General features: G+C 43.8%; 11 protein-coding genes across 23 annotated transcripts in view; 6 read left to right on the forward strand and 5 right to left on the reverse strand.

The window, feature by feature from the left end:
* The first annotated feature begins 1770 nt into the window (after window positions 1-1770).
* HOPX (HOP homeobox) lies at window positions 1771-17392 on the forward strand. Of its 2 annotated transcripts, none has more exons than XM_053289728.1 (3): window positions 1771-2172; window positions 13099-13276; window positions 17162-17392. In XM_053289728.1, exons 2-3 carry the CDS (start codon window positions 13133-13135, stop codon window positions 17237-17239), a joined length of 222 nt encoding a protein of 73 aa, XP_053145703.1. In that variant the 5' UTR covers window positions 1771-2172; window positions 13099-13132; the 3' UTR covers window positions 17240-17392. The 2 variants fall into 2 exon arrangements, with proteins under 2 accessions (XP_053145703.1, XP_053145704.1); XM_053289729.1 differs by lacking the exon at window positions 1771-2172 and adding an exon at window positions 4004-4139.
* A 7766-nt stretch (window positions 17393-25158) lies between these two features.
* On the reverse strand, window positions 25159-85261 carry THEGL (theg spermatid protein like). 6 transcript variants are annotated; one of them, XM_053290948.1, is made up of 9 exons: window positions 85003-85258; window positions 71611-71629; window positions 61180-61248; window positions 60344-60472; window positions 46632-46769; window positions 36011-36131; window positions 29680-29811; window positions 27854-28029; window positions 25159-25338 (listed from the first exon to the last, which is right to left on the reverse strand). In XM_053290948.1, exons 4-9 carry the CDS (start codon window positions 60415-60417, stop codon window positions 25224-25226), a joined length of 756 nt encoding a protein of 251 aa, XP_053146923.1. In that variant the 5' UTR covers window positions 60418-60472; window positions 61180-61248; window positions 71611-71629; window positions 85003-85258; the 3' UTR covers window positions 25159-25223. The 6 variants fall into 6 exon arrangements, with proteins under 6 accessions (XP_053146923.1, XP_053146922.1, XP_053146918.1 ...); XM_053290947.1 differs by having other exon boundaries at window positions 61195-61248; window positions 85003-85257; XM_053290943.1 differs by lacking the exon at window positions 85003-85258 and adding an exon at window positions 80926-81077 and having other exon boundaries at window positions 61195-61248.
* A 2047-nt stretch (window positions 85262-87308) lies between these two features.
* Window positions 87309-117851, reverse strand: ARL9 (ADP ribosylation factor like GTPase 9). 3 transcript variants are annotated; one of them, XR_008315222.1, is made up of 5 exons: window positions 109419-109905; window positions 101601-101769; window positions 99103-99278; window positions 91496-94349; window positions 87309-91403 (listed from the first exon to the last, which is right to left on the reverse strand). XR_008315222.1 is itself a non-coding variant. In XM_053290950.1 (4 exons), exons 1-4 carry the CDS (start codon window positions 115025-115027, stop codon window positions 94170-94172), a joined length of 528 nt encoding a protein of 175 aa, XP_053146925.1. In that variant the 5' UTR covers window positions 115028-117851; the 3' UTR covers window positions 87309-94169. The 3 variants fall into 3 exon arrangements, 2 of the variants coding, with proteins under 2 accessions (XP_053146925.1, XP_053146924.1); XM_053290950.1 differs by lacking the exon at window positions 109419-109905 and adding an exon at window positions 115025-117851 and having other exon boundaries at window positions 87309-94349; XM_053290949.1 differs by having other exon boundaries at window positions 87309-94349.
* Window positions 117852-119010: 1159 nt separating this feature from the next.
* Window positions 119011-149590, reverse strand: SRP72 (signal recognition particle 72). The gene is made up of 19 exons (XM_053290941.1): window positions 149311-149590; window positions 145551-145671; window positions 140764-140887; window positions 138287-138430; window positions 137343-137454; window positions 135877-135908; window positions 134212-134336; window positions 134069-134126; window positions 133738-133869; window positions 131439-131567; window positions 129627-129699; window positions 128944-129008; window positions 126191-126286; window positions 124188-124291; window positions 123072-123149; window positions 121890-122027; window positions 121646-121683; window positions 120816-120975; window positions 119011-119291 (listed from the first exon to the last, which is right to left on the reverse strand). The coding sequence occupies exons 1-19, from the start codon at window positions 149441-149443 to the stop codon at window positions 119111-119113; spliced, it is 2043 nt and encodes a 680-aa protein (XP_053146916.1). The 5' UTR covers window positions 149444-149590; the 3' UTR covers window positions 119011-119110.
* Window positions 149591-152847: 3257 nt separating this feature from the next.
* Window positions 152848-169843, reverse strand: LEPROTL1 (leptin receptor overlapping transcript like 1). 2 transcript variants are annotated; one of them, XM_053297781.1, is made up of 5 exons: window positions 169627-169843; window positions 164576-164643; window positions 162576-162651; window positions 159447-159633; window positions 152848-155541 (listed from the first exon to the last, which is right to left on the reverse strand). In XM_053297781.1, exons 2-5 carry the CDS (start codon window positions 164580-164582, stop codon window positions 155425-155427), a joined length of 387 nt encoding a protein of 128 aa, XP_053153756.1. In that variant the 5' UTR covers window positions 164583-164643; window positions 169627-169843; the 3' UTR covers window positions 152848-155424. The 2 variants fall into 2 exon arrangements, with proteins under 2 accessions (XP_053153756.1, XP_053153755.1); XM_053297780.1 differs by lacking the exon at window positions 164576-164643 and having other exon boundaries at window positions 169627-169839.
* Window positions 169844-172026: 2183 nt separating this feature from the next.
* SARAF (store-operated calcium entry associated regulatory factor) lies at window positions 172027-184134 on the forward strand. Its single transcript, XM_053300485.1, has 6 exons — window positions 172027-172237; window positions 173581-173759; window positions 175711-176095; window positions 176641-176740; window positions 180066-180193; window positions 182720-184134. Exons 1-6 carry the CDS (start codon window positions 172159-172161, stop codon window positions 182743-182745), a joined length of 897 nt encoding a protein of 298 aa, XP_053156460.1. The 5' UTR covers window positions 172027-172158; the 3' UTR covers window positions 182746-184134.
* A 31642-nt stretch (window positions 184135-215776) lies between these two features.
* REST (RE1 silencing transcription factor) lies at window positions 215777-246207 on the forward strand. 4 transcript variants are annotated; one of them, XM_053296637.1, is made up of 5 exons: window positions 215777-215929; window positions 219527-220440; window positions 235505-235588; window positions 239811-241439; window positions 242699-246207. In XM_053296637.1, exons 2-5 carry the CDS (start codon window positions 219537-219539, stop codon window positions 242731-242733), a joined length of 2652 nt encoding a protein of 883 aa, XP_053152612.1. In that variant the 5' UTR covers window positions 215777-215929; window positions 219527-219536; the 3' UTR covers window positions 242734-246207. The 4 variants fall into 4 exon arrangements, with proteins under 4 accessions (XP_053152612.1, XP_053152608.1, XP_053152611.1 ...); XM_053296633.1 differs by having other exon boundaries at window positions 239811-246207; XM_053296636.1 differs by lacking the exon at window positions 215777-215929 and adding an exon at window positions 216117-216447 and having other exon boundaries at window positions 239811-246207.
* Window positions 246208-251473: 5266 nt separating this feature from the next.
* NOA1 (nitric oxide associated 1) lies at window positions 251474-274657 on the reverse strand. The gene is made up of 7 exons (XM_053299696.1): window positions 273431-274657; window positions 271876-272040; window positions 269968-270191; window positions 262020-262151; window positions 259868-259984; window positions 254950-255067; window positions 251474-254288 (listed from the first exon to the last, which is right to left on the reverse strand). The coding sequence occupies exons 1-7, from the start codon at window positions 274617-274619 to the stop codon at window positions 254008-254010; spliced, it is 2226 nt and encodes a 741-aa protein (XP_053155671.1). The 5' UTR covers window positions 274620-274657; the 3' UTR covers window positions 251474-254007.
* Window positions 274658-279149: 4492 nt separating this feature from the next.
* LOC128343676 (protein NYNRIN-like) lies at window positions 279150-285043 on the forward strand. Its single transcript, XM_053293110.1, has 2 exons — window positions 279150-279912; window positions 280121-285043. Exons 1-2 carry the CDS (start codon window positions 279150-279152, stop codon window positions 282685-282687), a joined length of 3330 nt encoding a protein of 1109 aa, XP_053149085.1. The 3' UTR covers window positions 282688-285043.
* On the forward strand, window positions 282866-284870 carry LOC128343677 (endogenous retroviral envelope protein HEMO-like). Its single transcript, XM_053293111.1, has 2 exons — window positions 282866-284314; window positions 284823-284870. Exons 1-2 carry the CDS (start codon window positions 282866-282868, stop codon window positions 284868-284870), a joined length of 1497 nt encoding a protein of 498 aa, XP_053149086.1.
* Window positions 285044-285811: 768 nt separating the features above from the next.
* The window catches only part of POLR2B (RNA polymerase II subunit B), a 28161-nt gene continuing 26668 nt past the window's right edge, over window positions 285812-287304 (forward strand). The window contains exon 1 of the mRNA XM_053297314.1: window positions 285812-286013. Within this exon, the coding sequence (XP_053153289.1) occupies window positions 285995-286013 (19 nt within the window). The 5' untranslated portion in view covers window positions 285812-285994. The remainder of the gene's footprint in view (window positions 286014-287304) is intronic.

A 287304-nucleotide genomic window follows, 5' to 3' on the forward strand; every position in this document is an offset into this window, starting at 1 on the left:
AATGCTTGCTGTGCTTGTAATGTCATCTGCTCTGGACAGCATCAGTGCAGCTGCCAGTTAATTGGTTTAGGAAGGAATGTTGCCCATATTACAGGACTGACTCACAGTTTCAGGGTTTTTCATTTTCATCACAGCAACTATCTCAACTTATTGCACTTGCTGCTAATTTCTACTGACTTCTATTATGTAGATGCTGAGTAAGGCAAGGATCATGGCAAAGAACTAGCAGGCAGGGGTGGTCCTTCCATGAGCCAAAGTGGTTGCCTTAAGCAGTGGATTGCAGTCTCCTTTAATTCCTCTGACTTCCCTCAAGCAGGTTTGACCTTCAAACTGAATGGAACCAGGGGCCGATTTGACTCGAACTGGCTCACAGCCCAACAGTCTGGTGTGAATTCGAACTGAACTGCCTGAATTGGTTCCATGCACACCCCTACGTTCTCCTCCCCTGCCAGAGGATGTGTGTGTCCTCCTTCATCTCCTCCTCCATTGTTTGTCACTGCCCTGATTCTAAGAAGGGGAAGGAAGAGAAAATGAAGAAATGCCATTCGCTGTACTGTGCTCTGATGCCCTTTCCTTGTTTCATCTTTCAGTTCTTCCCCACTTTCATAATTGGCACAGCAGCAAGCCATGGGAGAGATGGAAGAGGATCTGTACTTCATGCAGGGCCTACTGCTGCCACAAATAAGGAGGCAGCAGAGGTGTGTGTAAGCACACAAAATCAAGCAGGAGCCATCACGACTGCCACCGCTTGGAAAAAGATAAGGTGTATACACAGGGAGGTGGCATTTAGAGCTCTGCCTCAGAAAGCAAAGAGGTCTTGGCCTACCACTGCTACCCCACAACTGGGAACATGGCCTGTGGCTTCTTTTGGTAGCCTCCCCACTTCATTGGGCGGGGGACTATAGGGCCTTGGAGTTGGGGTCCATGGGCCAGCCCACCTATGGGAATTAGTTTTCTAGCTTTCTCCTAGAGGCTTTTGCGGCTGACTGGCCCATGCCAGAGGCCTTCTTCTACCACCTGCCTCCCCTTATTGATTTGCAGCAGCCAACTGGGGGAATAACACTGTCAGCAGGTTGGCCGTCAGCTTGTCTGGTCTCACATATGCCAATTTGTATTTGCCTCTGGAAGCTGTAATAAGCAATAAATCTGTGGCCTTCTGTAACCCAAACCATTGCCCTTTCTCTCCCCACTCTTGCTTCAGTCCGTCCTGCGAGCACCAGTGGAAATGACACTTTTGCAGCCTCCTGTTTATGGCAATGCTCCCAAACCATCCCTGCAGCTTGTGCTGGGACTCCGTACCTGGCCCTACCAGCTCACTTTCATCACTGCTCCTGCTCGGTCTTCTGCTCCACATACTTCCTGCAGAGATGTCAAGGGAGTGGTCTCTCTCACCCACGTGTAGGTGCATTTCCTAAGTACCAAACCAATAAGTCATCACACGTGCATGGTTCTGCTCAACATGTGACTGCATTTGTGCACTGAGTGCACATCTTTCAAAGTACTGATGTGCTCTGCTCAGATGTCAGGGTGTGGACACATGAATGAATGAACAACTTGTGTGGGGGAGGGAAGGTTGCATCAGGCCTGCCTTCCCTTTACGTTTTAGTTTATGTACATTCCATCCCTCAAGGGAAACAATTGGTGGTTAATTAGGCAACTGGCAGAATGACACTTGCCATGGCAAACGTCCAGCAGAACTCATGAAACCTACTTCAGCAGCAGAGTATTCTTGGAAGGACTGCAGCATCTTTTCTCTCCACCCCCCCCACCCCCACAACACGCCACACTCTGCAAGGGAAGCCAACAATCCGCATCCTCCATTCCGGCTCTTTCGTCTGCTCCTAAGGAATCCTGCTTTGTTTTATGGGAAGACAAGAGTGGGGGAATTGCAGCTCAGAAGAGTTTAGCAGATATATTTGGAGACTTTTTCTGCTTAAGCAAGCTGACTGCCAAACCTGAATTGCCAGCAGGGAGAGCGAATAAGCTAACAGCTAAGCAGCTGCTGTGAGTTTCAGCCTGCCTGTGGTGCAGGTTTTTCAAGTCACACACACCTGCCTGACACACTCTTTCATTCACACACACACACGTGCGGTTTGAGGTACCCGCCTGCACAGGTACTTAAACATTCACCTAGGACCAGAGCTGTTTAAAGAAGATCTGATTGCTTCCCAGGTAAGTGCGAGATTGAACAGAATGCACTGATGTGACTTAGCTGTCCTGTGGAGTTAATGATTTCTCAAGGATGACAGAGGCAGGGGCCAGAAATATGCAGTGAAATCTGGGCAACTTAAAAAACTGAATTCAGGAGAGTTGAATAATATTGCATGTTTGGAAATAGGGAGCATTTCCTCTTACCTTCTGCTGCTTTTGTTGCTATTTTCAAAAGTACTGTCAAGTGGATGTCAAGCAAATATTCCATCTCTGAAGTACTTGCAATCTAAATATTGACAGTGGGAGAGACAACCTAGGAAAGGAAGAGCCAATGGTAACAAAAGCAGCAGGGAACAGTAAGGGATACCTTTGTGGGCATTTTTGTAAATGTACCAATATGGGTGTGCCACACTAATAATGACTGAATATTTCTAGAGTGCCTTTGGTGACTGAGATGTCATGATGGCTGAGTTGTCAATATCTGATTGGTGATAGTGTTGGAGATTTCATAGTTGATGCCTGCAACAACAATCAAGCCTAAATAACTCACTCACAGATTTTGATGGGGCGAGGGGGGAGGAAAACTTTCAGATTGTGGGGAAAATAAATTGCCATTTAAAATCTGGATTTCAATTTTGATTATTTCACATCTAAAATCTGAGCAGCAAAACAGGAAAATTCACTGAACTTCAAATAATTGCAAATATTTGTTTCAATTCCTTAGTACTGTTTTGGGGTATCCCCTTTCCCTTGGAAGTACAAGGGCAACCTTTTACAGGGTCAGTATTAAGGAGAGAGTATTGAAGATTTACAGTATAGTACCTTTTGTAACAAACTGTTCACTTACAGTGCACACACTGAGCAGATGAAAAACATCACTAATTCCCCTAAAGGCAATAGCATCCCCTTGCAGACCTCCAAGGCAACTTCTTGCTGACCAGCTAAAAAATCCAATATTGCTTTTCCGACTGTCTGATTCAAACAGCTAACCTGTTTCCTTCTGCCACCACCTAAGCATGTGTGGTATGGCACTAAACAGATGTGGTATGGCAGCAAATAGTCACCAGCTGCCAACGGCCATGGATAGCAAACTGGACACAAAGTTGGGAGATCATTTTCCATAAGAACATAAGAACAGCCCAGCTGGATCAGGCCCAAGGAAGCCCATCAAGTCCAGCATCCTGTTTCACACAGTGGCCCACCAGATGCCGCTAGAAGCCACAGGCAGGAGTTGAGGAATTGAGCCCACTTGCCACAACACCTTCTGATTGGTCAAAAAATTGTTTATTGCTTTTAAAAGGTTGCCACCTTTGTCTCATTTTGCTGGTGTCCCTGTATTGTGTGGGTGCATTCAGTAAAAACCAGAGGGAATTCTTGTGGGAATATGCTGCTATGTGGTGTTGGATAAGCCCTTGTACACAAGTCAAGCAGTGGAGGGAGAAGTGTAAAAATCCTGTGTGTTCCTAAAGATCCCCTATGTTCCTTTCCGTGAGGATTGTGCTTGCCAACAGTTTGTTCTGTGCGGGATAGAAGGAGGAGGAGGAAATAAACAGAGGCTAAGAATAGCAACTTGAGCAATGGACTGCAGCATGAGCTTCACTGAATTCACTGAAAGCTTGTGCTGAACCCAGGAGGGCGATGGGCTCCACAAACATGTGCCCTGGCAGGAGTCGGCTTTCCTAATCACAATGGAGAGGAAAAGAAAAGGGAGCATAACCGATAGCTTTGGTGAAATATGAACTGTGTTGTTGTTGTTTCCACAAGGCAACCACCAAACAAATACCTGCCATTCAAATGAGCCATCTGATAAGCAGGGTTTGTTTGATGCTCTTGAAACGGCTTCCTAGGCAGCCTGCACATGAAGGCAGTCACAATCGGGAGCCTCAAGAGACAGGTCACTGAGGCAGGTGGTGACCTTTGTATGGATATCCAGGCAGATCTGGCTTAGGAGATCGGATGCCCTGTCTCAGAATGGCCCATTTTCTGAGGTAAAAATGCAACAGGAGCCATTTCGGATGAGATTATACTGCAAAAAAAAGGAATGCGTTTTTAAATCTGATGTTATCCCGACTTTTTGTTAGCTTAAGAGCAGTGTTATCGATGCAGATCAAAGAACTGTCCTCCTTTAAGGAAGGGATTTGTGCCTTTGACATGCATACCTAGAAAGTTGGCTTGTTTGTTTGTAGTAGTCACTCAGGCCAAACTAGGTGTTACAAGGGGAAAGATAAGGACGCCCATCACTGTTTTTCTGTCATAACGCTATTGTGGAGGTCCAGGGGGTGTTTGCGGGGTTGAATAGATGGGTGGGAGGGGGCTGCTTAAACCTCTCTCACCCAGCAAATTCTCCTTTGCCGATGTCTCCATCTTTAAAGTTATTCCCCCCACCTCAAACAGGCTCTGAAACTGGGAGTCAGCCTAGCTGGGGTGGGTGGGGCTAAGAGAAAAACAGCCTTGAGGGAGGGGCATTTAGAGGTGAAAATTGGAAGGGGGGGTTCTCTTCTGTCTCACTTGTCTGTTCTCTCTTATGTGACCGTCAGTGCCTCTACTTGCTATTATCTTGGCAGAGCCCTGGATTTAGGACAACACACTTACTAGGATAATCTACAGTGGCTCTTGAGAACCAGTAAGGTGGTCAGAGACAGGGTTGCTCCAGACTAATAATCATATATGTTCAGAAAGACAGTTCTGTGTTGGCGTCTAGCGGTGTGTGTTCAGTTCAGAAGAAATGAAAAACCCAACAAAACTGGGTCCATTTGGTTCTATTTTAATGGTTATAAGAACACTTTCAAAGAGCTCTAAATGAGTCACAATTAATCAGGAATGGATTAGTGTTTGTAACCCATTTGTGACACAAATGTTGTTCACTGGGCAGGACCTCCTCAACATGTGTTCCCCCTCACATAGGAAGCTGCCTTCTACTGAATCAGACCATTGGTCCATCTAGCTCAGGGTTGTCTACACAGACTGGCAGCGGCTTCTCCAAGGCTGTAGGCAGGAGTCTCTCTTTGCCCTATCTGGGAGGTGCCACGGAGGGAACTTGGAACCTAGATGCTCTTCCCAGAGAGGCCCCCATCCCCTGAGGGGAATCTCTTCCAGTGCTCACACATCAAGTCTCCCATTCAAAAGCAACCAGGGCAGACCCTGCTTAGCAAAGGGGACAAGTCATGCTTGCTACCACAAGACCAGCTCTGCTCCCACTAGGAGTTTTCCTGTGACAGTGTGAAGTCTTACTCAGAAGTCAGTCCCACTGAGCACAATGAGTTTACTCCCTAGTAAATGTACCTAGGATTGCAGCTGAAGCCTGTGATATTGATGTTCCTTCTAACGCCAGCCTTTCCTTGCTAAGCACAGTTCTTCCGTTCTGCTTTGCTGGAAGATGACTTGGTGGCACTTGACACCGTCATGGTCCTCCTTGCAGGAAACATGCAGCGAATTAATATGCAGAGCCAAACTTCTCCTACTCCTGCTTTATGCAGGGGTCCTTAGAACCAGGGCGACAACTCCCTCCTCAGGACAGAAGGGTTGCCAAAGGAGAGCTGAGGGAGGGAGCACAATGCCAGCAGCAGCGGAGAAGAGTGAGCAGCAAAGCCGTGTCCCCGGGAGAAAGGGTTGAGGAGGATTAAGTTTCCATTCAGCACTCGGGCAGAAAACAAAAAAGACAAACTCCTGGTGAACCCCTGGTGAATGAGCCCTGTGTACTCGGCTCCAACCTCAGGGGTGCCAGGGCAACTGGTTACCATTAGCAGCAGGTAGCTAATGGTCAGTGGCTGCTTGAATGCAGCAGGGAGCAAAGTTATATAAATCTGCATTCATTACAGAGAGAGTCTGGAACAGAAAGGGAGGGGACCATGGAAGAACAACAATTGTCCGCTGTATTTTCTTGTCTTCTGCAGAATTGTGACTGGCATTTGTTTTGTTATGCAAACCCTCTGGAGTTTCATGTTTTGGAACACAAGTGCCAGAGAGCTCGTGTAGCCTGGTGGCTCTGTGTAAAGTTGAGCCGAAAGTCCCTGTTTCAAATATCACCCCAGCCACAAACACATGAGGTGGCCTCCAGCAAGCCACATTCTTTTATCCTCTCCTGTGAGCATAACAACATTGACCTTACAAGGTAGCTGTAAAGGTGGCTGAGAATCAGACAAGACATAACCTTGGCCAACTCCAACCCCACATTTGTGGAGTTAATGGGAAATGCAGGAACTTGAGGAACACTTGCAGGGGAAGGGGGCGTGATGCTTAAGTCCCACTTGTGCCTGTTAATTTTCCCCTGACAATGCCTCCTCCCTAAAATCACACACACACACAGCTGGGTTCTCTTCTGGTTTTTAGGGCCTGGGCTGGGGGCTTAAGAAACTAACCAAACAATAGGAGAGGGCGTTTACAGTGGATAATTTGTAGGCAAAAGAAGGTTTAATCAGCTCCCTCCTGCCCCCTCCCCCCACTTCCTGTAGTTTGCACCATTTCATCCTCTTTAGCACTTTAAGGGGGAAACCTGCTTGCAGCATTGTGTTTCTCCTGTAATGTCTAGCTTGTCATTGAGATAACTACTACAGGAAGTGTGTTGGACCTACTAAAGCAGCAGAACCCTACACATGCTTCCTCAGAAGGAAATCCCTTTGTGTTCAGTGGGTCTCACTACCAGCTCTGTGGGCATAGGATTGTAGGGTGGATGTCTTATATCCCACTGCTACACACGCCTCTGAAAACCTGTCTGCCTTTTCAAACTGCTTTGAAAGGTGAGAGAGGGAGAAAGGTAATGGGCTGGCTTTGGGAAGCCTGTGATTGTTCATTTAGGGGAGACACACACAGACACACACTCCATGCCAAGCTACTTCCCCCTTAGGAATGGCATTTGAGAAACAATGCTGTGCCTTTCACAGCGGCCGCAGTCAGTCCCCATACTCTACTCAAGCATTCGGCATGCTCTAGGCACCTAGGCATATCGTCTTCAGGCCCGGAAGCAGAGGGATGAAAACGCAATGTGGGCACAGCGAGGGAAGCAACCACCACCATTCAGCCAACCACTTACAGCCCCACTTCACGGCCCCCTTTCCATGCCCATTCTGATGCCTGGGTAGACATTTTGCTCGTTATGGTTTGCTGCAGAGACTCTCCGGGCTCCTCTCTCTCATTCCTTCCTATGCTGCAGTGTGCCACAAAGATGCTCTGCCCCTTGTCTCTCTCTGGAGCCATGCTCCATTTGCCTGGCGTGGGTTGCCATTCAAAAGGCTGCATTCTGTTTGAACGCGGAATTGTTGATCCAACTACATAGGGACTGTGGCTCTTTGATAGTCAGCACCTTTTAAGGTCATGGATGATGCCCAATATTTATTTATTTATTACATTTATTACATTATATCCCGCTCTTCCTCCAAGGAGCCCAGAGCGGTGTACTACATACTTGAGTTTCTCCTCACAACAACCCTGTGAAGTAGGTTAGGCTGAGAGATAAGTGACTGGCCCAGAGTCACCCAGCTAGTTTCATGGCTGAATGGGGATTTGAACTCGGGTCTCCCCGGTCCTAGTCCAGCACTTTAACCACTACACCACGCTGGCTCTCAATATGTTGCCCATTCTACAGGTTCCCCATGCAGTGACCAGTATTGATTCTTGCATGCCCTATATATAGAAGATATAATGGTGTGATGTCACCATTTGACATGAGCTTGTGCTGCCAACCAACCAGATGTGATGAAAGCAGATCCATTTGCAGAATCCATCTGCCTCTGTTTCCCTTTAAAGTTTTGCACAGCATGAGCAAAAACCTCTTATGCCTATACCTCCCCTCCCGGCAAACCTGCCTTTTAAAAAGCCATTTCCCCCAGTGGGACACAATACCTGCAGTGAAAAAATGGCAACAAACAGAACATCGCATTATCCAGGTAGAAAAGTGTGGGTGGGAGGGGAGCTTCAGCATGCCCCCCAACACACACCATAGGTCCATGCTGAACATTAAATTTATCTCCACAGACACACTGTGATGAAACAGCCCAGGAAAGCCTAGAGTAACCTCCATTGCATCACCCGTCCCATATACACTCCAAAAGGAATTGGCAGGACCTTGAGTTGGGCCCTGCTGTATCTCATCTAGTCCCCCGACCTCCAAATAGCAAAACTAGAAGTGAGTTATGAAGGTCACCTCAAGGAAGCACCATCAAAACTGTTCCTGCCACATCCTGTCCACTGTGTGCTTCCTTTGTGACATATTTTGGAAAGAAACACACTTTTAAAGGGTACAACCAGTGTCCGTGATGTTATTTTTGTCTCACTTCCTCTGCAGAGGCTTAAATATTGCTATAGAACATCGTGCCTGGTGGTTTAGAAGTATTTGGAAACAGGAGATGACATTGATTTCTTCTTCATGCCACTCTGTTCTTCTGAGTTAACCTTGAGAAAGTTTATTTGCTTCTCTGTATCTCGGTTTTGCTGTTTCTGAAATGCTGATACAGTCATATTTACTAGTATCACAGTAATGCTTACCTGCATTAAAAAAATACCTTGAGGGATTGTGAGAGAAAAGCATGTCAGACAATTAGAGAAAACTTTGAAGGAGGGAGGGAGAAATTGAAGAGAAGAGAAATATACAATTACTATTAATTCATCTAAGAAGTATACTCTATTACCAGAACATGCTGATTGATATGATTAGACTGATATGACTAAATTCCCACTTAAACTGATGATGGGGGCAGGATGAGCCATTATGCTAAGCACATTATATTTATTTATATATCGTATTTCTATATGGCTTGACATGTGCACCACTAGGCAGTATACATAAGTTAAAATGCAACAAATATAAAAACAGGATAAAATGATTAAAACAATTATGATATAAAACCAATTAAAATTAATTAAAAGCCTGAGAAAACAGGTGCTGTTTTTTAAAAACAGCCAGAGACGGAAAAAACTCATTTAAACAGGGAGTGAATTCCAGAGCCCTGGGGCAGCCACAGAGAAGGCCCAGTCCTAAGCAACCACCAAATGAGCTGGTGGTAGCCGTAACCAGACCTCCCCAGATGATCTTAATAAGTGGGAGGGTTCATGACAAAGGAAGTGCTCTCTTAAATACCCTGGACCCAAGCCATCTCTGTCTACCTGTCACCTGCTTCTAACCTGATTACTCTCTGTTGTGCTATCTAGCCCTGTTTATAGGCAACAGTAGAACATTTTTAAAGCTTGGCTGCCTCCATTTTAAGTCCAAAAAGAATTAGCTTCTTTCAAGCCAGGAATGATGACTTGTTTTCTAAAAGCAAAGGACATTTGCTTTGTTGAAGCCTGGGTGTCAGACACTGGGTACCAGAGACTTTATGGAATCAGCAAGGCAGGGCTAGATAGCACAACAGAGAGCAATCAGGTTAGAAGCCAGTGACAGGTAGACAGAGAAAGCAGAATACTCAGGTGAGCCAGGAGCCAAACAGCACCAACGAGGAACCAAACACCTCCCTGAAGTGACCTGAACAGCAATAACAGGCAGCAGAAATGGGAGGTTACAGAGCAGGAAGTAGAAGGTACTTGGTTCCTTCTCATCACCTGGCTCCCTGGCTAGAGGGAGTTCTTTCCAGACCTTTTTTCCTATTACTGTAATGTAAAGAGCCAACCCTAACTACCTCCACCCCCAGTCATCTATACTGGTAGCACAATGAGTAAGGAATCAATGCTGGACTATGGGAGTTCCAAGTTTGAGTCCTCTGGCACCGCAAGGCAACTGTTAGCAGCACTGGGAACTCTGTGCACGGCCCCAGATCTTTGCAGTTGTGCCAGCTATCTTGCTCTCCTGTTGTCTCTTCCCTTGTGTGCTTTGTCTCTGGACAAGTTCAGTGGTGGAGAGGGGAGACAGCAGGAGGGAGACAGCGGGCGGAAGCTGGCACTACCTAGCTTTTCCTTTTTGCCACTGCTCTGCTAAACCAGCACCAGCTCTCTCCCCCACTGTCTCTCCCCTCCAGCACCACCAAAGTAGACAAAATCTGATGTCCAGTGCTGTGTGCATGCTAATTGGAGCCTCGTGGTGACATGCAAACAGCAGCAGCGAGGCCAATGGCAAGAGGAAAGAGGGCAGTGTCTAGCCCAGTGAGGTGGTGGGGCCAGCCACCTGAGGCCATCACCCCACCCTGCCTCATGAGAGAGCTGCCCCGACTGCATGAATCGGAGTTGGAGGGGGCCCTTGTAAATCCCCTGCTTAATGAAGGAACTCCAGAGCAATAGCATCCCTAACAGATGGCTGTCCAGTCTCAGCTTGAAGATCTCCAGTGAGGGAGAGTCAACTACTAGCCTAAGTAATTGGACCTACTACTGCGCTGTTCTTACTTGTAAGAGGTTTCTTGTAAAATTCACACAAAATCTACCTTCCTGTAACTTAAGCCTACTAGATCTGCCTTTTAAGACAACAGAGTCTTTGCTCCTTTCTTCTATGATGTGATACCCTCCAGGTGTTTGAAGAGTACTGTCTTTTCCCTTCTCAGGCTTCTCTTCTTCAGAATAAAGAAACTCCATTCCTTCCCATTTCCATCACAGGGCTTGTTTTCCAGACCCCTGCCCCTCCTCCTGAACCCATTTCCATTTGTCTAATTCTTTCTTAAAGTGCAACTCTCAGAACTGGTCACAGTCCTCTGGATGGAATCTCACTAGTGCGACATAAAGTGGAAGAAAATTACTTCTCATGACTTGGAAAAGAGCTGCCTTAATAGAAGATAGTTTCCAAGTCATGAGAAATAATTTAAATTAAAAAACCTAATTGAAGTACAAAATTTGGTTAGTAACTGGTTTCAGTAACATCAGTTAAATGAAATCTATAAGAAGGATCTTAAAGTTGGATTTGAGGATCAAATGTCGAGATTTGAGAAGGAGCTGTGTGAAAATGATGAAAAATTAGTTTCTAAGATGTATAAGCTGCTGCTTTTGGAGGAGACAAGAGATGAAGTGGTTATAATGACTATGATAAAATGGGCTCAAGATGTGGGTCATAATATAGATATGGCAGCTTGGGAAAAATTATGGAAAATGGATTTAAAGTTCACTGCATGTTATACTTTAAAAGAAAATTATTATAAGATGATGTACAGGTGGTATTTGACACCCAAAAAATTAGTATTAAAGTATAAAAATGTTCCAAACAAATGTTGGAAATGTGGACATTGTGAAGGAACTTTTCTTCATATGTGGTGGTCTTGCGGGAAGGCAAAGGCCTTTTGGGACACAATATATAATGAGTTGAAGAAAAAAATTTAAATGACATTTCCTAAGAGGCCAGAATCTTTCCTGCTGGGAATAACGCAAGGAGAGTTTTCCAGAAGAAACTTAACATTTTTTATGTATGCAGCCACGGCGGCCAGAATAGTATATGCGCAGAAATGGAAGGACAATGAAATGCCCTCAAAAGAAGATTGGTTGATAAAAATTTTGGAATATGCTGAGATGGCAAAACTTACAGTATTGATAAGGGATGAAAACTTGGAATGTTTTAAAGAAGATTGGAAACCATTCTTACTATACTTAAAGAACTATTTTTCTAATATCGACTTTTCAGCAGGGTTTGAAATTTAGTAATAATAGCAGGTTGGGTAGAGTAAAATCATAAGAACAGCCCTGCTGGATCAGGCCCATGGCCCATCTAATCCAGCATCCTGTTTCACACAGTGGCCCACCAGATGCCGCTGGTAGCCACAGACAGGAGTTGAGGACGTGCCCTCTCTCCTGCCATTACTCCCCTGCAATCGAGTTTGCAATGTGTAGGATATATGTTTTGAATTACTATAGCAATGGTTGACTTGTATAGTTAATGAATCGCACAGATTGGTGAGCGGGAAGTCAATATTTACTTAATTAGCTGTAATGGGATTGTTAAGATATTGTAAAAACCAATACAATTTTTAAAAGCAAAAAAGCCAGCTCTTTTGCAGCTGCATCACATTGTTGACCAAGGTTCAGCGCGTGATCAGCTGCAATCCTGAGATCCTTTTCAGGACTACATGTTTTCTTGACAGCTTAACAGTTATACAGATGGTCACCCGAGGACACAGGTACCAGATACAAACTAGAGACTGAGAGAGTCCTATCTGCTTTTGTGTGAGCCACATTTAATTTGCAGAAACCTGGTCACAAATAAATGCTTTTTGACCTGCAGCCCAAATGCTTGTCCAAATGCCCCACGCAGTATTAGTGACTTCTTGAGACTAATATTGAGAGGACATTGCTGACTGTATCTATAGCCTCACAGGGAGGAAATTTGTAATAGTGAACATAACAGATGAAGAAGGTGGAAATGTATGGTGTAGTAGACCACAATCATTGTGGTTTTCATGTCATTGCCATGTGTTGATTGGTGCCTTCCATGCATGACTAATATGGGGGCATTGTTGGTGTCCAACATAGGGATTGCTGGGGTGGCAGAGGAGTTACCAGAGAAGCAGTCAGAGTGTTTGTCGGTGCTTCTGCTCTGCTTCTAAGCTATTCCTGAGCTTTCTACTGTGTTCTTGGAACACCGATAATTGCTTATCTGTGTGTTTCTGGCATCCAAACTGAATCAAGCATTGAAAGCAGCATGTTTCACAAACAGTAGATTCCACGAAGGGCCCATTTGTGCTGACAGATTTTGCATAGCTATTGCACAGATATGTTTATAATTACATCCTCAATATTTGGTTGCTCATTTTACTAGCAAATTTCATCCCAGCTGCTGTAGAAGCTGCCCTGTTTTTATTATTATTATATTATATTATATTATATTATATTATATTATTTATAATGTTTATTATATTATTTATAAGGCAGTACTTAGGAGTTGAATGGCAAAATTGGGGGGGGGAATTGTCAAGTTTAAATTATCTGCAAATATTTGCAGATAAACTTTATAAATGTCAAGTTTAAAATATCTGCAACCCAAGGAGGGGTTAGGGGACTGGCTCTGCACAAGATCTAACTCTGGCGTATGTTTGTCTGTCTTTCTAGTTTGCAGTGATTGTCTGGCCGGTGCAAAGAGAAAATGTCCGCAGAAACGGCCATCAGCCCCACAGAGGAACAGCTGGAGATCTTGGAATACAACTTTAGCAAAGTGAACAGGCACCCTGACCCAACCACCCTTTGCCTCATTGCTGCGGAGGCAGGACTGTCTGAGGAAGAGACCCTGGTGAGTGATGGAGCCCCAGGGCAGTTTCACACAACCGCTGGCAAGACTGTAAGTGGGGAAGAGCTGATGACCTGTTGGGAGCCGAGTGTACTCACTCCCAGGAGAGGTCGTGTCCAAATCTGCCCAAGGTCTGGTTCTTGTACTCTTTGCCCAACAATTTCCCAACATTCTCCGCCTAGCATCCAAATCTTGGTTATGGAAGTCGGGCAGAAGTCAGGAAAATGTTGGGTGGAGAGCGAGGGAGCTAGACTTGAGTAGATTTGGATGTCATGCCCATTGGGAGCGTGTGTCCTTGGTTCCCCACATATCCCCGGCATTTTCCCCACATAAAAAGAACATAGGAAGCTGCCATATACTGAGTCAGACCATAGGTCCATCTAGCTCAGTATCGTCTCTACACAGACTGGCAGCAGCTTCTCCAAGGTTGCAGCCAGGAATCTCTCTCAGCCCTACCTTGGAGAAGCCAGGGAGTGAACTTGAAACCTTCTGTTCTTCCCAGAGCGGCTTCATCCCCTGAGGGGAATATCTTAAGAGTGCTCATACTTCTAGTCTCCCTTTCATATGCAACCAGGGAAAACCCTGCTTAGCTAAGGGGACAAGTCATGCTTGCTACCAAAGACCAGCTCTTGCTGGACTTGTGGACTTGCCAACAGTCATATGAAGCTGCTCACACAACCTGAAGTTCAGCTCCAGTCCAAATCCCATTCCAACAAGCCCAAGGACTTCCTCCTCAGAGTCTCAGTACTTGCAAAACTTCTTCCTGACCTCAGGCTCACTCTCTTCTCCATAAAAAAGTACATCTGTCTTTCAGTCCTATGGGCAGGCTCACACATGCGTGTTCTCCACTTTGACTGCAGTAGCTGCATGGTGACAAGCACCTGGAGCAACAGACCATGTGGAAGTGGGGAGAGGGAAGGTCCAGCGTTCCTTAGCCACATGTGCCCCTCTTCACATTAAAATTAGATCTGCCCACCCTCTACCTCATACGTGAACAGGACAGACACATGACTAAATAAGACGGCGGCCCTATCACGTCCATGTCAGCCCTCCAACACAATGGTTTGTAGTGGAGACATTTCACACATGCAGCTCTGAATCATCAAGTATGGGGCAATAATCAAGTGACGTACGGTAGAGTCAGTCTGACAGGGACTGGCATCTCTGCCATGAATGTCCCATCCCGAACAAAACCTTCCCACCATGAAGTCAGTTTCCCTGCCTCCACGGGCAGCTGCTATTAACAAAATATCTGAAAAGGAGGCAAAATCCACTATATCATGTGGAGTTTTCTGCTAAGCAAGATGGCAAGGAGGTGGGTGGGGAAACTAAGCTCAAGGATGTCTATCCTTGTGGTGAGTATAATCCCTCGATGAGCTCATATCAGCCCCATAACTATGCTTCCTGTCAGCTGCATCAGTTAGCAAAACTAAAAACAAGAGTGGGCCTTTAAACACTGTGAGTGAAACACAAACTTTGCTTCCCCCCCCACCCCAATGTTGGTAATATATTACATTACATTACATTACATTATATTATATTATTATTACTGGGTATATTTATACCACAACCCTCCAGTACATTACTGCTCGGGGCAGCTCACAACATCAGCAAAACACATACAATGTACAATACAGAAGCATTTGAAATACACACACTTCAAATTTTGCTGCATATCCTTCCAGTTCAGTATCTCTAAAATGTGTTCTGGCATTGCTCTCTTCCGGAGTCCTCTTCCCTCCCCCACCCCATTCTGAATAAGTCACTGTCTCCTGCCTAGTCTAGTGATTATTTCCCAACAAAAAACAGTCTGCTGCCTGAATGTGCCTTAAGTTCATAACTCTTTAGCAATGCCCCTTCCTGCCTTTGGCAGGCCTACTCTACAATGCAGCAGAATGGAGTGAGAAATAGATGGTTGAGTCCCGAGGAGGTAAAATAGACTCCAAGAAGCTGCGGGTGGGAAATAACCTTGTTGAATGCTCCCTTGCATTAAAAGAAACCCTCCGTGCAGGTAGAACACAAGCACAGCAGGGACTGGGCGGGGCCAGAATCTCTCTCTCTGGTGTGCTAGTTTTGGGGTTTTCTGGTTTGGTTTGGTTTTTAACATGCATGAAGTTATCTATCTGAGCTCATTAATTATCTGATGTTCTTCTTTTAAGCCTTGTGTCTGCTCTGAGCCAGACAGGCAGATCCAGCTTCCAATTCCCACTCAGCTAAAAAGGACTCATCAGTCACTACTCATAATTAGGGATGTGCATGGAACTGGTTTGGAGGCCCTTTATGGGCCTCCGAACCGGTTCGATCAGTGGGCGGTTCTGCCGGTTCGGTGGTGGTGGGGTGCATCTTTAAGGGCGGGGAGGGTGCCCTTACCCTTCCCGCTGCATTTCCCCCCACTGGCGCACTGTTTTGTTAAAGCCCCTCAGGGCAGCAGCTTACCTCCCTGCCGCCCCGTTGCTGCGTCTCCCGGAAGTAACCGAAAATAACAGACGTGCCTGTGTGCAACAGGCACAGGCATGCACACATCACGTGTGTGCCCGCAACGTGCACGTGCTCGTGCTCATTCTGATCTGCATTAAGGCTTCCTGTCGCTCCTATTTAATGGCAGGAAAAAAGTCCAGAAGTGCCCAGCACACACTTCTCAGATTCCATACCTCCCTCATCCTACCACTACTACTCAAGTTTCCAAGATGCTCAACCCACTTCTACACCTCTCTGTTGCTCTCCGAAGCTAAGCCTGCCATCACACATAATGTTGCCAAGTTCGGCACAGCAGCGTGTAAAATCCACCGGGTCCTGGCAGGCAGCAGGTCTTGATCAGGCTGGACACAGCGCCCAACTTCTTTATACAGTCGCAGTATGCTCTCTGCACACTAATAAAGCTTTTGATACATGCTACACGATAGTTTTATAGTTTTACAGTTGATAATTTTTACAGCCTTTTACACTTTTATAGCTTTCACAGTTTATGGGCTTTCTCGTTTTCCAGCCATATAGTTTTTACAGTCTTGTAGACCCTGGAACTCCAAAGCGCTTTCCAGATTAGCCTCTCAAAAGCAGCGAAATGCCTCATTCAGGCCAATCTCAGTCAAAACGTAAAACCTGCAGGTTGTGCAGCATGTCTTCCACTGGGAACAACTGAAGTAGCACTGTGCAGCTGTGACTGCACTGGTTTTAAGGAGTTGCACAAGACCGCCAGGGCTGCCTTCTGCGAGTGCAGCCGCCCCAGTGAGTCCATTACACTAACAGAAGACTGTGCATCTTGTTGCTTGCAAGCAGACTATGGCAAGAGCTGACTGGCCAGAATGTGCCAGGGCGACCTTTGAGGGCTGGAGTCATCCAGGCTAAGTGCATCCTGTCGGCCAGTGCATTCAAAGTTATGTCTAATTTGGTCCCACAGAGAGATTCCTGACAAGGGAGGGAAGATGGTCACCATAATGAGAGCAGAAGTAAGATTTAGCCCTCAGGTGGTGAAATGCAGGTTGAGCAAATGTGGACAAAGCCTCTCCTCGTTCAGGCATGTAATGAAGAGGTTAGGTGATCAATGTTATCATCAGATCATATTACTACTATGGATATTGATATAAAGGTAAAGTGTGCCGTCATGTTGATTATTTATATACCGCTCTTCAACCGAAGTTCACAGAGTGGATTACATAAGGCTCACAATCTAAAAAGAAACATAAGGTAGATACCAGCAACAGCCACTGGAAGGATGCTGTGCTGGGGATGGATAGAGACAGTTGCTCTCCCCCTGCTAAGTATAAGAGAATCACCACTTTCAAAGGTGTCTCTTTGCCTAGTTAGCAGGGAATAAATTCCAATGTATTGTGCCAGCGCCATTTCTCTGAGCTGTCATATTCATCCAGTGATGTTCCTTTCTTTCCCCAGAAATGGTTCAAGAAGCGCCTTGCGGAGTGGAGGAAATCAGAAGGGCTCCCTTCAGAGTCTGGGTCTGTCAGAGACTGACTTGAACTTGCTTTCTGGAGACAACCCTGGAAAACTGTTGTGGAACATGTTACTATCAAAACTAATTTTTCTGTTATTTAACCTGCCGCCTTATTTAAACTGTACATAACCTGAGGGGGGAAATAATAATGATATAAAATCATATATACTGGTTATAGTGTATTGTCTTGTAAAACTTAGAAATGAAAAGCTACAAATACCACTGACTACAACTCCTTTGGTAGTGACACAGGATGGACGTGTTTAAGATGTGACTTAAGGATGTGTCCCTTAAGTCACCTCTTGCTCAGACCCAGACTCAACTCCTAGGGCATATATGCTAGCTTGGCAAACTTGGCACCTTTTAACTTGGTGATTCTCTTTATTTAGCAGGGGGAGAGTAACTGGCCCTATCCACCCCCAGCACAGTATCTCCAGTGACTGTTGCTGATGTCTATCATGTTTCTTTTTAGATTGTGAGCCCTTTGGGGACAGAGATCCATATCTATTTATTATTTCTCTGTGTAAACCACCCTGAGCCACTTTTGAAAGGGTGGTATAGAAATTGAATAAATAAAATAATAATGATGATAATAATAATAATAAGCCACAGAAATCACCATCAGCCAATTACAAAAAGCAACTGTACTGGGAACAGCCTATATTCTGCGACGATATCTATAACCATTGACAATAAAATTCTGGCATCCCAGGTCCTTGTGAAGGACTCGATGTCTGGATAAAACAAACCAGTCAATAACACCTGTCTGACTGTGTAAATAAATAATAATAATAAATAATAGCAACAACATTGATAATAAAATTCAGCCATCCCAGGTCCTTGGGAAGGACTTGATGTCTGGCTAAAACAAAGCAGTCAATAACACCTGTCTGACTGTGTAAACAAAATTAATAATATATGTGCAAAAAGAAATATATTACATGGTGTCAATGCTAGTCCAGCCCAAGTGTGGCAATGCACATTAGGAAAAAGCTCTCTGGACCCACCAGCATGTTATTGAATTCTGGAAGCCCTCGCCAATTCGAGTTGCTTGCAGGCAGACTACGGCAAGATCTGATTGGCCAGAAAGTACCAGAGCAACCTATGATGGCTCGACATGATGGATGGATATTATTATTTATTACACATATATCCCACTTCTCCACAATTTAGCACTCAAAGTGGTGTACAATAAACAACAGAAGAATAAAAGCACATTTAAATGAAATGAGAATACAATCAAGATAACACAGGCAACCAGGATAAAAACCTTATAGCAGCAGTCCTCCCCAATAAACCAGTCACCCTTCAAAGACCTGCCTGAAAGAAGGTTTGCAGGAGCTCAGTCAAGGTAAGGGCAAAGTAGAGGATTCCAAGGGGCAGGCATTTTACAACTTGGATGCCACTACCAAGGCCCTATCCTGGGTTCCTGCCAGCTTCATCTCAGATGGTGGCAGCACTTGGAGCAGGGATCCCTCCAAAGATCTTCGTGCTTGGAGAGGCATGTATGGGAGAAGGCAGCCCTTAAAGGTACCCTGGCCCCAAACCATTTAGGGCTGCCTGTAAGGGTAACAAAAGAAATTGGGAGCCAGTACAGATGCTGCAAAGAAGGAGTCACACGCTCTTTGTAACTGGCTCCCAATCAGGGCCAGAGGCCTTCTGACCCCACTGCAAAGTGAAGCTTGGGGCCTCCTCAAATTTATGCGGCACCACAGGCGCTGCTGAAAATAGAGGGAGGTGTGTGTGTGTGTAAAAAGTAAGGGACAGCAGGCAGCCCCCATAGCCACACTCGCCCTAACAGACTTGGCCCATAGACACACATACTGAATCAGATCATTGCTCCCTCTAGCTCAGTAGTGTCTACTCTGACTGGCAGCAATCCTCTAGTGGTTTTTCAAACAAAAGTTGTTCCCATCCTTACCCTCCCTGCAGATGCTGGGGAGTGAACCTGGGACCTTCTCCATGCAAGCATGCAGATAGATGTTCTTCCATGGGTGGGGGGCAGAGGGGAAGCAGGTTTTAAAACAATTCCCTTTGGTCCATTTTGTAAAATTTTATTTCGATGCAAGTTTAGGATCAGACCACAAAATCATGTCTTTTTGGTGAGAAGGGGGAAATGTTTAATTTTCAGCTTTGCAGTCTGCAACTCTCTGCAAAGAGTGGAATTAGTGTTTTATTCCACAGCAACCTTATTAGAAAGTCTCACCTCCCACTGCCCAGAAAAATGTATGTCCTCTTCACACATTATGGTCAGCTCAGCACTCTAAAATCTGTTGCCATTCATTCATTCCTTCTTCCACTCCACTCACACTGTAATAAGACACAAGCAGGAGATGAATCTGAACCCTTAAAATCAGGCCCAGACTAGGCTTTTTCCACCCTTGCCCCCTGAGATTATTTTAACCTGAGTCAACAGAAATGCCAAATTCATGTCAACACACAATTGTTAAATTAAGAAACAAAAGTACCTTGCACAGGACATCATAAAGGACTCCAACAACTTGCAACAACTGGAAATCTTAAATCAATTGTCTCTTTTCATGTATCTCAAACAAACTACATACTGTAGATTAGAACTCAGCCTATTGATTGATATTAGATCTCAAATTATACCAACAAAAGCCAAAATGTTCATGATTGGAGAATGCTGCCTGATAAAATGCTGCCTGACTGGCACACTCACCCAGTGAATTCTACCACCATCTTGGTTTGCGGTAGATGACATAATTACACACCATGCTGTTAGGGCATCCCTATGTGTCCCTACAGCGGTAGCAAATTTGGTTCAAATGGGTTAGGCGGTTCACAAGTTAACCCACTCATGCCTCAAAAGTTTACACATGTGCCCTCTTGGATTGAAGTGGATGACATCATCACAAACAACACCGTTGAGGTGTCCCTATGCATCCCAACAACTGTACCCAGTTTGGTTCCAATTGGTCCAGGCATTGCGAAGTTGATGGAAGAGAGAGAGAGAGACACACACAATGTCAGGCGATCTCATAAGCCTACTGGAAAGTAGGCTAAAAAACAGCAACAGGTGAGTAGTTCACTCTTCCTCCTCGAGGTTTTCCCTTTCCCACAGGATCAGGGGCATTGCTGTGTGTATAAAAATATCTGTGACCAGGGCAGATTCTATTTAAATCAAATCAAGTTAAACCATAGTCAGGAAGATTCTATTTAGTCATTGTTTTCTAGTAAAAGTGTTTTTAGCCTACTTTCCACTCGGCTTATGAGATTCAAGGTTGATGGCAGCAGATGCCCCCAGTTAGTTCCACCTCGCACGGCATGGCCAAAGCAGCCTTTCCAAGTCCAGCCGAAGTGCCCTGCTGCCCTTGTAAAGTCAGCATAGTATGCAAGACTCTACAACGTGTCTATAGCTTATTTAGTTTTAAGTTTTTCCTAATTCACAACTTTTAGCTTTTAAAATAACTTTTCATTTGAAACTTAATTCTGATTGTGGTTTTAGCCTGACTTTTAACGTTTACTTCATTTGGTTGATTTTATTTATTTTGCATTGCACTGTATCTATTTTATTGTGAGCTGTCCTGAGTGTACTGGAGGGGTGTGGTATAAATATTTCAGATAAGAAAGAAAGAAAGAAAGAAAGAAAGAAAGAAAGAAAGAAAGAAAGAAAGAAAGAAAGAAAGAAAGAAAGAAAGATGCAGAGTGTCTTAACTTGCAGTTCCTATCCTATTCTTTTTAGTGCATGAATAGCAATCAAACATTTAAAGTGCCGTCTTACACAAAAATGTGTTTGATTCATGGATTTTCATATTGTATCTCAGTAATCCTTGCACTAGGCCTGTAAGGTAGGCTCATCTTATTACGTCGGAGCTGCAGTTCAGTGAAAATGAAAATCAGCAGCTAACTTGCCTAAAACCACCCTGTGAGTTCATGACGAAGATGAGATTTTAACTGGATGTCCACTTAATGCTCACCCCCTGAGCCACATCAGTGGAGCCTCCTACCATCTTTTGGCTGCTCTCTGGCTGTGCACTGGAGTGTCTGATTCTGATGAACTGCCAGTAGTGCCTGGTGCTGCATGGAGGTAGCTCCTTCCCCCATGGGAAGCACCTTGCAGTTCCTCACATTTCCAGGGCAAGCCATGTGGCTGTCTTCTACAGAGACAGTACTCCCAAGGGCCAGCTGAGATGGTGCAGGGATAGTGCTGAGAGGCAGGACAGTTTCCAGTTGCCCCAGCATGGCTTCTGACCCCTCTGCATGGCTTCCCTCCCTGTCTTTGTGCCATACCAGCCGGCCCTGGGGGAGCAGTTTGAAGAAGACACCCGGCACCAGAAATGTGAGAAACTATGCAGTGCTATGGGTGGGGGGTTGAGTGGCCACCTCTGCACAGCACTGAAGTGCCACTACAGATTCATTCACGTTGGGAACCATAAGAACAGCCCTACTGGATCAGGCCCAAGGCCTATCTAGTCCGGCATCCTCTTTCCCACTGCTTCTTCTCAGATGCTTCTGAGAAGCCCACAGGCAAGAGGTGAGGGCAGGCCCCCTCTCCTGCTGTTGCTCCCTCGCAACTGGTACTGAGAGGCATCTGAGAGCCTCTCCCAGGTTTCCGGCAGTGGTCCTTCCCAGTCCTACCTGGAGATCCCAGGGCTTGAACCCTCCTGCAGACCAGATGCTCTACCACTGAGCAATGGCCCCATCCCTGTATTTCTAATGGTGATATTTGTAGAAACCCAGCCAAGATGTTACATAAGAAGCTGCTTCCTGCTGATCAGTGGTCAGTCAAGCTTAATACTGCCTGCCCTGACCAGGGGCAGCCCTCCAGGGGTGGACCCTTCTAGACAGAGAAGAGTCCTTCCCAGACCAGCCTGAAGATGCCAGGGACTGAACTTGGAATCTTCTGTTTGCAAAGCAGATTCTCTAGCAGAGCTCTGACCTCTTCCCCTGCCTGCGGTTCCTCAAACTTCATACCTGTGCTGTGCATACTTTAGTGACAATATGGCCAAGGTGTAAGTAAGTAAGTAAAATAAACAAACACGCTGAAATGCACAGAATACATTTTCATGAATATTAGAACATGACTGTTGCCATATATCCCTTATGGATTATGTTGATACCTATTCTGCCGATGGAAAGAGAGGAAACATTTTTCGACACAGGCGTTGAAAATGCAGCTGAAGTTTTGACAGCATGGGACAGTTAAGAGCCACAAAGACACCTGGAAAGCTTTTCAAATTGAATGTGGCTATGAGATACTCCTGTTTGGGGAGCTGTGTGGCTGTGCATCCGATGACAAGAGTGTTTGCCTGGGTTCTGGAACTGGGTTGCCCTCGGACTCGTGCACCAGAGAGGATTTTTGTGTCTGAACCGATTCAATTGCATTGAAACAAATGAAAAACAGGCATTTACACTTTGTGTATTTTTTAAGAGAACAGAGGGGAGAACCATGAGATCAAGACTTGAGGGGGTGATGAGAGGATATGGGTGGAGGTATGAAGGGAGTAATGAAGATGGAAAGCAAACAATGTAAAAGACAGGATTAACTCTGCAATGACAACTTAACAGCCCAGCCCAGCTAGCTTCTCCTCCTCCTCCTCCTCCAGGATGGAGCTATGCTGGAGACACCTCTGGCACTTCTGGCACCAGAGATTCAGAATTGGCCTTGCTGTCCTGACCCAAAAGGAAAGAAGAAGTTTGCTTACCATAATTGCTGAGAGGTCAGGAGCAGGGCAGTAAGGGACTGATGGGAGCACTTGGGTCATAAAATGAGTCACAATTACACCACCGCCAAGCATATGCCATTTGAAGTCATAACAAACTACAATAAAGTCAACAGAGAAAAACGGCAACCCAAACCAGCTGCCCCAAAGATAAGCAGGCAACAAGCAAAGGATGGGTTGAATGTGCATTTTGAGTTGTCAACACAAAGTAAACTACATTGAGTCCAGACGAGATAACTTGTAATCACTACGCCTTTCAAAGATTCTATTTTGCAGTCCAAACACTGTCTCCCATAGTTCCTCATGAAAGAGCTATTGCAAACCCTTGCCTTGCAGTTATCTACACTACAAGCCTATATGTAGTGTAGATGGCCATACTGAACCTCCCCAAGACGTGTGGCTGTAGTGTGTTTGGGGTATTTTGTTTTGTTTTGTTTGTTTTGTTCCTCTGGTCATGGATGTATATCCCTTCTTTCCTGCAAACTTCAGCCAGGCATCTTGGTCTTTCAGTCTCAATCCTCTTCCTCTGCAGGCTGCCAGGGTGAGGTGGGCACAGAACTCTGGGCTATATGTCTTTAAGGACTGGTGTATGAGGAATACCTACTTCTTCTGGTAGCCAGCCTCTTCCATGGATTGTCATGTGGTTCTGTATGGAAGGGGCAGCTGTGGCAAACAAACCATGAGGCTATTCTCACAATCGACTAAAATCGGGCTAGGGGAGCCTAGCCCGATTTTTGTGGATCGAGAGCGAGCGCTCCGCTAACCGGAGTTTCTGGACTGTGTGTTGCTGCGGCGCAGCTCTGGGCCTTGGCAACTCACAAGGAGACCCCCAACCGGGAGGCTAAAAAGCAGCCTCCCGGCACTTGCGCAGAGCATGCTGGAACTTCCGGGAACCGTGCAGCCCCCAATCCCCCCAGCCCCTGCTGGCTCCGTGACGGAGCTGGCAGTCATGTGGGCGGCCGATCCGGCTGCCCAAGGCTGTAGCCTGCTCGTGTGCAGGGAGAATAGGCTAAGCCCGCTCTCCCCACTAACCCTCTCAAGGCAGATCTCACTGATCTGAGACCCGCCTCCATGTGTTTGTGTATTCCTATGGGAGTGAAGAAAAAGTCTCCCTCTGTAAGACTGTGTGTATGTTGAGAGGGGTAAGAGCAGGGTGTGCAGTTCAAGCTGCCTAACCGTGTGACTGTTTTGACTGGTCTGGCATTTTCTTCTCTCTAGAGAGGAAACTGCTAAAATTCTGTGGTTCCCACACCAGTCAGGTCACCCTGTTCTGTTTCTGAAGGGGAAGGAGTTTGACACAGTTAATCTCTTGGTGTTTTGAAGTACTGCCCTCCCAGGAGGCTTAACACACAGGGCTTCTATCCCGAATCTCTTTTTGGAGAGAATGTGTTCACCAGCCAAACTTACCCTGAACTCCCGACGAGATGCTTGGAACCACTCAACACACAAGTCAGGCTTTGTCTTGCGAATTCTAGCTTATCTCGAGTTATTTCCGGGTTTTTAAAATGCTGCTTTTAAGCTACTTTTTCTGAAAACGCCAGAGTAAATAGGGAGAGGCACTGACGTAGAATCATTAGCATGATAAGAAGGATACGCTCTTTACAAATGCAACTGTAGCTCTTCAGTACTCTCCCCCCCCCCCCACATTGGTTAGAAGGAAAACAGGAAGGAAAACGTGAACTTGCATCAAAAGCAAACCCAAGAGCAGAGGGGAGGGGCTGCTTCCCTCAATGCTGCGAGTGTATTTCAAAGTGGCTTCGCTCAATATTTACCCCACAGCATGAAGCAATGTGCGAATAACCCCCAGGTGTTGGTGGGCAAGTTCTGAAGGAATTTCCTCACAACTCACTATCTTTAAGACTTCACAGAAGAAATGTACCTTATGCCCACCCCATAGTAGCTACACAAAACTGAAGAGCCCTGCTTTTTAACAACATTTTAAATCTTAAATGTTAAGAGTTCTTAGGGCAGGATGAAAAGAAGGTGGGAATGAACATGAGTGTCCCCGCCCCCAAAACAAAAAAAAATCGAGATTCGCATATAAAGTAAGACCCGTTAGAACAGGGACACCTGTCTTTCTTGCTAACTTTTCACCATGCTCAGCCAGAGGCTCAAATAACACAGGCACACCAGTGATATACTGTGACATTTTGTTGCGAGTCCATACTTATATCCTGTATGACATATATTTGTTATTGTCTAAAACCAGTACAAAGCACACATAAAGGGGTAGGAAGAAGAGGAGTCAAACACAGTTTTGCTGTTGTTTAATGAAGTTTAGGTGCCAGGGGGTGTTACACGCTTCAGGTGAATGAGATCAGTGGCTAATTGGTTGTGCTAGCGCCTTGATTCGGTTTGAACAGAATGCCCTTTTAGCAGACTCCTTTACAGTAAAGGCTTCTGGGTTAAACTGGACAAAGTTGGTTGGGGCCCTGCAAGAGCAAATGGGGGGGGGGGGAAATCACTGTCAGTCTAAACAGCATCCTCTTAACCAAGTAGATACTAACAATGCAATGCAACACTAACACTGTGATCCTACCCTGGAGTTAGACCACCTGGCTTGAGATTGGATTGCTATTGTGTTTGCAGTGCCAAAATCCATCAAGCTAAGACAGTGTAGTGAATTTATGCTGAAGTTCCATACACATGTAGTGCAAGTCATCCTGAGTACCAGAAAACCCTGGAAACAGGATGTTTTGACATCTAATGGTAAAACCTGCAGCACAAACTCGCTCCATCAGTAAGAGTTGTTATTCCATCAGAGAGCAAACCAATAGCCCTGTCTCTTCAAACGCCATGGAACCGATGACAAGCACAAGTGGGTAGGTGTATGCCGGGCCAGGCAGTACTTCTGGTGTGCTCGGGGAGAGCTGTACTCATGTACAGCTTTTTAAAAACATGTGAATAGGGCTAGAGGAGGGGTGTGGTCAGGGGCGTATCTAGGGTAGGGCAGGCAGGGCACGTGCCCCAGGCACCATTTGAAGGGGGCGCCATTTTTAAAAATTTTAAAAATTTTTTGAATGGCCACCGAAAACAAAATGGCCACTGTGCATGCTCAAATGGCCTCTGTGAGGCCCTAGGCCATGCCAGGCCTCACAGAGGCCATTTGAGCATGCATGGCAGCCATCTTGCTTTCAGCGACCATTTTTAAATAAATAAATATATATATATATTTAAAAATGACCACCGCACATGCTCAAATGGTTCCTGCAAAGCCCTAGAGGCCAAGGAGGGGAGGGGGGACCTTTGCAGACCCACCCCACAGCCTTTAGGAAGCCCCTGAAGGGGCTACAGGTATTTATTTAATTTAATATAATATAAGTCACTGTACACATATTCAGTTTGGCACTATGTACAGAGAATCAGGGCTTGTGAATAATGAGCTGAAGCTTATGAGCTAGGATTGTATTCATTTGCTATTACTTTACTTCTTGTGATAAGTGAGTTAAATGTGATGTCTTAATAATATGGCTCTTAATGGTGAGTTTGTCTTTGAATCAGTGTGAAATCCTTAGTATTAAGGCCCACAGGGAGTTTCTTGCTCTCTTTCTCTCATTTTAACTGTCTTTCTGAAATACTAGAATCTATTCCAAGCAGTGACACAGTTTACTCTGCATATCCTTTAATTATTTTCAGAGTATCTGGGAAAAGTCAAATTCTCCATTTATTTTTAAAACTTATGTAATAGTGATGCTACAATGCATAGTAGAGAATTAGACATTAGTACCTCCACATAGTATTTGGATATTCCATGAGCCCCAGCATACTGAAATTTGTAGTTTTCCAGCACTTTTTGGTCTGGCTACATCCACAGCTAAATCGTTTTTGAAATATTAAAAGATTAACAGGCTTGACTTGTATTTTTCAGCTGATATTATGGTAAAGTTATCTGAAAGATGGGTGTCGGATGTTTGGACAGGGGGCGCAATTTCAGTGCTTGCCCTAGGCGCTATTTTCCCTAGATACGCCTCTGGGTGTGGTGATGGGGTTCTTCCATCATATAGTCGAGCCAGCAGGAGGATCTGCAATGTCAGGCAGGGATAGAAGTATGGAAAGAGGATAAACCCATGCAAGATAAAGGAAAGGTGCAACTGTTTCTCCCTTCACCCAGTCAGACCAGCTCTGGACTGGGGCAAGGGGATTTGCAGGGTCATGTCATGTTCTCATGACCTATAGAAACACACATCTGAAAACAGCACAAGACCTACATGAGAAAAGAGGGACATGGGAGTTTCCCCTTCATACTGCTGGCCCAGCCTTTGATGGAGGGAAGCTGGATTTTCAGCATTAGTCAAGAATACATTTACACTTGCATAATGCAGGCTGTATTTATTGGTGTGCTTGTTCATTTATCTTCTCGAAGAAATATTGTTGAGAGGACACAGAATCCTTGAGCTAGCAGAGTCCTTCCATGAGGTTCAACTACCTAGGCAACTAGAGAATAGGGACCTTGCAAAAAGGTGCTAACGGCTTCAGATAACTTGGCAGGGGAGCCAAGCCACATACCTCAAAGCAGGATAACTCGCCTACACATCCCTTCTTTCCTAATCCCTACTGTTGTTATATATGCTAAAAATCATTGTAAACCACTTAGAGAGCTCCGGCTATAGAGCGGTATATAAATGTAAGTGCTATTGCTATTGCTATTGCTATAAATATTGTTACATTCTGCTCTTCAACAAAGAAGTTAAAGTTGTTTGCATTGCAAAAAGCTATGTGGAAATGGTGCCCTGTCTCAAAAAGGCTCACAATCTAAAAAGAAACACAGAGAAGACACCAATCGCCACTGGGAGGGACACTATGCTGGGCTGAATAGGGACAATTGCCCATCCCCTGATAAACTGCCACCACTTTGCCCAGTAAGCAGAGTCAATATGGATCAGTCAAGGCCTGCCTAGTGCAAGCAGCATCCATCAATCAGGTCATCGTAGGCTGAGTGAGCCTCACCTTTTGGGAGGCTGAGCGAGCGCCTCAAGTCTAGGTGAAGCTACTGCATGCCGTGCTGCTAAAGACACCGGCCACTCAGCTGGACGGTCAGGGAAAGTCATGGTGTGCAGCATTTTTGCTTTAGCAAGCTCTAATATCCTCGGAGTTGCTACTGCTTGCTGTGCAGCCAGAGAGACCTGCAGAAGGAAGCAGGAGTATTTGTTGTCAAACAGCATACACTGAATGAAAACCATTATATATTCAACAAAACTAGCATTCAGGATCATCACTACAGGCTTCGGCCATCTTTAACCCCATCTTCAAACCTGGAAATAAGGGAGTGGCTAAAGTTCCTCAACAGATCTAGCTGGGTGCTCATCCACATTTTCCATGAGTAAACTAAGCCTTTGTGCTGCCTTCCTCCAAATTACCGTCATCTGTATTGCAATGCAGTAATGGGTTTGGCAGTGGTAGTGATTGGCTCAGCTGTCCTGATATCAGAGGGGTGTGGGCCAGGCAACGTAGTCTCTGCCTGCCATTGGCTGAGCTGCTCTGATTCGAGAGAGCGAGAGTGAGTGTGCTCCTGGGAAGCAGAAGCAGAACCCTAGGAAAAGAAGGGTAGAAAAAGCATGGCAAAATTTTCCTCATCAGGGCGTTTTTCACACAGCCGGCTTTACCATGAGTTTACTGCTAGTTTGAAATTGCCCCCCAAAAATGATGCAAAAAGGGAATTTCTTTAAAGTTGTACCATCGAGTTGTTGTTGACGCCTGGCGACCACAGAGCCATTTCCTTGGTAGAATACAGGAGGGGTTTACCATTGCCATCTCCCATGCAGTATGAGATGATGCCTTTCAGCATCTTCCTATATTGCTGCTGCCTGAAATAGGTGTTTCCCATAGTCTGGGAAACATACCAGCGGGGATTCGAACTGGCAACCCCTGGCTCGCTAGGCATTTCTCTACTGTGCCATTTACTCTGGATACACTCTAAATGTGTGATGAAAAACCTGAATCGTGTTTAAAGTGCTCCCCAATAACTCGCAGGGACTTTGGGGTAAATCTGGCCGCTAGGTGAACGCACACCCTCCATTCCGGAGGAGTTGCAAGCTAAAAGCCCTGTGTGAAAAACAACCTGGTGGGTGAAGCCACAGCATATTATCATCTCCCATGGCTGTATGTACTCCATGGTAAGATACCACTTAACAAATGGTCACCTGCATTCACCCACAGCCCCAGGCTTTCAACCAGCATTGTTTTCAAGTGATACAGCTTAGGCACAATGACATGTGCAGTGCTTTCTAGGGGTACATTTTTAGGTGGCCGTTTTTCCAGTGTCTCTGTTGGAGCATTTAGCAATACATCTGGAGAGTGTAGCAAGTGTTGCAAGGAACATAACCCATGTTCCTTTCCCCACAGCCTGTGTTGGTCTTTTGCATTCAAGGGAACTGGCACTGGACTACCATGGCTGAGACACCCAGTATGTTTGGATGTGGAGACCAGAAGCTCTGAAACCACACACCCAGAACACGCCCAGAAACACACGCCCAGAATAAGGGCATCCCTTCCGAGCACACCAGACCTTGTTCTCTTTCCTCTCCGCTTCCCTGCCAAAGCATACATCTTCTCCTGTCTGTCCCTAAGTTCCATGTGAAGCTTCTATCTCATTCAAACTGAAAGGTCAGAATGCTTGTGAAATATTCCATGGCATCACAGCAGCTCACCTAAAGTCTAGAGTGCACTGCAAAGCAACAACAAATCTGTTTTACAAGGAAAATTCATCCTTGGGTAATAATCCAGATACTAAAAGTATCTCTCCAACACCAAAGGTATGAAAGAAACAGAATTACTTGTCGGATTGGGGCCTCGAGGTATCTGTTCTCATAGCCCACAGAAGCCTTCTTCATGACCGGCTGTGCAAGATGCTGTGTCCTCTGGGATGCTACAGCATTCAGTGTAGACCTCTTTACGTGTGTTTCAGCCTACACAAGGCAAATAAGTAAATAATTCCCAGGAGATTTTCCAGCTGAAAGTTCAAAGATAGTCAGCTCTGGCATACTATTAGTTACACTGTTGTGAACATGCAACTACTCTAAGTTAACTTTCTCAGAAAATGAGGCCTGTGTCAATCTTGCTTATAAACTAGCTGGCCCCGGTGCAGGGCATCTGGGCCTCTAGTTTCCCCCCGTCCTTCCCCTGCTTGTTCTTGGCCCTCCCCCATCCCTCTTGGCTCTCTCCTCTTCCCAGACTCCATCCTCGGCCTTCCCCCCTCCTCTCCCCCCTCCCCCTCAGCTGGTCCCTCATTATCGGCCCATTTCGGCCGCCGCTTTCCCGCCTCCCCAGCCACCGATTTCCCCAGCACCACTTTCTCTCAGCTGTCTGGCCATCCATTAACCTGCCCATTCACTTTCCCCCTGGCAGCTCGCTTGCAAACTCTTGCGAGAGCTGCCACACATGGGATTAGTGATGGGTACGTTTAAGAGAATTATATATATAGAAGATACTCAAGTGCTGCTCTTTAAAGTCCCACTTCTTTGAAAGATTCAGTGTCAGGAGGCCTCATTTGCTTCATATGCACATTAATCAAGCAACTTCCTACTGGGACCTTATCTGCACTAGAAATCTATATATTTTTCTTCTCCATTTATCTACCATGGCATCCCATCCAAAATGCTGGGAATTGCAGCTTGGTGAGGGTGCTGAGGGAGATACCTACACCCAAACCACTGTTCCCTCTAAGGTGTGCGCATGTCCATGCACTCACATGTTTTTTGATGTCCGCTCAGTTAATTTTAGATCCCGCTCAGGTTTAATCAAGAAGGTCCCACTCTGAATGCCTGTGTGCAGACCCTGCCTTGATACTGCCGCCAGAACAAAAGTCATTCCGCACAAAGATGGAAAAAATTAGAGAGAACACTGACCCAAACCCCCATTTCTCAGGGTTCCCTGGGAAAAAGGAATTATTAAACCAGCTTAAGTGTGTAATATATATAAACCTTGAATGTGATAGATTTTCCAATCCCATCCCATCAGTCTGCGCTGCAGATGAGTATGAATATGAGGTTGGTCCTACCCATACACCTGCTCACATAGGTGGTAGAAGAATGCCAGTGGTGGTAGCAAGGAAATGTCCCTTGCTTGTAAATTCACCTCCCAAATGCTTGGGAGGTGGCAGGAAAAGGCAGTTATCATTCCAGGACAGCATCTCCTCATGGCTACAGTTGAGTGACCCTTCCCTTTGGGATCCTAGCACTAAGCCCCTGCCTATAGCCATGAGGAAGTGCTCTGCCAATTGCCACAACCGCGGTCCCCAGACACCTCAGGAGAATAGCTCTTCCGTGCCGCTTTGCTGCTGCTGGTAGAGAGCCAAATTCTCACACTCCTTTCTCTTACATTAAAAGCCAAAGAGGGTGCACAGAAAACTCCCGTAGGGATGCACCTTGCATGTAAGGTTAATTGTGACATCAGCTGTTCTCTATGAGAGGGAAACATCAGTTGCACCATGCAGTTGTTGCTTCTGCTCATACCTGCATAGAAAAGAAGGGGCTTTGGCAATGCATCCTGGAATACTTTCACAACATTCCACTCATGGGTGTTGCTTAAAAGATATATATCCATGTCTGGCTGAGTAATTTCTTCTTAGTGTGAAAAATCTTATGCAACATTTTAAGCAACAGGATGTCAACCTCTCATTTTAGCTGGACAGAGTGGGAGTGCATTGCAGCAATCAAGGAAGAGGAAAACAAAGAATGAAACCGGGAGTATTTGTCAAGATTGTGCCTGATAGACTGTTTATAGATACTGAGGTCATTCACACAATCCAAAACTGTGTTCCACCCGGGTTTGGGAGCTGTGTGTGTGCCCTCATCCAGGGTTTCCTCCTACCTTGCTTCCTCACAATCACTTCTACCCAAGTTTTCCTCTTGCCTCCACACAACCGAAAACTGGAAGCACACATGCCTAGCTTCCAAACCCAGATAGAACACAGTTTTGGATTGTGTGAATGACCTCATTGTGTTTACAGACACACACGCACACACAGAGGATAGATGCCATACAAATATTTATATTTTATACATGTTTAACCAGCATGAACATAACATAAGAACAGCTCTGCTGGATCAGGCCCAAGGCCCATCTAGTCCAGCTGCAGCATCCTGTTTCACACAGTGTTCCACCAGATGCCGCTGAAAGCCCACAGGCAGAAGTTGAGGGCAGGCCCTCTCTCCTGCTGTTACTCCCCTGCAACTGGTACTCAGAGGCATCCTGCATTTGAGGCTGAAGGTAGCCTATAGCCCTCCGACTAGTAGCCATTGATAGAGTTCTCCTCCATGAAGTGATCCAAACCCCAATTAAAGCCATCCAGGTTGTTGGCTGTCATCACATCTTGTGGCAGAGAATTCCACAAGTTGATTATGCGCTCTGTGGAAAAGTACCTGCGTTTGTTGGTCCTAAATTTCCTGGCAATCAATTTCATGGGATAACCTTTGGTTCTAGTGTTATGTGAGAGGGAGAATAATTTATCTCTATCCACTTTCTCCACACCATGCATGATTTTATAGACCTCTATCATGTCTCCCCGCAGTCGTCTTTTTTCTAAACTAAATAGCCCCAGGTGTTGTAGTCTTGCCTCATAAGGAAGGTGCTCTAAGTTGCCCTCTTCTGCACCTTTTCCAGTTCTACAATGTCCTTTTTTAGATGTGGTGACCAGAACTGTACACAGTATTCCAGGTGTGGCTGCACCATCGTTTTGTATAAGGGCGTTATAATATTAGCCGTTTTATTTTCAATCCTCTTCCTAATGATCCCTAGCATGGAATTGCCCTCCCCGCTTTTCACAGCATGGTTTACTCCCAAGTAATTTTGGGTAATCTTGAATGAGGGTGCTCTGTTATACCTTGGCACCCCCACCCACCGCCTCACAGAACTATAATTCCCAGGGTTTAGGGTAACGGAATGACTTCAAATTTATATCCTCGGAGTGAGGAGCTGTTTCATCCAAAGAGGTCCAAGCACAGGGCCAAGCATATCATGAATACATTATAGCTGCAGACTCAAGTGTAAGTGCTGGGCTGCTGCCTTAACATAAAGTGGTGGTGGGGAATTAAATCACAGCAGGGTCAGACAGAAGGGGAGGATTGGACCCTACCCACTGCCAACACTTTCTCCCCTGAAACGGCAGCTTAAAGTGTGGGTGGGGATCGGTTCAACTCCTAATATTGCCCTCTAAATGCCCCTCTTATGCACAGGTCTCCTATCATAATGCCTCGTTCGGCCTTTAGCTCTGAGACTAGATGTAACCCTCACTAAGTAACCCTCACTATGTAACCCTCACTAAGAGAAAACTAGCTGGCGACAAGTGGGGTTTTCTTGGGGGTGGGGCATAGACAGGGGAAATATTCCAGAGATGGTCCCCCCTCCCACCTGCACATAGCAATAGCAATAGCAATTACATTTATATACCGCTCTATAGCTGGAAGCTCTCTAAGCGGTTTACAATGATTTAGCATATTGCCCCCCAACATTCTGGGTACAATGATTTAGCATATTGTCCCCCAACATTCTGGGTACGGAAGGATGGAAGGCTGAGTCAACCTTGAGCCCTTGGTCAGGATCGAACTTGCAACCTTCTGGTTACAGGGCAGCAGTTTTACCACTGCGCCACCAGGGGCACATGGCTTTAAATACCCCTGTCCATGAATTTGCACAACTTGGGGCATGCTGTTGCAGTGCTTTGTTTGACTCTAGGTCAGGGGTGGGCAAACTCGGCTGTCCGAGTTTGTGGCTGGGGGTGTAGTTCAATAATTGAACTACAACTCCCATCACCCTCAGCCACAACGTATTGGGAATTGTGGTTCAACAACACCTGGATGGCCATTTGCCCACCCCTGCTCTAGGTTGTGGGGGGAAAGTTGACTGGTGGAGAAGCTCAAGATCCTGATTCCTGACCATCAATAGCTCATCCCACCACTTGATCTTGCCATCACTCTCTGCTGAGTGCCCACAAACTGTGCTTCTTTCTGGCCAAGCACTTTCACCACCATCTGATCTTTTCCCTCAACAATCTCTTTCCAAAGGAAGACATAATGTCCAACCTGTCATCCTCCCACCATTGCAATTCTTCTTCTTCTGGGTTTAGCACAGTGAACATAGGCTCACTGTCAATGACTCACACCCATGACCCAGGGGAGCACAGGAGTTTAGTAAGCCATTCTATGGCACGCACACGCACACATACACTTTTGTAACTGATTATTTTAATTGCCCAAAGTTCTTATATTCACAGATGAATGGAAGCAGCCAGACACGATGAGTGCCAGCAAATCAGTAGTACCCTGAGAAGTCCATATTTTGTTTTACAATGAGTGTCTAGTCTCTGTGGTTGCAAAGATAAGCTTGAAAGCACGTGAGCAATGTCTGCTGAAATCTCAGGAGTGGTTGAGTAAGATTTTCAGTGGTTGGGGTGGAGCTTCAATATCCTGTACAGTGATTTGTCTCTCCTCATGACTAGTAAAATCAAAATAAATTATTTTAAAAGCTGCACTTTTCAGAACAAATTATGCATCATAAACTAAGTTGCATAATTTATCTGAATTTGTGTAATTTGGAGAGGCTGCAGAACTCAATTTTCTTGGTTGCTTGGACCCTCAGCAACATGTTTCTGATTGTACAGAGCACTTCCAGAGCGCAACCCATCCTTGGAACTGTAACAAATCTTGCACAACCGTCTGTAAGCAGGGCCTGGGGAGTTGCATGTGTGCTTCTGTTGTGCCCCACTGGAAGTGCAAGCACTTTGTTAGGATCTCAGCCAATAAGGCTTACTTCTGAGTAAGCATGTATGGGATCATGTGCTTTTCTTACATTTGTGTTTTGTACATTGTCAGCAAGTGCACAACAATATAGTGGCTAACATCCTCTGTAATGGTGCACAAGTGTGGTGTAAAAATCCACATACACACCACTAGTGGCCCTGCTTCTGAACTGCAGATGCTTGCATGGGTGGGAGGATTTTTACTTATCCCCCTCCCCCCAGAAGTACTCTGTGCAACCCAGAAATAGGTCCCTGATGGTCATGCAGCCCTCAGAAACCTATTTCAAACCACAGAGAGTGATTCTGAAGGGAGGGGAGGAATCAGTAAAAATCTTCCCCACCTACGCAAGCATCTGCATTTCCGAAGCAGGGCCACTAGCGGTGCGTATGTGTGGGTGGGTTCTTTGCTGCACATGCACACCATTACTGAGGATGCCAGACGCCATACATAAAACAAATGATTACAACATTTTTGCAGCATGAATTGATGTTAGCATTAATATCTATGCAATTCACAAGTGGAAAAAGACTGGATTCTTTGATTATTTTCTGGACAATATTTTCAAGATACAAAGAGTGTTCCACAACTGAATTCTATAAATGTCCTTTGGTTTTTAATTTGATCAAATACTTGTTCTTAGAGTTCTTTTTTAAATCCAAGTGTACAAATAATGGTGATAGACTAAGTTCAGCCCTATTGAATGCAACAGTATATAGTTTTATGATTTGCCTATTAAATATGCAGATATATACATGCACTTGAAAATTAGACAAGAGTCATCACTTTCTGACTACCCTGACCACACACCACACACTCCTTAAAAAACCTGTCTGGAGTCTCCACAAAATGGAGTTAAGAAACCACTGCCAAATGTAGATTTCGTAGGAACATTCACATTAAATACACCACCACTGTTTTCCATCTCCTCCTTCATTCCCCTTGCATCTGTATGTCTGATGCTGATTCAGCGAACACCCTTCTATATTATCTAATAAGAGGAGCTGGAATGCTAATGAATCATCCCTTCCTATTTTCCTGCACCACTTTATCAGACAGTATGTATCCAAAAACAAAAGATGTATTTATTTTTAGCGGGTCGCTTTTACTGCTTGAACTAAGCTGCTCTGACTTACCCAGGGGAATAGCAGCAGCCAGACACAATAATACTCCTTGTTTGTCTCAGCTATTTTGAAAAAGTTTTCTGCTCTAGTAGGCTTGGGGCAGCTCTCCCCATAAGCACTTACACAGAGAGTGTTTTACAGTGTTGAGAGAAGAAGCATGTAATATCTCAGAGCACAGATGGGATCTGAGCACAGACACATTTGTTCAAGTCATTACTGAGGTGTTCTCCAATATATAAAATCGTTACCTCTTTTGGAAGAGTGACGCTTGGGTTCAGGGGCCTCGGCTGTGCAAGGTCCAGAACCCTCTGGGAAGCTTTGCAACAAAGTGCTGAGAAGCTGATAGGCCATGCTGGGTAGCTTCGTGGCCTGAAAGCAAACACAAGCAGGGAACCATTAGCAAGCGTGGAGTTGTCTGGCTCTTGCTGGGAGTTCTATAGCCATTTGATTATCAGAGTTGCAATTTACAGTTGTGAGTGGCAACTGGCAATTATCTACCTATAGGTCTGTGTATTTGAAAGTATGTTGGAAACTAACATTTTATATTCTGCTCTTTTAAATTATTTAATAAAAACTCACAAACTCGCCATTTCCCAACATTGTCCCCTATTTTATAGAGTGACTGGGAGGATGAACAAGCAAGAGAAACAATGCTGATCACATGTATGTTAAAGTTACCATAACAACGTTTCACGACATTGCCCTTCCTACCCAAGTGGATCTTCTCCATCACCAAAAATTAATGCTATAATATGAATGTTGAAATACTGCAGTGTTGGCTTCTAGTCACTGTATCATGTTCTGCTTTCCTCTCCTGGATTAAAAAGTCCTCTGGTGTTCAGTATGTTCTTGCTCTGAAGGCTTCGGTGTGTTTTCATCATCCAGCAACCCCTGAGGTCTAGTTCTCACAAAGCAATTTGTGGCCTTCACCACGTCATACTGCTGGTTTACATGACTGAATCCTTCTCCACACCAAAAATAAAAGCTTTTTGTTTTTGCTTTTAAATGCCTTCACACAGAAAACTAGATGCCAGGAAGAAGCATTCGTCTATCCGTCTCCCTACCATGCTAGGGTTGTTGTTTTTTTAGGTACAGAGATTTTTCTTTTAGGGTTATCTACTCAGTCATGTGAACTCCTATTTGTCATTTCAAGTGATACAGTCCAGAAACAGGTTTACCTCTTCATCTGCCCTTTGTGAGAACAAGCCTCTTCCTTAAAAGGAGAAGGAAATCAGACATTGAGGTTTCTTAGTATAAAGACAGTTTATATAAGAACACAAGAAGAGTTGTGCTAGAGGTGCACCTAGGTAATTTTGGAGCCTGGACCTAAAGGCTTTGGAGCCCCTCCCCGCCCCCCCGACTCCGCATCATCACCCTACCACCGTGTGTTCTTGAGGGCACAAACAGCAACTGAACTCACAAGAATGTAAGAATACAAAACAGGTATATTTATGCAAATATGCATTAACAGAAACATTTCAAGACACAAAATATTCCCATCTCACATATTTCTCTCCCAACTCCCTGCTCTGTCTATAAAGCAGAGGTCACACTCGATGCAGGTCACCACACCACCTGGAAACCACATCATCTGGGACAGACTAAAGAGGATTTGGGGCCCCCAGGGGGTGTGGAGGCCCTGGACTTCGGCCCGGAAGTCCAGGGGTAAGACCGCCTCTGGGTCAAGGCCTATCTAATCCAGCATTCTGTTTTACATTGTGGACAACCATATGTCTCTGGGAAGCTCACAAGCAGGAAATGAAAGCATGCCTCCTCTCCTGGGTGCTTTCCAGACTAGCTGCTCTTCAGCAGCAAAATGCCTCCTTTCGGGCAAGTCACATTTGGATTGTAAACAGCAGGGGGAGAACACTGGAAGTGTGAACGGCACCCTGCTGTTTGCGTAGGGACTGCAGTGTCAGGACACAGGAAGTGTGGAAGCACACTTCTGAGATATGTCCTGACCCCGTTGTAGGGTCAAGTCTGGAAAGCACCCTGGCATTATTCTTCTGCAACTGGTATTCAGAAGAACCATACTACCTCTGAAGCTGGAGATAGCATATATTGTAGCCACCAAGATTAGTAAGCTTTGATAGACTTGTCCTCCATAAATTTATTTAATCACCTTTTAGAGCCACCAAAACAAGTGACTATTAACAAATGCTGTGGCAACAAATCCCACAGATTAATTTTGCGCTGTGTGAAGTACTTCCTTTTGGCTGTCATAAGCCTCCTATCAATCTGATTCATTGGACGAACTCTGGTTCTAGTGTTGTATCCATGTGTGATAGGAAAGGAAATAGTTTGGCAATTTGAATATCAGCAGAGAAGAAATCTGAGTTTTGCAGCTGACAAAAGCAGCTTTGGGGGTCTGGGGGGCTGGCAGCATGCTTTGGGGGTCACTGACGCTGCTTCATAAACCAACATATATGTGTGGTTGATTGCTTGCTCCTCCCTGTTCAACTTTTAAGTATAAGCAGATACTTTAAAAAAAACAAAAACAAAAACCTAGTTCCCTTGTGAGAAGAGCTTATTGGAGAATGACAATGCTCCCCCCCGCCGCCAATTTCACTGTCAGAAATCTAATATGTGGGACACAGCTCACCCACCCATAAATGCACTTGGCCCCTTCTGCCCACCCCACCCCCAATCTTTTTTCTGATGTTGCCACTGTCAAAAATGGAGTTTGGTGATTGTTTAAGGCATTTTCTCTGTAGGAGAAGGTTAGGAGCATTTCACCTGAATAAACACAATCAAATATGCAAAATAACTATGATGGTAACACAGTATATAAATAACTATGACAAACAATAACAGGTGAGAAATGAAATAAACCTGTATTAAGTATTTACTTTGTTTATTTTAAAAAAATAAAATAAAATGGCCATTGTTTAAATACAGTTGGACTTGGAACGTTCCCCCCCTAAACCTAGTGTTGCTGCCTTCAGCAGACCCTCACTAACTCTAGAGACGATCCAGAAAGGAGGGGAAGGGGTTTACTGAGCCATACATAGGGAGCCAACTCAGCCAGTTGGCAGCACTGGCACCAGAGAAGGGCTAAGAATACAGCAACAATGGCTGGAGAGAAGGACCAGGAAAATGGGTAAAATTCATTTAAGCAATCTTCTTGCTCAAATTCTTTAACATTTAGTGTCTAGGGCATTTTCCAGATTACACGCTACCACGTGTCCCATAAGTGCCCCTCCATATTGCCAGTGTTTTGACATCGCGCTCACTGCACTGTCAGGAGAGTGCCATCCATATTTCCGATGCATTGTTTAGAATTTTAATTATGCGTTACGGCCCTATAACATGGTAATAGCATTGCAGGAAAATACATAGGAAGCTGCCATATAATGAGTCAGACTATTGGTCCATCTAGCTCAGCATTGTCCACACAGACTGGCAGCAGCTTCTCCAAGGTTGCAGGCAGGAATCTCTCTCAGCCCTATCTTGGAGAAGCCAGGGAGGGAACTTGAAACCATCTGCCCTTCCCAGAGCAGCTTCATCCCCTGAGGGGAATATCTTGCAGTGCTCACACTTCTAGTCTCCCATTCAAATGCAACCAGGGCAGACCCTGCTTAGCTAAGGGGACAAGTATTTTTCCATTGTAGGGAGGCTTGCAATGGAGTTTATGCGTTGCACAGTGTTGTAGTATGGACAGTTCTTACTTCTTATACGCACACAAACACACACACACACACACACTTGCTTCCTCCACCCCCTTACTGTGAGGAAAGAAACAGGCAAGGAGAAATCTTGGCTTTCCCCTCCTTTCCTCCTCACAGATCCCAAACCCCACACCTCCCTCCTGCTCCGATTGCTTCCAATATAACTTGAGCTTGTCAACACAGAAGGGGAGTGGGGGGAAGAGATCAGAGGGGTTTTATTATTATTATTATTATTATTATTATTATTATTATTATTATTTTATTTTCCCCCACCAGGGTTCTTTTGTGCAGTCCACCTTGTGCAGTCTGGCTACTTTGGCCAGAGACTCATTCTAGTGCAGCTGAGCAGATTTCTGAATCAACCTTTCCTCGTGCACATTTACTGAAGAGGAAGCCCATTGAACTAAATCATTTACTTCTGTGCAATCCCACTTGCTTACTACAAGGCAAAGGGCAGGGAGAGAGAACAGGCACTTACTTAAAAGGAAGCCCATTGAACTGAATCATGATTCATTTACTTCTGTGCAACCGCACAGCCCTCTCTGGAAGAGCACTCCCCTCCCCTCTGCCTCCTCCCTCCTATTTATTTATTTCCCTGGAGGCATGCCAGTTCCTGTCTTTTCCCCTTCCTGGCTCGCCACAGGATTCCCTTTCACTCCCACCCCCCAATAAGCAGTTCCCTTGTTTTATCATTCCAAAGGATCTCCTCATGCATCCCACTTCCCCTCTCCTCCCCACCAACAGTTATTGCTTGCGCACAACTGGAATGATGCAAGACAAAACTAGATTTTTGTTTTGGAATGGTGTTTCTGCCTGCTGGTGGATTTGCGCAAGGCAGCCAATTATTTACCAAAAAAAAATTCACGTCACCCACCCACCCCCGCCGCAACTCCACTGACCCAAATGGAGCAGGAGGAGGGGCAGATAAACGTGTTTCAAGGAGAATATGGACAGTCCTGCCTTGAAAACGCATTGCAATGGACAGAAAATATGACTGGCCATCAGCCTATAATGAAGCATTGAATAACATAAAGCATTGCTTTACTCTCGATTTTAAACCATTGCACTATTCCATCACACTTTGCAAACACTTTACCCACTGCAAATCCCGTAGTCTGGAAAATGCCTTGGATGACACTTTTCTTACATCCTGGACAGAATATCTGATTCCTGAATTGTCCAGGCCATTCTGGACATGTGGCAACCCTACTCCCAACCCACTGGTTTCTTTGTATGCATCCTCTACTTTCTCCATATAAATACATGGCCACCATTCATCCTTTGGGGGAAAATAAGAGTCCATCCCCTGGAGATAACATTATAGTGGGAGCAAAACCTGCCCACCTGCTCTCCTCCAAGAATCAGTTCTTCCCCACTCCAAAGACAGGACCCAATAGAAATGAGAGAATGTGACGTGTATGTGCAGAGACACTGGCAGCTGTTCCGGGGTCTCTGCAATAGATGTGCCCCTCCACTACATACTAGCCCCCACCCATCAGAATGACAGAAGCTTTGCTAGCTGTCAATGAAGGGGACAATTGTCCTAATATGGGCTGCTTCTTACCTCTTGGTAAAATGGCTCAAGAGATTTTAAAAAGAGATTTAAACAAGTTTAGCATCCAGGGTCCAATTCTTGTGATAGGGGTAAGGTAGCAACAACTGATATTGTCCATTTCCACGTACAGTACAGCTTTGCATACTGCTGTCTTCTTAAAGCCTTACCCTTTTTCATTTTTCCCATGACACCATCAACTCTTATTCCCCCTACTACTTCTCCCCACAAGCACTGTTTTTACTTGCAGCTGTGGTGGGAAAGTGCACTTTCAAAGCAATATGATCTAGGGTAGAAGCCTTCAGCGTTTTCAGACCCAAGGCTCACCATAAACAAACAACCCAACTCTCTCTCTATATATATATTTTACTATACATATTACTCTTCCTGCTTTCTAATCAGCAACATCTGGGAATTCCTGTTAGAGGGAAGGCTGCCCTCATCCATGATCAAGTCATAGATGATTTCAGTCTTATTCTGAACCCACTGGCATTGCAAAGCAGCATGGCTAGGCTCTGTGGGTAGTTGGTGTTGTAATTTGTGACTGTTTAGCAAAGCACCAAGAGGAAGCTGCCCACTCCTGTTACGAAGTAGTGCAGAGCCTTATTGTTGCAATTAGTCAAGAACAAGCATGGAGATTGTAGTGCAGTATAAAGTCAATAAGATGTATTAGGTTAAATACATTTGAGATAGGAAAGACCTATCCTAACTATGAGCTACATAGTGAATAGGGGGGGGGGAGAGATGCTCCCATCTGCTCTCCAAGGAGAAAGGAAGTAGAACTGACTCGCTACAGGAAATACCTGAGGAGTCAAGGCAGGGGTCATAGAGTAGAGGCCAAGCCAGGACAGGTAAGGGGACCCTCACTACCTCTAATCCCAATGCCCTGAGTGGTCATTGAGATAGTTGGTATGGAAGGCTGATGCACTGTAACTCCATCTCCAACAGTTGGAACTGCTCCCCAAGACCTGAGAGTTTACAGGGCAGCTAGAAATGAAAACAGTTACTAAATTACTGGTTTCCCTTCCCCTGTAACAGCCAGCTGCTCTGCCAGTGCCAATTCTATTCCCCACCACAACAGCAATAGCTGCCCCAGAGCTGCCGGATCCCCCCCCACCCCAGGCATCACCCTTCCCAAGAGAGCCCAAACACATGTCAGCAAAAGGCCTGGCACAACCCAATAAAAGGAGGACTAACAAACTTTAACCCAGACCTCCAACCCTGCCTTAATATAACTTCCCTGGCAGACCTCAGTCCCACACTGAAGGCCCAGGCGCCAAAGGCCGGCCCCCTTTGGTGGCTGGCTTCGGGGTCCACCTATAGGCAGTCTGCACGCCTCTGGTGTGCCTTCTTCCTTCCCAAGGGCTCCAGATATCTCCCCTCTCACAAGAGTTTTCTGGACCCAAGGGACAGGTGAAGTAAGTTAAACAGTCAGGTAGAAGGCACTGGTGGAACAGGGCCTGCTAGCATCAAACAAAAACAAGCTGGAAGCAAGCTGCTCTTCAGAATGTCTGGGGCTGCAGAAAAACTCCCATGGCAGAAGCAGGAATGCGCAGGCAGGGGAGAGACAGCTAGTATTTGTCAGGCAAGGTCAGGGAAGCCGGCAGAGTCCGTCTGTCCCCTCCCCGTCCCCGTCCCGTCCCGTCCCGTCCCCCTCCCAAAGCCTTCTAGTGTGCCTTCTTCCTTTTTATGCTCCCAAGAGCTCTAGAAATCTCTCCTCTCATCAGAACTTTCTGGACCCAAGGGACAGGTGGAAACAATTAGGTAAAGGCACAGGTGGCAGGGCCTGCTAGCATCAAGCAAAAACATCTCTTTTGAAGAGAGAGATCCCAAAGACCCTTTAAAAAGGATCTGTTTTTGTGGTAAGGGTTGCTAACCAGCCTAAAAAAAAACCATGTTCTATCAGGTGATTAGTACTGGCATCTGAAACATCAGTAAATTCCAGATTTTGCCAGGCTCCACCCTGCCTCTCCTCTATGTCTCCACTTAAGGTTCCAGTATTTTTAAAATAAAAAATTAGCACCCTTCTCCTTTACTTGGCTTCTTCTTTTCTGAGAAATGTAATAGCTTATACTATCTCAGAAGATTCATTTCTACTTGGTCTAGCATTAACCTAGTCTAATTCCTACTCCCGGTTTTGACAAACCCAAAGAGGAAAGCTCTGGAATGATAACCCGCTCCCAAGTTCCATGGGAGCAGTGGTGGCACCAGAAATTGAGGGGCAAAGTGCATTTCTGGGTGGGCAAGCTGTGCACCACATATTAGAGTTCTGCATCAGAAATAAGGAGACAGGTAGGGGGGCAGACTACTTGTCTGGGGGGCACTTGCCCCTCATACTCCCCTGGAGCCGCCCTTGCATGCAAGGCCTCATGCTCTGCAGAATGAGGCCTTGAATTCTATTCACCTCATCCAATCATGAACAGTTCTTACATTATTCATAGTTCATGAATCTTGCCACCTGTTAAGATCATATGGGGAGGTAGGGTTGAGGTTGCCACCAGCTTGCTTGGTGACAACCCAAAACTGGATCTTCCCTAGGGTTGCCCCAAGGCTAGGGAGTTGAACCATTACAAATGTGGGTTCATTTCCAGTTCATTTTTATTTTTTAACTCTCTAATTCAGTTCCATTTTAGATACTAACTTAAAAGTGGGTCAGTAACCAGTTCAGATACCTGGAACCAGTTTGAACAGTTTTAGATGCATTTTATGAAGGATGACATCGAAGCTCCTTTGCATGCAGTGTAACTCTATAAAATGAATAAAATTAATGCTGTTTAACTTAAGTACAAAAATATGTTTACCTTAAACTGTTTATTTTTGAGTTTTTAAAAGGCTTTCCCAAACAAAATACATACAAGATAAAAAGCAGGAAAACAAATCATTAACCATACAATTAAATGAGGCTGCCTAATGACCAATATTACCAGTTTTTGTGTTTAATGTTTTTGGTTCATGTGCTGGTTCAAAGTAATCAAGAGATTTTAGGTTTAGATTCAGTTCATTTAAAAAAACAAACAAACAACCCTCTTTGAACCATTTTGGGTTCACCATTAGTCTGACTCCCTGCTTTAAGCCTCATATGTTAAAATGACCTATTTCGTAATAGGGATTCAGCATGGTTTGTTGGTTTGTTTGTTTATTTAACTATTTAGAAATTAACATAATTTACAACTATTTAAAATACAATAAAACTCTAAAACTGAAGCTTTAAAACTATAAACTAAAAGCCTGATTAAATAGGTCCGTTTTTAGGTCCTTCTTAAAAACATCCAGAGAAGGGGAAACTCTAATTTCGTTAGGGAGCGTGTTCTAGAGTCCCAGGGCAACTCCAGAAAAGGCCAGGTTTTGAATTGCCACCAACCACAACCAGACCTTCCCAGATGATCTTAACAGGAGGTGGGGTTTCGGCTTCCTCATGATTTCATCCTATATCACGCCCAGCAACAGAAGAATACAGAAACCATGTGGGAGCAGTGTGATTGTACTAGAATAACCATGCGGATGTAGGAGTGTTGTGACAACAGTGGTAAGGGAATAGTGCTTTATAAACAACCAGATACAAGTGATGATATATTATCTCTGCTATTAATTACCATAGGAGACAGTATCTACAGCAAAGGCTTTCCATTACTACTGGTGATACAATGATACAGCCTTACTGCTGTGTGCTAGGGTCAGTTATAATTCCCACATTTACCAATTTGGAAATGTATGCACCATCAATGAAAGAAAAATAATGTTTACACTATTATTTGGCACTTGAATGTACACATGGGGCCAGAATGCATTGCCAACATCCATTTCCATCCCATTTTCAGACAACTTTTGCATTTCCTTGGGATCTACAACTCGAGGGACTTCTTTCCACCTGGCTGCAGTAAGGGAGAAGTGAGATGACACAGTCCACTCTATCTCTTTGGCTGGAACCATCTGCTATTTGGCTCCTCTGGTCTCAGAATGGTCTTCTCAGTGACCATTCCAGGTCATTACCATCTAATATAGAAATCTCTAGGCAGTGTACAGAATTAAAACATAATATGAAACATTTAAAATTCATAAAAAGATAAAAATCATAATAGATATAACACATTAAAATTTTAAAATTTGTTTTCAGTTAAAAGCTTGGGGAAAATAGGTACATCTTCAAGGTCCTCCTAAAAACAAACAGAGAAGGAGATGCTCTTATTTCAGCAGGGAGCACATTCCAAAGCCCTGGGGCAGCCACAGAGAAGGCCCGGCCCCGAGTCACCACCAAAGGAGTTTGCGGAACCGTAACCGGACCTCTCCAGATGATCTTAATAGGCAACAGGGTTCAAAGTGGAGAAGGTGTTCTCTTAAGTACCCTGGACCTAAGCCGTTAAGGGCTTTATAAGTAATAACCAGTACTTTGTATTTCGTTTGGAAACATCAACAGCCAGTGCAGGTTTTTTAGAATCAGTATTACATAGTCCCTTCAGGTAAACTCAGAGACCAATCTGGCTGCCGCATTCTGTACCAATTGTCATTTCCGAACTACATACAAAGGCAGCCCCACATAGAGTGCATTATAGTAGTCAAGACTAGATGTCTTTTGAAAGTATTGGTATTTGAATGGGCTTGTTTTCCTCTTCCTTCCCAGTCCCTTGAGTATACTTACATACCACCTTAATGGTTTGGGCCCGGGATACCTGAGGGACCGCCTGCTCCCAAGGGTCGCTGCCCACTTGATGAGGTCATCTGAGGCGGCCCTGCTCTGGGTGCCAACAATGAGGGAGGCTCGGATGTTGTGCACGCAGGACAGGGCCTTCTCTGTTGCTGCCCCAGACTCTGGAATGCTCTCCCAGTGGCTATTTGCTCCTCGGTCTCCACCACAGCTTTTAGAAAGAGTGTAAAATCCTGGCTTTTTGCCCAAGCTTTTATTTGATTCTCTGCTGCTGTTCTTTGTACTCTGTATTGCTTTTATTTTAATTTTTTAATCAGATTTGTTTTATATTTTTAACTTAATATTTTAATTGTGTCTTTTTTACAATTTTGTTTTTAAATTTTGCAGGAAACCGCCTTGGGATTGTTTTAATGAAAGACGGTATATAAATTTTACAATCAATCAATCAATCTCCTTTTGTATACTGCCTATTAGACTGTAAGTCTGCAGTCAGGGCCTGTGTTATTTTTAAATGCCTAGAACATTTTAGATGCTTTATAAATAATCAATAATGATGAGAGTTCCACCTAAGCGCTTTTGATTACTATGGGGTGACCATGGATCCATTCACACAATGGCAGCAGCATGGAAGCCGCTTCTGTGGCGCAATTCCCATATTGACAGGGCCAATTATAAGGTTCCTTCCTTTTCATGCAAACACTGCTCAGCTGGGAAGGAGGCTGCAATTTGCATGGGAACCACAACCCTGGCATTTTGCACATGGTATCATCCTAAACAGACTATTGGTGTGAGGTGGGACCATGCCACGCTGCAAGCAACGTCTGTGGGGAAGTGTGAATTAGATCTACATGAAAATAAATATGTTCTATATATGATAAATATATTAAAATGCTCACACCATTTAAAAACAAACTGATGACCCCTTTCTGAAGAGCTTATCTCTTCCAAATTCTGTGCTGAAAACCCATCTGTGTCAAGAATTGCACCGCCGGTGCTGAAAAGCTCACCTTTGCTGCAGATAAGTTGATGACAGTTGTCTAGGTTCTGCTAGCTGTAATATCCGTTCGGATGGCACTACAGAATACAGTCTTGGGGGACGCTCCCAGAGCTCAGACTCCCGACCACAGCTGTATACGTAGAGGGGCCTTTGGAAAAACCACAATATATCAATGCAGACAAAGCACCATTTACATTGGATTAATTCAAACAGCAAGTACAAAGTGTGAATTCCATCATCCTTGGTTCATCCTGACTCAGCTTTTGATTATGTGATTAATATGAACAACTGCACCATCCAAGAGGAGAGTAGCCTAGCCTTCTTCCTCCCATCAGGCTGGATAAAAATCAGTGATTAAAAATATATATCAAAAATGGTTTTCTAAATTTAGATCATAGTTTTATTTCAATCTGATTTTTTTTTTAGAATGTTTAAAACAATTTGGTTTCTTAAAACTTTCTTAAAACAATTTGGTTTAAAAGACAATAAGAATTTAACATCTTAAAATATATACTTCTCTTAAAACTGAACTATGGCTATCAAACACTGAGCTAAAGGGTGCTTTCCTATGGGCCTGTTCAGGCATGAGCAAATCCTGAGAGACCTTAGGCTTGAATACTCCCTCCTCCCTTCCTTCTCCCCTTGCTTTATGGTGATATCTGATTTCCAATCTTTCTTTCAACAAACAATAGCAGACATTTTGTCCAAACAGGTAAACTATGGTTTGTGTTTCCCTGAAACCAAGATTGCAAGCCAGAATTAAATCCTGGTTTGCAGGCTAGCACAAACTGTAGTCGTTTTTCTTGATTATTTCAATTGCCTTGATTTAAATCAATCCGCCCTGCCTAGCATGCTTTTCCATGTGCAGATTTTTTAAAAAATTAAGTGTGAAGACATAATTGTGCATGTGAGCGGCCACCTACTCTGTGGGTCTTAAGCATAAGTCTATGAAAGCTTATGCTTAAATGTGAGTCTTGAAGGTGCTTCAGGATTCTTTATTGGTTTTACATATACTAAGATTTGATACTTCTGTCCCAAGCCTAGCTAGAAGGCCGGGGGTGGGGGTGGTTTCAAAGCAGAGAATCCACACAATATAGAGTTGCCCTTAGATCATTCCAGGAATTGTTTCTACTGTGCCTTAAGAGTTGGCACTTAAACAGGTCCAATGTTAGGGCTGGAATTCAAATTAAAACCTCTTACCATTCCAGCACAAACAGTTGCTCATTTCATGAGTCAGAAGCTCTTGGCAGTCAAGGTAATACTACACCCTCCCCCAATTCCCCCAGTTTTTCATATTGCCTGCCAATTGTTGAACTAGAACTGGAATTAATATTGAATGTATATTACTTACAATAAGATTTATCAATAATATCTATTGTTTACAGTAATTATTATTAATGAAGACCCAACCTTCTCCACTTCACCCAGAGACACCTGGATGCCAAAACCACTGTAGGTAAAAGGATGCCAGCATTCCGTTTGGGTGTAAACAGTCATCACCATCCTATTTAGGATATATATTAAATAATTTATTTTATATTAACATATTTATTTTAAGGCATCAGGAGTCTCAAGTCAGGGATTCTGGCAGCAGTGGAGTTCAGCAGCCTTACTTCCTACCCTAATACGACAGAACATGTCCCAGCCCAAGGGTATGATCCACTGCTTCTCTCTACTGAAGTGCAGTGCCACCTCTATAGTGGCCAGAACTGGTACTGCAGCTTTTAGAAACCAATTAGGACTTGGCTGGCCCTGTAGAACAGTTGTTCCAGACCTTGGGTCTTCAGTTTGAACCATGTCCTTTGATAGAACAGAAGCTTTGCCTTGTCTTTCCTCAGTCCTCAACCCCAGCCTGGCCCTGGCCCTGGCCCTGGCCCTATACGCTTTCAGCCTGTGGCCCAGATCCTTGTCTACCTAATCTGGCACTTGACCCCCAGCCTGTCTCGATCACGTCTGCTCCCCTTTTGACCCTGGTCACCTGCCTGCTCCCCATTGAAATCCACTAGCTCCAGCCTGGCTCAAAGATTTGCCAAGGCCTGACAACTACTAACTTACTGTATCTACCTGGATCCATGACTAGGTTTTTTTCCAGGGTTTTTTTGCTATTAGAAATTGGGAGGTTATCTTCAATTCAGAGTCCTGTTCCTTTTGAGTAAATGCAGGTATAACCTCTTATTTAACCTCTGCTTTTTAAAGGACTCGTCTGAAATTCAGAGTTGACTTCGATTCGGGTAAATATGGTGTATTGGTTGTTTTGTATCACTAACTCTCCCCAAAGGATCCTTGTTGTTTGGTGGGGCTTCTGCCGGGCTGTCCTTCCTTCGGGCATGGCAAGCAGGGAGACTGCCCGGGGCCCCCTCTTTTAATGGCCATTTGAATTAACGGGAAGGGAGCCCCACACGGGCTGATTTGCCCTGGGCCCCGCACCCCACCAGGGCTCTCTAAAGACAGCCCTGGGCTTCCAGCAGGGGCATTGCTAAGTACTTAAAAGATCCGGGGCTCAGGCCCAGAAGTGGGAAATTGACATATAAAGGAACACTAACACCACTCCCACCCCAGTTAACTCACAGCAGTGATGAAAAGCTCAGCATGCTTTCTCCAAGCTACTGCTTGTGTCATGGTGGTGGGTGGAAGGAGAAAGGTGCCGCTGCCTACCATTCAGTGTCACACACAAGCGCCACAGGAACTTCCTGCATGAACTGGAAGCGCATATGCTGCACAGTAAGGAGACTGCTGCCTGAGGTCACCATGCCATGGGATGGGATGGGGGTGGGGATGCAGGGAATGCAGATACCATGCAATGTGCACAGCAGGGACCTCTCAAGAGTGACAGGACAATGTCGAGGCTGTTAAAGTAACAGCACACCTGGCTTGTCAGACAGTGTGGAGGGATGCAGCACTCAAGAATGGATTCATGGCATGTGCCCCACGGGCTTAAGGCTGTCAACACCCCTGGCTTCTGGGAAGAGCAATTGCCATTAATAGTTTAGTCAGAGAACCACACATTGGACAACATGATGTGCAGCAGGAGATCAGCGTAAGAATAAAAAGCCTATAAAGAGTCTATAGGAATATAGGAAGCTGCACTATACTGAGACAGACCCTTGATCCATCTAGCTCAGTACTGTCTACACAGACTGGCAGTGGCTTCTCCAAGGCAGAAGTCTCTCTCAGCCCTATCTAGAGATGCCAGGGAGGGCCTTGGAACATGCAAGCAGGCAAGTGCTCTTCCCAGAGTGGCCCCATCACCTAAGGCAGTGGTTCCCAAACTGGGAGCCTCCAGATGTTGCTGAACTACAACTCCCATCAGCCCCAGCTACATTGTGGCTAAGGGGAATATCTTACAACGTTCACACATGTAGTCTCCCATTCAAATGCAAACCATGGTGGGCCTTGCTTAGCACAGGGGATAATTCATGCTTACTGCCACGAGACCAGATCTCCTCTGTGGCACAGCACCTCTGTGGCAATGGTGCACTGCACAGCTAAGCAGGCAGGGAGGGGAGGGGAGAATGATACCCGCTTTTCTCCCCTCTTCCCAAAAGCCCTTTCTGCCTGTAGGAATATGTTCCTGAGGACTATGCAACCCTCGGGAGCATATTCATGCAAGTGGAAAGGGCTTTTGGAGGGAGGGGAGAGAAGCAAAAATTGCCAATTGCCCCCCCTCCCCTCCTATGGAAAACATTGTCACCATAGTGTCACTGGAGACCCCCTGTGGACCTGCAGCCCTTCTTACACTGACCTAGTGCTGCACATCATGTCGACTACAAAGGCAATGCCAAAAACAACAGCAATAGTTATTACTGACAGGCCAACTTCATACTGTTTGATCAGAAGCATCAAAAGAAATATGCAAAGCTACCAGGATGATTTACAGTGACAAGCATCTCTATTTTCCAGATTACAAAATGCTATTTATTATTTAATAGATTCTTATCCCTTTTTCCTGAGACTACATTCAAAGCAGCTAACAAAAAACAATAATGCAGTTGTTGTTGTTTTAAAAAGGGCAGTGGAGTAGCTGCTGGAGGAATATGGTATTAAAGCCTCTGGTGCTGGCGTCCCTCCTGCTATCCTTAGGATTCTGTGGTGAGTGGAAGGGAAGAAGTCCCCACTTAGGGTGTTGCTCTGGTACTGCACTATCAGATGTAACACAAAAACTAAGGCACTAATGCAGTTAACATTGGACACATTCAGCCAAAGCTTATTTGGTTCCCATTTATTTTGATGGGAGAGCTGTCATGCTCATGCGTAACTCTCTTCCTCGTTAAAAGAAAACAGGTATTCTGAGAGGGAAGGTAAAGTAAGGTAAGGTAAGATATCTCTCCAAAGAGATTGCTAGCAAAAAGATAAGACTGGCAGTTGAGTAAGGATCATATAGGGACCCATGGCCCTCTCAGAAGCACTATGATTGGAAGGCCGGACCATTTGACATAATGCACTGCAAAAGGTCAGCTTGATCGGTCACTCCAAGACTCTCTCCCTCTTCTCGCCCCTCTCCTGCCTCTTCCAAATAAAGCAATTGCTATGGCAATATTGTTTCGCTTGGCTTCTAGAAGCCCTAAAATAGCTCTTTTTAATTTCGACATATATTTGACTAAACCGAGAATGCATTCCAACAACACAGACACAATAGAACACAATGGGAATCATGTCAGAATTAAGCTGGCATTTTCTAACATAGGCAAACAGCTTGAGGGCAGCTTCGCACAAGTGCTTGGATGTGGTTACTAGTGGTGGATTCACATGATTGCCGCCATGTTTGTAAGCCAAGAACCATAGATTCTCGATGAGTGCACACTCCCAGCATGCATGTCATGTGAACCCGCCAACCGCAGGTTCCTGACCTCTGCACCCAAAATTCTGACGTTCTCTGCTCACTTCGAACTAAGATTTGTGTGTGGAAATTCAAAAGAATCTCAGGTGGATGGGCTCCTGGGAAACATTGGCTGGCAGGTTCACACAACATGCCCAGCAGGAGCATGTGCTTGCTAGGAGCCTCCAATTCCTGACTTCTGGATTGGGCCGTGATCACTGGACCATTGGATTGGACCACCCCTGCTAACTTGGCAAAGAGGCATCTTTTAATGTGGTGATTCTCTTTATTTAGCAGGGGGAGAGTAACTGGCCCTATCCAGCCCCAGCACAATACCTCTGACCTCCAGTGACTATTGCTGGTGTCTAGCTTATGTTTCTTTTTAGATTGTGAGCCCTTTGGGGACAGGGATCCATCTTATTTATTTATTATTTCTCTGTGTAAACCGCTCTGAGCCATTTTTGGAAGGGCGGTATAGAAATAAAATTAATAATAATAATAGTAATAATAATAATAATAATGCCCCTAGTAACCACACTCAAGCACTTAAATCCCACGGATCTGAATGAGAGAGTGAAATGCTTAAATCTTCCCCATTCAGATCAATGGGAATTAAAAGTACTTAGCCTGGACTAGATGCTGCTCTTGGTCACCAAGCTAAAACTAGACAAAATGCTGAGCCTGCCATTCTCATACTCTCACCAGAGAAACTTTTCTGAGGAAAGTGCTAGGATTTTTTTTTAATGCTACTTGACTGATGGAAGAATGATTGCCCTTCTCCGGTAGCACTGCCAATGCAAAACCTACCCATGTGAAGATCATACGGTGAACGCTAGCCAGGACTCGTTTACATGGAGAAGTAATTAAAAATAATATAGCTCAGGGTTGTTAGACTGGTACCAACCTGTATGCTGACTAGAAGTTAACTTTACGAAATGAACAACAACTAATGGAAGTGTAGCTGGGCTCTTATTAGGAACATGAATTAAAATAATTTAAAAATTAGGACAAATTACAAAAGTATGGCCGTGTCCAACAGACAAAACACAGGGTATGGAGAAACCCATAGAAATTAACTGTAGCAGTAAGCTTTCTGTGTATGAGTTAACTTCCATCAGGTGCAAACATTATTAGACAGTTCAGGCATCATCCCAGACAGCAGCAGCCTGCTTCCCGTGAGAACTCCTTGCAATTACTAAGTTAGTCTCAAAGAGCAGCTCCTTCAGCATTACACACAACCATCCATAGACTATGCCTGGGCTCTGACTGACAGCAACCCTAGTTGAACAGATCCCTGTTTACCTCACACATATGAATCTGGAAACTGCAGTGAGGAAAGAAGAGGGCAAGGGAAAGGTTAAAGTCTCCCTTCCCCTTCTATTCCTTCAAGCAGTTACAGTGCAGAATGTAGTGTGCCCCTTGCCTTCTTAAATATTGTGTTAGAAAACATGTGGATCAAAAGTTCTCTGGCTCCCTCTGGAGGAATGTGACGGAATGTTCCCAGCAAATATGTCTTAAGTATTTTCTATATGGCGCAGTGGGAAAATAACTTGACAAGCAAGCCAGAGGTTGCTGGTTCGAATCCCCACTGGTATGTTTCCCAGGCTATGGGAAACACCTATATCGGGCAGCAGTGATATAGGAAGATGCTGAAAAGCATCATCTCATACTGAGCGGAAGGAGGCAACGGTAAACCCCTCCTGTATTCTACCAAAGACAACCATAGGGCTCTGTGGGCGCCAGGAGCTGACCCGACGACACACTTTACCTTTATTTTCTCTATATGGAGTATGGTGGGAATTAACAAGCCCCAGTGCCTGCTTGGCATGTATAATTTGAATGTGTTATAAACAACTCGAAGCCTGAGGCAAAAAACCAGGAAGCTTTATCTGGGGAATGCAAGATTGCCCAGAGGAACAGCCATTGGGGTGATCTCCTGTGGCCCAATGGGAGCAGGGCTGCAGGCCAAGTAAGAAGCAGTTTACCTGGACACAGGAAGTAGGCTGGTGGCAAGTCCAGAAGCCGTTGCTACTTCTCACTTGGGCAGTAGGTGCCCCTCTTGGCGGGAAAAGGGAGGATATACTATTAGGGTTTTCCTATCTATCTATCTATCTATCTATCTATCTAATACATTAAGGTTGTACGTGGCAAGCCCCGCCCACACAGTGCTTTACCAATTGGAGGTAACAGAACAGAAGCATCATGGTGACTGGACAGTGGGGATTCCATATGCAGACAGGGAAGAGAAGAAGGTAGTGGGTGGGTGAGTGAGCAAGCAGCAGAGAGGGGGCGAGTGAGTGAGCAAGTGGTGGGGAGGGTGAGTGAATGAGTGGGAAGGAAGCGAGTGAGTGAGCGGAGGGGGAGAGCAAGTGAGCAGGGAGGGGGAGAGCAAGTGAGCAAGTGAGAGGGGAGGGGGCGAGCAAGTGAGCAGAGAGGGGGGAGCGAGTGAGCGGGGAGGGGGCAAGTGAGTGAGCAAGTGGCAGGGATGGGCGAGTGAGTGAGCAAGCAGCAGGGAGGAGGCAAGTAAGTGAGTGGGGAGGGAGAAAGCAACTGAGCAGGGAGGGGTTGAGTGAGTGAGCGGCGAGGAGGCGAGCGAGCGAACGGGGAGGGGCGAGTGAGTGAGCAGAGAGGAGCAGAGCAAGTGAGTGAGCAAATGGTGAGGAGGGGTGAGTGAATCAGCAGCAGTCAGGGGGTGAGTGAGTGAACAAGCGGTGGGGAGGGGGTGAGTGAGTAAGCGGGGAGGCACAAGCAAGTGACCAGGGAGGGGGTGAGTGAGTAAGTGGGGAGGGGCGAGTGAGTGATCAGGGAGTGGCAAGTGAGTGAGCGGAGAGGAGGCGAGCGAGTGAACGGGGAGGGGGCGAGTGAGTGAGTGGAAAGGAGGCGAGTGAGTGAGCAAATGGTGAGGAGGGGTGAGTGAATCAGCAGCAGTCAGGTGGTGAGTGAGTGAACAAGCGGTGGGGAGGGGGTGAGTGAGTAAGCGGGGAGGCACAAGCAAGTGACCAGGGAGGGGGTGAGTGAGTGAGTGGGGAGGGTCGAGTGAGTAATCAGGGAGTGGCAAGTGAGTGAGCAAGCAGCAGAGAGGAGTCGAGTGAGTGAGCAGGGAGGGGGCAAGCAACTGAGCGGGGAGGGGTGAGTGAGTGAGCGGAGAGGGGGAGAGCGAGTGAGCGGGTGAGCAGGGAGATGGGGGAGAGGAGTGAGCTGCAACATCTAAACTTAGCACTCTGCTCTGTAGCTGGAGTGGGTAGCTTCTTTTGTGCTTTGCTAAATAATTGCAAACCCCAACAGGGTCCTGGGCCCAGCTGCCCAAAAGTTCAGAAGATATTTTCTTTTAAAGTGCAGCTGAGTGAGTTATTAAGACAGCATGGATCCAGAGATGAGCAGTACTGCCTTCTCCAAACTGAATGGGACAAATTACAACCAATGGGTCATGAAGATGAAGGGGCTCCTAATGGCAAAAGGGCTTAATGGAATCCTTACACAAAAGAGACCAGAAGAAGGTGCCGGCCCCCAGGCAGAGTAGGACGCATGGAATGAGAGAGTATACATACATACATATATATATATAGATATAGATATAGATATAGATATAGATATAGATATAGATATAGATATATATATATATATATATATATATATATATATATATATATATATATATGGCATAGCCGTCACTAATCCCATGTGTGGCAGCTCTCGCGTGAGTTCGTGAGCGAGCTGCTGGCAGGGGGAGAGGAAAGCAATGGCACTGGTAGACAGAAACAAAACGGCGGGGGGGGATGGTGGCGGCAGGGGAAGAAAATGGCTGTGGCTGGCAGGCGGGGGAAGAAAACGGCGGCAGTAGGCAGGTGTGGGAGAAAGCAGTGGCAGTGGGTGGGCAGGGAAAGAAATTGGTGGTGGCAGCAGGCGGGCGGGCAGGTGAAACTAGAGGCGCAGATGCTCTGCACCAGCCCAGCTAGTTTCAATTAATTCTGCTGAACATGAGTAATGACTTATTGATGCATTTTCATGATACCACAGTTGCCTCTGAGGCTTGGGAGAAACTTAAAAAGCAATTTGGCAGAATATCTCCAAACGCAGCTGTTCTTTTAATTCAAAGGATTTGCAAAATGCAGCTGCAGGAAGGAGGGGATATGAGTGCATATCAGCAAAATGATGGAGATCCAAAGATTGCTTAAACAGCAAGGATCTACTCTGAATGACCAAGTGTTAATTGGAATTATTTTGCAATCTTTGCCAGAAAGCTATAATCCTCTCAAGATGGCTTTGGAGGTTTCTGAAAATGAACTCAAACTGGAAAATGTAGTTGCATATTTGTGAGATTTTAACATTAAATAGCGAGAGGCAAATTCTGCAAAGCATGGTGACAATGCTGCTGCCTTTTGCAGCAAACAAAAGAAAGGTGGTTTCAACTGCAATGAATATGGGCACTTAAAGGCTGATTGCCCAGAGTTAAGAGGCACAAAAAGTGGAAGGAACTTCAAAGGCGGAAAGCCTGGTTACCATAGCTACAGAGATGACTCACACTGTTAACACAATAAAAAGGAAGATAAGTGTTTCTCACAGACAGAGGAGCAAACAGCAGACTGTATTTAAGGAACAGGAGAATAACAGAGACAAAGAATCAGAATTTACAATGTAACAATGACCACAAATGAAAGAAATTGTTTTATTATTGATTCAGGCACTACCCAGAATATCCTGAATTCTGCTGAACTGTTTGTTGATTTAGACACGAATTACAAAGCTGCTGTTTGTGTTGCTAATGGGAACAATATTTATTCGGTGGGGAGAGGAACCACTGAACTATATTGCAGACAATTTGATGGAAAACCTGAAATAATTTTAATTAAAAATGTTCTCTTTGTTCCTGATATGGAGTGTAACTTGATCTCTGTAGGACATGGAGTCAATAAAGGTTGCAAAGTGACTTTTGAGGACAAAGTTTGCTACATCACCAAAGATGATGGCTTAATTATGACAGCCTATATGCGTAAAGATGGTCTTTTTCAATTGGACTGTGTAACTGAATAGGCAAGGCTTTCAGCTTCATGCAATCACAAGAATTGTTATACCATATGGCATAAAAGACTAGCACATAGAGAAAAAAATGTGATAAATGAACTTGAGAAAGATGGACTGATTAAGGACTTTAGAGAAGAGTCATGCAAAGAAACGGCCAGCAGGTGCCACTTTTGCTTAATTAATAAAGGAGTGAGACCCAGTTTTTCCACAGAATCTCAGAGGGAATCACTACATCCTATGGAATGAATACACTTGGATATCTGCAGTCTGATCCAAAGCAGCATAGCTAACAATCGCTACATACTCACATTTCTTGATTATTTTTCAAGATATACTTATGTATATCTTCTGAGAGAGAAAAGCCAAGTGTTTGATAAGTTTAAAGAGTATGTTGCATTTGTCAATAATAAATTTGGAGGAAAGCCCCAGCCCTTGAGGTCAGATAATGAAGAGGAATACATGTCAAATGTCTTGAAAAGATTTCTAAAGGGAAATGGGATTTCACATGAATCTACTCCCACATACACACTTGGACAACAGTGTGGTAGAGAGAGAAAAACGCTCTCTATTAGAAACGACCAGGTGTATCTTACATGTTGCTGGCTTGGCAAATAAATTTTGGGGTGAAACGGTGATGACTGCAAACTACTTGCAAAAAAGATTGCCATGCCCTCCAAGGCAATAGACAAGACACCATTTGAACTGTGGCATGGGAGCAAACCCTCTCTAAATCATTTTAGAGTGTTTGGATCAAAGGCTTATGCATATGTCCCAAAGGCCAAACAAACCAAACTCAATTGCAGATGCAAACTGGGAGTGTTGGTTGGATATGCGCTTGGCCAGAAGGGATACAAAATCCTTAATTCTACAAATGGGGAGGTCAGAATTTGCAATGTGATGTATTTTGATGAGAGAGAAGAGCCAACTATAGATGATGCACCAGGACTTGTACCAGAGTTCCAGGTGAAAGAGAAACCATGTGAGTGGACCCTCATGAAGCTAGAGCCAGACAGTGAACTCAAAGAATCTGTGCCAGAACCAGAAACAGGTTCAGAGGGGGCTACAGATTCAGAAGGGGCTGCACAGCCTGAACTGGAACTAAGGCGCTCACAGAGATCTAACAAAGGGGTTTCACTCTTACTCATGGCCAAAGGAGGAGAGATTCAAGAACCCACCACATGTCAAGATATGGAAAGGATGCCCACAGCTGAAGCATGCAAGGAAGCAGTGTGGATATACCAGCTACTATCAGACTTTGGGAGTGAGGAACCAAGACCCACAGCAACGTCTGAGGATAACCAAAGTTCTATCCAGACCTCACAGATGGAGAAGATGAAGTCTCAAACTAAGCACATTCCCATGAAGTATCACTATGTTCGAGCCATGCAAGAAAAAGGAGTGGTCCAGTTGGAGTACTGCCCAACAGAAGAAATGCTGGCAGATGGATTGACTAAGCCATTGCCCAGAGACAGATTCCAGGTGCTTCGTGAGAAGACGGGAGTTGTGAGCTGGTGCAACAGGCAATGGGAAGAGGTGTTGGAGATGGAGTTCCAGTGCATTGACCTTTTGCACCAACTATCCTAATGACCACTAGGGGCATTTGGAGTAGAGATAGTTAGTGAGGGTCTCCTTACCTGTCCCTGCTTTACCTCTACTCTATGACCCCTGCCTTGACGACTCCTCAGGTACTTCCTGTAGAGAGTCGGTCCTCTTCCCTTCCTCTTAGAGAGTAGATGGAAACATCTCTCTCTCCCATAGGCGTAACTATAGGGGGGCAGGGGGGGCACGTGCCCCGGGCGCCACTTGGCAGGGGGCGCCAAAAAGTGCCCCCGCCGATTTGCTGGAAAAAATTATTGTTATTATTATTGTTATTATTATTATTATTTTGCAGAGCAGTCCCCCTCCCCCGGACCCGGTGCCCCCCCCCATTGGCATTGCTCATCCAGCACTGGGCACCGCGGCGTCTTTGTAGTCCAAGTCTCTGACTCTCACACCCCAGCGCGCCCCGCCGCCCCGCCACCAGTCGCGCATGTGACGAGAGGAGGACACGCACCAGAGCAAACTTCCTGAACAACTCCCTCTTCTGAACAACTTCCTGAACGCCCGAACCAGTTCCCCTTTTTGCTCATTCAAGTCCTTCCTCCCCTATAATCTAACCACATTTTAACTGAAAAGGTTCAGGGAGGGGGAGATGGGGGGATGTGGAACCTTGGGTTCCACATCCCCCCATCTCTCCCTTCCTGGACTTTTTCACTATGTAATGCAAGCTAATTTAATTATATGTCATCATCAAAATGGATTAGCTGTTTCAGCCGATCAGGAAAGTCTAAACCTCCACCGATTTAATTAACCAGACTGAAAATCAGATGAACAGAGAATGTTTTAATGAAAGGTGGTATATAAATTTAACAATAAGTAAAACTATCATTAGGAGCAATTAGCGATTACTTAAACATTGGTGCTGCCAAGCAATTTGTAAATAAAACTTGAAGCCCTTTGAAAATAAGCTGGAATTAATTGTAGGTTGGGCAGGGGGTGAAAGTATATACTTCTAAACATTTATTGTTAAATTTATATACCACCTTTCATTAAAAACAACCCCAAAGTGGTTTGGTTTTAGTCATGGATTTTAATTTTAATTGCTCTTTTTGTCAATGTGATGAAGATTAGTTAAATCTGAGTGGTTTTAGGCAACCAATGTTGCATCTGAAATGCCATTTCATTTTTTATTGTCATAAATACTCTCCAGCCAATTTAAATAGCAAAGGTGTATATTATCGCTTTATTCAATTGCAGGGAATCTCAAAAAAGCAGGATTTGCAACTAAGGCAGTGCATATCTTCTCTAAAATGGCCCTTTTATAGTTTTTCTAACTTTGAAATCGTAACATAAAACAAAGCATAAATGCATAAATGCTTCCCCCTCCATTTGAAACCTTTTCTGGTGTAAATAGCGCGCGGTTTTGGAAAAGGGGAGTCTTTCTTTAACAGCGGGAGAATAAGGAGTCTTTAGCACTATCACCCTAGTCCCTCGAATTACTTTGGAGTCCTTGGTTTTCGTTTTGTTAAAATACAGTCACTCACAAGGGAAAGTCAGGAACAGAACCAGGGCGTGAGGGAGGGGCATCATAATCATAATAATCATCATTGCATCATAATTCTGATGTTTGAGATACAAGCCAACTTCACAGGGTTGTTGTGAGGAAAAACCTAAGTACGTAGTGCATTTTGAAATTTTTGGTAATTTTTGTAATTTTTTAAATTTTTAAAATAAAAGTTTTCTGAAACATGTGTGTCAGTCAGATGTATGTTGGGGCGGCAGCGGCGGGGGGACGCGGTGGGGGGGCGCAATTTCAGTGCTTGCCCCGGGCGCTGTTTTCCCTAGTTACGCCTCTGCTCTCTCCCCCTACCTATTCATTATGTAGCTGATAGTTAGCTACATAGTTAGTTAGTTAGGTAGGTAGGTAGGTAGTTAGCTGATAGTTAGGTCTTTCCTATCTCAAATGTACTTCATCAATAAATCTAATTAGTTTAGATTGTACAACAATCTCCATGTGTGTTCTTTAAATAGCTGCAACCACTAAACTCAGCGCTCTGCTCTGTAACTGGAGTGGATGGCTTCTTTTGGCATTTTGCTAAATTATCACAAAACCACAACACAAACTGCAACCAGCTTGCATAACTGCAGTCCTAGATGTACGATTTTTTTTCTGGAACCAGTTCCCATGTTGTATCACAAACTCCATTTGAGCGTCCCTTGGTAAAGAGGTTTGCTATTTAGCATAGGGAGCAGCTGTTCAAGAAACATAAGTTCTTTGGACCCTGGCTTCTGTTGGTGCGTTTTAAACTAGGAAAAGATAAAGGCAGAAAGACAGACAGACTAACCTGCGCTGGATATTTCCATCAAAGTTTCTCTTGGGTTTTGCCAGAAGCAGGGTCCTTATGCTTGGCTGACTCATCAGAGCACGTGAGGCAACGGGCCATATTGGATCTTGGTTTCCCCAGATTAACTTTCTGTTGTGAATAAAGAACTAAAATGTGTGATTTGTTTTATATTAAGCAAGGACAGATCCTTATTATTCTTTTTCTGAGAATTTTATTCTTTTTATTATTAAATTCATATTATTCTTTTTCTGAGAACCTTTCCATTGAAAAGTGATACATAAATAAATAGCATTATGCATTAGTTAGCCCAATTGAAATTAATGGAATAAGCTAGTTGTGATTAACTTGTCCCATTAATCCAATGCATATGCTCATGAGTAACTTAGTCTGGATGTTGGCTATTGAAATTTGACTCCCAGGGCAACCAGCACCTGGATGGGATATTGCCTGAGAATCGTTTGAATGCTCCTGGAGCACCATGAAGAAAGAAAGGTATGATATGAAGGCAATGAATAGAATAAAATGTTATAATACTGGCAAAATGAACGGACAAGAATCACAACTGAATGAGTGTTGGTGAATAAAGTAATGACTACGAGTGTGAGCTGCAAAGTTCTCAGTTCAAATCTTGAATCTGTTGCAAACTCACTAGCTGGCCTTAGGAAAGCCATGCTCACTTGATCTCCGCCCTTTGTCCAATTGTATATTGGACAAATAATATATTGGACAATAATATTGGCCTACTTTACAGGGCTGTTGGAACTGCGATAGCGAGATAGTTGAAGTGGTTTTTAACACTCTGAATATTGTTATTATAAGGTCACAGCTTTTATTACCTTGCACAACCTTACCGAGTAAAGTTCCACACATCTTTTTCCTTCTTTGGTTTTGCGAGCTCTTGGAGCCTGGAAGGTACATAAGAACATAAGAACAGCCCTGCTGGATCAGGCCCAAGGCCTATATAGTCCAGCATCCTGTTTCACACAGTGGCCCACCAGATCAGTGGTGCACCCAGGTCATTTGGGAGCCCTCCCCCCCGCCCGTTGCAATGGTGGGGGGTGAGGAGAAAGTCCCCCCCCCTTTTCACACTGTTTTTTGTTTTTTTAAAGCTGCTTCACGGCGACGGTGGCACTAGCTGTGGGGAGTGTGGGAGGGTGAGGAGGGGAGAGTTCCCCCTGTTGCTTTCTGGGATGGGAGGTGATGAGCTCCATCCAGTTCTGCTCCCTCCTCTCAAGTGATGGCCTCTCGCCTCTCTGCTGAGCAGCCTTCCTCCACATGGAGGAAGCAGAGAAATTTGTGAGATAAATGTAAACTCACACAGATGGATAAAATCTTTGTGCATAGCGTTAACGTTTCTGTTCAAAAGCAGCAAAAGAAAAAACCTTAGATGCTTTAAAAAAAAAAAGTACATGGGATGCAGCCTATCAGGTGGTATGCCAGCACAATTGCACAAAGAATGACATGATCACACAACATAATGATGCTGTGACAGTAACTGCAAGCAGATATGTCAGAGCAAATCTTTGGGGTCAAGATACCAGATGGTTTTTAAAAAAACGTTCCAAATAGAGCTCCAAACTCATAAGGCTTATGTAGTCATGATAATTGGAGAGGGATGCTAAAGCTTGTTTGAGCCCCGGATTTTACTTACATGCCCCTCGCTTCACTGTAGGGAGAATGTTATTGTTATTATGTATTATTTACTATCCTATATAATAAAAGGCTTCAGTGTGATCCCGTGCGCCCGACAGAAGCAATGTGGTGATTGGGCAGTGGAGATTCCATATGCAGATAGGGAAGAGGAGTGGGTAGGAGGTGGGTGAGTCAGCAAGCATCGGGGAGGGGCGAGTGAGTGAGCAAGCGATGGGGAGGGGGCAAGTGAGTGACCTAGTGATTAGGAGGGGGTGAGTGAGTGGGCAGGGAGGAGGCCGAGTGAGGGGGAGGGGCAAGTGAGAGAGTGAGTGGTGGGGAGGGGCAAGCAAGTGAGCACAGGGGGGAGGGGCAAGTGAGTGAGCAGGGAGGGACAAGTGGGTGAGCAAGTGGCAGGGAGGGGGTGAGTAAGTGAGTGGGGAGGGGCAAGCGAGTGAGCGGTGGGGAGAGGACATGTGAGCCAGTGAGCAGCAGGAAGGGGGCAAGCAAGTGAGCAAAGGGGAGCGAGCTAGTGAGCAGCGGGGAGGGGGTGAGCAAGAGGCAGGGAGGGGGCAAGTGAGCGAGTGAGTGGCAGGGAGGGGGCAAGAGAGTGAGCAGGACTAAGCAAGCGGCAGGGCGGGGGTGAGCAAGCAAGTGGTGCCAAGGGGTGAGTGAGAGTGGATGGCTGACACTGAGCAATAAAGCAGGGGCTGTGTCAGGCGGGGCAAGGAGAGCAAAAAAGTCCTAGTGCACAGATGCTTTGTGCAGATTCAGCTAGTTATGATGATGATGTATATTTACTATTATTTATATAGTGCCATCAATATACATGGCATTTTACAGCATAAGCAAAGTGCGGGGGGAGTATCCTTTTTAGACAAAGCGCTTTACTGAATAACATAAGCTAAAAACATATTAGGAAGTTCATAGAATCCAGCAAAAATCTATTTAGCAGGTCATTATTTCTCTTCTGTTCTTGTATTTTCAAGAAAGGACGTTGAATAAGGTTTCTTATTACCTTTTACCACTTGCAGTTTATGAATCTTAATATGTATAAATATCCGGTGGTTTGAGATAATCTATTTTTAAAAATAAGATAAAGCTGATAAATTTAAAATATATGGAGGGCCTTCTTCTTAGACTTGACCATGCAACAGTAAAGCCACCAACCAATATATGGCCTCTTGTGCACTAGTATAACCAATATATGATCACTGTGGGTTTGCTTTTCAAATTATTATTATTATTATTATATTTTAATGTTGAAGTTATTTGGTGGGGAGTAAATTGGGTCCAGGGCACTTAGGAGAGTGCCTTCTTTGTCATGAACCCTGCCGCTTATTAAGATCATCTGGGGAGGTCTGGTTACGGTTGCCATCACCAGTTTGTTTAGTGGCGACTTGGAACCAGGCCTTCTCTGTGGCTGCCCCGGGGCTTTGGAATATGCTTCCTGTCAAAAGAAGATAATCTCTGATTGCTTTTAGGAAGACCCTCAAGACACATCTGTTTTTTCAAGCTTTTAACTGAAATTGTTTTAACTGTTTGATTTTATCCTAGGAAATGGTTTTAACTTTTTTATTCTGTGAAATTGTTCTAATTAATTTTACTCTGTTTTTATATTTCTTGTTTTAAACTGTGTACGCTGCCTAGAGATAATATATCAGGCAGTATGTAAATATGATAAATAATAACATACAATTGAAAAAGAAAGGAAATGCAAGGTGTATATGTTTGTTTTATATCTATAATGTTTATTCCAATAAAATGTTAACAACAAAAATGCTGTGGTTCAACTGAAAGCAAATTTATACAATCAGCTTTTACAGAGAAATGTCACCACCCTTTGACATTTCTTCTGTGGTCACTAGTAAATAACCACACTCCACAGCAACAGGGCGATACCCCAAATCGGAAGGGAAACAAGCAGATTCTGTCCAGTGTAGTAATGTAAATTAAATCAAAAGGTTCCAAACCCTGAAAAAAATATGTCAGGAACCTTTGGATTTTGGAACGAAAAGCTGGATGGCAACCACAGGAATCTGTTACAAATATACCCCATATGGTAAAATCAGTATATAGCCATGTGAAGTTAAAGCACTGATATTTCTGTTCATACCGTTCATTATTCTTCACACGTTGCTTGTATTACCCAACCAAGCACAGTATTTGGAGTCATACACTGGCATAAAAAAACACTTGATCTTTTAATTCCCTGTCCAAATAAACTGGAAATCAACTTGATGAACACCCCAAATCCCATAAGGCCATTTACCGGATTTCATTGTTAGGTTCACACCAGAGATGTTTTAAATGTACGTCTAACAACACGGAGTTTTCTTTCCCCCTCCCCTTTGTATTCAGTGTACACCTACATGTCAAATCTCTATATATAATTCTCTTAGACATACCCGTCACTAATCCCATGCTTGGCAGCTCTCACAAGGGTTCGCGAGCAAGGGAAGGGGGAGAGGAAAGCAACGGTGGCAGGGAACATAAGACCAACAGACAGGCCAGCAAACGGGCAAGCAGGCAGGTGGGCAGGGAGAGAATGCAGCGGCAGTGGCAGCTGAGAAAGCTAAAGCTGGAAAAAGCTGCTGGCCGAGCAACCGGCCAGAGAGAAAAAACACTGGAGGAGGGAAGAGGGAAGAGGAGGGGAGAGGGCTGAGAACAAGGGAGAACTAGACGGCCAGCTAGTACAGAACAAAATGTGCTTGTGCCCATGTGTATGATGCAGAGTGCACTTAACCGGAAGTTGGGATTGACGATGACTTCCTATCAAATACACTCTTTACGACAAAATCCAGATTTGCTGCTGTGCAACCGCCCTTAAGGTGTTCTTCCAGAGGGACTAAGACCCTTCTCTACGTTTCTAACTCTTCCTTCCCCACTGGCTCCTACTTAAAGGAAACTGGCAAGGAGATGACAGAGGAGCATGTTCATTTGATGCAAAGTCCTGGATGAGGAGCTCAGCTAATTACACTTAAGCTCCAGAATCATTCCATCATGTCAAAAACTTGCTCCTTGGGGCAAAGGTTTCATCAAGAGAGACACCTATGCACCTGGGGCCTACGCCTTCTCTTCTAGTCCAGACGTGCTTTCATACAAAACACTTTTGACAAGCTCAGCGCCTGCCTCCCGTTCAAGTTCAGTTTATAATGATGTTTCCTTGACAGCCAGGAGCATGAGAGTAAACACCGAGGGGGACGAATATCTCTCCAGACCACCTGCTTTCCACTAGTTGGAAATAAGGTTGCCAACTAGGGACTGTTATAGAGGACATTTGACTATTTGAGGGGCCAAATGACTTTTTCTACATGTGTTGTGGTGTCCGAAGTTCTGGGGAGCCGCTGACATATTTTGTTCACTCAGAACACTTTGCTCTCACGAGCGGCTTCTCTCCCTCTGTCTCCTTCCCCTTCCTACTGACCATCCATCCAGTGGGGAAGCCAGAGGGGAGGTTCTGCTTCAGTGGCAGGTTGCAGAGCCACGTGATGCAGGAGCACAGATAGGTGGGCCCAACAGGTGCAGCTTGCTTCCTTCATGTGGCAGCGATGGCAGTGAGAAGTTAGCAGTTAGCTAACTAACTTTACTCAGTTAGCAGGTTACCCCTGCGAACGGAGTTGAAAAGGGACCCTTTTAAAGTGGAGAATATCTTCTATTTCTCATGGGGAGAGCAATTGGCCCTCTGCAACCACAGCACAGCATCCATCCAATGGCTGATGCTGGTGTTACCTTGCGTTTCTTTTTAGATTGTGAGCCCTTTAGAGATGCAGGGTGGGGCGGGGGTAGGTAGATCTTATTATTTATTTTTTCTTTGAAAACCACTTTGAAACCTCCTGTTGAAAATAGTCCAGAAATGTTTGTAGCCAGCATGCAAAAGGCCAGCTCAGTAGCTAGCTGGCTACCATGCCTCAAGCCAAGAGGCGAAGTTGCTAGCCTGGCTAGGGAAAGCAGCCTGGGTGATCCATGAGGGAGGAGGACAGAGGACTGTATGTGTGGTAAACCTAACCAGGAGATGAATTTACGGTTAAGAAGCAGGGGCCTTGAGGACTATGCACCTAGACAGCAGACATTCAGCTCACTTGGCCATCAGTTTCATAGTGGTGAGTGGTATTTATTTTCAAATTATCCACTTCTTATTAAAATGTGCATATACAGGTGAAACTCGGAAAATTAGAATATCATGCAAAAGTCCATTAATTTCAGTAACGCAAATTAAAAGGTGAAACTGATATATGAGACAGACGCATTACATGCAAAGCGAGATAAGTCAAGCCTTAATTTGTTATAATTGTGATGATCATGGCGTACAGCTCATGAAAACCCCAAATCCACAATCTCAGAAAATTAGAATATTACATGGAACCAAGAAGACAAGGATTGTAGAATAGAACAATATCGGACCTCTGAAAAGTATAAGCATGCATATGTATTCAGTACTTGGTTTGGGCCCCTTTTGCAGCAATTACTGCCTCAATGCGGCGTGGCATGGATGCTATCAGCCTGTGGCACTGCTGAGGTGTTATGGAAGACCAGGATGCTTCATTAGCGGCCGCCAGCTCTTCTGCATTGTTTGGTCTCATGTCTCTCATCCTTCTCTTGGCAATGCCCCATAGATTCTCTATGGGGTCAGGTCAGGCGAGTTTGCTGGCCAATCAAGCACAGTACACTGTATACTTTTCAGAGGTCCGATATTGTTCTATTCTACAATCCTTGTCTTCTTGGTTCCATGTAATATTCTAATTTTCTGAGATTGTGGATTTGGCGTTTTCATGAGCTGTACGCCATGAGCATCACAATTATAACAAATTAAGGCTTGACTTATCTCGCTTTGCATGTAATGCGTCTGTCTCATATATCCGTTTCACCTTTTAATTTGCATTACTGAAATTAATGGACTTTTGCACGATATTCTAATTTTCCGAGTTTCACCTGTATAATACTAATAAACCTATGCAAATCTTATGCAAAGTGGAAACTTTATATTTTATTTATTTATTTATTTATTTAACATATTTATTTAACATATACAAGCCAAAAACTTATGTATTTTGGAGACTTGGTGAAAAGCATCCTTGGTTTCCACTTTTTTTTGGTGGATGGATCATGACTCAGCAATAGCCTAGCTCAAAACATAAGCTTGTGAAACTAAATGATCACAAGACAAGGCTAAAGAGTTGTGGATTTTTAGTTTGGTGGGTTTGTTTTTATAAAGACAATGAAGGGGGAGACATGATAGAGGATAACAGAATTATGAAAGGTGTGGAGAAAGAGAAGTTTTTCTCCTTCTCATATGGCAAAATTTGGAGGGGGAGGTCATCCAAGCATTCACAGAGCAGGCTCAAGAAAGACACAATAAAGTAATGATTATTGATACAACTTCTTTCACATAATTAACACACTGAAATCTCTGCAACTTCTTTCACATAATTAACACACTAAAATCCCTGCCCCAAGATGGGATGATGGCTACTAGTTTATACAGACTTTTTAAAAGATTCACAGTCATGGAGGACTGACCCAACAAAAGCCATTGACCAGGACAGCTAAATTAGATGTTCATATTCAGAGTCAGTATAGCTCGAAATACCAGATGCTGGGAACAAAAAAGCAAGCAAAATTATAGTCTTCTTGTGAGCTTTCCAGAGGCATTTCACTAGGCACTACTGGAGACTGAATGCAGTACTCGATGGACATTTGCCTGATATAATAAACTATTCTTATGTGGAACAGTGTAACTGAATAGGGGAGACTGTAGTGTGCTATTAAGGGATATCGAAGTTAAATCCAAATGTACTCTCATATAATTCCCTTAACAGGAGAATTCCAACACTCCCTTTTCTTGCCTGCTGTGGTGAATCCTCCCTCATCCAGATTCTTTGCTATTTGTAATATGTACTTTCTCCCCAGTACCACACCTGAATGAGAAACCAATGTCATAACTGCCATAACTGACAAGGTGTTCACATACTGTGGGGTACACTAAAGTTGCTTTTTTTAAAGCTCAGTGCAATTCCCTTCACATACCATAGTTATATTCATGTTCAGTATACAGCAGATTTGCAAATGCCTTGCTTTATTAATGGAAATGGATTGGCAGGAGACTCTTCCGGATGAAACAGAAACATTCTTAATAGCAAATTGCTTTGGGTGAGTTCAGGCTTCACACAGGGCTGCTTTTTTGCACTCACTGGAGTAGCCCCGATGTCAGCACTCTAGTGAGCAAATGTAAATCAGGAGTTCTCAGAACAACTCCCATTTGAGCTCTTGGAAATTGTCACAACTGAGATCTGAAGCTCTCCGGTTCACATGTTTTATTTATACAGTATATTTATATACTATTTTTCCTAGAAGACTCAAAGCAATTTACAATAAGAAAATACATTTAAACATAATTAGAATTAAAATGCAGTCTTAACAACCCAACAATAGGTAACGATAGATGCTTCAGTTCAGCCAGGGGTGTGTATGTATTTATGTATCTATCTATCTAGATCTACATACACATACATATGCTGAAGCAGGTTTCCACATGTGGCTCCTTAGCAGGAAGAGGAATTGCATGCATAAACCGATCCTGCGTGTACAGTTCTCAGTCAGGGCTGTGTGCACTACCTTTTTTTAAAACCTCAAATGCTCAATTGCTCTGGAGAAGGCTGACAGATGCTGCCATAGGCATAGGATAAGGGAGGGAAGAACAGCATGCTCAGATGCCACCAGGGATGACAGTGCAGGAAGAAAGGCCAGGCTGATGTTGTGGGGAAAGTGGCAAATGTCATGCTCTATGTTGTATACTGTGCCTTTAAGAGGGTTTTGTTGAAGCCTTTGTAACCTTCTTTCTTTCCTTTTAGAGAAGTGTTCCATATTATTCACAGTGGGGAATGTGACTAGAGGAGACAAGAGCGCTAACACAGAGTGTGTGAGGACTAGGGAGAGTTGTGTGTAGTGTTTCCTCTGACAGGGATTCCCAGATGTTGTTGACTACAGCTGCCATAAACCCCAAGCAAAAGCCATTGCAGCATGGGATTCTGGGAGTTATAGTCAACAATATCTGGGAATCCCTGTTAGAGGGAACACTGGATGTGTGTGAGAGGTCATCCAGGATGGGATCTCTTTAGTCATCTTGGATAGAAAGATAGGTGACTTACTATTGTTTTAATAAATGGTTAAGTTAATGAGCCTTCTGCTGGAGTTATTACCACAATTCTACACTCTGCAGATTTCTGGAGTCGTCCGGGTTTGTGGGGGCAGGGGTTGCCTCACTTCCTAAGGTGCCGGGGGCCTTGGATTAGATCTGGTCTGACTATACATTTCACTCATCATATGAAAGTAGCCACATTCTGATGCTTCGCCAGAGCAGGCAGAGAGAGCTAGAAGGGATCAAAGATCATCTGGCTTGCTTTCTCCATCTGCGATTTGTCTTTGTTTAGCTCTTCTAAACAGCTAATTACCCTTGCCTCTCCCCACTGCAACTCCAAGGGACAATTAGATGCTAAAGGGAGGATATACACATTGATAAATTATAGATGGAGAGAAGCAGCCAGCAGCTCTACAATTTCCTGCAGCTTTCTCTGCTTGTTTCCAGAGGAACCTTCTCAGCAGTCAGAGCCTGGCTAATTTAAACATGAAAAGTGCAACATTTCAGACTCTGAGGTGGCTCCCATAAGAGCAAAAGGAGACCAAGGAATAACACCTGAGAACCAGTCCATTCACAGTATATGAGTCATTCTCAGTCCTCTGTGTGTGTACACACACACACACACACACACACACACACTACAGCAAAGCTGAAGAAGGCTTCAATCTACAAAAGCTTATACCACAGTCACACTTTTGATCCCAAGGAGCTCAGGTAGGGTTGCCAACATTTTATTGCCCGAATAAGGGACACAAGTCGGGTATGTGTGTCTGGGGTGGGGCCATCTCAGGGGTGGGGCCTCTGCGGTGTAGTGGTTAGAGTGCTGGACTAGGACCGGGGAGACCCGAGTTCAAATCCCCATTCAGCCATGATACTACTGGGTGACTCTGGGCCAGTCACTTCTCTCTCAGCCTAACCTACTTCACAGGGTTGTTGTGAAAGAGAAACTCAAGTATGTAGTACACCGCTCTGGGCTCCTTGGAGGAAGAGCGGGATATAAGTGTATAAATAAATAAATAAATACACAAAATGCTCTGAGTTATTATTACCTCCTCAGGAGCCATGGAGAGCGCTGGTTCTTGGGCTGCAGGATCTATCCATCTGGCAGACAGTGGGGTTGGCTGCAGCCAGGTGTTGGAACACCCATGGAAAGCTGGAAGCACTCTCTCGCTTCACCCCAGTGCCATGGCTGAAAGCTGCATTACAGTCTGCCCCAGATAAATGCATTAATGGTAGCCACCTCATGATTCAGTCCCAGTGACCAGAACCACAGAATGCAAAGGGAAAGCGAGGTAGGGAGGAGAGGAGAGGGCTTGGAATGGCAAGCCTGGTCCCTGCTGGAACTCCCACGCGCGGTTCATTAATCAATTCATGACTCTCTCAGTCCCTGCATGAGCACGCAGCGGGGAACACAAGCATTGGCTGCCCAGAGTAAGCCAGCTGGAAGACGCTGTGACTCACTCCTCACATGCTTCCCCCTTGCCTCCGCTGGGCTGGGCTGAGAAAGTAGGAGGAGCTTTGGGGGTAGGTGACTGGAGCCAAAACATGGGATGAATGGCGTCCCAGATGGGATGACCACTTTCCCCTGGAAATACGGGGCATCCCAGCTAATCCGGGACTGTTGGCAACCCTAGGGGTGCACCTGGTCTCCTCCTTGTACCCTAACAACTAATCTATGAGAGAAGTTAGGCTGAGAGAGAGTGACTTGCTCATGGTTACCCAGTGAGCTTCATGCCTAAAGACGGATTCAGACCCAGGCCTCCCCACTCCTCAACCAATACTCTAGCCACCACACCACCACAGCACTGGATAAAAGTAAAGTTGCGCCGGCGAGTTGGTGTCGACTCCTGGTGACCACAGAGCCCTGTGGTTGTCTTTGGTAGAATGCAGGAGGGGTTTACCATTGCCATCTCCCGTGCAGTGTGCGATGATGCCTTTCAGCATCATCGCTCCTGCCCAATATAGGTGTTTCCCATAGTCTGGGAAACATACCAGCAGGGATTCGAATTGGCAACCTCTGGCTCACTAGGCAAGTTATTTCACCGTCAATCTGTTTGTTTTTAAGGTGCCAGAACATTGCTATTGCTTCTGCTGCAACAGACTAATATGGTTTCTCTTCTGGAAGAATACCGACAGGCAGCCAAGAGCATTGTGTTGAAGAATGAAAAGTGACATCATCACTAAATGTCAAATCATCACTACATAATTGAGTGTTGCCAATGTGTTGGGGAGGGGCTGTAAAGTATGTCACTCTCAGGCCTTCCTCACAGGTTTTGTACTTGTTTATCCTAGTGTTCTCTTTCTCAAATTTGAGTTAAAGGCACTTGCAAGCCAACTCCTGAAAGCAGTACTTTATAAGTGAGTGGCAACAAGCAAAACATCAATGATGATGCAAACCACTTCCAATGAAATGCCTGTGGGCTACTCAGAGGTTTCAGAATTTGGTCCATTAAATGTGCCACCAATTGGAATTATAAGGGCCTTGGAAATTTCCTCTTACCTTTCTCTTGAAGGCAAAACTGCAAAGGAAACAAAAACAACAGGTGGGTTTTAATGGCCAGTATGGACCTGTGTGTTCTGTGCCATCAATATCTATTATATATTTTGAAGAATGTGTTTGTTTCTGCAAAATAAAGTCATACTTCTCAATGATCTACAGATACCAAATTTTGCATGCACAATCCTGCCACTGAAATTAGCTGAATGCATGACTTTTTACAGTGGAAAATGTTCAGTGAAGATTTAAATGAATTTTTTTGTAGTTTTTTGAAGACATCCTTAATATCACACTTCCTGATTACCTACAGATACCAAATTTTGCATGAACAATCCTGCCACTGAAATTAGATTAATGCACTACCTTTTACATTGGAATATGTTTGGGGGACACATTTAAATATTTTTTGTTTTGTTTTTTAAAAAGCAGAAATTCTAAGTCAATCCTATTTTAACTCTTATTGCTCTCAAAAGATTTTTAATAATAAGCAGATTAATAATTCCAAAATTACCTCATGCCCAAGAAAAGCAGATCTTTCTCAGGTTCAAATTTACCATGATTCAAATTTACCATATATATTGTCACTATACAATAAAATGCCTGTTTTGAAGTTGAAATCATACACATTTCAAACTGTTCATTTACTTCCCTTTTTCAAGCACATTAACAAAAATGTCTATTACATATATTTAATTTCTTTTACTTTCCTATAAGTGTAGTCTACGGAAAATGACTTTGCCCAGTCAATGACGAGCTAGTTAACCATAAATCACCTGTAATTACATTAAAAACATGGGAAGCTCCCTTATGCTGAGTCAGACCATTGGTCCACCTAACTTAGTATCATCTACACCGGGGGTTCCCAACAAGGGGTACTTTTACCCCTAGGGTACCTGAAGGGCTCCCAGGGGATACTCAGAACCCTCCTGTTTCTCCATGCTGCAGCTGCACTCTTTGTTACCCATTTGAGGTTCACCAGCCTGAAGGTGTATGTGTGTATGTATATTATGTATATGTATATGTATATGTACACACACGCACACGCACACACACACGTTACAATTATGAGACGAGTTACTCCAGTCACTGGCTTACATCCAGATTAAGACACTCATAAGAAGTCTTGCTGAAATTAATGGGACCATTAATTTTGATGAGAGTGCTCATAAGTAACTTAGTTTGGATGTAAGCCAATGATTGGAGTAGCCCATCTCACAACTCTAACATTAAAATGTGTGTATGTATATGTATATGTATATGTATGTATGTGTGTGTGTGTGTGTGTGTATACACACACACACACACACACACACACACACACACACACACTACAGATGTGTGTATGGGGCACCTGAGATGAAGGTTTGCAACAAAAACAGGCACACTTGTTTTAAAAGGTTAGGAATCCCTGGTCTACACAGACTGGCAGAAGTTCTCTAAGGTTACAGGCAGGAGTCTCTCCCAGCCCTACCTAGAGATGCTGCCAGGGAGTGGCCTTCTGTATGCAGAGGCTCTTCCACTGAGCGATGTCCCCATTTCTTAAGGGGAACATCTTACAGTGCTCACATGTAGTCTCCCTTCCAAATGCAAACCAAGGCAGCCTCTCTTATTTCCACTGATCCTCCCTTCCTGCTACAGGCCTTTATGCCCCCTGAAAATCTACTCCTGAGAGCCCCCCAGCTCTCAGATTTTCAGGGGATGCAGTGGGATGCAAAGGAAATTGGCAAAAGTAATATCTCACCCCACCCTTGCACAATGGAACGTCTTCCATTCATGCATGCCATTCTTAGTATACGACCCAAAATCTCCCTTGAATATTGAGCTAACAAAATGAGTTGGTATGCATATTCAGGATACAATTCTATGTTTCAAGATCAAATAGCACCTTGACCTCCACATCTAAGGGAAGATGCAAAACACTCTGTAACATAACGGTTTCCAGGCTATGTTCTGGGAATCCTTGAAAGCTTTTCAAAGGTTTCCCATGACCAGGTCAGTAGTGGCTAACAAACTTCCCAGGAAGACAGCTTGCCCACCACTATAAATTTCCCCCTACAATGTGCAGCTGTGTTGGATGTGTTCTAAGGTTCATTCTTAGTTCCTAGAAGGCAACAATGAGGCCACCAGCGCTCTGTTGTGAACTGACTGTAAACCCTAGAACCCTGCAGGAGAGAGAAGAGGAGAGACATCTGCTCTTAGGTAGACCTCAGGATGTGAGACTGGGTGCCTGCCTGTGTGCTTCTCCTGCTGCCCCCTTGTTTGTTATCTGCCCCCCAGGACTGGCTGCTATGCTGAGGACTGGCTGCTATGCTGAGGTGAGTCCTTGCAGGATTGGGGCCGGAGAGGAGGGTGACTTGGCAGTTTCATGCATCCCATCTGCCTAGAGCTGCCTGCTCAGGGCTATATAGGCTTCTGCCAGTGGCGGCGGGCCCACCACCAGTGGGCCCACCACCGAAGGGGTGACACCAAAGGGAGTCGCCCCTTTGGGGGAGCCACTTTAGGGAACAGCGAGGGTGAGGGCCAGGTCTCTTGGCCTAGGTATTTGTATGGGGGGGCATTCAATAGTGGAGCTTCTGTTTTAATTTGTCCTGGGTGAGACAATCTTAGAATGTGTCTGGGTTTAACTGGAGATGGGAAGACGGGGGCATGTCCACTGACTGTGGGGCGGCCATTCTGGTCATGGTGGGGAACAGAAGAAGTAACGTTGGCAGGTCAGCGGGCTGTTATAGGGGAAGGGGACTTGGAAATCTAATAGTTGTTTCCCCTTCCGGCTGTCCTGCCAGCCCTTTGACCTTGGGGAGCAGTGCCGATCATCCTTGGAAGCTCAACTTGCTCTTCTGTAATGCCAGGTTGGTCCAGAACAAATCAGAAACCATCCATGATTTGATTCTGGATGAAGGTGCCGACCTGGTACTGTATGTATTACAGAGACCTGGCTGGGGGAGGCTGGGGGCCCAGTGTGGTCCCAGCTTCTTCCTCCAGGCTACTCTGTTGAGGAGCGGGTGAGAGACCGTGGGAGGGGAGGTGGAGTGGCTGTGGTCTATAAGAATAACCTTTCCCTCACCAGGATCCCTGTTAGAGTGTCGGACCATATCGAATGTGTGTACTTAAGTCTGGGGACCAGGGATAGACTGGGACTTCTGCTGGTGTACCGATCGCCCCGCTGCTCAATGGAGTCCCTAACTGAGCTGACGGACTTGGTCTCGAACTTGGTGCTGGGGGCCTTCAATGTTCACTTTGGGACCAATTTGTCCGGGGCAGCTCAGGAGTTCATAGCGGCCATGACGACTATGGGCCTATCCCAAGTGGTCTCTGGGCCGACGCACATTGCTGGTCACACACTTGATTTGGTCTAACTCTGATCAGGGTGGTGTTCCGTGGGTGGGGAATCCTGTGATTTCCCCATTGTCATGCACGGACCACCATCTGGTTAAGGTTGGACTCACAATCACTTCCCACCCTCACAGGGGCGAGGGACCTATTAGGATGATCCGCCCAAGAAGGTTATTAGATCCAATCGGATTTCAAGAAGCCTTGGAGGGATTTAGTGTTGGCTCTGCTGGTGATCCTGTTGATGCCCTGGTGGAGAATTGGAACAGCAAACTCACTGGGGCAGTAGACATGATTGCTCCTAAGCGTCCTCTCCATCCTGCTTCAAAATTGGCCCCTTGGTATACGGAAGAATTACAGGGGCTGAAGCAGCGAGGTAGACGACTGGAGCGCAAGTGGAGAAAGACTCTGCTTGAATCCGACAGACTGCAACATAGAGCTCATTTGAAGACCTTGCTCAGGCGATACGTGCAGCAAAGAAGCGATTCTTTTCTGCCCGTATTGCATCCACAAGTTCACGTCCGGCGGAGTTGTTCAGGGTTGTGAGAGGGCTAGTGAGTGCCCCTCCTCCCTTGAATCAGAATCTGGAACCATCGATTACCCGCTGTGATGTGTTTAATGAATTCTTTGTGGAAAAAATCTCTCGTATTCGGGCCGACTTAGACTCTGTCTCCACAATTACCTCAGTGTCTGATGTAGAGGTGTCCAGCGACTCCTCTTGTGTGATTAGGTTGGATCAGTTCCAGTTTGTGACACCTGAGGATGTAGACAAGCTGATTGGAATGGTGCGGCCTACCACCTGTTTTCTTGACCCTTGTCCGACATGGCTTATATTATCTGGCAGTGGGGTTGTTGTAGAGGGCCTGGTAGAGATTATAAACGCGTCTCTGAGGGAAGGTAAGATGCCTCCTTGTCTTAAGGAGGCAATTATTAGACCACTTCTGAAGAAGCCTAGCCTGGATCCCTTGGACTTGAACAACTACAGGTCTGTCTCCAACCTTCTGTGGCTGGGCAAGGTAATTGAGAGGGTGGTGGCTTCCCAGCTCCAGACAGTCTTGGATGAAACGGATTATCTTGACCCATTTCAAACTGGCTTAAGGGCTGGCTATGGGGTGGAGACTGCCTTGGTCGGCCTGATGGATGATCTCCAAGTGGCAATTGACAGAGGAAGTGTGACTCTGTTGGTCCTTTTGGACCTCTCGGCGGCTTTCAATACTATCGGCCATAGTATCCTTCTGGAGCGTCTGAGGGGGTTGGAAGTTGGAGGCACTGCATTGCAGTGGTTCCGCTCCTACCTCTCAGGCAGGTTCCAGATGGTATCCCTTGGAGACTGCTGTTCTTCAAAATCTGAACTTTTGTATGGTGTTCCCCAGGGCTCCATATTGTCTCCAATGTTGTTTAATATCTACATGAAACCGCGGGGAGAGATCATCAGGAGATTTGGTGCAGGGTGCTACCAGTATGCTGATGACACCCAAATCTATTTCTCCATGTCAGCATCATCGGGAGAGGGCATAACCTCCCTAAATGCCTGCCTGGAGTCGGTGATGGGCTGGATGAGGGATAACAAACTGAGACTGAATCCAGCTAAGACGGAGGTACTCATTGTCCGGGGCCGGAACTCGAGAGATGATTGTGACCTGCCTGTTCTGGATGGGGTCACACTTCCCCAGAAGGAACAGGTATGCAGTCTAGGGGTCCTTCTGGATCCAAGCCTCTCCCTGGTATCCCAGGTTGAGGCGGTGGCCAGAAGTGCCTTCTATCAGCTTCGGCTGATACACCAGCTGTGTCCGTTTCTTGAGGTGAACAACCTCAAAACAGTGGTACATCTGCTGGTAACCTCCAGACTGGATTACTGTAATGCGCTCTATGTGGGGCTGCCCTTGTATGTAGTCCGGAAACTACAGCTGGTCCAGAATGCGGCAGCCAGGTTGGTCTCTGGGTCGTCTTGGAGAGACCATATAACTCCTGTATTGAAGGAGCTACACTGGCTGCCAATATGTTTCTGGGCAAAATACAAGGTGCTGGTTATAACCTATAAAGCCCTAAACAGTTTGGGCCCTGGGTACTTAAGGGAACGCCTTCTTCAGCATGAACCCCACCACCCACTGAGATCTGATGAAGAGGTCCATCTGCAGCTGCCACTGGCTCGTCTGGTGGCCACTCAGGGATGGGCCTTCTCTGCTGCTTCCCCGAGGCTTTGGAATGCGCTCCCTAGTGAAATAAGAGCCTCCCCATCTCTGACAGCTTTTTAAAAGTCTTTAAAAACACATCTCTTCACCCAGGCTTTTAATTAATGTTGTTTTAATTGCTTTTAATGCTGTTTTAAAATATTATTTTAAATTTTTAAATTGTTGTAATGTGTGTGTCCCCCCCCCATTTTTGTCTTAACGGATGTTTTATTTTGTTTTTATTTTGTTGTAAACCGCCCAGAGATGTAAGTTTTGGGCGGTATAGAAATGTTTTAATAAATAAATAAATAGAACACCAGAATGGGGTTACATTCCCCTCAAAATAACAAATACATCGCTTGAGAGTGCTCCTCCTGGTTCCAAAACTCTCTCTGGTTTTTCAGGTTGAGGTAGTGGCCAGGACGGGAGCAATTTTTATCAGCTTAGGCTGATACGTCAGCTACGCCCATTTCTGGAGACAAATGACCTAAAAATATTGGTGCATATGCTGGTAACCTCCAGGCTTGACTACTGTAATGCATTCTACGTGGGGCTGACTTTATATGTAGTCCAGAAATTACAACTGGTACAGAATGCAGCAGCCAGACAAGTCTCGGGGACAACTCAAAGGGACCATATAACACTGATTTTAAAAGAGCAATATAAATAGTGCTGATTATTACCTATAAAGCTCTGAACAGCTTGTGTCCAGGGTACTTAAGAGAGTGTCTCCTTTGTCATGAACCTTGCTGCCTATTAAGATATCCTGGGGAGGTCCAGTTATGGTTGCCATTGCCACCAGCTCATCTTTGTGGCTACCCCAAGGCTTTGGAATGCACTCCCTGTCAAAATACGAGCTTCTCCATCTCTTATCATTTTTAAAAAGACCCTTAAAACATACCTCTTTTCTCAGGCTTTTAATTAAAACTAATTTTAAATTGTTTGTTTTATTCTGTGAAAGTATTTTACTTGTTTTATTATAATTGTTTTATTATCTGAACGTGTTTTGTTTTTATTCTGCGAAAGTGTTTTAATTGTTTTTATCCTGTTTTGTATTTGTTGTAATTTGGATTATGTACGCCACTTAGAGACACATATATCAGCTGGTATATAAATATGAATTAAATACATCAAACAAACAAACAAACTTGCTCTAGAATATTTTGCAGCAGACTCACAGGCTGTTTAACAGGTAAATCAATGTAAAAATAGTTTCTTGAAGGTAGAGATTTGAAAATCACGGCTGTTTTGCAATACCTGCTTTTTAAATTATGATACTGGAATGGAAGTTGGTGTGGTTGTTCAGGGTTGTTCTACTCTAAATTTGATGTTTGAATACCAGCTCAACTTCACACCCTTTTACAAGGTTGCAAGTAAAGATGCAAAACACACTGCAAGGTGATATTTCTGCGAAACACTGAGATATCACCATGAAACTTTGTATGTATGGTTATAATTATTCATCTGAAGTTTGGGTTTGAATTGCATAACATTTGCATCACATTTTCAGGGGAAGGGAACATGAAAAACACATTGTGGTGTGGAATATGAATCTAATGCAACATCTCTCAAACATTGTTATGTGGTAGAATGCAATTAAGTAAACACAAGTTGATTGATCCAACTCAGTGTGGTGGATCAGTCTTGCAAAAACATGTCTACAAGCTGACTTATCACATTATGTCACCCCACCCAGGATACAATCTGAATTGATATCAGAACATTCATAGGACCAGTTCCACATGCCAAAAACACTGGGGAGTGGGGTAGCGATCATAAGGAAACTGAAGACAATAATACCATGAAGACTGACATGAAGCCAGGCAGCTGGCAGCAAAGAGGTTGATTTTGCTGATGTGTGGGCAGCTCCGTCCATATGCTTTTTCTGCTATTGCAATGACAGAGCAGATTGGATATACTGAAACTTTAATATAATAGTCAGAGAGAAGCAGGGTAACATTTAGAGGAGGTCAGCTGTCATCCCTGCCCACCTCACAGATTTCAGACCACATGCAATTGTGCCTCACGAGGAACACCATTATTCCTCATCTCCTGCTGAAACTATGCCTAACTACATTTAACTATATGTAACACTCTGTTACCCTCATCTTCATCTTTCTCTCCTCCCTTTGCAGCCTCCCCAGGTTGAATTTTAATGTAAGGTCCTCTGTGCAAGGCCTTATGCTTTTGTTTGTTACTCTGTAATACATGCATATTAATAGTGCTATGTAAATAAATAAAGCAACTCTAATATTATCATCCTCACAACCTCTGGCCCACTCACGAATTATATACACTGAGAGGCCATTGTTGTGCACTACTGGTCCAACTAATATATTAAGGTCTACAAGTGGTTCATATCCCAACCTAAAACAAATCACACCAGCACCAACATCACTTTTTTATTTTTAAAAAGATAAAAATGGGGAGAAAGAGAGGATCCCAGGACATGACAAAGTCAAATTTAAATGGACCCATAGTCCAAGCTGGGGTACAAGTGTAGATTGAAAATGGCTATTATAAACAATGGAACAGGCCTGCGTACTGTATCCAAAGGTGTCCTTCCTCCAAAAGATAAAAGGAATCCTTTCATACAACCCTAGGCCTCTTTTGTCCCCCACCCCAAAATGCTAATGAAGTGAGCAGAGCGGGGATCCTGTTTTAGAAAATTGATATAACTAGCCTTACCTGCACAGAGCATCTGCATGCTAGTACTTTATTGCTCAGTATCATAATTTTCTATATTATGAAAATTGTATTATTACACACAATTTTCAATCGCTTGATTTACTGACACAATAGTTAGAGAGTCAAATGACAGCGTTTTATACCGTGTTTCCCCGAAAATAAGACAGTGTCTTATATTAATTTTAGCCCCCCAAAATGCACTAGGGCAATTAGCGGTACATCAGAAATTACTGCTAGGTCTTACTTTCGGGGAAACAGGGTATATAGAGATTAATTAATTAATTAAAATGCCTTTTAAAACCACTGCTGTGCAGCAGGATGGCAGCGGGGATGGTGGTGGAGACAGCAGTGAGAGCTCTTTCTTCAGGCCCACCCTCCTACCAAATGCCCAGGTCATGCTGGTTTGGGGCCATTTGGGAGGCAGGCGGCTCATGGGAGGAGCCCTCCTCACCGCCATCTCTGCCACCATCCCTGCTGCAGCTGCAGCGCTTCCCTGTCCCAGGAGCTAATGCAAGGGCACCTTATTGGGCTTGGAGATCCATGGCCCTACAGAGATGAGTCTTCATGACGTTCAAATCAAGATTATACTCCAGCGTGCCACGCATTGCCTTAGCATTCTATATAGATAGATAGATAGATAATCATGTGGCACATACTATACATTATTTCCTCCAAACTTTCTTAAAACACATGTGCACAGGACCCAAAGAATTATGGAATTAGTTCTGTGCATCTAGGAGTCTGAGCAGGTGGAGAGACAAACAGAGATCTGTAAGAGATGCTTTTAAAAACAACCAAGCAAATGAACATAGACGTTAAGATTCATAGAAGAGCATTCTCCGCTTCAGCTCAGATCCTTGGCCCTACGGAGCCATGTATAGCACGGCGATATGTGTAGCCTAACTGTGACCAGAAAACTCCTTGTAACAGGCAAAAATCATTCTGTGCATGTGCACACAGTCCCTTTTCACTTAGGCCTTTGGGGGGGGGAACCTGTTGTGTCCCCATCAGAGGAAAGACGCACTACACATTCTCAGAGGCACTCATCTAGTGCCATACATTTTTAACACACGGGATCAGGTTGTGCAGAGAAGGAAGTTCGACTCTGCAGAGCTTCCCTCTCACGCACCTATCTGAGGCAGCGTTGTCATCCCGTGGACTGAAAGCGCCTCCTCCGGCTCTCCCCAACTTCAGAAAGGCATGCGCTCTGCTGCCTGCAGCTGGCCCGCCTTCGCGCGCTTACGCTCTCCTTGGTGCTGCTGTTTCTTTTGGTCGCCAGGGTAACCGGCAACTCACGTTTGTTCCCTCCTCCTGCTCGGTTTCCTCTGGGCTTCTGCACGAACCGCGCGGTGGAGCCAGTCGCTAGAGGGCGCGCGCCAGAATTAGAACTGCTGCAGATTAGGGAGTTGTGGCCGCCGCAACAGACTGCGCTGTAGGCTATAGCCCGCCCCTATTTAATGACTCCCAATATGCTCAGTAATATTGCTGCCTTTTAAGAGAGAATGATTTCGCCCAGGCGCTGCAGTTTTAAGGAGCAGTTGTACAGACTGCCTTGAAACAGGTTGTAAGGCTGCGGTTCTTATGCAGATTTATCTGGGATCATGGGAGGAAGCCGCACTGAACTCAGTAGGATTTACTTCCGAGTAAAATGCATGGTACGTTTTACAGCTCAATGGCACCTATATTACTGTGCTTCCAAATAAATTTGGAACATCTCCGCGCCGTCCCCCGTTAATGTCAGGCTCTTTGAGAAGTTTTCTTGCTGAAAAGCAATATATTCTAAATAAATGCATGTATAGCATTGCTCAGACTGCGTGAGCAGGTGATGAGTTATGCTCTTGCACGTACCGTAGCACTTCATGTGTCCAGCCAATTTTGCACGTTATGTTCCATGCACAAGCAGAGTACTGAGAAGGCAAAGCAATTTTGGCTATGGGTGGACAAGCAGCTCACCTTAATATTTGCTAAGGGTCATCTTTCACAGAATCAGAACCAACTGGGACTTTTACACACAGCAGGTTTGACTGGGAGGCTTTACTACCAATTCGAAGTTGTCCCCCAAAACTGACACAAATAGTGGAATTTTTTTACCCCGGATATAAATCAGGCTACACTCTATGTGCTGTGAAAAACACAAATTGTGTGTGAACTGCTCTCAGAAGGCTTTTCAGACAGCAGGCTTTACTGTGGGTTTACTGCGAGTTCAGGGCATAACAGATATTCTGACCCAAAAAGCAGACATAAATTGGGCTAGGTTCCTATATGGAGGGGAAAGCCCATACCGTGTGTGACATGCTCTCTGAAATATCTCATGGGCTTCTGGGTAAATCTGGCCAATATGTGAACACACATCCACACTCCCAAAGTAAAGTTGTAAATTCGCTGTCTGAAAAAGCTAGTAAAGTTTTCTCTACTAGCTGAATGCTCCCCTATGGACAGTGGAGACTCCTCTTTAGGGCCAAATGGGGCCAGTGACAGTCCCTCCCAAGAAAAAAAGAAACCAAGAAAGAAAATTAAACATTTAATCGCATTAAATCAATTAAACAAAGACTTCTATATGTACTTAATCACGGCTGACTATTTAATCATTTATTTTGGCTTTCCCATTGCTTCTCTCATGTCTGAATCATGAATCTCAGGGCAGGCTCTTGCTGGCAGAGGAAAGGACTTGCAGAGATTACATGTTGTCTTGGCTCCCTCTGGGCAGGAAAAGTCCCATGGAAACTGCTGAGCTGGCAAATAACCAGCCAATAGACATTTTCAGCCAATCATGTAAAGCACAATGGCATTAAAGTAATCCCTGCTCTCAGATACAACTTTTCTCTGATTGGTCAACTTTCCACTGCGAGGGTTGGGCCATGTATACAGAGAAGAGTTGGAATACAGGGAAGAGGAGGCACAGTTCTAAGCAGCAGTTTATTCCCGGTGGATTCAAGTTTAGTAGGCCCAGGCAAGTAGGGCTCTATTTTAAATTTTTAGTTCCAGTTAGTATTGGCAACTCCTTCTGAAACTATTCTTGGAAGATCCCTCCCCCCATGTTTTTCACAATATTAACCCAGGGGAAAGGTCTGCCTGCTTCTCAAAGCAGTTCACATAGCAAAAGGGATGAGAAAATGCTTCTCGGTGCTCCCAGATGGTTCTCCCCAAGAAAGTGACTGGGTTTAAAAAACAGAAAACAAAAACAACCCTGATCTATTCTTATAACAGCTGTGCATAAAGATATTTACATACTGTCTGTTTTTATAAGCTTGCAGTAGAATAAAATATCCAGCTTCCTTTGCTGTTTTGCAAAGGCTTACAGACTAAAAACTGAGAATTACACATTCTCCCCTCCCTCACCAATTATACATTATTTTGTGGTCTGTTCTTTTTTGTTGTATCAAAATATGATTTTGTAAAATGAATCACGAGGAATTGTTTTAAAAGATGCCCTTTTGCTCCTCCACTGAAGTGCTTGCTTATTCTTAAATCTTTTTAAAAATGGGGTAAATCCAGGTATGGTTTGAAATCATATTGTCTGCAATTTGATGTCTTTAACATCTTGATAGATGATTTTTTTGGCAAACTAATCCTAATCTAATTTTTTTGTGAGGAAGAAGTTGTATTTGTCCACTTGACTGAGAATTTGAATAACTTCTTGACCACACTTGGTGGTATTCAAAGGTATAAAGATAAAGTGTGCCTTTGAGTCAGTGTCAACTCCTGGCACCTACAGAGCCCTGTGGTTGTCTTTGGTAGAATACAGGAGGGGTTTACCATTGCCATCTCCCACGCAGTATGAGATGATGCCTTTCAGCATCTTCCTATATCGCTGCTGCCCGATATAGGTGTTTCCCATATACTGCCCCTGAATCTAGATAATTCTCATTATAGTCAACATGACTAACAACAGCTAGTGACAGACTTCTCTTTATGAATTTGTCTAATCCATGTTTATATCCTCTATAATCAGTGCTCAGTTGGTGTGGGTGGGTGTCCTTGGATGGACCTACCAGTAAGGGAATTATGGGTCCTCCTTGAGGAGGGTGTTAGAGACCATATGAGGCTACTGTGTCTATGTTTTTATATCTGTGTGTACTGTAGGAGAGACTATCTTTGAGAAATATGGGAACTGGTGTTCGACATGGTGCATAATAGTATTTATATTATATTTCTGAGTGCTAAAAATACTTAGTTGGTGCAATGGAGTTAAGCTATACCAGTTGGCTACCTACTAAGTTCATGCAGATGCTATACTACTCAATTTTGAATCTTTAAGGGCTTCTTATTGGCATACAGTGGTTATCCAAAAGTGTGTAACCTCCTACAAAAATTGTGTGTGTTGTAGTGGCTTAAGATAATACAAAGCTAATATTATTTGGATTCATAGACAATAATAATAATCCCAAAAGAATCCAATAATGACTCTATATAAATATTATTTAAAAAATAATCAGACTTCCAAAAATATATATACTGTGGCACATTTAATATAGATCATGTAAACACCATTGTAGTGGCATGACCAAAAAACAAACAAACAAAAAAACCCACATTAGCCCCACCAACTTCAGACTTCACCTGGCAAGTCCTGTGGTGCCAGGACTCCCTTCTCTCTGAGTTATGTCAGCAGCAGATCTGAGCCAGGGGCTGCGGCTGGGAAACATAGGAAGCTGCCATATACTGAGTCAGACCCTTGGTCTATCTAGCTCAGTATTGTCTACACAGACTGGCAGTGACTTCTGCAAGGTTGCAGGCAGGAATCTCTCTCAGCCCTCTCTTGGAGAAGCCAGGGAGGGAACTTGGAACCTTCTGCTCTTCCCAGAGCGGCTCCATCCCCTGAGGGGAATATCTTGCAGTGCTCACACATCAAGTCTCCCATTCAGATGCAACCAGGGCCGACCCTGCTTAGCTAAGGGGACAAGTCATGCTTGCTACCACAAGACCAGAGGCACCTTCTCTGGCAACAGGAACAACAATAGCAGTGGCAGTGCTGACTTCTGGAAGCGAAAAAGGGCGGGGGGTGGAACCACCCCAAGTACCCACCCAAGAGCAGAAGGTACTACTTGGTACATGCAGCTGGACTGGGGGTGGGTGGGGGAGGTGTGTTGGGGTGGAGATGGGCTGTTCTGCTGGAAAGGTTGGGAGCATATTGGCTTCATCCCAGCAGCAGCAGCAGCAGTGTCTGAGGAGCTTCTGAGGGGCTGACTTCAGGGTGGTTACCTACCTTGTCATGTCTGTGCAGGTCTGTGAGCAATCTGGTGGCGGCAGTCACTCCTTGGGGCACCCAAAGTGGGATGGGGGCGTCCAGAGACTGCGAAGACCCTGTGCTGAGGCTGCCCGGCTGGTCCACCTGCTCTTTCTCCTGGGCCTGAGGAGGGCCAACTGTCATCCGGCCCCTCCCCTCTGAGAAGAACCAAGTCCTCCTCAACAGCCGTTCTCAGCAGGCTGCAGCCGTGGGCGAGGCAGGCAACAAGGCCCCTCCATTGGCCTGAGGAGGACCAAGTACCTTCTGGACCACCACCACCACCCCCCGACATTCCCCCCGCCTCCCGCTTTTCAACTTTTGTTTTGATATTTTTTTAACGATTGTGAGCCCTTTTGGGATAGGATCAGTGTTCCCACTAACAGGGATTCCCAGATGTTGACTACAACTCCCAGAATCCCCAGCTGCAATGGCTTTTGTGTGGGGATTATGAGAGTTGTAGTCAACAACATCTGGGAATCCCTGTTAGAGGGAACAGAGGACAGGATTATTAATTCTAAAGGAATGCTGTAGTTCCAAGCCTTTCGGGAAGAGCAGGATATAAATGTAACAAATAAATAAATGCATCTCCTCTTTTTGTTTCCCCACCTTTCTCCTTTCTTTGGATTAAAAAAAACCCCAGTCCTTTCTTTTAAGTGTGTGCGCGCAGTGGAAAAATGACTTGATTAGCAAGCCAGAGGTTGCCTGTTCAAATCCTTGCTGGTATGTTTCCCAGACTATGGGAAACACCTATATTGGGCAACAGCAATATAGAAAAGTACTGAAAGAAAGGCATCATTGCAGACTGCACAGGAGATGGCAATGGTAAACCACTCCTGTATTCTACCAAAGACAACCACAAGGCTCTGTGGTCGTCAGGAATTGACATCAACTCAACGGCACACTTTACCTTTATACCTATACATATCCATCCCTCTTACAGGGGATTAATTTCAAAAAGGCCTTCCTGGTTCTTATATATCCAAGCAGAACACCACATGTGAATAAACTCCCAAATATAAACTGTTGGGACCAAATTCTGTAGTGGTCATTGAAAGAGACTTTGTTCTCCCCTCACACACATGAATTTGAACTCTCTTCATTTTGAGAAGTCTTTTGTTTTTGTTTTTCCTTTTGTGCTGAAGATTTAAAATTGGCATGGTGCAAATTGGGGCAACATGCACCCACGCACCTTTCAAATTGCAGAACTGCTCTTGGCTGATGTTAACCACATCTTGCATTCCTCCCCCTGCTTGCTTCCAGTTGTGGATTTGAACACACTATTCAGGGTCACATAGTTTTCTAAGAACTGTCTAAATATATACTAGTTGTTGTAAAAAAAACTGTAGCATGAAACATTTGGATTATTTCCATTTTTATTCATTTCATAAAGCAATTTTGACTCACTTTCGCGATGGTCATGGTAAGTGACCACTTGGTTGCTACCAGTTGGTTTTGTGTTTCTCTTCAGCTTTAAACTTTCAGCATCTGGGACGTGATGCACTCCCTGCCAAGCCGGCCTTCCTGGCCAGCTACAGAGCAGTCAGTCCCTTGAGAACCTGACTCTGTGGAGCTTTTCTTCCCTTCTCCCTCCATCTATTCCCTCTCTGTGCTCAGTTTGTGGAAATGATACAGTTCTTGCTTAGTAAAGCCCACGAGCTTTTGTTTTGACTCCTTGTTGAAATGAGCCCTTTGTGTATGTATACCTTTGAGGATTTCTTTCCCTTCATAGGGGACATTTGTCTCCCAGTTGGTAGTGGCTGTGGGGAGAGGAATCCCTCCCTGTGACAGCAGCTGCTGCTTCTGTTTTGGGCTTCTGATCTTAACAGGCACACCAACATCTTCAGTTCTGCACCAAGAAAAGCCTTTGAACTGTGCCAGCTAAGAAAATGGGCATATATTGGCCCTTGACTCTGTGTGTGCGTGTGCGCATACATACATAGAGCTCTGAGTCCTGGAATCCCTCAACTCTGGCGATCACACCACATCTTGGCCGCACGTTTTCTGCCAAATTGCAAGGACCAGAAACTTTTTGAAGGACAGATGAGACTCGGGGTGGCTGGGGAGTAACCTCAGAGGGAGGGAGGTCATGCTTGACCCTGTTTTGTTTCCAGCAGCAACACCTTTCCCCCCCTCCAAGCTGTTAATTGAATTGCCCTGGGGTGTTCAGTCAGCACCCCAGTGTTTGGGCTTTGTGGGGGAATGAGCTCTTAAGGGGTGGTCAGTTCCACCAGTGTTAATTTGTGCAAACGTTTGGACTCAAGAAATGACTGGATTGAGACAGGATATAGTTTCAAAATAAAAAGAATTTATTTGAGGGAGGGGAATACAGGAAGAGAATTGTGCGGTTAAAGCAGTAAAGATATGTTACTAAGCCAATTAACTACGATGAGGCGTTTCTAACTTAAACAGCAATAAAGAAAATTTCTAAACAAACCAACTGCAATGAGGCGTTTTAGCTTAAAGTCTAATTGTGTGAGATCTCAGGTGGGCAGGAGAAAGAGGCTTGAGAGAGAGAGAGAAAGAGATGAGGTTGGGTTTAAGAAAGAGATAGATTGGGGGCCCAAGAGCAGGGCAAGCGTTCACCTTCAGCTGATTTGGATGACAGGACTTCTGGGCTGCAGAATCTCCCTCCTCAGTGTGGTGGGGAAGCAGGAGCGTTGTGGAGATTAGTAGAGGGAGAGGTACCCACGAGAGGTTTCTCCGTGGGTCTGACTTCTGATGGGTGTGAGGCAAGCTGGATGGATCGGCAGAAGGACCGACATGGGTGATGGCGCAGAAAGCTGAGCACCCCCCACCCCAGCCCAGCTGGCTTTTCGCCCCTTTGCTCAGCTCTTTGGACCAAGCCATTCACCTCTGCTGGCAGGCTCGCCACCACCTGGAAGCCTCCCTGCTCTGTCCTGGGTTTTATCAGGAAAGCACCTCGGCATCACCTGTTTGCCTGGTCCAAATTCCTTCCCGGCTAGCTCTTGCATACAGAAGTGTCTGGCTTCCTTTTCCTACTATATCCAGGAACACATGGCTGGATATATATATAGAGAGAGAGGGAGCCAGCAGGAAACTGAGGAGTGGACCACTATGGGTAGGTAATGTTGGAGATGGAGTTCCAGTGTGCATCACCTTTTGCACAAACTATCCTAATGACCGCTAGGGGCATTGGGAGTAGAGACAGTGAGTAAGGGTCACCCTAACTTTTCTACCTGTGTCTACTCTATGACCCCTGATATGACTCTTCAGGTATTTCCTGTTGAGAGCAAAAACAACAACCCCCACCCTTCCTTTCCTCTTAGAGAGCAGATGGGAATCCCCCCCCCCTCTCCTCCTACTTATTCATTATGTAGTTCTGTAGGATTAGGTCTTTCCTATCCAAAGTGTACTTCACCAATAAATACTTGGTATTTAGTTCTACGAGAATCTCCATGTGTTTTCTCTAAATAGCTGCAACAACCAAGCACGGCAAACTCCTCTGTAACTGGAGTGGGTGCTCTTCCTTAGTGCTCTGCTGGTTACTACTGGGGGTAAAATTAACAACCCCCAACAGGTAATGGGGGTAGGTGTGTGGGCTTTGAGCCAGAGAGGCACTTGGAATGTTTGTCTTAGGATGTAGGCTTCGATATGGCAAGCCTGCATCTGCTAGTAAGCACACAGACCTTCACGGATGCCACACTGTCCAGCTGGCCTGGTTATGCGGGGCCCCTTTCCTTGCTTTTTTAGCAGAGTGGCCAGAAGCCTGAGCTACAGATCAGGCAGGCCCCCCCACCCCACCGGATTAAAGCTCACCCCTGCCACAGACTTTCCAGATGGCTTTAGGCAAGGCACCAGCTCGAAGCCTCAGCCCCACACCCCGTCCCAGTCTGTTCTCCCCTCCAAAGCCTCAATCCGACACGGCTCACTCTTAACTGGCTTCAGAACATTAGGGTTAACCAGAAGACTCTACACCTCTTCCTCAGAGCAGTCTGGAAAGCACCCTGGTCTACTACACAGCACAACTGGTGTATATCTGCATCAGAATGGGTGACCATGTGCTGAGAATTTAGAAACGCCATTCTGTAAATATGAAGGTGCTTTGATTTACAACTTCAATGTACGCAATCAGTCCAATCATTCTTCACATATAAATAGATTAGTTTTGTGAAAGTGAAGTCAGTGTGTGAGAACTACTCAAAGAGGGTGTGTGTCAATTGTATTAGTTGTGTGTCTATTTTCTATCTTCTCTTTGTAAGGAGTGTGAACTGCCTGGTATTTATAGCAAGTTCCTAGTGCCCCAACCGGACCTGTGCCCTCCCATGTACACACACAGAGGCCATTTCAGCTGAGGGACCCCTCCCCCCCCAAGTGCTGAATGAGACTTTCCATGGACATAAGAAGCTGCCATATACTGAGTCAGACCATTGGTCCATTTAGCTCAGTATTGTCTACACAGACTGGCAGCAGCTTCTCCAAGGTTGCAGGCAGGAATCTCTCTCAGCCCTATCCTGAAGAAGCCAGGGAGGGAACTTGGAACCTTCTGCATGCAAGCATGCAGATGCTCTTCCTAGAGTGGCTCCATCCCCTAAGGGGAATATCTTACAGTGCTCACACATGTAGTTTCCCATTCAAATACAAACCAGGGTGGATCCTGCTTAGCAAAGGGGAGAATTCATGCTTGCTACCATGAGACCAGCTCTCCTAAACTGAGCTCTCCTCAGTTTGCTCCCGCTAACTGAGCAAAAAGGCAACTTTTTAAGGTGGTGATCCTCTTTATTTGGCAGGGGGAGAGCAACTGGTCTTATCCATCCCAAGCACAATGGCTATTGCTGGTGTCTATCTTATGTTTCTTTTTTAGACTGTGAGCCCTTTGGGGACAGGAAGCCAATTAATTTATTCATATTTATGCAAACCACTTTGGGAACGTTTGTTGAAAAGTGGTATATAAATGTTCATGGTAGTAGTAGTAAATGAAACAGCAAGGGGTGGGAGAGAAAGTTAAGAGTAGAGCCCTTAGCCAATGGCTGGTTCAGAGCAAAATTGGGGACATTAGAAACAAAGACAGTTCTTAAGTGAGAAGGAAGAACATGGGTCTAGAGGACCCAGTGCCTGTCTGGCTGACAAGAACACATTTTGCTTTTAAAGAATTCTTTGCTACGTTATTTATACAGGGCTGAATATATGCTCACTGTAATTTGAGAAAATGAACCAACAAAACTGATAAAAACTTACAAATCTAGAGACAGATCAAAAGAGTTGCTCAGGAAGCTTTGCATATGGAGCAATGCTTTTTAGCTTCCAACATCCAATTCTGATCATCCCCACTATTGCTTCACTCCCAATACAGCCCAACACGCTTGACCAGGAATATTGAGGACTTTTGGTAGTGACTGCCAATGCAGTTGGAAGGAGACATAGTGGAAATCCCAGTGTACATGCAGTAATGTACACTGTGCCTGGCCACAAACCTCATAGAATCCTCCTAACCCAAGAAAGCACAGGCTTTCAAAGTAATTAAAAGCAAGTCAAACATGGCAATTAGATCCTTCTTCTTGACTGTTAACCAAATTCCCTCTCTTGGGCCATGTCCCCTTCTGTACATTTCCTTCCTCCTCCTCAACCACTCCTTGTCACTTGGAAGTCACTGACCATCCTTGGGGCCCAGTGTTCTCTCTAATTGTTTTCATCTGTGTGCAGAATAAGTTTGGTTCTGGGCGGCAACGTGTGTGCACCTGCATTCAGAGTGGGGCCTGCCTGATTCAACCTGAGTGGTATCTTAAATTAATTGAGGGGGCATTAAAAAAAAGGTATGAGTGCACACACTCGCACATGCCTTAGAGGGAATACTGCTGGGGCCATATCTCACGGTAAGAGTTTGTTCATGTAAATCAGTCTCACACAAGTCTCACACAACAAAGTAGGATAAAAATATTCTGGTTTTATATAAAGGAACTACTTTAGTACACAAGTGGAAAAAACATTCCTAGAAAACGTTTTTACAGTCGCTTCTGTTACAAAAACTTCAGAAAGCATTTGCTTCAGTGTTAATCAGAGGTACAGTCTTGAGTTGTTTTCCTTATCCTGTCACTGTCAATACAATTTGGTCTGCTATGAACATCACCTGAGAACGTTATTAAGGGGAGCAGAAGTCAGATGTAAATGTTGCACTACTGATGCCGCTTGTTTGCTTGAGGTATTTGAGGACACTGCTTTGGGCTTGCAAGGAAAGCGACTGGTCTTAAGAGTGGAACGACATGGGATGGCAGCAAGCCAAGGTCTTCAAACGTGCATTGCTACTTAGCAACTGTAAAGAGTGTGGGTGGGGTGGGGAGGGGAGCAATTTCAGGTGGAGGAGTGGGAAGTAGGACAAGAGTGCTGAATTGTTCCTCTGCTTATTGCTTTTATCCCTGCAACCCCTCTCCTTCCAAAGAAGTTGCCCTCCAAGACTGGACATGAGCCCAATTAGGAGAAAAGCAGCAGGGGAGGGGCTGCAGACAAAAAGCAACACAAAGGGTTCCGTAGACACACACCTCACACCCTACTTTTCCACCGAAAAGCTACCCCATTCCTCACCCTGCTTCACAGATGTATGGTGGCAGCCCATGCTGGAAGAAATGGGTCTGCTGCATCAAGTTTAATGTTATTTATTTACTATCCCACCTTTCTTCCATCATGGCACATAAAGCAGCCTATAAAGGGTTTCAGGCAGTCACCTATCCAGGCACTGAGCAGGTTTTTGACCTGACCGTGTCTCACTAAATTGGCTCCAAGCCTGGAGTAACCAAGGCAACCGTCGCCAGGGCTGGAGCTCTTAATTGGGCCATTTAATTTTCAGAGATGGCCTGACGCAACTCTGAGGTAACAGTTCCTCTGAAGATGGGTTCTGATCTCCATGCTCGCACTTGTCCTGGAAGCAAGAGCAGAAGCTAGCAAGGCAACTGGCCCTTTCCTACCTCAAGCAAAAACCTGAGTGCACACTCCTCTATTTGGGACAGGCAGGTTTTGTGAAACTTTGCAGGTAAAATATGGCTTTATGGGACAGGATTGCCACTGCTGCAGTACTGCATCTTTAACATCCAGACTCAGAACTGCAGCAAACCATTGCATTGCAGCCATAACAAGAAATAGTTTAGAAGAAGCAATAGTTTAGAGAGAAAGACACAAAAAGTCCTGGCTTCTATATTAAGCTTCCCAATAATGTCAAGCCCATAAGTGTCCAACTTTCTCTGTGTAGTCCTCAGAGCGTCTCAAAGAAACAAAAGCCAGGCAACTGGCTTGGGTGATGCAGTCTTTACCTCTCTATCTGGAATAATCGATGCATCTTCACTAAGCTTTGGCTGGTAAATAAATAAATTGCATCCCCTCCCCTATTCAATGCAAAGCAGAATAAAATAAGAGGGCAAGTATAGATTGCAATTCTTCTTTCGATCTCGCATCATTCTGAGCTCTCAATGGAGAAGAGAGAGCACATCTGCCACTATCTTTGCATATGAAAGGAACCTCTCAAAATGCCCCTTCCTGCTCTCAGGCGTCTAGACACAGAAACTCATTTCCCTATTAGTAATCTTCCCTTAAGCCTGAATGCAAAAGCAAGAATTTAATTCCTTCAAGATCTGAGAAGAAGGCAAAAGGCTTGTGAGCAGAATCTGTTCTGTGGAAAATTTCCTGCCACTTACCACTAAGTTGTAGTCAAGACAGAAAATTAGTAGGTAACTAACAACCTATCTTTGGGCATGCTAAAAAGCAGTATAGGTTAATTCTTTCCAGTGTCTTAATTTTCTCCTTTATAGAACAGGTTCAAATCTCTTGTGCGCTTGAGATGCAGTCTAGAGATTTACAAGTGTCCCAATATAAATAAATTCTACGTGAACTTTAAATGGAATATTCCAAACAAATTCAAACCACATTAAGTGTGTTTATTGATTTTCCCCCAATAAAATGTTGAGATATTTATACAGTTTGTAAAATTAATATGGTGTACTTCTTTGTGGTTTGTTTGTTTTTGATATATATAGGGAAAATAATGCACCAAGTCAGATCACAGTCTTATTTAGGAAGACAGGAAATGTTTCTAAGAGGAAGACTCTTATGCAAATGAAGAAGAAAAAATGGGGGAAATTTCCAATTAAAATTTTTTTAACCACTGACATTAGTGCTACTGTTCCCAGAACACTTGGCCTGAGGGATACTTAATAGCTCTGCATGACTATGTGGGCTACAGGAAAAATCTGGCCAACCATTGCCTTCCCTTCATCTAGAATTCACTGGGAAAATACTGAGAATTTTAATCAATGGATGGTCCTATTTAGTCATTGCTTATCCACGGGGATTATCTCTGACAGAGATCAAGAGGACACATCATAGAAGAGATATTCTAGACCAAACTAGAAGATCCTACAGTTATTTGAACATGGAATCTCCCTTACCATGAAAGACTAAACACTTTTAACCCCCTCCTTATAAAAAGGGGTTAAATTTACTCTCAGTCTCATTGTGGGGGCGGGGGGGGGGTCTGACCAGGCCCTGTAGCTCTCTCTAGGGATCTCCTGAGTGGTTGTTCCATACATAACAAATAAAAATAGGAAATAAAATAAATAAAAAAGAATAGGAAAGTTACTGCAGTAGTAAGCACACCTCTATGGAAGGAATGGTGAAATAATATAATAATATTAAAAAATTCCTTCTGATTAAGAAAACATATCTGAGGAAAAATATCCATGAAGTTGTTCAAGAAATATAAGCCCAAAGAAGAAGCCTTCTTGGCTTCACACAACTAGCTGCTTGGTTCTTTGGGCCTAGGCCTTACATTCTAAGCAAAATCATCCTCTATACTAAACTCATATTGCTCTTCCACAGGTCAGCTTCTCAATCTATGTAAATCAGAACACAGTTTCAGCTGAAGCCAACAATAGTTACCCATACAGCAACTGTGTACTTAATTTGAGCTGCCCAATAATCTCTATCTCCTCCTACATGTTTAGAAGACAGCGATGTTCCAAATACATTACATTTTAAAATAAAAAAAATTAAACCAGAAGTTCCTCGCATCTTCAGCATCACCTTCAAGGAATTCCATAGCCAAGGATAACCACCACATTTAAAACAACACTATTTGCAGCTGTAAGCCAGTAATACAAGAATACTCTATGTCCCATTGGACCGGCATCCCATGCCTGTGCCTATCACAGAGCATCTGACACCAACTGTGCAATCAGTTCCCGTGTATCCTTCAAGCTGGAAGAAATCTCAAAGCCATCTTCTGCCACATGTGTACCTATCAGGAACATCTTTCTCTCATCTCCAAGTTCAGATAATGCCAAAGCCTCATGAATGTCTGTGATACAGTATGCACCTTCAAGATCCTGTCAAAGAAAATGAGAAAAGGCATTATGTTCCCTAATGAACTTATATTCTAAATACAAAGTACCGTATGTTTTCTTCTTCAGAACTAGTGGTTTTATGCACATCTAAATGTGATTGCTTAAATCAGTCAATCAAACCGCATACAACTAATCAACTAAGGTTTCTTGTATTGGACAACAACCCTAAAAAAAAGTAATACTGAAATTCTTTGCAAGGGTCCCTATGATTTTTTAGTTTAAAAGTAGTTTTCCCTACCTGTTTTATTAAAAGATGTTGAGAACCGAGATAAGCTTTTAAAATGATTTACATTTGTTCTTAATTTATGTTTGACAATCTTAAAATAATAGCTTTTTCTGTTTTGTTTAAGGACATGAATGTGTTCTTTCATTGGCCAGTTAGGATTTACAAAGGGTTTCTTATAAAACTTGGAAGATAAGCTAGACCTCCATACTCCATCCCTCCAAGCCTTAGCAATTCATCACAACTGTCAGCCTTCCAAGGATCACATAATGGCATCATTATCCATTTTGCCTTTACAACAATTCTGCAAGGTAGATTAGGCTGAGAGAAAGGCTTAGCGCTCACTGAGGTGGGAGACCGGTGTCTGGCTGTATCACTTCAGGTAGAACCTCAAATGCTCCTCTGTGCAATAAAAGAAACAAAAAGAAAAGCCCTGCACTAAATGTCAGGGCTTTAGTTTAGCTTCTGCCTAACAATGTTAATTCTCTACTTTATTTTATGAAGGGAATTTCGTTGTAAGGAGCAACGGCCCAACATGCAAACTCCCACCTACAGTATGAAGTGGTACTTCTGGACACAGGTTACCACCCTCGGTGAGGACAGGCCAAAGCGACTGACTTAAGGTCACCCAATGAGTTTCACAGCTGAGCAGGTGCACTTCCCTTTTGACTTTCCAAAGACTTAAAGTCTTTGTCATGTTTATTGGTTTGCTGACACCCCAGATATTTTGTTCTGAATTCAGTATGTGAGATCTGTGTTCTTTATAACTGGATTTTTAATAGATATTAAGTGAAGTAAATCTATTTGTTGATACTGCTGGTCATAACAATACTGATGACGATGAATATTTATATACTGCTTTTCAACAGAAGTTCCCAAAGCGGTTTACAGAGAAATAAAATTTGGAGGGATCTGGTGGGAATGAGTTTCAAAGGGGATTGCTACAGAAAAGGCTCAATTGCCCACAGTTTGGATCCACAAAATGGGTGGTAGTCTACTAGGTACTAGGCAAGGCTTATGACGTTTTGAGCCTTAATTCTGAATTTCGAATATCTTTGTAACATTTCAGTATTGAAACAATTGAATGTTTAGGGGCTCTTTTTATTATTTTTACCCAGCCACTTTCTGGGGAGCTGATTAATCAACAAAAACACAGTAGCAATAAAGCCATCTTCATTTATTTTTATTTCTCTTGTCATAGACCCCGCACAATAAGTACCTCCATCTTATCTGGATTCAGCCTCAGTTTGTTATCCCTCATCCAGCCCATTACTGCCTCCAGGCAGACATTTAGGGAGGTTATGCCTTCTCCCGATGAGGCTGACATGGAGAAATAGATCTGGGTGTCATCAGCATATTGATAATACCCTGCACCAAATCCCCTGGTGATCTCTCCCAGTGCTTTCATGTAGATGTTAAACAACATCGGACACAATGTGGAGCCCTGAGGGACACCATAGGAAAGTTCAGATTTGGAAGAACAACTGTCCCCAAGAGACACCATCGGGAATCTGCCTGTGAGGTAGGAGTGGAACCACTGCAAAGCAGTGACTCCCACCTTCAATCCACTCAGATGTTCCAGAAGGATACTATGAATAGTACTGAAAGCCACTGAGAGATCCAAAAGGACCAACAGAATCACGCGCCTTCTGTCAATTCCCAATTGGGGATCATTCATCAGGCCGACCAAGGCAGTCTCCCCACGCATAGCATGCCCAAAAGCCAGTTTGAAATAGGTCTAGATAATCAGTTTCCTCCAAGACCGCCTGGAGCTGGGAGGCCACCACCTTCTCAACCACCGTGCCCAGCCATGGAAGGTTGGAGACAGGCCTGCCATGATAGAGGAGTATAAAATAATGCATGGAGTAGAGAAAGTGGACAGAGAAAATATTCTCTCCCTCTCTCACAACACGAGAACCAGGGGTCATCCCACCAAACTGATTGCCAAGAAATTTAGGACATTTTTCACACAGCACATAATTAATCTATGGAATTTGCCCTCACCTCTTGCCTGTGGGCTTCTCAGAGGCGTCACTTCATTTGTGGGCCATTGTGTGAAACAGGATGCTGGACTACATAGGCCATGGGCCTGATCCAGCAGGGCTGTTCTTATGGGTTCACAGGGGTTCTCAAACCTGGGTCCCTACAACTCCCATCATCCCCCACCAGTCACCAATCGCTTCTGGCCATTGTGGCTGGGGATGATGCAAGTTGTAGTCAAACATCTAGGGACCCAGGTTTGAGAACCCCTGACTTCAGCAAATATGTCCCCTTTCACTACCCTCTCTCTTTATGCAGTGTTATATATTGCTTTTAAGCTCTGAATGCCAATTTGCTGCATGTGGAGGGGTTATAGGAACATAATTGATTTGCTGGAACACATCAAGGAGTCACCTAATTCAGATGTTTTTCCAGCAATCAGCCAGTCCTGTGCCTTTGGGTAACTCATAAGTAGGGCAGAAAGATGATAGTCATTCCCTCTTGTTTATGCTCAGTAAGTGATCATCAGAGGTATACTGCCTTTGTATGTGGAGATTGCATTTAGCTAAGGAGGATGTTGTTCCTAGGTCTATCTTCTATGAATTTGTCTAGTCCTTTTTCAAAGCCACTTGAGTTATATAATGAATCACCACTTAAATATAATTGTCATCAAGCCTCAAACCTGTGCATATCCTGCAAACCCACATACCACTAGTACATTGGCAACAATCCTACTAATTAGAGACTGGAACATTTTCCAACCAAAACCTCTACTACTTGCATTATTAGAAAGGAACTGTGAAACATAGGAAGCTGCCATATACCGAATCAGACCACTGGTCCATCGAGCTCAGTATTGTCTACTCAGTATTGTCTACAGACTGGCAGTGGCTTCTCCAAGGTTGCAGGCAGGAATCTCTCTCAGCCCTATCTTGGAGATGCTGCCAGGGAGGGAACTTGGAACTTTCTGCATGGTAGTATGCAGATGTTCTTCCAAGAGTGGCTCCATATCTTACAGTGCTCACACATGTAGTCCCCCATTAATATGCAACCAAGGTGGACCCTACTTAGCAAAGGTGACAAGTTATGCTTGCTACCACAAGACCAGCTCTATTCAGGCTATTTTGAAATGTGTTGGCAATTGGCATGTCTAGTTTAGCAAGACAATCACAACCAGAGTCCTACTAAAAAGAAAGCCTGGATGAGTCTGTCCCCCAAGAACCAACAAAAGACTCTTGGTGGGCCAACTGAAACACTGACTCACAAACATCTCAGAAAATGCCATTACAGCACAAGATCACTGCATGCTCAAAACAGCTGTCTGAATCGTATAAAGTCAACGTTTATTAGACTAATGCCGATTTGAGATCCATCAACTAGTTGCACCCACTGTTGTCTATCTGCATTTACTTTGTATTTATTGTATTTACATAGGGCAAGTGTGTCAAACATGGGACTGGCATCCCATGGTGAGTATGTGTTGTGTCTAGAGTGCTGGACTTGGACCAGGGAGACCTGGGCTCATACCTTGCTCAGCCATGAAGCCCACTGGATGATTTTGGGCCAATAATTCTCAGCCTAACATACATCATGGGACTGGTAATAAAAAGCGGATATAGCCCTGTGTATGCTACCCTGAGCTCCTCGGGGGAACTTTAAAAAAAATGTATATGCCACTTTTTCACAACATGTATGACCCAAATTAATTTAATACTACTTTAGTATAATATAAATAAGAGCAGAATAACAATAATTTACAGGGCTTGAAATCTGATGCCTTCAGCAGAAAAATGAGACTGACTTGTCTGTGGCTATTACTGGATGCCATGAGTGAAACTGACTCCCCGCCCCTCCACCAGTGAAAAATTATGGGTATCTGCTAGGTGAGAAGCTTGGTCTGCCAAACCAGTTCAATTGCTGCTGCAGGGTTCTGTCTGCTCGGGAAAGTGGGGGTATGAGGGGTAGGGAGTGTCACATGATTTTAGGGCCTCTCAGACAGAAGGTTGTCAAAGGTTTTCGACATTCCAGCCTCTCCCACACGGAGATCTAATATAGTAAACATGACAAGGAAAAAAAACACAAGAGTGGAGGAAGGGGGAGAGGAAGAGAAAAGGATTCTTGCTAAACAAGATCCACAAAACAAGGGAAAGCACTTCAGACTACCACAATTACATTCCTATGTGCAACTGTTCTTTTTTTGTACCTAGTTATGAATCTATATACGCACATATAGCTGTCTCTTGAGTGCTTTTTTCATTCTGTGTATTGACTAGGACTCTACACAAAGCAAGCAAGTCAGGAAGCTGTTGTGCCATTCTGGTCTTAGATGCAGGACCTACCACGTTCCTCCCTGCTTGGGACTACCAGCCACCAGACTGAACCTCTCATAGTTATCAGCCACTGAGAGGCATAGCTTACAAAAGATTAGCTCAGGAATTGCCCAAAGGGATCCAGATGTTGTCCACAATGATACACCACACTCTTGTTACAAAAAACCACTGCTATGAACTCTACTCAAGAGCTCCAACTTACCTGCTTGTTGGCTAGAACCATCACAGGCAAGGTGGAGCTACTCTGGACTAACTGATGAAGAAGCTTCTTTGCAACAGGTAAGCGTGCATGATCTGCTGAATCCACAACATATATGAGCAGCAGGATCCTTGGCAAGTACCTCTTCCAGTAGTACCGTAATGACTCGCTACCCCCAACTGCAAGTCAACAGTACAGGTAAACAATAAATCAGTAATGTTGCAAACTAAGGCCCCTATTATTCAGTAGTGGCTCAACCTAACAAGCCAGGGGGCACCTCTGCTTCCTGGTAGGGATGTGCACAAACCTATTCGGAGGCTTTTACGGGCCTCCGAACAGGTTCGAACACTGGCTGGTTTGAATGTTCGGCGGATGTGGGAGGGTAGGACTTTAAGGGTGGGGGAGGGTGCACTTACTCCTCCCCCTGCCAGTGCTGGAGTTCTTTAAAATCCCTCAGGGCGGCAGCGTACCTCCCTGCCACCCCTTCCCCTCTTCGGCCGGAAGTACCAGGCGCACATGTTGTGATCATGCACAAGCCTGTCGGAAGTACACGTGTGTGCCCGGCATGCACATGGGCCTCTGGTACTTCCGGCCACTTCCAGCCGAAGAAGGGAAGGGGTGGCAGGGAGGTACGCTGCCGCCCCAAGGGATTTTAAAGAACTCCAGCACTGGCAGGGGGAGGGGAAAGTGCACCCTCCCCTGCCCTTGAGGTCCTACCCCGCACCCCTTTGAGCCACCCCCGCCTGTTTCCGTGCACATCCCTACTTCCTGGCAGCAGCTCAGGTTGCTCTTCTCTCTCCTGCCCCACCTGAAAGCCACACTGCCTGCAGGTTGGCTGTTCATCAGGTAGAGCTGTGCAGTTAACTGTCAGATTAACTGCAAAGTTCTACCTGATGAACAGCTAGTCTGCAGGCAGCTTGGCTCTTGGGCGGGGCGGAGAGAGCGGATAAATTCATACCCAAGCTGCCACTGGGAAGCAGGCAGCCATGCCTCCTTTGGTGCCACCTGGCTCATTAGGACAATCTACTTCTGCTATTATTCATCAACATCTCTTCTCTGCAGAAGATCTGGAGCATTTTCAAATTTTCCTAGGAGTGCAGGGGTTCCTTGGAAGCTTAAGGGGTTCCTCAATGAGAGGATCAGTAATAACAAACTTTCCATGCAGAAAGCTTACCTACCACTACTCAGCTTCCCTTGTGAAGTTCAGCTAAAGGAAAGTGTTGGAAGTGTTAAGAGAATTCACTCTGGGTTCCTGTGGGGCAATACCTAGGTCCAGCAGGCCTGGTTTAAGCCCTGCAAGAGCTGGGGGCATACTCTAGAACTTATCCCAGAATCCTTCCTTGGAAAATGTTCCCTGAGGGCAAGACCAAAATCTTCTGGAGCATGCTGATTTTGGCTGTCCAAACAGATACCACTGAAATCCGATGAAGTGTCTGGGAGTACATACATTCAAGGACGTGCGTGGAAAAACGCTCATGTCATGTTTCAAAAGATTGAGTTCAAGCAGCTCAAGGAGAGAAGGCGGGAAAAGACACAAGACCTCCTGGGAAACTGACTGTCTGTCTCAACAAAGGGCTGTTCTGTCTTCAGTTCCTTATTAGAATAGATCCACCCTCTGTTTGTATTCACTGGCTGCTCTTCCAGACACAATTCTATGCCAGTCACCATAGCATTTGAAGTTATGACGCTCTCCAATTACCTTGAGTCAGCATTCCCAATGGCAGTGGGCATCAACAGAGGCTCTAGCTCAGGCCTGCACAATTCATTACCCTCCAAACTGAACACAGTCTACCAGCCTCATACTCTGTCCTGCCCGACAACTCCCCTGCCCCAGGCAGGCGGCAGAAACAAGTTGCCGTTAGCAAACTGGCTCACATAGCTGGTGGGCTACAATTATAGTTTGGTAAGTCACAAGGCTGCTACACTTTTTTTAAAAAAAGCCACGCATGCATAAATACATTCAGTTTCAAAACAGTGGCTTGTTGCCCCATGATTTGAAGGGTTAGAAACTGTCTTCTGATCTTCTCTATTCAACAGGAAGTTTATGGGTCTTCTATCCAGAGCAGTGTTTAAATTAATCCTCCACCTTTACCATATTTATAGTGAGCCTTGTATCAGCCTTCCTATGAGTGGCTGACATTATGAGCAGCCATCCAGTGGCATAGTGGAGCTGTATGTCTGGCCTTAGAGCACGCATGCAGGGGGAGGGATGTTCACTGATCCCCCCCACTCCCGCCTTTATTAGTGCACTTTGCCTTCCAGAAATATGTCCCTGAGGGCTGCCCAGGCAAAGTACGACAACAGAGGCAGGGGGAAATTCGGGGGGTGGGGGTGATTCCAGAGGCAGGGGAAATTCCACCTCACATCTCTGACTGCTGCATTGTACCTTGATATTTCTGGGGGGAGGTCAGGGAGGAAGATATCTAATACTGTGGTCTCCTTAAGCAAAACTTTAAGAGAAAAGGTTTTCCTTAGGTTTCCCGTTAGGCACCAATGCTTACTCTCTAGGAATTCCATCTTGGTTTCCTCTGTGCTGATACACACTGCGTTGAAGCCCTCTGTTGGAGCCGTGCTGCGCTTCACCTGGTTAGTTGCAAGCGAGTGGAGCACGCTGGTTTTTCCAGCCCCATCCAAGCCCAGAACCAAGATCTGCTTGCTGGCTGGTTTATCCTACAACACAGAAGGCAGAAGAACCACCAGTGAAGACAGAAGGTAAGTCATGCCAGAAACACAAACCTGCATGAAACCATGTTTCTGTTTGGCAGAGCTAGAGCATTAACAAAGCAATTGTTGTTAATGCCTTATGAGTCAAGGCATTGCATCTATAGACTGGAATGGCCAACTTCTGTATCCTCTGGGCCCATTCCATTTTTCATACAGCAGTCCAGGGGCTGGATATGCATTTTACCTTATGGAGTGACCTGCTCATAAGTGCTCATCCTCTCTAATAAAACGCTTGGTGTCCGTCCGTGGACGGACACCAAGCGTGTGTCCGTGCCTCCCTCGGCTGTTCTGAGCATGCGCGGAGCGCATGCTCAGAACAGTCCGAGGAAAACACGACCGCCAGCACCTGGCGGCCATGTTGAGCGGCCAGAAGGTGCCGCCCCAAAAAAGCCAGGGAAGAGGCGGCAGGGGAGATTAGCCAAGGCGGCGGCAGAGCCGCCGCCTCAGCCAGAGGAGACAGAGACCGCGACGGGGAGACGGCTGCCGCCCGCTCTCCCAGCTGCCCAAATTCTCCTTCCCCGCTCCCCCCACCAAATGATTAAGGGCCAAAATGGCCCAGGAAAATGCCTCCGCGGCCGCCAAACGCCCTCCCAGCTGCCCGAGACCTTACCCGTAGCAGCCCGCAACAGTCGGGCGAACTGAAAGCAGTTTTTGCGCAGAAGAGAGGAGCTCCCGAACAGAGCTCCTCTCTGTGCTTAGCCAATGCCCAAACTGCTGCTATGGACGGAAAGGACGCAATAGGTGTCCTTTCCGTCCATAGCAGCAGTTTGGGCATTGGCTAAGCACAGAGAGGAGCTCTGTTCAGGAGCTCCTCTCTTCTACGCAAAAACTGCTTTCAGTTCGCCCGACTGCTGCGGGCTGCTACGGGTAAGGAGGTCTTGGGCAGCTGGGAGGGCGGGGGAGGGAGGCCAGAGGGAGTGGGGCAGGGGGGGGAAACTCTCCCCTACTAGCGCCCATTATTACAACGGGCCAGAAAACACTAGTGCTCCATTATACAACTGAAGCATGATCGGAGTATCCATAGAATACAGGCACTCTGGCATAGCACGATGTATATTTAAAACGGTAAATAAAAAATCCCAAAGGGAACTGTAACATTAACACAGTGGAAATTCTCTCTCACATACAATGTTAATACATGTTTATTTTCACTGCAAGTAGAATTGTGGATACTTTTTTACCACCATACCTTGATTAAAAGTTGACAGGCAACATAAAATTATGCCATTGACATTATCTGGCCATAGGCTGCCAGCTGACCAACTCTGTTCTAAGCAATATTTATGGAGAGAGAGTTTCCTGCCAATTAACTTCCTATTTTGAAACTCACACTCATGGTCAATATAGTATAGTGAATAAGCTGCAGAAGGGCTGCTCAACTTCGGCCCTTCTGCAGATGTTGGCCTACCACTCCCATAATCCCTGGCTATTGGCCACTATGACTGGGGATTATGGGAGTTGGCCCCAAAATAGCTGGGGGGCCTAAACTGAGCAGGCCTGGATTAATGTGACAGACTAAGACAAGAGAGACCTAAGAGTTCAAATCTCCTCTCAGCCATGAAGTTCACTGATTTGCCAAAACAGTAAAGTAGTTCTCAGAAAGCAATGGAACATTAGCAGAGAAGAGGCGAGTTCGGAAATTCCACCTCCTAGGTGCTACAACCTGAGGAAGCCCGCCTTCTGTGAGAATTTGGGTTTTGCGCTCCCATCAGAATGGCTTTTGCAGTCTCTCTTAATTAGCTGCTGCTTTCTATTTTCTTTTTTAAACTGTCATTGGGGGTTTTTTTTTAGAGGCAATGTTATTAGTTTATGAGCTAACTTGAGCCTTTCTGAGGGAGGATACAGCATGCAAATTCTAATATATAAAGAGACTTGTTTTTACTATAACAAAGTAACATAGCCATCCCACTGGCAATAACAACAACAACACCACATTTTTTCTAAACCCAATGATTAATTTTTGCAGAATCAATCAGGGACTGCTTTCCAGGCCTAAAAGACTATTGACCAGTTCTCGTCCTCTCCTCGCATTATTTTATAACACAGTTTTGAATTTAAAAACAAAACAAAATACCTACCTGTCCATACTTGTATAATGAGAAACTGCCTTACTCTCTAACAAAACAGAAAATGCAACAAAGGAAACTGCACCCTGAAGAAATCTGCTCAGGAATGAGACCACACTTTCAGGGATCTCCATCTACCACCCTGGCATACCTGTCAGCTGCCACATAAGCTGGATCAGGGAATCCCAGGGCATTCTGACCCTCCCTCATAGCAACACAGATCAGTGTTATGTGAAATCTCCACAACAAAGAATTTCTGGACCCGGCGCAGGAATTACAGGGAAAATTCAGAACAAGGGTTATTTTAATGATACACGGGCAACCCAAGTTAAAACAGTAAGAGTCTTACTTCTCTTTGACTTTTAGGCCCCCTCCTTGGAGGAAGGAAGGAAAGAAAGAAAGAAAGAAAGAAAGAAAGAAAGAAAGAAAGAAAGAAAGAAAGAAAGAAAGAAAGAAAGCAAGCAAGCAAGCAAGCAAGCAAGCAAGCAAGCAAGCAAGCAAGCAAGCAACATGAATAAGAAAAAGTAAACATCTGGTCCAGTCTATGGTTCAGGTTAACATTATCTTTGGCTTCCTGCTACAAACATTGCTATTTTTCTGGAATAAGGCCATTATTCCAGAGCTGGCATGGTAGAGTAGCTAGAAAACCATCGTCTGTAAAACGGAATGGATTTCAGTTAACTAATCCTCAAATCAACCACAAAAGAGGAAACATGCTAGTCGTGTACTAGAAATGGCACAAGTATCACATGTTCATGCATATATTTGTAAAAATATGCAGAACTGGAAGTGTAAAGGTACTAAAATACCTGAGAAGCAAGCCTGTTTCATTCATTTACCTCTATTGTATGTACTGATTAATGAAGAACAAAGTGGAGGGATTTTTATTTCTCTCTCCCTTGTAGTTTATAGCATTTGTTCTGCTCCAGTTAGCTACAGCTATATTGATTTTCCTGACTTGAGAACGAACTGGTGGCATTTGTCACTCTATTTATTACATATATTCACAGCCCAAGCCTAGGCATGTTTACTAAGAAATAAATCCCACTGAATTAAATAGGACTTACTCTCAGGTGACTGTGCAGAGAACTGCAGTCTAAATAAACTTAAACATATTAGACTGCATCATTCTTCTACACTAACTTACCAGATGCTTGTATTTTATTTTATTTTATTTAACATATATGTATACCTCCCAAAATGCAAGTCTCTGGGCGGTTTACAACAAAACAATAAAAACAACAAGTAAAAATGGTAAAACATCACAACACTGTACCATTAAAACCTCACCATCACAGGATTTCTGACTATGCTCCGCTATTAAGCAAATTGCCTTGCCATATATTTCATTACAGCGGCTAATATTTGCTAGAAGTCCTAACATCCTTTCCCAGTACTGCACTGCTGCTGCATCACACATGCAAGTGGAAGACCCAGTGGCATGCCACCAGCACACGCAGGAAAAGCACAAGCTTTACCATGCAAAGCCCTCTCATCAGCTGCATGAAAGTAGCTATTAAGTTGTTTCACGTTTTCTGAAGCAAGGCAACAGCTCCCAATGGTATACATGCATACTTATGTGCCTGAAGTTCATTCATGTCGGAGCTAAGACATGTTGCCCTAAGCGTGTGGCCTCAAAGCCCTAATCTTACAGGCTGCTTTGTGACAGGTATGTGCATGTGTGGGCTTGTGTACACATGCAGCACCTCCTTAAATCAACTACAAAATTGGATTGGATCCATGTACTGTGTACAGAAGCACTCTTAACCCTGAATTTCCGAGCGGATGTCCAGGGTCTTCACACTCCCGAGGGCCCCCAAATCTTCTTTAGTCTGTCCCAGGCAATGTGGTCACTGCACTGCGCTGGGTGGCCAAGCATGACTGTGTTTACAAGACAGAATGGGGAGTGGGGAAAGAAATATGTGGGATGGGGTTATGTTAAATTTGCATGTTGAAATGTTTCTGCAGATCCATATTTGCATAAATATACCTGTTTTATATTTTTACATTCTTGTGAGTTCAGTTGCTGTTTGTGCCCTCAAGAACCCAAATACTGGGTGTGTCATGGTGTGGGTGCGTGGAGGGATGATGCAGCGGGGTGGGGGGCGGCGGCTCCAAAGGCCTTTAAGTCCAGGCTCCAAAATTACTTTGGTGCACCTCTGACTGTGTGCAAGTTTCCTAGGTGGGCATCAACTCATCCAAGTCCCAGAGTGACCACTTCCCCTCTTCCCACATTTCTTCCCCATTGATGCCAGAAATGGCAGGCAGGGAGGTTTGAACAGAAAAGGAAGTTAGGTTGGGGGCGGGGAGGAGGAATATAAGTAATTTATAGATATAAATATGGGCTTGCATGTCAGGTGGCAAGAAGTCTGCCAGCCCTGTTACTGTCAACAACTGGGCACCTAATTTCATTAGGCACTAACATTTCTTTAGTCACAGCCCATGGATCTTTTTCTTGTAAAGAAAAGAAGCAAGCAAGAGAAATCGTTAGATTTTCAAGACTAAAAAGGGTAAGTTGCTATATCTTTGAAAACACAACGTTTAGAGACAAAGACAATTATAGTTTAAACCAGGGTTTCTTAACCTTGGGCCCCCAGATGTTGTTGGACTACAACTCCCATTATCCCCAGACATGGTCTTTGTGGCTGAGGATGATGAGAGTTGTGGTCCAACAACATTTAGGGGCCCAAGGTTAAGAAACCCTGGTTTAAATAAAATATTTGAAAGGGTAATAGAATATGAAAGCTTAAAACAAAATCTAAAACAAAGGACAGCATGTCTTAATTAGGTAACCCCCTGGTGACTCTGTTACTATCCTAAGTTTAATCTCTTGCAAATTCATTTCATTAGGGCAGCTCTTTAATCCAGTCGGAAAGAACATTCGTCACCAAAGCAAGAAGAGGAAATGAGTACGCAACCAGTAAAGAAGCAAGCAAGCTGCTGAAAAGCACTTGCCACAAAGTTAACTCTGTATTCAGACCACCTTGAATTCTTGTACTGGTGCCAAGGTAAAACAAAGGTGGAGGAGCCACCCTTAAGCAGGTTTCTATTCTAATCCATCTTTCCACTCTGGTATTTTAATAGGATTCCACCCTGCCCAAGTCATTTTTTCTTTGAGGCCAGAGAAGGATTAAAGTGTTGTCAAGTAACCAGAGGGAGATGCTTGTTCCTCTGTACAACAGCAACCCTAAAGACAACCAAAACAAGACAGTCTGGAGAATTTAAAAGCCAGGCCCAAACATGATAAAGCTGTCTCTTCGAAAACTGGATTTAGAATAGCCCTGCAAATCCCCAACACTAACATTTTGCCACCCATCTAATCCACATAGACTCCTGTTATTCATTTTCATCACCTTGACAGCCTGAAACAACCATCAGTCATGTTCTCCCTGATTTTTTTCATGTGTGCAGAATGAATTTTGTTCTGGGCGGCAGTATCAAGGCAGTGTGAACTGTGTACACATGCATTCAGAATGGGGCACTCCTGATTCAACCTGAGAGGGATCTAAAATTAACTGAGCAAACATCAAAAAAATTGTGAGCGCACACCTTAGAGAGAACACTGCCTGCAAGGGATTGTTGCTTGTTCCAGCCAATGGCTATTTACAAGTCTGATCTATAAAACAGTTTCTCCTTCCCCCACATTATCTCCAACACTTCAGTTGATATTACAGATAGCTCACCCAGACTAACACACTAATTCTGTTTAAATTTACTTATAGAAAAATGCATGTAGACTCACAATGTAGACTATTCATGTGGGATTTTTACCCTTGTGGAGGAATTTTGTCATCCAAGTACAGAAAAATAAGGCTTGCTTTTCCTTATAAGTAATTATGAGCAAGTATTTTAGAATTATCACCAAGTAGCCTAATTCTACGTGTTTTTACTCAGAAGTTAAAACCCCATGGAGTTCAAGGGGGGTTTAATCCCACAATGTGCATTCATCCACAGCACTAAGTATTAGACTAAAAGCTATCAGATTTCTATAACTTTTGCCTCACCTCCTAGAAAACATGTACTGAATTTATTTATTACCCAGCATTTCCTCTCTCAGAGCTAGGTGGTGCAGTAGACAGGGTTGTTACACTAATACACTCCTACAAAAGTGCAAGTGGGGGAAAAAATCTTTCAAAACTGACTGTTTTTGTTTGGAAAGGGTTACAGAGGCAAAGGTGTTGCAAACAGTCTTTAGCAATTGTAAAAGAACGTGAAAGTGTGTTGTAAACATTTCCAGTTTTTTAGATCACATTTTGCACAATGCTGTCCATCTTGCATGACTTAGAAAGAGTCCTAGCTAAGCCTGGTTCTCACAAACAGCAGATGAGGTGGTAAACTTGTATCTGGGTTCAGATTGCAGATGAGCCTCATGTGATGGAATGCATTAAAAAACTAGTGTGTCAGGCAGACCACTGGACTAGAACCGCTCTCCCTAAAATACTAGTTTTCTAAGTTAGGATTTTGTTTTTTGGTATGGGGGATGGTATGTTTTTTGGTATGGGGGAGTACAGCCACCATACCCCCAATTGCAAGTTAAGTGCAACAGCCTAGACAGAGCTTTACCACCTCACCCGTTTATGAGAACTAGGCCTAAGTGCAGGTACTTAAGAGAGTGCCAAACCCAACCGCCTATTAAGATAATCTGGGGAAGTCCAGTTACAGTTGCCACACCAACTTGTTTGCTGGGATGACCAGGCCTTCTCTGTGGCTGCCCCTGGGTTTTGGAATAGGCGCCCTGTCGAAATTAGAGCATCTCCATCTCCAGTTGCTTTTAAAAAGGCCCTCAAGACACCTGTTTTCTCAGGCTTTTTTAATTATTTTATGTATTGTTAAGTTTTTATATACCGCCAGCGCCTTTCATTAAACTAATCCCACGGTGGTTCACACAAATATTAACACAAGGCCATAAAAATTACACAATTAAAATATTATAAGCTAAAATATAAAACCACAGAGCTGATTAAAAATATTTAAAATATACACGCCAGGTAAACCCCAGGCTTTTAACTGAAATTAATTTGTTTTCATCCCATGAAAATGTTTTAACTTTTTATTCTGTGAAATGGTTTTGTTTTCACTCTGTTTTACATGTTGTTGAATTAGATTGTGTACACCACCTAGAGAGACACATATCAGGCGGTATACAAATACGACAGCCAGCCAGCCAGCCAACTGCAGTCAACTCGGCAAAGCGGCACCTTTCAAAATCGTGATTTCCTTATCTTTACCAAAAGAAGCCCAGCTGGTCTCTATTCAGTCCAACTCAGCAGAGCATCCCCCCTCCCAGTTGCTGGGGCAGTGGGTGGTGGGTTTCTCTCTCTCTCTCTCGTCTTACGTGAGCCGCTTTGGGGGCAGGGAAGGGGACTATATTCGCATTCTTTGCGTTACACAAACTCGCTCCTGAAAAGCGACATCATTCCACATACACACATATTCCTGCTGCTGCAGCTGCTGCTGCATGAGGCTCAGCCCCCGCCAAAAGGCGTACGGAGCTGCACCTCCAGAAATAACCAACCCCACCCCCCCTACCTGATCGGCGCCCGGCGGCGCTGGGCAGCCCAACCCGGCACTTTCTGGAGCCCTGAGCAAGGGCTGCTGCTGCGGCGGCGGCGGCGGCCCGGGGGGGACCTCTTGGGGGTTGAAATAGCTCCTCCAGACGGCATAAGCGACCCCACCGGTGACGGCAACCGCGGTGCCCACTAGGGCGAAATGCCGCAGGCTGCCTGCCATGCTGAGGAGGAGGAGGAGGAAGAAGGGCGTTCAAGGCGCGCCCTGCAGCAAAGCGCACGGCTGCTCTGCGGGCCGCATGGGAGGCATCGCCCAGGAAAGGGAGCACGCCAAGGCAACCGCCCGCGGGCGGGCCGCTCCAGCCCCCTCCGCTCCGGGCGACGGCGCGTGTGAGTGCCCACAAGCCAGGCCGGTGCAACCCTCCCACCGCCGTCTGCTCCGCCCCGCTTCCCACTCTGGCTTCCTCCTTCCACTACGCATTCAATCGCCGCCGATGTTGGCGCCAGACTTCTGCTTTAGCCTTTGACGCAGCACCCACCCGCCCTCGTTTACTCAGAAGTGGGCCGTACTTATTTGTGTTTATTTTACATCTTTGTACACCGCCTAGAGAGTACACCACATATCAGGCAGTATTAAAATCGGATAGATACATAAATAATGATCGTTGGCTTCGCTCGGGGCCGTGTTCTTCTAAGAAACATGGAAGCTTCAGAAGGCTGCTTCACCTTTTTCTTTTCTTCACCTTTTTTACAATAATGTCTCATTCCTCCCCCCCCCCACCCTCCATGCAAAGATGCTGCATTTCTACAGCTTTATTTATAAGTTACATTTGTGAGGAGAACGGTAAACTATACAATATTCCTTCCCTGGAAAAGCTGTACTTCAGTAAATAGATCCTAGTATTTATTTATTTTTAACTTCAATGGAAGAGAAGGCACTTAGAAATGTACTCATGTAGGAACATGCCTGAAATTGTAAGCTAAGGGACCCAACACCCAACTCAACTCCTGCAATATATAAGCCAAAAACACATTCTGTCGTCTCGGTGTGCTAGCTTGGCTTCTGTGCACCCACACTTCCTCTTTATCTTTCAGCCCCAGTTCTTTTCCTTGGGCCTGATTATACCCCTTACCAGGTACATTCTCCATTCTGAGGCACTGCACAGTTTGTCCAGCACACAGAAGGATTCACAGCAGGCAACCTTTCAGCCCAAACCTGTGCCAGGATTACTCAGAAGAGTCCCTGTTCTACAGGACTTCTCTCACAAGCCTTTTTCATTTACCAAAACCAAAAAACCAGGGGACCTCTGCAGAAAACAAACAGATTTATTATGTGCTCGAAAACGCTACTAATTCAAGTAAACACCACTTATAGCACATGGCTAGCAGAGCAGTATACATTACAGTCTATTTCTGGCTGAGGTATATGAATCACATGAAAGGAGGCTCCTCCACAAAAAAGCAAAACAGTCACACACACAGAAAACCATGTCAGAGAAGGCTAGGCTAGAACCCTCTCTCCCAGACTTCTAGTTTTGTTTTGAGATTACACACACACACTCATGTGAGCTTGCAGTCATCTTAATTGATATATGTCAGAAACTATCAAGAAAACAAATAGTTCAAAATGCTCGGTGTATGTTCTCCATAACACACACCAATCTTAAGCAAAACCACTATTATTCCCATAGATAGGAAGGCTAAGAAATAGGGGTTTACCTAAGTACAGGCTAAGTGAGCTTATGGCAGACACAAGATTTTAACCAGAGACTACTTGGCTCATGGTTGACACACTTAGCCTCTCTGTACATCACCGCCAGTGTTCCCTCTAAGGTGTGCGCATGTGCGTGCACTCACACTTTTTAAAAAATGTCCGCTCAGTTAATTTTAGATCCCGCTCAGGTTGAATCAGGAAGGCCCCATTCCGAATGCATGTGCGCGTACACTGCCTTGATACTGCCACTCAGAACAGAACTCATTCCACACACAGATGAAAACAATTAGAGAGAACATTGCCGCCAAAGGTTCTATATCACTATATAATGCATCAGTCTTCAGGACACCCAAGGGACTCGGTTCTTTCTCTTACAAAAAATATACCCTTCTAGCATGCATTTCTTAGTGGTGTTGCTTGCCTACTAGACAAGCCAATGGACAGCAGCCCAATATATTAGCCTCCACCCTTTCCAGTACACAAGTGAGAACAACTCCAGAGTGGAACAGCAACCTGATGTATCAGGCACTAAACCATGTGAACAACATACGCTAGGGCATGCTCAGTCTGTCTTTTCCTCTCGCTGAAGCACTAGGTGTTTTTCACACAGCGGGCTTTACTATGAGTTTGAAGTTGCCCCCCCAAAACCAGTGCAAAAATTGGATGTTTTTTACCCTGGATATAAATCAGGCTACACTCTTAATGTGTGATGAAAAACCCGAATTGTATGTGGAGTGCTCCCCAATAGCTCGCAGGGACTTCAGGGTAAATCTGCCCTATATGTGAACACGTACCCTCTATTCTGGAAGAGATGCAAACTAAAAGCCAGGTGTAAAATTCAGAACACCCTGGTGTCACCTATAGTCTGGACAGATCAAAGTGGTTTCCTGATCCACCCATGTGTGCATAACAACCGGGGGCATAGCTGCAATTGAACAAGAGGGGAACAAATGTCCATAGGATCCAGGATCCTGAGGGAGGAGGTCCCACTGGCTGGGCAACAGTTTGCTCTCCCCCTCCTGCCTCTCCCAAGAAGAGGGCAGGGGCTCATATTCACTGCTTGTCCCAGGGCTCATGCCAACCTTGCCATGCCCTTGCATACATACAACTCATGCAACTTGATGTGTGAGCACTGCAAGATATTCCCCTCAGGGGATGAAGCTGCTCTGGGAAGAGCAGAAGGTTCCAAGTTCCCTCCCTGGCTTCTCCAAGATAGGGCTGAGAGAGATTCCTGCCTGCAACCTTGGAGAAGCCAAGGTTATGGAGAAGAGAGCTGGTCTTGTGGTAGCAAGCATGACTTGTCCCCATAGCTAAGCAGGGTCTGCCCTGGTTGCATATGAATGGGAGACTTGATGTGTGAGCACTGCAAGATATTCCCCTCGGGGGATGAAGCCACTCTGGGAAGAGCAGGAGGTTTCAAGTTCCCTCCCTGGCAGCATCTCCAAGATAGGGCTGAGAGAGATTCCTGCCTGCAACCTTGGAGAAGCCACTGCCAGTCTGTGAAGACAATACTGAGCTAGATAGACCAATGGTCTGACTCAGTAAATGGCAGTTTCTTATGTTTCCTATGTTCCTAAGCCGCTGCCAGTCTGTGAAGACAATACTGAGCTAGATAGACCAATGGTCTGACTAAGTATATGGCAGTTTCCCATGTTCCTATGCACATCTGTTTCTCAGACAAACCAAGTCATGTAGTATGAAGCGCAGACTGGAGGACATGATCTCGCACTGTGTCACATAGTTTTTCAGAGAGGAAGGCATATACAAACAAGAGAAATCCCATTCTTGTCTAGCAAATGGCCAGTAAGGCCATTTCTACTGCTATCACCGCACCTCCATATTTTGCCTTGTCTATTGGACAAGACAGCTGGTAGGAAACGCACTGAATATGCACATTTTAGGAACCTGAGATATGACAGCCCTAAGCGATTATGGCACTAACCTAAATAAAGATGGTTTATATGCAGAGCTACACATTTTATTTATCATATTTATATACCGCCTGATGTGCATCTTTGGCAGTTACGCAGTTTAACACAAATATAAAGCAGTAAAAACAAAACAGTTTCACAGAATAAACATTTAAAACAATTTCATAGGCTAAAAATATTTAGTTTAAAATTAATTCAAACTGTTGCTGCATTTCATTTATTTTAAGCCCATTCAAGACCCACTGACTGGTTTTGAGCTCTAGGGGTTCGTCCTTTCCCCTCAATGGCAAAGTCACATTACATTCCTCTTTACTTAAAAGCAGCTGCTGCCACTAACAATTCAGACAGAACAAAATATTTTCATAGACCCTATTACAGGAATTTTGTGCGTACCATGTTAAAAAAAAGTGAATACATTATTTAAAGTAAATAATAAATTCTTTACTCAGTACTTTTGCATTTTTTCTGTGCTTCCATGGAATCGCAGCATACACACAACAACTTTGAATATTGCCAAATAGAGGCAAAAGTGCAGTCGCTGAAATGTGCATTACTGGTGAGGCACATCTTGACCAGGCAAAGTCATTTTACATCAATTACACTGATAGGAAAGTTAAAGAAATTAAATATATGTTACAGAATTTTTTATTATTGTACTTACAAGAGGGAAGTAAAAGAACACTTTGGCATTTGTAGGATTTTAACATCAAGCATTATTCATTGTATTGAATAATGACCATATATGGTAAATTTAAACCACAGTAAATTTGAATCCAATAAATATGTGATTATTGAGTGTTAAAATTATCTGTTGAGAACAATAACAGTTAGAATATGATTATATTCAGAATTTATTCTTTTAAAAATGCAAAAAAGTTCAAACTTTTCCCAAGCATATTCTGGTGTGAAGTAGTGCATTCAGCTAATGTATATGGCAGGCTTGTTCATGCAAAATTTGGTATTTGTAGGTCACTGGAAAATATGACTCCCCCACAACAACAATAATGCAGGAGAGGAGGATGTGGTGTGGGCAGAGGCAAAGGGGTGTGTGTGGTCGTGGAGTGTGGGGCAGGGGAGGCTCCCTGCCATCATCAGGTGCTAAAATGGCAGCCAGCCAGGGTACCAAGAGGCTCATGTAGACTGAGCCATGGGGTATGTGTATTATTTTTAAAAAGGCAGAACAAAACTCTACGGCATCAAATGTGGCCCATCTGATCACCTGTCCGCATATTAAAATAATCTTGTTAGGTCAAGCCGACAGTTCCTCTAGCTCAGCATATTCTCCTGAACACTTGCCAATTCCAGATGAGAGCAAGAGCACATGACTGTGCATAATAGTATCTCAGTCTCTGTTGGTTAGGCTCTGTTGTATATATTAGAGTATAAAAGCCTCTGTTGATTAGTTCCTGTGGACTAATGTTTGTTTATATTTATATCCCACTCTTCCTCCAAGGAGCCCAGAGGCACATGGTTATGTTTATCTCAACCCTGTGAGATAGGTTAGGCTGAGATAGGTGGCTGGCCCAGAATCATCCAGTGAACTTTATGACTGAATGGAGATTTGAACTCAGGTCTTCCTGGTCCTAGTCCACCACTCTAATTTCTATGGCATGCTGGCTTGCATGTGGGAGGATTTTTCAGTATTTTTTCCATAGCAAAAGGAGAGTTTCCTTGGAATTTCCACCCCAAGCCCAGGGAGGGTCAAACTCTGAGATAAGGAGGGGTGGCGGCAGCCATTTTTGAAATGACCGGAAGTACAGGGAAGTTTAGGGAAAAGCCTTGCTAGGGAAGCACAGAGGGGATGATTCAGCATTTTCTTCCCCTCATGTGTGCTTGCTCAGAGACAAAGGCTTGTAATCCGCTACATGACACCTTTAGCAACAGAATATATTTCCTCACCACCACCTCTCATCTTAGAAGAATAGCAAATGTCTGTCTACATAAAAATGTTCCAAAAACAATCAATGCATAGCCATAATGTACCATTCAGCAATGCTTGATATGGTTTAACAAGAATTGCTCTTGGGTTCTAAGGTCTTCCAAATGCCACTTAGTACTGTGCTGCTCAAGCCTCCTCTGTTATCAAAGCTGGGAAGTTAATGGTAGCCAGAGGACCAATTTCCACCCAACCTTCTCTTGCCTACATGGACCCATTGTGACATCACAGCAGATAATCCACTGACTGCTAGATGTGAGCTGTAAAGATGCTAGCCTGAAACATGAAATAGATATCCCCCCCTTCTTTAACACTGCATCTGATTTCAAATGGATCTGAACACTAATTTATTTTAAAACGTTGTTTATTAATGACAAAATGCAGTTTAGAATTCATATGCTAAACCAGTTGTCTGAATTATGTTATGAGACCCAAAACTGATCTGACACAGCACCATTTTACCCACACAAGAAAAGCCTGAGGGGAAAGGGGTGAGGTGGGCCTGGTGTTGGGAAGACCTATGCTCTAGGTCCTGGGAAGCTCTGCTCTCTGGATCCCGGGAATTTTGAGTGGTGCCATGGAATTGACAGAAGGGCACCACCAGGAGTGTTATCAGTATCCTGATGGCACCCAAATCTATTTCTCCATGTCAATTTCATCAGGAGAAGGCATAACTTCTCTAAATACCTGCCTGAAGGCAGTGATGGGCTGGATGAGGGATAAACAAACTGAGACCAAATTCAAATAAGAGGTACTTATTGGGTGGGGCCGAAACTCAGGAGAGCTGGTCTTGTGGCAGCAAGCATGAATTGTCCCCTTTGCTAGGTGGGGACAGGGTCCACTCCGGTATGCATTTGAATGGGAGATGTGTGAGCACTGTAAGATGTTCCCCTTAGGGCAGGCCTGCTCAACTTCGCCCCCCCCCCAGCTGTTTTTAAACTGATATCTGTAAAATCGGCCATGCTTGGCATTAGTCATGCCATCGAGGTTCCTGCTTAGTGCAGGAACTTAGTCTGCCATTTCTGGGTACATGTTAGTCTGTAAAAGAACATTTGTCAGCAGATTCACTCTCTCTTTACTCCCTCCTCCCTTTATCCTTGAGAACTTGTAACCATCACCACCAGGAGCCTCCTACCTTATTCGTTGATTAAATGGTGGGAAGACTTCTGATAAGAGTAGTCTTCTAGAAGACAAACTAACAGGTCTTTAACAAAGGAAGGTTGCATTTTCAATGTACTAATGTGATGATGATTTATTATGGAGTACGTGGCAAGACTGTAGTTGAATGCATCCATATTGTTGTTGGATGCGACAATGCATCCATTTTGTATCTATTTGCTATAAAAACCCTGGGAATCTTCCATTTTCTTCTGCAAATTGATTCCCAGGGGGAGTCTATGCAGTTTTACTCTACAGTGGTAAAATAAAGCTTTAAAAAGGTCTCTCTGGTGTTGGACTAATTTGATATCACCGTGCACCAGGCACACCTGGATGTACTGCTATCAGGACTACAATTCCCATAATCCCTAGCCACAGTGGCCAATAGCCAGGGGTTATGGGACTTGTAGGCCAACATCTGCTGGAGGGCTAAAGTTGAGTAGGGGCGACCAGGACAATTGCCCCGAGCTGGCACAGGCCCCGCTCTGGGCACAATGCAGTGCAGACTGCCCTCCTCTCTCTCCCAGTCCCAGCCACTTCTCTTTCCCCACAGCCCAGCCAGAGCTGATCTTTTGTGCCTGTGTGCAGCTTGAAAGGCTTCCAGGCAAACTGCTAGAGTTCTGTCTCTCCCCACCTCTCAGCTGTTTGGAGGGTGGGCGGGGCTTCCAGAGAGGCCTCCATGCAGGCCTTGCTGAAGCCTGTTCAGGAAAGAAGCAAGGAAGCCGGCAGGCAGAGTGTCCAGCACCAGAGCTCTCTGCAGAACCTCTGCCCAGTCCATCCCAGCCTTAGTAATGGAGATATGATGTGATTTCCTTTTTGTGGTTTATCTCTCCCCCGCTCTTGAATATTTAGGGATTGGCTTGCCATAGGGCTTTGGTATTGAGCAGAGATGTAGGGCAGGGTGGGAGGAATATGTATCTTTAAATAGAAGTGGATTGGACAAATTGTTTAATTTTTTTCTTTAATTAAAAAAAAAAACCCATCCAAGAAGTCCTATGTGGCTTGTTTCATGGCAGAAAATTACAAAAATGTCTGGAACTGAAGCCCCCACTTAGCCCATCATTCCACCCCCATATGAAAGAATCTGCCCTTTACCTTCATAAAAAAGGGTAAAACGCCCCCCTTTCAGCCCCAGCCTTTAGATAACCTGGAATGACTTGGCATAGGGCTTTGGCATTGAGCAGAGATGTAAGGCAAGGTGGGAGGAATCTGTATATTTAAATTGAGGTGGATTAGACAAATTGTTCGGTTGGGTGTTTTTTTTTAACCCATCCAAAAAGTCCTATAAGTGGTTTGTTTCATGGCAGAAAATTACAAATACTTCTGGAACAATATATAATATTTACTTGTTTATTTATGCATGCACTATGCTCAAGTTGATTTGCAACCCAGAAGGTCTGAGAACTGTGAAGCATGTGTTGTGCTTTTTATTTTTATTTCTTTAGAAATGCATTATATGTCCAAGCTGGTTGGACATGTCCAAAAACCCCAGTCACACTATTTACACTGTATGTCATCAATCAGTATGATTCTGTAATGATATGAAATGTTAAGGAGGCTCCACATATGCTGATTTGCCCCCAGCCACATAACCCACTAGTGACGGCCCTGAAGTACATATTACTATGATGTATTCAGTGTGGTTGGAGCACCTCCTTACAACAAGTACATAGATCAGACAGCCAATGCACAATCCATTCTCCTTTCTGTAGGGGAATATAACATGAAACCATTCCCCAAGAGAATCATCTGTTGACACCTTAGCCCTTCCACATTGTGTCTTCAGGTGTAGCTGTGAAGGCAGCCATATGCAACATGTGATGATAAATAGTCCTCAAAAAGTGTGTTTTGGGTGGGGGAGCGAGTGGGAGAGAGTAAGAATAGGAGGTTGCCATGGCTGTATTGTGTGCTGGCAGAACTACTCTCAAGCCATCTGTTTTTGTAGACAAATAAGTGTAAATAGTGTCCAAAGTGGGCTGGATCCCCAGGTTGAGGTTTCTGCCTCTCTATGCAGCGTTACAGGTTTGAAAATACGGTCATCTTCAGAGCTTGCAGTACAAGACCAGAGGTGAACAAAATCCAAAAGGTAACCTGGTTCACATTTTCTGAAGTCATGTTACCATTTGATATGCAGGGATTAAGTCTATGAACTCTTTGTGAAAGATTCTCTTTGAAAGCCATAGTAGTAGGAAGCAGCAAAGAGCTTTTCAGAATCCAGAAAAGCTAACAAGCCAAGGACAAGTTTACATATTGACATTATTTGGTTTAAACAAAGGATTATGATACTTTATACCTCATGGTGATATTCCTCTATAAAAAGTGACATACAACAATACAGACCTACTAGCTAGCACTGCATTCAGCACAAAAATAAACTGGTTTGAACATAACCCAAAAAGCTTCACCTTCAGATGCTTGTGTGCACATGTACCCCCTCCTGAGATTTACTACCCATATGCATAGAAGATTGTATAATTGGTAGATTAACCAAGAGCTGGGACCAAGAGTTAAGGGCACACTTTTTTCAAGGCTATTTGGTTCTGTTGCAAAATGGAATGGAAAGAAAAATATATTAAAGATGTGTTTCCCTCCAAAAAAGAATGACAGATGTATTAACTCATATGTTCAGTATCTAAAACTAGAGTTTATACTGAAGTTTTGGTAATATGCATAGTATTGAAATGATAATTTCTAATAAAATAACTAAAAAATATCTCAGGACTGGACCTAGGAGATGATAATCTCTTTTGGTCAAAGACTGTAAATAAAGTATGATGATGGCTACTACCCAGGAACACAATGAAAAATGAAAGAAATATCCCCTTCTCACTACAGATAGCAAACAAAATACTAAAGAAAGATGACACATGCCCGCTTCACTTTTTGTTTGACCTTTATTCTGCTCTTGGCATCAACAACAGGGGGGCGAGGGAGGAAAAGAACAGAATTGCAAATAAAACATCCTACTGTCACAATCACCAGCCTCCTTTCCCACCTTTCTTTTTCTTCTGCTGCTGCTTCTTCTTTGTTGCTGCTGCACCAACAGGTTTTTGGTGTCTTGGGGGTATCATGTTGCTCGTTGATGCAGACGGGGCTGCCGTTATGGTGCCGGGCCGTGGGGATGTGGGTGGACTGCTTGCAGTCTTGCTAGCATCCCTGCAGACAAGGAGACACAAATGGAATTATTGTTACAGAGTCCAGGTATATAGTGGGTTTTCTGTCCTCCACCCTAGGTACACAGATACCAGTAGATCCAAAATATGGGTGAAGATTAGTTGAGTGTAGGCTGATGTCAAACAAGCCAATGGCTCCCTAGAGCAGGGAAAGCACTGATATTCCCCAGTGCAATTCCTTAAAGAGGAAGAGGCATTTGGGGGCTCTCTCCCATGTGAGAATTCCTGAAACAGAGAGCCGGGTCTCACAATACGTGAGACCCACTTTGTGAAGGTAAGCGGGGAGAGAGGGTTAAGCCCACTCTCCCCGCAGACAAGCAGGGCGGGAGCCCTGGGCGGCTGGATCAGCCGCCCACATGACTGCCAGCTCCGTGATGGAGCTGGTGGGGGCTGGGAGGATCGGGGGCCATGTGGCCCCCGGAAGCTCAAGTATGCCCTGCGCAAGTGCGCAGGGCATACTGGAGAGACCCCCCAAGCTGAGAGGCTGCTTTTCAGCCTCCCGCCGGGGGTCTACTCATGAGTAGCCATGCCGCAGGCTACTCACGATTGCTTAAACCGGGTTTGCGGAGCGCTCGCTCTGCAAACCCGGTTTAAGCACCGGGCTACAGAAGCGGGTGACTCGCCTGTGAACCACATGGCTTGCAGTCTAGCCCGGTGGTTCACACGATGGGAGACAATCGGACTAGCCGCCGCTAGCCCGATTTTCTCCCATCGTGTGAATAGCCTCATACTCTATTTACTCCCTCACCTCCCAGCTTTCTGACATAATCCACCCATTCATGCTGGTAAAGTGGATCAGGAGGAGAACAGGCAGATACAGAGAATTATGGACTTGAAAGATGATGTGTGTCTCAAAAAGCAATACCATCCAAAATTTATCAATGTCTCCAGGGAGCCTGGCTCTTAGCACTTTACTTCCAGGGTTTATACTTCTAAGTGAGTTTCTGTATGGACATCCCCCCCACAAATAATGGTTTCCCTCCAGCTTACCCATTTTGATATTGCAAAGAGAATGTACAAGCCTCCTGCCTCACATCCTGGCTATTTGCATTTGAAGACCAGATATTACATGCCAGGGCCAGGCAATCCCTATCTGGAATAGCAGTCTAAGTAAGGAGCAGGTGTTGGCATGGTATAAACATTCCACATATTGCATCAGCATTTAGGGTTAACTCCCCAAGTCCCTTGTTACTTTGTCCCTCACTTCTAAGAGTCCATGGCCTGAAGGAAATAGTGGGGCAAGGTGGTCACTGATGTAGGCTTGTTTTCTCCCTCTGGGTCCACAACTACAGAGCAGATCCCCTTCTCTACCCTCTCACTAAGAGTCCTAGTGAATTTGCCAGTTCCCCTACAAGCTATGCATGATAGTTATCCAACAACCACCCCAGGAAACCAAACCCCTTCTTTCCCTTAAAGGGAAGAAGCTACCCTTTGATTCTCCACAACCTGCCCTGGGACACTGGTATGACCAGAGTTGCAGCTGGCAGGCCTGGACTTAGTTACTCACAATTCATTGGAAGCGGCTGTCGTTGCTCCCTGTGTTCCTTTCCCAATCTGGTCTTTCTTTTTGCCCTTTTTCCTCCCACGATAGTAGGAGCGTTCCCTCATTGGAAGCCAGCGCTCTGGGTCGGGGGTCATTTTAGGATCAGAGTTCTTTGGCAGTTTTCCTAAGTAACATCGGCATGAGAGATTCACTTACACTCAATAATTTAAGAACAGATGCATTGCACATGAACACCTTTTAACCAAAAACTGTAATCATCACAACAGTCAGAGACAGACAGTTCTCCCACTGTGTGCAAGCCTCATTCAAATATTGTTTTTACATACATGCTTTTACAGTTTCCTTTCAGCATCTCAGATTTTGCTATTGCAACTACCATGACATACCTAGGACTAATACAGGCCTGGATAGGACTGCTTAAGAACAAGGAGGCCTAGAGGACTATAACCCTGAAACTGCATACAAACATAATGAAAGCCCTGCTATATCAGACCCAAAGGTCCACCTAGTCCAGCATCCCATCTCCAACGGCAGACAACCAAATGCTTTGGGGAAATTCACAAGCAAGACGTGAAAGCAATACTCCTCCCTTGCTGTTTTGCCTTTCACCCCCACAACAACTGGTATTCAGAAGCATGATGCCTCTAAACAAGATTTATGCCAAGGAAGCCACTGCCAATGCTGCTTTACTGCTGGGAGTTTCTAACTCCTACTAAGTTGACTACATTTGGACTCAGCTTCAAGTCAGTTATGAAAATTCGATCCTCTGCTGCCAATATTTAGATCTTCCTTGACAAATGTCACCATAATTCCAAACAAGTTATGGCACTCACCCTTCTTTTTCTTCCTCTTCTTCTTAACATCACCTTGGCTAGAAAGGAAACAAAATCTGACACATCAGCTTGCACGAGATGCAGGAGATAGTGCTAACAGATCCCCAAGGGAAAGAGTTTCTCTGACTCTGTTTTAGAGTTAGTAAGAAAAAGTTTAAAGAATAGAGACTTATTTGGGTTGCTGAGCAGGCTCTCTTTATATCAATAAAAAGACAACTAAGCATTTTAAAACACGCTCTTTTACCCTTGCTCTTTCGGTAGGCTCTCATTAGTGGGTTTTCCTCCTTTCTTCCGAATGTACGTTGCCCCATGTGAGTTTTCAAGTGCATCCACGTCTACTTTCAGAGACATTGTGTCTGAGGAAGGCAAGTGTTTGCTAAGACTATTGTGAAGAGTTTAGGAAAAATAATACACATGAATTAAGTAAAGGTAGCCATTCATTAATGGATAGAGCTGGCAAAAACAAGGAGGGAAAGGACCTGACCAATTCCTAACTCTGTAGGAAGACAAAATTGTAGGGTGGATTGACAGGCATCCATCCATCCCTTGAGGTGAAGATCAGAGTGATCATCAGGGTCCAAGCTTCTAAAAAAGTGGTTGACAAGCACATTTGGGTCAAAAGCTTAGAATAGTGGTTTGTATCGGTGTTCTGCAGAAACCTAAGGCTGAGATACAACATAACATCTACTTGTACTCTAGCTGTCAACCCAGCTGTTTCTTTGCCCTCAACGTCCTGGTGTACCAAAATGCCGACTTAGCTCTATAGCTGGGGCAATGGCATCTTCAAATGATTGTGTCAACAATCCACACCCTCTCCTCCCACTCAAAGAGTGACTAGGGCACTGCCAGGACCACAGACATGACAAAGACCTCAGAAATCTACCTGGTTCCATTAATTTTCCAGGGCAGATCATCTCAACAGGTCCTTCACCCTGCAGAAAACATGGGCAGCCACAAATCCAAACCTGATCAGGTGATTATCAGTCCATTACAAGGGGAGGGATTTCAGGTTCCTACAACCACAAATCACCTCTTCCACTCAGAAACCACACCACATCAAGAGTATGACTGGCAAAGTGCATTGTGCCAGAATATAATTTGAGACAGGCTCATAACCATCATGGTTGCCAAGTTCTGAGTTGCTCCTGTCAAGGTGGTCATAGTTTTAATGTTGAGGTCGCCAAAGAAAATGTAGCCTCGGGTGTCCCTGGGGTTACCTCAGGCAGGAAGACCCTTAAGTGGTGAGGTAAACAGTACACCAACAGAATCCCAATCCTGTCTTCAGAGCCCAATACCAGATACTCTAGATAGAATATTGAAGCACAGAAGATTTGGCCAGTGCCCTGTGTAGTGTGTGCCCTTCTGTAATGAATTGGAGTATTCCAACATACATGTCAATATGAACATTACACTCTATGAAGGATACATTTTAGCTTTCTCAGGATCAACCAGGGAGTACGCAGATATTAGCTGCGCCAGGGTATGGACATCATCTGGATTTTGCCTAAAAGTAAAGGAGAGTAAAGAAGTGCAATAGTCATAGCTTAGCTTCTTCCAAAAAGAGCAAGAAGCTCAGTACTGAACACTACAGAAATGTCTGCATGCTGGCAACCAAGTGAGGCATCTTGCCTCCACTGCCCCTAAGAGCCACAAACAGTATTTCAAGAAGCACGAGGCCTCCTTCTCTTCCCCTGATGCTATATTTAAAGGAGATAAACGCGTGTCCAGTTGGAAAGTCAGAAGATTGCTCATTTTGTGGATGCTCCAGCATCTTGTAATTGTACTAGGGCATTTATTTTAACAGCTTGTTGGAGACCGCAAAGAGAAAATATGGTAGGCCTCCCAACAATAATAATAGCAGACCAATTTGAACAACAAAAATATGTATTGAAGAATTAAACAAAAAAAGATTATTATTTGGACATACAAAATACGCTGTGCTTCTGTCAGAAACCATTTTGAAGTGTCTGTGCCCTAAGCAAGCAGTCATAGGGCTGAGTGAATAACTGAGGGGGTAAGACCAAGCATGACCAGTAGTGAAGGAAGGCTCTGGGTTTCTGGCAATGGCAGCAGCCAAGATGCTGCAAGTTCCAGAAGGAAGGGTAGACATTTACTGGGACATCTGAATACAAACAAAAGAGAACTAGTTGCAAGGTTGCCCCTAAAACCCATCAACAATGACATGCTCTGACCCACAGATTAGGAGTGTTTTCAATGTCCAGTAAAGGTGACTTGCATTTTACTCTAAATACTTTCTTTCAAAAGGTTTATACCCAGCCTAGAAGGCTAGCAAGGTCACTCTATGGCCCACCTGTCCAATCATTTACAATTAAAAATTGAAGTTTGTCTGTAATTTTGTCTAGTGTTCTGCTTCTAGCTGTTAGTTTGGGTTTTTTTGTAAATATAGTTAACCTCATTTTCAGTATATTTGCTCAATAAGGATTCTCAAGAATATTACTGAAGTCATCACCTCTTTCAAAAGCTAACTCACTGAAGTGCCTACCTATGGGACTCAATTTTAAGCACTCAGGAAAGGACTTACTTCCACAGTTCCTCCAAGTCACTGATGGCTTCCTTCTTTCGGCCATGTTTCAGCTTGAAGTTGGCAGCTTCCCTGATTAGTGACAAATGAACTGTAGACTTTGGCTGAAAAAGCAGATTTGCTTAAAGTTATATTTAAAAGTAACTAACATGCCACTGTGATCATGTCTTTACACTGATGAAGAGACTGCTGGTTCCTATTTGGAATTTTTAGAGCTAAGGAAACCCTTAAATCTCTGTGTGTGTGTGTGTGTGTGTGTGTGTGTGTGTGTGTGTGTGTGTGTGTGTGTGTACACACAGGGACACACACACGGATGCACCTGTCTCCAACTGCTGCAATGTACGATCACACCATGCAACTCAGAATACTAACTTGCCATTAATGCAAGAACATGGTTATAGGAAAGAAAGAAAGAAAGAAAGAAAGAAAGAAAGAAAGAAAGAAAGAAAGAAAGAAAGAAAGAAAGAAAGAAAGAAAGAAAGAAAGATCCCCGAGAAAACTGATCTTTTTAGAATTAAATATCTAATCCTCCTTTTTAACAAAGTACGACCTAAAAGTATTTATTTAGCATATTTTATGGGCTTTTTTTTTTTAACCAATGTCTAAGACAGATGGTATCAGGTCAAAGAATCTTCTTGCCTAGTTGGCAGAAAGCTTTCAGACTACATAGGCCCCAGTCCTTCTTCACTATCACTATTCCATTTCTCTTCTGGGACAAAAAGGGAGAGGTGGAAGAAAACATTCTATCAAAATGTCCCATGCTAATCATTTGATGTTTCTGCTTCAAGGGCACTAAATATTTATATAGCTCTTTTGAGTGTTCACCATGCTTCCCATACATTCTCTCAGTAATCCTGAAACAGTCCTATAAAGTGGGCCAGTATTATTCCCATGTTGCAAATGAGGGGTTGAGAGGATAGTGGCTTGGCCACCTAGTGAGCTTGTGGTTAAAGGGAGATTTGAATCAAGGACTTCCCATCCCATACTCACAGCCACTTTCCCAGCTCTTACACACAAAGTTGTCCAACTCGCAGAAGCAAGTTTCAGAAACACTTAGCTAAGCTGTATATGAGGCAATGAAAAATTTCACTCTGTTACACTAGCACCGCTGGGTGTGTGAAAGGCAGACAGGGGAGCAATCATCTCATGGGCTGGGAAAGGAATTTCTCATCCACTGCAAAGGCTTCCTTATGCACACCCTCTCAGTTGTCAGGAAATCACTCTTGTGAAACTACTACTTTCATGCATAATAGAGACCTTAAACAACATGTGGGTACAATCTGGATAATTCTAGGCTACATAACAGTGTTCCACAAACTTCTAATAGCTGAGGCACATTTTCCACTCTTAACTTAAAACTGGAGACATATTTCATGCGTACCCACAAAATAATTATTAAGAAGAAGACGACGAAGAAGAAGGAGGAGGTTTATAAGAAGTTTGTAAAAATGAGAAAACTACTTCACATCAGAGGATCCCATCCTTGGAGTTTCTGTTCAGGTCACTGTTCTGGATGTGCCTTTTCTGAGGGCAGGTCATTCTGCTGTTGCTCCACTTCAAGAGCAAGCAAATGATCCAGTCATATCTAATGTAGAGATATGCCAGTCTCACCCACCCCCAGCAAAGACTGACTGGAAGAAGGCAAGGCCAGAACAGTAAATCACGCAGAGATGCAACAGGAAGCATCAACAATGAATGAATGTTTTGGTCTTACAGGAGACTTCCATTATTCCATGTCTTTCTTGCAACACAAGAACATGGCACACAGTTTGGGAATTACCATTAGAAGACTTTAATGTTCAAGGAGATCAGCAGATTCAAAGGAATATGATAAATGATAAAGGGTACATACTTATGTGCTGAACATATGACTATTCTTCTCCCTATTCCTATTATCCTGATTTGGGGTGGGATGCGAGGGAGAGGAAGCAACCTGAAAACAAATCCTTCATTCACACACATGCCCTGCTTGCATCACACCAGCACTCCAGTGATCTACTTACCTGGAATTCTTGATACCACTCAATAGTTTGTGCCAAGACCTCAATAGCACTATCAATGTCTTCTTCATGGCTATACATCGTCACTAATGCCGACACCTATAGCCATTCAAGAACCCAAGATGAAAGTAAGCAATCATTTTATTTTTCATTCAAGTCTTAAGTTTAGGTTGGATCTCAAAAGCTAAATTAAAAAAAAAAATCAGATTTTTAATTTTTTAAAAACTATCTTATAGTGTACATCTTGTGCAACAGTCAAAGGAATGGAAAAGAGGTAGTCCACAAGGAAATATAGCAGAGTATGTTTTATAAATAAAAAGCACTAACTGTGCTCCTAATATGTATATGGCACTTTCTCTAAATGATCAGAATGCTTCATTTACATTTTTCAATAACTCTCTGTAAAGCAGGCCAGTATGATTCCCATATTATGATCCACTTTTACACATTTGGTCTCTTTACCCTCTATGCAGCAAGAAAATTAAGAGCCAGAAAGCTGAATTTTAAATAAAGTTGTGTGGAATAATCCATGTTCTGTGTGTCATAGTTTTATTAGTGTTTAAAAAGTTTGGGTTATAACAACAGATAATCTGATTGGCTGTTATGGTATGGTAAATTTTCAAATTTTATATTGCTGGCAGTCTTTAGTTACAGTGGCTTAGGGCCAGGCAATAAATAAGTTGAATTCTACAGATCTGGGATGAGGGGATGGGGGAGGCAAATTCCTGTTTCTCAGCCTAAGGCCACCCAAAGAGCTCATAGTCAAGCTGATTTGCACTTCCCATCACACAGCTTATTCTCTTAGCCATTTGATGGCACAAAATTCCATCCAGAGCTGTTCGATTGGGTGGTATAAAAATGTAATAAAAAATAAAACAAATTCATGGCCAAGACCAGCAAAGAAGCTATATTACCAGAGGGAGAAGAGTCTCCAAAGCAATCTTGATGCTTTAATACAGTTGCCTAATAGAAGCCCAGAGTATTACTTTTGATTGAATCAAGTCATTTCTTTGTTCTCTCAAGAGATCTTCTAACTGAATATATTGCACACTGATTAATTTTTTTATGGTACTTCAAACAGAACATTTTCTAACTGCTACTAAGATCACAAGAAGATGCCATTGCTGCTGTTCTTTTCTTTGCTGTTGCAGAAAATATAATGTGCTTCCTTGTACTCTCAGGAGCCGCCATTATTAGCCCTTGTTTAAACATTATCCATAATTCATACATTCAGAGCTGTTTCAAAAATAAAAATGAACATGTGTTTGGCATTTGTGATGTAACTATTGTCCTGAAACTATATCATGCTAAAGATCCAGTTTTCTTTAAAATCCACAATAAAAATATTCTACGTTGGTAAATGATTGTGTAAAAGTGGGGAGCAGGGAGAGGTAAGAGGAGAAGGAGCCTGGAAAAATCAATTGAGCTAAAAAATGAAGCAAGTCATTAGAAAAGTCTATACAAGGTCACAATATTTGTGCTGTCTTCATGCAGAATTTTGTTTATTCACAACCCTGCTTCAGATAACAGTCACCAGTAGGTTACCAGCCAGCAACTGTGCTTGGCTAATATACTTCTAGCAAATGCAGGTGGGAAAAGTCTGTTAACACTAAATCCTGCAAACCAAGCATTGACAGAGTCCAAAAGGAACTCATCTACAAGCCATCTAGACCAGTGTTTCTCAAACTTTTTGGAGTCAAGGACCGCTAAATTCTTCGTGCAGAGTTTCAAGGACCGCTACATTCTTCATGCGCAGTTTCCCGGACCAGCAGTTAGTAAAGGGGTTTCAAGTCTGTCTGTCTATCTATCTATCTATCTATCAGACTTCTATACTGCCCAAAACTTGCATCTCTGGGCAGTTTAGAATGAAAATAATATAAGCATTAAAATAATTAAATTTGGAATCTTTTGCAAACATGGAATATTAGGGGTTCTTAACCTTGGGTCCCTCAGTTAAACTCCTATAACCCCCAACAACAATGGCATTTGGCCATTATGGCTGGGGATTATGGGAGTAGAAGTCCACCAACGTCTGGGTACCCAAGGTTGAGAACCCCTGACTCTAAAAGCCTGGGTGAACAAATTTGTCTCCAGTATGTCTGGAGTGGAGGTGCTTGTGATTACTCAATGGAGAGGGGATGTTGGGCCATTAGAAAAATTCAAAAGCTACATGGGGCCAATGAAAACAACATACAAGCAAGCCCCACTGATGCAAGAGGGAAACAGCGTTCCCTCTCAAGGCGCCTCGACCATAACAGGCAGCTGGGTTTCAATCAACCAACCTTGGGCTGCAAACAATGAGCATGCAAGAACCAGCAGCCCTTCAAGTGGCGCCCACTGCCATACTTTTTCCTCCATGCCCCCGCACCGCATACAGTTTGAAGCTGTAAAGATAGGGAATAAGATAGCTGTAGGAAGATCTTAGCAGCACATGGAGGCAAGGCACAAGAAGGGTCCCATGCCTCCGTGATACTCTTCCTCTTCCGTGCCATGTGCAAAATTGAGGAAGTGAGTGCCTTGATTTCAGTTGGGGGGGGGGTTGACTCCCAGTCAGGGACCGGCACTCAACCCTTCGGGGACCGGCAGCGGTCCAGGGACCGGTGGTTGAGAAACACTGATCTAGACAAGTGTGAAAACAGCCAAACTATCTGGCCTGACTGTAAAGCCTGACTAAGATCAGAAATGCATAAGAAATGGGCAAGTATCAACAAGAATAATAAAGCTCTGGAAGTATTTAAAACTTAGCTGAAACTTACCATGCCAGGCTTGTGCCTTAGCTCTTCTATAGTCCGCAGGATGATGCATGCTTTGGTGACATTGCCTTTGAGAGAAAACAAAAAGTGTAGTTATCAACAGTAGTTCTCTCTACAGAGGCGTGTGTTCTCCCAACCATGAAACCTCTCCTTGGTTAGAGACAGGGAGGAAGGGGCAGGACTATGGAAATCTTTAATCAGGACTTTGTAGATGCCCAAGAATCTCAGTTTTCATGTAAACACATAAAGTGTTTAAATTTCTAGCCCTTAGAACTGTGAAAATATGCTTGAAAGCATGTGGGCAATATTTGTTGGTATCTTATAAGCTCAAGTGATGGCTTAATAGATTTAGGGCTTCAGTGCCCTGTTTAGCTCGACTCAACCCATAATAAACAATCTAGCACAGATGATGCAAAACAGTAATCTACAGAACAATAAAAATGAAAATTTATGCAAATATATTCAGCTTTCACAATGTATACAGGCTGAACTCAGCTTTTTTCATGTGGAATTTTTCAGTACAAAGTCTACACCTTGCAGCCTATAACAAATAACCCACAAAAGGCAGCTCCCTTTTACGAAAAAGAAGAATGAAGAAGGCAGAAGAAATAAGTTTGTGGAAACTGCATAAAACTGCAGGCAAGTGCACATGAAGTCTCATGCCAAAGGCAATCAAGGTGCAGTACCTTGAGCGACTTTCAGTTGTGCCATGGTCAGCTTAATCTCAGCAGCATTTTCAGGGTGCTGATCAGCAAATTCCTGCAAATCAGAAACAGGAAGACACAAGTCAGGAGGCTTTCAAAAAGAATCAGTCTGAGAATTTACAGAACAGGAGTCTTGCAATGAATGGTTATCGCATTGTACAATCTTACATCATGACTTCTCTGTAATAAGCTCCAAAGCATGAATAATACACGCACAACGGCTGGCATAATGAGGAAAATTACTCAAAGTAGTCCCATTGAAGTTAAGATTAATGCCCCACTTGTCCTTTAATTTCAATGGGACTACTTTGAGTAATTCTACTCATGCCAGCCACTGACTTTGTGTTCATGGGGATACACTTGAAGTCTTTTTTATTAACAATTTTAAGGCTTGAAATCCCTGTTGACCATAGCCCTGTGCAGACCTAAAGCTTAACCATGATTAAAAATTGTGTCTCATGTTTAAACAATGATTAAGAGTTGAATGCAAAGCAAGGTGTCATGGCTTGAAAGCCCTGTTTAAGCTTAACATCTGCATCATGCAAACTGTGGTCAAGAATTTCCCTGCCTTCCCAAGCTCTCACTGCTTACAAAATGACAAACCTGTACTGCTATTGCCTCTAAAAACAAACCTTTTGGGAGCAGGGCTTCGTTCAACAAGCTAAATCATGGTTTTACAGTATGTTTAGCCTGCTGCAGACATAATACCCCACTGATCAGGAATGTCCTGCAGGTTTGGTGGACTCTCTTTTCCTCCATTCTCCTCTCACACTCAAACTCCTCTCTCATTTTCCGGACTAAACAAAGTGCAGTGTTACATCTGCACTGGAGTTTGATTTTATTATTTATTTAAAATATTTATGCCCCGCCCCTCCAGGACACTACTGCTCGGGGCAGCTCACAACAATAAAATTGATACAATATAAAATGAAAGTAATAAGATTAACCAAATTAAGTAAACAAGTTAAAAGTCAGGTTATGGTTGGTTACAAATTGTGGTTTAAAGCTAAGCATGGTTAAACCTTAAATTAAGGTTACAAACTTGGTTTAAAGCTATGCATAGGTGGGGGGGGGGTTAGTCACTAAAAAAATGCTGTTCCATTCTTCGCTCTCAAGGCAACAGACCACTGTTAGCGCTAACCATGGTTAAATACTGTGTGTGTAACAGGCCAAAGGATAATGGGAAATTATGGTACTACAGTGAAAAATTAAACAAACAAAAAAGCTGAGATAATCCTCCTGGAACCAGTAAGGGTTCTTCTACATCTGGGAACCAGTTCACATGAGCATGCAAAACCGGGCTAAGGGAGCCCAGCCCGGTTTTGCACATGTGTATGAACCACCAGGATGGGGCCAATCCCAGTGGCATACCTGCCTAGGTATCCTCCCTTCAAAATGAGGTTAGGAGAACGATCACTCTTCTCACCTCATTTTCCTAATCGTCTGTCAGCCGCGGCTGCTTGCCCGGGAGCAGGGATCCCCATGATGAACTCAGTGCATTATGGTATTTCCTGGGCCAGGACAACACATCCCGGCCGCTGAACCTCCCCACTGCCTGGGCACGAGAGGAATCATCTGGGCGCACGGGGAGCATGCCCAGCACAGGAAGAGCAGCCATCTACGGGGAAGGTAAGTCTAACCCACCTTGCCCGCAGCCTGCTCTGAAGCCCTTCTCATCGGTTGTGAGAAAGGGCTCAGGGAAGAAGGTATCAAGATGCACAATCAGGTGATTGAAAACTATGCATCAACTCCTTTGAGGAAATCTGCTGCTTATTTTTGAAAACTGTGGCCTACCTGTAGAAGCTCAATCGCCTTGGTATGTTGCTTCTCTCGACACAACTGAGCTGCTTGGATTAATACAGGGAGGAGGTGTTCAGGGCTCTGCGACTGTAAACTTGACGATAGTTTGCGGCATTGGTCTGCCTAAGGAACAGAGGAAAAATACAGCTATTTAGGAACACACACTCTATAGAAAGGTGGCAGAAGCATGAGGCAACAAGCAATGGGACAGTCTGTGGCAGTTCCTTCCTGCCCTAAACAGGGATAGACTACAAACACAAAGTTTGCACAGATACTGTACCAAAGAACATATCTGAGAATTGTATAGATATTCTCATGATAATTACAGATATTTGCATGTTAAATAATTTTCAGCCGTGGTGTTTGTGGATCACTTTGCAGTCAAAATCATCTTCTGAACACTTATGGACTATGGCAATGGCTTTCAAAATAATAAGAAGAACAGTTATGGAAAGCTTCCCTAAAAAACACAGCTTGCTCACAACTACTGGTCTTCCCTTGTAACATGCAGCTGCAGGAGAGTGCTGGGTGTGTTCTAGGCCACACACACTCAGTTCATATGCCCTGGAATTTCCCCCAATGAGCAGGGATTCCATGGCAGATACTCAGAGGTTTCTTGGTGGACAAATCAATGTGGAGAAGATTCTTAGGAGGTAGACAGTTTTAAAGCCACTGGATTACAAGGACTGATGCACATAAGCCCAGGAACCCTTCCTTTCCTTTTAGTGAGCTTATATGCATCAGCCCTTGTAATCCAGTGACTTTTAAGCTGTCTACCTCCAAACAGCATAAATAAAACTGTTCTGCCTACCTGAAGTTGGTCTACTTACATTTTTAAGTAGAGATTGCAAAACATTTCCTAAATGATTTAGAGACCAGCTTCCAGAAATACTTAAAGGAGCCTTTTGGGGAGCACGTACAAGAGCATTTTGAAAAAAGTTGATAGAAAAATGGCTGTCCCAGCTGTATGCTAAACACTGCAAAATCCTCCCAGAACATCCTCAGATTTATTTTCAAAACAACAACAACAAATATTTATATACCGCTTTTAAACAAATGGATCCCTGTCCCCAAAGGGCTCACAATCTAAAAAGAAACACAAGATAGACACCAGCAACAGTCACTGGAAGTACTGTGCTGGGGGTGGATAAGGTCAATTACTCTCCCCCTGCTAAATAAAGAGAATCACCACGTTAAAAGGTGCCTCTTTGCCAAGTCAGCAGGAGTGGATATGAGATTTCAGCCGGGGTCTAATGCTGCAGAGGTCAAAAGGGAGACTAGATCCCTGTAAAAGCTGCAGTTCTCTTAAACATTAGCTTTTGAAGTTTGCTGGACCCCTATGACTACAGGTGAAACTCGGAAAATTAGAATATCGTGCAAAAGTCCATTAATTTCAGTAATGCAAATTAAAAGGTGAAACTGATATATGAGACAGACGCATTACATGCAAAGCGAGATAAGTCAAGCCTTAATTTGTTATAATTGTGATGATCATGGTGTACAGCTCATGAAAACCCCAAATCCACAATCTCAGAAAATTAGAATATTACATGGAACCAAGAAGACAAGGATTGAAGAATAGAACAATATCGGACTACTGAAAAGTATAAGCATGCATATGTATTCAGTACTTGGTTTGGGCCCCTTTTGCAGCAATTACTGCCTCAATGCGGTGTGGCATGGATGCTATCAGCCTGTGGCACTGATGAGGTATTATGGAAGACCAGGATGCTTCATTAGCGGCCTTCAGCAATTCTGCATTGTTTGGTCTCATGTCTCTCATCCCTCTCTTGGCAATGCCCCATAGATTCTCTATGGGGTCAGGTCAGGCGAGTTTGCTGGTCAATCAAGCACAGTACACTGTATACTTTTCAGAGGTCCAATATTGTTCTATTCTTCAATCCTTGTCTTCTTGGTTCCATGTAATATTCTAATTTTCTGAGATTGTGGATTTGGGGTTTTCATGAGCTGTACGCCATGATCATCACAATTATAACAAATTAAGGCTTGACTTATCTCGCTTTGCATGTAATGCGTCTGTCTCATATATCAGTTTCACCTTTTAATTTGCATTACTGAAATTAATGGACTTTTGCACGATATTCTAATTTTCCGAGTTTCACCTGTATACTGACAATTTTGCAAGATTAGGGAAATATATGAACATGATGGACTGGATTGATAATGTTTTATTTAGGTCTGATCTACCTACTTAGGAGAACTGTATGTTTTTATTCTCCTGAATGAATTCTTCAGCTCTGGGGTAGACAAAACAATATTAGCATAAGCGTACCTGGTTGGTATACATGGCCAACAAAGCTTTGTTAAATTCTATTGCTTGGAGCTGTTTCCTGGAGAGTTTATGCTCAACACCTTCTGCATTGGTCAGCTTCACCTTTTTCTTTGAATCAAAGACATTTTGGTCCTGTGGAACACAACACCACAAGATGCATTACTCTATCAACTGCAATGACATTTCAGCCCTTTGCTGCAGGTGTTAACATAACCATACTCCTTAACAAATGGGCTACAGGTATTATACAAACATACAGCAAGTGCTGTGGATTTTTGAGATATGATCAGTTTACAAAGACACCAGATGAATCATAAGTATATTTCTATACCTTGTTAATAGTAATGATGTTATTGGCAATGACAGCAAGCAACCCCACATCTGTTGGCCTGCAGAAAAGAGAATACGTTTACAAAGGTATCTATATGTCATTTTTAAAAGGTTCTAACCATCACAGTTCAGGGAAGTCCTTACTTTAGTTTGATTATCTGATTATAAAGTTGCAGAGCTTCCTCTGTGTGACCCTGGAGTTGGAAAATATAAGCCATCTGACCATGGATAATGGCCAGTTCAGCCTCAATGTCTTCTTCAGTCACATCCTGAAAAAAAGAAATATTTTTAAAGAGTCAACATACTACCTCAGAATTTAGTCTTCCTAATATTGGAACTCATTACCAAATGTACTGGTTATTGTGTTTTAACCACAATTCAATAATGCAACTATGGGGGGAAAAGGAAAAATTGTGCCGTCGAGTCAGTGTCGACTCCTGGTGACCACAGAGCCATGTGGGTTTTTTGGTAGAATACAGAAGTGGCCTCCTCCCGTGCAGTATGAGATGATGTCTTTCAGCACCTTCCTATATCACTGCTGCCCAATATAGGTGTTTCCCATATTCTGGGGAAACATACCAGGAGAGATTCAAACTGACAGCCTCTTGCTCCCTAGGCAAGTTGCTTCCCCGCTGCTCTATTAGGTGACCAAGTATGGGGACTGTTAAATAATTAGGAAGGTCACAATACACTAGGAAGTTCTCCACAAACCCACTAAAATGAGAGGAGCTTGTGCAGGAAGTGAGCTTTCCGAGCAGGGTATGTCTATACCACCACCACGCAGCATTCGTATAGTGCTTTTTGAGTGTGAAAATCACTTAACATTTTTTATTTCGATGCAATCTTTACAACAACCCTGTAAGATAAGTATTATTATCTCCATATTGCAGCTGGGGACCTGAAAGGGAATGTCTTGCCCAAGGCCAGAATCCATGGTAGAGACTAGGTCCAAACCAGTAGCCACGATTCACAGCTGACTACACAAGCTCTCAGGTGTTCAAAGTGATAATTTCATAGAAATAGAATGATTACCCACCAATGAGTGCAATTCAGCCTGAGTTAAGTCCCCTTTATTTCAACCAAGGAGTTAAGCAAGCACTTAAATCTCACCTATTGAAAATCAATAGGAAAGGTGCTTCACTTTGGCTGTATCATGCCCAATGTAAATAGAAATATGTAAACAATTTTTGGCTTTAAGCACATAATAAAAGTAGTTCTGCATTTACTATTTTTAATAGTAAAAGCCATTTGGAGCCATTTTGGAAGGGTGGTATATATCAATCAATCAATCAATCAATCAATCAAATAAATAGACAGACTAGTATTAGCAATAGCCCTCATTACCAAGTTTATGAAGCCCAATTTTCTACTGCCACAGTCTTGGGGGAAAAAATTCATTTTAACAAAGCAAACTAGCATTTATACAAGGAAAGAGTTGGTTTAGAGCACTTAAAATTCAAGTTATGAAGGAAAAGCAAGCAAATATGACATATCCCTACTGGATTTACACAATTAGCACATAAGCCACCTTAAAAATATTGGCTGTGCTGGTGCTACGGGGAGAGGTGATTTGAGCACTTTGTTGAAAAGCAGTATATACATATTTATCATTTTTGAAAACATGTCCCTGAGGGTTGTACAACACTCAGGGACATTTTCAGGAAGCACAGTGGGCTTCAGAGGAAAGGGGATATTGGTGAAAATTGCCCTTCCCCCATAGTAACAGTACAGTGTTAGTCTGGATGTTAGCCTTTCAAATTTGTTTTAATACAAAAAACACATTTTTGCAGTGTAAAAATACCAACTTACTGAGTCTTCTGACAGAGACTGACGACACAAATCTACAGGGGGAAAAGACAGCCAATTAATTTTGCCATATACAAAAGCAACAAATTGTGATATTCCTCTAGTGATTCATACATCTACAGAAACCTCACTTATCTCACTTAAGTACAAGGATGTTGGTATTTTGAAATATTTAGAAAATATGTATCCAATAATAATCAAAGTTAATTGCAACAGAATGTCAAAGACAAATAGCATCTGCCCCCCTCACTCTTACTGCTGTTTATGAGCCATTTTTGGAAGGGTGGCATATAAATAAAATAAATGTCAAACTCAGATACCATACCATCATTGTGTTTCCCTGTACTTTAACTTGCCTAAGAGTCTATTTAAATATTAAGCAAAATAGTGGTTAAATTTTTCCTGGACAGTACAATTTAAGGTTGCATGTCTGAACAATCCCACATCTAGAAAATGTTGCTTACACACATGAAACTAGCACATCAAGACAAGCAGTTCCTCACAGCCATCTCTTTGACATACTACTTTCCAATGGGCAAAGAGATTTTCATGGGGTGGCACAGATGTGCCCATCCACTTGCAATTTGAAGTGATTATCTCCAGGAAAAGCTTTACTACCCCATTCTGCTACACATATAAACTAGCCGGCATTCCTACTAGATTCCACCCTTGAAACAACAAAATTGCCAAAATCAGGTTTTATAAGCACACTATTTTTAGATCTATGCTGCAAAACGGCTTTTCTTCATTAGTCAGGGAGGCAGTTCAGATCGGGCCAGTTATTTCCTGTGACAGCATAATACTCATCCTTAGGATTTCAACTCCTGAAGTTGGTTGCTCATAGATGAAAAGCAATGGTGAACATTTGAGGTTAAACAGCTTATGAGGCAATATGAGAGGTAATGGACATTAATCCATTATCTACTGGCAAAACAACATTGCCTCTCTTTTGGTTAACTTTTTACTCTTTATTCCTGCACTACAGTTACTTATGAAGTAAGCCACCTTAATCTGAAAGATAAAAAGAATACAACCATTCTCAAAGTGTGTACCCCACAACAAAGCACAGCTCCAATCTGGGTTCCACTGAATTTTTTTTGTATAAACAACTTAATATGAATAGTAACATTCTGCAAAAATAAAACAGATGCAAAATATTGCCCAATGAAATGAAGAGTTTCTTTTAAGTACTCAGCTGTGAGATCCACTTACAAAAATAAGAGAAATTAGTAGTGCAGGGGCAGTGGGGGGAATCCTTGTATGGTCTCTGGGAGCTACAAGTTTTGGGAAGCTGTGAAAGAGTTCTTACATAGATACATCAGCAAATGATTAGAATGAATTTAGGGACAGAAGAATAGTCTCTCCTTTCTAGATTTTCTCAAATTCATTTTTCTAAAATAATCATTCACCACTTTTTATTTCCACAAAGTATACTTAAGAGTGGACAAGTTTGATTTCCCAGGCATTACCTTCTGCTTTCTGTAGACTTTTCATTGCCTCATTCAGCCTGCCTTGCCCAATCAATGCACAAGCAGCATTATAACACAGCTCGTAGGTAGCTTCTTGAAGGCCCAGATCTTCCTGGACAGAGCAAAGTAATTAAATGACTCTAAAGTAATTAAAGAGAAACCAAGTTCTGTATTACAAAGTAAACAGGTTTGTTTAAAACACTTTCTGTAAGACTGCTAAACAACTTTCCAATACCTGGAATGTTGTTACATAAATATGTAAAAAATTCAAACACCTCATAACAGCCAAACAAGCTTCCCTTTGTAAGCAAGTTATCAAATGATTCTAAAAGATCAAACTCCTAAGGCTTCCACAGATGTTAAGGACATATACATCAGCTACATTTCACAAGATGCTGCAAGGACTGCACACATATTCTGATTAAATAATGTAAAGCACACTATGTTTTTAGCAGGTACATAGTACCACCTCATTCAAGTACTAGGGACAGAACCATAATGAGACACAGCTTGACATATTGAGAAAATATTCATTTCTACTTTTGCTTTCTTCTATCAATTTACTTTTAAAGGAGAAAAGGACTGCACATGAACGGACAGAGATGGATACAAACTGCATTTTTAGCAGTAGTTATGCACCTTTAAAGAGAATGATGCCTGTTTACAGTAAAGATAAAGGTGCTCAATTAATATAGGTGATCTTTATACAAGGCTAGAATCCCAATATGTATGAGGTCAAATGGCTCTTACTAACATGCCATGACAGTACCAATGGGAAGAAGCCCTCAACTTCTCAACATTCCACAGTGACAGCTCTTGATATAGTATTTTTATAGTGCTTATGAAATTCATCTGTTGCATGGATACTAGAAGAGGCATGGTCAGCAAGGAAGGGTGAAGGGAAATGACACCCCCACACACACCATTACCACAAATCTACTTACTGGGACCACTTTCTCCCAGGTGCTCTGTGCAGCAACAACTGCAGAAAGGTTTGTTTTCCGTTCTTCTTCATAGTCATCTTGCGAGTTGCGTATGAGATCCCGATATACAGCTAAACAGTCATCGTAACGCTCTAATCTGTACAACTAAAAGGGAAAGAAACTAGATAGCAGTTCAGTACTCCAGAGATAAAGAGTCAAAACTGGCACTGCAGCATATAATCCTCAGATACGTGACCTTAGCAATGTTTATACCAACCCTGCAGGACAATCCAGTATTTGCTACATATTATAGATTAGGGGTGGTGGATCTGAGCAACAGTAGACCTCCTTGCTGAACAAACCACCTACAGTAATCCCTCGACCTACGAACTACTCGACATCCGATGTTTTCGAGTTACGAGCGACAAAAAAGACCGGAAGTAGTTGCCGGTTTAGATTCAGCTTACTCGACCTACGAATTTTTAGATGCGGTTTCCTCGACTTACGAATGTTTCCAGACTTCCGTGGTGTGCACTTTGACTTACGAAAATTTCGACCTCCGAACGTGCGTTCGGAATGGATTAAATACGCAAGTCGAGGGACCACTGTATTCCAAGCTTATGTAATTAACAAGCTAAATTAGCTTTCTGTAAGTCCTATCCTTAGAAATAGTTCATGTTAAGTTCTGATCTGTACAACATTTAACTACAAGTTTCAAGACTTTTCTAAGCAGAGAATTCATTCAAATGCTCTACTACTTTCTCAAGATAAGACTGAGATAGCCATTCATTACAACCAAGATATAGCCCATAATCAAGGTATCTATGCCAGGCCTGCACTGACAATATTCAAATAGTTTGTTTGCCAACTAGTTCTCCCACATTCTGGATTTAAAGAAAAAATAAACCCAGAGTCAGAAAAAGAAGCATTTCTCCCTTGCTCAACCACTCAATATTCTGTAAATTCTTATCTTTAATTCTTATTATTTCATATTAATAGATTCAAAAGAGACCAAATAGATTTTTCTAAACTCTGGCAAGAATACGCCAGGAGGATTGCCCAGATTAGACATAATAAGAGTAGAAGTACTGGCAGAATTCTTCCTCCCTTTGAATGCAAGAAGGAGCACATATACACTCAAGATATCACACAATGCCAGGTTTCAATTTTGGCTCTGTAACCAGAAGTGAACCCTTGTCTTGACTGACAGGCTGGTGTCCTGCAGAGATTGCCCAATCAGTCCACCAGTGGGGGGGGGACGGGGACCTAGAGAACTGTTGCCAGAAAGAAAGGAGTTCGTTGTTAGAGGAAGAAGCTAGGCTGGAGGTGCTCACGAGTACATGTGGCCATGGAGGTTGGCTGCAGGAGAATAACTCTGCAGAACTTTGAAAGACAGAAGGGCAGGAAGCTTGAATTCTCATCAGGCACTTGGTGAGTTCAAGGCAAGGAGCGAGGGCTTATGGCTTCCAGAGGTTTAGCATAGGGAAACATTTGTTTAGTGAGACTTTGCGTTAGGGATGTTATATTTCTTTGGTGTTTGTGCTTTTGAATATTCCCAATACTGTTCTATTATTGTTTACCTGTAATGCAATTAAAATAAGGAACACTAGCCTACACCCTACCTAGGGCGATACAAAAGGCTCTATAAACATCTAAGCATGCATTAAGACAATCTATTTTTATAATCCTACTAAGTATTCCTAACTGTATTTAAAGCTGAGAAAGCTTCAGACAGAAGCAGTCTGTAGTAATTGAATAAAATTGGGTTGTTTTTAGTTCTTTTCTTTTTACAAGCCTCTCCAAGTGGGTTATTAACTCAGGAAAAGTGGGGGCTGAAGGGGGACTCCTCTGATGCAAACACGTCCTCAAACATTCAGCAGCTATCAATTTTCTCACCACGTGTAGGCTTGCACATGGAAGTTTTTTTGTACTTATCCAATAGCAAAATAAAAGAGCTTTTCCTGGGATACCACCCCAAGCCCAGGGAGGCTCAAGCTCTGTCGATAACAGGGCTGATGGTGGCAGCATTTTGAACCTACTGATAATACTAAAAAAAGTTTTAGGAGCCAGGCACCTCAGCAGGGATGATTCAGTATTTCTTTCCCTCACATGAGCTTGTGCTCTGAGACAAAGGCTTTAAATCCGCTACATGAGGTCATTCACACAACCAAAAACTGGGTAGCTTTTTCTCTTACCTTGCTTCTACACAGTCACATCTACCCAGGTTTTCCTTTTACCTTGCTTCCACACAACTGAAAATTGAGAGCACACACAGCTCCAAAACCTGGGTAGAACAGTTTTTGATTGTGTGAATGACCTCACTGACTGAAAGCAGCTCTTCAGGGAGGTATTTCCCCCACCCAACCACACTACCTAAGATAATCTAACTGGAGATGCTGGTGACCGAACCTAGGACTTCCTGCATGCAATGCATGTGCTCCATCAGTGAGATATGACCCCCTCTTCCATTTGTGATATAAATAGAGTTCTTTAATTACCACTTGTCCATAAAGCTCCTTTAGTTTATCTGTCTGCTGGCTGGCTCCTTGAATGGTCTTCAGAGCATTTTCAATCCTGTTCAACCTGTATTCACAATAAGCCTTCTCAAAAGCTATCAGATCACTGCAACACACAAGACAGAAGCTGGATGTCATTCCTTCGTATCGGTTTCCATAAAAACATTGTACTCGCAAGACTTCTGCCTGTTACTGAACAATTTATCCCATTACAGCACTGGCATTACATTAAGCTAGACTACACAAGGGAAGAATACAAACTGTTCAAATTTGAAAGAAAGGTTTTTGGAGGCATTCCATGGCTGCACTTTGTAACATATTTAATGCAATAAGCTTTGACAGATCAACTATTGGTGAAACTCCTCATTGTCTGAACCTAACTTGGCAAAAAAGCTTATGCTAAGCATTTTAATTCAGCAGGATACTGTAGAACACTGAAGAGCTGCACAGGATAATACATCATGTTAATGCACAAATGGAAGTGTTTGAACTTAAAAATACAAGGCACAGATATTTACTATAGACTAAAAATATATGGAACACCTTGTAAAGAATGCTAAAGGTGGTGATCAGTGGTCAGGGGAGAACAGCATATAACCTCCATGACTCTGCTCCATGTCTGGAGGATGATTTGTGCATGTCTACCCTTTCGTGTTAAAAGCTCCTGGCTTTTTAATACCAAGGAGGGGAATTTGGCTGAAAAAGCCCATCACTTGCCACCTATATGGTTAGGCTTGACCCTATGCAAATCAACAACAGGGGAAGCTTTGAAGTGTGTGAGGAAGAGAGAGAACAAACCCAACAGACATATAGCAGCACAGAAAAAACAAACCAAAAACAGCCAGCACATCATCCAGGGCTGTCCTTAGGGCATGTCAAGCAGGGCGACTACCCCGGGCCCTGCTCTTTTAACCCGCATTAGAATTAACTGGAAGGGGGCCCCACACTGGCTGATTTGCCCCGGGCCCCGCCAGGGCTCTTTAAAGACAGCCTTGACATCATCAGTACTTCCCACTATCATATACCTAACATGAGAGCACCCCCAAAAGATATATACCCTCACTAACCAGGTAAAGAGGCACTTTTTAAAGAGCTGGTGGGAATGTCCTCCTTTGTTTAGCAGGGGGACAATAACTGTCCTATTCCAACACCGCATAGAATCCCACTGGTGCATGTTGCCTCTCTTGTGTTTCTTCATAGGCTGAGAGCCTCTAAAGCAGGGATTCTCAACGTTGGGTCCCCAGATGGTTTTGGACTTCAACTCCCATAATCCCCAACCAAAGGCCACTGGGGCTAGGCATTATGGAAGTTGAAGTCCAATAACATCTGAGGACCAACGTTGAGAATTCCTGCACTAAAGGACTCACCACTTTCTTGTGCATGCCACGTTGTGAACTTTTTGTTGAAAAGTGATATAAAAATATTGTGAGTGTGCGCGCGCATGTGCGTGTGTTCAGTTCAAACCAGATTTATTCGTCAACCGGTTTTTTAAAGCATATTTCAGCATTAGGCCCATCAGGACATACAGTACAGTAAACAAAAACAAAATAATGCTTGCTGTTGCCACAAAAGCTTTTTATGGGAGATGAGTGGGCAAGAATGTATGGGGGGCCTGGCAGGGGCAGGGCTTCCAGTGCCAGCCCAAGTTTAATGTATAGTCTGGACACAATAATGTGAAAACCAAGAACTGGCATGAAGTTGCCTCCTGGTTCTGCACCTTTAATAGCCGTCTCTCAAACAGTAAGGTGCCTATAGACGACTGGTGGGGATAGGTGTCAACACTTTCCCCACATACATATCCTTAATTCCTGGCAAGCACAGCAGCACTGTCAAATGTGTCATGGAAGTTCAAAAAGCGATCATGGCATTTCTTGTCTTCTTCTTCCCCCCTCCCCTTTGAATTTTATGGACTGCTTATGTAATTTACTGGGGACTTAATCTATAGCACCATCCCAAGCTTGGAGAACTTGCTGATTTATACAATATTGTATGTGCCTTCAGCCTTTCCTGAATTGTTGAGAACAAGTCTGAGGCTTGGAAAGGAAGTGGAAGAGCAATGCTGCACATTAACTCTCCAAATTATGTAGGAGAGAGCCTCATACACACATAGCCCTATTCAATTCGTAAATGGCAAGGGAGTGGTAAAATAAATCCAAATTACAAAATAATCCAAATAAAAAAATCAAATTCTGTTTTTACCCATAAGGGTAATTTCCTGCTTCCTTCTAGAGAAGAAGAAAAAAAGATAGCAAACAGTAGCAGCTATCTGCCAGGAGCACTGTCAGTATTTCAAGTACTGCCTAATCTACCACTGTATGCAGAGGCTCAGCAAAAAGCAACTGTAAACAATGAGAAAAGTCTCACCAATTGCCAGGCTATAAATTTCAGGTCACCAAGAGCAACCAGGAGAGTGGTCCCATAAAATTGGTATAATACCTATTATGTATTTCACAACAAACTACTGTGTCCTCAAATTTTTACAAATATTCCAATAAAGATAATTTGCACATAAAGCTTTGAATTTTTGAACACCATATTTAAATAACATTAAATGTGCCTTGTTTACACTCTTCCTATTCAAATATTTCAGTTCAAGTACTTGTGGCTATTAGGAAAATCTCTGAGATATTTATACAGCATATTAAACCAACATGAGGTGCTTTTTTTTGTTTACGAAACATATAACAAACATACCAAATGAGATCACAATCCACTTAGCGGATCACCAGTTCTTAAAGAAACTCCACATCACTGTCAGATGCAATTATATTGTTCCATTTGTAAATATGTATAACCAGTACTGTATAGAGTACAATTCAATAATGATTATATATTAAATCAATAATGATTTCAGAACTGTGTTAACAGATTAAGGCAGAGAAGTGTTTTCTTTATTGCTGTGTGTCTAATGTACATTTGAGGTCGAGGATATGGACATGATTCTTTTGGGTATGGGTGCGGCAACATGTTGCTTGGACCCTTGTCCCTCCTGGCTGGTTAGAAGAGCTGGTGGGAATGTAAATTCTTGGCTACAGGAGTTGGTTAAATCTTCACTACATGAGGGTTTCGTACCAGCAGCCCTTAAAGAGGCGATAGTTTGCCCTCACTTGAAAAAACCCTCCCTGGACCCTGAGGTCCATGACAACTATAGGCCGATCTCCAACCTCCCTTTTGTAGCGAAGGTGTTAGAGAGGGTTGTATGTGCCCAGCTTGAGAGGGTCTTGGAGGAAACTGGTTATCTTAATTCTTATCAGTCGGGTTTCAGGCCTCGGCATAGCACAGAGACAGCATTACTCGCTCTGGTAGATGACCTTCTTCGGGACCTTGATGAGGGTAGTGTCCCTTTCTTGGTCCTTTTAAATCTCTCAGCGGCTTTTGACACTATCGATCATGCTATCCTCCTTGACCGCCTGTGTGCGTTGGGTATCGGGGGCACTGTCTTACAGTGGTTCCGTTCTTACCTTAGCGGGCATGTCCAGTCGGTCTGCATTGAGGACAGATGCTCTGACCAATGGCCACTCCTTTATGGAGTTCCCCAGGGTTCAGTTCTTGCCCCGTCCTCTTTAACATCTATATAGAGCCGCTGGGTCAGGTCATTTCCCAGTTTGGGGTGAGATTTCATCAATATGCTGATGATACTCAGCCATCCCAGACCATTCTGGAGATGCTGTTTCTGTGCTTACTCGATGCCTGGAAGCTGTTAAGGTCTGGATGAATCAAAATAAGCTCAGACTGAATCCCACCAAGACTGAACTACTTTTACTCAGCCCTCATACCGGCCAACAGCTGGATGTGAACCTTGTTTTAGATGGGGTGGCGCTGCCCCCAAAGAAGCTTGTACATGATTTGGGGGTCCTTTTGGACTCGCACCTCCTGCTTGAACAGCAGGTGGAGGCTGCAGCCAGAAGTGCCTTTGCCCAGCTCCATATGATTCGTCAATTACGCCCTTACCTTGATCGGCAAGCATTAATGACAGTGACCTATGCCCTTGTTATCTCCCACCTAGATTATTGTAACGCCCTCTATCTAGGGTTACCTTTGACGACGATCGGAAAGCTACAACGGGTCCAGAATGCAGCGGCTGGTTTACTTATGGGTGCCAGAAAATATGACAGGGTAACACCTCTCCTGCAGTCATTGCACTGGTTGCCTATTTGCTACCGAGTTCAATTTAAGGTCCTGGTTTTGACTTTCAAAGCCTTGTGGGGTTTGGCACCTGTCTACCTACAGACCCGCCTCTCCCACCCATTTACATCCTGTCCAGTCAGATCTGCTCAGATGGCCCTTTTGTCGGTCTCCGATTTCCGAGAGGTTCGGGGTGCTAGGACCCGTGAAAGGGCCTTCTTGGTTGCTGCCCCACTTCTCTGGAATTCCCTTCCCCTGCAGATTCGTTTAGCTCCTTCCTTGTTGATTTTTAAATCTTTATTGAAGACTTTTCTTTTTCGCCAGGCTTTTACCCTGTAGTTTACCTATTTGCTTTTTTCCCTTTTTCTTTTTTGTTAGTTACTTTAGTTTTATTTAGAATGTAATTTTAATGCTGTCTTGTTTTGCATGTTTTTGTACATCGCCCAGAGTCTTCAGAGTGGGAGGTATATCAAATGTTTCAAATAAATAAATAAATAAATTTGTTTTTTATTTTTCTTTTGCCTGTTTTGAAAACCTGAATAAAATAACCTTTTCCATGAGAACTAAGACCAAGTAGACAAACAGCCAGGTTTAATCTTGCAGCTCCCTCAGGCACATGCTGTCTGACAAGATTCAACACTTACCTAGTTAAGACTTTGGTGTGGGTGTGAATCACACTGAGGGCTTCTTTAAAACTTCCATTTTGGATAAGACATACTACTTTGCAATGCAGAGCTGTCACATCATCCTTGTTGATCTGCAGTACTAAAAGAAGCAAATACAATTCATTAAACTGTACAGGAACCAAAGCACTGTTATTCATGCCATCTTAACCTCTAGGTTAGATTATTGCAGTAGTTTTCAAACTGTGATCCAGGGAATCTAGGAGTTTATTTATTAGGAGGAGCAATTCATTATCTTATCCCCAATGAAAAGATAATAATGGTGGAGAAGCTTCTAACATTATGCCACACTAGAAAGACAGATTGACTATTTTCTATTAATCTCCTGCAAAGTGCAGCTGCAAGAGAAGTTCAGACACATTCTACCCCACCCCAACACACATGCACTCAGAGTACAATGGTAAGACTCAACAGGCTTGGCCAATGCCCTGCGCACAAACTGAGGGTGAACCCTAGAACATAACCCAGCATCCTCAGCTACACACTGGAGGACAATGGTGGATGAGAAGATTAGGAAAGGGTCTATTGGACAGAAAGCTTAACACATTGATTACTGCAGGTCTTGACAAATTTTCTTTGGATCTAGGAGCCAGCCTAAAAATGTAGGAGCCAGACAACTGACATTTGACAAAGTTACCAGACTTAGGGACAGATGTTGTGGAAGGGGGAGGTACAAGGGCTTCTCTTTATCCCTTTTACAAGTAACATACTTGTAACAGAAACAGGGAAGTGCTCTAAATCAACTCTTTCCTTGTGTACCTGTAAATGCTAGTTTGCCTAGTTAAAATGAATGTTTTCACCAAGAATGTGGCAGTAGAAAATTGGGCTTGACAGACTTGAAAACCACACCTGCTCAAGAACAGACAGCCCAGCTGTTAGCCATGTGAACAGCAAGAAGCACATTACTCAAAAATTAATACAGCTTCAATGGTTACTAGTTTATTTCTGGTCTTAATTGATGTTACTGGTTCTAAGCTTTGAAGCCTTACATGATCTGGTTCCAGGGCATCTCAAAGAATGCCTTCTGGCATGTGAACAATACCTTCCTTCTTCATCACCTCATCAGCTGGGACCTTGCTCCAAATATCTCTGTCCAAACACAACTGTCACAAAGAACAGGGCTTTTTCTAGCTTAACATCCATTCTATGAATTCTCTGTACAAGGAGACCGGCTTGCTTAGGGTTTTCGAAAGGACAACAGATTTTTTTTAAAAAATTCACAGGGCCACTGGAAATAGTTATGGGGTTGGTTTTATCAAACAGCTTTTATTTCCCCAAGTTTTAACCTTGGGTTATTCTAGAGCTGGCTTTTATAAAAAATCCCCCTTGAAAATCCCAACAGGGCAGAAAAGACAGACAATGAAATAGAGAAAGGTACAGCAGATTATACCCAAATACACATACTTCAAAAACAAGCATCTACTTTCAACAGAGTTTACTTTGAAGTACAAGCACCATCACACCTTGCGAAACTTCTTCACAAAGGAAAGCATGAGGTAATCAATTTGCAAATTTTTCAGTACACAGATAAGACAAAGGCAATTTGGCACAGCTTTTCAGTGTACAGTACAGAAGCGAGAAATGCCATACATGCAGGTTGCCCGTTATTTCGCACATTAATTAATTTATTATTATTATTATTATTATTTTACATTTATAGCCCGTTCTTCCTCCAAGGAGCCCAGAGTGGTGTACTACATACTTGAGTTTCTTTTTCACAACAACCCTGTGAATTAGGTTCGGCTGAGAGAGAAGTGACTGGCCCAGAGTCACCCAGCTAGTTTCATGGCTGAATGGGGATTTGAACTCGGGTCTCCCCAGTCCTAGTCCAGCACTCTAACCACTACACCATGCTGGCTCTCTTTCATACATGAAAGTGCCTTCCACGTATGCATTTTGTGGTACGAAATAACACTGGAATGGGGTTTTAGCTCAGTGGCAGAGCATCTGTTTTGCATGCAGGAGGTCCCAGGTTCAATCCCTGGCATCTTCAAGTAGGAAAAGCAGAGCCTCCTGCCTGAAACCTTGGAAAGCCACTGCCAGTCACTGTAGACAATACTGAGCTAGATGGACTAATACTTCCTATGTCCCTAACCCCAGGTGTGCTTAGGCTCACGGCCTTGACGACTTTTACTAACTGTGACAGCATAGCCCAGTCTCCTATGACATGAGGTTTTGTAGACAATAGCACTCAAGATATCAAGAATACAAATATAAAAGAGTGGCTAGATACAGAGGAGCGCAAGGCTCCTGTACCCTGTACATTCTTGCAGAAAAGTGGATTTTGACAGGTCCAGAAGAGGTAAAGTCTGCATCCATTGAAATGTAGTCTTCTATAGAGCTACTGTTCCCCACAGCTCATTCTACGGCATATCTACCATTTTGTGAACTTAATGGTCTTTAGCTTGAATTCTTTGTAGCGTATGTGTTCTCCTGACAGACAATCCTTGGGGGGAGGGGAGGAAGGGACGGGACTTTTTTTTCAAAATGGCAAGCTATCACCCCTTTGTAATAGAAAGGTCATTTATGTGGCCATCACAAAAGAAAAAAATGCAGCTATAACATGCTAGATGTGCTCATGCAGAAAAGCCTTATATTTTATTACAATTATGGATAATTGCACAATCCAGCTGTTTCCATCAACATTTATGACACTTCGATACTTTCTGTATTCCCGAGCAAGGCACCTGAGCCTCTAACACCAGGCTGCACAAGCTCAGCCCATACAGCTGTTTTTTGAACTACAACTCCCATCATCCCCAGCCACAACAGACAATAGTCAAGAATTCTGGGGACATCTGCAGAAGGGCAAAAGCTGTGCAGCCCTGCTTGAACAGCAGCATAATAGCAGGCAGCACCGTTCACTGTATGCAGGTATAGTGAAAGGAAGGACCACCCCAAGCATATTTTTGCCTGTCATACAGCTGCTAACGCCACAGATGCTCTGCTAGGAGAAACATACTTTGCATTTACTGTATATATTATAGTGTTTTACAATGTTCGCAGCACTTCACATTTAACATTTTCTTGTAAATCTTGCAACAACGCTGTAAAGGTCACAAAATATCATTATCTCCATACTGCAGGGAAGCAGGGTGTGGGGAGCAGGTTGGGCTGAGAGAATAGAGAGCTTGCCTAAAGGCACCAGAAGAAAGCTGGCAATTCTCATCACCAGTAAAAATCAAAATGAGATGAGTAAATTTGACAGAAGCTCAGCATGAAATAGGCGGGCAGGCAACTTCTGTTGACAGGCCACATCCTGGAGCTAGTCCGGTAACGAGCAATAAGAGCAACAAGCCAATATGTCCCTCGCCTCAGCTCAGCCCCCGGACTCACTCTGGTGGTCTTAGGCAAGCCATTATCTTCTCAGCACCCCTGACCCATCTGTGGGATGGGCATGAGAACAGGGACCAGCCATTCAGAACTACTGCCAAGGCTGAATTAGGCTGGAGAGAGTATGCGCGAAACCGTCTGGAAGGTCCTAAAGCAAAGAACCCTCGTTATTACTTGTCGTGCCTACCATAAAGGGAAGGGGGAAATGAAATAAGCGAGGGCTGCTGCAAGCTAGCCCACTTTATCCGGCCTCTGCCACAGCCACGAAGGTAAGCGGCAGGCCAGCCTGAAGGCGGCACCGGGATGGAGCAGCGCCGGGGGGCGGGGGGGGAGAAGAGGCGGCCGCCAAGTCACGTGACTCCCCCCACCCTCCCTCTCTCCCACTCACTCTTATTGACCGACTTCAGCGCGCGCCCATAATCGCCGTTCTGGCCGCAGCGATTCACTTCGCTCCAGAGCGAGGCTACTGATGCCGCCCCTGCCGCGCCGGCACCACTTCCGCTCCCCGCGCCTGCCGCCATCTTGGCAGAGGTAGAAAAACGAATGGGAGGGGGCGGAGAAAACCTAGAGGCAGAGGAAAAACCCGGTGTAGTAGCGCTCTCTCATGCTTGACGACGACGCTTTTCCTGCGTCTCTGAGCATGCTCGGAAGCATTGGAGCATGCTCAGTTTGGGCAAATGGGCAAGGAGCTTTTAACCCGGAAGCAGATCGACGTGGCTGTGTGAGGATACTGTGCTCCACGCTCACGCGAGGAAGCGCGACGGGCCGGGGGGGGGGGGGGCTGCGCTCAGCAGCGCTGAAGGGAGGGAGGGCGGGATGCGTTTGTTGACTCTACCATGCTTTCTCCAGTACATCAGTTCTGTAGTGCCTTCTTGCTCCGTAAAGGGTTACATTACTTTTTCTTTACATATGTTGTGAGCCGCCCAGAGAACAACTTGTTATGGGGCGGCTAACAGATAAAGTGTATTAGTTATTATTATTATTACGTGTGTCTGCCGTCTCAGTCTGTGGGACTCTCCCTACGGGCAGAATTCGTTTCCGCAAAAGATGCGTAGGAATGCAGCCTCCACTCCCCCCACCTGAAACATTCCCAAGCAGATGACGTTCGCTGGAAGCGGCTTCTGCTGTTTGCAACAGTGCTCGTCTCGCTATACACGAACGCATGCTTCTTTCTGCGAGAAGCTCGGTTCAGGCTCAGAGCGTATACCTGCGCCTGAACCGAGCTTCTCAGGGATAGAGACTAAAGAACCAACCGAGTCAGATAGAGATGACGTACAATCTAAACTGGAAAAACTAACAAATCACCAGGGCCAATGCCATGGCACCCACCCGAGAGTCCTTCAAGAACTCAAATGTGAAATTACCAAACTCCTTGCAAAAAACAAAACAAGAACTTATCCCTACAATCAGGCTCTGTGCCAGAGGACTGGAAAGTAGCCAATGTAACACCAGTTTTCAAAAAGGGATCCATCCAGGGGGGATTTGGGAAATTACAGGCTTCTCAGCATAACTCTGTTCTGGGCAAACTGATGGCAAACATTCTCAAGGATAAATTGTTAAGCATGGAGAACCGGCATAGCTTCTGCAAAGGTAAATATTGTTTCACCAACCTTGTAGAGTTGTTTGAGTATCAACAAGTGGGTGGATAAAGGTGATCCAGTTGACATAGTATACTTGGACTTCCAAAAAGCTTTGGACAAAATCCTTCATCAAACATTCTTGAGAAAACTTAGCAGTCATGGGATAAGCAGGGAACAGGGAAGTGTGGTTCCCCCAGGGATCTGTACTGGGACCAGTGCTTTTTAATTTATTCATGCTCTAGAAGTTGGAGTAAGTAGTGCGGTGGCCAAAATTGCAAGTGACACCTGCATTTTTAGGGTAGTGAAATCCACTACAGATTGTGAGGAATTCCAAAAGAGTATCTCCAAAATTGGGTGAGTAGGCAACAAAATGGCAAATGTGGTTCACTGTTAGCATGTGTAAAGTGATGCATATTGGGGCAAAAAACCCCAACTTCACATAATACACTGATGAGGTCTGAGCTGACCGGTAGAAGGATCTTGGGGTTGTGGTGGACAGCTAGTTGAAAGCAATGATATAGTTGAAAATTCAGAAGTGCAAACACTCTCCATGACCCACCCAGGGGCATAACTATAATAGGGCAAGGGGAGACAGTTGATTGAGGGCCCACTGCCTGGGGGGGCACCCAGAGGCAAGTCACATGACTGACTCTCCCAGCCGTGCACCCACCCGGGCTTCCTTCAGTTGTATTCCTCCTCCAAAATTGATGTGAGTGTTAAGACCTGGAGCCAGGGGCGTAGCTATAATTGAGCGAAAGGGTTCAAAGAACATGGGCCCCCAGCTCCTGAGGGCCCTCTAGCTCCACTCCTCCCTATTTTCTCTTATCTCCCTCACTCTGGGGGGGCTGCCAGAGAGAGGGATGAACACGGGCCCCCTCTCCCCTAGCTACGCCCCTGCCTGGAGCTACCAGAACAGCATGTCTTTCTCTTGTACCACAATTTACAAAACCTTTAAAAAAAATAATTTAGGATGATGTTCTATTGTGGCACATAGGTAGATGTGTGTGTGTATATGCTTTTTGTTACCACTATTCAGCCTCAAAGATTTCTTTACTTCATGAGCTGAGCGTCAGTGGGGGGGGGGGGGCATTTTAAAATCTTGTCTCTGGGCCCACTTCAACCTTGCTATGCCCCATGGCCCATCCCAACAGCCAGAAGGGCTGAGAAGTACTGGCTCAGTCCTTGCACATCCTCCCGAATGAAAGTGTCAACTCAATGTGTGGCAGCTGTGAAAAAGGCCAAATCCATGCTTGGAATAATTAGGAAGGGGATTGAAAATAAAACTGCTAATATTATAATACCCTTATAAAAAACTATGGTGCAGCCACATTTGGAGTACTGTGTACAGTTTGGTCACTGTATCTTAAGGAGGGCATTGTAGAACTGTAAAAGGTGAAGAAGAGGGAAACCAGGATGATCAGGGGCATAGAGCATCTTCCTTACAAGGCAAGGCTACAACACCTGGGGCTTTTTAGTTTAGAAAAAAGACTGAGGGGAGACATGATAGAGGTATAAAATCATGCATGGTGTGGAGAAAGTGGATAGAGAGAAATTCGTACTCTTGCATAACGCTAGAACCAGAGGTCATCCCATTAAACTGATTGCAAGAAATTTAGGGTTGACAAATGGAAGCAGGACTGAAGCTACGATACAATGCACCCTCCAATCCCAATACCAGAGTATTGAATGCTGCAGAGGAGGGGAGAATGTCAGACATACCATGATAAGTTCTTTCTTTACAGTGGATGGAGTTACATGACTACTATAGTATTACACCTGCCCCCCTCCAATAGCTGGATTGTGTGTGGAAGCTGGTTTTCTCCTGACCTCATTACATTATGTCTCAAACACAGGAGAGGCTTCATCCTGTTGCCATGTTTAATTTGCATAGCCTTACCTATCGGACCAAGTCAGAATTACAACCCGCTCAAGAATAATTTTCCATGGTAGGAGGATTAACTAAATCAGACTTCCCCATCTATCCCACCTAAAATACTCCACTTTGGTGACAAAGGCAGTTTCAGTCCCAAAACTAGAAAGAAACCACAGCAGAATGGATTAAAATAATCAGAAATACACGGTGCTGGGTTGATTTTTCTTTTTTCCAGTGTAGAAAACAGAGTCCTATGTGGATTCCACTCTGCCTTTTTTTGCGCTGATGCAATAAGTCTTGAGCCAGCCCATATATCTGTCAGTGACTGACTGCATCATACCGTGGTGGAAAAATGGATCTCTATAACAGGTCCAGATAAATGACTTCCTGTTCTTCAAACACAGAAAGCTATTTCAAACATTGTCTGGAACAAATTAGTAGTAAAGTATGTTAATTAAAAGCCAAAACCATCTGATGTTTAAAATTTTATTTTGTCATCAAAATTTCTCTTTGTAGAAGGATGGCAATGCTGCTCAGTGCATATTACATTGGGGGCGGGGGGAGACATACCTCTCAAATGTCTAACCTGAAAATCGGAGACAGCACTATGTCTAAAAATGAGCAAGACTGCCACCATAATGCTGTCCATACAATTAACACACAGAAAATACACTACCAGTAAATATAAAAGAGTTTGGCACCCAAGTGAAGACTAGATGGTCATTTCACTAAGAAAAACAACAGTAGTGCAGGGAAGAAGAGAACCCATTTTGTTATAGTACATGATTGAGAGGATCACAAAATGAGTTATCACAATGGCTAAGGCCATTCTGCCATTGGTGCAGAACATTCCCAAAGGAGCCTCAGAGATCTGTGAGCATGAATTTTAATGTAATCCAGTAAAAGTTGTGCTTTCAGATCGCCAGGACTGATTTGAAACATTTCCAGCTACTTAAAGCTTGGGCCAGGATCCAAATGACTCTGCAAGTTCTTCAGAACCAACCTCTATATATCCATCTTCGGTTCTCAACTCCCAGGAAAAAAGTATTTTTGAATCTACAATATGGATTTAGCAGTCATGATCACTGGGCTACAAAGGTTTTTCTGTATTTTAAGTCAGTATCACATTCTTTTAAACAAGATACACATAAACCTAGCATCTCCTATGCATTTATGCACTGATAACTACAATCCTGCTAAATTCAGTTAAACAACTTCTTTGTTTAGGAGCTACAAATTTAAGGAACAATTCAGATTCCTGCCCCCAAACAGAGCTGGGCCAGGAGAAAGGGATCAGCAGAGTGCTCAGTTCAGCCCTCTTTCATCCACCTCACACTGAAGTGTGCCAGGTCCTCGAGAGATGAGGGATGGATGGCTAGACAGTTATGGAGGTACACTGGAGCACACATGCCTGTAGAACAGCCAGGGAGAAAGAGAAGATAGCTCCATTGAGCTGTGCCCGTAGGAGGATGGATCATGCTTGTAGTTTGGTAATTTTATTCAGCTATGCTCAGATGTCAGTATCAGATAGCCAGACATCGCTAATTTGCATGAATACACAGTGTTAGCACAAACATCTAAGTATCTTCCTAAGGAGCCAGCAGCAAAACAACACTCTGAAAGAACAGTATCTAAGAAAAATGGTAAATTTATAGTTAACAGAAAAGACAATTAAGAGGTATGCAATTATTAAATATTGCAAATTACATGTGATATACTGTATTTTAACAGAACTACAATTATGATCTAACATTTAGTACGTTAATGCATAAACTGAAACATTGACAGAATCACTTATAGTCCTTCACAAAGAGTTGCCAAGCAGCCAAACTTTGGCTGTATATTAATGCAGTAATCAATCTGTCAGGTAAGTTACTAAGAGTTTCAATCTACATTTGAAAAGGCTTTTTATACCATGTATAAAATAAATTAAAAAAGGAAGCAGAAATTATCCTTGTATATTTTGCAAACACAGTGAGTACAATCAGCTGAGAAGTTCTCCTGCATGAGCCATGGGACAATGAATGTCAGCTGGACAAGAACACTACCATTCATTTCCAAGGGACTTGTGCAGGAGAACTTCCTCCAAGATTGTACCCATAATCAGTAGTTTCATGGACGTTCCTTTAACCTCCACTTTGGTAAAACACAAAAAGAGTTGACATAAACTGTCAAAGAGTACAATACCTTATAAATAGAAAGATTTCAAAAGGGGTTTTAAAAGGGTGGACTTTAAATGTTAAGTGACTTTCCCACTGAGTGCCCTCCCCGCTTTAGAGCATCAAACAAACAACTTCCAAAATAAAACTTAGAAACCCCATTATTTTCAAAAGCCAGCCCACTCCCATATCAATGGCATTATCACTTTTCAGCTGCATATTGGAATAAGTGACCCACTAATCAGACACAAAGTATTCCTCTCTTTCAGCCCTTCACACATCACTACTAAAACCTCCCAACCATTTAAGGTTTTGGAAATTCAGGACATAATCCAGACACATCCTTTTAAATTCTGTTCATCTCAAAAAGGAGTGTTGAATGTATGCTTAGCTCTCCCATTTAGATAACAGGAATTGGACACAATCCTATGCACACTTACTTGGGAAAAAGCCCCACTGAACTCAGTGGGACTTATTCCAAACAAACATACTTTGGATCAGGCTGCAAAAAATGTTTCTCTATCTGGATTGTGTCCTCAGTTTGTTGTCAGTTTGTAACACGATTGTACATTACAGCTTAAAAAGTAACCCATGGTCAAAATATCAATTTTGTACTTAAGCACAGTTATGATGCGTTTAAAAGAAACACATTGAAACATCACATTTAAGCATCCTATTTCCCACATAAAATAAAATAAAATGCATTTAGAACGTTTAAATCAAGCAAAACCTAAAATTGTATGTGAAAGGAGAGAAAAAGTGACTACAGAGTGTCCTACAACTAGGGCCCCTCTGTGGAAACAGTACATTCGCTTTATTGCCCATTCTTTCCATTGTATGGATGGCCACTGAATGATACAAGATGCCGATAGTTCTCTTTCCAGCTCTTTTCACCACTGTTGCCAGCTGAAGTCATCATTGCTGCCGAAAACCAAGAAAAACCCTAGGATGGTAGCAAATATGACTGTGTTTCCTGTGAGGACAAGTGCACAGGCTCCCCACTCAATCTGCAGAGGAAGGGGAAACAAGTTACATATACAAAGCAGAAAACACACACATAAAGAGCCACACACACATAGAGAGCCAGTGTGGTGTAGTGGCTAGAGTGCTGGACTAGGACTGGGGAGACCCGAGTTCAAATCCCCACTCAGCCATGAAACTAGCTGGGTGACTCTGGGCCAGTCACTTCTATCTCAGCCTAGCCTACTTCACAGGGTTGTTGTGAAAGACAAACTCAAGTATGTAGTATACCGCTCTGGGCTCCTTGGAGGAAGAGCGGGATATAAATGTAAAAAAATAAAATAATAATAATAAAGGTTACATTAGCCACTGTTTTTTATCTATGTGATTATCTGTTATAATTGCAACCCAACCAATTTTTCCAAGGAGCTCAGAATGGCTTGTAGATGGTGCCCAGGTGGTCTCCCATCTAGGGGCTGCCTACAGTCAGAATCTGAGAGTTGAATTATTACACTTGTACTGACGTTTTTTATTGTCTAACAATTGTATACACATTTATTGTATAGAATAGTTATACAATATCTATTGCATAACTTACAACCACCCTTTTTGTTTGAAATCAAAAAAATTTATGGTATTCTAATGTGTTTTAATTTGTTTTGTAATTTATTACTTTTGTTAGCTGCTTTGGGGCCATTGATAAAAAGCAGAAAGTTACTTATAAAATAAGTGATATTCTGGGCTTTCCAACCATTCTCTGTGCTATTTATCTGCTTTCTGTTCACACGAGAACAGATTCATAGGTTCCAGTTAGCAAAATTTGAGAACCGTCTTGCATATACTGAAAGAAGTGTAAATCTCCCAAACATGGTTCACTCCCAGTGCAGTGCTGTCAATTAATATGATCTGTATATAGTACAAGGTGTGCAGCTTCCAGGAGATGGGACTGCCAGGTCTTTGTTGTCAATCTATCCTATAGGTAATAGGGAACTAGCAGGTCCTCCTCAGGCACAGACCACAACCTGAACATTGGGGCTGCAGTTTTGCATATATCCTGCAAACTCCAGGTAGGAGCAGCCTACACACAAGATCCTAGGCTGCTGGATACCTGGATGGGCACAGAATGACAACCATTTAATAGCAGGGGACTCTGCACAGCAGGTTACATCAGGGCAAATGCAAATGGAGTACAGTATGCCTAGGCACACATAGTTCTTTAACTGCATACTCTCTGCGCAAGAGACAGGAGTTAGTGCCCAGCACTTCCAAAGATGTCAGTTCTATAGTATAAGTGAAGGTGTCACTCTTGCTTAGAGCTGACGCAACCCCCTGACTGCAAGTACTAGAAGAAGTAGACTTATAATGGCGAAAGTCCAAAATAATCAGATCAAAATGGCTTTGATTTCATTAAAAAGTCATTAAGACCCTTAAGCATCCATTAAGTACAAAACCCTAATATGGCTAGAGAACGTGAAGGAAACTGGAAGCATTACGCTTCAATCAACTTTTGAATATTCCACATGCTCTCCAATAACTATTTAGCACACTTTCACATTTATTCATTTTAGAACAAATGTTTTGTTTCCTCTACTGCCTCCCCAGCACACTAAAATAATCAAGTGTCTCATTTAGACCAAAAGGAAATTATTTGGATTTCATGTGTTTCATGTTTCTTTGCCTTGGCATATGTTATAATGCATGGTAATAATAATAAAAATTATTCAATGTAACAGCAATTATTTTCAGCTCCATAAAAGCATTAAGCAAGAGACGCCTGCAATATGCAGCCATCTTTAGTCATGTCTCCAGTTTCTTTCATATTTTCCATTCCAGGAAACCTAAAAGAAACCGGAGAAAGTAGGCTGACTAATTAAAGCTCATGTATAGTGTGTTCATTTTTAGGGGCTTAAAGACACCTAGCAGGAATGCAAAGAGACCTGTGCATCTGCCCAAACTATCACTCCTTCCAATACCAAACCTGGTTGGGCCAGTGCCTTTCAGCTGGGCAGTGAAATGGGATCATCCACAAACAAGGCAGATGTTTCTTCATACTTGGTGGACTCCAGGTATGAGGAAAAATCCTAATTTGTAAATTAAAAGAAGGAGGAGGGGAAACCCATCAACCAAAAAAGCAACACCACAGACCACCCCCACTGGAGGCCCGTCCACAAATTCGCTTCCATCAGATGTAAGGTGGAAAGTGACCCATGATAGGACTTTTCTGTGGTGGTACCCCAGCCTTGGAATGCTCTGCCTAGAGAGGTCATCTTTTCAGCTGCAGGCAAAGATCTTTCTGTTTGCTCAGGCTTTTTAGTTCTTTGAGTGCGATTGTTGGCTTTTTCTGGCTGCTGATGCATTTATTCATTATTATTTTAATTATTTTGATATAAGCCACATTGTGAAGTTTTAACCTAAAAAGTGGTAAGCCAGCCAGTCCCATATTGCAGATACAGAGGCCTGGAGAATAATGGCCCTGCTAACTTGGCAAAGAGGCACCTTTTAATGTGGCAATTCTCTTTATTTAGCAGGGGGAGAGTAATTGGCCCTATCCACCCCCAGCACAGTACTTCCAGTGACTGTTGCTGGTGTCTATCTTATGTTTCTTTTAGATTGTGAGCCCTTTGGGGACAGGGGTCCATCTTATCTATGCATTATTTCTCTGTGTAAGCCGCCCTGAGCCATTTTTGGAAGGGCGGGATAGAAATTGAATTAATAATAATAATAATAATAGGGCAAAGGCAAGATTTAAATGAGGGGTTTCCTGGTTCACAGCTCACTTAGGGTGGTCTTAATCGTTCAGGAGATGCCTCTAGGAAAGTTAGAGTGGGATGAAGTACTATGGGCGGTCTTACAAGCTTCTAGAAGGCACACAGAATCTCTGCATTCATGCCTTGGGATTCTGGACCCAAGACTCTGCTTAGACAAGACCTAATCTGTGAATTAATCAACATAACCATGGCCTCCATTGAGAAGGAGCTATCTTTAATAATCATAATGCTTTTGAATGCTCAGAACACTTGAGACACGTTCTCAGAAATTCTTTCAACAATCCTGTAAAGTAGGTCAATTTCACCCCAATAGTGTATAAGGAAGTCTGATGCTGAGCAACTGTAGCTTGCCTAAAGTCACTGAAGTGAGCTTGCGGTGATACATAAACCTGGGGAGTTCTCAACTCACCATTTACATTCTTACCCATTACATTACACCAGCTCTCAGAATACTCTCAGATAACTGTCAATCACACACGTAACAAACAAACCAAACTTTATTTTTTTATCATTCATTTTTATTTGATCATTCATTTTCTCTTCTGAAGAATTATGTCTGATGAATTTGCAGGAAGGGCTGACCCTGTCATACAGACAGACTGGGACAGAACAATATATGGGTTGCCAGCTATACTGGAAGCTACCATGCTACATCTGGCACAACATAACTGGCTCTCTGCGAGAAACGAGTATGACCCAGACTCCTCTTTAATGCTGTAGTGGGCTCTGGGGTCGGCAGTCTGTTCACATGGGGAACTAGTCATTGTGGAAGTAGCCTTCACCTCTGAGCCCTCTGATGCTTGCAGCATGACCAGCTGCCCATGAGAACTGAAAATATTCTCCAGAATCTTAAGCAACAACCCAAGAAGCTCCAGGTCCCCTGTATTTTAATTCACTGAGGGATGCCTTTTCCATGACTGCACAGGATGGTAAATCATCTTAAGCCAGTCCTGCAAGCCTTTTCAACCAGAACTAGATTCCTTTATTACAGTCATCAACCAGATAACAATCATCATCATCCAGTTTAACAAACAGAAATGAACTACATCAAGTTATGCATCTCTTGACGTTATTTTACAGGCTATCAACCAATCAACACCTTTCTACGTGTTCTATACCTCTCATTTTTGAAGCAATATAGATTAAAAGAGCAAAGAACACATTCAAAAGAAGATATTACTAACCACATTTGCTCTAGCAAACACAATTGGAAGCCCAAATGCTGAGACGACAATGCCTGTCGTAAGAAATATGGCAAGTTCCTTGCAGGCATTACTTGTCGCATCTGTGTCTTCAACTACTCTTCTTGCTATGCAGTATGGAATTGGAGAGAGGGTATAGAAAAACAGAACAAACAGGGGCCAATATTTGCTAGGAGCAAAGAGAGACAATAGTTTAATATTTTATAGAAATTCTGCTTTCAATACAAATTAAAATTTGGATGGATGTGAAGATTTCAGATACTTTTCATGAAAGATGGTTTCCTTTCTTTTACATGTAGACATTTTGCACCCAGCCATTCAGATTTGGGTTCATAAAAATATGTTATGGTAGTTTAATAAGTGCTTTGTTAAGAGTACTGACATATTTTTAAAAGGTTAAGTGTGTCGTCAAGTCGATTTTGACTTCTGGTGCCCACAGAGCCCTGTGGTTTTCTTTGGTAGGTGACCATAAATGATTTATTTTGCTACTAGTTCATTTAATTTATTCTGAAATTATATTTATATAGTTATCTGATGTATCTCCGGGTTGTTATCATACTTAGTACTCCCGATTGTTCATCTCTTGCCTTTTGTTATTTTTCAATTATATTTGTAAAATTTGGAAGGAAAAACTAAAAATAAAGTTTAAGATGACAGAAATTCGTCTCCTTACATCACCTTCATATAAAGGCTATCACTACTTTTATGCAGCCACACTTTCAAAGATGTTTTTGGCAGCATTCCCATTACCATTCATTTGGCACATGATAAACACTGGAAATTCTTGCTTTATAATGAATCATCTCAGCTGATGCAAATGCTTACGTATGCCTCTCCAAATTATTACTGAAAACTGTCAAATATTCAAACATACTCTTTGTTAGCAAATAGAACCCAGCTACCCTTACCTGCTACAGGAAGTAGCCAGAGGATGCCCCATATACACCTATTATTATTATTTTGATTTCTATACCGCCCTTCCAAAAATAGCTCAGGGCGGTTTACAAAGAGAAACAATAAATAAATAAGATGGCTCCCTGTCCCCAAAGGGCTCACATTCTAAAACGAAACATAAGATAGACACCAGCAACAGTCACTGGAAGTACTGTGCTGGGGGTGGATAGGGCCAGTTATAATAAAGTTATCATAATCAGTAGAGGGGGAAGATTCTTTACTGAGGGTGGGTGGGGAGAGCCATCTTGGCGTGAGAGATTTTTGTGGGCAAGCAGTAGAGCATGGTAAGAAAGTTTAAATAATGGTGAGTTGGCACTGCAAGAAAATGCTTAGGTCTGTCCCCTGTTGTGTAGGGACAGCATGCTACAATTGATCCAACAAAGACAATGGGACCAAAATGGCATACATCCAAGTACTTCAGTTTAATTAGATTACGGATCAGGATGCAAGCCATGTACTACATTACAGAGCAGATGGAGGCTCTGTTGGTCAGTCTGTCAGGAGTCTTCAGAAGTATATGCATGGTGCAAGGTTTCTTAACCTTGGGCCCCCAGATGTGGTTGGACTACAACTCCCAGAAACCTCAGCTGCAATGGCTTTTGCTTGGGGATTATGGGAGTTGTAGTCCAACAACATCTGGGGGCCCAAGGTTAAGAAACCCTGGCACGGTGGATTAGAAACTCAAAAGATTTTCTATCTCCAATCTATACACTATGGAGTATAGATTATAAATGAATGGATTGAAATGCATCTTAGTAAGAACAAAGTTTAATCAACAACTGTACATAGCCAAGAAGGAACCATGCTCAGCTGAGAGCAGGCGTGGTTGGTCTCTCCCTCACCACACCTCAGAGGGATGCTAGTTCTTTCCAGTTAGAAGAGGAGATCTGCATGTTTACTTGGCTGGGAGGTGCTCCACACAGGGCAACAATCAGCTAAATGATCTTGTGACTCTCAAAGCAGCACAGAATTTCTGACTCAAAAGTGAAGACTCCATCCTTGTGTGCACATGTCTAAGCACTGTCCATTGAAGGACACTGCTTAGCTAAGTGCATGCAAGGTGGAAAGCACAGTGAGTAGAGGCCAATGCGGGGAGGCAAAGACTAGCAGAGAAGCAGAGCAAGGGGTGGACAACATCTCCCTAAATAATTACAAGTAAAATCGAACTTAGTGCAGATTAATTCCTAAGAGGATAAGATCATCAGCTGGAGCCCTGCTCCAAGTAAACCACCCTGAGCCTTTTGGAAGGGTGGTATAAATTTTTTAATAATAAAATAATAAATAAGTGCCTGTGTCTCCTTGAAGTCAGGCTAGCTGTTATAGGGAGCAGATATTGAACTCTTTCCTCAAGCAGACTCATTTGACCCTTCAGCTATTCAGAAGGGGAATACGTAAAATTTGTTTTTAATTGTACAGGATATTTGAAGATAGTTATGGGCAGGGCTGCAGAAATCCACTAGTCTACTAGTATGCGATGAGTGAAAAATGATACCTGACAAATGAAAAAAGTCCTGATGAGCAATGTAGCAACATAGCTTGACGAGTAAAATATTTTATCTGGCTGATAAACTGAGCCAACATTTCTTTACCCCTGTGTTATGGGATTTTAGTTCGTTTTCTCTGACCTCAGTGCTTTCTTTTGTTGCTCCTGCTTTGACCTTGTCTGCAGCTCTTTTACTATCTTCACTGTAGAGCCTGATTTAGGAATTTATTTTATATTTATATTGTGAACCACTGTGGGGAGGCCCTGACATGGCAGAGAAACAGTATACTATTTTAAAAGCACATTCATATATAAGTGATCTTAAGTTTTTGAGGAGCGTAGTTGTAATTGATTTTCCTTGGGTTCTTTATCCCTCTTCTTCAGAACTATATTTGTTCTATATCTGGCCATTTTGTTTAGCACTGAAGGCTCAAGAAACAAAGAAGACAGACAAAAGTTAAAACATAAGACTTGCCTATTACTAGAGTCAGTGTTTGTTAAACTCACTAGCTTCAGAGGAGGAAAGAGTCAGGAATAAAAAAGCACCAACAGTGCAATCCTTACTCAGAAGTAAGTCCTTTGGGGATCAATGGAACTTACTCCCTAGTAAGTATGTTTATGATCAGAGCCTGAGACAATAACAAAGCAAGATGTGTGGAAAAAATATACATTACTCATAATATGGAAGGGCACAGCCAAGCATCAGGAACATTAGCCCAACTGCTCCCCCGAAGGACAGGCTAATCAAAGCTGTAAAGGCAGATATAAAAGCATATCAGTCCTCCAGTGTATTATATTTGCTCATTCTACAAACAAGAGCCATAGACAGAAGGAAGAGCAGAGTACTGCTACTATTCCCATCCATCCACCACCTCCCAACTCAGCCAGCTCAAACATCAAAAAAGCAGGACACAGAATGTAGTTTTTCGCATAAAAACTCCAACTCCTGGGGGAACAAGAAAATTTAAAACAGCAGAAAATACCCCCATCCCCAAGGGTCACATTTGGACTGGATGTGTACTGTGGTCTGACAGCTCCCAATGGAATCATATTTATATGACTGATGCATGTGATACATTATTTATCATATTTATATACCAGATGGAATGAAAATATATATCTAGGCAATGTGCACAATCCAAATTACAATTAAAAAAAATAAAAACAAACAGAGTGAAACAATTAAAATAATTTCACAGGATAAAAACAACCAACCAGTTTAAAATTAATTTTAACTAAAAGTCTGAAAGAACAGGTGTGTCTTAAGGGTCTTTTAAAAAGCAATCAGAGATGGAGAAACTCTTATTTTGACAGGGGATGCTTTCCAAAGCCCTGGGGCAGTCAAAGAGAAGGCCCATCCTGAGATCATCACTCAGGTCCCAACCCCCCACAGTCTGTACCTGAGTCTTATTTGGATTCAACTTCAGTTTGATATCCCTTATCCAACCCATTACCGCCTCCAGGCAGGCATTTAGGGAAATTATGCCATTTCCTAATGAAGCTGATAGGAAAACAGAGATGTGGGTGTCATCAGCACTTTGCACTAAATCTCCTAATGACTCTCCCCTCAGTTTCATGAAATGCCAAGGCAGTCTGAACCCCATAGCTCATCCAAAAGCCAGTCTGAAATGGGTCTAGACTCTAGATAATCAGTTTCCTCCAGGACCGTGTGGAGCCGAGAAGCTACCACCCTCTCAATCACTTTGCCCAATCCATGAGAGATTAGAGACGGGCCTATAGTTACCTAAGTCCAAGGGGTCCAATTTAGGTTTTTTCAAGTATGCTCTAATAATAGCCTCCTTAAGACCAGGAGGCATCCCTTCCTCAGATAAGCATTTATGATGTTTACCGGACCCACTCCAACAATCTGATTGTTAGATAAAATAAGCCAAGTTGGGCAAGGGTTAAGAGAAAGGACACACAGTCCAAAACAACTTGTCCACATCCTCAGGAGTCACAAACTGAAAGTGATCCAGTCTGACCACATAAGAGGAGTTGCTGAAAACCTCCATAACAGACTCTGCCCTAATTGTAGAATCCAGTTCAGCTCGAATACGAGAGGTTTTCAAAATCATTTTTTTAAATGATTTTGAAAAATCATTAAAAGCATCACAGCAAGTAATCTGATGGTTCTGAATTTGGATTCAAGGAGAAGGGCTTGTATTAGCCATCTCACAAGCCTAGACAACTCCGCTGGACATGAACTTGCGGATGCAATGCGGGCAGAAAAGAACTGCCTCTTTTCTGCACATATTGCCAGGCCATAGATCTTCAGTTGTACTTCTATGTTGTAACCTGCCAGATTCAAGTACAATCTTTTCCCATTTGTGCTCTAGTCGTCTATCTCACGCTTCAGCTCCTATAATTCTTCCAAATACCACAGGGCTAATTTTGAAGCAGGTTGGAGAGGACGCTTAAGAGCAATTTGGGCTCGATATGGGCCAATTCCCCAACACGAATCCTGCTAAGGGAGACAGTGTCCTTGTAGACCACAGCCACATCATCTCCCCGCCCACATCCTCTCACTTGCTCCACCACAGAAGATTCTGCTGGGAGAAGCTGGGACCAAACTGAACCATTAGCCTCCCCTGACCAGGTCTCTGTAATGCATAGCAGCTCCGCTCCTTCATTCAAAATAAAATCATGGATGATGTACAGTTTGTTTTGGACTGACCTGGCATTACAAAGTAGCTCCGTGGGAAATTGGCACTGCTCCCCAAGGTCAAAGAGCTGATAGACCAGCTGGAAGGGGAAACCGATATTAAGTTTCTGATTCCCCTTCCCTTGTAATGGCCTGCTGACCGACCAACACCATCTCTTTGTCGATTCACCACTACCACTGGAATGGCCATCCCAGAGTCACCCCACCCCACCCCACCCCACCCCCACCACCATCATCTCTGGACAACTCAAGACACATACCTGTACCAGATACAACCAATAATAAGGCAACAATACACCACTATCAGAACAGCCTGCCCTAATCCTCAGTCCCACCACCAAAGGCCTCTACCAAAGGCTGTGTAGTTTTTTTCCAGCTTTTGGCACTTATAAAGAAGAGCAACACCAGGGCAGGTCAGGAGGAAACTTGAAGAAGACACTGGGAGGTACACATTTAGGCTTGCTTGCTAGCTTGCTTGCTAGCTTGCTTGCTAGCTTGCTTGCTAGCTTGCTTGCTAGCTTGCTTGCTAGCTAGCTAGCTTAGCTTCCCTTCTGGGCTAGGAGAACAGTCTAATCTGTAGATGAAGGCTGTTCTATCCTAGCCTTCCTCCTGGCAATTTATCAGTTGCTCTGCTCTTCTTAGTTGCTCTAACATCAAGCAATTGGGCCAGCTCTACCTCATAATGCGAGTGAGGGTCAGCCAGTGGTTACCCCCCCCCCCAAAAAAAAACCCCAGGGGCAGGCCAGGAAGCAAATAGAAGGAGATGTTGGGAGGTATGTGTTTATTCTATCTAGCTTCCCTATCTCCCTCCCCTGGTGAGACACTATTACATAGGCAAATTTTCACTTTATAATAAGATTGATATTGATAATTTGGGTCCTGTGCTGTTGTATTTATTTACCGCTGTTGATAGCTTGATATGCTGTTGACTTACTGTTTATTGTATCTTGTTTTATTATTGTTGTAGATTTTCAAATGCAAAGCATAAATAAATTTTGATATTGCCTAGTTTATATTGCATTAGGTTAGAAAAGACTCTTGTAACCCCTGCTAACTTGGCAAAGTGGCACCCTTTAACATGGTGAGTCTCTCTATTTAGCAGGGGGAGAGTAACTGGCCCTATTCACCCCCAGCACAGTACCTCCAATGACTGTTGCTGGTGTCTGTCTTATGTTCCTTTTTAGATTGTGAGCCCTTTGATGATAGGGATCCATCTTATTTATTTATTATTTCTCTGTGCAAACCACCCTAAGCCATTTTTGGAAGGGCAGTATAGAAATCAAATAAATAAATATTTGCAACAACTGAATATAGCCATCCTTCGCCAACCACGGGTTTCCCAATCACTGTTTTGAGTATCTGCCACTGGGAAATTGTGGCAGGTCTCACAAACTGCAACCTGAGTATCCGCAGTTTGGCAAGATTTCCCTTCCCTTTTTTGAAGGGGGTGCAATTTCCAGGGGATGGGGTAATTTTTTTGGGTCCCCTTAACTCCTCTTACTGATTCCTGGTGATTTGCGGGGGATTTCCCATTTTTTTACTGTATTTTTCGGTCTTTTTGCGACCACAATTCCCCTACCCCCATTTGCCATTGATTTCAATGGCTCGTCTACAGCGAATTCGCCAGCTGCCAGGTTTTCCTGGAACGGAACCCTTGTGGTTGGCGACAGACAACTCCCTAATTAGCGATAATTCCCTGCTAACTTGGCAAAGAGGCACCTTTTAACGTGGTGATTCTCTTTATTTAGCAGGGGGAGAGTAACTGGCCCTATCCATCCCCTGCACAGTAACTCCAGTGACTGTTGCTGGTATCTATATGATGTTTCTTTTTAGATTGTGAGCCCTTTGGGGACAGGGATGCATCTTATTTATTTGTTATTTCTCTGTGTAAACCGCCCTGAGCCATTTTTGGAAGGGCGGTATAGAAATCGAATGAATGAATAAATGAATGAATGAACTGCAATAGCCAAGAGTTCAAAGCAATTTGGTAATCCTTACAACATCCCTGAAAGGTATGTTACTATTTCTTTCCCCATATTTCAGATGTAGGACTGAGGGGGAGACTGAGTGGTGTGCATAGAGTGAGTTAATGGCAGAGGCAAGAATGAGACCAGGAAGAATCTGGCTCACAGCAAAGTATCTCAGTCACTAGGCAGTTTGTTTTCTATTGCTAGTTATACACTATAAAACTAGCCACACACTGGCCAGTTATTAATTTAATTTTCTTTTAACTGTGATTTTAATCATAGCTTTGAATTGTATTTTGTGATACTTGGTTTTTACTGTCCTATTTTGTAACTCATCCACCCCTGGAAATGCTGTTGAAGGTGGTATAAAAACCTTATAATAAATAAACTGTAATTGCAATTATAGCTATCCTAATTTCTACAGTCTTTTGAGTAATGATTTTCAGTTTTGATCAGTCATCCTCAAGCCTGTAAGGTGAATGCGGGGAAGGGACTGATTAACTTCCCCAAAGCTATCCAGTGAGTAACATCTGGACCTTGGCCACCTTCCACTTCAAAATCCAGGATCAGTTTACAACACCTGAAATGCAATGGATTCATTTATCCCCTCTGTTTCCCTAATTCTCAGTGGAGTTATGCCATTTATATTCCATAAGGCCTTAAATTACATCCATTATGTCCATTACAGTGGATGCTACTACCATTCCAGAATGACATCACCAACCGCACTGGGCGACTGATACCACTTCCCGGCAGGTGCGGTGGATCTCCCCGAATCTGGGGAACCTGACAGGATCTCTGTCACCACAGACGCCAGCCTGTCAGGATGGGGAGCCCTTTGCGAAGGACAGAAGGCTCAGGGCATCTGGTCCTCGGAGGAGGCCCAGCACAGCATCAACTGGTTAGAACTAAGAGCCATCAGGCTGGCCCTATGCCACTTTTCAGGATTACTACAGGGACAACATGTGTTGGTCAGAACCGACAACATGACAGCCAAGGCCTGCCTGAACCGGCAGGCCGGAACGAAATCCAGATCCCTGATGGAGGAGTCCAATGCGCTCTTCCAGTGGGCAGAGTCCCATCTGCAGTCGATCAGGGCAGCGCACCTGAGCGGCGTTTCCAGTGTCCAGGCAGATTGGCTCAGTCGCCAGACAGTGGACCAGGCAGAGTGGGCACTCCACCCCAAAGTGTTCAGGCAGATCCCGAACAGCCTGGGGAGTCCCCAGGTGGACCTGTTCGCATCCCCAGAGAACACCAAACTACCCCGCTTCTTCACGAGGTTCCACCATCACCTCGCAGAGAACACGGATGCTCTAAATGCCCCTTGGCTGCGAGGTCTTCTGTACTCCTTTCCCCCAGTAGGCCTGATTCCTCGGGTGGTGGCAAGGCTCCGCCAGAGCGGAGGTCATTCTAGTGGCACCTTTCTAGCCAAGGCACCCTTGGTTCACTGATCTAGTGCTTCTCTCTATCGCAGAGCCAATGCCTCTCCCGCAGTGGCCAGACCTGCTGCCCCAGGGGCCGTTACTTCACCCAGAGCCAGCATGGCTCCAACTACACGCCTGGAGTTTGAGCGCACACAATTAGCAAAAAAGGGATATTCCAAGCCGGTGCAGGATACAATCCTGGCTGCCAGGCACCAAAGCACCAATAGGATTTATCAGACTACCTGGGCCGCCTTCCTCAGATGGGCAAAGCGCAAGAGGATCGATCCAGGTTTGGCCAGGATCCCCCAGGTCCTGGCCTTCCTTCAGGCAAGCCTGGATCAGGACCTAAGAGCCAGCGTGGTAGGAAAAGCCAATGTGGTGTAGTGGTTAGAGTGCCGGACTAGGACCGGGGAGATCTGAGTTCAAATCCCCATTAAGCCATGATACTAGCTGGGTGGCTCTGGGCCAGTCACTTCTCTCTCAGGGTTGTTGTGAGGAGAAACCTAAGTATGTAGTACACCACTCTGGGCTCCTTGGAGGAAGAGCAGGATATAAAATATAAAAATTAAAAATAAATTTAAAAAAATAATAAAAGGGTCCTCCCAGTAGGGAATATTTTAGATAAAAGCAGTAAAAACGGGGTGGGGGGAGTACTGTCACCACCTCACTTAAGAACCAGCAGAAGCCATTCTCAAGGATGGGCATCCCATGACACCTGAACGAAGGCTGTCTTCCAGGACACACAGTTCTGTCCATGGTGCCACATGAGGCAATCACGTGCATCAAGATCAGAGGTCCAGTGAACGTCACAACAGTCTTGCTCACTTTGGGGTCAGACACTCCAGACATGAGAACGCAGTTGCTGTAGTATTCTACAGTTGTGGCAGTGTAGTCCTCAAAGTTGCCCCATCTCCTATTTTCCTTCTGTAGTATCACAAAAGTCCTCCCTCTATATCACACAGTCCATTCTTCCCTCCAAGACAGTATGCATATCAGTGTGTGTATTAGGGATTAATGTTAAGAGCCACTTCAAGACGAGGAGTTAGAAATAAACCTAAAATAAAACTTTTTTTTACAAAAAAAATAAAGCAACAGCTATTCAAGGCACAGGAGCCACTTTCTCCTCTTCTGCATTATTTGTAGATGAAGTTCAGTAGCAGAGGATAATGATACAAGTTAAAGAGCAAACCAAGTACATAAGAGCCCCTGGCTGGATCAGGCGCATGGTCTAACCAGACGCGTGTTTACTTGGAAGTAAATTCCACTGAGTTTAATGAGATAACTTCCAGAGGAGTAACTGTCTGAGTCTACTGAAGCAAAAATTGCAAAGTCGTATGGCACCTTAAGGGCCAACAGACTTATTGTGGCATAAGCTTTCAAAGGCTAAAGGAACGCGGGGCGGGATGGGTGTGTGTCTGTGGGGTGGGCGTGGGGAGACAATGGGGAACGCTTAGCCCGAGCGCTTTCCTGGCTGAGCAGAGCATCATCGCACCCAGGCAGGCACCCGTCACCATGGAAACAGAGCGGCCGCCGCCGCCACCCCCCCAGACCGCTGGAGACGTCATCGCTGGCGTTCTTCCCCGGGCCCAGAGACCTGGCGGACCCCGTCCGTCTCTCGTTGCTCGCTCTATCCCTCCCACTCCGCCCCTCAGAACCTCCACGGCGCTCCTACCTTTGATGCCGGCCATGATGCTGCTGTTATTGCCGCACAGGCCGCTCCCAGCCAACCACAAAGTGGGAGGAGGGCGGCCAGACAAGCCCTAGAGGAAGTGCGCGCCCCGAGATTTCCGGCAAGCTGGAGGTCTTTGATACCATAGAAACATACTGCTTCACTGTGAAGTGAGCAGGAGCAGTAGAGACGCGGCAGAGCGGTTCTTTTAGGACGGGGAACGACGCATGCGTATTGTCGTGAATACTGGACTTACTCAACCTTTGACCCTATTGCTTTCCCACCCCCTTCTCCACGCCTCCAATGACTCTTCATATAATCACCGCTCAAAAGGGTCACATGAACCCAACCCTTTCCTTTAGCATTTCTTATCTGAATGTGACGTTGTTTCAAAAGCATTGTTGCAGGAGTGCTAAATATACTTCTTATTCCTGGCTTCCACTAACATTTTGACAAGTTAACATAAGAAGAACTCTGTTGAATTAGACAAGAGAATTCTAATCCAACATCATATTTCCCACCGTGGCCAGCTAAATGCCTTTGGGAAGCCCACAAGCAAGATGAAGGCATACCCCCCTTCCCTGCCGCTGTTCCCCTACAACTTGTATTATTCAGAGACATACTGCTTCTGAACCTGGAGGAAACATATTGCCATTGATAAACTTGTCCTCAATTTGTCTAATACCCATTTAAAATAATCTAAGCCAGTGATCATTGCCGCATATTGTGGCAGTAAATTCCATAGATTAATTATGCATTGTCTGAAGAAGTACTTCTTTTTCTCTATCCTAAATCTTCTGTCTGTCAGTTTCATTGGATAGCTCCTGGTTCTAAAGTTGAGAGTGAGAGAGAAAACTCTCATTGTTTAGAAGCTTCTTTTGAAGTCAAATATATTTATGTGTTGGATTTCCTTGGCAGTTTTCTAAGATTCATATATGTTTAATTTGATAGCATTGGGATCTCTTGTTCTAGATGGTTCAACAATACTCACTACATGCATCAGATCCTGGATGCCATTTAGGGATACTCTCCCCTTCTGGCTGGTTCCAATGCATGACCAATTGTTCTGAGGCACACAGTCTTTAGGTAGCTAGACACTTGTTCTCTTTGTTGTTGTTGTTGTTATCATCATCATCATCATCATCATCATTCATTCATTCGATTTCTATACTGCCCTTCCAAAAATGGCTCAGAGCAGTTTACACAGAGAAATAATAAATAAAAAAATAAGATGGAGCTCTGTCTCCAAAGGACTCACAATTTAAAAAGAAACATAAGACAGGACCTGAACATGAATTTCCCCAAAGGAACTGTGCCATTATTATACTTTCTTCCTTGATGTCCCTGATTTCTTTCTCCAATTCTGATTAGGGAGCTGATAGTATGTCCCCAGCAGTGTTCCCTCTATGATGTACACATGTGCATGTGCTCACATGTTTTTTTAATGTCCACTCAGTTAATTTTAGATCCCACTCAGGTTGAATCAGGAAGGCCCCACTCTCAATGCCCATGCGTACACACTGCCTTGATACTGCCACTCAGAACAAAACTAATTCCGATCACAGATGAAAAAATAGAGAGAGAACACTGGGCCCCAGTAATACATTATTTTTTAGGTATTACCACCCACAATGATTTTGTAGGGGGCTTGTGATCTCTCTGAAGAGCTTGATTTCTTGTAGATCAACCTGCTGCTAAAGGTACAGGAGGCTTTCCTCCACTGGTCAGTTGGCAACCTTAATTGGCTCATATGCTGCATCATGTTGTGTGTATAATCTTCACAGTCGAATGCATCTCATCAAGTCAGCCCTTGTCTAGGAAAGCTCATGTGATTTGTCTTAAAGTACCACGAAACTTTTTTCTTATTTTTGCTGTATTCAAATTGGCACAGCTATCATTTTTATCCACTAGTCCAATGTCCGACAAAGCTCTGGAGTTGATCCTGCTTTTTAGGCCTTTGTTTACTGACAGTGAATCAGCGAAGGAGCTATACACTTTTTGTTCTCCCAATACAATCCTATTTATTATTCATTTATTATATTTGTACACCGCCTCTGTCTCTGGGAGGTTTACAGCAACATAAACAAATTAAAACAGAAATTAAAACCTTAAAACAATTTTAAACCACAAGTCTGTTGTTGGTTTTATCTTGAGAATTCTCTTTCGTTCGTTCGTTCTTTCTTTCGTCCAACCTTTCGCGCACACAGAGCCAATGAGAGGAGGGGAGATTGTCCAATACGCCAATAGCATTGCTGGACAAACGAGGGGCTTTCCAACAATTGACGTGATGGACAAATTCCTGTCCGATCATTGGTGCTCTCTGCAAGAAAGGCGGGACCACAAAAAGAACACCACCCAGCTACGGTACAAGGCATCGCTGTCGGACGACATTACTACCAGACGTCGAGGTGAGACGAAGCCGCTGAAAGTGGGTGGGACCAATCAGAGACGCTGGGGGCGTTGACGCATGCGCCATCGCCATAGACAGGTGACGGTAGAAGATTCTGGGCCCGAGTTGTCTGTAGAAGCGTCGTGATGGTGGCGCAGCTGAGGCTGCTGCCGCTGTTGGTGGTGCTGACGGCGACCGGGACGGCTTGGGGCTGGGCGCAGCAGGGTGAGTGTAGCTCGGACATGAGCCCAGCTTCTCGGCTGGGTGGGTTTTCTTTCTGCGAGGCCATTTTCTCCTTCATTAGACGTTTGGAGGCTTATTATTCTTATTGATGATGAATAATATCACGAGCGGCTATAACAGCCTATAAGGGAAAATAGTGAAATGAAACCTCCGTGTCCAGACGCAGCATTCCTCTGAATGCAGTGGGTCAGCAGTAGGAGAAAGCTGTTGCCTTCATCGTGCCCTGCTTGTAAGCTTAGCTTCCTGGAAGCATCTGTCTGGAAGCAGAAAGCGGGGGGCAATTCTTACTATTTGTTAGTAACAACATTACTATTAACACTAAATTACTTTCATCAGTATCCTAATCAGTGATCGTGCAATTGCATTACAATAATTTAATATTGGTAATCGTTGTTAACTGAACCAGTAAATGTTAACAAGATGGCCAAGCCTTTGTGTCTTGCTTGCGAGATTTTCAGTTTTCTTACCGACCACTGTTTGAAACAAAATACTGGACTAAGATTAATTTTTTCCTCTGACCCAGCAGGGCTCCTCTTATGTGCTTAGTAGCCATTGTAATTCGTTAAACTACCTCTGAACATGGAGGTTTTATTTTTGAATACTAAATGCTGGACAGGGAATGGAGATGGGTTGTTAACTGTTGGTCTGCTTGGGAGCTTCTAGAGGTGTCTGGATGCTGTTGGGGGGAAAGTGCTGGACAGGATGGACTTTTGGTCTGATCAAGAAGGCACTTTTAATGCTATTGTTAATCATAATAGTTAACTGCAAAATAGTCAATATTTTTCTAGACATGTCCCACTGAGCTCAATGGGATGCAATTGCTAGGAGGCATGGATGGGGGTCACAACTTAATGGAACCCTCCACTTCCCATATGCTGTTCTGTGGAAACAATGAGATATGATCCTATCATGTGTGTAAGTTTCCAAAAACATCTGTCTGGCTACTCTTGGAAATTGAATGCTCAATTAGAGGGATTGTTGATTTGATCAGGAACATTAGAGATGCATACTGTCTCACACATTATGTAGTAGCATCTATGTACATGGTGCTTTACAATGAAAGCACAAAAAGTATTCCTTCTCATGCTAAGTTTTCAGACGCTGGAGAGTCTTGTAGCTATATTTCTGTTTAATGTTGTTAAAGGTTTAGGATTTGTCACCAGGAAACAAAACATCACATAATTGCAGGAGGAGTAGTTCTGTTGAGAATTTTTCTGTTGGCCTTTGACACTGTTTACTGAGAAAAATCTTAACATTTGTATTCCCAAGCATGTGTAGTGGTCACAGTCTCTTATATAACTCAATGTATGCATATATTATTTCAGAGAAAATCTTGTTGAGAGAAGTCCAAGCTCTGACACTCTACCCAGGCCAGTACACAAATTATCGACGGTCTTCTCCAATTCCCCAGTTGCAATGCACTGGAGGTACAGCTGGATGTTCAGCATACACCCCTGACGTTGTCCAGTGTTACAACAAAGGCTGGGATGGCTATGATGTACAGGTATATTCATTTTGAAACCTGAATGAATGAAATTATGGTTTGGGGATAAGGAAACCCTGTTTACCTCTTCAGGGTCTTTGGATGACAAGTATGTAATAGCTAGATAGCAAGGCATTGAGAGGTGGAGGTAAACATTTCAGCTGAAACAAATTGCAGAGGTTTAAAATACTAGCTGGGACAGTTCTGTACTCAGAAGGAACATTCAGAGTGAACCTGTATTCCCTCAAGAACTTTAAAGACCTAGCCTTGTCAATTATTCCCATGTCTAGAGTCTTTCCCAGTATCCTTTGATTTCTCCACCACCTTGCAAGAGCCACTAGGTAGATTAAGACAAACTTCTTTTGTCTGTGGGACTTGTAAATGTCCTTTGTTTGGAATAAAGGGACTGTGTACAAACTCCTGGTCTCAGATTGTTGATGAACTGCTTCTCTATATCACAAGGAGAAATAGAATACTCAGGGGCATAGCAAGGTTGGAGTGGGCCCAGAGACAAGATTTTAAAATGCCCCCCCCCCACTGAAGCTTAGCTCATGAAGTAAAGAAATCTTAAATGAGGCTGAACAGTGGTAACAAAAAGCATAGTAAAATGCATGTGTGCATGTGAATAACCTATGTGCCACAATAGAACATCATCCTAAATTATTTTTTTAAAGGTTTGTAAATTGTGGATGATAGCAATAGCACTTACATTTATATACCGCTCTATAGCCAGAGCTCTCTAAGCGGTTTACAATGATTTTAGCATATTGCCCCCAACATTCTGGGTACTCATTTTACCAACCTTGGAAGGATGGAAGGTTGAGTCAACCTTGAGCCCCTGGTCAGGATCGAACTTGTAACCTTCTGGTTACAGGGCGACAGTTTTACCACTGCGCCACCAGGGGCTTAAGTCATGATGCAAGTCATTTAATGGTACTAGAGGAAGACATGCTGTTCTGGTAGCTCTAGGTCTTAACACTCACATCAATTTTGGAGGATGAATACAACTGAAGGAAGCCTGGGAGGGTGCACAGCTAGGGGAGTCAGTCATGTGACTTGCCTCTGGGGGGCCCCCCAAGGCAGTGGGCCACTAGACAACTGTCTCCCCTTGCCCTATTATAGTTACGCCCCTGAAAATACTTCTAAAGGTATTCTTTTTTAAAAAATGGAATAATAGGATTTTGATCCAAATGTTAGATGTATAGCTCTGTAATCCATTGGTGTATTTGAAAGCTTTTAAAATAGTACAGGAGTCAGAAAAGGTGTATTCATTGTGGCATGTAGTATGTTCAAACAGGTTAGCTGCAGTTAGATACTGCATCCTGCTGAATCATTCAGAAAGATGGTAATATGTGGTGTTCTTACAGCAGTGATGAAGCTTAGGTATTTAGCACAGTGCTTCTAAAAGGCCAAAAGTAATTTCTGGCTTCAGGCAAACTGATTATTTTCAGGCGGAGGCTTGCAGGTGTCACTTGTTTGTTATAAGTGTCTGTACCCTACCTTTCCATTAAATCAAATATTCACAATGCTAACATCTAAAACAATCAAAAATCAAATAAATTTTAAATACAGTAGAATAATAAAAAGTAATGGCCAACATTCAGACTGACATCACACAGAATAACATTTTGTATGCATAATGAGGGAGGGGTGAAAACTTTTTTTTTGCTGATTCCCCTTCCCTCAGCCACCTGTGTGCCTAAAAATATGTCCCTGGGGGCTCCACAATCTTCAGAGACATAGTATTGGGGGGAGGCACAGAGGGGCTGCAAAGAGAAGGGGAATCTGTCAAAATTTAATTTATTTGTGTGTGTGTGTGTGTGTGTGTGTGTATATTCAAGCTGTTAGATATGAGTCAGAGTAAGCAAACTTATCCAATATTAGTATAGAAAATGAAGTTATGTTTGAATGGTCAAATTCTGTGGGGGTTTTTTTGTGTTTTTCAATTACAAATTCTCTTTTCATTTTTCAGTGGGAGTGTAAAGCACACTTGGATAATTCATATTGCTTTGGAAAAATTGATGTAAACTGTGAAGGTTATGATTATCCAGATGACCCTTACATACTGAAAGGATCGTGTGGCTTGCAGTACACTTTGGAGTTAGCAAAGAATGGACAGCAAAAAACTAGCTACTTTGGTAGCAATTACCATTCCACAACTTCTCATGATTCATTATCTTCCGGTGCTGGAGTGGTCCTGGTAATATTATTTGTGGTCCTTGCTTTTGGTGTCTACAAGCTGTTCCTCTGTGATAACCGGCCTCGACATGGTTTCTCTTCCAATGATGGATATTCAGGATCCTACGGGCAGGATAATCAAAGCCCACCTTCTCCAGGTTTTAAACCAAGCTTCACAGGTGAAATTCTTGCCTAGATGTGGCAATAAGAACATAAAAGTCTTGGGATATAATGCCCAAAAGTGAATTTATTATAACTGTTCCACAGGGTTTTGTACAATTCTTCATAAGATGTACGTCTGATATGTGTACACAATCTAGAGATGTACATATCAGGTGGTATAAAGAAATGATAAATAAGTCAGGCCTGACATAGAGCCACAAAAGCCATTGTTCTAGCCCATTCATAGATCACATCTTATATGATCTTGTGTTTCTGGTTTGACACTTTAGACCAAGCTGGTGGCACAGAAAATGCTACCCCCAAAAGAAGGTATGAGGATGTGGTGTACACTGCCATCGATGCTGAACCTGGGCTCTATAAGGCTTGATTCAGAGCCTGAAATGGCTAGAGAGCATGCCGTTTTTCTGAGTGATCTCCCAAGGCCATTCACCCCCTTTCTTGTACCAGTTCTTAAAAGAAAAGAGAAACTTTAAAAACCATGGAAGTGCTTTGGTTCCAAAGATTATTTATTTTAACTCTGCATAACTTTCTTTGCATTAAGGAGCTGCTGGTGGTTCTAGGTATGATTCTAATTCAGGGCCAGGTTTTTGGACAGGATTAAGTGCTGGAGGGCTACTAGGATACTTGGCTGGCAACCGAAGGTAAGCGCTATGATTATTCATCTTGTATTTTTTTGCTCCAACGGGTGATATATTTATATAAAACCAGACTGGGTGCATGGAGATTGAGGTCTGGTGGCTAGATATATTTTTGTTTACCATTGCTAGAAATACCAAATTTTAACCCTGGTAATGTTTGCTTATAGAATAACTTGTAAAGAAAAGGAAAACTGACTGCAAAAGCTATGAGAAATATTATCTTGCATTTTAATGTGGCAAGGTTTTGTACAGAATGATCCAACTGATAGTCACCTGAGAACTTTATTAGCGTTCCTTATACTCCATGATATGTTTGGGTTGTGCAGCAAAGTTCTATTTAAGTCGATGGCCGACTGTCTGGAAAACAGATTGGCCACTGGAGAATACAGAAGACTGCTGTCCTTGACATATGCCACACTCTATTAATGATGCTCTTAGTCTTGCAGTTGCACCATCTTGCATCATCCAGATGAAGAAACTCCTGCTACAGTGCTAGTGTCAAAGGCATAAAGGGCAGCCTCCAGAGAATAGAGGTGTTAAACCTCTATTGTTTAAATAGAGGTTAAACTCTTGCAGTAGAACTGTTAAACTCTTGCAGTAGAATCTGTTTCGAATATAAAGATGTCCCTAAATGCTGCCTTGTTGTTGTTTTTTAAACTCCCAACTGGATAATTGCATTGCTCCTTGAGTTAGTCTTTCCTATTACCAACTCAAGCCTCTGGTGTCTGTTTTATATTCTGCTGCCTGCCTTCTGCCTTCCATTTTCTGCATGCAAATATGGCTCTCTCTCTCTTTCAGATTCTAGTTACTGGTTTCCTTTTCCTTTCCACATTCTAAGATTTTGTTACTTACATTCAACTGTATTCATTCTTTTGCTCCTCCTCATTTTACATATCCAATTTGGTACAATATTTACTTGTCCTTGTCTCTGTGTTCGTATGGTTCTTTATTTAAGTCCCAACACTTTTGATTCTCCCTCCATTTTGTGCCTTCATGCCTCTTCCCTTTACTTTTGGAATATTTTGCCACCTGATGTTTGTTCAATTGACTCTTTTTCCTTTTTCAAAGCCTGAAGACTATTTTGTTTTGGCTATTTGTGTCTAATTTTGTTTGGCCTTCTCCAGTTTTTAGTTTATCTTTAGGATCTGTTGTCTGAATTGGAATATAAGCCCATCAAGCAGTCCCTGTCTCTTTATGTGCTTTGTACAGTGTCTAGGATATTTTAGGCATTTTGCAAATATTAAACCTTTGTTTCTACTTCCTCTGTTTCCAACTTGTGACTTCAGTTTTGTATTGAATAGTTTTGTTTTGTATAACTCTAGAAGGCTTGTGAGTGTAACACCTTTCTCTGAGAAGCTGTTGTCTACCTCCATGACCCATTAGAGTTGCTCTGCTTCATTTAACTAAGAAGGGACCAGATCAAATCCCAGAGCTGCTTTAAGGGGAAATTTATTTATTTTATTTTATTGTTGAATTTCTATACCGCCTTTCATTAAAAACAACCCCAAGGCAGTTTACAAAAGTTAAAAACATACAATAAAAATGACAATTAAAATATTAAGCTAAAAATATAAAACAAATCTAATTTAAAAACTATAAAATACAAGCAAAAAAACACATAGACAGACACAAGAGTAAAAACACACAGAAGCAGCATAGAAATGGTCATGTAAAAGCCTGGGTAAAAAGCCAAGATTTAAGAAGCTTTCTAAAAACTATGATGGAGTCTGAGGAGCGAATGGCCACTGGGAGAGCATTCCAAAGTCTGGGGGCAGCAACAGAGAAGGCCCTGTCCCGAGTACACGACAGACGAGCCTCCTTCATTGTAGGCACCCGGAGCAGAGCCCCCTCAGATGACCTTGTCAAGCAGGCAGCAACCCTTGGGAGCAGGCGGTCCTTCAAATACCCCAATGCAATTTGCAGATCTAAGCTCTGTGCAGACAGGCTTCTCCCAAGTTGATTGAAGCCAACACTTGATTTGTTTCAGTGAGTCAGTTTTTTCAAACATTTTATAACTATTCAGTGACTTTCTAGAGCTCTTCTCACGATCAGAGAGAAGAGCTCCGGGGCGGTCTGCAGAGAAGGTAGGTTTAGCCTACCTTCCCCGCAGATGATCTCCTGTTCTTCTCTGGGCGGGCGGGTCACCCTCCCAGTAGTTCCAGAGGTTGGGGTGCTGGGATGTGCTGCTGCGTGTTGCCATGCCTGCCCACGGGAGTCCCAAAAATGCACAGTGTAAGTGCACGGTACATTACTGGGATCCACACACCCCCGAGCATGCCAGCCGCAGACACGCAATCAAAAAAAATGAAGTGAAGGGAGTGCTCGCCCCCTTAACCTCATTTTAGCAGAAAGCTACTTGGGTGGGTTTGCCGCTGTGTAGCCACCGGGACTGGGGGCGATCCCAGTGGTTCACATGAACGTGCAAAACCGGGCTGGGCTTCCTTAGCCCGGTTTTGCACGCTCGTGTGAATAACCTCCACGTGTTTGAAATTGTGTTTGTAAGTTGTCCTTGATCATTATGCATGAATTAATAGTAAATAAATCAGTAAGTTTTATGGCAATAGTGTTGTCCCTCGCCAACTGTGCGAGGGTTCCGTTCCTGGAAACCCTCGCAGTTGGCGAATTCACGGTAAGCAAGACATTGAGAGGAATAGGAAACAGGGTTAGGGGAATCATGATCGGGAAAGTACTTTTTAAAATGAAGGGGGGAAATAGAACAAATCCACCCCCCCCACACACACACCCAAATTTTTAGAAAAAGGCGCCAAACTGCTCAGGTTGCAGTTGGTGAGGGTGGTGACAGTTTCCCAATCATGGATACTTAAATCTGCAATTGGGAAACCCGCAATAGGCGAGGGATGCCTGTATTGTGTTTTTAATTAAATTTAAATATATTGCCTTGCATCAGTGGAATCGTAAGAGGGTTCATCTGCAGTTTGATGCAACTATTGAATCAGAATCCATCTTTATTATGGTCTTAGACCAGCAGTAGTGCAACTACTGTATATTTAGGCAGAAATATAATGAGCAGGATGCAAAGTTAGTTATGACTAAGCACCATTGAAATGAGATGAGTTAGTCATGACTGATGTAATGTCAGTGGGACTTAGACAGGATCCTGCCCATTGAATATTCCCTAAGATAGTTTGATATTCCCCCGCTCCCGAGTCTACTACAACTTTGTTGCTGATGAAGGACTTCCTGTGAAACGGCTTCCACTTCCTTTTGAAGTTATCTGATTCTTTAAATGTTACAGTAGTGCTTGCAGGAAATGGTCAGTTGACACTGACCACTTAAAATGATTTGAACCACTTTTCCTCTCCTCCAGGTCACCTTCATACCAACCATCTTCTCCATACTACAATACTTGGGGTGGTTCGACTGCTACACCTCCAGCATTTGGCACTTCAAATGGCTTTACAGCACCTCAGAGTTCAGGGACAAGGTCCACCTCCGGTAAGATACAAATGGTATTACCTTGATTTTCCAGGCTGGTGTTAGGGGACATAGCATCAGCCCACTGGCCTCAGTCCAGAAAAATGAGTTGCTCAAGTCCTAATAATAATAATAATAATAATAATTCGATTTCTATACCGCCCTTCCAAAAATGGCTTAGGGCGGTTTACAAAGAGAAATAACAAATAAGATAGCTCCCTGTCCCCAAAGGGCTCACATTCACATTCTTTTCAACATTTGTTGAAATGAATAAAACTTAGGTTAGTTACTAGTAATCTGTCCCATGGCTTTCAGTTTGTCCATGGCTTTGGCTGAGGCCTTAAGCATGATCTAGGCAGGTTTACCACTTCATTGAGGTGATATCCTGCAGCTGGGCTGTACCATTTGATATTGCAAGTGAAGGTTCACTCAATTGAATGTTCCTCCATACAGCAAAAGTGCCTGCATACCAAAACAAGCACTCTAGGGAAAACATTAGGGTAGAATCCTCCTTCTTGACATCTACTGTAGCTTTCTGTGTGGAAGAATCTCTTGTATAAAAGAACATTCAGTGATGTGTGAATCCCTGCCTGCAGTATGAAGTGCAAAATCATCTTCTGGCTTTTGGCTCTTGTATGCAAATATTTAATGTAAACATAGCTGTTAGGCATGCTAACTGATCAAAGGAATATTAATAGAGTTGATTGCATCCATCTTAATCAGTATGGTAAAAACAATTGTTTGGAGGGGAAGCATACTTTGTTATACACACATCTAACAGCATCTTTAAAAAGGTATTCGCTCTTGTATGTGCACATGCTACTTGCAGTTCTTTGTGATAACTTATATTGCAAATTAACAAATGGATAATTTTCCTCTTAAATTTGTTGCCTGACTAATGGACCACCATTCTAGTCTAAAGGTTTTAAATAATCTAACCAATTACAGGTCCAATAGCCATCCCAGAACATATTGTTGGCATCTAGTTTTTTTTTTTTTTTAAAGCTAAAGTCCTGTGTGTATCTACTCAGAAGTAAGCTATACTGAACTAAATGGGTTGTACTTTGGAAGTAAACATGCATAGGACCGGACTATGTGGTTTTCAGCTGATCTTTTTCCTTGCTGCTGAATGTCTTCCTACACATACCCCATGTTGCTGTAATTTGCCGTGAGGCCTTCTAGGCCTCACATGCTTATTATGTACTTCATTTAAGTTGTCTATCACACAGATTTAAAAAGCTGCACCCATTTTGCTCAGTGGGAAATCTTCCTCAGAAGACATGTTTAGGATTGCACTGTTGGGCATAATAAGAACAAGCCTCTAGCTCATGCACTCCTTCCTCTTCTTTCTGCATGGTAATTAGAAACTTCTGGTCCTGGTTTACAGCAAATCATTGTTTAAACAACAATGTTGTGGCACCTTAAAAACAAATATCTTTAAACATAAGTGTTCACTAAAGTGGACTGTAATCCACGAAACACCATGCTCAGGGGCGTAACGAGGCTGGAGTGGGCCCAGAGACAAAATTTTAAAATGGGCCCCTCGCTGATACACACTCACTTCACATGTGACTTGCCTCTGGGGGGCCCCTCGAGGTGTGGGGGCCCCCAGGCAGCCGCCTCCCCTTGCCTAATGGTAGTTACGCCCCTGACCATGCTACAATACATTTGTCAGTCTTTTAGAATTCACACAGCTCTTTGTTTTGCTTCTACAGACTAATACAACTTCCCCTCTGGAAGCAGAGACTATTGTTTTGCATTATGTCTGAATGCACTAAAATGTCCATTTTTAAAATAGCTTGGTACAAGAGACATCCTGGGTGGTGTCCCTTGTACATCGCCCAGAGACAGTTTTGAGGAGGTATATAAATATGTTAGTTAAATAAAATAAAAATGAAATCTAATATTAATACAAATCTGTTCAAGTCTCCACTTAAAATGGGCTTTTTCAGATGTAACAAAGCCAGAATTCATTCCTGGTTTCAGGTGATGTCCCCAAGTCTCTGAAGCACATGCTCCCCTTTCCCGTGTGAAAATTGGAATCATTCTTCTTCTGGTTCTGGTTACAGACAAGCCAGGGTTGTTCATTGTGTCCAGCTTGAGCAATCCTGGCTTGTTCTAGCCAGAGCTCCACATTAAACCTGATTCTGAAGCCAAGGTGGAACCTCACATTACTTATTTATTTATTATTTACATTTATGTCCCACTCTTCCTCCGAGGAGCTCAGAGTGATGTACATGGTTATTTTTATCCTCACAACAACCCTGTGAGGTAGGTTAGGCTGAGAGATACATGACTGGCCCAGAGTCACCCAGTAAGTTTCATGGTTGAATGGGGATTTGAACTCTTGTCTTTCTGGTCCTAGTCCAACACTCTAACCACTACACTATGCTAGCTCTATTAACAATTTTAAATCTCTCTTGGTGATTCAAACCTCTGATTCTAAAATATTTTGATTTAAAGTTGGTCCACCCCATTAGCACATTCCCTCAGTTTGTCTCAAAACTTCATGATTCACTGGTGGTAACTTTTTTTTTTCTTTTGTAGGTTTTGGAGGCACAAAAAGGAGATGAATGGCTCCTGATCAGCTTGAACAAGTGAATAAAAGCACCTTTCCAGCAATTCCAAACCCCATTTAAGCTTGTTTGCTGGATGACTTGTAAGAGTCCAGCTTTGGATTCAGTTGTACATAATCCTATTTCATCCATTTGAACTATGTGTTGTTAGGTTTGAGGTGTGAAGAAATGCTGTTTTGAATAATTGTTTGATAAAAAATAGAGAGAAGGCAGATACAGAAATTTAACCATTAAGAAACTGAAAGTAATTCAAATGGAAAGCAATGGGACTTCTTTAAGAAAAAAATAATTTTTGAGCAGTAAATGTCCCTCCTCTGCCAACCCCGCACATGTGTTGAGGTATATCTCATTGAAGTGAATAGGGCTTACTTCCAAGCAGCTGTGCATAGGGTTACAGTCCTTTTTCTACAAACCAGAGGGATGTGTGAACTGGCTCCTCTGACACAACTCCTCTTCACAGTCTTGCTGAAAGTAAAAGCTGTGAATGTTGTCTACTTCCCTGCTCTCTGGAAATGAACAAATGTTTGCATTTTTAAAAACAATCTGAAAAATTCACTTTATATCTTAAATTAAAACATGTGTAACAGCAACTTACAGCAGAGGTCAGAGTAGGTGTGATTGTTCATTTTAGCAACTGTTCATACCTGAAATGAGTATGAATGTAAAATACCCTTCTCTCAACTGAAATACTACTTTAATTCAAAATCCAGTGTCTCTGATTGTATTGTATTGACAGCCATCTCTCTCTCTCTAAATTTTTACAGAGTTGTCTTCTGGGTGGTGGTTTATAATGTGTACTTTCCAGTAGATTGAAGAGTAACACATTGGAGGAAGGCAGTGGGAAACCATCTGAGATCTTCCCATCTACTAAACCATTTTTCTTTTGACTTTTCTGTCTTGGTTGGAAAATAGGCTTGGGATTGTGCTTCTTTATTGCTGCCCTTTACCCTACTTTTGCTATCCTTCCTTTTTTACTGATTCTGCTTACTATCTTATAACAAGAGAGACTAGTTCCAACAGCAAATATTAAACCAAAGTGCAGAATTAAAAATAATGTATGGAAAACTAACATTGAGTAATAAAAGAAGCATTTCTTTTCATTACAGAATATGTACAGCTTTTGGTGGAAGCACCTGAAACATCTTAAGGTTTCTGCATATATTCAAATGCAACACACACAAAGTTTTAAACTCAGTTTCGTTTAAATCACTATAACTTGCCTTTCCTCAGCAAGAACAGTTAATAAATGTCTTTTTGTACATTCTAAGATCTGTTTCCCCTACTGGAAAAATAGCTGTTCCTGACAAATTACTGCCTTTCCTAGCCAAAGGCCAGCACAAGGAAGCGAACATTATTATTAATAAACATTTATATATTTTCACCGAAGAAGTTGTTAAGGTGGTTTACATAGAAGAAGGAATAAAAGGGTTCCCTTTCCACAAAAGGATCACTCTAAAAAGAAACACAAAGAAGACATCAGCAACAGCCACTGGAGGGATGCTATGCTGGGTTAAGATGAGACAGTTGCTTTTTCCTCGCTTTAATAAAGAGACACCACTTCTTAAAAATAAAAATATAAGATGCATAATCAACCAAATAAAATTAAGGTTAAAGAATACTAAAAACTACAAACAAATTGTCACTGGTTCAAAACAAATTCTATAAACTTTTTGGAATCATTTTAAAAACACCATTTAACAATGATTAAAAAGGGAGTGAGGCTATTCTCACAATGTGGAGGGAAACCAAGCTACAGGAGCCCAGCTGGTTTTTCCTCCATCATGAGAACCACCTGGCTTGTGGGCATGCCATGGCGGCTAGCCTGCCTAAAAAAACCCTCCCCTTAAATGAGGTTAATGGAGCAAGCGCTACATTAACCTTGTTATTTTGATCATGTGTCCCACGGCTGACACTCGAGGTAGAGGGGAGGGGGGACCCCAGGAAGACATGGTGCCTTCCTGGGGGGCCGTGTAGCGGCACTCCCCTTCCCCTGACCCTTGGAGCTCCTGAGAGAGCTGCAGCCAGGCGTGGGGAGATGATCCCTGAAATAGCTTTGAGGAGAGATGGTCCCTGAAATAGCTTGCACCCAGTCAGTGAGGCTATTCTCATGACTGCTGGAAAGCAGGCTAAAGGAGCCCAGCCCGCTTTCCAGTGGTCGTGAGAACTCACGGGCAAGCCCGGTGGCTAGCCTACTTAGTTCCCTGTCATCTAAAATGTCACCACGCCACACCGTGGTGACTCCTGAGGAGACCCCTGACCGGGAGGCAACAACAAGCCTCATGGTGTCGGGGGTCTCCCCATAATGCACACTTGTGCAGGGCATCCTGGGACTTCTGGGGGCCAGGTGGCCTGCCGTCCCTACTGGCTCCATGACAGAGCCGGTAACTGTGTGGGTGGCTAATCTGGCCACCCAGAGAGGGTGGAGTGCTCCTGTGCGGGGAGAGCAGGCCAGGCCCGCTCTCCCTGCCAAACCTTCCTTGGCTCGCCACACTGCTTGTGTGGAGAGTCTCCATTAAGGCTATAGTGAACATTGGGAATTAAGCTGGAAGTGAATGTATAGCCAGTGTAACTGGGGGAGCTTAATGTGAGCCATACACCCTGGCACCACCCTATTCTGTACTAATTGCAGCTTACACACTGTCTTCAAAGACAACCCCACATACAGGAGCATTGCACTAATCTAACCTGGGTGTGCCAACAGCATGGGTCAGCAAGGCTAGGTCTGCTGTGCCCAGAGAGGGTTGTAGCTGGCACTCCAGTCAAAGCTCAGCAAAGGCTCTGCTGGCTACAGCCAACACCTGACATTCCAAGGACTGGTACAGATCTAGGAGAAACTTGTGAACGGCATACTTGGTCTTTCAGTGCTACCCCGTCTAAGTCAGGTTGAATACTCCCAGTGATGCAACCAACCCGTGGAATTTCCATTTTCTCCAGATTAAGTTTCAGCTTGTTCACCCTCATCCAGGCCTCCAACACTGGAACATAAGTTCTACTGCTTCTCTAGAATTAGATGTTGGAAACATGAGGAAGAACTCTCTCATCAGCATACTGATGGCATCTCAGCCCAAACCTCCAAATGACCTGTGTCAGCGATTTCATAGAGAAGTTAACAAGCATGAGGGAGAGAAAACAATCCTGCAGCACCCTGTAGGTCAGTTGTCAAAGGGTGGATCAACAGTTCCCCAGCACCATGATTTTGAATCTCCAGCACCAACCCACCAGGAAGGACTGGAGCCACCTCTCCTGTCCTACTCTTCTGTGGGGTTTCCTGAAGTGGGCAAGGCGATTTGCAGGACTTCGGAGAGCTCTGAAGAAGAAAGTTGATCCAGCAAATCCCCAGCTTCAACTGAGCCCTTTCATGTCTCTTGGCCCTAACTACCGTTCTTGGGCTTTACCCTCTGTTGCAGTGCAGATCTGACCTGAAGCCAAGCACTAACTACATTGTCTCTCATCTGACGCATCCCCTATGCCGAGCAGGCACTGAAGAGTGAGAAGTTACAGATACATCCTGGTCCTACCGCTCAGTTGAGTCCAACTCAGGGGGAGCCGAGTTCATATCTGGGTCCAAGTTCCCGAAGCTGCTCATAGCTCTGATTATCCTCACCACTGGGGCCTGCTTGCATCTCAAAGCTGGTACTGATACTGGGGATTTGCCTAGCTCTTCCCCTCAGGACCCAAGACCTACCTGTTACTTGAGGTTAGGGCCATGATGCCACTGCAATACAATATCCCTTAGTTCTATCCTGGTGTGTCTCCCCGGAAGGGTTCTATGGATGATGTTGAAAGCCTTTGAGAGATCCAGGAGAACCACTCTCCTTGTTTGTCTGCCAGCACAAGTAATCTACTAAGGCAAACAAAACAGTTTGTGTCCCAAATCCGAGTTGAAATTTGAACAGAAATGGATCTAAATCAGTTTCATCCATAAATACCTGAACCCGAGATACCAGCATGTGTTCCATCGCCTTGCCCAGGAAACTGAGTGGTAGTTGGTCAGATCTCCTGAATTAAGTGAAGGTTTCAGCTTATTTAAAGAGTGTGGGTACTATACCTGCCGTAAGTGATGCATTTATCCTCTCTGCCACCCAGTTACCCCATCCCACCAGTGTTCCTTCTAACAGGGATTCTCATATGTTGTTGACTACAACTCCCATAATCCCCTAGCAAAAGCCATTGCAGCTGGAGATTCTGGGAGTTGTAGTCAACAACATCTGGAAATCCCTATTAGAGGGAACACTGCATCCTACCCGAGCAGGTTATTTAAGCCATGAAGGGCAAAGTGATGGGCTGCAAGCTTCAACATAATCTGTTCATATCCTTTAATGCAAGAAGCTGAAAGGAATCCATAAATGTAGAGCAAGCAGAGCTATGGCCACATCCAGCTTTCATTATATTCACCTATGTTGTCCAGATCAAGGGGGATGTGATATTTTTATCTACCAAACATTTTGTAAACTGGTCACAGCTGACTATAAAGCTTTCCCCAGTAGTATGTTCTTGTCCTGGTCATAGGAGGGCTCTTACAACTTGGTAGAGTTCTACTGGGCAGCATTGTGCAGATGCAATAGTGGTTAAGAAGTGTGTTTTCTTTGTCGCCATCACCATAACAGAGTAGATTCTAGCCTGCATGTCGGACTCACTGCCAGTTTTCCACCATGTACACTCTCACCATTGGCTCATCTGTTCCGCCCTAGGTTGTGAGATCTAAGCTCAAATCTCCTTTCTTGGTTGCTGTTCAAAATGTTGTTGATGTTCAGAACTGTACTGCTAGAAGCCCTCCCATTCCTCGGAGGCTTATGAAGGGTTCCTTCATTAGAATTTGATTGTGTCAGACAAGCTGCCTGAAACAAGATAGCTCTAGGTAGACGAGCTATCATCCTCTGCAATACACTCCTGCAATACACAGCTGTAGAAGAGTTCTAGGGTGTACTTTCAGCTCAGATGGAGTGACAACTGAGCCCAGCCAGTCTGGTGGAAGCTCTGTGTGAGCTGAAAGTGCTTGCTAGAATGTGCCCTCCTCAGTGTGCAGTGATTAACAGAGAGGTTTTGTGCCAGGAAAAACCTACTCCATAGTAATAGAGAGCAATGTAGTGCTACATGAGAGCCATTTTGCACAATGGGTAGAACTGCATTAAGGGTCTGACTCAACACAAGGCAGCTTCATGTTTGGGTCTTCAAAATCATACTATAAAAAGGCCATCCAGCTTTTCTTTTTGGATATCAATACACCTGCATAGTTCTACTATTAGCTTTGAATGAGAGATCATCTACACTGCTTTCCATCTGAGCAACAGGCAAAGAAAGGAAATGCAAGGAATGCTTTTTCTTTCTCCACTCCTTCCTTTGGACTGGCCTGCCTCTAAGTTCTCTTGTGCCAGTAAACCACTTAAGACTTTTAGTAGAAACTAGCTTAACTCACGCAGAGCACTGTGTGCGAGTACTTGATTGCTCCCCTCACCCCCTGCCACAGCTCCTCTCACCTGAGCCTCCTCCATCCCGTTGCTTCCATCACCCTCACCCCTTTCGGACACTCCTCCATCCCTTTACTCCATTCCCCTCACCCCTCTTGGTTGTGGCTGCCATGTTGCTGATGCCTATTGGCCAAGTCCAGCCCCCTATCCCCAGAGATCTCTCCACCCGAGACCTGCTCCTCCCCACAGGAGCAGCAGCAGTGGTTGACCGGGCCCTTCCTCGCTGCCACCACCACCATTGCTGCTCATTTCCTAGGGGCACTGCCACTGACAGGCCCGGGCCCATCCCTTGCCTGCCCGTCTGCCTCCCTCCGCCAATGGCCTCAGTAGCCCCAAACAGCAACCCTGGTTGACTGGGCCCTTCCTTGCTCCCACTGCTATGGCCGCTCATTCCCCTCAGGCCACTGACAGGCTCAGGCCCATCCCTCGCCCTTCTTTCTTTCTTTCTCTCTTCCCCTCCCTTCTTTCTCTCTCTCTCTCCCTTCCTGAGTTAACAGATATTGTTCATCTTGTTTCCTCATCTAATTAACACAACGGCAGCCTCCTTCTCCTGAAGGGGCTCTTTTCTCCCTCATGATCCCTCTCTTTGCAGATCCCTGCCATCTATCTATCTATCTATCTATCTATCTATCTATCTATCTATCTATCTATCTATCTATCTATCTATCTACCTTCTTCTCCTGTACAATCAAGAACATCTTCCAATCAGTAACAGTTGCATTCCTACTGACTTTAACCATCACAGGCTCCTTCTCCCTATCTGCATATGGAATCCCTACTGCCCAATCACCACAGTGCCACAGGTTCCTCCTCCCAATCTGCATATGGAATCTCCACTGCCCAGTCAGGTGCTTCAGTCAGCTGGATTTTCCACCTTGGGCACTAATATGTTTTGGTTGGCTCTGCCTGTTGTAGAATCTAAGGCTGCAGTTTTAAGCACACTTATTAGCATTGCAATAATCCAACCATGATGTCACCAGGGCATGTGTCATCATGGGCAGGTTTGATCTGCTCAGCAATGAATACAGTTGGTGCACCAACTGAAGTTGGGCAAATGCACTCTTACCATCACCAACACCTGGACATCCAGGTTCGAAACCAAGTCCAGGAGTATCCCCAAACTATGATCTCTTACAACTTATCAAATAAGTTAAGTTAAAACGCAATGTATTACTCTTGAGGTAGATTTTGGTTTTAAAATGTTAAATCCTCCCCCCTGCAAAAATAATCCAGTTTAGTTTGAGACTTGCATCTTGTGACTTGCATTAAAATGTTGCAGTTCCTCTATACAGAAGCTTTACTGGGACTGCAATGCAGTGCACATTTACTTGGGATAAAACTCTGTTGAATATTGTGAGACCTACTTCCAAGTAAATATGCACACCATCAGGCTGCATAGCACATCAATATAAATGAGGAGGGTCTCACGATCGGAGAGACCTGCCATAATGGGGTTAGCGGGGAGTATCCCGCTCTCCCCGCAGACTATTCCTGCTGCAGCCCTGGGCAGCCGGCTCAGTCACAGAGCTAGTGGGGGTTGGGGGGGGGGCGCAGCCCCTGGAAGTTCCAGCATGCTCTGCACGAGTGCACAGAGCATGCTGGAGGGACCCTCGAGCCGGAAGGCTGCTTTTTAGCCTCCAGGTCGGGGTTCTCGTGAGTTGCCATGCTGCGGAGCCGCACCACGGCAACACACAATCGTCAAGCCCAGGTTATCGGAGTGCTCGCTCCGCTAACCTGGGCTTAGGGGAGGCCTTCGCAAGCGGGTCACCTGCTTTGCGGCAACCGGGCTCGCAGGCGAGCCCGGTGCTTCTCACAGCCCGCTAAAATCGGGCTAGGCTTCCCTAGTCCAATTTTAGCCAGTCATGAGAATGGCCTCAATGTGATTTTCAGAAGGCACCACATACCCATATGGGTTTCTTAGTCTCCCATTAACTAACATTAGAGCGATCAGCTTATTTATGAAGCAGAAAGCCTGAGCAGAATGCTACTTTCATATCTGTTTTCTTGAACTGCTTTGCCTGAGGAATTACCTGCATGTCTGAAATGCATAAACAATAGATTTTGAATTAAATATTTTGTGCACTTTTTGGTTTTTGTCTTCTGCTTCAGGTCATCAGGACTGAGAGGCTGATCTGACTTGGGACTTTAAAGACAGAAGCAGACATTACCCCAAACATAGGGCTGCTCCTGAAAGTGGTAGCTCCAAGTTGTTCCTCTTCCTCTCCTTTTGAAATGTATAGTAATGGAAAGTGTAACGTAACTATACCCATTGGCTGCCTGTCCACGCCACCCCCAATTACTGGCTGTCATAGAAAAACTCCAAGTGATTATGTGATGGTCAATTTCACATGACCACTGGCCAGATAGTAAGTGGGGAAAATGTTTGGGATATGTGGGGAAGTGAGAATGCAGGCTCCTCGTGGGCATGACATTCAAACTTACCCAAGTCTGATTCCCACATTCTCTACCCATTTTCCTGACATTCTCAGCTCAACTTCAAACCCTGGTTACAGAAGTCAGGAGGAGGTTGAGCAGAGAATCTCAGGAACCAGACTTGGGTGAGTTTGGATGTTAACACTTGCCAGGAGTGCACACTCTCAGTTCCCAACACATTCCTGACATTTTCTCCATGTTCAGATTAGCTGGCAGCCATGTGAAGCCATCCCATGTGTCATGCCACATTTCCATCACTGTACCTCATTTTACAGGGTAGAGGAGGAGGATGCCGTTTTTGGTGGCAACCCCATGTTCTGGGTATAATGTTTACCGCTGTCCTAAACAGAAGCCCCTTTATGTAGGGGATGCTGTCATCAGGAAGCTTTTATATATATTTCCTGTTGGCCAAGCTGGTTGTGATTCTTGCAGGCTAGTAATTAGCAAGCCTATAAGCAGAAACCTTATGGCAGTAGGATTCAAGTGGGGTGGAATGGGGAAAGTGATATCATAAGCGAAAGTGATATCATACCAGAAAGAAACACAGATCATCTTAAAGTTATTTAACATAATCTGAATAAAATAACAACAACATAATAATAATAAAAATGTGTGTCCAAGTGCTTGTCAATCAGCCCAGTTTCTTTGCACACCATGGCTACAAAACTGAAAATCATGACTAGCACAGCAGATCTCTGAAAGACAAAGATCTTTGCACTTCTAAAGTGGTTGTATGGATACTGCTGTAAACTAAATTTATCAGCACAATACTTTGGTAATCTCTGCCCCGAACAAGAAATTATGCATATTTCAGAAGGAGCCCAATTCATATGAACTTCAGCATCCATGGAAACTCAAAATGCAGTTCTGGTGCATGACCATATGCACAGTAGGGATGTGCATGAACCAGTTAGGAGGCCTTTTTATGAACCCCAAACCGGTTCAAAGGTCTGGTGGTTCAGCCATTTCGATGGCAGTGGGGTTAAATTTAAAGAGCAGGGAGGGTGCTCTTCTCCTCGCCCACATTTTCCCCACCGGCTCTGTGATTAAAAATGGTCCCACAGGGTGGCAGCGTACCTCCTTGCCACCCTGATGCGGGTCAGGTCAGACCAGCAGTGCCCTGCTCCTTAAAGGTAACCCCCCACCGTCAAACCAGCCATTGCCGGTTCCGTGCACATCCCTGCTGAGGACTGCATAGATAGTTGGAACAGTTTATTAATACAACTCGTATTGTCAATACTTCAATAAGTTTATCAGTACAACTTTCTCCGGTGCAACCTGCATGCTTATTTGTTCTGAGCCAAGAGGCACTTTTTAAAGAGGTGGCTCTCTTATATTTGGCAGGAGGGGAGCAACTATTCAGAATCAGCACAGCATCTCATCTCTCTAGTGAGGGTTGCTGGTGTCTCTTATCAGTGTGTGTTCGTGTCTTACATTGTAAGTCCTCTGAGGACAAGGAATCATTTTCTCATATCTTTTTAATGTGTAAACCACACTGATAACTTTTGTTGAAAATCAATATACAACATTTTTTATTATTACTACTGCTAAATAATAATCATGACAATAGTTTTTTCTCCTCTGGTATTTTTGCAACATACACCATCATTCATTCTGACTCCATTCAAAAACACTGCAGTGCCTATAATGCATGAGACATTCAAGTGATTCCTTAAGAGGCTTGTTTGGAAAAATTGTCTTACTATCTGCTTTTTGGTTGTTAGAAGAGGGAAATGCTGTGGCTCCCTAGAGGCCCATAGCCTGGTCCCATGCCTTCCATGAAGTAAGCCCCGCTGAGTCCAATTAGACTTATTTCCTAGAAGCAACCTGATTCTGTGCAACATTAGGTACACCTAAGCCCTTTTATTTAAGTAGGCATCTGCATGTCTAACTCTGTATGGAATCAGGATGCAAGTCTGCTTTGAATTGTGAGAAGCTCCAAAAGGATCTCTCCAAACTGGGTGAGTGGGCAACAAAGTGGCAAATGCGGTTCAATTTTGGCAAGTATAAAGTGATGCACATGGGGACGAAAACCCCAAGCTTCAAGTATATGCTGATGGGATCTGAGCTGTCGGTGACTGACCAGGAGAGGGATCTTGGGGTTGTGGTGGACAGCTCATTGAAAGTGTTGACTCAATGCCTGTGCGTCAGCTGTTAAAAAGGCCAATTCCATGCTAGGGATCATCAGGAAGCGGATTGAAAATAAAACTGCTAATATTATAATGCCCTTATACAAAACTATGGTGCGGCCACACTTGGAGTACTGCATACAATTCTGGTCTCCACATCTAAAAAAGGACATTGTTGAACTGGAGAAGGTACAGAAGAGGGCAACCAAGATGATCAGGGGCCTAGAGCACCTTTCTTATGAGGCAAGGCTACAACACCTGGGGCTTTTTAGTTGAGAAAAAAACTACTGCAGGGACACACGATAGAGGTCTATAAAATCATGCATGGTATGGAGAAAGTGGATAGAGAGAAATTCTTCTCCCTCTCACATAACACTAGAACCAGGGCTCATTCCATGAAATTGATTGCTGGGAAATCTAGGACCAGCAAACGGAAGTACTTTTTCACACAACGCATAATCAACTTGTGGAATTCTCTGCCATGAGTTGTGGTGACAGCCAACAACCTGGATGGCTTTAAGAAGGGTTTGGATCACTTCATGGAGGAGAGGTCTATCAATGGCTACTTGTCGGAAGGCTGTGGGCCACCTCAAGCCTCAAAGGCAGGATGCCTCTGAATACCAGTTGCAGGGGAGTAACAGCAGGAGAGAGGGCATGCCCTCAACTCCTGCCCGTGGCTTCCAGCGGCACCTGGTGGGCCACTGTGCAAAACAGGATGCTGGATTAGATGGGCCTTGGGCCTGATCCAGCAGGGCTATTCTTATGGAGTTGTAGCCAAAGGCTGATTTTTAGAAAAGCCATGTGTGCACAAGTGAGAGAACCATATGTGCAGCCTTGGCGGTTTGAACTGCAGCTGTTTGCACAGCTGGACAAGTAAGCCAATTTTAAACTGAAAACAACTTAGCCATTTAATCAGGCAAGTGAGGATTCTTAAACCTGTGTTGTTCTCCCTACTCATTCCTGTCATTTTGTCACCCCTGGGCTGGTTCACACCTGACAGTAGTCTCTGGGTGAGTGCCTTGGCAATGCACAGAAACTGCAGTGATTTCTACAACGGTGGTGGCACCTTTTGGAGCTGCTGCTGTCTTGGAAATGACAGCCACCCCCTCATTCAGGGCCGGGTGGAGGCGCTAGTTAATGCAAACTTGCTGGCACCTTGAAGTAAGCACATCTCAGCTATGAGCCTGCTAGTAACTCTGTGTACCTGGAAGCAATTGCATAGGGGCTCCTGTGGTGCACTGTATCCCTGGTTCAAATCCTGTCTCTTAGAGGCTGAGTTGTGTCCCTAGTTCCAATTTTTGCCCCTGTCATGAACTGAGTAGGTGGCCTTAGGCAAGCTACTGTCCTCGGTTAGCCCCAGTTCCTCATGTACATAAGAACAGCCCTGTTGGATCAGGCCCAAGGCCCATCTAGTCCAGCCTCCTGTTTCCCACAGTGGCCCACCAGATGCCTCTGGAAGCCCACAGGCAGGATTCGAGGTCATGCCCTCCCTCCTGCTGTTACTCCCCTGCAACTGGTACTCAGAGGCATCCTGCCTTTGAGCCTGGAGGTGGCCTACAGGTGAAACTCGGAAAATTAGAATATCGTGCAAAAGTCCATTAATTTCAGTAATGCAAATTAAAAGGTGAAACTGATATATGAGACAGACGCATTACATGCAAAGCGAGATAAGTCAAGCCTTAATTTGTTATAATTGTGATGATCATGGCGTACAGCTCATGAAAACCCCAAATCCACAATCCCAGAAAATTAGAATATTGCATGGAACCAAGAAGACAAGGATTGTAGAATAGAACAATATCGGACCTCTAAAAAGTATACAGTGTACTGTGCTTGATTGGCCAGCAGACTCGCCTGACCTGACCCCATAGAGAATCTATGGGGCATTGCCGAGAGAAGGATGAGAGACATGAGACCAAACAATGCAGAAGAGCTTAAGGCCACTAATGAAGCATCCTGGTCTTCCATAATACCTCATCAGTGCCACAGGCTGATAGCATCCATGCCACACCGCAGTGAGGCAGTAATTGCTGCAAAAGGGGCCCAAACCAAGTACTGAATACATATGCATGCTTATACTTTTCAGAGGTCCGATAATGTTCTATTCTACAATCCTTGTCTTCTTGGTTCCATGTAATATTCTAATTTTCTGGGATTGTGGATTTGGGGTTTTCATGAGCTGTATGCCATGATCATCACAATTATAACAAATTAAGGCTTGACTTATCTCACTTTGCATGTAATGCGTCTGTCTCATATATCAGTTTCACCTTTTAATTTGCATTACTGAAATTAATGGACTTTTGCACGATATTCTAATTTTCCGAGTTTCACCTGTATAGCCCTCCATATGTACAATATGTGGATAATAATATAGGGCCTTTGTAAGGATTAGTATGGCTGACATCCTGACTAATGAAGCATGTACGTCCAGGAGCCCCTGCACAACTCTCCCAGTCCTCCTCTACTCTCACTATTGGACAAGAGGGCTAATGCTTCCATGCTCTGTAAGAACATGTTCTATGTTTCATGCTCTATAAGAGTAGAAACACATCACTTACCCTCAGTGACGTGTCTCCATTCTTACAGAACACTTCTGGAGCACAGCTGCATGAGAGCTGAGAGAAAGGGCTCCTTTCTCTAGTCTTTGCTTCAGTACAGGCTCAAAATGATTGTTTTTGTGAGGCAAGAGCTTAGCACATGATCGAGCAGCATGATAAAGTGCTCATTCTGTTTGAATCATCCCATGTTCATCCCATCTCACATGAAGCCAAGACAGTCAAACTAGCAGTAAAATAACCAGATTTAAAAACAAACTAATAGCAAACCCTTCTAACACATTTGTATATCAATATCTTCATAGTCCAACATGCCCATTAATGAATGTATATATTAACATATAAAAACCAATTCCCAGTGTGCCTTCCACTCTCCCAACATTCTGATACACCCCATGAGTGTGACTTAGAACCTAGGATGGGTTTGCAGTTAGGACAGATTTAGCCCTCATCCCCAAAAGTGATATCTTTCAGTACACCCCTTTCTTTTATGTTGTTCAAGCTGATGGCTGCCAAGCATGCCAAAGAGAAGAGGTAAAGTGTTCTGCTTGGGGATGTTTTGGCAGGAACAATACTTACCATCATCCCTGTAGGGGTAGCCCAGCTGCTGCTGAAGTGGACCAAGTAGTGTCTCTCCTGTACCTTTTGAAGGCTTCAAAGTGAAGAAGAGGAGGAAGTGAGCCAGTGTGGTGTAGTGGTTAGAGTGCCGGACTAGGACCAGGGAGACCCGAGTTCAAATCCCCATTCAGCATTGATACTTGCTGGGCGACTCTGGGCCAGTCACTTCTCTCTCAGCCTAACCTACTTCACAGGGTTGTTGTGAGGAGAAAAATTAAGTATATAGTACACCGCTCTGGGCTCCTTGGAGGAAGAGCGGGATATAAAATGTAACAAATAAATAAAATAAAAATATGTTTCTGATGCTCCTCCAACACCCTCTCAAAACCCCCAGAAGCTGGATTAAGGAGGGGCCGGAGGAAAGGAAGCAAAGCCATATATTGCTTCTTTTCCACCCCCCACTTCCATGCAGCTTCTGACTCTGGCAGGAGGGGAGAGAAGTTCCTTAAGCAGTTCATGGTTTGATGTTTTGAGAAAACAAGGGGCAAGATCAGTTTTGGAAAAGTAGGCCTCACCTTGCCTGTGGCAATAACCCAGAGCTGCCCAACTGTGGCCCTCCAATTGTTGTTGCCAACAACTTGTTGGACTACAACTGCCACCATCCCTGACTAGTCGCTATGTACTTGGGGATGATGGGAGTTGTTCAACAACAGCTGGAGGACCAGTTGTATAGCCCAGCAATACCTTTAGTAGGGAACCACTACTGAAAGCAGGGAATGGAGGGAAGATAATTTTCCGTCCCCACCTTCTTGCCGTCTAATCTTATTCATTACTGGCTCTGTTTTCCTTGTAGAAGGCAGATTGAGGAATGAGGTCATCTTCCTTGCTTATGGAGTCAAGGATGGTGAATTGCATTGGGGAAAGAATTCTTCATCCTTCCCACCTCCCCCTGGCCCACAAACCCGACACTGACAGGCCTTTAGCAAGTGCTTTAACTTCATAGTTTCTTGACTGTACTGTTAAATGATTTAGGCCTAGATTAGTTATTGTGAATAGCCTCTCACTATGGTTTTGCCCTAAAGCAATGCCTGATCAAAGTGTCTGGGATCTGACAAAGAAATGCGAATATTCCTTAGTGGCTGAAAGGAAGACCAGTTCATTGTGGAGATGGCCCTGGAATATTCAGGAATGTGGGGAAGCCAACAACAAAAAAGTGACTCATTCTTCCCTCCTCCAGAAAATATATGCATGTGTGATTAAGGGTAAAGAAAAAGCAGGCAAGCAGCTTCTGAGGGAGACAGACAGACAAAGGTAAAGTAAATTGTGCTGTCCAGTCAGTGTTGACTCCTGGCACCCACAGAGCCCTGTGGTTGTCTTTGGTAGAATATAAGAGGGGTTGACCATTGTCATCTCCTGCGCAGTATGAGATGATGCCTTTCAGCAACTTCCTATATCCCTGCTGCCCGTTATAGCTGTTTCAGTGGGGATTCAAACCAGCAACCTCTGGCTTGCTAGTCAAGTCATTTCCCTGTTGCGCCATTATGTGGCTTGAGACAGGCAGATACTGGGATGGAAACACTGAGTTTAAAAAACTGGTGGAAGGCACCTTAAGATGCTGGGATAGAAGAATGTTATCTGTTGCTGACTTACAGGAGTGTACATGTTGCTCCCTTCACTTGATGCCTAACATTTGTAAATAAAATATTATGAAGGCACCATAAGTCTCCAATGATCTCTCCTCTGAAGAAAGTCAAAATACAGATAGCAGTGGAACTTCTCACCACTTAGTGAAGTGGGTGTGAGCATAATGGTGCATATGGAATCTTGGCAGTGCTACCTTATTTAGGAACATAAGCAGCTGGCTTATACTGAGTCAGACCACTGATTCATCTAGCTCCATATTATCTACAATGCCTGGCAGCGACTCTCCAAGGTTACAGGCAGGAGTCACTCCCACCTGGAAATGCCAGAAAGTGAACCTGGGACCTTCTGCATGCCAGCAGATGCTCTTCCAGTGAACTATGGCTCCATCCCTTAAGGGGAATATCCAGAGGCGTATCTAGGGAAAATAGCACCTAGGGCAAGCACTGAAATTGCGCCCCTGTCCAAACACCTGACACCCATCTTTCAGATAACTTTACCATAATATCAGCTGAAAAATACAAGTCAAGCTCGTTAATCTTTTAATATCTCAAAAATTATTTAGCAGTGAACGTAACCAGACCAAAAAATTCTGGAAAACTACGAATTTCAGTATGCTGGGGCTCATGAAATACCCAAATACTATGTGGAGATGTACTTGGAAAACTAAACAGAAGTGCCTGTCTAATTCTTTACTATGCATTGTAGCATCACTATTATGTAAGTTTAAAAAAAAATGGAAAATTTGGCTTTTCCCAGATACTCTGAAAATAATTAGAGGATATGCAGAGTAAACCGTGCCACTGCTTGGAATATATTCTAGTATTTCAGAAAGACAGTTAAAATGAGAGAAAGAGAGCAAGAAACTCCCAGTGGGCCTTAATACGAAGGATTTCACACTGATTCAAAGACAAATTCACCATTAATAGCCATATAATTAAGACATCACATTTAACTCACTTACCACAAGAAGAAAAGTAAGAGCAAATGAATACAATCCTAGCTCATAAGCTTCAACTCAGTATTCACAAGCCCTGATTCTCTGTACTTAGTGCCAAACTAAATATGTCTACAGTGACACACACACACACACACACACACACACACACACACACACACACACAATTTTTTAAAAATTACCTGTAGCCCCTTTGGGGGGGCTTCCTAAAGGCCATGTGTGGGGGGGTCTGCAAAGGTTCCCCCTCCCCCCACTGGCCTCTAGGGCCTTGCAGGGACCATTTGAGCATGTGCGGTGGCCGTTTAAAAATATTTTTTTTAAAAAAATGGTCGCTGAAAACAAAATGGCTGCCGCACATGCTCAAATGGCCTCTGCAAGGCCTGGCATGGCCTAGGGCCTCACAGAGGCCATTTGAGTATGCACGGTGGCCATTTTGGTTTTGGCAGCCATTTTTTTAATTTTTTAATTTTTAAGAATGGCGCCCCCCTTCAAGTGGCACCAGGGGCACGTGCCCTGCCTGCCCTACCCTAGATACACCCCTGGGAATATCTTACAGTGCTCACACATGTAGAATCCTATCCAAAAGCAAACTAAGGTGGATTCTGCATAGCAAAGGAGACAATTCATGCTTGCTTACTACAAGACCCCCTGTGCCACCTAATGGTGCACTGGGGAAATGCCTTGACTAGCAAGCCAGAGGTTGCCAGTTTGAATCCCTGCTAGTATGTTTCCCATCTATATCGGGCAGCAGTGATATAGGAAGATCCTGAAAGGCATCTTCTCAGACTGTGTGGGAGGAGGCAATGGTAAACCCCTCCTGTAGTCTACCAAAGACACCCACAGGGCTCTGTGGGTGCCAGGAGTTGACACCGACTCAACAGCACACTTTACCTTTTACCAAGATCAGTTCTCCTCCCCTATTTATTATAAGTTTGGTTTTATTATGCTATCTGGTTTTAATTATGATTAATTATAGCATTGATTTTATCTTTTGTATATCAATTATTATTGTTTTTATTGTTTTATGTCTATTATATATTTTTATATCACTTTAGGTGCTGCAGTAAAGGACTGCAGTTTAGAAATATTACAAATTAATAAATCAATCCAGACTTGTAATATAAAATAGTCTGAGAGTCTGGGTATTGTATAAGCTTTTATATTATCCAACACCTAGACATGGTGTTGGAAACATGGTGGAACAGTGAGAACCAGTGGGGCAGTGTTATTCCTGGATATAAACTCTATAGAAAGGACAGGGAGGGGTGAACTGTGTGTGTGTGTGTGGAGTAGCTGTATGTTAAAGGAGGGATAGAATCAAACAGGCTAGAAAACCTAGGAAGAGCAGAGTCCTCCACAGAAACTCTGTGGGTGACAATACAAAGCCTGAAAGGAAATGTGCTACTAGGAACACGTGCTATCATCCTCCTGATCAAAATGCTGACAGTGACTGGGAGTTGCAGAAGGAAATCATGGAGGAGTCAAAGAGAGACAGAGTTGTAATAATGGGCGACTTCAATTGCCCACACATAGACTGGGTAAATTCTCATTCAAGTCATGACAAAGAGGCTCAGGGACAGAGGCTAAAGAACTGAGTCAGAGAGAGGTGATGAGAGATTATATTCTAATCTGTTTTGGAAAATTAAAAATTAACAAATTGCCAGGGCCAGATCCCTTCCACCTGAGAATCCTTAAAGAACTTAAATTTGAAATTGCCAACCTCCTTGTAAAAATATGTAACTTATCCCTACAATCAGGCTCTGTACCAGGGAACTGGAAAATAGCCAATGTAACGCCGATTTTCAAAAAGAGATCCAGGGGAGATCCAAGAAATTACAGGCTGGTTAGCTTAACGTCTGTGCCAGGCAAATTGATGGAAAGCATTCTCAAAGATAAATGCTTACTATTCTTCCCCCCACTGCCATATCCCTAGTGGCACACAGGGCACAACACTCACCACTCCTCTCCTCAGTTCTCTGGTGATGATGTGTGCTGCTCCCCCATTACTTAGGACTTGGAAGAGAAGCAGTGGCAGCTGGCATATCAACAGGTGGGGGGGGGGCACCAGCCAGAGGCAGTCAGCAGGTCAGGTGGAGAGAGAAGAATAGGGGAGGGAGAGGGATGGGTGGCAAAAGGCAAGATGGAAAGAAGAGAGGCAGCAGTGGGCAAGCAAAGTGGCACCTGGGCAGTGAGCTCAACATCTCCAGCAATGCTAGGTGTCTCAGCTTGCCTTATGGAAGGGCCAGCCTTGGTATCTTTCAGAAAAGTCTTATCACAATGGCCTTTAACACAGATGGCACTTCACCCTCTCCAACAACTTCCATCTCCGAAAACTCCAGTCCTCCTCTGGCTCTCTTAAGCAGCCAGGAAAGGCAAAGGTTGGAAGGGACAGTGGTTGACCTCATGCTGCCACATATCTTGTTGCTGCCACATATGTATGCCACGTAAGTGTGCTGCGAAACAAGCACACCAATCTCAAGCGAAACAAGCTAAAATGAATTTAAGAGGATGTGCAGCAGCAAAGGGCCTATCCAAAGAAATTGCTCTTAAAATCTAAGTCAGAACAGATGCAAGTGACTGTTACCACACTTAATCAAACCTACATATGTGTGCACTTATGCTTTGGGGCCATAATGAGGGAAGAACCAAAATGGCAAGTCTGAATAATGTATGGATCGTAGTCTAGACAGTGGCAAGTTATGTTAAGAGTACCCTAGAGGAGCAAACATTCTCAGAGGTGAAGACTTTTTTGGGGGAAAAGAAATGTTTATTTTGTACAGAGCACAGGCACAATGCAAAAATATGGTATGTGGCAACCTTTATTACATAGGAAGTGAGGGCAGCTCCAGGAAGAAAGAGAGAAAGGAGGGGGAGAGGATGAAGGCAGAGGCTGTCATCTAGCGGCTGGTGGGTCATGAAGTGTGGGTCATGAAGAAAGAAAGAAAGAAAGAAAGAAAGAAAGAAAGAAAGAAAGAAAGAAAGAAAGAAAGAAAGAAAGAAAACAACTTTGATAATTTTCCTTTTGTTTGTTATTTCATAATATATAAATGAGACATTTGTTAATTTGTGAATTTATAAATTCATGAGCAAAGCCAAGGGGTTCAGGTGGTGAATCTCATAAGGAAACTCAAACCCTGGCTTCAGAGGTGCTGCCAAAGCAGCTGGCAAGTTGAAACAGCAGGGTCTGGGCTTAGCAGCAGGTAAGATACTTCAGGTGGCAACAGCCAATCAGGGAGCCACCAGGATTCCAAGCAATCTTGTTCAGGGTCAGCCACAGCAAGGCCACACAAGGAACTGACCAGTCTCAAATGTTTCATTCTAAGTTTCATTGATTCCACTCAAGGAAGTCCAGAACAGTCTTATGCAGATCTCCCCACAAAAAGTCCACACAGTAAATCAAGGATAGTGATTTCAGCTCAGAATTGGGACTCAACAGTCCAGTGATTCAGCTTACGAGGGGAAAGGGTTTGAGCGTAGAAGTGGGCACCCGATTGGGCATAGCTTCAGAACAGTATAGGTTAGAAAGATCATGTCACTGCAGTCACATGTAAGGAAGTCACAACTGTCTAAAAGCTGAGACTATTTATACAGATTTCTTCCTGGGGTCTCCTCATAGGGGCTGCAAAGGCTGAAAGGTTCAAGAATCAGAGGAGATCAACAGAAGACTCTACTGTGGAGGCAAAAGGAAATGTATGGGTGGAGAAGTTACTATCAGATGGATCACCCAAACAAAAAGCAACCAGTATGCCAAATCTAATTAACCACCTTAGAGCTTGCCTTGATTGCATTTTAGGATGTGGTTAATCAGTTTCTTGGGACTTGTCTGTTGTTGGACCCTTGATTATTCCATATGGAAATTCAGCTTCTTGAGAATTCTTAAGAGTTCAAGGATCCGGGATACTTCGTTTCTCCAAGCTGTTTGCACAGGTTCTGGTTTAAAGACTCTGCTGTTTTGGCCCAAATGGAGGGTTGCTTCCCTCTTAGCACAAAAATGACTGGTTTTCACAACAGTCCTACACAAGTCCAAAGCTGAAATTCAAGATGGAGGAAGGATGTCTGGTAACAATACTTTATTGGCAAGCTGTATGGGCAGCAGTCTTTCAAACTGGTCACAATGGTCCATTGAGGGTTCCTCACCCCCTCCTGGAAGAGCAAATTGTAACAGTCCTCTCTCTGCTTGCAACAGCTCTGCACCAATGCACTGGTGGCAGAACAGGAAGATTTCTTCACTGCCATGGAGTAGAACCTAAAATGGGCTCTAGTCAACATTTGATCTAATTGGTCAAATGTCTCCTGCCTCATAATTCTAGCTATTGTCCCTGCCACTTAATTGGCCCAGCTCCAGGCGCAGGCACTAACTAGCATGAGAGAATGTTCATGAGCTATGTCTGTTTGTCAGGGGAGCATATACCCTTGGTCTGAATCATTAGTTTGTGAGTTTTTTGTGGTGCATACATAATTTTTTCTGCAGATTAGCATGTCAGCATAGAACAACATGTTATTCTGTCTTCCCAGTTTGCATTCACCAACCACTTGCAAATTTAATGCACTTGCTAAAATAGAGTAGAGAAGGCATATGCCCTTGAACTGGAGATAAGTCATGGCTTCCCCACCCCCGCTTGGCATTTGTGGGTGGCGAGGTTATGCATGGGAGGTGGCTATTGTTGTGAGGATGTTGTGAGTTACTTTAAGCTGGCTGATGGGCTTTTTAGTGTTTTGTCTGCCTGATTCTTTAGTTTTATTTTTTCTTTTAATGTTTGGTGAGTTTGATTGGTTTCTACTGTATATTTTCATTGTTAACCAAACTGGACTGGTGATGAGAAAAGCAGGATATAATTTAAAAATGGAAGTATGCAAGGAAAAATTAGCAAATGGGATGAAGGGATCCTACTCCTTCCATGTCCACCCATCACTCCCTGCAAATGCCCCTGGGCCACAGGTTCCCTGATCTTATTTGTGGCTTCAGCGATTTGCTATGGGGAAAACCAGTTAAAACATAATAGCAGGCATTTGCAGATAATTGGTGGGTGAGGGTAGGGGTTAAGCAGTTGCTTCTGTCTGCCAGTTATCTCCTACATATGCCCCCCCTTCCACCCCCACCCCCCAATTTACTGCACCACAGTTAGCTCGGAAAAGGGAGAGAAGTTTGGGAGGAGAAAAGAGTGTGCCAGCCTGCACACTGCAGGCTGCAAGAGTGTTCCCAGTCTTTTTGGGAATATTGCACCTGCATTGGTCCTTAATCACAACTAACTTTTGCAGCAATTGTAGTTAATATGTCCCCCCCCCCTTTTGTTCCATACCAGGAATTATCTTCTTTGTCTGCTATCTCTGACTTTCTTTCGGTATCTCCTTCAGCCAAAGTATCTTCCACTGTAGTCTGGACAAACACTTAACAGCAACCTCTATAAAATATCACACTTGCACACTTGTGATAACACACTTAATTTCCAATACTAACTGGACACTAATGACACATATTATTATGTATTATTTATTCTGCATCCTTTATTTTTCTCATAACATCTTAACAGTGTCATACAATATGAAGCTGAATGATATGGAAACGTTGCTCCTAACCCACATCATTAATCATACATACTAGTTATATTAATATCATGCTCCTTCTTTGCTGACTATGACTGCCTTTTACAAGCTTCTTTGTGGTGGTGGTGGTGGTGGTGGTTTAAGTTGGTGCACAAATATGAAATGTTTACTCTTCTTAAAATAGTGCTTCACACCACCCCATTCACATAAGTTGTTCAAGAGCTTTAAACCACCACCACAAATAATTGGAATTAGCACAGTCAGTTGCAGAGGGCTGGTTTATCTGCTGTGTACAAATATAACAAGTCAGGCTAGACTGGTTTTTAAGTGGGGGGAATCCTCTGTGTGCTAAAGACTTTTTTTTTTTTAATCAAGTTAAAATATGCCCAAGGGATTATATTTGGGGTGTGTGTGTGTGTGTGATGAACTAGTAAACGGGCTTGCAGTTTGCAAGCATTCCTCCTGTACCACAAAATGATCATGCACTTTCCATTCACTGCTTGCTCGCTGATGACCAGTGCAAAGATATCTAGTGCAAACATTTTTGTGTTTTTTGATTTCTTAAGCAAGTTTTGTGGAAATCCAACATGGATAGAAATTGAGTGAACTGAAATAATATAGCTTGTTTGTTTCTTCACCATTCTGTGAAAGTTTGGACTCTGTCTATAAAAGTACCCGAGAAAACTGCCAAGATTCTTTGGAAGACATTATTTCCATGTTTTTCCAGTGGGAGAGTTTCCCCACATTTTCTGAGAAATTAAGGCATTTTTCTGGGTTTGTTTTTAATTTTTCTGGTAGTATAGGCAAGGTCTGGAACCTACCTGGGAAAAAAAATGGTATGTTTCTATACTTTGTGGTTTGGTGTGGAAGTTTCATATGAGTGAGAGTGGGGAATAGCAATTATTATTCCCATATACAAAAAGGGAGATAGGAAACTTCCTGAAAACTACCGTCCAATTAGTCTGCTTAGTATTATTGCTAAATTATATGCTAAGTATTGACTTTGTAAATTATTGGACTGGTGCAACAGTCAATATATTATTTCTGATGAACAATTTGGATTCTGAGATGGTTGATCTGTACTGGACTCCACTTTAATTCTTCAACATCTAGTTGAGAAATATTCTTCTGCGGCAGGTTCAGCTCTGTATGTTGCCTTTGTTGCATTTAGGGCAGCTTTTGATTTAATTTCCAGAGAAAAACTGTGGATTAAATTGCTCAACTCTACAATTGATCGCCGACTTTTGTGGTTGATCTATAGGCTTCATAACCACTCATGAATTCGAGTCTGCTGCACTAAGTTTGGCCATTTTTCTAAGGAGATTTTGGTTTTCAGAGGGGTCAGACAAGGCTGTATATTGGATCCTCTGCTTTTAACCTTTATATTAACTCACTGGCTTCTAATTTGAATAAATCTGAACATCATCTTCCTAAATTAGGGAACAGATATCTATCAGCCCTCCTATATGCAGATGAAGCGGTTATTCTTTCAAGAACTCAAGTAGGCTTAAGGAGAGCTTTGCGCTCTTTGGATGCCTACTGTTAGTCAAACTCACTGGAAACCAACTGCTCTAAAACTAGAATTATGGTGTTTGCAAAACATTCTAGATTCTAGAGAACACATCGATGGTCTCTGAATGGCCACCAGCTAGAAAACTAGAACAGGTCAGCCACCTAAAATATCTTGGAATGGGTTTTCCATGCTTCTGGCACACGAACTTTGCACAGAGATTATGGCATCCAGCTGCATAGAGATTATGTCGTCCAGAATGGGAAAAAGAGCACAAATTTAACTCAATCATATTTTTGCTGTAGAATTGCTCAATTCGTCCCTGCGGCCATAAAGTTGTTCAATGCTAAAGTGCGAGCCCAATTACTATATGGGGTTCAACTGGGTTTATATGCCAGCTTCAATAAAGTTGAGGCAGTTCAATCAAACTTTCTAAAAAATGTATTTCAAGTACCAGGTTGTATCCCTAGAGCAGTTTTACACCTTGAGGCAGGTATGATTAAATTGGAGGCCTGGGCCGGGATTTATATCCTGGATTATTGGCTTAAACTAATATTCAGTCCTATTGGTTTAACTCCATTAGTACTGCAGGACTCATATCGGTCAACGTGGATGGAAAAAGTAGAAAAGCAACTGCATTATTAGGGCTTTTCCCCTGCAGCTATCAAAACTTTAAGTTATGATGCTGCCAGAGTTAAATTAAAAGAAAGAATTTTTGACATGGAAAGAGAGTGGCATCCCCCAGGGTGTTTTCTTGGGTAAACAAAGTGTGAATTACTCCCCTACAAATTATTTATTTCAACAAACTGTCCCCAAATTTTGCAGGGCGTTGACCTTAGCGCGTTGCAATGCTATGAATACAGCAGTTTTGTAAGGGAGATTTCAGGGCATTCCTTACCAAGACCATGTTTGCCCATGTGGCACTGGAGAAATTGAAACTATAGCTCACGTTTTGCTGTTCTGTCAGCTTTATGGCGATATCGGGACTAAATTTTTTACACCTCAACTTATTTTACATCCAGGGCTCTCTGATAATGATTATTTAATTTTGCTGCTAGCAGATAGTAACAAAGCTAATTTACTTAAGGTTGCAAAGTTTTGTTATATTTGTAGTAAAAATCGGATAGAAGTTGTTAATATTCAATTGTAGTATTTTAAGATTTGTACTATTAGTCTGTTTAGCTTTCTCCTTTTGCCTTATTTTTAAATGAATTTACAAATTTTGGTCAATGACTGTAATAATAAAGACTTGACTAGACTAGACTAGACTAGACTATGAGTGAGTGAGTGAGGTCCAAGCAGCTTTATAAATATAGATATAAAATGCAAAAGTTAAATAGACTAGTTGCAGAAATTGTTATTTTAGAAGAATAAAATGGAAAATATCTGTTAAGTCAAAAGGAAAACTAAAGCAAGATGTCAGGGATCCAAAGAGCTGTTTTTGGTATGCTGAAAGGCTTAGGTGTGCCAAGTAGAAGTTCTGACTTTTTTCTTTGGAAACTCCCCTTGCCCTCCAGGCCATATAACAAACTTTGAAAGCACCCTCTCTCATGCTACCTTGAAACAGAAATTTTTACAGAAGGAAGAAGAAAGTAAGCAAGCTATACAAGGGTCATTCAGCTGCTACTAGTGGTAGTAGTTGTTGACTATCTACAAAGTAATTAAGGTGGCTTACATCACAACTAATGCTTGACTAACAAGCAGAAGGTTGCAGGTTCAAATCCCCGCTGGTACGATATCAGGCAGCAGCAATATAGGAAGATGCTGAAAGGCATCATCTCATACTGTGTGGGAGGAGGCAATGGTAAACCCCTCCTGAATTCTACCAAAAGAAAACCACAGGGCTACAGGGCTCTGTGGGCACCAGGAGTCGAAATTGACTTGACGACACATTTTACCATTTTTTACCTTACATCACAACTATTTGTAACATTAAAAAAACATAAAAAGAGTAATAAATACATCTTAAAACCATCCAGTTTTAACAGTTAAAACTGTAAAAAAACTGCAGTTAAAACCATCTCACTGTTAAAACAAACTAAAACAGAAGCATAACGCATAGCAGAACCAAACAACTGCAGTGTTCCATTTAATCCTGGTTAAAAAAACATTTGAAAAACTACCTACTCGAAAGCAGGCAGGGACAGGGTCAGGCATACCTCTTTAGTGACAGTGCACAACTGAAAAAGCTGTGTCTAGTATCCACAAGCTGTACATCTGACATTGGGAGTGAGGTGGAGGGAACCTAAAAGAGGGCTTCCAACACAGAGCAGATTTCTTGGGCAGGCTCACATGGCAGGAGGTGATTCTTGATATATTTTCATGCTACAGCATGTAGGGCTTTAAAAGTCCAAACCAACTTGAACTGAGCCTGGAAGGACACTGGTAACCAGTGAAGGTGGTAGAGCATTGGTGTCATATATATGATGCAATAGAGCAGCTCCAGTCAAAACATTGGCAGCCATGTTCTGAGTACTTGAAGCTTCTGGACCATCTTCAAGGACAGTCCTATGTAGAGAGCATTGCACTAACTTGTCCTGCAAAATTCAAGCACTGCAAAAGTGTGAGAAATGGACATGGCATATAATGGCAGCCCACATTTCTATTTATTTGTTTATTTATTTAACACATTTTTATAGCGCCCAAAACGCAAGTTCTCTGGGCTGTTTACAACAAAACAATAAATACAATCAATAAAAAGATGGAAATATTTCAACAATTAAAATTTTAAATATTAAAACTATTAAAACACAATTAAAATACAATTAAAACAATATCTAATTAGAAGCCAGGGTGAACAAACGCATCTTGACTGCCTTTTAAAACATTGTAAGAGATGGGGAGGCTCTTATTTCAGCAGGAAGAGTGTTGCAAAGCCTCTGGGCAGCAATGGAGAAGGCCTGTCCCCGAGTAGCCACCAGACGAGCCAGTGGCAACTGCAGATGAACTTCTCCAGATGATCTCAATGGGCGGTGCAGTTCATAACAAAGAAGACATTCTCTTAAATACTCAGGGCCCAAGCTGTTTAGGGCTTTATAGGTTATAACCAAAACCTTCTACTCTGCCTGGAAACTTATCGGCAGCCAGTGTAGATCTTTTAAGATAGGAGTGATATGGTCTCTCCAAGATGACCCAGAGACCAACCTGGCCGCTGCATTCTGGTCTAACTGCAGTTTCCGGACTATGTACAAAGGCAGCCCCACATAGAGTGCATTGCAGTAGTCAAGGAGGTGACCAGCAGATGTACTACTTTTCTGAGGTCATTTATCTCAAGAAACGGATGCAACTGGCGTATCAGCCAAAGCTGATAAAAGGCACCTCTGGCCACTGCCTCAGCTTGGGACACCAGGGAGAGTCTTGTGTCCAGAAGCACCCGCAAACTGTGTACCTGTTCCTTCTGGGGAAGCGTGACCCCATTCAGAACTGGCAGATCAAAATAATCTCCCAAGTTCCAACCCCTCACAGTAAGTACCTCTGTCTTATCTGGATCAAGCCTCAGCTTGTTATCTCTCATCCAGCCCATCAATGCCTCCAGGCAGGCATTTAGGGAGGTTATGCCTTCTCCTGATGATGTTGTCATGGAGAAAAAGATTTGGGTGTCAGCAGCATACTGATAACACCCTCAACAAAATCTCCTGATGATCTCTCCCAGCAGTTTCATGTAGATCTTAAACATTGGAGACAATATGGAGCCCTGAGGGACACCATACCGGTTCAATTTTTGAAGAACAATAGTCCCCGAGAGACACCATCTGGAATCTGCCCGAGAGGTAAGAGTGGAAGTGGAACCACTCAAAAGTAGTGCCTCCCACCCCCAACGCCCTCAGACGCTCCAGAAGGATACTATGGTTGATAGTATTGAAAGCCACAGAGAGGTCCAAAAGGACCAACAGAGTCACAGTTCCTCTGTCAATTCCCAATTGGAGATCATCCATCAGGCCGACCAAGGAAGTCTCCAGCCCAGGCACGGCCTGTGAATGCCCCTCTGGGGGGGCAGGGCGGCAGACAGCATCTTTAAGTGTAAATGGAGCCGGTGCTCCATGCCACCCAGCAGCCCCAGTGGTGGGGAATTGCCTCCGCTACTCACCTGGCCGCTGGCAGGGGCTCGCCTCCATGGGAGCCAGGTGAGTGGCAGAGGCGATTCCCCGCTGTGGGGACTGCTAGGCGGCATGGAGCACCGGCTCTGTTTACAAGCCGCCCCCCACAGAGGCACGTTCATGGGCCACGCCTGCTCCACCCCACAGCCCATCCGAAAGCTGGTCTGAAACGGGTCTAGATAATCAGTTTCATCCAAGACTGGCTGAAGTTGGGAGGCCATCACCCTCTCAATTACCTTGCCCAGCCACAGAAGGTTGGAGACAGGCCTATAGTTGCTCAACTCTGAGGAATTCAGGGCAGGCTTCTTCAGAGGTGGTCTAATAATTGCCTCCTTAAGACAAGAAGGCATCCTGCCCTCCCTCAGAGAAGCATTTATGATCTCTACTAGGCCTTCTACAACAACCTCCCTGCCAGATAGTATTAGCCATGTCGGGCAAGGGTCAAGAGAACAGGTGGTAGGCCACATCGCTCCAAGCACTTGTCCACATCCTGATGAGTCACAAACCGAAACTGATTCAGCCTAACCACATAAGTGGAGTCACTGGACACCTCCGATTCAGACACTGCAGTAATTGTGGGGTCTAAATCCAAGTCGGCCTGAATATGAGAGATTTTATCCACAAAAAAATAATCAATAACCCAGGACCTAAGCTGTTTAGGGCTTTATAGGTTATAACCAGCACCTTGTATTTTGCATGGAAACATATCAGTAGCCAGTGACCCAGAGACCAACCTGGCTGCCTCATTCTGTACTAACTGCAGTTTCTGGACTACTTACAAAGGTAGTCCCACATAGTGCACATTGCAGTAGTTATGTCTGGAGTTTACCAGCATATATACCACTGTTCTGAGGTCATTCATCTCAAGAAACTGATGTATCAGTTGATGATGCAGCTGATGTATCAGCTGAAGCTGGTAGAAAGCACCTCTGGTCACCACCTCAACCTGGGACACCAGGGAGAGGTGTGGCAATTATGAAGGCAATTAATACAATCAATAACTGGGTAAGACAAGTGTCCTACCCAGTTTTGGGGAGTTGTGCATTCTCCCATGTTTTGACCATCTGCATGAGGAAAGCAAAGTAGGAGGCACTGATAGAGATTGAGACTGTTCTCATGAGTAGCTAAGACCAGGCTTGGTTGCCCATCAGAACAGCTGGGAGCCAACCGGCTCCTGGTGAGTCTCGGTGGCAAACCCAGCTAAGAAGCTGGGCCATTAAACAAGGCTAAGGGAGCAAGCACTCCCTTCACCCTGTTTATTTGACCATGTGTCAGAGTTGGCTGCTTTCAGTCGGTGCTGAAACACTGATGGGCACCTGTCCGTCACTGGGGGGATCCCTACAATTGTGCGATTTCTTGGGGCTGGGATGATGCATTCCAACCTCTGTGCTGTCTGTGAACAGCAGAACGTCTGGGCGTGCAATCCGTGCACCCAGACCTAGACACAGGATTGTTTGTGGGCAAGGTGAGCTTCTGCAGCCTTCCCTGCCACCTACCAGCAAGCCCTTTCACACAATCATGAGAAAGAGCTCATTGTGTACTAAGCAGGAACTGAGTACAAGGGGTTTCTTTCTACCTCATTCAGCAACTGGGTACAACTGCTGGGTAAAACATAGAGCCCTTGTACGCAGCTGCTGCTTAGCACATGATCTCTGCTGGCACCTCCTACCTTGTTTCCCTCTCACAGTCAATTATTTGTTTGTTTGTTTATATTTATGTGCTGCCTTTTGTCCTAAGATCCCAAGGTGGCTAACAACAACACTATAAAACAATAACATTCAATAAAACAAACATAACCGCAAGATAAAACAATAAATATTAACAACAAACATAAAAATATAACAAAACATAGCTAAAAATATAAAAAGAGCAGGGACAGTTCATTGCTCAAGAGCCTGAATAAAAAGAGCAGTTTTCACTCTCCTCCTGAAGCCTGGGAGGGAGGGAGCCAAAAATCTAGCTGGGTGATTCTGGGCCAATCACTTCTCTCTCAGCCTAACCTACTTCACAGGGTTGTTGTGAGGAGAAACTCAAGTATGTAGTACACCGCTCTGGGCTCCTTGGAGGAAGAGTGGGATATAAATGTAATCCTCCTCCTCCTCCTCCTCCTCCTCCTCCTCCTCCTCCTCCTCCTCCTCCACTGAGGCACTACCTTGGCGTGGTTGTGGGGCTTGTGTGCTCTGAGGAAGGTGAGAGCTATGACAGAGGTCCAACCATACTGGACAGGTCTCACCAGAGGAGCCAGACGAAGAGTGCCTCTCCCATCAAGAATATGGTGAGACGTAACTTTAATACATCTATACCAGATCGGTCGTCGCCCAGGTCAACAAGGACCGCGCCAGGTGCTGGATTCCCTGGACATCTGGTGGCAAGTGGGCTACAGGACTCAGGATCTTCAGTTGAGCATCTAGGGCTGGAGACTGCAAGGTTACTGGAAGAAACGTCGCTTAACCAAAACAAAAACAAAAACCGAAAAATGCCAACAAGGAAATAATGATCTGCTATTACAAGTGTAGTCCAACTAGAAGAGGTTATTTAAACAGAATGTACCAAATTTGGAAAGAGAAGCATCCAGATACAGAAATAACAGAACAAAGGCTAGCAGACCAGAGAAGATTCATAATAAGAAATAAAGTATTCACAGGAGTTGAGCTGGAAGAACTGCAAAGAGCAACACAGGCTCAAGATATGGAAGAAGAATTACCACCAACTGAAGAAGTTGCTCAGGCGAAGGTGGAGGAGGTGTTGGAAATAGAGGATGCCACTGTCGCTGAACTGTTTCAAAATCAAAACCAGGCAACCTCCCCTTTGCCTTCACCTCAAAAGCCTGAATGCCGTTTAACAGAAAAGCAACAAGAACTAAAGCAAAAAATAACTGACCACATGAACCAAACAACTACCAGGGTTCAACTTCTAGCTCTAAAAACAATTGCCAAAAAACAACTTGCTCAGGCATTAAAAGATGTCAATGCTGCACTTGCAGTAATAACAACCAATAATTTGCAAGAAACAAACCAACTAATGTACAGTGCAGCAACAATAACAACACAAGAGCTTGGATATAAGATCACTGGACCTGTAAAAAAAGAAAGTAGTACATCACCTAAATGGAAGATTAGATTAGAAAATAAAATCTCCAGGCTCAGATCAGATGCTAGTAAATTGAAAGATATGAAAGACAAGAAGCTGAAGAATGAAAACATCAAACAGTATCGGATCCAAAAATACCACCTAGATTCAAGGAAAATTAGAGAAGTCCTGGAAATAATAAAGCAGCAAATAACAGCAGTGTCAAAGAAGATTAGAAGATACAAAGCCAGAATTACACAACACAGGCAGAATCTCCAATTCCAGTCGAATCAGAGACGTTTCTACCAAAGCATAGAAGGAGAAACTACAAGAAATGTAGAAACACCAAATAAAGAAGAAACAGTGCAATTCTGGGGGAAATTATGGGACAATCCAATAGGCTATAATAAAAAAGCAGGCTGGGTAAAAAATGTAACCAACAAATGCAAGATCTAATAATAACACCAGAATTAATAAGTGAAAGAGCAAAGAAAATTAAAACTTGGACTGCACTAGGCGACAATGAACTGCATGGCTTTTGGCTTAAACACCTAACAAGCCGTCATAAACAACTATCAAAACAGTTCAATCACATTTTGCAAGGAGGTGATATTGAACAATGGCTAACAACTGGGGAAACTCATCTCATCATGAAAGACCCAGCAAAAAGTGCAGTTCCAAGTAATTATAGACCTATAATCTGCCTGCCAACCATGTTCAAATTATTAACTGGAATAATAGCAGATGAAGTCATGCAACACTTATTAACTAACAAACAGCTTCCAGTTGAACAGAAAGGAAATTGCCCAAACACCAGAGGCACAAAAGACCAGCTGCTGATTGACAAAATGATTTTAGAAAATTGCAAGAGAAGAAAAACAAATCTAAGTGTTGCATGGATTGACTACAAGAAAGCCTTCGATTCATTACCTCACACATGGATACTAAAATGTTTAGAAACAACTGGTGTCAGCAAAAACATTCAGATATTTATTTAAAAAGCAATGAGCATGTGGAAGCAATGAGCATGTGGAGTACACAGTTAACAATCAATGGCGAGACACTTGGACAGGTTAGCATTAGAAGAGGCATTTTCCAAGGGGACTCACTATCCCCTCTGTTGTTTGTAATCGCCGACTCCACTTTCACTTTCCTAAAGCTCCACAGGCGTAGCCTAACCCAGGCTGGGCTGCCCTAGCCTTGATAAGGCTGCTTGTGAGAATAGCCTCATTATATACTTATAGACATACGATAATTAATGAATTTCTTACCTACCTGGCTGCACTGAGTTCTGCAGATTGGTTTGGGAGGAGAGCTGGTCTTGTGGTAGCTAGCATGAATAATCCCCTTTGCTAAGCAAGGCCCACCTTGGTTTGCATTTGAATGGAAGACTGCATGTGAGCACTGTAAGATATTCCCTGGGGACACTGAGAAGAGCATCTCCATGCAGAAGGTTACAGGTTCCCTCCCTGACAGCTCCAAGATAGTGCTGAGATGGACTCCTGCCTGTAACCTTGGAGAAGCCACTGCCAGTCTGTGTAGACAATACTGAGCAAGATGAACCAATGGTCAGACTCAGTATATGGCAGCTTCCTATGTTGAATCAGGCTTCTTTAAACAACTGAGGCCTTAAAAATAATTCAAGCGCTATACTGTACTATACTATGCTATACTATGACTGCATTTCTGACACTTTTCTATAAAGTCCCAGTCTGGTGGATGGGTGGCGGAAATAATGGGGAAGCAGGAAATATTTTTGGGAGAGTGCCCTCTACCCCTTGCATTTACCCCTGGTGGCATAGGACCAGTTCCAGAGGTTGGACATTTGCTAGGCTCCCAAACCCCTTTGATGCATTAATGGTAACTGCTAACTTGGCAAAGAGTCACCTTTTAACGTGGTGATCCTCTTTATTTGGCAGGGGGAGAGTAACTGGCCCTATCCACCCCCAGCACAATATCTCCAGTGACTGTTGCTGGTGTCTGTCTGATGCTGCTTTTTAGATTGTGAGCCCTTTTAGGACAGGGATCCATCTTATTTGTTATTTCTCTGTGAGCCATTTTTGGACGGGTGGTATAGAAATCAAATGAATAAAAAATAATACAATAAATAAACCAGCAAAAGCCCTTAATGGTTTGGGCTCTGCATAGCTAGATTGCCTGTTCTTAAGGGTTTCTGCCCACCCAACAAAGTTGTCAGAGGGGGCTTTACTCCATGTGCCAACATTGAGAGAGGCTAAATTGTCCTACCGTGGACCGGGCCTTATCTGTCGTCCCCAGACTCTGGAATGTTCTCTCAGTGAGTGCCTGCTCCTTGGCTGCTTTTAAAAAACAACTAAAGACCTTTGTATTTGTTCAGGCTTTTACCCCTAGGGGCTGCCAGGTTTCTTAGCTCATCTGCTATTCTGTCTATTTTTAATGGGTTTTAAAAAAATTGTTTTAACTGATTTTAATATTTTAATGTGATTTTTATGGAGTGTTATTGTATTTAAATTGTTGTAAACCGCCTTGGGATGTCTTAGAAAAGGCGGTATAGAAATTGAACAATAAATGGACAACAGCATTGTCATTTGTGGTGTACCCAAGAAAATCAGAGGCTGCGAGAACCCTGCTCTTTCCAAGTTAAGGGCTCTGGGCCAGTGAGTGTGAATTATGAGTGAAGGAAGCAGGGAGGCAAGTCAAGAAGAGATGTCTGCGGTAAATCTGCAGGGGAGCGGGGAAGGGGGTTATCTAGTTCAGGACTTCACAACTTCTTGTTGTGAGTGACACACCAAACTAATGTTGATCACCAGCTTTGCATGACTGCTTACCAGGGGCCTAATAAGCCTCCTATTCCTGCTGGCTGCCTGGGATTGCAAAAAACGAGGGTACGGAGAAGAGGAGCACCGGGCAGGTGGCTTATGGCTAGTGGTGGGCTTACGTTATTGTGGAGACGTGTTCAGGCAGCCCTGACTTGGCCCAACGAGGGGGGAGGGGAAGCCATGAGGAAGGAGGGGGCGGGGCCGTCGCTGAGAGGTGGGGGCGGGGCTCTCTGGGTGGCTGCTGCTGCCGCTGCTGCAGTTGGCGTTGCCGCGCGCGTGGTGAGTGCTGGAATGCGCGCCACCGTCTCGCGCTGCTGTCCCGAGGAGGAGACGCGTCGCCGCCGGCGCCCTGCCGACCGTTCCGCGCCTGCCTGGACTCCCGTCCCTTTCGCGAGGGGCTCCCGGGGCGGCCGGGGAGGTGAGCGCCCCCGCCGCTGGGCTGTTGCTGTCGCCGCCGTGGTGCGAGGGAAGCCGAAGCGAGCGAGCCTGTGGCGCTGTCCAGGGCTGATCTGAAGGCTGCTGCTGCTGCTGCGCATGAGGCGGCGGCGGAGGGCGTGGAATGAGGGGGTGGGGGAAGCGAGCGAGCAGGCCAGGCAGGCAGGCAGGCCCGGGGCAGGGGGGAGGGAGAGCGGGTTAGCTGGCTGGCTGGGCTGGCTGGCTGAGGGGCCCCCAGGAAGGAAGCCCCCGGGGGAGCCGACGAAGAGAAGCCTCTCTCTTTTTGCCGGGAAGATCCGCCACCACCAACGGGCCGTTAGTCGCCTGTGGCAGGAAGGAGGAAGGGAAGTTTTGGTGGGGAGGAGGAGGAGCCGTCCTCGCCGCCTCCGCCGTCTGCGGGACTGCCCAGAGCTGCTCAGGAGGCCGCAGCAGGAGCAGCAGCCGCCCTGCTTGGAGCTGGACAGCGATTTCTTGCCCTCTCCGCCTCTGGGCCCCATCGCCGTGAGTTGGGGTCTCTGCGCGATGACCTTGGGATCTGTTGTGGGGCGGGGAGTGCTGAATGGATGGATAAAGCTCAGCCAAGGCTTGGCCATCCCCTCGCCCCGACACCAGAAGTGGATCAGAGCTGCGAGTGGGCCTCTCCTCTCTCCCACCACGTTGTCTTGGGGAGGAGAAAGCAGGCAACTCACTTCCCCCCGAAAATCTCGCATATGCATTGCAGACACACTCCGTTCCCCTCCCCCAGTTTCCTAGTGGGTGGGAGCCAGGATCCTCCCTCCATTCCCCCTCTTGCTCCCCCCCCGGAGTGTGTGGAGGGGGCAAGGAAGAGTTGAGGAAGGCTCGCGGCTTAAAACCAGTCCAGGGGGGGGAGAGTGTGTGTGCGTGTCTTTTTGCGGGTGGGTGGAGAACTATTGTTGTCTGCCTTGGCAGAAATAACTAGGTAGTCTCTCGTCTCTCTCCCCCCCCCCCCGTTTTTCTTGGCTCGGGGAGCTGCTTCAGGCGAGCAAGGAAATGTCCCAACCCCGCCTTGCCTCCGTCTCAGAGCGGGGCAGCTGTGGGGGGAGGATAGTGGGGTAAATCTGGGCCCTCGCCGATTCTTTCCGGAACTCCACAAGGGAAAGTTATTGGGGAGTTGTAGATTTGGGGGCGGGGGTGAAGAAAAAAAGGGAGGGAGGCAAAGGCAGTTGACGAGACGAGGACTTTGAGCAGCAAAACCTTCGTCGTCGGTGAGTTTGTGTGTGTGCTGTAGGGAAGAGTTTTGCAGAGAGCTGCTTTGTGCTGCTGTTGCTGCTTCTACTTGGTATTTGAGAAAATGGCCGAATGCCTATTTCTGGAATGCAACAGCAGGAGTAGCCGATGGTGGTTGGGCTGATGATGGCACACATGAATTTAGTAGTGTAGATTTCTCACTGCAAACTTTTTGGCCTTAAGGTTGCAGTTCATATGCATACTTACTTGGGAGTAAAGCTCATTGAACTCGATGGGATTTAACTTCTGAGGAAACATGCATAGAGAATTAGGCTGCAAACCTAAAAATGGCCCAAGAGGCCCTTGGCTTGGTAAAATACCTCTTCTTGGTATTTTTAAATTTACAGACTTCAGAACCGAAGTAGGTCTTGGTTTTCTTTCTGGAGTTCAGAGTTGTGTATGTAGATCAGTGAGCTCATTTGTGTTGAAGCTGAAAGGAGATTGGTGTTTCTTTCTAGCAAAATCTACCCCCACCCAACTGTTGGTTGGCTATTTTCAACCCCAAATAAGCTGCCTCACATATTCTGGTGTTGAAGAATAAGCATCTGTGTTTGGATTTGTCTTTCAATGCCTTAGCAGAAGAGAATGGGACAGAGAAAGTCCGGTGTGGTTCTTTTATTTTAAAAATAAAAATAAATTCTGGATCACACAATAACCACCCCTATTTTTACTGTGAATCTCTGAACACTATTTAAAGCATAGTTGGGGTGTATTTGATTTGGAAGTATTTTTTCTTTAGTTAATGGGATGGGCCTGTAGCTCACTATTAGAGTATCTGCTTTGCATGCAGAAGGTCCTGGGTTCAATTTATGACTTCTCTAGTTAGGGCTGGGAAAAACTCCTCCCTGAAACCTTGGAGAGCTGCTGCCAATCCGTGTAGACAATACTGAGCTTGGTGGACCAATGGTCTGGCTTTCTATAAGACAGCTTCCTGTGTTCCTAACTTGTCTGTTTATATGTTTATATGTTAACTCTTCCAGAGAGCTTTGCTGCTGCATATTTTTACTTGTAGAGTTCAGATAATTACACCAGAAAAAGAGTAGCTCATTCATATGGACTGGGTAAAAACGTTCAGAATGGCAGTACTGCTTTTTAGTGTATTACAAGCAGATCTTCTACAATAGCTATTAGTGCCTTATCACACATCAGTGTGGTTGGTTATCACCTTCATAACCTGCTTGTGAATGTCATAGAGACTTCTGTTTGGCCACTTTTGGAGAGAGAACACAGGATTTAGATGGACCCTTTGTTCTGATACTGCAAAGCAGTTCTTGCATTCATACATTTGTGGCGCATCCTAGGAAGTCTGGTTCATAAGTTCAGCTCCCAAGGGTGCTCAGCTAGTTAACCTTTAGTGCATTTTAATCATAAGTTCATACTTGCAATCAAAGCAACCAAAGATTAAAAGAAGTACATGCTAATGAAATGGGTATTTTAATCCGTATAAGCAGTTGTGATTCCAGAACTAGGAAATGATCATCTTTCTGCATTGAGAGACATTTTTCCTTCTGGGAATTGGTATTGCCCCCTGCTCCATTTGATATATAGAGGCAGATTTTTATTTATATACCGCCCTTCCAAAAATGGCTCAGGGCAGTTTTTAATATACAAACATTCATATCAGTAGCAGATATTTTAGGAGGCACCCCCATTCATTAATTCCTTTGTATGTCCAGGCATACCTATAGACTCAACTCTGCTCTGTGACCTTTACTGAGCCATGACCTTCTGGGGTTCTCTGTTCATCTTCCTCCCTGCTCCCCCCCCAAGTTTATTTTCTCCATTGTAATAAGAGACCCATGTTGCTCCTTGCTAGGTAGGGACTGGAGCATACCATTACAAATAGCTGTAACAAGTGACTGGTGCTGGGGCTTAGAAGATTTAGGTGTATATAGACACCAACAATCCTCGGCAGCTAAAGACAGAGTTAGCTGTAATCTTGATCATCATTGATGCATAAATATGTTTTAGATTCTCTTTGGCCTGGTTATATTTGATGTTGAAAGCTTGGGCCTTTCTTAAGTAGAGGAGCAGTGGCAACTAATTATTGCTGCCAATTGTGCAGTGAAGCTATGATGAGAACTGCTAGTCTTTTGTTGAATTATTAGTCAGTTTGTGAACCTGTATGTGTTTTGTGATGTCCTGGAGAAGACAAATTAAAAAAAAAATTGCTGTCCTTGAGTGATAATAAAATTACAAAACCACAACTAAAATATGTCAAGTATTTAAATTTTAATTGAACAGAACTATAACTGAGGGACTTATACTTTTGATATTATAGAATGGTTTCTTCATGGAAGTGACACTAACACACTTTTTTTTTTTTAAACAGAATTGTTGATATGGCAACGCAAGTGATGGGGCAGTCTGGTGGCAGTAGCCTGTTCCCTGGCAATACTAATCTTGGCATGGCGTTGTCAAATGACATGTATGACTTTCCTGAACTTTCTAAAGCTGAGCTGGCAGCTCCTCAGCTTATTATGTTGGCAAATGTAGCCTTGACAGGAGAAGTTAATGGCAACTGTTGTGATTATTTGGTTGGTGAAGAGAGGCAAATGGCTGAACTGACAACTGTAGGCAACACTAACTTTTCAGACAGTGATGGAGAAGGCATTGATGATGTACAGGGTGTGGAAAGTGACCATGAAGACCTGGAAGGCATGGAACTGGGAGCCCTTAGAGCTCCTGAGGCTTCTAATGTGGAAACTGCAGGACTGACAGAGTCTTCTGTCCCTCATCTTTGTCGCCCAGAAAAGGGCTCCCTGTTGGAAGTGCCAGATGCTCCAGAGAGTGCAGATGACAAATGTAAGAGCTTGAAGAACAAACCATTTCGTTGTAAGCCGTGTCAGTATGAGGCAGAGTCGGAGGAGGAGTTTGTCCATCACATTCGGGTACACAGTGCCAAGAGATTCATTGTAGAAGAAAAAGCTGAGAAGCATGGCCAAGCTAAAGACTCTGGCACCACAGATGAAGTGGACTTTTCCAAGGGACCCATTAGATGTGATCGCTGTGGCTATAACACTAACAGGTATGATCACTATCTAGCTCATTTGAAGCACCACAATAAAGCAGGAGAAAATGAGAGGGTCTACAAATGCACCATCTGCACATACACAACAGTCAGTGAATATCATTGGAAGAAGCACCTAAGAAATCATTTTCCACGGAAAGTGTACACATGCTCGCAGTGCTCCTACTTTTCAGATCGGAAGAACAACTACGTGCAACATATTCGAACTCATACAGGTGAGTGTTGTGTCTCTGTTTCTTAAATATCTGTCTCTCATAGATGGAAAATGGGCTTGCATAGACTAGATTTGATATTTGCATTTATTCACATCATATTTTAAATTGTACTGTAGATATTAAACACTTTCTGGTTTTAATTGACTGCCAACATTTTGAGGCTCTACACACGATCCATGTGTAGAGCCCAACCAGGCTCTGCGGAGAGAGTGGGCTTGGCCTGCACATGAGCAGGCGCTCAGGCCTGGGTGGCCGGATTGGCTGCCCACACGATTATTGGCTCCATCACAGAGTCGGTAGGGGCGGTGGGGATCGGGGGCTGTCTGGCCCCTGGAAGTCCCAGGATGCCCTGCACGAGTGTGTGGGGCATTCTGGGGAGACTCCCAGGCCAGGAGGCTTGTTGTAGCCTCCAGGTTGGGGATCTGCTTGTGGGTTGCCGTGCCATCTCACGATTTTGAAAACAGGATTCATATATCATATCATAAGCCTTTATTACGGTTAGAGACCACCATATGAAAACGGTTAGAGACCACCATATGAAAACGGGGTTAGTGGAGCGCTCACTCCGCTAAACTCTTTTAAGGGGAGGGCTACTTTGGCAGGCTAGCTGGGCTGGACTGGGCTGTCTTAACCCGTTTCCCCTGCTTCTCCCATCATGAGAATAGCCTTTGTGTTGTAAGTAGTTACAGCTAATGGCTTAAACAATAAAACCCATCAGCTTGTATTTGCGCTGACTACTCCACTTTGATGAAACTAACTATTCCAGTGCTCTTAGCAGTTAACCTCTTACTGGGCAGTGGCCTATTTTGGAAAGAAACTTGATTTAGTATTAAAGGAATGAAGGGAAAACAAAGTGGTTTTCTTTTAAGAATTTGAGAGTGCTGTGTCTGTTTCATTCTGTTTTGCTGTCTCTAAAGCAGTTCACAGTGAATAGTCTGTAGAAGATATATTTTTGTGGCTTAGTACACTTGTAATATCTGGATGCATCATGTTGAAGAACCTACTGATTTGATTGCCCCATGACATTATGATATGGACTATTTTGCTTAGGGAAAATTACACTGTGCATATATGATTTGTAATTGCTTATTGACTGGAATGAAAACCGTGAAATTCAGTCTAGAGTCTGGCGATATTTGCCTTTTTTATGGAACTACTATGGAGCAAACAGATTGTAGCATAGATTTAATGTAAATTGATTAACTCACATTTTGGATGATATACTGTAATATATACAGCATTTGTCCTTATTTTAGATGGTTTTTAAGGTGGATCAGTCAAATTTGTGAAGGATAGTTTCTCAGCTAGATAGCTAGATGGAATCTTTCCGTATGTACTAGTTCTCTGAGTAGCAGATGTTGGGGACCAGTAACAGAGGATATCTATCACCTTCATGTCTCATTTGTGATTTTCCAGAGATATCTAGCTGACCACTGTTAGAAACAGAATGCTGGATTAGATGATATTTTGGCTGATCCAGCAAAGCAATTCATGTTCTCATAAGTTTTCCTCCATAATTAACTAGAATTTAGAGCAAAGTTATCCTGTCTTTAATATTAACTGATGTTATAAAAGAAATGCCTCTTCTCCCTGCTACCTTGACACTCATGCAGACTACTCTGATCATCAGGATATAAATTTGGTAAGGGTAAATAATTAATATCCTTTAAAAACTGAGCCTATCTATCAGTGTAGCAATACGCAGCAATATTTTCAAAACATGAGTGAAATTTTAAATTAACACCGGAAATTAAAAAGCACAAGTATATCTTGCCTGTGTATTGTCCTTGAGTGTTTATAGTGTCTGCATCACTACAATATCCAACAGAATAATGAAGATCTGCAACACAATTTTATTTTCAGTTAGAGTCTGAAGGGATATTTAGTGACTGTGTACCTGCCCCCCCAAATGTATGTTTGTTTGTTTATTAGATGTTCTGAAAAATGTACAGGTCTATGCTATAGGTATCAAGATAACAGGACATATGTATCTTAAAATTAGTCCTAATAGGGAGCAACAATGGTTTGTGCTTTTGAAAATACTTTGCACAGTGTCAGCTAATTTGTTTCTTTCTGTTCCATCTCTTTTTTCCATGATAGTTTTTCCATTTCTCTTTTTCCGTCATTGTTTGCTTATACGAGTTCCTCCCAAGAATTTGGGTTACAATTTTTTTAAATGGATTTTTTAAAAAACAGAAGAAGAATAAATTGCCAATAATCATTAAAAAGTAGATTTGGTGCTTGAAGCTAATTTTAAAATATAACCGGAATTCAGTTTTCTGCATTAATGATGACAAAGGTAGCATGGATCCTTTAAAATGTTTATTAACAGACAAACCAGTAACCCAATTCAGGAGTCTCTGTGGTTCAAGAAACCTAGTCAAAGTGGAAGATCACTGGTTATGATAGTTCTGCAATCCCCAAATGGTCAGCAAACCTTACAATATACCTTTTCTATGAACGCTGTGGCCTAACCCCTTAGTCTTTATTCCCAGCAAAAACAAAGTTGATGTGTATCTGTATTTGTTCATATTCATCCCTTGTTGCTCTTGTTTCCAGAGTTCCCGCTAATCTGTTTCAACTGTACGTGAAATAGATTTTGTTTTGGGAAGCAGTATCGAGGCAGTGTGTGCCCATGTGCATTCAGAATGGGGCCTTCCTGATTCAACCTGAGTGGGATCTAAAGTTAACTGAGCTCATGGCTGGTGCTAGGGGTTCTGGTGCCCCCCTGCAATCTATAAATCCCCCCCCCCTTTTTTAAACTGTGAGCGGAATGAGTTTTGTTCTGGGCGGCAGTATCAAGGCAGTGTGTGCACATGTGTATTATTATGTGCCACTATAGATAATAAAACACTGTGTGCACATGAACACACACACACTCCAGAGATACAAAAGGGGGAAAATGTATTTTACAATTCTATTATATGTATAAAATCGGATTTTTACTTTCTTTCACTTCACATTTAATTATAATAAAAACAAGGCAGAATCTAAAGCAAGGCAGAAGCAAAGCTGAAAGATTTAAACCTAAAAAGGAACATATACATCACAAAGAGTAATGTATTACTCTTTCTTTTTGGAAAGGGGTTTGATTCCTACTCAGGAGTTTATTTAGTGAGACACACAACATTACAAATATTATTCCATTTGTATGATAGGTGGTGCTCCTTCCAGACAGTATTTACTTAATCAGAGTAAGTAAATATTTGCAGGGATTTAAAAAGGAGCTTCTCCTTCTATAAAGTTCCTATATTTAATATTTTTGATTGTTGAAACTTGTTTTGATGAAGTAAACACTGTCTGGAAGGAGCACCACCTATCATACAAATGGAATAATGCTGTAAAGTTTTACCAGTGGGCTTGAACAACTTCCCTACAAGCAAGGTAAAGTGTTTGGGGCTCTTGGGTTTACAAAAAAAAAAAAGGCAACCAAGGGAGGAAATTGCAGAGGTTTATAAAATGAACATTATGTAGAGAATGTGAATAGAGAGATGCTTTTCTCCCTCTCTAATAATAATAATAATAATAATAATAATAATAATAATAATAATAATAATGATTTGATTTCTATACCGCCCTTCCAAAAATGGCTCAGGGCGGTTTACACAGAGAAATAACAAACAAATAATACTAAAACATGAAAGAGGGTCAGATAGTCAAAAGAAAACACTTCTTCACACAATCTGTAATTAATTTGTGGAATTTGCTGCCATAGGATGTGGTGATGATCACTTGTTTAGATGCCTTTCAAAGAGGATAGACAAATTCTCTGAGGAGTATCACTGGCTGTTAGTCATGATGGCTGTGTGGAACCTCCATGCTCAGAGGTAGTATACCCAAATGCCAGTTGTGTTTGTGTGTGAGATAGATTGTAGATAAAATGAATAACATTTGTAGTAGTTGAATCCCACAAATTTCCAACTGTTCTTTTACAGTAAATGTACTGTACCAAGTAAGGAACAGACACAGATTTGCTAACATAAATGTGGCATCTTAAGGGCTGTTGAAACCACCTAGAAGCCTCACTGTGTTTATGGCTCTGTGTCTTTTTTCTGTAATGAGAATTCTTTTAGCAAGTTGGATGGCAGTGGTTTGGTTCAGCATAGAAAATGGTGCTTCTGCAACCACAATATGCTCGGTAACAAGTACACAACATTATGTGTAGTTGAAGAACCAAGCGTTGAGTATGAAAAAATTTGCAAGTAGGGATTTTCACTAACCATAAGCAATAAGTAATCTCCCCCCCCCCCACCACCATAGATGAAGAGTATGCTGGCCAACATTAGAATAACAAGACAACAAATTGTCTTAATAGTATTAATTTCATAGTATTTAGCAGAGGCGTATCTAGGGAAAATAGTGCCTAGGGCAAGCACTGAAATTGCGCCCCCTGTGCAAACATCTGACACCCATCTTTCAGATAACTTTACTATAATATCAGCTCAAAAATACAAGTCAAGCTCGCTAATCTTTTAAAATTTCAATAATTATTTGGCAGTGGACGTAGCCAGACCAAAAAATGCTGGAAAACTACAAATTTCAGTATGCTGGGGTTCATGAAATACCCAAATACTATGTGGAGGTGTACTAGGAAAACTAAACAGAAGTGCCTATCTAATTCTCTACTGTGCACTGTAGCATCACTATTACATAAGTTTTAAAAATGAATGGAGAATTTGGCTTTTCCCAGATACTCTGTAAATAATTAAAGGATATGCAGAGTAAACTGTGTCACTGCTTGGAATATATTCTAGTATTTCAGAAAGACAGTTAAAATGAGAGAAACCAAGAAACTCCCAGTGGGCCTTAATACTAAGAATTTCACACTGATTCAAAGACAAACTCACCATTAATAGCCATATTATCAAGACATCACATTTAACTCACTTATCACAAGTTTTTGTTGTTGTTGTTTCCCTTCTTTTTCTTGTATTTATGCTGGCCTTGGGCCGAAATAAACAAATACATATATACATACATACACACTTATCACAAGAAGCAAAGTAAGAACAAATGAATACAATCCTAGATCATAAGCCTCAGCTCAGTATTCACAAGCCCTGATTCTCTACATAGTGCCAAACTGAATATGTGTACAGTGACTTATATATTATATTAAATTTTAAAAATATTTTTTACCTGCAGCCTCTTCGGGGTGCTTCCTATAGCCCGTGGGGGTCACCCTCCCTCTGCAGGCCTCTGGGGCCTCACAGGGACCATTTGAGCATGTGCAGTGGCCATTTTTAAAAATAATTGTTTTTTAAAAAAATGGCCGCTGAAACCAAAATGGCCACTGCACATGCTCAAATGGCCTCTGCGAGGCCTGGCATGGCCTAGGGCCTCACAGAGGCCACTTGAGCATGCACGGTGGCCATTTTGTTTTTGGCAGCTATTTTTTAGTGGTTTTTTTTAATTTTAAGAAATTGCGCCCCCCTTCAAGTGGTGCCCAGGGCACGTGGCCTGCCCGCCCTACCCTAGATACGCCCCTGGTATTTAGTGATGGCCTGCATTCTCTTTCCATTTTTGTTCAGATTCTGCATTGAGAAGATCCACTAAGGCTGAGTCTTTTAAAGATGGCAGTTGGCTAAGCTCTATATGTGGAAGGAACACATTCTATTTTTAGTAGTTAGTTGATTTTTTTTTTAATGTGTTCAGAAATTGAGGCCATGTTGCTACTCTTATGAGAGTTGGCAGGTAGGACTGCATGGAGGGAGTGGGAGAGCTATCTTTCTCCCCTTGATCTGAATTCTGCATGTAATGGGGAATTGGGTTGCCAGTAAGTCTGTGCTTTGGCTTGTCTGAAGCGGAATAATCCGCACCACCCCTTTAGCATTGCACAGAGGCAGCTGCTCCCCACGAAGATGCCTCCAAATAGTACTGTGCACTTTCTGGAGTGGAGGGGGGCTCTTTTATGGGAAACAGAACCCTATGGGGAAAGCGCTTGAAAAGGCTATGCCCGTCAGTGTTTTCCATGCACGGTTTCTGCTGTGCCCCTCCTTCTCATAAAGGAGGCCCCCTTTGCCATTGGGACCAATGGCTGTGAGGTGGTGCAAGGCAGGCTGGAATAGTATCCAGGGCCTGATTCAGAGGCGTGACTAGATAGTGTACCTTTGGCTCAGCTACGTCCATTAAACTGAGAGATGTAATCTGCAGTGCCAACTTCAGGCTCCCTCCATATTCAGGCTGGGAGACTCTTAGCTTCCATGTGATATGTAAACCCACCCTTAGATTATTACATTCAAGCTGCAGTGAACCTTGGGGGCATACACCCCCCCTCCCCTTTCCTTCTCTGTGCATGAAAGAGGAGTGAAAGCTTTTGTTTTCACTAAGAACAAAGTGCAGTTCTGTGCCAGCATTAACTTGGGGAATTGTGGAGCTGAATCACAGATCAAAATAAGTGATCTTATTTACTGGAAATAAATAAGTATATCTGGGATTTTCAGCAAGCACACACTTGTGGAGCGTGTTGTGTGGGTAGCAAAAAACCCTTCCTGATTCTGAGTTGGCAGCTAAATGTCAGTTGGCACAGTGCCAACCTGGGATTGGGAAGTTTTTTGCTGCCCACACAACATGCACAGAAGTGACTGCCTGCCAGGAAGCTCAGATTCCTGGTAAATGGGCATTGATTTTGATCCTGTCAGTGTCATCGACCGTTTAGGGAACAGTGACCATAGTGCGATCAAATTCAGCATACATGCAGGGAGAGAATTACCAAAGAAGTCTAACATGGACGTTTCGAATTTCAGAAGAGGAAACTTCTCCAAAATGAGGAGTATGGTGAAAAGAAAGCTGAAAGGGAAAATCAGGAGAGTCACTTAGTTCCAGAATGCATGGAGCTTACTCAAAACCACAATACCAGAAGCCCAGTTAGATTGTATACCCAAAAGGAGGAAAGGTACCACTAAGTCTAGGAGGATGCCAGCATGGCTAACAGGTAGAGTCAAGGAAGCCATAAAAGGGAAGAAGTCTTCCTTCTGAAATTGGAAGGCCTGTCCAAATGAAGAGAACAAAAAGGAACATAAACTCTGGCAAAAGAAATGCAAGGTGACAATAAGGGAGATGAAAAGAGAGTTTGAGGAACATGTAGCTAAAAGCATCAAGGGGAATAACAAAAACTTCTTTAAATACATCAGAAGCATGTAGGGAGGAGGCAATGGTAAACCCCTCCTGTATTCTACCAAAGACAACCACAGGGCTCTGTGGTCACCAGGAGTCGACACTGACTAGGCAGCACACTTTACCTTAATTCAGTCTAGTCTGTTCAAAGGCATTGTCTTTGCCCAGGAATCAGTAGTAAGTCAGTATCAGTATTATTAGCAGAAGGAGCCCATAGCTTTCCCCATGGTTCTCAAATAGAAAACATCCTGCCCTCTTGGGAAAATACACAGATCTGGATAGTGGTTCCAACATTCATAACAAGTGGGTTCTGCGCCTGCGCAGATCAGCTTCGGGAAGAATTTGTTAGCTCCTCGCGACGCCAACCGCCCACTGCACGTGACTGCAGTATCCTCTAGTGGTGGCTAGGTGTCTCCATTTTCAGTTTCTTTCTGACCGCCATAGCGATGATGAGCTTTCCCCATGGTTCTCAAATAGAAAACATCCTGCCCTCTTGGGAAAATACACAGTTTAACTTCCCTGTCTGCAAATTAGTCAAAGGTCTTGTGGGAGGGGGAGGGGGGACATTTCCTCAAGCATATTTTGTTGATAACCTTGATTGGGGGCAAGATTGGAAAGGCAGAATTCAGCAAAAAGGAAAATATGCTTATTATATAATTTATCAGAATACATCAGAAGCAGGAAACCTGCCAGGGAGGCGGTTGGACCATTAAACAATGAGGGAGTGAAAGGGATTATTAAGGAGGATGTGGAGGTCGCAGAGAAGCTAAATGAGTTCTTTGCGTCTGTCTTCACTGCAGAGGATACTTAGCATATACCTTGTTCCTGAACCAGGCTTTTCGGGGATGGAGGCTAAAGGACTGAGTTAGATAGAATTGACAAGAGATGATGTTCTAAACTATGGAAAAATTGAAAACTAGCAAATGGCCAGGGCCGGATGGCATCCATCCAAGAGTCCTCAATGAACTCAAATGTGAAATTGCCGACCTCCTTGCTAAAATATATAAGTGATCCCTGCAATCAGACTCCGTACTGGAGGACTGGAAAGTAGCCAATGTAATACCGATCTTCAAAAAGGGACCCAGGGGTGATCTGGGAAATGACAGGCCGGTTAGCTTAACGTCCGTTCCAGGCAAATTGATGGAAAGCATCCCAAGGATAAAATTGAAAAGCACATAGAAGAACAGGCCCTGCTGGGAGAGAACCAGCATGGCTTCTGCAAAGGTAAATCTTGCCTCACAAACCTTTTGGAGTTCTTTGAGAGTGTCAACAAGTGTATGGATCATGGTGATCCAGTTGACATAGTCTACCTGGACTTCCAAAAAGCCTTCGACAAAGTTCCTCATCAAAGACTCCTGAGAAAACTTAGCAGTCATGGGATAAGGGGACAAGTACATGTGTGGATTGCTCCCCTTTATATTTTGGGATTTTGCCACCTTGGGGAGATAGAGGTGCTAATTACTTAACAATGCTGCTTCAGGTTTCATTTGCTCCTGCCCCATTTGTTCCTGCCCAGTTTAACATGTTGCCCTCTTCTCTTTTGGAACGGAGGTTTGCTAAAGATCATCCTGTTACGGTTTTTTGCCCTTTTGGCTCTGGCCTCCTGGAAACTGTCACCCATGTTTTGCTATATTGTTCTTTGTATCGGGATGCCAGAGAAGCACTTATTCCCCTTTGTTACTCAAATTTCCTGGAAGGTGTGAGCTCTTTTATACATATTACTGTCTCGCGTATTCAAGCTCTCAGATTACAAAAATTGTAGCTAAATTTTTCTATATTGCCATTAGGTTAAGGTCCTTATTAAGCGCTTAATTGCAAGAGCTGCTTATTGTTATTTAATAATTTATTATGAGTAATTGTATTCTGTTTTATTGTGTTTTAGTATTATTTAGTGATTGTTGTATTGGACTGATTTGTTACTTCTATTTCTGCTGGCCAATGGCTGTAATAAAAATTGATGATGATGGATTGCTAACTGGTTGAAGGACAGGAAACAGAGGGTAGGTATAAATGGAGAGTTTTCACAATGGAGGGAAGTAAGAAGTGGGATCCCCCAGAGATCTGTACTGGGACCAGTGCCTTTTAATTTATTCATAAATGATCTAGAAGTAGGGGTAAGCAGCGAGGTGGCCAAATTTGCAGATGATACCAAACTCTCTCAGGTAGTGAAATCCAAAATGGATTGTGAGGAGCTCCAAAAGGATCTCTCCAGTTGGGTGAGTGGGCAACAAAATGGCAAATGCGGTTCACTGTTGGCAAGTGTAAAGTGATGCACATTGGGATGAAAACCCCCAACTTCAAGTATAAGTTGATGGGATCTGAGCTGTCGGTGACTGACCAGGAGAGGGATCTTGGGGTTGTGGTGGACGGCTCGTTGAAAGTGTTGACTCAATGTGCCGCAGCTGTGAAAAAGGCCAATTCCATGCTAGGGATCATTTGCATGGAAGAGCCAGTGTGGTGTAGTGGTTAGAGTGCTGGACTAGGACTGGGGAGACCGGAGTTCAAATCCCCATTCAGCCATGTTACTAGCTGGGTGACTCTGGGCTAGTCACTTTTCTTTCAGCCTAACCTACTTCACAGAGGAGAAACTCAAGTATGTAGTACACCGCTCTGGGCTCCTTGGAGGAAGAGCGGGATATAAATGTAAAATAAAAATAAAATAAAATAAATTAGCATGGATCATTAGCATGGATCATTTCATTAGGGGATTGAAAATAAAACTGCTAATATTATAATGCCCTTGTACAAAACTATGGTGCAGCCACACCTGGAGTACTGCATACAATTCTGGTCACCACATCTAAAAAAGGACATTGTAGAACTGGAAAAGGTGTAGAAGAGGTCAGCCAAGATGATCAGGGGCTTAGAGCACCTTTCTTATGTGGGAAGGCTACAACACCTGGGGCTACTTAGTTTAGAGAAAAGATGACTGTGGGGAGACATCATAGAGGTCTATAAAATCATGTATGGTGTGGAGAAAGTCGATAGAGAGAAATTCTTCTCCCTCTCACATAACACTAGAACCAGGGGTCATTCCATGACATTGATTGCCAGGAGATTTAGGACCAACAAATAGAGATACTTTTTCACACAACACATAAATAAGAGCCAGCGTGGTGTAGTGGTTAGAGTGCTGGACTAGGACCGGGGAGACCCGAGTTCAAATCCCCATTCAGCCATGAAACTAGCTGGGTGACTCTGGGCCAGTCACTTCTCTCTCAGCCTAACCTACTTCACAGGGTTGTTGTGAAAGAGAAACTCGAGTAAGTAGTACACCGCTCTGGGCTCCTTGGAGGAAGAGTGGGATATAAATGTGTTAACAACAACAACAACAACTGTAGTCGAGAAGAAAAAAAAACAAGTTAAAATAATCGACATAGCAATACCAGGGGATAGCAGAATAGAAGAAAAAGAAATAGAAAAAATCACCAAATACAAAGATCTACAAATTGAAATTGAAAGGCTATGGCAGAAAAAGACCAAAATAATCCCAGTGGTAATTGGCGCCCTGGGTTCAGTTCCAAAAGACCTTGAAGAGCACCTCAACACCATAGGGGCCACAGTAATCACCATCAGCCAATTACAAAAAGCAGCTTTACTGGGAACAGCCTATATTCTGCGACGATATCTATAACAATTGACAATAAAATTCTGGCATCCCAGGTCCTTGGGAAGGACTCGATGTCTGGATAAAACAAACCAGTCAATAACACCTGTCTGACTGTGTAAACAAGAAATAATAATCAACTTGTGGAATTCTCTGCCGTGAGATGTGGTGACAGCCAACAACCTGGATGGCTTTAAGAGGGGTTTGGATAACTGCATGGAGGAGAGGTCTATCAAAGGCTACTTGTCGGAGGGCTATAGGCCACCTCCAGCCTCAAAGGCAGGGTGCCTCTGAGTACCAGTTGCAGGGGAGTAACAGCAGGAGGGAGGGCATGCCCTCAACGTCTGCCTGTAGGCTTCCAGCGACATCTGGTGGGCCACTGTATGAAACAGGATGCTGGACTAGATGTGTCTTGGGCCTGATCCAGCAGAGCTGTTCTTACGTTTTTGTGTTCTAACCGACTAGAGTTGGAACAAGGCAAGGTATCAAACCAGGTTCAAACTCCACCCCCCCCCCAGCTGCTTTTATGTATGTATTTAAGAATTTATACCCTGCCTGCTTTCAGTTATGAAACTGAAAAACTTTTACACAATGTGTATATTAGCAAAAGAGATTTTTAAGCAGGCATGGAGTGTTTACACTGCAGGGCATATATGTTGGGATGCCACCTATTTGACCCATGAGACAGTTTTGAAGAAAGTGATTTCTTGAGTTTAAATTGCTGTCTGGTATGGTGCGCCATGTAACAGAAATGCAACGCTGTGGCTGCTTTGGATCTTAAGGCCGGCCTGACACCTCTGTTCCCCCCATTGTGGTGAATGGGGACCAACTGCGCCAGTGTGGCTTGCACAGCTACTGCTTCTGAACAGTGTCGGGGCTGCCTCACCACTACGCTTACAGATCTTTATATATCACTTTTTAGCAAAGTGTTCACAATTGTTTACATAGGAAAAAGAAATAAATGAAGATGTTTCCCTGTCCCCAAAGGGCTCACAATCTAAAAGGAATGTGAGAAGACAGACACCAGTAACAGCCACTGGAAGAACAATTGCTCTTTCCCTGCGGGAGATTTGGCACTTTAAAAGGTGCTGCTTTGTTTGCTTAGTGGTGATGAGTCCGCAGCAGCCCTGGGGCACAATGTTACATCTCCATAATGCTGTGTATCATGTAAACCAACATTAATATATTTGAAAAGAAAATACCAAGTTTTTTTTTTAAAAAAAAGTCCCAATCCATTTCCCCCTCAATCTATGATTTCTGGGACGGAAAGCATTTTAAAATGCAATTATGAATGTAACTAGTGTTTCAGGCCCGTTGTGATAACGGGCGCTAGTAGGGGAGAGTTCCCCCCCCGCCCCACTTCCTCTGGCCTCCCCCCCCCACGCCCTCCCAGCTGGCCGAGACTTCCTTACCCAGAGCAGCCCGCGACAGTCGGGCGATCAAAAATCCATTTTTTGCGAAGAAGAGAGGAGCTCCGGAACAGAGCTCCTCTCTGTGCTAAGCCAATGCCCAAACTGCTGCTATGGACGCAAAGGACGCAATAGGCGTCCTTTGCGTCCATAGCAGCAGTTTGGGCATTGGCTTAGCACAGAGAGGAGCTCTGTTCCGGAGCTCCTCTCTTCTTCGCAAAAAATGGATTTTTGATCGCCCGACTGTCGCGGGCTGCTTTGGGTAAGGAAGTCTCGGCCAGCTGGGAGGGCGGTTGGCGGCCATGGCGGCGGCCGCGGAGGCATTCTTCTGGGCCGTTTTGGCCCTTAATCATTTGCGGGGGGGAGCGGGGAAGGAGTATTTGGGCAGCTGGGAGGGCGGGAGAGTGGGTGGTGGCGGTGGTGGTGGCCGGGCAGACTCTGGGGGCGCTGCTGCTGGTCCGGTCCGCCCCCGCCTCACATTCCCGGCCGGTCTCCCCGGACGGGCAAGGGCCCCAAGGACTCGCAGCCGCCTGGCTGCGGCGGCGGTGCCAGGCCTCGGCGGCGGCTCTGCCGCCACCTTGGCCGGCTTACCCCGTCACCTCCTCCCCCCGCCCGGCTTCGGCGGCGCGGCTCCACCGCCGCCTTGGCCGCGCTGCGTCCTCTGGCCGAGGCGGCGGCTTTGCCGCCGCCTTGGCCAGTCTCCTCCTTCCCCGCATTCCCGGCTTCTTCGGGGCGGCCGCTTCTGGCCGCCCAAGATGGCCACCGGGTGCCGGCCCTCATGTCTCCCTTGCCCTGTTCTGCGCCTGCGCTTCGCGCAGGCGCAGAACAGGGCAGGGAGGCACGAACACACGCTTGGTGCCCGTCCACGGACGGACACCAAGCGTTTTATTAGAGAGGATGGCTTTTAATGTATGGAGTTTAAAATGTGAATACAATCTACTTTGAATATTGAAGCATGTTGAGTATTTTCTCTTAGTAAACGGTTCTGAAATTAAACTAGTGAGGACATGGACTGCCAAACTTAAGCACATTTTTGTCCCAAGCACGTTTTTAACCATTGTCTTCCGTTCTTCTATGTATCTTGTAAGGCTCCACAATTTCACTTGCAATGGTTAATGTGCTGCTACCTCCAGTGAGTGTGACAAACCCCAGCCTTCCTCTCAACCTTGGAGCTGCATAGGCAGGGAGGACTGTTTCTGCAGAGATGTTCAACAATTCCTGCCCTCTCTCCAGCTTTCCTCCCATGTTTGGGAGAACGAATGGTAGTGGTTTTGGCTACTGTGTTGTTGAGGTGCCCAGAGCACCTCACCACTGCAAGGTCAAATGGTTAAGTCCTCACTAGTCTTTCCTGGAAAGAGTGGTGTGGGCTCCGTTGGCTGCTGTGCTGTTGAGACACCTGGAATACAGAGCCAAGCCGACAAGTCTCCACCACTCTTGGAGATTCCAAATTTGGAGCAGGGGAGTGTCTCTGATCTCTCATGGGGGCAAAGTGCAAGGTCAGGGACAACGGAGGAGTAAGGTCTTTGCAATCACAATTTTTGGTTTCCTAAGCCACCTAATGGCGCAGTGGGCAAATGACTTGATTATCCAGCCAGAGGTTTGTTTGTTTGATTGATTTTTATACCGCCCTTCCAAAATGGCTCAGGGTTGCCAGTTTGAATCCCTGCTGGTATGTTTCCCAGACTATGGGAAACACCTATATTGGGCAGCAACGATATAGGAAGATGCTGAAAAAAAGCATCATCTTGTACTGTGTGGGAGATGGCAATGGTAAACTCCTCCTGTATTCTACCAAAGACAACCACAGGGCTCTGTGGTTGTAAGGAGTTGACACCGACTCAGCGGCACAACTCTGCCTTTAGACCAGTCAAAAATTGTGGATTCCTGCTGCCTGCTAAATATTAGTTGCTGCAAAATTAATCTTATATTTGCATTTTAATTTCTGTTTTATGGTGGAGCCTGACATTTAGAACCTATGCTCCAGAGTAAGTCCTGCTGAGTTTACAATTTGGGGTAAATGAGCTATGGTCTGTATCTATAAATACTGACTTGGCTTACTGGCCGACTGCTCTCTGTCCTTGCCACTAGCTCCTCAACAGTACATTCGTCACAGAGAAAAGCAGCTTTTCATAAGTGGGTTATAAACTCATTGAAGTTTCATAAGTTTGGTTTTAAGGATTATATATTGACATTTAGTTCAGACTTCATTTAAAACAAAGCTACTTTTAAAAGACAAACTTATGTACAGCTGAAATGTAAAGAGGGGAAAAGATTTCTTTAAAAATCTGCTTAGTTCCCAAGTACACAAGGCTAAACAGAGAGTTAATTCACTTTATGACCTTAGGCAAGTCATTATGTCTCAGCAGTAGCCTGTCCATGTGCTATAACATCAGCGCTGTAAGGATCACTAAATGAACATGAACCGCTTTGAACATCCATATGGTATATAAATGCAAACTATTATGATAAAAGTGTCTGCTGACTATCATCTTCTTTTGTGAATATTCTGGACTCTGTCTTTTTAAAAAAGGCATTAAGGCAGTCTGCTCTCCATAGGAAAAGAATGTTTTTTAATGGAATAAGCCATTTCACTAAGAAAATGAAATCAACTTTCATTTATTTGCATAGGTATGGCAGCAGCCATATTTACAGGGCAAGAGAGCTAGTTTTCAGGCAAAAATGCTAGCTGTTCTAATTTATATTTGAACTATTTAGGAGATATATTGGATAGTGGAAGACGTTTGAAGCAAAATTATCTGTCTCAGTTCTAACACAAAATAATATTCTTCTGCCACTTGTTTCTCTTGTGATATTGTTCTTCTTGGTTGTTTGCTTTGTGTTCTTGTATATGCACTGACAATGTGATGATCTTCTATAAGTCACTTAAAGATGTTTAACTTCTCATGTTTTGTCTTAATGCTCTGTTTCATAGGGGAACGTCCCTATCGGTGTTCCATGTGTCCATATTCAAGCTCTCAGAAGACTCATTTAACCAGGCATATGCGCACTCATTCAGGTTGGTAAAATTCAAGAGAGTTGTGGTGGTCAAGGTATTGTCTATGTTTGTTATATGACTGACATGCCAGTGCCAGGGGTAGGCAGTATAAAGTCTGCAGTCCAAATTTGTCCACTTAAGCGGTTTCCTCGGAACAGCCTGTTTAGGTGAATTACTAAATAATAGCAGTGTGGGGCTCAGTGGGCCCAAAAGAAATCTTTTGCAGGCTGTATGCCTTGTGTGGCTGGCTTCTGTTATGCATTAAATAAGTTTAATGGTGACTACACATCAACTAGTATTACCAGGAAGATAAGCTAGCTTTCAGCTCATTATTGAGCTTTTTTGTGAAGCTTGATTAGGTAAAAAATAGAATACTTTTTATTATGTACTTTTAGTTTAGGGGTGGAGACATATTTGCTTAAATCCTGCCCTTGGTTAATTCATTGATTTAAATCATGTTCATGTTTTTATTTTCTATTTTGTCCTCTTTGGATCAGAACAATAGCCAACATCTATGTGATGCATGCACAGAGGAACATTTTGTTTGGGTGATGGGAGAGGGGTGATTTTTGCTGACCCTTCTTTGTTTTTGTAGTTGCCCACAACCCTCCCAGTATTTTTGGGAGATGCAGAGGAAAGGTGAGATTGTCAAAATTGCCCCTTCACTATTGTGCATATGAAATGTGCTTCTGTGCACACATCATTAGTTTGGATGCTGGCTACTGAGCCTAGGATCTGAAGGTGTACATTTTGTGCTTGGACCTGAAATGAGTTTTCCTTTCAGAAGCTGTTTCTTCAGAATCTCCAAACTGTTTATTATCAACTGCCTGCACTGCTTTCTCCACCCCACCCCCACCAAAAAGTGTGCTAGCCCAAAGCAATTTAGAACAATCCATTTCTCACTCTCTCTCTGTCTTAAAAAGTTCCAGTGGACATACATAACTGCAATTTTTAAGACTCCTTTAAAATAGTGCTTTATCCAAGGGCTTCCTGAGAGGTGGAGGAAACTTATGGATACAGGCGCTTTTGGTGGTGCTTGCGACCTTGATAATATTACTGGACTATAGATAAAACAGTGGTTGAAGTGTTAGCAGTAGGGTTTGTGGATATAATTTCCTTGCTAGCCTGTTTTTCTTCGAATATTATCCCGCCCCCGCAATCTGTTTCCCTCCACCCCAGGTTTTTGGACCTGTGTTTGTACAGTGAAAAGAGGGAGAACATTGACAGGGGTAAAAGCAGCTTGAGTCATATATGTGAAGCTTTAGAAGCAAATGGGCTGGTCGCGGGGAGGACTGAGCACTTGCTTCATCTCTGCTCCATCTCTCTTTGACTGTGCCCCAATCACAGGTGCTTTGCAAAGGAGAAGGAGTTGTTGGAGCTTCATTGCATTCAGTCTTCCCTCAGACTGAAAGATATACAAAATTGCTACATTAAAATATTTTGTTCAGAACAAAATCCATTACTTACTCAAAAATATTTGCAATCTAATTATGTTTGGTTAGCATAATCTGAGAAACTGTAGATACTGGCTGACATACTGCATAATGTTATGGATGCAATGGGATGTAACATTTGTGGAGTTGTGCACGTGCAAAAAAATAAAAAGAGTGTAACTCTCAGCACTCTTGAGCCAATGTTACATTCCACTGTGTCCATAACATTGTGCAGTATGTCAGCCACCCTGTGGGGTGATAGGGATAGTCCAATATCCCTTTGATAAAATAACGGCTCTGCCATTTATTTGACTTTCAGACCCTAAAACAAATAAAATAGAAACATTTCATCAAATAAATTACTCACTCCCCCCTCCCACTTTTATTTTAATCCTTGTATCTGTCTCTTAACTGCCAGATTGGTTTTCTAAATGTAATTGTTATATAGGTAAATATTAATAACCTGTTTTCTACCTAGGTATGATCTGGAGTCTATAACTTAAGGCTGTAGTCTTGTGCATACTTATATGGTAGTAAGCCCCATTGAACACAGTTGGATTTCTCTTTCAAGTAAACCTGCATATGAATGCATTTAATGTTGGTTACTGAGATTTATAGTCAATCCCACTTTGAAGGCTTGCAGTGGGAAATCCATTTCAAGGCAGAATATTCCATTATGAAAGAATAAGATGAACCCTAACCTCCAAAAACCAGCTCATGAAGATAGCTCACTTTAAAAACAAACAAACCCACTCACTTAGGCTTGGACTTTGACAAGTCTCTGGTGGGACAGTTGCTAAGAACTGCTTCTCTGCACACCCTGTCTGAATCTGTACAAAAATGTGACCATGATTAGTATTATGAATTAAGAAGGCTGCTGCTTAGTTTTGGTACAATCCCCAGTGATGGGAGTGGATCTTGTGCATCAAGTTGCACTTGGAAATTGTGCCTGAAGTTCATGTTTGCTCTAGAACAACTAGCAGCTCAAAGAAACAGTTGACTCAAATGATGAGAAATTGCTTTGCATTCTTAGGGCTGCTTCACATATCATAGATCTCCTACATGAAAGATGCATTGATGTGGGAATATGAATTTAAATCGTGTGTGACCCTCTCACACCCATCGTTTTCACTGTAAATGTTTATCAACACATACTTTCATGTTTTTCCGTACATGAAAGTACTTTCCTTGCTTGCCTGTACTCCAGAAGTGCTGTGTTAGAGCAGAAACATGTCACTTGACCCTCAGAGACATGTTTCCACTCCACACAGAACTTCCAGAGTGTAGGCAAGCTCTGAAAAGTATTTGCATTTTTTCATAAAAGTGTCCATACTTTGAAGAGCGGATGCACCAGTGGGGGGGCTAGTGCTGCATGGAGACAGACAGATGTTAGGAGCACTCGTGGACTGCTGCTCTGGATGCTGGCGAATACCTCGATGTGTGCAACTGCATAATCTACATAGTGTTTCCATATGACACTGTTTCTTGACCTACAGGAAGATATTAAAGCCCCTAATTCAGTCTAAGCTACCTAATGGCACAGCGGGGAAATGACTTGATTATCCAGCCAGAGGTTGCTGGTTCGAATCCCCGCTGGTATGTTTCCCAGACTATGGGAAACACCTATATTGGGCAGCAGCGATATAGGAAGATGCTGAAAGCCTTCATCTCATACTTTGCAGGAGATGGCAATGGTAAACCCCTCCTGTATTCTACCAAAGACAACCACAGGGCTCTGTGGTCTCCAGGAGTCAACACCGACTGGACAGCACACTTTACCTTAATTCAGTCTAGTCTGTTCAAAGGCATTGTCTTTGCCCAGGAATCAGTAGTAAGTCAGTATCAGTATTATTAGCAGAAGGAGCCCATAGCTTTCCCCATGGTTCTCAAATAGAAAACATCCTGCCCTCTTGGGAAAATACAGTTTCACTTCCCTGTCTGCAAATTAGTCAAAGGTCTTGTGGGAGGGGGGACATTTCCTCAAGCATATTTTGTTGATAACCTTGATTGGGGGCAAGATTGGAAAGGCAGAGTTCAGCAAACAGGAAAATATGCTTATTATATAATTTATCAGAATAAACTTATAATGCAAGAGTGTTTTCTAGGCACTGCTTGCTTAGCTAGGTTTTAACCAGCTGATTGTTTTGCAAGCTTTTCAAAGCACAGGTAAAGTTGAATTGTTATAGTAAACATGAATATTACCGACATTTTTTTAATGGCTTACATATACTTATATTTAGTTCTGAACATTAAAGTAAGAATTGCAGATTTCCTGAAACGATCAATAACTGTTATACTGACTTTAAAGTTCATAACCAAAGGCATGCTAGCAATTTTAAAAAGTCCTATTTACTTAATGTTTCTATTGGAACTGTGTATAGTGTGCAGGGTGGGTTGGTAGCCTACAGAAATGTCTTGCCTATTTGAGAATATAATAGATTCTGGAATATATGGATGCAACATGTACTATTTGTCTAAGACTACTATTCATATATAATTTCCATTTTTCTACACTGCCTTCAATGGACCAGATTGGTTTGGATTCCAATTGCTAATATTACTATAGAGTGATCTCTTCTGGTATGTATTTATCATAGATGGAGTATGTGGTTTAGTTATTGCTTGCATGTTTGTTTTTGTTCCCTTCATTTTTGTATCTTGTTGATGTCTTTTGTGAATGTGCGGAGTATAAAATCAGTTTTTAAATTCAAGAAATACAAAAGCATGAACAACTTTATAAATATCTAGCTGTGCATATAAGCTGCTGTTTAGAATGTAATCATTGGTAATTTGTCCCTTTCTTGCCTCAGGTGAGAAGCCATTTAAATGTGAACAGTGCAGCTATGTGGCATCGAACCAGCACGAAGTGACTCGGCATGCAAGGCAGGTTCATGATGGGCCCAAACCACTGGCCTGCCCCCACTGCGACTACAAAACAGCTGACCGAAGCAACTTCAAGAAGCATGTTGAGCTCCATGTCAGCCCTCGGCAGTTCCTCTGCCCTGTGTGCGACTATGCTGCATCCAAGAAATGTAACTTGCAGTATCACATCAAATCCAGGCATCCCGACTGTTGTGACATCACGATGGATGTCTCAAAAGTAAGACTACGGACTAAAAAGAGTGAAGTGAACACTTCTGAAAGCATTAGTGGTGATAATAAAGTGGAACGAGAACCAATAAAGAAAGAGTCGATTGAAAAGAAAAATGAGAGACCCGTAAAGGAAGAGAAGAAAGAGAACCTGTTAAAAGAGAAGAAACCAGCCAGCAGTGCTGGTGTAGGTCAGGTGACAACCCGAAGTCGCAAAACAGTTGCTGAAAGCAAGGAGACAAATGTGAAAATGACAGAGAAATCTGGTAAAACAAAGAAGGCAAAAAGAAAAGCAGAGGCCAGCTCTGTTCCTTTGAAGAAAGAGCTTGCAACAGATATTGATGTAATAGTGAAAAAGAAAAGGAAAATTGAGAAAAAGCCCTCCAAATGTCTGGACTCTCAGAAGGGTGAAAGCAATTTGGAGGTTGCGAAAAAGCAAAGTCTTAAGAAAAACAAGAAAAAGAAGTCTCAAAAGAGTAAGCTTAGTAAGAACAACAAAAAGCCTGATCATGAGAAGATCTCAGATGACAAACCTCTCACTGAAGAATCCTCTCTTATGCAAGAGGAAGAAAGTAAGACATCTGGTAGTCCTTGCAGTGAACAGCAGCTTGTTGCTCCAAATGATGGGGAGAGCTGGGTTCTGCCTAGAGAGAACATGCAAGATCAGGAGCCATTGCTTGCAAAGCATATGGCCAAAGACATGGAGCTACAGATGGAAGACCAAGAGGTGCCCATGGCAGAAGATGAGACTGCAAAAGCTGATTCTCAGAATGAAGTTGAAATAGAACTAGTAATCATTCCTGAGACCAGTTCAGAGGACTCTAATGTCACCTCTGAAAAAGAGACAGATGTGCTAATTAACACTTTACCAGATTTGGCCCAAGAGATTCAGACCAAACATACTTGTGAGGTGGAAATGGTGACAAATCCAGATATGACAGAAGAGATTGAGCCAATGGAAATATGTGAGACAGATACTGTGACAACTCAACTTCCAGAAGAAAGGAGTTCTACAAAAGAATTGCAGGCTGAAGACCCAACAGAAGCTCCGTCACCAGAGTTGCCAGAGAAACTTGAGCAAAGCACTAAAGCAAGCCTTGTTTCAACATCATCCAGTGGCACAGTGGTGAATGAAAATCAGGAAATGGAAGAGGACGAGGGCATCCACAGTCATGATGGCAGCGATATAAGTGACAACATATCGGAAGGCAGTGATGATTCTGGGTTAAATGGTGCTCGCTCAGTGCAAGAGGAAACAAATCAGAAACCATCCCAAGAAGTGGCAGTAGCCAAGGCCACAAAGGAGAACTATGTGTGTATATTCTGTGATCGTTCCTTTAAAAAAGAAGGTGAATATAGTAAGCACCTGAACCGCCATCTGGTAAATGTATACTATCTTGAGAAGGCAACAAAGGGGCAAGATTAACCAAACTGCTGTTTAACGACAGTTTACTCTTTCGCTATAAGGTCTTCTAGAGCTTAGGTACAGTTCTTGTAGAATCTTTGCTTAAGCTCAGTTTGCTTATACTTTCGTTGGTGGTTTTTTCCCTGACCTTTGATGAAATGTTGAACTAATTAACTATTTGTATCTCTTTGATTAGAGAGGGCAAGTAGGATATATAATGCTGTGGCTTGTTAAGTTAGCATTAAGTCCCTGGGATACAGCCCTGGAATCACTTGTGTATTTCTGTTGACTTCTAGCAGAAGTGTTCACAAGTAGGTAGGTAGAGACATTGGTAGCCTTAGGGCACAATCCACTTGGATGTCTCCTGTATAAGCTCTGTAGAAATAAAAGGAAGTATGCCAAAGCAGTGCCATGCTCTTGCATAGTCTGTTTCCAGAGGGTTTATGCAAGGGATGTTCCCAGGGGACTGAGTCTACAATCTGGTCCTGTTCACTTATCACATTGTAGGGAGAAGCTTCAAAGACAGGTTAGTCCCAGGAATTTTGTACTCCTCTTCATTGTTGAGAGATAGTCAGATGTGAGCTGGGGCTTATTTGAATATGGTACCTCTCTGATTTCCGTCTCGACTCTTTTTTGGGTGGTGGTGGTTGAGGACTTTGTTCATACACGCCTGCCACAGTATGTGACCACTGGAACCACATGGGCAGGGCCAGTTTCCCAGTCATTGAGAGAGGCCCATATGATTGGCTTGTCCACGTGATTCTGATATTCAGAATGCTAATCTACATATTAATAGGGATGTCTTTGGGCAGATTCAGTGGTCAAAGAGGTACAGTGTCAAAATGAACATAGCAAAGCCTTGACCCATACAACATTTTGCCTTAAGGGGATGGCTCTGAGTCGTGGGTGGAATATCCTGAGGCTCATCCCTGGTTAATATCTCCCTGAACTGTGACAAGGGCACAGGCCCTATGTTTAATGAACAAAGTGTTTTATAGATGGAATCCTAGAAATGGGAACTATATTGCTCTAGTTCTTCTAGAAGAATCTGTCTTGGTTCTTGTGTGTCTTAAACTGTTAAAGTGTTCATTAGCTGAACTGCAATAAAAAGTTGTCTTTTTTAGAATACTTTTGGAAACATGTTGAGGTTGGCTACCAGTAAATATCATTGCATGATCATATTAATTTGCATATACATTTCAGGTCCCCTAATCATGATCAGCAAGCCAAAATCTTGAAGTTCTTTCCATCTATTGCGTGGTGAATCCATTATTTGGTAAATACTGTTTTAAGACAAGATTGCTATTTTCTTTTGTGCTTTAAGAGAAAAAAATATTGCACATTGTTTTTATTTTTACCTATGCAGTTTAGGGATTTAGTACTTGTGTTTGTATGTATATATATATACACTTTATATATGCATGTTTTGTTTTGTTAATTTGTTTCCCTTAATATTGACACTTTTCCAGGTTTGTTGCTTACCATGGCCAGTGTGATCTGCTGTTGCTTAGCACAACTTTCTGCTTCTATATTGGTTGTGTGTGATTTTCCTTTAAGTTGTGAACTTTAAGGATGCCTTTAGTCAGTTTAGTTGTATAATTTGGAACAAAAAATACAGTATGCAGTTCACTGAGAAATTCTGCTACACAGTCCCTTCTGAACTGAGCAGGAGCTGGGCCAAGAGCTCAGTAGTGCTCTTGTGCAGTTTCCATTGATTTCACTGGGGCTTGTACAGGGGAATTTTTCCTGTAGACTGTGCCTACTAATGAGAGTTGAGAACTTTTCCCCAAGAGGGGTATTCCTACAATATCCCATTTCTCTATTTTCTATAGCACATGTTTTCATACAAACAATACTGGGCTTCTCTTGCATTCTACTACTTTTGGGGTGTTGCTGCTGAGGAACATCTTGCACAAGCCCCACTAAAATGAAGAGGAGATGCACAGGAGCACAAATTGTCTTTGTTTATCTCTTGTTCCTTTCAAAAGGGATTATACAGCAGGAATTCTAGGGGAACTTGTTGGTGATCAACTGATGAGTATCTTTTGATGATACTCGTTAAGTTCTAAGATACCACTAAATAATTTATTAAATGGAATATTCAATTTGATATAAGACAGAGTGTCATGCTTTGGTCCCCTACTATTTGCATAGGAAAAACTCGATGCATAGTCCACCTAGGCATTCTGCTCTAATGCAGCCACCATTCATATCAGTGAGGCCTGTGCAAGACAACTTCCAGGCGGATTGTGAACAATAATCCTGTTCTAAAATTCCATGTATCTGAAAAGTCCTGGTAAGCAACAATCCTTGAATTGGGGGAAGGGGGGATGTAGAAATTTCTATGTTTTATTCAATCAAGTTTTAATTAAATTAATTACCCTTCTATAGCTGGCATAAAGAGGAATTGAAATGATTGGGTGTTGAATTGTAAATTTGCAGACATTGGGAGAAAAGCTGCAAGACACAAGTTTATTCACAATAAGGCTGTCTTGCTTACACAGATGGCAAGAAGCCTGCGGATGGCTTGCAAATGTTACAAATGACTTTCCCAACACACCCATTTTCTTTCAAACCATTCTCTGTTATTTTGTGGATATTTGTTTTTTTCTAGAATTCTTCAGAATAGCAGCTGTGGGGCTTGCACTCTTATCTCAGAAGGCACATTCTACTGGGATGTTTTTCTGCCCAAGCCCCATTTCTGTGCTCTTGTGCTGCTCTGGTCCATTTCAGGGGGCTTGCACAGGAAGACTTCACAGTAGGTTGTGCCCCTAAATATTTTGTGCTATCAAAATAGTTTTATCTGCTGCTGCGAAAAAGATTAAAGCAAACTATATAATAAAATTTAATTTTTTCTTTGGAGATGGCTGAGTTTGCATTTGCTTGAGTTGTATTTAGTTTGCCCCCACCCTTTCTGCTGGAATTTTCTATGGCTGTGCTTCAACATAACTTAACTGAAAAGAGGAGCCTGATACGTCTGTGTATGGGGGAGGTTTGTAATAGGAGGCCAAAGATCTGAGGGAGAAAGTTCCCTTTAGGGCAGAATTTTTTTTGTATAACATTAGTTATTTGTGTGTGACTTAGTTTATGTTCAATACTTACCTTGGCTGTGACAATCATTGTCAACTGAGAATCAAGTTGCAACTATATTTATGTCGAACCATTAAACACTGCTGAGATGTCTTCCTAACTAATTAGCTGGAATAGTATTAGACACAAATCTATTGTTGGATGTAAAATAATGTCATGTTTTATAAGAGGCTTGGACAGAGACTGGAAACTCCAGTGCTGTGTAGAAAGGCTTTATGGATCTCTTCCTATATTGAAAGAGAGATTTCAGTTTCACAAGAACCTGCATGGCCTTTAGCTACACTCTTTAATGATTTTTTTAAAAACCAAGTTGGTTGGAAAGATGAAGGTAAATATGTGGCTTTAGTGCTAATGATGCTGGATGACTTGACATTATATGAAAACGCTGTTATGTTTGTTGCTCAGAATAAGTTACTAGGAAATTATCAGGACTAAAGATTTCACACTTGGAAAGATTGTAGAAGACAGTGCCTTCGTTGGGCAGTATTCCTGAGCATTAAGTATTAAAAGAACAAATCTTCCAGTGATGCAATTGTTGTGTTCTGAAATATATTGGATATTGTGACTGACTTGTGAGAAAGTTCTGGAATTCCCACGTTTTGTGTTTAGAATAGAGGGAACTAAATATATCAGTTGGACAGTTTTAAGATATATCAGTAAAAGATGGAACACCACTTCTGTCTTAATGGTAGATATTATTAATGGATAAGTAAAATTAGGGTCACAATGTAGATGACTTGCTCTGTTTCTGCCTAAAGTAGATATTTCTTAAATTGAACATTGGGATTTTCACAGGAATTTTTGACACATCTTTCTAGGTTCTTCCCTATTAAAGGGCTTCTTTCATCAGCAGTGCCTGTCATAACATCCTAGCATGATGCAAACTGTAGTAGCCTGCGTTGTTAGTACTGTGCTGGGTAATGTGGCTAGTAGAACTTCTAGTGTTTGTGAAAACAAAGACTAAAATGGAATGCCACAAATAACCCAAAGAGTGGAACTTGCAACACATCTTAATATTGCTGCTATTTGGGGGTTGACTGGGCTGGAACTTTAAATCCTTTTTTACAGAACAAACTGACAGGTCAGTTAATACTCATAATGCTGTTGATTTCAATAGGTTATTTTTTGCTGATAAATTGTAAACACAGATTCAGATAGATTTATTGAATTCTGGTTGTGTAGCTAACAAGATGAAATACAATAACATTTCCAGATAGCTTAAGGAATTGTTTCACACATTTGCATACATGTATATATGTCTTTCCCTCCCATAAAAAGGAAATCACACTAGCTAATGAACTTTTTGTAAGCTGGCACTGAAACATTTTATGTTTGGTTGCACCGTGTTTAAAGCTTTTTACAGTGCAATACTTGTATTATTCTCTCAGTTAAACCAAAGGTAATTTTTTCATGCTTTCTATCTACTGTAGTGCATGAAGAGCTTTTATACATTTGTAATAGATGTAAAATCAGAGCAGATCACATGTCCTGGGTTTTTTATTTACCTGAACTATGTACAAGCCTTTTTCCAAAATGTAAGGTTAAACTAAATTGCATATTAACCCTTGAGTGTATTTTCCTAAGCATAGTTATAAGTCAATAAACTTTTATTAAGGAATTGATGAGGTTTTAATCTGTCTTTTGTTAATGTTCTGCAAATGATGGCATCGACCATGATCCCTGGATGCATGCACCAAAAGCTACATTGGCTCGAACTGGAAGGAGGGACACTTTCCAGTGGCCCAAATGTCAGGAATTTCAGAGTAGCTACACTTAAGTGACCAGGTCAGTTTCATGTTCTTGCTTGGCTCCCTGGTCATCCCAGCTCCTTGGATTCAGCCCAGAGAGAATACCTGGCTAGAGTCTCTTCTACCAGCTGTGCACTGGAAATGAAGGATGGGCTTGCAGTCTTCATTACTTCAGAACTAGAAGCAGTGCCTCAGTATTAGTAGCGTCATTGTTTGAGTAGGAAGAGAGGGCAAGCATACAGCTAGTAAAATCATCTGGGTTGACAGCTTCTCAGAGTTTGTGACGTGTGAAGCGCAATGCACGATGCAAATATGTTTTTCTAGCTATTCGCATTTTGATCATTGTTCAGTCTTCTAAAACAATCTTAATCAAAAGAATGCATAAAATCAGAGAAGTCTGGATAGTAAAGTAAAACAGTGAGCTTGGATGTGAAGACATTATAGTGAAGAAAAAGATGCAACGTAGATCTTTCAAGAGAAGGTAATGTGAATGTGGGATGCAGCCCAGCAAACGTTAATCTCCTTGAAGTCCAGTTAATTTCAATGGAAGAGTTAAAGGCATGTTTTAATGGGACTCGGTGATACTCAGCTTTGAATAATGCTCAGTCCTTCTGTTCGTTTAACTTAATTGCATTGATGCAGAGAGAACCTACAACAGTTTAAGACCAACTCAACTCATTATGTTTGCAGACCACAATGGCAAGGGGTTTTAGAGCCAGCTCTTGCCCAGGATTCAAATCCTTGGAGGGATACAATTGAGTGATTCAACAGCAATTGAATTTTGGAGCTCAGTGCATGGTGATTGCTTTATTAGGTCTAATGGTTCAGAGTGTCTCTTTTTCTCTCTGTAATGCTATGATAGCTCTCAGATGGGCTGTTATTTTTAGGCACAGAAATATGTTGCTGAAGTGGCATTCAGTCTCCATCTCTTTGCTTATTTATAACTACTGGATATCTCAGCTTCATGCTCTGTTTCCTGGGGCCAAAGAGCAGACAGCTGGAATACAGCTTTTAAAGCTCTTTGAGGAAAAATTTGAGGTCCTTTGGGGCTCTTCCTCAGTCAGCTAATGGGTGGGAAGATGCAGCAGTGTTGGAACAGGAGACAGCACCCCTCTAGCAGAAATGGTCTCCTACCACCTAGGAAATGAGAAACTGCATCACAGCAGAACTGTGGCAGAATATAACCACCCCTGCTTCATGGCACATTCTTCCTTTTGTCTTTAACAGAATAAGCTATTTGAACTTTTAACTTTGGCAAGACAAGAATGAATATTCAGTATCTGTGCAATCCATTGGAGGTTCAAATGTTTGAATTGTAAGTTCTGTAAAAAAGTTTCCAGACACCTGCAAACACAATTGTTTCTATACAGATTATATCACAGTCACAGATATAAATTTGATTGGCTAATAAACGAAGATATATTTTGTTTTGCTTGGTGTTTTCAGCAAACTCATTTCCAAAGCTGGAAATTATTTTTTAAAATATTTTGAACATCTGCTTCAAGCTTTATATTTGAATTTCAAACTTATCTTGTGTCTGCTGACTATAAGAAACTTCCTGTTGCGCATCCTTGACATTTAATCAAATCAGCCTTGTACAAAAACGTACCCTGTCCCAGTACGTCTGCTGCCAGGAGTTTGCAGGCTAAGATCCGGGCAATCCAAAACAGGATGAAAGCATATTTTATTTATTTTATTTATCGTTAGATTTATATACCGCCTTTCATTAAAAACAACCCCAAGGCGGTTTACAAAAGTTAAAACACATAATAAAAATGAGTTAAAATATTTAGCTAAACATATAAAAACAAATCTGATATTAAAAATTATATACAAACACAAAACTATACATTGAGAATGTATGGTATGTCAAATCTGCAGGTGTGACATTTTGCAACAAAGAGTCCCCTTTGAACTCTAGCCCTCTGCTTGCCTTAAATTTGCTCCCCACCAAATAATCCCAGGAGTGGTCCAAGGGTTTTGGGCACCTGAGGTAAGGTGCAAATGGCACCTCATCTTGCCCAATGACCTAAAGTATTTAAATAGGTTGCTTGCCGGCAGCCACCTCTTGTCACCTAAGGGGGATGCGATGCCAAGAAACAGCCTCACATGTTTCAAAGCTGTCTGTCCATACTTCCTCCCTCACCTGGCATGCTGCTGCCTGAAACCCTCTGCAGTGCACCAGAGATGGTGGGAGGAAGGATGGCTAGATGGAGAGCACCAGTGAGGGAGGCTGCAGTGAAACGGGAGCAGTGCAGGAGCCCTGGGAGGTGAGGGGCTGCCGACAACCTTCCTTCTTTGCATAGCACCCTTGCGAAGGTCCGATGAGAAGGTCCCGATCCACCTTTTGTAAGGGTGCAGCGCAAAGAAGGAAGATTGCCACCATTGGTTGTCATTGCTAGTAGCGTGCACAGAACCACGCGGTGCGGGGGTCTACCTTTAAGGGCGGGGGGTAGTACTAGCCCCTCCCATCGCTCTTCCCCCTCCGGCGCTGCCTGTTGCCGCCGTGCGCGTGCATACATCACACGCAGCGTGACTTAAAGGTAGACCCCCCCTCAGTGCCGGACCGGTCCGGTTCCGAACCGGTTCGGAGGCCTCCAACATGGCCTCTGAACCGGTTCGTGCACATCCCTAGTAGCAACTTGCATGCTGTGCCTTTGCAAGGCTTGGATGGGAAGTTGCACAAGAATTTGACTGGCAACTCTTGCAGTGGCTGGATTAGGAGTTTCTGAACCTTGCCGAGAAAGTGAGTTGTCCTTACTTGGTGGTTGTGACAGTCATCCCCAGCACTGATGGGGTTCCTTTAAGGGAAACAAGAGTCCTCTTAAGCCCCAGCACTATCCTGAAAGCTGCACATGGGGTACTGGGAAGTGTAGGCCTTCCCAGTGCTTTCCTCATAGAGCTCTATTGGGGGGGGGGGGACTGGGAAGGACTATACTTTCCCGCAGTCTGTGCACACCTGCCAAGATGGTGCTGGGCCTTGATAGGGCTTTGTTTCTTTTAAAGCCCTGCTGCACCCACTACCTGTTGCTGGGAAAAGCCCAGACCTGGCAGAGGTCAGCACAGTGAGAAATGGCAAAGGCCCTTCAGTGTGAGAGCCCAAGTGCCCCCCTCTTGAAAAAGGGCGAAGATCATTGTCCTAGTTCCTCTTCCTTGCCATATGCTGCCCTTTGCCTATTGAAACTTTCCAGCCTCTTTAAGACAAAAGGATGGGAAGTGGCAGAGAGGAGGAACAAACCATGGGCAGCAGTGGTGGCTTGTGTGGCACAATAAAAAAAGAGATGATGATGGATCTAGTCAGGGTGAGGCAGTTGGAGGGCAGCCAATCTGCTCAGAGAGAAGACTACTTCACCTCATTGGCAGGGCATCCCTGTTTAATACTGATTACCTTGCAGCCATCTTTGAGGACTACTGCCTTATTGGAATTATACACACCTCTACATACGGGGAGGTTTGAATTTGGGCTTGAAACACCTTAGGGACATAGGAAGCTGCCTTATACCAAGCCAGACCATTGGTCCATCTAGCTCAGTACTGGCAGCAGCTTCTCCAAGGTTGCAGGCAGGAGTCTCTCTCAGCCCTATCTTAGAGATGCTGCCAGGGAGGGGACTTGGAACCTCTGCATGCAAGCGTGCAAATATTCTTCCCAGAGCAGCCCCATCCCTTGAATGTTTTTTTTTATTATTTAACATATTTTTATACTGCCCAAAACACAAGTTCTCTGAATATCTTACAGTGCTCACACATGTAGTCTCCCATTCAAATCCCATTTCAAGGTGGACCCTGCTTAGCAAAGGGGGCCATGCATGCTTCCCCATATTAATTTTACCTCAGTGTGATATTAAAAACTAGCTGATCAAGCCCCCCACCCCTGACCGCTTTCTTCCCCCACCTGCCTGCCGGTTGCTGCTTTCTCCCCCACACGCCCACCTGCCAATCGCTGCTTTCTCCCCCCCCACACCATGCCCACCCATTGCTGATATCTTGCCCACCCAACCTGTCTCCGCTTTCTCACCCCACACGCCACTTTCTTTCCTGCCCACCGGCCACTACTTTCTTCCCCATGCCTGCCTACCCCCCCGACCAGCGCTCGCTTCTGCTTCTTTCCTCTCCCCCTCCCTGCAGCTTCTTCGCGAACTCTCATGAGCTGCCATGCATGGGATTAGCCACGGGTATGTCTTAGTGAATTATATATAAAGGAGAAGATTTCCAGGTAGCCATGTACAACATTTAAATATGGGGCACTTTCTACCCAATATATCTGCTTGTCAGGCAGAACACACTCTTCTAGTCAGGAGTAAGGCTAATTTTTTTAACATGAGCAAATGTGCATGTCAGTAAGTCTGTGTGTGTCCTTTGTAAAGTACAGTAGAGTCATTCCTCGCCAACCACAGGTTTTCCAATCATGGATTATCCATGACTGGGAAATTGTTACTGGTCTCACCAACCACGACCTGAGTATCTACGTTTTGATGATTTAAAAAAAAATTCCAGGGTTTTTTTGTGTCACTTCTGGGGTTCAAGGGGCAATTCTTTCTGTTTTTTACCTTGGTTTTTGGCACTTCCGCAACCACAGTTCCCCTAACCCCATTTCCAATGCTTTCCTATTGCTCATCTACTGCAAATTGGCCAACCATGGTTTTCCAGGAACGGAACCCTTGTGGTTGGCGAGGAATGACTACACTAATAGGTGAGGCCCATCACTGACCAGGAAAGTCATTTTGTGTGGATTACCCTTCAAGCAAAGTTCTGGAAATTAAATAGATTACGGTCATTCCTCGCCAACCACAAGGGTTTCGTTCTGAGAAAACTGTGTGGTTGGTGAGCCACTGAAATCCATGGCAAACGGGGTGAGGGGAATTGTGGTCATGAAAAAACAAAATACAGTAAAAAATCTGAAAATCACCTGGAACCCCCCCTCAAATCACCCTATCCCCCCCCCCAATCATGAAAAAAAACCTGTTGCCAAAAAATCTCACCAATCCACAGATACTCGAGCCGCAGTTGGTGAGGCCTGCTACAATTTTCCAGTTGCGGCTATTCGAAACCGCTATTGGGAAACCTGTGGTTGGCGAAGAATGACTGTAATAAAATTTATTAATGTGCTTCCAAAAGGGAATTAAAAACAGTTTGAAATCTGTAGGATTTCAACTTCAAACATTCACTTTATTGTATAAGGACCATAAATGGTAAATTTGAATCATAGTAATATTACTAATTCAGAATATCTGCTAAAGATAAAGAAAAAAGTATTTTAACATGTCCCCAAGCATATTCCAATGTGAAAAGTAGTGATTTAACTACTAATATAACTGACAGGATTGTTCATACAAAAATTGGTAATCAGGAAGCATGAGATTCAAAACTACTTTTAAAAAACCACCCCAAACCCTAAATTTTCACTGAGCATATTCCAGTATGAAAAGTAATACATTCAGCTAATTTCAGTGGCAGGATTGTATATGCAAAATTTAGTATCTGTAGCTCATCAGGAAGTATGACTACTTTGCACAAATTCTTCAGAATGTAAATAAAGACCCTCAATATCAAGGAGCTAGTCCTAGATCATGTACCATTACAAGTTCTCATTTTTTGTTGAGGCTACGTATTTTAAAATTAATAGAGACTGTGAGATGCTATATGTGGAGTTCCTGTGATTCTTCAATGTCACTGCTTTAGGACCATGTACTGCTGTGTAAATGCCTGGATAGGCACCGCAGTGTCCCCTCTTCGTTAAACCTGTGTTGTATTTAACTCTGATTCTATTTTAGCTCTAATGACACTTACCTGTTTCCTTAAGAACCTTTGCAAGTAGATCCTCTTTAAAGTATCCCATGAGCAATCTACTCAGGGGGGAGCAAATGAATGAATGAGAGCAATTAATATTGTTTCTCTACCTGCAGCAAAATACCCATGATTATGATGGGTGGGTGCATGTGTGGAAGCAATTGCATGGCTACAATACCCAGGGCACAGTACCTGTCTGAGCATTCTCCTGCCCTGGAACCTCATTTAGCTGAGGAATCAAGACAGAAGATAGGATGTACCCGAGTTGCAGTAGTGTCCAAGTACAGCAAATGGCTATCACTCACTCACATGGGTGAAAAGTAAAGCATGATACTTGGGGACTGTGTCATGCAACTAAACCTTTGTGCTTCCCTGGTGAGCCTTAATACCATCTACTAAGAACTGAGCCTTCTCCTGGATTTCTCTGTCACAGTGACATGTGAACAAGTTGGGCACTGGCTTTATGACCTGTACAGTGCTTATAGTTAGGATGGATAATGTGCAAGTTGAGAGAGATGATATATATTGCAAAGGACCTCAAATCTTTGGGCCGGGCTTTGTCAACAACACTGTTCCAAGTTCAGCACTTCAGTTTTTCCCTTGGGAGTGAGTGGAACAGCTCACATATGGGATAAATTGGAAGGGTGGGGGATAAATACTGACACACAAATTCACACTCAATATTTACTATGGTACTACTGGATGAGCTTTCTCCACTTAAAAAATCTCCCAGAAGCAAAATGGTTTTAATATAATTCAAGTGTGAAACAGAAGTCCTTCTGATATACTGTACTCATTGTCTTTTCCTGTATTCCTCCTATCCTTGAATCTTCCTGCCTCTATCAGATTCTCCTCCACAGCTTCCTGGACATTCATTTTACCTTGGATAGTGATATTCTCTTAATTTCTGCAAATGGCAGCAAGGGACTGGCTTTCATTGCTTTTAATTGCAACTCAAAACAGTAGTTACATTTGTATGTTTTGCTGGATTTCTCAGTTACCACAGATAATATCCTATGGAAAAGGTCAAAGTTGCTATCTCTATAAACTCTCACAAATCAAATATTTCCACATTGTTTTCCCAGACTGCTCAGATAATACTTTTCTGTTCTGATGCCATTGCCATAATTACATAGCAGGAACCCAATAGAGCCAGTTTCTTTACACACAAGCCTTATGGATAGGATGATCTACCCATGCCATAGCTATGCATCCTTCCTTTTCTGACATTTGTCTAACAAAACTAATGAAATTACTAAGCTGGTCTGCTGAAAGTAGGACATGGGGACTGGAAAATATAAATGGCAACCTAGCAGTTTGCAACACAAAGCGATACTGCAAATTTCAATGCGACGTTAGCTTCCTAACATTAAATTCTCAAATATTTTACAGAAGTAGTTTACAAAAAGTGTCTTAAAATAAACTTGAATTTTGCACAAAACAACAGTCTGCCATTTTTGGATAAATGTATTGGCTAAACATTATCCAAAATGTCTATTTTGGGTGTCAGGTTTCTTTTTCTTATTTTCATTTCCCTTTATGATCCCAAGTATCTGGTTCGTGATCCGTTGAAACCATTAGAGTGGGGTTCTGCGCCTGCGTGGAAGCCTCTCGGTATCGAGTTCTACAGCTCCTCTTCAGCGCCTGCGCCCCGCCCCACGTGACCACATGGCTATTTAAGGCGGGAGGAAACACAGGCACCTCAGTTCCTGTTCGATCGCCGTAGAGATCACTCGTGATTTCTGCGGCTCCTTAGTATTGGTTCCTTGCTATTGCATTATAGTTCTACTGGTTTTGACCTCGGACCGTCAAAAGTGTCTTAAAATAAACTTGTATTTTGCACAAAACAACAGTCTGCCGTTTTTGGAGAAATGTATTGGCTAAACATTATCCAAAATGTCTATTTTGGGTGTCAGGTTTCTTTTTCTTATTTTCATTTCCCTTTATGATCCCAAGTTTCTTTTTCTTATTTTCATTTCCCTTTAAGTTCTCCACAAGAGGTGGTGGTTTTTTTGGCCTGTAGGCTGAACTTCTTTTTATGCGTTCTCCTTTAATCTGAACGATGTATGGCAACAAAGGAGGCTTTCGTACCATCAGCGTTGTTCTTTCAGGAGCATAGCATTTTAGATGCATTTTGTTGTATGAGTGAGCCGTAACTGCAACCCAACCTGTACATAAGAAATACTAATCAATAACCTGTTTAAACAAATTAAATCAGAACACTGGTTGCCATGTTCAGAATAACTCTGTACGAGTGTGCCAGCTTTTTCCATCGCACAAAGGAGGACAGTGCAATTTTCTATGATTCTCTTCAGTTTCCTGTGCTCCTGAAACAACGTCTTGAGGGTCCCCTCAGGGACATAGTTTCAGGAGTCAGAGGCTGCTGTAGAAGCAAGGTGTGTGTGTGGGGTGGGTGGGTGGGTGGATTGCAAAAAACCACACAAATACCTCTTGTGGAACAGAGAACTGGCACATCAGCACATGGTTGGTTTGGATGTTGGCCACTGTATGAGTTCATGTATAGCTGATCTTGCTCCATACAAACAGAAAGAAAGCTTACAGTGGCTGACAGTATTAAAACAAGACAAAAAATATCTTTTAAAAATGCTCCCTTTTAGTGTCGATACAGGAATCTTGGCATTCTGTAAAATCAACAGAACTTACTAAGATATGTTAAGAAGTTAGAACTAGCTTTTCTACACAGAGTTACTGCAACACACTGGCTCCCTAAATGCAGTCATCATCACATCAAAACACACAAACCTGTTCTCATTCCAGCACAAAAAATAGCTACCCTACATGAGAAACTTTGAGATTTGCACAGCTTACCAGCAGATGAAAGCTTTATGTCAGCCACAGCCTCATCATCACCAATTCCTTCCAAGATTACATCCTGAGGAACAAGCGGTGGGAAACCTTTCATTCGTTCTTCACCTCCCATAGGGACCTTATATTACAAGACAAAAATGTGGGCTTTAAACAATAAAAATAAACACACTTAAGATTTGCCCAGTTAAGACAATGAACAAGTTGTAACTGGCAGCTGCTCAGTTAATTTTCATATTTGTCAAGCACCCATGGCAATGAGATGCTGTATACAGACATAGGCCCTGCCTGCAGGGTTTACCATTTAGTGTAGAAACAAAACACGAGGAAAATAATGGGAGGCAAGGACAATTGGGAAAAGGCTGTGAAGAGGGGCAATTCCATTCATTTATAAAGAAGTGTGAGGGAACAAGGAAATTTTAAGGAGCCTCATAAGGCAGTACAGTATAAGATGGAGTATACTGATGGAATTTCCTGAAATCTAAAGCATTGCAACAATAAATAGATGAGTAGTCAAATGAACCGGGAAGGCAGGATTGAACAAGGTAGAAAAACAAGCTGACCTAATAAGAAGTAATCTGCCTACTTTCCTTTCACTAACCCTACAACTGGACTAAATGTGGTCCAAACTGGTTAGGCAGTTCACAGGTTAGTCCACTTGCACCTCAAACAGTCATGTGTCTGGCATCCTGAATTGGAGTGGATGACATCACACATTATGCATTTGAGGAGTCCCTACAACTGTACTAAATTTGGTCCAAATCGGTTCCCACCTGCACCTCAAACATTCATGTGTCTGCCATCTTGAATCAGGGTGGATTAAAGGTAAAGTGTGCCGTCAAGTCAATTTTGACTCCTGGTGCCCACAGAGCCCTGTGGTTTTCTTTGGTAGAATACAGGAGGGGTTTACCATTGCCTCCTCTCATGCAGTATGAGATGATGCCTTTCAGCATCTTCCTATCATTATAAACTACGTCCTTGAGCTATCCCTATGTATCTCTACACCTGTAGCAAATTTGGTTCAAATCGGTTAGACAGTTCACAAGTTAGACAAATTGTGCCTCAAATGTTCACGCATCTGCCATCTTGAATTGGGGTGGATGAATCATTGCAAACTACACTTTTGAGGTGTCCCTGTGTGTCATTCATTACAACTGTACCAAATTTGGTTCAAATCAGTTAGGTGGTCCACAAGTTAGCCCTCTTGCACCTCAAACGTCCACATGTCCGCCATCTTGTATGGGGATGGATGACATCATTACAAACTACACCACTGAGGTGTCTGTATGTGTCACTACAACTGTACCGGATTTGGTTCATATTGGTCCAGGCATCGTGAAGTTGATGCTGGGGGGAGGGGGACAGGCGCACACACATAATGCCGGGTGCTCTCATAAGCCTAAAGAATAAAGGATGTAGAAAGTCAGAAAATAAGAAGCTTACAGTGAGTAAGAAAAGGATATGACAACCAGTGAAGATGGAGAAAGTGAGGGGAGAAATAGTGAGAAAAAGAACAAGCTGAGTGGCAGACTGGACAGAAATAAGAAAATGCAGAGTGTGAATCACTAAAGAGGACACTGCAATACCCAGATGTAAAAATAAGACAGATAACTGCAGCATGAATTGCCACAATTACTGGAGGTGGTGTGTGGGTGGGTTTAAATCAGGCCTGCACAACATGTGGCCCCGGGGGCCGGATGCGGCCCGCGAGGCCTTTTTTCCTGGCCCCCGGGGCTATTTCCCCTTCCTCCCCCTGCTGCTTAACCCCCCCCCCAATTCCAGCCGCTGTGCGGCTGAGGAGATGGCTGCAGGGGTGCAGGTGTTCTTCTTACCCTCCCCCACGGCAGCAGCAGCAGCGCACAGCGGCAGAAACCAGAGCGACACTCGGGCCTGCCATTTGGCCCAGCGTTGCTTCCCAACTGCAAGGTGCACCTGCACAGTTAAGTCTCTCTCTCTCTCTCCCCCCCTCCCATCAAGACTGCTCCATTCTCTCTCTCTCTCCCTCCCTCTCCCATCAAGACTGCTCCATTCTCTCTCTCTCTCCCTCCCTCTCCCATCAGGACTGCTCCATTCTCTCTCTCTCGCTCTCCCTCTCCCATCAAGACTGCTCCATTCTCTCTCTCTCGCTCTCCCTCTCCCATCAAGAATGCTCCATATTCTCTCTCTCTCGCTCTCTCTCTCCCATCAAGAATGCTCCATTCTCTCTCTCTCTCTCCCATCAAGAATGCTCCATATTCTCTCTCTCTCTCTCTCTCTCTCCCTCTCCCATCAAGACTGCTCCATTCTCTCTCTCTCTCTCTCTCCCCCTCTCCCTCTCCCATCAAGACTGCTCCATTCTCTCTCTCTCTCTCTCTCTCCCATCAAGACTGCTCCATTCTCTCTCTCTCTCTCTCTCCCCCATCAAGACTGCTCCATATTCTCTCTCTCTCCCCCCATCAAGAATGCTCCATATTCTCTCTCTCTCTCTCTCCCCCATCAAGAATGCTCCATATTCTCTCTCTCTCTCTCTCCCATCAAGAATGCTCCATATTCTCTCTCTCTCTCCCTCTCCCATCAAGACTGCTCCATTCTCTCTCTCCCATCAAGAATGCTCCATTCTCTCCCTCTCCCTCTCTCTCCCATCAAGACTGCTCCATTCTCTCTCTCTCTCTCTCTCCCCCATCAAGAATGCTCCATATTCTCTCTCTCTCTCTCTCTCCCATCAAGACTGCTCCATATTCTCTCTCTCTCCCCCTCTCCCATCAAGACTGCTCCACTCTCTCTCTCTCTCCCCCTCTCCCATCAAGACTGCTCCATTCTCTCTCCCTCCCTCTCTCTCACACACAAACACACACTGCTCCATTCTCTCTCTCTCTCTCTCTCTCTCTCTCTCTCACACACACACACACACACACACACACACACACACAGAGCTCCATTCTCTCTCTCTCTCTCTCTCTCTCACACACACACACACACACACACACACACACACACCTCCATTCTCATTCTCTCTCTCTCTCTCTCTCTCTCTCTCACACACACACACACACACGCACTGCTCCATTCATTTTCATTCTCTCTCTCTCTCTCTCTCTCACACACACAGCTCCATTCTCTCTCTCTCTCTCTCCAAGCCCCCTGCTGCATCCTTTCCATCTTTCTTTCCCCTTCTCCCTTCTTTTCCAAAATTATGAGAAGAAGTTCTCCTCTTCCATGTTTTGTATGATGATTTGGCATAGGTGGAAAGGAAGAACAATGCATTATGTATTTTGTACAGATTGTATAATATTTATATTATTAGAATGAATTTTAATTCAACTTATTTCATATTAATTTAAATCAATCTTGGTCTGCCAGAACATCAAAAGTTAAATATTGATTAAATTCATTTTTAATTCATTTCAATTTAATTTGGTTGATTGATTGATATTAAGTGTTACTCTAATAATCAGCACCCTAGGAATTGACCTCAGCCCCCATGAACCAAGTCACGGTTGGTTTCGGCCCGCCAGGTCATTTGAGTTGTGCAGGCCTGGTTTAAATATAAACTATTTAAAAGGAATGGCTTGCCCAGAATATTAAAGTGATTGATTGAGACATTACTGGAACCAACACATTTCACCAGCACAGGCCTCCACTTACTACTACCATATTTACCTGAATCCAAGGCTAGGTTTTTTGCATGTTCATTGATGTTAGAAATGGGGGTGGGGGGGAAGCAACATCAGACTCTTCTTCATTTTGGGTATATACAGGTATAGTCTGTATTTTCAAAGGGAGCTTTCTTAAATTTAGAGAACTATTCAATTTGGGTAAATATGGTATGTAGTTCTGCTAAGCATAGCAAAGTAACATGCTTCTGAGAAAGAAACATGTCACAACATGACGGCATTTCTTTTTACGTTAAAAAAAAACACCAGAGCAGGGCCACAGAAGTGTATTGATGAACATACCTCTCAGATGTAGTTTGACTTTATGGAATCCTGCAGTTGCAAAGAGTTGACTATTCAGTCTAGAATATTCATAGATGGTACAACACATGTATTACTATGTCTGGATATTCTGGACTGAATAATTTACCTCCTGGCAACAGCAGGATTCCACAAACTGCATCTTATAGATAGGAATTCATGCAAAAGTCTTCCATCCTTGCAGGATCTTTCCCAGTTCTAAGATTGTCTCTCCTCTCCAGAGTGGATTTTGTCACTTAACCTGAACTAGTCCCACTAGCTACTCTAGAATAAAATGTGTGAAATGAACCTAGATTTCTCTTATTTGCAAACTTCTGTTTGGACCATTGTAGGGCTTGGGCTGACACTCTTAATTATGTGGAGCCCAATTAATTGCTCAACGGGAGGAGTCACACACACACACTGGACTTTCACTTACCAAGGAAAAAGGCCGAGTGACAGTTGGTCTATTACATCAGCATGTGGTACAATGAACATGGAGATGTTTTGACATTAGGGTTTTGATTATGGGTTCAGATCCCATATCAGCCATGGATCTACAAGATGGCTTTGGGCAAGTCCCTGTTTCTCAGGTGATATCTCAATCAGCAATACCAACTGAAGTCCATCACATCTCCGACTCTGGAGGAAACCCATATGCTTGCAGGGAGGCCTCGTCTTAGTGCAATTTTAACAAAATCATCTTTTTACAACTCACAGAAAGCTATTTAATTCTGTCATCTACTTTTCAGAGATTTGATAAAAGCAAAACAATGCGAAGTCTTTTTTAATTCTTGCACAAAGTGGAAGACCACCAACACAGGGAGAACTCATATGAGACAATGAAGTTGTAGTGCTGGCTAAGAGCAGAACAAAGCCTGCCTTGTGCTAGGCCCAAGAGGCACAATAATGGACGTCTGTGAAATGAGAGATCACAAGACATTAGCCATCAGAGATTTTCCAACCGTGTACAGACAGTGCTCGCTTACCTTCAGTAGTGTTTGGCCGGCATGCTTTTGGTAGATATCATCTGCTTTCTCTACTGTAGTGATGTGCACAGGCAATAAGTTAGAGGCCACAACAGAAAACCAAGATGAGCTGTCCCCCTAAAGAGTAATAAAAATTACTCACTCTGAAAATGGTCTGAAATTAATGCTACTAAGACAACCCAAGGAAAAATGGACGGCTTTATTATCAAGCTTGAAACCAGTTCAGTTAGCAAGTAATTCTCCATTCACTATAGTTGACAGTGGCTTCGCTTTTGAAGGCTGCTGTCCTATTTCCTACAGAAATATGGACACGTTTCCCATCATTACAAGTATTTCTAGGTCCACAGTGATTACAGAAATGAAATTTTCAGTTTGACAGTATTCTTTCTATAGTTATTTCAGTCTCACTTTTGCTATAATGTCCACAAGAAAGTTGAAAAGCTTTTACTGTATTTACCTGAATAGATGATGACTCTGAATTTAAGAAGAACCCGCTAAAAATATTGGTTAAATGCAGAATCTTTCTTTTCTTTTCTTGAGAGAATCAGAATCATTTTATTTGCAGCCATAAGCCAAACAAAATTAAAACTACTGACTGTTAGCAGGCATATATATACAACATAAAATAACTAAAAGATACACAATCGGTCTCATAAAACCCCATGACGAGAGGTCAACTTCATAGCCCCATATTAAAATTTAGATTATACCTGCATTTACCAAAAAGAACAGGACCCTGATTTTAAGATGACACCCACCCACCCTGATTTCTAACATCAAATAACTTAGGGGCAAAAAACTAGTCTTGGATTCAGGTAAACACGGTATCCAATATTGCCAACATCTGAGGATCTCTCATATTTATTTATTTATTGTTGCATTTATATACCTTTCGTTAAAAGACAACCCCAAGGCAGTTTACAAAAGTTAAAACATACAATAAAAAGACAACAAAAATATTAAGCTAAAAAAATATCAAAACAAAGCAAATTTAAAATCTATAAAATACAAGGATAAAAACAATACAAAAAACAATCATATAAAATATAGCAAACAAGAACTGTTGATTATAAAAACAAATTTATCTAAAGTTGAACAGTTGCATTTTCTTGCAATGTAGCAATCCTGAGGCTGGCAAGCATATACACACCTGCAAGCTTTCGCTACCAGTTCAAGCCTGAAACAAGCTGAGCTAAGTGAATTTTTCATGTACTCACAGGTGAGTCATCCTACTCCAGATACAAGGAAGAGGCAGAGAGGGTTGTCATCGTCAAGATATTGAAAACATGACTGAAGACTTGAACATACATTGACTTATTGGCCAATGATCTCTACAGCATCTTAGTGATAAGCAACAGGAAATCCTGAAACTAGAATAACTGAAGAATCTGTTTGGCTTGCCAAGTTTGGATGTAATGGCAAACTATGGTTTGCTGCAAAAGAGGAAGCCAGAGGCAGAGCAGGGAAGTGTGTTGACCTGAGGCTTCTTCATCTCATGGCAAGTCATGCTTTGTCATTACGTCTGAACTGAGCCGATATCCTCCTGGTCTCTCACCTTGCCTCACAAACCAATTTCTCTTCTCCTACTGACTCCCCAGGCATGCTCTTGCCCATTCTGAACATCATTCTAATACAGCCAGGGCATTAGAATAGCTTAGATCTAGACCAGGCGTTCGTAACCTGTTTGCACCTATGATCCTCAAGTATTGTTCATGGGCCCGCCCCACCCCATTTATATAATATATGTTCATAAGGCCCCAGTAAACGTTAGAAAGAGGGAAATACTCAAAATAATTATTTTAAAGAACTTTATTCTGGCTTATCAGGAAGCAAGTTAAATGTAGTGCAGCACACATTTTCCATGGACCACCTGGACCTACCAAGTGGATCCTAGGTTAGGAATCCTTGATCCAGACTTTGGGTAACCATCTGGCCCCCCAGGGGTCTTAAGTAACACAGGATGTTACTTGCCCAAGAACTTGTACTTTTTACTAGTAAGCTGGCAAGTGATTTAAAATGAATAGTAAGCATATGATTAAAAAAAATAAAATAATCCAGAACACCCTTCCCTCCTAACACTAATTCTGTCAAGAGAAAACTGAAGAGAGAAACATTAGGGGACAAGACGACTTGACTGGTCTCTTTTCCTTACCTGTATGTAATCTATGCGTCCCAAAGCACCCAGAAACAGAGTCATCCCAGGCTTAAGCACAAATGTCCTTGGTACAATGGCACAGGTTGGCAAGACAAGCTTCACTTCTTTCTCCTTTAGGAGGTTTAAAACCTAAAGCAAAGCAGAGGCCATGATATAAATAATGCAAAGCAAATGTTCACTTTGCTTTCTTTTCATAGCAGAAAAAGGTAACCTGAGGTCTTCTTGCACAACTATATGAAACAGAATTTAGAAGTATTTCATAAGCAGTTTACAGGAAAAGATAAACACTTTGCCACTGATGACAAAATGGCACTTATCTAATTGTGATTAAATGCCTAGCCAGTTTAGGCTGACAAGAAGCATAATGCCCAATGGCCCTGATATAAGAGAGCAAAGTATATGCAAATTCTGTGCTACTCCTCAAGAATTGCAGCTCTCTCAGGTTTAAACCGAGTCAAATACTTTTAAACAGAGAGGCGGGTCTCACGATTGGTGAGACCCGCCTCCAGAGGGTTTGCGGGGAGAGCAGGCTAAGCCTGCTCTCCCCGCAGATGATCATTAAGCCCTCCCCAGGCGGCTGGATCGGCCACCCACACGACTGCCAGCTTAGTCACAGAACTGGTGGGGGCTTGGGAGTTCGGGGGCCATTCGGCCCTCGGGAGTTCCAGCATGCTCTGCGCAAGCGCACAGAACATGCTGGAGAGACCCCCGAGCTGGGAGGCTGCTTTTTAGCCACCCCCCGGTCAGGGGGGGGTCGTCTCCTTGTCAGTTGCCGCAGCACGGCAGCACACAATCCGGAAACCCAAGTTAGAGGACTGCTCGCTCTGCTAACCTGGGCTAAGGCGAGGGCTTCGCAAGTAGGTTAGCCTCTTGCAAACCATCGGGCTTGCCTGTGAGCCCGGTGGTTTACATGACCAGCAAAAAAATCGGGCTAGGCTCTCCTAGCCCAGTTTTGCTGGTCATGAGAATAGCCTCATAGTCTTGCTAAGAATGGTGCTGCTTTTTAGTGTGCTTAAGGTTGCTTTGGATTGGTGTTTCTTGAATAGGAGCTTCCCAACGATGCATGGGAAATAGATTTTGAAATCTCAGCAGTTTCAGAAGAGCTTCTGATACAGGTGGCCTACTCTTCAGAGGGGGGAAAACCTACAAATCTCACTGGGGAGGTCCAAACCCTTGAGTATATGTAAAGTAGCCACTTGAGTACCATCTTTCATTTGCATGCCACCCATCCAAGGAGAAACTCAGAATGGTGTTTTATCTTCACACTCACTCTGTGAAGCAGGTTAGACAGATAAATAGTTGCCACCCACAGCCCCTCATGGAGCTTCCTGGCTGAGCATGGATTAATTGGGCTTGACTACATTGGGGGGAAATGGGAGAGAAAGGCTGGTTCCCCTTGCATGTGCACAGATGGTTTCTTTGGATTAAGGCCAATATTTTCAAAATGAATGAAATAGTTTCTATTACACTTAGTAAAGTTAAGCCCTAGGAGGTTCAAATATTTCTAGTAAATTGTGATTTAAAGCTTGATAAGAGTGATGATTTCAGGATACAGGAATGTGGACATTTAATATTTAAATTATAGGGGCAGGGGAATTCGTGGTGGAGGTTAATGGAACCTTGCAGGACGAGTGCCCCCGATCCCCCATTTTTATCAGTACTGTATTTACAAATAAGGACATTGCTTATTTGTAAGTTATTTGATTCTTCTATGCAGCTTGGAGAATTTCTACAGAATATTGCCCATTCCTGCAAGTGAGAACAATTCTGTGGTAAGCTGCATCTACCTATCTATCTATTTTTCTTAGGCATACCTGTCACTAATCCTATGCATGACAGCTCTTGTGAGAGTTTGTGAACAGCTGCTGGACAGCAATGTGGACGGGTGGGAGGGACGAAAATGGTGGCGGTGGCAGTGCCTGGCAGGAGGGAAAAACAATGGCAAATAGCCAGCCAGCTGGACGAGAAAACAGCAGGGCGGGCGGGCAGTGGAGGTCGGGCAGGAAGAAAGCGGGCAGGGAGGGATTGGCTGCATCGGGGAGGGTGGGTAAGTGACAGCAAACTAGAAGTGCAGCTGCTCCAGGCCTGGCCCAGCTAGAATTTTTATATATAATTCATTAAGGCATACCTGTGGCTAATCCCATGTGTGGCAGCTCTCGTGAGAGTTCAGAGAGCTGCCGAATAGCAATGGGGATGGGTGGGGGGAAGAAAATGGCAGCGGCAGCCATCCGGCCGGTGGGCCAGGGAGATAACGGTGGCGGCAGGCGCAAGGAGAAGGCGGAGGTGGGTGGGAGAAAACAGTGACAATGGGAAGGGTGGGCGGGTGAGGAAACTAGTACGCGCTGGCCAGGCCGGCGAGGGAAAGCGGACTAGGAGGAGGAGAACAGACTGGGGCTGAAGTGGGGGCCGGGAATGAAGATGGGGAGGAGAGGCGAGGCAGGGAGAACTAGGGGCACAGATGCTCTCTATATACTAGCTGACCAGGCGCATAGTGTCTGCACACCTAGTTCGACTCTCCGCCCGCACCCACCTAGGCCATTCTCCCTGACTCTGTCTTCCAGTGGGCATCTGACGCCCGCCCGGCTCGCTTCTCTCCCCACCCCCGGTTTCTCCTGCCTCCTGCCAGTTTCTCCGTCCTCTCCAGCCACCGCCTCCTCTTCCTGGCAGCCTAGCTACCTCCTGACCCTGACGGGTGTGCAGGCCACCGCAGCCGCCTTACCGCACGAAGGAGCCCCTTCAGGAGGCAGCTACCACTGTGTGAATTAGAGGAGGAAATAAGATCTGTTAACTCGGGAGAGGGAGAGGGAGAGGGAGAGGGAGAGGGAAGTGATGGGAAGAAAGACAGAGGGGAAGAGTGCGTGAAGGAAAGGGGAAAAGAAGGGAGGGCAAGAGAGAAAGAAGCAAGGGCAAGGGCGAGGCCTGAGCCTGTCAGCGGCCTGAGGGGAACAAGTGGCCACGGTGGCAGCGAGGAAGGGCTCAGTCAACCATTGCTGCTGCTCGGAGCTACAGAGGCCATTGGCGAAGGGAGGCAGGCGGAGGAATGAGCGGTCATGGCGGCGGCAGTGAGGAATGCTGCTGCTACTCCTGCAGGGAGAAGCAGGAGTGGGGTGAGGGTTGGGAGGTCCCAGGGATAAGGGGGCTGAGGCTTGGCCAACCGACACCAGCAACACTGCAGCCTTGGCCAAGAGGGCTGAGGGGAATGGAAGCAATGGAATAGAGGAGCAGGAGTGCAGCTCAGGTGAGGGTGGAGAGATCTCTGAGGTGAGGGGAGCAATCAAGTACTAGTGTGCAGATGCTCTGCGCGGGTTAAGCTAGTTAGAATAATAGTATGTAGAAGCTATGATGCAGAGGCAATTTCTAGCTCTCTCCGTGTCTTAAAGACAAAGGCAGACAGACCAACTCATGGTGTTAACCATATTTGAGCTTAAGAATATAGAGCATATATACTTTGTTAACTTAAGCTATGATTTCCCCTCACTTAGGTGAACAATGTGCTGCTCACAGGTCAGAATGGATGTGGTACAGAGATCTCACATTTAGAGGGCTTTTTAAAAATCTGAGAACAGTCATGACATTCTCTTTGCTGTGATCTACGGAATGTCCATTTCTCAAGGACCAGGTCTACTGTGAGCAAGAAGGTCGCACAGCTGATGTGTGTTATGTCCCAAACTGTTCATAGTTCATTTTGTTTCACTGGCCTGAGTAAATTGACATATTATGTAGATACTTCATCTCTTAAACCAAAAACAAACCTGAAAGAATGATGAGTTTTAAAGTGTAGTTTAGCATGCAATTCCAGTTCTATTTATCATATATTCCAAGTTTAAAATCATATAGAGGCAAAATTATTGGAAATTATTCCATTCACTCAATGCTTGGCCCTTTCTAAAAGCCTCAGACAAAAGTATTTCATGCAATCACTAGTTACCCCCTGCAAACTTGTTCAAAGCCAAGATTTGTTTCACAGGGAGCTCTAAAGAACAATCAGTTAGTTATTAGTAGATCAATGGAGAGCTGTGGGAATCTTTTGCTAAATACTATAGCATCATTTTTTTAGCCCAGCTTTGAACTAAGCAGATGTGCTTTGTTCTAACCAGACGTTCAACTAGACTTAATTAAAATTTTCAGTCAGTTACTTCAGATCTCCCCCTATTTTCTTGTGATCTTTTGGTTTCCAAAGTTACGTGCCTCTCACAACTTTTCTCTGCGCACACACATACAATTATTAATAAAGCGTTACTATCCAGTGCTGCTTCTATCCTCCTCTGGTTCTGGGCCTCCTCTAACTAATAATATTAACAATTAAGTATTATATTATGGTTATTAGCAGCACCATAACAAATTGTTATCTGGGTGGCTCACAACACAACATTAAAAATATCCAACAAAAGCACATCATATACAACAAAAACACAAAATACAATACAAAACATTTTGGATACACACACACGTATTTTAAGATCATGGAACATCTTCCTCTTATTTATATTTATGAACTACCCTCTCCTTAAAGGCTCAGGAAATTTGTTGAAAAAGCTCAACATGTTTAAAATGAATAGAACAAGATAAATGGAAAAGAAATACAGACAATGTAATATGAAAAGCACAAATGAAATAAGCAATTATGTATTATGAAAATGCATGGGCCCACAATCTAAAATATCTTTCAGATGAGCTCAAATACTGAAATATTGCTATGTGCAATGTGTACTGCCTAAGCTACAAATATATATATACAACCTGCATATGAAATATATATGACAACCTGCATCTGAAATCTGTATTTGATTCAGTCAAAAATTATTTGAAAGTGTATTCCTCAAAGCAACAGACAACAGGTAAGTAGAAACCTAAAATCATAAAGGAAGTACATTAATAGATTTTATTCAACGAATGCAACCAGGCTCCTGATCACAGAGACACCATGGATATGGTGTTTGCCTCATCAAACAAATGTTGGCATATCTGTGAGTGGTGCGAAAAAGGAGGTGAGTGCCCGAGTTGGCGTGGGACTTCCAGCCCTACTTTAGATGCTGTACACAAGTATAACATTTTTTAGATAGTGTCAGAATATTTATCTATCTATCAATCATGTTTTTATATTGCCTGATATGTACATCTCTAGGCGGTGTACAAGATTTAAAATATTAAAAAATCAACATCAATTAAAATACACAAGACACAAGAAAAATAATAGTATAAAAGTTATTAAAACAAATTATTTAAATTAATTCTAATTAAAAGCTTGTGAGAACAGGAGAGTCTTGAGGGTCTTCCTGAAAACAAACAGAGAAGGAGATGCTCTTATTTAAGTAGGGAGCATATTCCAAAGCCCTGGGAGAGCCACAGAGAAAGCCCAGTCCTGGGTTGTCACCAGATGAGCTGGTGGCAACCATAACTGGACCTCTCCAGACGATTGTAGCAGTCAGCAGTGTTCATGACAAAGGAGGCGCTCTCTCAAATAGCCTGGACCTAAGCCATTAAGGGCTTTATAGGTAATAATCAGCACTTTGTATTTCACCCGGAAACATATCGGCAGCCAGTGCAATTTCTTTCAAAACTGGTGTTATATGGTCCCTTCGTGTTGTCCCAGAGACCAATCTGGCTGCCGCATTCTGTATCAATTGTAGTTTCCAGACTACATACAAAGGCAGCCCACGTAGAGGGCATTACAGTAATCAAATCTGAAGGTTATCAGCATATGTACCACTGTTTTAAGGTCATATACCTCTAGAAATGGACGTAGCTGACATATCAGAATAGGGGTAATGTTATACAAATGTTGATCACAATATTGTTCCCATACAATAGGGAAGCATAGCTTGCTGGCATAACAATTGTTTCTAGTGCTGTTGACCCTTGTAGAATTTATTTGTTCACAAGGATTCAGTGGTTGACATCCTAATGATGTGGCAGAGCCAGCGTGGTGTAGTGGTTAGAGTGCTGGACTAGGACCAGGGAGACCTGAGTTCAAATCCCCATTCAGCCATGAAACTAGCTGGGTGACTCTGGGCCAGTCACTTCTCTCTCAGCCTAACCTACTTCACAGAGTTGTTGTGAGGAGAAACCTAAGTATGTAGTACACTGCTCTGGGCTCCTTGGAGGAAGAGTGGGATAGAACATGTGAAAATATGTAATGAAGCACATGCAATAGAAGAACTGGGGGACTTGTGAGAGGGCTCCCCAGTGCAGCCAATATCTCCTCTGCATTTTTATGGAGGACTGCAAGATTAATAGACTAAAGCACCCCAGTCCTCTTTAGCAGACATCCAGTCCAGCTCATCTGCCATATGAGTAAACAATAAAATGATATGCAGGGCTCAACTCCAAGGCCAGGGGTTCCCAATAATTTAAAGATGGAGACTGATGTTTCCAACGTACATTAGAGGCTTCAATCATACAGAAGTAGAATTTGATGTGCTAGCACAATATCCATGTTGGATTGACTTCCAATAGGACCTCCTGATATCTCTCTGGGATAATACCATTCTATGTATCTTTGTACAAAGCTAGCAGGCAACCGGTATATTGAAGGGAGTGTTCTCACCATTTTGGAGGTTATGACCACCAAATGGTCTTCCCCACCGATGCCCAGCATACCAAGATGGCAGCATGCCATGTCAAGAGAGCTGGACAAACCACAATTGCATGTATTTCTTGCATCTGGCACACAGTCACTACAATGTGCTAGGCATCAAGAGGAAGCAGAGAGACATACCTCCATTCTCCTGCTGGAGCAGGAAAAATGTCAGGAGAGGAACTTGGAGAATGCAAGCAGGTGGGTGAGAGAAAGGGAAGTGTGGTGGCCATTTGTGGAGAGATTGGGAGCAACACAGAGCCTAATCTCTCCCAAGATGACGATACCAGTGGTGTGACAGGATCCAAAGACTCAAGAGTTGGACTAACCTCCTCCCCAATTATTTTCTAAGCTGAGGAGTAATAGTTAATCCCCACCCCCCAATGGAGGAAGGTTCATTCATCACTAGCTGTGAAAGACCGTAAGGATGAAGGTAGTTTCTTGAGCCAAGAGTGGGGGAAACAAAGCTGCTACCACTATTTTGCACATGCTTCTACTACAGTTCATGCAGTACTATTACAGAGAGGTTCTAAATCAGTTCTCATGTTTCTGCTCACTTAAGAGGTTGTACAAGCAAAACAACAGGTTTAATTTCAATTTTCTCTTTCAAGTCCCTAGAGCAAGGTATAAAACCATGAGCAGAAGACACCTGCCTGAGGAACAGCACCTTTGGATACACCTAACTTCTAAACAAATTGTGATAGGATTTGGCATGTTATTTGACCCATTTATGCAGTCTCTCTCTCTCTCTCTCTCTCTCTCTCTCTCTCTCTCTCTCATACACATACACACATATTCCACCACCATATTAATTTCCTCTCACTATATCTCAAAGGGTTTTCAAGCAGCCAAGTAAAACTTTTAGAAATGGAGTATTTTTTCATGGGTGGGTGGGGTATGGAAAAAATTTCCACTTCACATCTCTAGGGGAACTTAGCCTCATTTCATAGATAACTAATATTATACTATTGTCCTCTTGTCTATCCCATATAAGTTTCTTAAAGAATGGCTTGACAGATCCCAGGCACCAGGGAGCCATGGCACTTAGAAATTTAACTGTGGCACCTAGACAAAGACATTCAGAAACTAAGTTATTTAATAAAATCTTTAATTATTTGCTGTTTCTGTTTGCTATTATTTGTTGTATTCTGTTAATTATTTTTGGCTCTGTTCTAAGTATTTTACTTGCAAAGGGGATAACGAGAACCCCATTTTACACACACAGACACACACAAAACGTCTATCACTAAGTTCCATAATTTTGTCAAACGTCTTGTCCAGATCCCAATTTTTGAGGCTGGCTCCTAGATCGAAACAAAATTTGTCAAGGCCTATCTTGGCCAAATAAAAGTAGAAGAAGTTACTTACACAGCCATCTTTTACAATCCCTGGGGTGTCAAAAAACCAGCGAGCATCTTTCACTTCATTGTACGTTAGTTCTTTCTTGGCAGTAGTTTCTGGTGAAAGGAAACTTCCTTTCATACTTCCTTTCAGATCTTCCTCCATACTTAAAGACAAAGCTTCAAAATCAAAATCAATTTCACAATTTTTTTCCAGCTTCTGAGGCAGTTGAAACGTTCTTCCAATTCTTCCTACATCACAAACAAACAAACCCACCACATTAATGTTTTATTCAATTGTCAGTTTATGTTCCTTAGAGAAAGGTTTCATAGTACAGCATTCTGGAGGTGGCAGCATTGCATTACAATTGAGGCACAACATTAGGAGTTACAATCACACCCTGAACATTCTTATTCCAGGGGATAATCATTCCCCCACTGTCTACTCCTCCAGATGTGCACTAAAAAAAAAGACGTCAATCTCTTTACCACGTCCTTTAATGTGTTAATTCCACCTCATGTTTAATTAATGTGTAGTGTTACTAAAACAATAATCAGGATGCAAAGAATTGTGAAGTTAGTTCCGAGTCTCCTCCCCCACCCACACACAAAAGAGAATTATTTCACACTACATGTCAAACTGTTCTGAAACTGATAGGCATTTCAAGATGAATGTGTAAATAAGGCAAGAGGGTCAACTGTTCAATTATAACTCCAACAAATATAAAGAAATGCCACCAAGTTAGTACAAGACTCAAAGTTGCTCTTTGGACTCTGACCACTGTCATTACAACTAATCTCACTAGAAGTCTATCTGGGAATTGAATAGACTACCACAATTGATCCTAGAACTTCACAAAGTAAGTTATATGATAAGTGAAAAAAGTATAGTAGTATTAAATAGTCTTGTTAGCATGTTATCTCACATTGACGTACAAGAAAAAACACAGGGCAGTATACAGGGGTGTAACTATAACAGGGCAAGGGGAGACAGTTGTCTGGGGGCCCACTGCCTTGGGGGGCCCCCCAGAGGCAAGTCACATGACTGACTCCCCAGCTGCACACCTGCCCAGGCTTCCTTCAGTTGTATTCATCTGCCGAAATTGATGTGAGTGTTAAGACCTGGAGCTACCCAAACAGCATGTCTTTCTCTAGTACCATTAAATAAACTGCATCATCCACAATTTACAAAACCTTTTAAAAAATAATTTAGGATGATGTTCTATTGTGGCACATAGGAGATATCTATATCTATATGCTTTTTGTTACCACTATTCAGCCTCATTTAAGATTTCTTTCGTTTATGAGCTGAGCTTCAGCGGGGGGTGCATTTTAAAGTCTTGTGTCTGGGCCCACTCCAACCTTGCTACACCCCTGGCAAGTATCACATCAAATAGATGAGCGCACAAATGTTTTGGAAATGTAAAGCTGTAATCTGCAATCCACAGCTAATTCTTACATAATTCTGAACGGCAATTGAGGAATTTCTGTATTTCCGTATTTATTTATTATTTATTCAATTTCTATACTACCCTTCCAGAAATGGCTCAGGATGGTTTACACAAAGAAATAATAAATAAATAAGATGGATCCCTGTCCCAAAAGGGCTCACAATCTAAAAAGAATCATAAGATAGACACCAGCAACAGTCACTGGAGGTACCAATATATCAGAGTGTGTATACTAAGGATGTCACTTTTAATATATAATTATATATTAAATATATTGTGGTAACCACAAGGATCTGTATGTTCACAGATGCTCCTACCCCACCCTCCATCTTAGCAGGCAATCTGTAAGAACATTTTAGTTGGACATATATGTATGTTCTCACTATTAGAGATTAAGGTTGTATTTCAGAGATGATGTTAGAAAATAAAGACCCATCAAGTATTTGTATGCTACAAGTTCTTGTATTTTTCCATACACTACACACCTATCAAGTAGCCTTGCTTTTTGAGGATTCTGATTTGCTTTTGTTCTTCTTCACTGAGGTCTTCCTCTGCTTTCTCTGCATCTGCCATTAGCCTTTCTTTCCTTCGGAATATTCTGTAAGGTGTAGGATTAATAATTGGAAATTTCAGGAGATTTAACGTAGTTCCTGGGAAAAGTAAACAAAAAATCCCACAAACATTCATGAACAGAATTACATGGAAACAGTTGTGCATTAAGATTCTAAGGCAGGGATGAGCAACATGGCCCCAAATTATTTTGTGAGGCTTGAGAACGTAAGAAAAAAATCTGCTGGATCAGGTCAAAGGTCCTTCCAGTCCAGCATCCTGCTTCACACAGAGTTAACCAGGTATATCTGGGAAGCACCTGGTGTTCAGGGGCATGCCACCTCTGATCCTGATGGAAATATATAGATACCAAGGCTAGTAGCCATTGGCACTCCTCCATTAATTTGTCTAATCCCCATTTAAAACTGTCATATCTGGCAGCAACAAATTCCATAGTTTAACTATGCATTGTGTAAAGAAGTACTTTCTTTAGTCTTTAATCTTCCAACATCTCCTTCAACAGATAATCCAGGGATGACCATATGTTGAAACTCTTGCTACCATCCCAAGCATCCTAAGCCCAGAAAGTTCTGAAGAAAAGCTTTAAACTCAGAAAATGGATAGCAAATTCCTGTTCCAAGTAGGTTTTGAGATCATATGTTTTCTAGAATTGGTATAATGTAATTGTTAAAGGGGTGGGGTAGTCGTGAACCAAGGCAGCTTCACATAAAATACACTTTGATGCTGGAAGATGTGCATAACCTGCGTGTACATTGTCAAGTATGACATGCACTTTGCCATGTGTACATGGTTCAGGAAGTAAGAAGCAGCTTTTACATCATGACAGATGTGCAGATACACATTGGAATACCTGATGTCCAACCCCAGAATGATATCAAATATCTAAGGAAACTCTTCTCATATGAAGTGGTCCTTAGAGGTTCAAGTGATATGACAAATGAACTGCTTTGGACCAGGATTTATCATGCTGGGCATAAGTTCTACTTCTAGCCCCCAAAAGCTGCTTAAATGGGAGACTGCAAAGGAACCATATTGGTTTGTTTAGGAAATCCTTAGCCCTCTTTTCAATTAACAATGAATTCCCAAAACAACTAAATAAAGACAATTTGACAAAATGTACAATAAAAAAGGGCAAGACAAAACTACTAAATAAAAACTATGATTAAGAAAACTGCAGAATAAAATGATTCAATTTAAAAATATTCAGGACATACATTTGGCTGTGGTATTCCAGCTACAACACAATTCTAAAGTAGACCTCAATGCTCAGCTGGCTTTATGCTACTTATTTAAGTGGTAAAGAACACTGATAGAGCGCTTGCTCTCTTGTCTCACTGAAAAAACTGTTATCAGACTTTTCTAGACCGTTTTCAGCATTTCTGGATGTGTAACACAGCACAACCAGGGGTGCCCCTGAATGGTCTCAAAAGGATAAATGAGTAATTGGCAAAGCCCCCTATTTCCTCTGACCTGGCCAAGGTGAGATGGTTGCCCGGTTGATCACATCTGAGGCTCTGGACTTGCAGTAGTCCGAGTGCAGGAGGGTATTGAAGAGGGTAGACTTGCCAGTGTTGACAGTGCCCACGAGGTACACGTCCCCGTTGAACTTCCAAGAGCGCTGCAACTTGGAGATCAGCTCTTCCACCCCGTAGCCCGTCTTGGCGCTGAGGAGGTGCACATCGACCACGCGCCGGCCCGGGGCCTCGCGGGGCTGGCTGGGATCTAAGAGGCCCGCCTGGGCACAAGCCCCCAGCAGGCGTTCTCGGAGGCGCTTCAGGTACGTGGGCGAGTCTCCTGGCAGCAGATCCACCTTGTTGCCCAGCACGAAGACGTGGGCCTCACTCCCCACCAGTTCGGGCAAGTCGGGCAGCAGCGCGTCGGGCAGATCCAGCACGTCCACCATGCAGAGGACGAGAGGGGGGCGGCCGTGGCGAGGAGGGCTGCGCAAGGCAGCGCTCACCACCCTCCGGTACTCCTCCCGAGACACTTGCACCTGCAAGGCCCGCTGGCGATGCACCAGGAACCAGCAGCGCTGGCACACGGCCCCCTCCAGCGCCTGCCGCCTGCGCTGCTCCCCCTCGCCGCCGCCCAGCTCTCCCTCCTCCTCCTCCTCCTCCTGCTGCCCCACGAGGCTCAAGTACTTCTCGCTGGGCAGGTAGCCGGGCACCGCAGGGTCCCGGCAATGCAGCTCCGCGCCGCAGCCCGAGCAACTCACCCCGCTGGACGGCACCGAAGGGTCCGGCCGCCCAAACACCTCGGGGGGGCCTTCCCTTGGGGGCTTCCTCTCACGCCGCCCTGGCTGCGGATGCTGCCGCCGGGAGTCGCTAGCCTGAGTCCGCGGCTGCGGCTCGGGCCCCGTCTCCGCCTCTTGCTGCTGCTGCTTCTCCTGGAGCGCCAGCGATTTCCCCTCGGCGCTCGGCTCCTCCGGCAGGTACTCGGGGAAGAAGAACTCCTCCTCCGGTGTCTCCTCCTGCGCCGCTATCTCCGCGGCTTCCCAGCGCGGCCTCGGGGGCTTCTGCCGGCTCGGGGTGGGCCCGCCGGCTGCCACATGCCGCAGGAGTGCCTCACCGCTGCTCCTGCGGACGGGCGCCCCGAAAGGGCGATGCCATCTTGCTCGAGGCAGACCCAGCAGCAAGGCTCGCCGCAAGCCGTTCATCATGCTCCGCTCGGCAAGTGGCAAGCGGGAAAGAGAAAGGAGCTGGCCGGCCAGAGCGGATCGGGTTCGCGGTCCTCCAGGGACTGCGCCTCCTGGCGGAGAGACGCAGGCCGTTCAGCCCCGACCTAGAGAGAGTACAGTGTGTTTCCTTGGAAGTTTAAGGCTGCCTTAACCTGGGAGTAGCTTCACTGAACACACTGGGAGTTGATTCCAACTGGACAACATGTATACTATACACCGGGGTGGGCAAGCTTGGCCCGCCAAATGTAGTTGGACTACAACTCCCATCGTCCCCAGCCACAGTGCACTATAGTGAGGGATGTTGTAGTCTAACAATGTCTGGCAGGTGGAGATTTGCCACCCTTGCTATACACTGTATAGAATCAGGCTACATACCCGACTACATTCTGGATTTACTATTCCCAAGTATATAGATTACACTAATAGGCACAGATTAGCAAAGAGCATCTACTATATTTGACTTTGTGTGCACTCGCAAACTACCTTTTTATGAATGTTACCAAGATGGTATCCAGTATTATTGCAGACTGGGAGAGGACAGAATCTGTGACTTACAACAATCCTTGAATGAATTAGTCAACATCTCCATATTGCAGACAGGGGTGGGGAGGACTGAAATACAACCCCATAGTACATAAGGTGAGGCTAGTCACCTTGTATTATCAAGCAATATATTTATTGTGGCCAGCAACCAGTCTGATACATAACTTGATTGATTAAGTACTGTCAAGTCGGTGTCAACTCTTAGTGACCATAGATAGTCTTTCCAGGATGATGCCTTCAATTTGGCCTTTAAGGTCTCTCATTGGTGCATTCATTGCTATCATAACTGAGTCCATCCACCTTGCTGCTGGTCATCCTCTTCTTCTCTTTCCTTCAACTTTTCCCAGCATTATGGACCTCTCAAGGGAGCTGGGTTTTCGCATAATGTAACCCCTGCTAACTTGGCAAAGAGGCATCTTTTTAACATGATGATTCTCTTTATTTAGCAGGGGAAGAGTAACTGGCCCTATCCACCCCAAGCACAGTACTTCCAGTAACTGTTGCTGGTGTCTATCTGATGTTTCTTTTTAGATTGTGAGCCCTTTGGAGACAGGGATCCATCTTATTTATTTATTATCTCTCTATGTAAACCACCCTGAGCCATTTTTGGAAGGGCGTATAGAAATCGAATAAATAAATAAATAGTTTAGTCTTCTTGACATTTAGTTGTAGTCCCATTTTTTCACTGTGCCCCTTGACTTTCATTACTAGAACTTGCAGATCATCCACATTCTCAGCTATCAGAGTGGTGTCATCAGCGTTGCGCAGGTTATTGATGTTTCTTCCTCCAACTTTAAAGCCACGCTCATCTTCTTCCAATCCAGCTTCTCTCAGTATATGTTCAGCACATAAATTGAATAAAGGAGAATGTATACAGCCTTGTCTTACTCCTTTACCAATCTGGAACCAGCCTGTTTCACCATGTTCTATCTGGACTGTGGCTTCTTGTTCTGTGTATAGTTTAGGGGCCTTATATGTGTATATGTATAGAGACCATATTGTATGGTATTACAATCTCCACAATTCGGACGGGGGTTTACATTAGCAGCGTGGTGTAGTGGTTAGAGTGTAGAATGGAAAATTCCTCTATTGTTTTTTTCTATTGTTTTCTACTGCTGAAGTTGGTGATGAGTCACTTATCTATCAAGGGCAGACAGGGTGGGGGAAGTGGGTATGAACGGACTAGCTTCATTAACATAGGCGCCAGATGATAGGATCACTTTAAACTGTAACTCGTCCTGCTTCTTAGAATGTGAAGGAATCTTCTCTTAATTTGCTTATCTCTTTTCTGTAAGACCGGAACTCAGAGCAAAGTCCAGCCCAGAGGCAAACACATGTGTTAATGAAGTAAACTAATTGGTTCTAGGGCAAAATGTTAACGCCCAGATGTGTAACAATGCCAAGGTTTAAAACCCCAAAAATCGGGGGATTCGGGGCTTCTTCTCTGGAGGGCCGTGAGGCACCAGGAAGGGGTCACAGCGCTGTAATCAATAAACGGTGATATTGCTTCCTTCAACCATCCTTGTCTGTCTGGTTTATGCTGACTGGGTTCCCCCAGGTAACATAAACTGGTGCCGTGACTCGGATGGTCGGCTGGTGAATTACCTGCCCATCGGTGGCTGCTTGGGGGATCCTTTCTCACGCCGTGGGAGAGCAACCCTTCAGGCGCCACTCCTCCCTTTTGAAAGGAGGAAGGTTTTGACCCCCGACGACGTGAGACCTAAACTCCCAAGCCCACCGAAGACGGGCGCGGAACGAGGCACACCAACGCAGGAGTCCGGACAGGTGGAGTATTAAGGGTCTCGAGACAAAGGGGAGCCAGGGAATCGCCCACCCTGTGCCAAGAGCCGCTGTAGGCAGAGGGCACTGCCTAGAAGCAGGACGGGCTCTGGGAGGAAAAGGGAGGTTGTGTGAATGTGTGCAGTTTGAAAGATATTTGGTGAGTGCAGAGGGGGACCCTAAAGAGGGGAACCCACCGTGAAAGTGGTCCTTGCAGTGGCAAGGCGGGACTCCTGAGTAAGTCCTCTCTCTCGGCGACGAGAAGGGGACCCAAATCGGAGGTGCGGGCTGTGAAGTTGTCTGTCTATAATCCCTCTGTGGCTCACTGCGGGACCCCCTACCCGCAGTCCGTTTCCCTCTCCTATTTGTCTGTTTGTCTTGAGTGAAAGAGAGCACAATTCTGTAATTATGGGTGGGGGTGGGTCAAAGGTATGCACCCCACTGAACTGTATGGTCCAGAACTTTAGGAAAGGTTTCACTAGAGATTATGGCGACCCACCCTGCAAGCCCGAAATCCTGGTTAGACACTGTACACTGAACTGGCCAGCCCAAAGTCCAACTTGGCCGGCAGATGGAAGTTTTGAGATAGATGAGATTCGCAAGGTTCACATAACAGTGACTGAAAGCCACCCTGACCAGTATGCATACATAGACCAGTGGATGTTGAACGTTATAGAGGGGCCAAAATGGCTACAGGACTGCAAGAAGAAACAGGGAGCAAAGACGGTGCTAGCGCTCCGCACCAAAGGCAAGGGCAAGCTACGAAAGTTGGAGGGAGAAGAGGCCTCGGCACCACCACCAAGCGCGTTACCCCCGCCTCCACCCCAGCTCCTGGAGCCTGAGGAAGAGCCAGAATCGCCCCTACCGCCTCCACCCTACAACCCGTTATACCCCAAAGTTCCCCAACCGAGCGATCCTCCATACCAGTTCAGGCAAACGGAGGAGCGCATACGGTATGCGAAAGAAAAAGAAGAAGAAGAGGCGAAAAGGAAGAAGGAACAGGAGCGTTTAGAGTGGGAGAAGAAGAAGGAGGCTGAGTTCAGAGCACGTGAGGCAGCCGAACAGGAAGAACTCAAGCAACTACAGGCTAGGGTGGAAGAATTGGAAAAGGAAAGAAAAGAGAAGGGGGGCAAGGAACAGTTAAACCCAGAAGAAGGAGAGGGAGTGACCATGGCCCCCCTGCGTGTAACCACCTTCCACGGGGACAAAGGGGAAGCTGTGTACCAATACCAGTATGTGCCTTTTTCGTCTGCGGACCTGCTGAATTGGAAGCGCACCACCAAGACCCTAACTGAAGACCCTAGAGAGATGCTGGAACTTTTCGAGACGATCATGCGTACCCACCGTCCCACCTGGGGAGACATACAGACACTGATGCACACGCTGCTGTCTTCGGATGAGCGAAGTCGTGTCCAAGAAGGAATGAAAAAGTCATTAGACGAACAAGCAAAGAAACTCAAATCAGAGATAACCCCAAAAGATTTATATGAGCTTTATTTAGTAACCAAAGACCCTGATTGGCATCCAGGCGTGGGGAAGGGAGATGAGTTTCTGGCCAAGTATCGGGACCTAGTACTAGAAGGCATGAGGGCGGCTGGACGAAGAAATATCAATCTCGCTAAAGTATCGGAAGTCCTGCAGGGACCCCAAGAGGCACCCGGAGCATACATGGAGCGGCTGAAGGCAGCCTACCGGCAGTGGACAAGCATCGATCCAGACAATGAAGGAAACCGAAGACAGATCAACATGACCTTCATAGCTCAAGCCCAGAAAGACATCCGTCGAAAGCTGCAGAAAAGAGAGGAGGCGGTGGACATGCCCGAAGAGATGTTACTGGGATTGGCTAGAAATGTGTATGCAAACCGGGATACGGAGGAAGAAAAACAGCAAAAGGCTGCTGTTGTGATGGCGGCTGCCATTAGAGGGGAGTTGCCAGGAAGACGGGGGCGAGGTGGCAGTACTAGAGGACGTGGTCGAGGGGGCAGAGGAGCCCAACAGGAACGTTTGGGTCGCGATCAGTGTGCAATCTGCAAGAGGCATGGGCACTGGAAGAATGAATGTCCAGAAAGACCTGAAGAGGGAAATGCAGACAGAGGGCACAGAGTTTCGCGAGTAATGGCTGGACGCGCGGAGGAAGAGGAGTGACGGGGCCAGGGTTCATTGCACCAGTTACCACTCACCCCGGAACCCATGGTGACTTTGACTGTACAGGGGAAGAAGGTGCCATTTATGATTGATAGTGGAGCTACTATTTCAGCCATTCAACACCCAATAGGAGAGAAGACTGCTATCAAGTTACCAATACAGGGAGCCACGGGCCGCAGTAACTCCAGGCCCATCTTTGATGTGGACAATTGCAGTCTTAAGGGAAATACTTTTAGACATCAGTTTGTGTGGCTCCCCGACTGTCCAATGAACTTATTGGGAAGAGACATTCTGTGCAAATTACAAGCCACTTTAACTTTTTCAAAGGATGGAAGCTGTACCCTCGAGACGCCACAAGGGGGAGATATATGCACAATAGAAATGCCCAAAGAAAAGGCTTGGAAGTGGAAAGCCTGGTGGGATGGGAAATCGGAAGCCACCAGAGTCTTGATAGCGCAAGACATAGCAGAAAGCTTGCCAGTGCCTAAAGAGGTTTGGGCAGAAAACGGAGGATTTGGCATGGCCATCAACCAACCCCCTGTGTGCATTCGAATGAAGCCAGGAGCCATACCCGCTAATATACCACAGTACCCCATCTCAGAAGAGAAAAGGAGGGGAATCCAGCCAATTATCACAGCGTACCTTGAAGAGGGGATACTACAAGAGTGTCAATCTGGATGGAATACCCCACTCTTCCCAGTGGAAAAGAAGGAACCAGGCCGTTACAGACCAGTGCAAGACCTGCGGGCAGTAAATGCAAGAGCTGAACCCATGGTAGCCCTAGTGGCTGACCCATACACCATAATGAGTAGAGTACCAGGCGCTGCTAGATGGTACACAGTACTGGACATTAAGGATGCTTTTTTCACAATCAGATTAGCACCTGCCTCGATCCCTATCTTCGCTTTCACCTGGCACCCCCCCCCTGGACTCCCCGGGACTCCAGAACAAGCAGATCCGGCTAAGCTGGGCCAGATTGCCACAGGGATTCATACACAGCCCGAGTTTTTTTTCAGAAGCTTTATCTAGAGATCTGGAGGGTCTAGTTGTACCCCCAGGGGGGGCAGTCTTGCAGTATGTGGACGATCTTTTACTCGCAACAAATACGGAAAAAGATTGCAAAGAACTCACTATAGAGGTGCTTAAAAGACTTGCAAACTGTGGCTACAAAGTATCCAAGAGCAAAGCCCAACTTATACAGACTACTGTAAACTATCTGGGATTTCGGCTGGAGGAAGGCCAGAGATACCTATCAGGAGAAAGAGTAGAAGCAATTTGTGCCATTCCAGAACCCAAATCCAAACGTGGTCTGCGAGCATTCCTTGGAATGACTGGCTATTGTCGCGTCTGGATACCAGGCTACGCCCAGATAGCCCAGCCCTTGTATGAGGCGACTCGAGGAGAAGGCGAGATGCTGTGGGGAGAGGAACAGAAGAAAGCGTTCCAGGAACTGAAAGACATGCTAACGAGGGGCCCAGCTTTAGGACTCCCAAACCTCACGCTACCCTTCACGCTATACGTGCTTGAGCGGGGAGGGTTAGCAAAGGGAGTCCTGACACAGCAAGTCGGACCCAGTATGCGACCCTGCGCATATCTTTCAAAAAGATTGGATGCAGTAGCAAGAGGATTCCCTCCCTGCTTGAGAGTTGTAGCTGCAGCAGCTGTACTGTTACAAGATGCAAAGAAACTCACTTTCGGAGCAAAGACTACAATAGTCACTGAACACTCCATTAGATCTTTGTTAAAAGAAGGGACTATCAAGTGGATGACAGGCTCTAGACTCATGAAATATCAACTGATGCTGTTAGAAGACCCAGAGGTCGAATTACAGGTGACCACCAGTTTAAATCCTGCCTCATTTCTACCCGATGAAAATGCAGAAGAGGGAGAGACGCATGATTGCCCAACGCTGTTGCAACAGACCTGGGCAGTCCGATCTGACCTACGCACGGTCCCACTGAAGAATGCAGACCTGCAGTGGTTCACAGATGGGTCCTCCTTTGTAGAAAATGGGGTGAGAAGAGCAGGATATGCCGTGGTGAGTCTAGTGGACACTATCGAAGCTCAGCCGCTACCCACGGGCACCTCAGCCCAGCTAGCAGAACTAATTGCAGTTACCAGAGCCTGTGAGATGGCAGAAGGGCAAACTCTGAACCTCTATTCGGACTCAAGATATGTACACAACATGGCACATGCGTACGCTGCACTGCATCATGAAAGGGGCATGCTAGATTCTAAAGGGAACCCAGTGAAATACCAGCAAGAGATCCAGCGGTTCATGGACGCCATGCAGCAACCCCGCAGTCTGGCTTTTATGCACTGCCGTGGACACCAGAGAGGAGGAGGGGAAGTGGAAAGCGGCAACCGTAGAGCTGATGCAGCAGCTAAGTTAGCTGCACGCTCAGCCGAAATGATTATGGTGTCCCTTATTCCAGACCTAGCTACCCTGGAAGAGGAATGGGAGTATGGAACAGAAGACAAAAAGCTGGCAGAAGCACTGGGAGCCGTGAAACAGCAGGGGAAATGGATCATCAGAGGGGGGAAGACACTAGTCCCCAAGGAATATGTGACAAGACTTGTGGAGGGTTTACATGAAGGCACGCACATGGGGGCAGAGACTATGTATGAACTCATTCGGAAGAAGTATTATGCACCAAATTTGTCTGCTCATACCCGACAAGTAGCCAGGAAGTGTGTAGAATGTGCTAAAGTCAACCCCAATACCCGGCCTCAAGGACAAGCAGGGCAAGTAGCAATGGGGGCCGGCCCGATGGACATTATTCAAGTGGACTTTACAGAGATGGTCCGGCAAGGACCCTATAAATATCTCCTGGTCATTGTATGCACGCTAACTGGCTGGGTGGAAGCCAAACCATGCAAGGCAGAAAGCGCGCAGGCTATGGTTAAATACTTGCTTAACGATCACCTGCCCAACCACGGACTGCCAATACAAATTAACTCAGACAATGGGGGGGCATTCGTGAGCAAAGCAGTGCAAGACGTTTCTAGGGCATTGGGAATACAATGGAAACTCCATTCCTCGTGGAACCCACGAAGTTCCGCGAAAGTGGAACGTATGAACAGGACACTCAAAGATCATCTAGTCAAGCTGATTGAGCTCACACAAATGAACTGGGTGGCCCTGTTACCATACGTACTGTTTAAAATTAGAAACACACCAAGGGGAAAGGAGAAATTAACTCCATTCGAGGCTATGTATGGGAGGGCGTCACCCATCCTGCGTGCTAGAGTTGAGGACCACCCCCCGTCCACGGCCCAATGGGCTAAGGTCCTGCACGATGTACGACACTCCCTACAAGAAACTATCCCCATTCCTATTGTGGATCCAGTACACCCCTACGAAGTGGGAGAATGGGTGTGGGTGAAGAAATGGAAGGTAGAGCCTTTGAAACCCAGATGGGGAGGTCCATATCAGATTCTGTTAATCACACCAACTGCTTTAAAATGTGCAGGAATTAAGGCGTGGGTCCATCATACCAGGGTTAAACGGGCAGAGGCGCCTATCTCGTGGGTTGCACAGAAGACTGGAGAGACTAAGCTGAAGATACGTCGCCTACCCTGAGTCTACCCCCTGCTACACCCTACCGGAACGGGTGCACGTCTTCGCACGGGTCCAGGGTACATCTTTGGAACGTCCCTACGGGTGTGCCCATACCTGGAAGCGGCACACCCTTTGTACGGACCACCGGCGGGGGTGGGAGAGAGAGTGTTATTTCCTGGTTTCAAGCTTGTAACTAAAAATGTGGTCTCGAACACTGTTGTTTTTATGGGTAATAGGAGTGAATAGCACCTACAAGGTTTCCCACCCGAAAGTCCCTGGGCTTCAGACTGTAATCGGAGCCACATCCCTTAAAGACTGCTGGGTTTGTACTCATGGTGATATACATTCTGAAGAGAAGGTAGCTCTGGTGGCGGGCCCCATCCCCCTAAATTGGTGGGTTCAGAAACCCAGAGTAAATTGGTGCTCCCCCTGGATCAGCACCACCGAATTGGCTTGGCGACCAACCACGGGAGGGGGGAACCGCCAGACCTACCGCTACCAAAGGGAATGGAAACGAAATTGGTATTCAAAAGGGGTCCCGGAATATGAAGTTGAAACATTAATTGGCCAGAATCCAATTTGCATTGAGAACAAAGGGGGACCTGGACCCAATTTGGGGGAGATCTCCTACACTCACTGTGCCCACACATGGTCGTTTGATAAATCCCTTGGCGAATTTACGCCACGGGCTGACGATCATGGACCAGACCAGGAAGAGTGCGATGGGGATGATCCCTCTGTGGGCAAATATCCTGGATTGTATGGGGGAGAGATGACCCTCACCTCTGTAACCCTATTCAATTTCACTGAAGGCCACTGGCGGGAGGAGTCGAAATTCCTATGGAAAAACACCCTATATGTACACGATCGGCTAGGTATCCTGATCAACAAAACACAAACCAAGCATGACACGTGTGATAGCAAACTTAACACGTGGGAATCCCCTTTCTGGACCCTCTGGCTGAGCATAACCTGTGCACACCACAAAGACCCAAATGTAACACTTTCCTGGTTCGGGGGAAGGGCCAGCAAGTCCGGACCCTTCAGCCTTGACAGAGAATGTGGAACGGCCCTGGGCATAGGAGAACGAAGAGTAGGGCCAATGAAGTGGGAAACGGGGGACGTCCTGACCCTGTCCTTGCTCGAACACGGAATGTACTGGCTCTGTGGTAAAAACGCATACAAAGCACTGCCACAAGGTTGGAATGGCAGATGTGCCCCTGCTTATCTAGCACCCAAAGTAGAGATCCGCAAAAGCCTAAATGCCTCTGAAGTTTTGAACATGGGCAGTTTCCTGCACCGCCTAAGGCGCGGCGCAGAGAACCCCCTTGTGGTCCGCAACACCGGATTCCACCAGGCTTGGCGGGCTATGCTACCGGGACTTGGGGTGATTGAGCTTGAAATAGCGGTCAAAAACATCTCAAAGGAGATGGAAAAATCTTTCAATAGCACTCTGAAAATGTTAATGGAAGTTCAGCAAGAGGTTGATTCATTATCAAAAGTGGTTGTGCAAAACCGTAAAGCGCTCGACATTCTTGCTGCTCAGCAAGGAGGTGCCTGTGCTTTGATCGGGGAGAAATGCTGTTACTATGTAAATAATCAGGGAAAAATTGATCAGGAGGCAGCCAAATTGAAGGAATCGATACAGGTCTTTCACAGCATCGGCCAACCCCCATCTGGATGGGGAATATGGGAATGGCTCACGAGTTGGCTGCCAGACCTAGCCTGGCTAAAGTTATTATTTGTTGTTTTTGTTATCATTGTTATAATTTTGCTAATGCTACCTTGTATAATACCTTGTTTAACTAGAATAATAGAATCTGCTGTTTCTGCCATAGTTAGAAAGGAAACCGCACCGCTTATAAAAACAATGTATTCTAGTCTACCCTTAAAGGAAGAGCCATAAAATGGGCTCTTGAGGGGGGAGATGTAGAATGGAAAATTCCTCTATTGTTTTTTTCTATTGTTTTCTACTGCTGAAGTTGGTGATGAGTCACTTATCTATCAAGGGCAGACAGGGTGGGGGAAGTGGGTATGAACGGACTAGCTTCATTAACATAGGCGCCAGATGATAGGATCACTTTAAACTGTAACTCGTCCTGCTTCTTAGAATGTGAAGGAATCTTCTCTTAATTTGCTTATCTCTTTTCTGTAAGACCGGAACTCAGAGCAAAGTCCAGCCCAGAGGCAAACACATGTGTTAATGAAGTAAACTAATTGGTTCTAGGGCAAAATGTTAACGCCCAGATGTGTAACAATGCCAAGGTTTAAAACCCCAAAAATCGGGGGATTCGGGGCTTCTTCTCTGGAGGGCCGTGAGGCACCAGGAAGGGGTCACAGCGCTGTAATCAATAAACGGTGATATTGCTTCCTTCAACCATCCTTGTCTGTCTGGTTTATGCTGACTGGGTTCCCCCAGGTAACAAGAGTGCCGGACTAGGACCAGGGAGACCAGAGTTCAAATCCCATTCAGCCATACTTGCTGGGTGACTCTGGGCCAGTCACTTCTTTCTCAGCCTAACCTACTTCACAGGGTTGTTGTGAGGAGAAACTTAAATATGTAGTACACCGCTCTGGGCTCCTTGGAGGAAGAGCGGGATATAAAATGTAAGTAATAATAATAATTACTAGTTGCAACACGTCTTTAATACAGGCTTTTAGCAGCTGCTGCCCTCTGAAGACGTGGTCCTGAAGGACAGGGTATACATATTTTAATGAGTAATTTAACATTAGTTATGGTGATAACGGCCTACAGTGCAGAACTATCACAAACCGCACTCCCTCTCTCAGCCATAGCGGCCGCCCCACGCCAGACACGTAGTTTGGGAGTCACCGGCGGCTTCTGTTGGCAAAAAGAGCATGAGATGAACTCTGCGGCGAACTTCTGTTTCTGGCCGCACACGCTGCTGCTCAGTCACTGCTACCCTAAAATCCCGGCTGGCTGTTTCCATATTTTCCATAAGCACCTCCCACTTTCGCTCGGGGTAGGGGGAGCTGGGTCCAAAAAACTCTCTAACCGAACACTTCTTTCCCCCCCGCGAGCTTTGTGAACCTCCGATCCGAGCACAACCTGCGTACCACCGAGCGCGCGCATGCGCAGTGACAAGCCCGCAGCCGCGCAATGGGAGGAAGTGACCTACGGAAGGGAGAGGAAGTGGCTGGGAAGACGTCGTCTGTGCGCAGGCGCAGTGGCTGCTCGGTGGTTTTTGCCTCGCAGGTGCGGTGTCCCCTTCTGTCTTTTGCGGAGTCCGTGTGCGGGGCTCGCGTGTCCTCACGACCCGTTTCTTTCGCCTGAGATTGTGACCTGCCCTGAGGCGCTTTCGCCAACATGTACGACGCGGACGAAGGTGAGGCTGCGCCTAAGGACCGGGACCATCGCATCTAGTCGCCTTCTTTCATGGCAGGGCTTGGCAGACTCTGGTCCCGGGATGTTGTTGGGCTATGCAGGACTCATCCTCTCTAGCAGCCACAATGGCTCTCTCCAACTCCAGCAAAGCAGTGGTCGCTGCTGATGTCTGCCTTCAGTTTCTTCTTAGAGTCTGAGCTCTTTGGGGACAGGGAACTCTTGTTTTTATTTCTCTACATAAATTTTTTGAGGACTTTTATGGAAAAGTCATAGATGACTACCCATAGTAGTAGTAATATTTGTCCTGGCCATTCTTCAGTTTCTTTATTAAGTTGCTAGTTTATAGCCTTATTTAAATTGCACTGTCATTTCCATGTTCTAACAAAAGGTGGTAAAAAAATCTAACAAATAAATTCATACATATATTTCTAGACTCGTATTCAAACGCTGGCAGGTGCAGTTTCTTCGTTTGTGCTGCTACCACCTTCCTTCTGCCAGTTTTGTGTGATGCTGCAACATGGTTCTGTTTCTCTTGCTGCGTCTAAAGGCTGTTATCCCTTTGAGTTTAGAAAAGAGAGAGAACACAAGCTGTGTGTGCAGCTTACTCAACACTGCCTTATGATGTATGGCTAAGGTTCTCTCTAGAAGAGAGAAGGTACTGGGTGTATAATCCCCATAGCACCATGCTGATAGAATACATAGTGTGGATTCATGCAGATCACTGCAAGGGAATGGGAGAGCCTCTCATGGTGCATGCAATTTGCAGTGGCTTGCACATCTACTTTGGAACCATTGATATTTCCCTACAAGTTTAAAATTATTCCACTTATATTTAATGGTATATTTAAATCTTGTTGTTTGGTCCTATTGGAATTCTGCTGATCCTGTGCACATTCACTCAGTTCTACTGGGTATGATGGGGTTTACTCCCATGTAAGTGTGTCTGGGAGTTCAGCCTTTCATTAAAGTAGCTTTTTAGTAACACATGTTTTCAAAATTAACAGCTGATGTATCTCTTAATAAGTTGTTATGCTCCATTTAGATGTGAGAATTATATTCTTTCACACATGCACATTGATTTGATTCTCTGCTATCTGAGCATGTAGCATGGTTCTGTGTCATTATTTTTACTTCATTGTGGGCTTTGACTTTAAAACATATTTCTTCAGTGCCTGTGGTGATATTAGGCACTTGATACATATTATTTATAAATAATAATAGCCTCCCTGATTTGAAAAAGGCTACTGGGCTCAAAAGGGTTGGTAGTAATGGCTTTTGACATGGATTTCAAC

The sequence above is a fragment of the Hemicordylus capensis genome, chromosome 2 (genome assembly GCF_027244095.1).
Source record: "Hemicordylus capensis ecotype Gifberg chromosome 2, rHemCap1.1.pri, whole genome shotgun sequence".
Taxonomy (NCBI): domain Eukaryota; kingdom Metazoa; phylum Chordata; class Lepidosauria; order Squamata; family Cordylidae; genus Hemicordylus; species Hemicordylus capensis.

What these genes read in the sequence shown, in the direction of transcription:
- LEPROTL1 (XM_053297780.1), bottom strand. An exon ending in TGTGCCCTTCCATATTATGA is followed by an intron (nt 159,634 to 162,575) that starts GTAATGTATATT and finishes CTTTGCTCCTAG; the next exon opens with CAAATATTGGCCCCTGTTTG. An exon ending in TGTTTGCTAGAGCAAATGTG is followed by an intron (nt 155,542 to 159,446) that starts GTTAGTAATATC and finishes CTTCCTCTGCAG; the next exon opens with ATTGAGTGGGGAGCCTGTGC.
- SARAF (XM_053300485.1), top strand. Translation starts at nt 172,159, where the DNA reads ATGGTGGCGCAGCTGAGGCTGCTGCCGCTGTTGGTGGTGCTGACGGCG. An exon ending in GGGATGGCTATGATGTACAG is followed by an intron (nt 173,760 to 175,710) that starts GTATATTCATTT and finishes TTCATTTTTCAG; the next exon opens with TGGGAGTGTAAAGCACACTT. An exon ending in AGGGACAAGGTCCACCTCCG is followed by an intron (nt 180,194 to 182,719) that starts GTAAGATACAAA and finishes TTTCTTTTGTAG; the next exon opens with GTTTTGGAGGCACAAAAAGG.
- HOPX (XM_053289728.1), top strand. Translation starts at nt 13,133, where the DNA reads ATGTCCGCAGAAACGGCCATCAGCCCCACAGAGGAACAGCTGGAGATC. An exon ending in TGTCTGAGGAAGAGACCCTG is followed by an intron (nt 13,277 to 17,161) that starts GTGAGTGATGGA and finishes TTCTTTCCCCAG; the next exon opens with AAATGGTTCAAGAAGCGCCT.
- LOC128343676 (XM_053293110.1), top strand. Translation starts at nt 279,150, where the DNA reads ATGGTGACTTTGACTGTACAGGGGAAGAAGGTGCCATTTATGATTGAT. An exon ending in TGACCCATACACCATAATGA is followed by an intron (nt 279,913 to 280,120) that starts GTAGAGTACCAG and finishes GTTTTTTTTCAG; the next exon opens with AAGCTTTATCTAGAGATCTG.
- THEGL (XM_053290943.1), bottom strand. Translation starts at nt 80,947, where the DNA reads ATGACAACGCTGCCTCAGATAG. An exon ending in GATGGAAATATCCAGCGCAG is followed by an intron (nt 46,770 to 60,343) that starts GTTAGTCTGTCT and finishes GTTTTTCCAAAG; the next exon opens with GCCCCTCTACGTATACAGCT. An exon ending in TCAACTTATCTGCAGCAAAG is followed by an intron (nt 36,132 to 46,631) that starts GTGAGCTTTTCA and finishes GTTTGCTTTCAG; the next exon opens with GCCACGAAGCTACCCAGCAT.
- SRP72 (XM_053290941.1), bottom strand. Translation starts at nt 149,443, where the DNA reads ATGGCGGCAGGCGCGGGGAGCGGAAGTGGTGCCGGCGCGGCAGGGGCG. An exon ending in AGGAGCTTTATGGACAAGTG is followed by an intron (nt 138,431 to 140,763) that starts GTAATTAAAGAA and finishes TTTCCCTTTTAG; the next exon opens with TTGTACAGATTAGAGCGTTA. An exon ending in GATCCTGAGAAAGCTAAAAT is followed by an intron (nt 122,028 to 123,071) that starts GTATCCTTCATA and finishes TCTTCACAATAG; the next exon opens with TCTTAGCAAACACTTGCCTT.
- NOA1 (XM_053299696.1), bottom strand. Translation starts at nt 274,619, where the DNA reads ATGATGAACGGCTTGCGGCGAGCCTTGCTGCTGGGTCTGCCTCGAGCA. An exon ending in AACCATCTCACCTTGGCCAG is followed by an intron (nt 272,041 to 273,430) that starts GTCAGAGGAAAT and finishes TACTTTTCCCAG; the next exon opens with GAACTACGTTAAATCTCCTG. An exon ending in GACGCATAGATTACATACAG is followed by an intron (nt 259,985 to 262,019) that starts GTAAGGAAAAGA and finishes ATTACTCTTTAG; the next exon opens with GGGGACAGCTCATCTTGGTT.
- LOC128343677 (XM_053293111.1), top strand. Translation starts at nt 282,866, where the DNA reads ATGTGGTCTCGAACACTGTTGTTTTTATGGGTAATAGGAGTGAATAGC. An exon ending in AATTGAAGGAATCGATACAG is followed by an intron (nt 284,315 to 284,822) that starts GTCTTTCACAGC and finishes CTTTTCTGTAAG; the next exon opens with ACCGGAACTCAGAGCAAAGT.
- REST (XM_053296633.1), top strand. Translation starts at nt 219,537, where the DNA reads ATGGCAACGCAAGTGATGGGGCAGTCTGGTGGCAGTAGCCTGTTCCCT. An exon ending in ACATATTCGAACTCATACAG is followed by an intron (nt 220,441 to 235,504) that starts GTGAGTGTTGTG and finishes TCTGTTTCATAG; the next exon opens with GGGAACGTCCCTATCGGTGT. An exon ending in GCATATGCGCACTCATTCAG is followed by an intron (nt 235,589 to 239,810) that starts GTTGGTAAAATT and finishes TTCTTGCCTCAG; the next exon opens with GTGAGAAGCCATTTAAATGT.
- ARL9 (XM_053290949.1), bottom strand. Translation starts at nt 109,619, where the DNA reads ATGGCAGGCAGCCTGCGGCATTTCGCCCTAGTGGGCACCGCGGTTGCC. An exon ending in CAAGATGGAATTCCTAGAGA is followed by an intron (nt 99,279 to 101,600) that starts GTAAGCATTGGT and finishes GTTGACTTGCAG; the next exon opens with TTGGGGGTAGCGAGTCATTA. An exon ending in TGGTTCTAGCCAACAAGCAG is followed by an intron (nt 94,350 to 99,102) that starts GTAAGTTGGAGC and finishes TTTCTTTGACAG; the next exon opens with GATCTTGAAGGTGCATACTG.